The 283,046-nt window shown below is 51.9% G+C and overlaps 1 protein-coding gene across 12 annotated transcripts; it reads left to right on the forward strand.

The window, feature by feature from the left end:
- Positions 1-15,049: 15,049 nt before the first annotated feature.
- TNS1 (tensin 1) lies at positions 15,050-231,294 on the forward strand. Of its 12 annotated transcripts, XM_070386865.1 has the most exons (35): positions 15,050-15,180; positions 27,226-27,340; positions 41,702-41,739; positions 107,730-107,771; positions 123,084-123,125; positions 123,857-123,907; positions 130,363-130,412; positions 132,614-132,785; positions 135,969-136,019; positions 137,057-137,179; positions 137,537-137,601; positions 139,146-139,229; positions 142,317-142,429; positions 143,080-143,140; positions 143,362-143,437; positions 144,270-144,399; positions 145,871-145,936; positions 147,104-147,220; positions 179,917-181,509; positions 189,029-189,115; positions 194,148-194,344; positions 195,203-195,278; positions 200,213-200,305; positions 201,513-201,551; positions 209,214-209,412; positions 212,743-213,809; positions 216,591-216,677; positions 217,739-217,870; positions 218,300-218,392; positions 219,324-219,401; positions 221,420-221,491; positions 221,745-221,913; positions 222,622-222,690; positions 223,192-223,224; positions 226,469-231,294. In XM_070386865.1, the coding sequence occupies exons 1-35, from the start codon at positions 15,148-15,150 to the stop codon at positions 226,611-226,613; spliced, it is 5,658 nt and encodes a 1,885-aa protein (XP_070242966.1). In that variant the 5' UTR covers positions 15,050-15,147; the 3' UTR covers positions 226,614-231,294. The 12 variants fall into 12 exon arrangements, with proteins under 12 accessions (XP_070242966.1, XP_070242952.1, XP_070242958.1 ...); XM_070386851.1 differs by lacking the exons at positions 15,050-15,180; positions 201,513-201,551 and adding an exon at positions 201,095-201,118 and having other exon boundaries at positions 27,242-27,340; XM_070386857.1 differs by lacking the exons at positions 15,050-15,180; positions 201,513-201,551 and having other exon boundaries at positions 27,243-27,340.
- Positions 231,295-283,046: the final 51,752 nt, after the last annotated feature.

Genomic DNA, 283,046 nt, shown 5'->3' on the forward strand with positions numbered 1-283,046 from the left:
ACCAGTGGTAAGAACCCTCTTGCCAGTGCAAGAGATGTAAGAGACGTGGGTTCAATTCCTAGGTCGGGAAGCTCCCCTGGAGGAGGACATGGCAACCCACTCCAGTATTCTTGCCTGGAGAATCCCATGGACAGAGGACCCTGGTGGGCTACAGTCCACGGGATCTCAAAGAGCTGGACACGACTGAAGTGAGTTAGCACTCATGCAGGGGTTTTACCCACATCTGACACAGGGTCCATCCGGGGCACACAAGTTGCTTCTGTGGAGGAGTGAAGGAGTCATGTCTGGAGGTGCTTGAGGCCCTCCCAGGAGCTTTTTCCCAGCCCAACCCCCCGGACCAGGCGTGCCTTTCTCCTAGTCTGGAAGCAAGTACCCTGAGAGCCTTGGTCCAGACCTGGCTCCTGACTGCAGGGGCTGCAGCCAGACACTTGCGGGTCAGCTTGGACTCGGCTCTGGGTCTGCCCTTTGGGTTTCTGAACCTGGGGTTGGGAGCCCCTGGAAGCCCTGGGCCCTGCTTGCTTCTGGAGCCTGGAGATGAGACCGTGTCACTCCGTTTCATGCCTCAGTTTCCCTGGCAGCCTGGCTGGTGGCATGCCATGCTTTCTCTCCCCCTTCTTTATTCTTGCCCATCGCCCACCCCTTGCCTGATGCTGGCCCTTCCCTGCCGCTCTTTGTGAGATGGTTAGAGCTCACCACCTTCCTCCCGTCTCCTTGCCCCCATTTCCTCCTCCCTCTGTTTGCTGGCTTCCTCTCCACCCAGGCCAGCTTTCTCTCACTTGTCTGGTCTTTGGCAGCCTCGGCTCCACTGCTTTTCTCATCTTGGATGTCCCTTTTGGAGGCTCCATTTTCCCCCTCCTGTCCTCCTCTCCATCCTGGGGTCCACCTGGCATCTGTCTCAGTGCCCTGGCTCTTCCCGGCCCTTCTCCCTTCTCACACCATCCTGGATGCCTGCACAGCACAGGCTGAGGGCCCTGGGATGAGGGGGACCGGAGAGACTGGAGGTCCCATTTCCTGGCCTCTCTTCCCATTTCTTCACTCTGTAGGAATAACGTGGGAGGTGGGCCCAAGAGAGGAGCCCAGCGTGATGTCCTGGCTGGAGAGGGGCGAGGGGTGCCAGGGAGTGGATGGAGGAAGGTTGTCAGGTGAAAATGGAGTGGGGGAGTAGGAGGGGTTTGCTTATCTGTCTGTGTCCATCTCCATTTGTCTCTGTCTCTGATGTCCCTTGCTGTCTGCTGTCACTGTCAGTATCTTTGCCTTTCTGGGTCATCTTGGTTCCTTGGACTGTGGGCTTTAACCCAGCTCCTTTCCGTCTGTGCCTCCCATGCCCAGCTGCCTTCTCTGCCCAGTTCAGAGGCAGACAGTCAGTGGGCTGGTTTCCCAGGAAGAGGAGGGGGTTGTGTTTGGGAGGAGGGAGTGGGGTGGACAGTAATTGTATTAGGTGGTTCTGATGCAATTGGGTCTCCCAGATTGGACTCTCCCGGCCTGCCTGCCCCCTCCTTCCACCCTCTCCTCCTGCCCTCTCCATTCATCTCACTCCCCCTCCCAGTTCCATCAGAATCAATTAGACAGTCCCTGCTTTAATCTCATTGCTGGAACCTGGGCTCAGACCCAGCAGCCCAGCTCCTAGGTCTGCAGTCTCCATGACGGGCCCTGCCATGAACACTCTGGGGGCAGAGGGATGACCAGGATGACCTCAGAGCCCCTATTCTTCACATTTCTACCCCTAGATGCTATGGCTTGCCTGGAAAGGCAGCCCCCGGCCCCTGGGCTCCCTAATGGATCAATATGCACCATCACTCCAGATCTGTCCCTATCCCTCCCCCACCCATTTATCATGTCAGCTGCTGGGTGGTGATGGAAGTCACTTGGAAAGGGGCCCAGAGGACCCAGGATTCTCAGCCTGCAGAATAGAGAGGGCTGAGGGTGGGGTGGGGATGGGGGCGTGAATAATGAGTCGCCAATGTCTGAAGGCATTTATTGTGCAAAGAGAGTGATCAAGTTGTCCTTCCCCAGGCAAAGCAGTTTAAGAGGAAATGGTCTGGAATTTGAGAGTGGGGATGAAGGTTAGGTATCAGGAGGAACTTCCTGCCTGTCGGGGGTCACAGACCTGGGTTAGTAGTGGTAAAGAGGAGAAAGAGAATTTATGGACTCACCTCCTTGGGCTATCTATAAGAGGGGGGACCTTTCCTCTTCTCAGCCTCCTCCCCTCCATCCGCAATGTTGTGCTATGGAAAAGCAAAGAGCCGGAAATGTGTGTGGGGGAAACCTTGATTCATTCTGGGTCTGCTACTTCTTAGCTGTGTGACTCCTGGCAAGTCACTTTCCCTCTCTGGATCTCGAATCCTATTCCTAAATCACATGTTGGGCTTGGGGGAGGGAGCAGAGAAGGTGTTGGTTCACTCTCAAGTTTACCTGGAATCAGTACAGGATGTGGCGGAGCAGAATAAGGAGGTGCCCCCTGTCAGGGGTGGGTGGAGTGGAGAGGCACAAAGATCCTACCCTCCTGGTGCAGTAGCACTTAGAACCTGGAAAATGATACTGCCCACTGGCTGTAATCCAGGGCTGGGGCAGGGACTCTGGGTTTAGAAGAAGGGATGGCCTGCCTTCCTCCTCTCCTGTATTCATGCAGCCAACCAACCAATCTACCAAGTAACTCATGTTCATGGACCATGTGCCCTGAACCATGCTGAGTGCTGGGTGCCGGGTTCTGAGTGTTGGGAGTACAGCCCTGAATGACTGACAAGGTCCTCTGAAAGCTGACAATCTGGTGGGGAAGGGGGTGAGGGAGTGAGCGGATCTGTCAATAGGAGTGCTAAGTGCTCTGAAGACATGAACTGGCTAGGGGTCACACAGAGACTCGGGACTAAAGGGATGGAAGAACTTAGGTGGGGGCATCAGAGGAGGAAACCTTGGAGCCCATATGAAATGAGACTCCAGCTCTGCAGGGACCCGAGTTCTGTGGCTATGTGGAAGTCCTGGACCTTGAATATGGTTGGGTAGTTTAACCATTGAGTGGGGCTGGGGAAGGAAACCCACCCTTGGTGAAAGTGCTGAGGCTCTGGGGAACCTGGTCTTGGAGGTGAGACCCAAGTGGGAGCCCCAGGGAGGAACTGCTATGGCTGGGAAGATTGTGACCAAGCACACGGAGAGCGCGGTCTGCTCCCATCTGATGGAGGAGAAAGGCTGGGGGCCTCCAGGGAGCAGCGTCTATGCATCTCTCTCGGTGTGAAAGCAAGACCCAGAGCCTCCGATCAGATGCCCAGGCCATTCTCCCCTCACAGGAGCAGCCTTTGTCTCCTAACAGACAAAACCAGTGGGGGCACTGTGGCCCTGGGGACCTGGGACAGAGGAGAATCTGTGCTTACCCTGTCCCCAGGGAGCTGGAGGCTGTGACCTGCTCTCTTGTTTCCCTGACACCTCCTCTGGATGCCGCTGGGAAGTTTCCCGTTCTTCTCCCGATTCGCAGGGAGTGGGGGTGTGGAGGCTGGTGGGGTGAGGGGAAAGCAGCCCCCTTTCTGTGAATGTGGCTTCTATCCTGCCTGGCTCTAGACTCTGGAATCTCCTCCCTGGCCTGGCCTCAGAATTCGGGTCTCTGGGCTGTGTAAATAAGAGTGGGGTGTGGAACAGAAATTTCTCCTCTTTCAAGCCATGGCCAGACCCACTTGGCTGTCTGGACTCTAGCTGAGGGGAGGAGGCAAAGGGAGGAAGGGTGGGCCCAGGGGCTGGGAGGGCTGGGAGACAGGCCTGGGGGGCTGTGGGAGCCTGCACAGGACAGGAGAGACAAAAAGTCCCCAGAGAGTTGGTTAACCCTCCAAGGATGGTGGCCAGCTTTTCAAAAGCTTCACTGTGGAGGCCAAGGTGAGGAACTGGGGGGCTGTTGTCAGGTATCCACATGGGGGCTGCAGAGAGGTTGGAATCTGATGTCAGGTCCCTTTGACAGACCAGGTCTGCCCAGGCTCCTCTTTATCTGTGGTCCCCTATATCCCCTGCCTCTGATCCATTCTGTGGAATCCTGCATCTCTATCCCTGATACTCGGGGGGCCTGGAAGGAGAGACGGGGGGGTGGGATACACATTAGAACCTACCAGATGCAGTTTCTGGTGCTTTGAGGAGAAATGGATTGAAATCGAGAGATGGATTGCTGGGATTGGACCCCCTCCATGCATCCACAAAATTTGAAAGAGGAAGCATAGGGAATCCCTGCTAAAGCTTCCCCCGGAGGTTCTGGGGATCCTGTAGCTGTTGTCCCTGGGGTTCTGATCTCCTTTGGTGATGAAAACAGAACAGAGGATGTGTGACTTCCCATGAGGCACCAAACCCCCAAGGACACATTTCTGTGTCTCAAGGGCACGCACAAGGCGGCAGGATTTCACTGACTTTCAGGAGCTGAGAAACCAGGCATGAAGCTCAGTGAGGTGTGGTGGAGCCAGGGGCTGGCAGGGGAGAGCTTGGAGATGCTCCAGGCAGGGCTGGGCCTGGCTTCTTATCCCTGTCAACCATGGTCTTTTCCTTCCTCTCTGGAGGGTCATTGGCTTAAGGACACCTCCTGCTGGCCGGTGGATGAAATTAAGGACTCTCCACTTTCTGAGCCCTCTTCGTCAAGATCTCCTTGTCCAGAAGGGCTGAAGCTTAGAAATAGCTTTCTTTTCTTTCTTCCCATCCTCTCTTCTTTCCTTCTGTTTGATGAGTACCTGTCATGATCTTTGGTGTTGAGGTGTTAAGAATCCTCATTAGGAAAATCACCTTGTCCTCCTCTCTCAGTCTAGGCAGGGCCAGGCTTCAGCTTATCTGAAGAACTTCCTTCTGTTTAACAAATTCAACCAGTGATCCCTTTCGATTAAACTTAGCTCCACTTGCTCAGTTTCCTCACATCTCACAACATATCCAATTCCTTTGGCGCCAGGCTGGGGGGCCTGTGGAGATTATAGGACCCGTGCCCCCCCACCCAACCTCTGCCACCAGAGAGAAGGAAGACCCGCTCTGCAGCCTGGCAGAGATTTCGACAGTGCCAGGCACTTGGCTGAAGGTCGTTGGCAAGAGCAAAGGCAGGGTCTGCTAGGGATGGGCTCATATGCTCTATTTCCACCTAACTTCCTTGGTACCCCTTCTCCAGCTTTCATCCAGGGCCTCCTTGGTGATGTACGCTGCAGGGGCAGGAGGCAGCTTGGGGTCCCCCCTTGTTTGGAGATTGTTGGGGGCTGAGGTTTGTCTTTCTTCTCTCTCTAGCCAGGCCGTGGCAGGGCCCCCTTCCCTCTCCTTCATTGTGTTCACTGTGCTCCTGCCAACCTCCCCCAAAGCGCTTGTCTCACAGTGGGGAGCTGAGCTGGGGATGTAGGGGGCCTGACAAATTTGCTGAGTGGGGGAAAGCTTGGAGGCAGGAGTGAGCTCACTGAGAAACTCGGTCCTCAGGCCGCAGGCTGGGAAGGAGACTGTGTGATGTTGTTTCTGTGTCGCCATCCTCCCTTGAGGAGGAGGGGGCCAGAGAGACGGCATTGCCATGGGGAAAAAAAAACCGGCCCTGAGAAGGTGCCTAGGGAAGCCCAGGCGGGGAGTGCAGGCAGCGGTGGGGTGCGGGGGCGGGCCCTTGGCTGGTGCTCCAGCGGCCTGTTACCGTGGGGAGGCCCTGGCAGGGTCTGCTCTCAGCCGCAGCTCTCCAGCTCTCCCACCCCTTTTCTTTCTGGGCTTGGCTGGCTGGCTCCCTTCCCAGTTTCTCTGCAGCGACAAAAACCAGGGGCAAAGCTCATTGCTGCCTCTCCCCCTCCCCGAAATCTGTCTGTGGGTCTCCCTCTGCCTTTGTCTCTCTGTCTCTTTCCCTCTCTCCAGAGTCCAGCACCTCCTTCTCACCCCCTCTTCTTCCTGCTGCCTAGTGCCAGGGACATAGTAGGGCGACCCCCCCACCCCAAGCAATATTCCCGAGAGGCCCCCAACCCCCATTCACATCCTCTGAGCACAGCAGAGGCAGAGAAGTGTCCCTGGTGGCTGATGGCGGCCATGTGACACTTGGCGATGGGAAGGGGCGCACCCTGAACCCTGAGGGGTGGTTCAGCCATAGCTGTGGGTGGCCCACCAGCTCTCATCCGTCAGAGCTGGTTCAGCCTGGGAGGCAGGGGCCTTTCCAACTCATGGGGGCGCCTTTGGATGCTCAGAGCTCCTTCCCTCCTGTAGCTGTCTGGAGAGGGATCCAGGCAGCGGAGTTGGGGTGTGGCCAGGGTCAGAGGTTGCTGAGTTGGAACAGCCCTGTCTGGGAGGTGTTCTCACGTGCATGCCAGGCCCACGGATGTTTCTGCTTCAATCAGGGCAGCTGGAGGCCTCCGTTTAAGTTAATCACATTATGCTCTGGGGAGCAATGTGGAAATTGGAGTGAGGTCTGGAGGGAAATCCGCACACACAGGCACACACACGCACACTCACACACTCACTGCAGCTTGGAGCACAATGCTGCCGCCACCGCCGCCCAGGCTTGCGCCGCCGCTGCTGCGCCTTCCCCGCAGGTGGACGCTGGGTGCCTGGCACCGCCTCTGCTCTGCCCGCTCAGCCTCGCCTGCGGTCCTCTCCCCGAGCCTCCTACGAAGTTGCTGTGCCCGCCCCCCAGCCCGCCTGGGAGACCGGCAGGCGGAGGCCGTCAGGCCGAGGGGAGGAGAGAGGCAGCAGCTGGAGGAGTCCCCCAGGGTGGAAGCGCCCCGCAGCCCCCGCGCCTCCCATCGGGGCTTCCGGGCAGATGGACCTACGTCGGGGCGGCGCCGCGGGGGCCCCATCGAGCTCCTCCCGCTAGAGGGACCGGGACACCCGGGCTGCTCCTGCGGGGCTAAGCGTCCCGGAGAGCCCGGGGCGGGGCTCTCGCTTTGCTCCTCACCGCCTCTCCAAAGCAGCCGGTCCTCCTCCCCCTCCCCCGAACCCTAACCCTCGTGCCCAGGGTGGGGGGGCACCCACCTCGGGGGTCAACATGACTCGACTGAGCTGGTGCTTCTCTTGCGTGATTCGATGGAGCAAGTACCTCTTCTCCTGCTTCCTGCCCCTGCGCTTCTGTCTCCGAAGACAGGTAAACTCACCTGACACCTGCTCCACTCTTCCCTACCGGCACTCTCCTCGGGTTTATCACCCTCGTGCCCTTAGGGACACCTACCTTGAGTGGGTCAGTGTGGCTTTCGTGAGACTTTGGGAACTCCTGGGGAACCCCCTCCCACGCATGGATCCACGTCGGGGAGTGGACGCCCCTCTGCCAGGGGACAGCATCTGGGGTTCAGGTCAGAAGTCTAAAGGATACCACTGGAGTCTGTGCGAGGACGCTGGGGACCTGGGCACAGAGGAACACTTCTGGGGGTCGTTCCGCATCCCTCTGAAATTTCTGTGGAAAAGGAGGGCAAGTCCCTGGAAACGCATTCCCCTCGCCCCCGCACTGGACTCAGAGGTTTCAGAGTTAAGGCTGGGCCCTTAACAGAGTGAGGCTGTTAAGACTTAACAGAGTGAGACTTGACAGAGTGAGACTGTTAAGGCTGGGCCCTTAACAGGGCGAGAAATGAGCCAGGTGGATGTCAGGAGGGACTTCCTATCTCTTCAGGAGGATGGAGGGACCTGAACAGAGGTGGAAAGGATGGGGGCTGGGGCAGTAGCTGGGTTATTGAGGGAGGAGGGGAGTGGTGGGACCCGCAGTGCTGTGGGTGGGCGTGCCATGGCTGAGCATCTTTCTTCCAGAGATCCTTACTGTCTTCAGGGTGTGTGTGCTTGTGTGTGTGTGTGTGGGGTGGGGGGAGGCTGGGGAGAGGGAAGAGGTGGGGGCCTAGCTGGCCAGCAGAGTAGGGAACTGGTGAAACTGCCTATAACCTTAAATCCTCCCCTGGAAGCACAGAGAGGAGAGAATTCCGAGAACGTGACCTTGAGCCCCCAGAAAGGCTCCAGTGAGGGGAGGGATTTCAGGGGCTGGGGGTCTGGCTTTTGATCTACTCCCCTTTCCTTAGGGAAACTAGAGAGGGCCCTGTCATATGGGGGAAGGGGCTCAGTGGTATTCAGGTTAAGAGTCAGTAGAGCTGGTCTGCCTGGATTTGAATTCTGGGTTTACCATGTCTTAGCTGTGGACCTTGGGCAAGTGACTTACTCTGCCTGTACCTTAGCTTTCAAACATGTGGAATAGGGATTATAAAAATGCCTATATCACTGGCTTGTTGTGAGGATTAAATGATGTAGGGCATTTGGAATGGTTACCAAGTGCTTATTCCATAGTAGGTACTCAGTAAATATTCAGGGTTTATTCTTGTGCCTTTCCAGCAGGCTCTCCCTCCGTGTAGACCTTCAGGCAGGCCAGACATGGGATATGTGAGGATGGAGGGATTTATCTCTGCATCCACTCTTCCCATCACATGCATAGGGAAGGATTTTTCCACTCCATAAGAAGCCTGAATGTTCAGCTCCTCCTCCCAGGTGCTGCCTCTGGGACTCAGTTTCCCCCACTGCTACTCCGCAGTGAGGAAGAGGTGCCAGCAGGCTCCAGTCCCTCCAGTCACCCAAGGTGTGCTTTGAAATCTTCTAGCAAAATGCATTGTGTCCAGGGATTGGCTGGGAGGCACACGCTGCGGACCGCGGGGCCAGAGCCCCATCTACGTTCCTGTGGGCTCTGAGTTCAGATGCTGTGGAGTCCAGCTTTGCTGACTGGGGAAAAGGCAGCCTGCAGCAGGAATGGCCAGCCAAGACCAGGTCAGTTGGACCCCAGGCTACTTGGCAACTCCCCCTCCTCATTTGCAGAGGTTGAGGATGACCTCAGTGCTCCTGAGCTAGGATAAGAGTCGGGGGCTGGGGGTGCGGGACTTGGTGATCAGCTGCAGCTGTCTCCCTCCAGCCTCTGAGAGTCCGAGTCAGGCAGGAAATTAGAGCTGGGGAAGAGATCCAGATCACCAAGTCAAGCTCTGGGAAGGGTTTTATTAAAAATTGTTAAGATTTGGCCCAGACGCTGTCCCCACCCAGGGTGCTTGTGGAGGGGAGGTAGGGGAAGGGTGCTGGTGGAGGGGAGTGTGAGGAATGTTCTTTCCTAGGTCGGCTGGGCCCAGGCAGGGCCTGGTTGGAAACTCACTTTCCTTCTTAAAGAGCATTCTGATTTCTGGAGTGCAAGGAGGCAACTCCGTCTCATACTAGAGGGGTGGTGGACATGGGGGAAGGGGCTGGACGTCCCTGGCCCATAGGATACTTTGGTGGGCATTCAGATGAATGCCCCATTCTCCAGGCTGATGTGTCTCAGGTCAGGCTTGATGAGTAGAGCATGGCTGGGACTTCAGACCCCATGCACCCTTTGGTTGCAACCTAGTTCAAAGAACATCCTGTCCAGTGGTACATGGAGGCTCTGCTAGGGCCCTGAGCCCCCCAGGACTCAAAGGCCAATTTTTTGGGGGGTGGGGGGCAGGGAGAGGTAGTGTGGCTTATCTGAGCAGAAACCCTGTGGCCTCTGTTCTCACTCAGAACTCAGGCCCCAGGGCTTACCAGCTGTTAGTCACTCAGTTGTATCTGACTCTTTGCGACTCCATGGAATTCTCCAGGCCAGAATACTGGAGTGGGTAGCCTTTCCCTTCTCCAGGGGATCTTCCCAACCCAAGGATTGGACCCAGGTCGCCCGCATTGCAGGCAAATTCTTTACCAGCTGAGCCACAAGGGAAGCCCAAGAATACTGGAATGGGTAGTCTACCCCTTCTCCAGCAGATCTTCCTGACCCAGGAATTGAACCATGGTCTCCTGCATTGCAGGAGGATTCTTTACCAACTGAGCTATCAGGGAAGCCCCAGGAGCCAGTCAGTCTCATCCTGACCCAGGTGGCAGCACTGTCCTTGGCTTCCCTCTCTGTGTCCCCTTGTCCCCCAACCCAAGGTAGTCCTGGGCCTGGGCAGCTGACCTTCTCCTCGGCCAAGGAGTGGGGAGGACAGTTAACATATCACCTCAACATGGGACCATAAGCCCTAGTCTCTGGGTGACACCGTTGCTAGAGGAACAGCAGGAAAATTCTTGATACCCACAAGATGTTTTATCAGACGCCCTGGACTCCACTCTCACACATGGTAGCTATGTGATGCTGAGCAAGTTGCTGGATCTCTTTGTGCCTCAGTTTCTGCATCTGTAAAACAAGAGCTGGTAGGAGGCTTAAATATGATACCACAGTTACATGTATGATTAGTTAATATTGCTCTTTCCAGGGGCACGGAGCGAAAGGACATTGCCCAAGGGGGCCAAAGGGTATAACGCAGTTACCGAGGGCTTTGGTGTCAGATTCCTGGGTTCTGTGCTGTTGGAATCTGTAGTTGGACGTTGGTGGAGAATCCCAGCACCATCTCTGCTCCTGCCTATTGAACGGGAGGCCCCTGGGACCGGCTGGGAGGAAGGTTGTGGTGTGTGCGGCCCCGTGTGGAGGCAGCGGGTTGCAGGGTTGGCAGGGGAAAGGCAAGAGCATGACTCTGGTCCTACAGTAGCTGGACAGCAGGTGCTGGGAGCCACAGCCCTGTGACACCGGGCGATCCCACCCCTCCCTCCGTTGCAGTGCTGTCCTCTCTCAGATGAGGGGGCTGCTTAGGTGAGCGGTGCCCGAAAGCCAAACCCTCCTGGCAGACTTGTTTAATTTAATCTGGCAGAACGGCTTTAAAAGAAGAAAAAGCCAGCTCTTAAAAAGTGCACTTTTCATATTTTGTAGAAAAGATTTTGTTAGATAATATAGATCTGGGGCTTCTCTTGACAGATCAAAAGATCTGACAGTGTGGGCCATGTCACTGATCCATAGCAGCTGTTGACGAGGAGCGGGGTCCCCTTTAGCTGAGCCTGCCAGCTCTCTGGGTCTCTGAGGGACTCCTTGCCTGCTCCTTTCATTTACCTTCTGTCGGGGCCCTTAAGGTTTTGATTGTGACCCCTAGAAAGGCTCCAGGTCTTTCCAGCTCTGACGTTCCATGACCTTTGAATTTTGTGACCCATGGTGACCAAGAAAAGACTTGATGCTCCATTAGGAGATGGGCTGACAACAGGAAGAACTTTCTGATGGACAAGTGTGGAAGGAGAGGAGGAATGGGTTGGAGGGAGCGGGGATCTTGGCCTGGGAAATCGGTGGTCTCACACCGATTTGTGTGGTCTCACCCCACAGCACCTGTGGGGCCGGCAGGGACCTTTGAGACCATCAGCTCTGTCATTTTGCAGGTGAGGAAACAGGCTGGGATACAGGCGTGCCAGGCTCAGGCTTACGAGGCCTGTTAGCTCTATTCCTGCCCTCACTCACCCTTCCCTCTGCCTCAGTTCAGCGCCGGCCCCAGAGCCTGCAGTCCTGGCTCTTTCCTCAACTGACAGCTGAGCTAGAGGCTGGAGGGCCATGGGCAGCGAGCAGGAAGGCTGGGCCTGCAGAGAGGAGAGTGGGGTTAAACACCAGCCGCTGCAGAAATGGCTGGGGCAGTGGGTGTCATGGCACAGGGTGGGGGCAGGTGCTGAGGCTTCTGGGATCTCAGCCTGGAAGACCCAACCAGCCCCACAGCTTCTGCCTGTGAGTCCCTGGTCCAGACATGGGGTCAGGACCCCAGGAAGGGCGATACTGGTCCAGCCTCTGGAGACTCCCCCTTCTGGGAGAGCTCAGAGATCAGCATGTGGCAGGAAGATATGGTGCTGAGGAAATTTGGGTGTGTTGGCAAGGTATGCCAACATCCTTTCAGGGGGTGCTGAAGTGGACCAGGAGGAGGGTTTGGGAAGGGAACGTACATGTGTGTGTGCTAAGTCACTTCAGTCGTGTCTGACTCTGTGCGACCCTATAAACTGTAGCCCGCCATGGTCCTCTGTCCATGGGCTTGTCCAGGCAAGAATCCTGTACTGGGTTGCCATTTCCTCCTCTAGGGGAATCTTCCCAAGCCAGGGATCAAAACTATGTCTCCTGCAACTCTTAGATTGCAGGCAGATTCTTTACCACTTGTGCCATGTGGGAAGCCCCTAGGAAGGGGATGCATGCTTGCTGTGTGCGTGCTAAGTCACTTCAGTCATGTCTGACTCTGTGTGACCCTATGGACAGTAGCCTGTCAGGCTCCTCTGTCCATGGGATTCTCCAGGCAAGAATCCTGGAGTGGGTTGTCATGCCCTCCTCCAGGGGATCTTCCTGACCCAGGGATTGAAACTATGTCTCCTGCGACTCTTGGATTGCAGGCAGGTTCTTTACTGCTGAGCCTCCGGGGAAACCCTGGGAAGGGGATAGTAAGTGGTAGAAGTAGGAAAATATGTCGGGACCTATTGATTGGTAGATTGATCCATTGTTTCTACAATCATGTCTGATACCTGCTATATGCCAGGCTCTCAGGATACCAAACACAGGACAGATCCTTGCCCAAGGAACTCTCCTTGTGTGGGTGGAGCAGGGGAACCAGCTGGGAAGGATGAATAATTGGTAACAGGGTCCTGAAACAGGGGCATCACATACAGTTTAGAGACACTTCTGGTGGCAGAGTTGAACCTGCAATGGGGAAGATGGTGATTGGGTAGGAGGAAAGACTTTCCGACTGTGAGAGATTAAAATACAAGAGAGACCCCTGTAGTCTCAGAAAAGAGGGATGGGGGAATTCTGGGGGCCGGATTCTTCCAAGAAGACCCTCAGCACTAGGGTTCTCTACTCCTGTCTTTCAGTCCCAGCTCAAGGGACTGCAGAGGGAGCTGGCCTGGGGGCTGCAGGGTCCCCTTGGGCTGCGTGGGAGGCCAGACAAATTGGTGTCACTGTGACTTGGTCTTTGGCCTTGTTCAGCATTTCTGGGAAGCTGCAAGGTGATTTCTCAGAACTCTTGAGATAGCCGCCGGCAGGCACATCTAGTGATGCCAGCTGTAAAGGGCAGGGCTGTGGGAGCAGGGCGGGGGGAGATGGGGTGGGAATGAGTGCGGGGATGGCAGGGCTGAGCTGGCTGAACCCTTGGGAGGGCTGGCAGCGCTGGTGGTGGTGGCTAGGGGTGGGCTCAGGGGCTCCCAGAGAGGCCCCCTTCCTATATTGCCCTGAGCTCCAGCCAGTCGAGACGAAGGGTTGGCAGGAGCGTCTGCCTGTGGCCATCCCCAGCGGTGGCTGCAGGGCCCACTACATGTGGGACTCTGCTTCATTACAGTGTTGGCTAAACTGTCATTTGAGCCCTGGCAGGCTTGGGAGGGGATATCCAGGGGCACTGTGGTTCTGGAAAGGGATATAGGGTAGAGGCAGAATCCTTGATTGCTCCACAGCTCTGCAGAAGGGCTTGGAGAGATGTGAGAAGGGCCCTGATTTTTTACCTTGATCATGATCATGATCATGTCGTCATCAGAGCAAAGACTCTTAACTCAGGCACCCGCCCCAGGAGGGACCGGAATGAGACATCTTGCTATAGTGTCCTCCCCTGACCTCTCGGAATCGCCAAGGAATAGAGTCCTCTGTGCAGTACACAACCTGCGCTTCCGCACATGGCAGCCCTTCCCCAGACAAAGTGTGAATGTTTCCCTCTCATTCTGGGGTTTCCTAGGTAGATGTCCTGACTGGACTGTGGGCTGGAAGCCAGTACACCTGGCTGGACAGTCCACCTGAGGGGAGAGGCTGGTCGTATAGACGCTACGCTGGCATGGCACTGCGTGTGGTGCTGACAGAGAGTGGTGAAGGCATGTTCTTGGGTGAGTCGGGGAGAGAGGCAGGGGATGCACAACCCTTTTTACAAGTGGCCCAGGGCATGTACCACACGCTGGTGTGTGCATAAGTCCTCATGCAAGAGGACTTTCTTGCCAAGTTACTCAATCCAAGAAAATGGTCTCAGAGTGCCTACTCTGGGTGGGGCCCTGTCCTCGGCATTCTGTGTGTTTGTGTGAGTTGGACTGTGTGTCCTGGTGTGTGTGTGTGTGTGTATGTGTGTGTGTGTGTCTACACAGAGGGGTGGGGCTGAGCCCTCTTTCCCTCCCCTGGAAGTCTCCAAAAAAATAGTGTGGGTGATTCACCAGCCCCACCCACCCTCGCTTGGTCCAGCTGTGGCCAGAGCTCAAAGAGGAAAGTTTCTGGGGGAACAGTGGAGGGGGGAGTTGAGACAATGAAGGCGCGGGGCAGATTTTGCTGGATTCCCCTGCAGCGAGCCCTGGGAATGCATTTGGAATCTGTACCCCGCGTCTTCCCCCCCACCCTGGACCCCAAACTCTAGTCCCTGGGCTAAGGTGGTGGGGGGCAGGGAAGGGCTGGCAGGAGTGAGTAGGGGGGACAGTGTTCGGGAGAAATAGGCATGTGGAATGGTGGGAGGTGAAAACGGCCCTGGGAGGGGGAGCCAGGGAGGCGGAGGAGGAAGTGGGGAAATGCAAACCAAATGTTGGCCCAGGGCACAGTCAAGAAAAACAGACTAACAGACTCTCGCGGGAGCCTGGAGCGGGGCTCCTTTAGGAAGGGCAGGAAGGGCTGGGACAGATGTTTGGAGAAAAGAAAGAAAGAAGGGGAAGAAAAAAAAGTAGGAAAAAGTTGGAATGAAATTCACAGCCTCGAGGGCAGGGCCATTTTCCAGCCATCCCAGGCCTGGTTTCTCTTGAGTCAAGCGAGGTGCAGGCTCAAAGCTCACTGAATGGGCACCAGAGCCCGACCTAGCTAAGTGTGTGCAAGGGAGTGTGTTCCCAGGGCAGGAGGGCATGTGTGTGTCCTTGGAGATGGGACGGGCCTGAAGAACCACAGTTCAGGCTGTGCCATCACTTGTCTGTCTGTCCCTCCATCGGGGTTCTGGGGGTAGGGATCTGTGGAGAGTAAAGCAGGCTCCTGGCCAGTAGTGCTGGATGGAACCAGAAGGCAGGAGCAGAAGGCAGGAGCAGCCCGGTAGCTCACAGGGCTTGGGTGTCTGGGATTGGGGGTACAGGGGAGGTTTGGGGGGGGAGGGGCCGTCTCCAGTAGCTGTCCCTTTGTTCCGCCTTCTGCTTACCCCTTGCAAAGCAAAGGCTTCAGACCCTGCAAGCCACCAGTGGAGCTGGGAGGCGGGAGGAGACTAGAGGCTGGGACAAGGGGTGGAGTGGGGGGAGGAGGGGGAGGGAGGGTGAGTTGGAGGCAGGCAGGGCGAGCGATGCTGACTGAGCCAGAGCCGAGGCCGCTGCAGACTCAGAGCTCCCTTCTGCCTGCTCTGTGGGGGCTGTGAGCTCGGGGGGGACCATCCGCCAGCCCCAACGTGGCCCCAGGGACAGCACTCAGCGAAGATGACATGGATCTGTCTATCCTGCATGCTCTGGGTACGTGTGGTTGTGTTAGCTAGGAGGTCGAAGCCCCTACCCTGGTCCCTTCAACCTTAGCCTGATGCTGAGAGCCTGGGGTGGGGGGAGTGCTGGCTGTGAAGGAGGGGGCCTTTCTGCCTCTGAGGGACCGAATTGAGTAGACTCTCAGCCTGAGTCCTTCCCCATCAGTGGGGGCCCCTCACCCCAGTTCTGCCGGTTGGTCCAGTCCCCCACCCCCCGCCCTCTCCCCGAGCTGAGCCCAGGAGCTGTGAGGCGAAGAAGCCATCACAAAGTTGGTTTCTTTTTGGAGCTTCTCCTGTCTCCATTCCCACTCCCACCCTACCCCTCCCCTGCACTGGGGGCGAAATTCGTCAGCCCTCAAGTTGCTCAGCCTCAGAGTTTGAGGAAGGCGCGATGGTAGGGGGCCTGGGGAACAAGGGGTATTAATCTAGAAAATGAAATCTGGGGAAGCCCGGCTGGAGGGAAGTTCTGCTTGGATTCCGTCACTTTTATCCCAATTTCAACTGCTAACCATTGCCACTTCTTCCTCCACAGCCCTCCCACCCTTACCAAGAACCACCCCCACGCACCCCCTAGTCCCAAGGAGGAAGACAGGCCTTGTCTTTCCCCTTTCTTGGCCCCGGATTCGGGAAGGTGTGTGTCGGGCGAGTGCCTGAGGGGCAGGCAGGCAGGTCTGGGGCCACACGGTGAGGGTTAAAAGTCTTGAGGCCTGTCAGAAGGAGAGAGGGGGCTGACGGCTGCTGGAGGGGGCAGGGGCTGGAGACCCTTTCCTCAGAGGGGCTTGGCTAGGCTGTCAGGCTGGGCGAAGGCATGCAAGGGTCAGGAGGGCGAGGAAGTCTTCCCTGGCCGAGGTTAATGTTGGTCTCTGAGAGAGTGCCGGCTGGTTTGGGGGATGGCGCTTCAGTCCCGGGTCCAGATGTGGTCTTCCCTGCCCTTTCCCTGTTCCAGCTGGCCCTGGGGAGGACCCTCCTGAGCTTAGGCTGGAGCCCAGGCTGAAGGACAACAGCGGGACATCAGACCTAGGCAGAGAGGGGAAGTGAGGAGCATTGGGATGAGGGTGTTTGGGTGGCGTGTGGGGCTCTCAGTAACAGACTGAAGGCGTCTGGAGCGTCCTGCACAGACGGGGTTCGCTGGGCTGCTGTCCACATCTGTATAATGGGAGCCATGGCCAAGTTCATCTCTCCAGGCCCTTCTGGCTCCCTGGGCCCAGCTCTGGAAGAGCTCTGTAGACGGTGCTGAGGATGGAGCCGGGCAGGGAGGGAGGCCTGTGGCGGGAAGATTGGTGGTTAAACTTCCGGGGTGATGCTATTGTGGATGGAGACAAGGCCACGTCAGCAGAGAGGCTGTGGGAAAAGTGCCTCGTGGCTGTGAGCCTCAGTTTCCCTGGGGGGTGAAATGAGGGTGACGGAGGGGAGGTGCCAAGAGGTGAGCATGAGTGCCTTGTCCAGGTGACTCCTCTCCCGAGAGCTGGGAGAGGGGACTGGAGACCAAGGGCTGGTGTGGATGCTACGATTTCTCTAAGGTTCTCCCCCCTCCTTTTCCTGTCCTCTCTCCTGTGACTCCCCGCCCCGGTCCCTCTCCAGCTTCATGGGACAACCCAGTGGGCGCCTTTCTGTGGTGGAAGAGGCTGGTGGAGTGGACTGGGGAGGAGGATGTCTTTTCCCCATTCTGCTCTGGCCTGGATGCCCATCGCCAGGGTGGGCCCAAGTCTGGGGGGAGCGGCGAGGACTGGTCCCGGGGCACAGTCCTGATCCCATCAAACTTCTTGTCCCGGATCCTCCCTTGCAGTTGTCCCAGCAACTTTCCTCTTTTTTGCATGGACCTCTGTGGGTTGGGGTATGAGTTTGTAGCAGGGAGGGGAGGACTAGCTGGTGCAAATTATGGAGAGGAGATACAGAGGTCTTGGAGACCTTGACAAGGGGGCTGCTCCCACCTTGAGAGGCACCTGCTGGTGGGAGGTGGGTGGCCTTTGTCACCAGGCAGGGCTGGGCTTAGATCCTCCTCCTGTCATTTATCAGATGGGCAGCCTTGGCTATCACAGTTCCCTCCTTGAGCCTCAGTTTCCTGATCTGTAAAATAGGGAGAAGAACACACACCTTGTTTGGCTGGGGTGAGGACAGAGATGACATGTGTCAGAAAACCAGGTACCCAGCACATAGTAGCTGCTCAGTAAATGTGGGTCCCTAATCCCACTCCACAAGACCCTGCTTGGCTTATAGGATGCCCTGCATCCCAGGTCTGATATGTGTTGGCGGCGGGGAATCTCCCCAGGAATAGCTGCACACATTTCATCCACGGAGTCATCTGTCCATAACACATAGTTTTAACAAGCTGTAGGAATAAAAATCACTTTATTAGCTGAGGTGCGTAGCTGTATATCATGCGTAACTTGATTTTCTCATCAAATGCTCCCATTGTTTGCTATTACATATTCAAGTATGGTTTATTTAGAAAATAATTACATGCCTATTAATTGAGGTTTTTTGGTGTTAGAGCTGCAGGCCCTGGGAGAGGGCTTATTAGGTGGGGCTGAGAGAGCCACAAGGCACGGCGGCCAGGGGCCAAGTACAGCGCTGGGCCTGTGCTGAGTGAGCCGTGTGGCCTCTGGCTCATCACTTGACTCTTCATCCTGAGTTTCTCACAGGAACTTGGATGCTGTCCTCTGAGGCTGCTTGCAGCTGCAGACAAAGAAGTGTTCTCTCTTCTGGAGCCCATGTCCCTCCCAGCGCTAAGCACACATTTTTGTCAGAGGGTCCTCGTGAGCTCCCGGTTGCCTGGCGTGCACTTCTGCCCTGTGAACCCGACTCAGATCCCTCGGTCCTGGACTCGCTCTCTTTGGAGTTTCATTGGCTTGTAGGGTTGTGCCCACCGTGGGGCCTCCTGACTGTGGGCTTGGGAGCTAGGCTGGGTGGTGTGACACTAACAAGGTCTGAAATAAAACAGACCCCTTTGTAAAATTTTTCAACATGACATTCGAGGCCCAAAGTCAGGGAGCAATACGGTACTGTTTTTCTGTGGTGCTCAGAGGAAGGATGGCAGGCCGGCCAAGAGAGCAGAGCCTGGGTTTCATCCTGCCTTGTCACTTGGGAGCTCTGTGACCTTAGGCAGGTGACTTCAAATCTCTGTTTCTCCATTGGTTTCCCCACCTACCTACAGGGTTGTTAGGTTTTAAAGGAGCCAATACATTTTAGAATAGTGTCTCTCCCTCAGTAAGGGCTCAAGAAATGTTAGCTCCCTTTCTACGACGGTGCAGTTCAAGGCCGCACAAGGTTAGAGGCACAACCAGGGCCTGGCTCTCCCGCCTCCCCATGCAGGGCTTTCCATTCTGGGGATCTCCCGGGAAGGGCAGGTGGAGTGTGAGGACAGTGTGAAGGCTCAGAACACGCAGGCTTTCTCCTGCAGGCAGCATGCATAGTCAGAGCACGGATTCCGGGGACAAATCCTGGCTCAGCCACTTACTAGCTGTGTGGTCCGGGCAGCCAAGTAGCCTCCCTGTGCCTTCCTTGTCTCCAGGTCCTTGACTTACACTATGTTGTTTGAACCTCACTGTAATTCTGTGAGGTAGGAAGGGCAAGGATGGCTAGTTCCAGTTTCTGGCCAAGGCGAAGGGGTCCCACAGAGGGCAAGTGGCCTGCCCAGGGGGCCATGGTGGGTTCAGTGCTCCTGAAAAGTGGAAGGGTATGGGCTGGGGGTTTTGCACCTCTGGGTTGAGGGGTTGGTGGCCAGCAGCCCAGAGATGGGAAATGATGTTAGGAAAGCACTGTGCTGCCATCTAAGCACCACCCACCCATATTCCCTCCACCTATCTCGCCACTGATCATGGAGTGCCCACTTTCTTCAAGAAGCTGGCAGATACTGGACAAATGATTACAGTAAGATGGATATTATCCAAGAGGGAATCTGTAAGGACATTTAAGGAGAGACCTCGCCTAGACTGAGGGAGAAGGAGGGACATATCAGGAAAGAGATGTTCTCCTCTTGGGAGGTGAACTTTAAACTAGATCCAAAGATGAAGCTGAGACTGCAGAAACCCAAGCGCAGGAAGTAAGGATAACTGAGGAAAGATAAGATGGGGTAAACTGGCCAGAAGATGGCCTTTGCGCAGAGGAGTCCTGACAATGTAACTGCCAAGGCTTCTCCAGATAATACAGGCGGCAGCTGTTGACACACCTTCGGAAGTGGTGGTACTGCCGTGCTTAGGGACTGGGGACCCTATCTCAGACAGACATGAATCTGAATCTTCATTCCATCCTGGCTTCCCTGGTGCCCCAGAGCATCCTCAGCCTCACTAGGATGTTGCGGTGAGGAATCAGTGAGGGAAGCCGTGCCAGGCCCTCACCATCAGGCCAGGCCCATTAATGGGGTTTCAGACCACCCACATCTCTGTGCCTGGTGTCTCAGATGGTAAAGAATCTATCTGCAATGCAGGAGATCCAGGTTTGATCCCGGGGCTGGGAAGATCCCCTGGAGAAGGGAATGGCAACCCACGCTGGTATTCTTGCCTGGAGAATTCCATGGACAGAAGAGCCTGGAGGGCTACAGTCCGTGGGGTCTCAAGAGTCAGACACGACTGAGCGACTAACACTTTCACCTTCACTATGCCCTCCCACTCCAGGAGCTGATTTTTTTCATGTTAGAGCACAAAAAGGGACCCGGGGCTTAATGCTCAAAAACGTTGGGACACGGTTTATAAAGCAGCCAAGTGGGGAGAGAGAGAGAGAGGCAGGCCAATGGTGAGAGATGGGCCAGCTCAGGAAGCCCTGTCAGGGGCCGAAGGCCACCAGGCAGAATCCAGGCTGCCCAAGCGTCTGCGTGCTCCTCTGTCACATGGGGAGCTCAGTTACAGCCATTCTCTGCATCTTTCCTCCCTTGGAGACCCAGGGCTGCTTGGCATAGGAGAGCTCGCTCCTCAGCTGTGAGGACCCCCTGAACCCGTGTTCTGTCCCCTGAGGGCAGGACAGTGGCAGTGGGTGAAATCACTGCAGGGAATGAGGTCAGGCAGCAACTCCATTGGATTTGCTCCTTCTGACATGTTTTGGGCTCACATTGTTCTAGACACAGTGGACACGGAGCAGAAGCCCATGCAGGTGCGTGTGCCTGGTGGACAAGTCCAGTGCACACCCAGGCGTGACAACACATATCAAGAGTCCACGTCTAAGTGAGTGCTTACCATGTGTCAGGCACTGTTCCGGTGGCTTTTCAGGCCTTGTCACAATCTATAGATGGTTGCTACGATTAGCCCACTTAACAGATTAGTAAAGTGAGGCAGACAGGGGTTAATTAACTTGCCAGGGGTCACCTTGCTAACAAGTCGGATTGAACAGGGCGCTGTGACGGGGCGCCAAGCACGAATGACTGAGGAAAGGAAGGGGTGCTGGGTGACCCTTAGCCCGAATCGAATCATGAGGAAATGATCAGACACATCCAGATACCGAGGGCCATTCTGCAAAACAGCCTGGGCTCTTCAAAAAAGTCCACGTCATCAAAGAGAAATCATAAGGTGGGGTCATGTGTCCACATGAAAGAAGAGGAAGGAAACCCAGCAACTAAACGTAATACAAGATCCTGCCTGGATCCTGAGTCCAAGATAAAAACAAAGGCAAAGACCCAGCTCGAATGGGTGTCATTGTGGCAAAAGGGGAAATCAGAATATATTACTGAATGTTGGATAATGCTATTGTCGCAAGGTCGAATTTCCTGAGGGTGGTGATTATATTGGATTGAGGTAGGGGACAGAGACAGAGGGTGGATAGAAGTGGCAGAATGCTCACAAGCAGTGAGTCGGGGCCAAGGGCCTATGCATGTCCATCTTTTCCAGAGCTTTTAAACTTTCCACAATGAAAAAAGAAAAGTAGTATGGAGAGACCGATTTTGAAAGGGATGGTGGGGACGTTATTTGGGAAGATTTCCCTCCGGGGATGAGGTTTGAATGAAGCTTTCAAGGATGCCTAGAAGCCTGACATGCTGAGAGGCAGGAAGGACATTCTGGGAAGAGGGAACGGCAGAACCAGGTCTCAGGTATGGATCCAAGGCAGGGAGTCAGGGAATGGGGCATGGGGACTGAGATGGCTGGGTGGGCCGGGTATGGACCAAGGCTGCTCCCTGCTGATTGCAGGGAACGCACGTTTTATGGTGGATGCTCAGGAAGGCATGGAAGCCTTTCGCAGTGAGTGGGGGTGACCCCAGAAAACTGTGTACCTTAGAGGCTGTGCAGGGCGGAAGGAGACCAGGAGGCTGTTGCCACAGGCAACAGTGCCCAGGCTAAAAAGTGACAGGGCCTCTAATAGGGCAAAGGCAATGGAATGAAAAAGCACAGGAGGGCCAAGAGAATATTTAGGAAGCAAAATTTACAGAGTCTGGCAGCTGGTTGGATTGGAGGGTGGAGGGCTGGGAGGTGTTGAGAGTGACTCAGAGTTTTCCACCCGGAGCGACCAAGAACACGGTCAGCGCATTAGCTGGCTAGGGGCTGGGGGGTGATGGTGATGGTGAAGAGGAACTTTGGTGGGGTGGTGTGTATGTGAAGGTGAGATGGGGTTGGAGGGAGCTTGCATTTGTGGTGCTGGTGGTGGGGAGTGTCCCAGACTCCAGCCTGTAGCTCCACTGGGAGTCCCAGTCTTCCTCACAGAAATAAGCGCTGATGCCAACCAGGTCCTGGTGTCCCAGCCGACGGTGATGAGACACGGAGGGGTGGATTGCTGGGAGAGGACTGAATGACACTCCAGGTCTGTCCGGGGCCTGCTTTATCGTGATTTTCTTTCCCAAGGCTTACCGGCTTGCCGACTTCTGTCCTCTGGCCTCGTCATCCATGGCTCCTAGTATGGGGCCCAGGGAGCCCAGTGGGGCAGGGCTGGGGATGTTTTTGGGGTCAGGAGCTCATGAGCTGAGGACCTCTAGGGTTATCAGTCCCCTTTCATCACACCCCCACTCCACTGCGCTCTGCCCCATGGGGCCGGGAGGAGCCAGTAAACAGCCATTCCCAGCCCAAGGCCAAGAACTCCCGCCCGAGGCTGCCCAAGCCAGATGTGCCACACCCCTCTGGCAGGCAGCTTGATTGAACAGTGGGGAGGAGGGCAGGGAGAGATTCCCCCAGAGGGCCAGAACAGCCCTCTGACGCTGGCTGGGCTTGTTGCCGGGCTAGGGCTCTGGGCTTGGAGAGGGGAGAAGAATGACTTCAGCTGGGACCCTTTCCCTTTCTGAGTTCTGGCTCTCAAGAGAGGTGGACTGGGGACAGACCAGGCAGCTTCTGCCATGGCCGGGCCTCTTCTGCTCTGAATTTTCCCTAGATCCGTTAGGAGCTAATCCGGCAAGGGAGGGGCCAGTGTGCTTTGTGAGGCTGTCTGCCACTTGTCAGGGAAAATGATGCTTATTGTCATAACAAGCCGTTACCCTTGAGCATGGTGCTTTATGGGCTCCGTTCTCATCCTCTGCCTGTACCTGGGGAGTAACCGTGGGCGGGGCAGGGGAGGTGCTAGACCCTCGTTTATCTTCTTCCTCTGGATTTTGACCTATGATTGTTTGAAAGTTCTTTTCCCCTTGTCTAATCATGAGTTCTGGCACCTTCTACCCACTGGGGTTTTGTTTTGCCTTTAGAAACTTCACAGCCATGACAGCTCCTTCAGATATTTGAAGATATTCTACCCTATACTTCCTCCTCCGTCATCCCAGGAAATCTTCAGACCTCTGTGGATGACTCTTAACAAGATTACCAGACACCCCTGTGTATATAGCCAGAGATGCTGGCAGAGTCAAGGTTATGACCTGGGGTCACTTTCCTGGGCATGGCCCAGCTGGTCTCCTCACTCCCACTGGGGTTGCCCAGCCCCTCACGGAGGGGTGATGCCCCATTAGACAGCTCTCTCTCTGTAAACGTCAGCAAGTCCCACCCCCTAGATCCCACAGTCCCTTCCTCTCAGACTGGCCCATTGTTTCCCGGATACTGTGTACACCCAGGCTGTCTTGTCCAAACCCCTCACTTCCATCTGGGGACTATGAGGCCCGGAGAAGGCCACTGATGGTCCTAAGACTGCCAGTCTAGAAAGCTGGTCTCTAGACTCCCATCCCAGAGATCCCAGAGATCCTTTAGCCAGAGAACCAGGATGGGGTGGATATAGGGGACAGGTGTGTGACGGACCATCACCCAGGGCAGCTCAAAGATGCCGTGACCAAGGCCGGAGAGCATGTTTTCTGAACCTCATGTCTGTTCTCCAAGCCCACGGGGGAGGAGATTTTGTAAACCAGACTTTATGGAGTTGTCCAAGCAGAGCAAGCAAGCCCAGGACCCAGGGGAGAAGCCTGGGTGTTTGCTGGTCAGCCTGGAAGGCCAGTCTGCTCCTCTTCTGTTTACTGGGCAGATTCCACTGCCCTGACTTTGCTTTAGTTGGGGGGGCCTCTTTCCCCGGGCTTTAGGGGAAGGGCTAGATTTGGGGTCGTAGGCAGATAAGGCTGGAAGATAAGCTGGTATGGGGAGCTCTGCTGACTTAGTAGGGTGGGAGAGGCAGGCTTCCGGGGGCAGAGTAGGCTTGAGATGACTGGGCTTTAGGGCTTCCTGCATGCCCCTTCAAACATGCCTTAAATTGAACCCCAAATCCCTTCCCTGTTTCTCCTCCCATCTAAGCCTTGGCTACTGCAGTTGACAAGGGACTGGGTCCCCTCCCTGGAAGGTCAGTGACAGAGATAATTTGGAAGGTCGCCAGCAGGGGGCTGAGATGGGAAAACACGGGAGGTGAGACCTCAGAATAGGAGAGGACTCACCTGCTCCTCCTGGTGTGGGATAAGAGGTACTGGGTCAAGTCCAGAGCTGGGCAGTGCCCAGCCCCCACTCTCAGTCCACCCCCTCACCCCCAACCTCAGCTGAAGCTCCCAGAATAAAGTGTCTGGAATATCAGAACCTGGGTCCTGCTGCCTGGTCCAGCCAACAGGGGCACGGCTGGGCTCCTGCACCTGCTGGCTTCACTACCCTCTGCTCTCTTTGTCTCGGTTCTGGGCTTTATCTCTGCTCCCTTCTGCCTCCCCACCATCTCAACATATAGTCTGTCTCTCTTTGAATTTTGAGACAATTTAAAACTTCAGAAAAGTGTCAAATACAGTGCAGAGAGCCTTCCCCGCTGCCCCTGAACTATTTGAGAGTAGCTGACCCATTGCTGTACCCTCTCTGAAGGCTATGCTATGCTAAATCACTTCAGTCGTGTCCAACTCTGTGTGACCCCATAGACAGCAGCCCACCAGGCTTCCCCGTCCCTGGGATTCTCCAGGCAAGAACACTGGAGTGGGTTGCCATTTCCTTCTCCAAAGCATGAAAGTGAAAGTGAAGTCGCTCAGTCAGGTCCGACTCTTAGCGACCCCATGGACTGCAGTCCACCAGGCTCCTCCGTCCATGGGATTCTCCAGGCAAGAGTACTGGAGTGGGGTGCCATTGCCTTCTCCGACCCTCTCTGAATACGGCCCTATTTTCCTACAAGGACTTTTCCTACCTAACCCAGCACAGCCATCCAAGTCAGAAAATTGCCACTGATGAGTGACTACCTTCTCATCCTTGGTCTCCGCTGAAGATCGGCCAGTTGTCCTCCTGATGTCCTTTAGGGGAGTGGAAAGAATCCAGTTCAGAATCAGTGGTGGCATTTGGTTGTCAGGTCTCTTTAGTCTCCTTCAGTCTGGAAGTCTCCTTAGCCTTTCCTTGACTTTAGTGACCTTGTCACTTTGGAAGATTATAAGCCGCTTCACTGGTAGACTGTCCCTCCGTTGGGGTCGGTCCGATGCTTCCTCTTGATTAGATTCAGCTTGTGTGTCTTTGGCAGGAGTATCGCAGAAGTGATGTTCTGTTCTCATTCCATCCCCTCCCTAGCGCACGATCTCCACTCATCCCCTTACCGGTGACGTTAGCTTTGATCACTTGATTAAAGCGGAGCCTGCCAGGCAGAGTTACTTTTTTCCCCTTTCTAATTTATAAGCATGATGTGGGGAGGTGCTCTGAGCCTCGTAAATGCTCTGTTCCTCACCAGCCTTTCAGTGTTTTCACTTATTTCACATATCAGTATGGACTGCCATTACTGTCAGCATGTATTTTGATGAATCACTACTATCATGATGTATTGATGCTCACGTCTTCCCAGATCTGAGCAGCCCCTTCAAGCTGGCTCCTGTGTCCTTTTTGTCTGTCTGTTCCCCTTTGAGACTCTGGTTCCCTTTATAGTCTCTGTGTTTCCATCTAATCATTCTCATTCTCTGTATGTGCTTGCTTGTCTCTGCCTTTGTTTCTGCCTTTATCTTGATCCTCTTTTTTTTTTCTCTGACTGTTGCTTTTCTCTTTGTCTCTGTCTCTCTTTGTATTTTCCTCTTTTGTTTCTGTCTCTCTCTCCCTCTGCCTCTCTCTGTCTTTCTGCCCCTTTCCCTGCTGGCTTTCTGCCTCTCCTTTCATCTGTTTTTCTCTGTGTCTCTCGTGGCTCCATCTCCTTTACCCAGGACTCAGCACTACAGGGCTCTCAGCTGCGAGCCCTGGACATGCTGGGTTTGTATTCCAACCTACAGGCATTGTACACATTTATGTATGTCTATTTGCTATCAAAACTTTCGGGGACTCTGCCAGCCGTCCCTTGAGCACCTAGAGCTGGGAGGCTCAGACTGGGGTGCTAGGAGGGGGACTTGGAGAAAAAGAATCTTCTCCCTGGAACGGTGGGGTGTGCAGTCGCGTCTGTGTGTGCCCATGCGTGTGCCGGGGGCTTTGGAAAGCTCTGTGCCTGGGGAGCCAGTGGGGCAGCTCAGTGTCTATGCTCTGCTGGCCCCTGCTGCCAGAGCCGGGGAATAAATCCAGTCAGACACCAGGGGGAGGTGCCTGGGAGAGGAGCAGCGTCTGCACTCAGGGCGTGGTTTCCTGGGGTGTCCTTGGAACAGCCTGTGCCTGGGCTGGGGGCTGCGGGTGGGAGGAGGGAGGGGGTCTTAAGCAGTGTGGAGGACTTTGTGACTTAGAGTGTGTTTACATCTGTGGTCACAAGGGGGTGTGGAGCCCAACCTCGCACTGTCTGGAGGAGGCAACTGAGGCCCCTGTTAGTGGTCGGCTGGCGGCTGGCCCAGAGCTCACAGAAAGCCAGACACAGAGAAGGCTTGGACTGCCAGCCTGTCTCTCATCCCATGTGTGTGGTGGTGTCATTTTAAAAAGGATATTTAGGGACTTCTCTGGTGGTCCAGTGGTTAAGACTCCACACTTTCAGTGCAGGGTGGAGGTTCAGTCCTTGGTCAGGGAACTGAGATCCTACATGCTGCATGCAGCTAAAAGAAAATTTTTAAAACAGGGTATTTAACCTATTGATATTTTCATAATGTAAAGAAGAGGAAATAGAAATAAAGATGGAAGAAGACTTCTGGGCTGAGGCAGGGAGTAATAATGAGGATTTGAGAGAGAACTGAGGGGCAGTGCACTCACAGGGGTGAGACGTTGAGGGCCATCAGCAGCGGTGGATGAAGTTAGCTGCATGCGCACGGGGAGTACTATGCAGCGGTGAGAAGGAAGGCACTGCTGTTCTGTGTGACCACAGGGGTGAATCTCACAGGTTCTTGCGGAGTCAAGGAAGCAGACAGAGGAGTATATACGGTGCTATTCTATCATATGAGGTTTAAAAACCTGGTAGAATGGGTCTTTGGTGACAGAAGCCAATAGAGCTTACCTTGGGGTGATAGTGACTGAGGTCACCAGGGAGCCTCCAGGGGTGTGAACCCAGGGGGCATACATGTGTCAGATTGTATTGAGCAGCACGCTTAAAATCAGTGCACCTTGCTAATACAGAAAGAGTGGTTAAGAAACCATGGAGGAGCCTGTGGTGCCTGGATGCTGGGGTTTTTGGTTGTCTGAGCCCCACTGCCGTCTGGGAGTCTGGGTCACACCCATAGCTTTCTCTTTCCATGGGCACCTCCTTCCAGAAATGGGCTCAGGCCCTTCACGGCTGAAGGGGCTCTCACCTCTCCTTCCCCCAGTGCTGGCCTGCTTCTCCCTCGGTCTCCCGGCTCTTTCCCCAGGAGCCCAGCCTGACCTCTGTGCCTCTCCTCCCACAGCCAGAGGACCTGGAGGCCCCCAAGACTCACCACTTCAAGGTGAAGACCTTCAAGAAGGTGAAGCCCTGTGGGATCTGCCGACAGGTCATCACCCGAGAGGGCTGCACCTGCAAAGGTGAGTGGCTGGCGGGGCCGTGGGGGAGGGGAGCGTGTCTTCGTGGAAATGAGAGGCTTGGGGCCCTGGCGGGGCTGGGATGTCCTTGGGGTTCCAAGTGGGTGCCTGGTCCTCATTTGGGAGGAGAGGCTGAGCACACGGATGGCGAGCATGTAGGTGTGTGTGAATGGCACATGGCAGGTGATGGATGGCATGGAAATAGCATGTAGTTTGTGTGTGGATGACATGAAGAAGGTATGTGGGTGGCCTACAGATGGCATGTGAATGGCATGGGGAAGGCGTTTGGATAGTACGTGGTGGCAGGTGGGTGGTGTGTGGCTGGTGTGTGGCTGGCTCGTGGAGGGTGTGTGAAGGGGTGTGGTTGGCCTGTGGATGTCATGTGGTTGGTGTGTGGCTGGTGTGTTCAGGGCGTGTGGAAGGTGTCTGGGGGCGTGTGCCTTGGCACTGGGAGTACTGCAAAGATGCCAAGCCACAGTCCTTCCCTTGTGGCAACTGAGGGGAGAGTCTAAGAGGCCCCCGGCTGGCCTCGGCAGAGGGCCTGCTGGCTGGCAGGCTTTTGCAGTCATTGTTTTCACATGTTCCTGGAACCGCCTGGGCTCGGCTGTCACTGCCACCAGAGGAGTCCGTGTCTTGTCTCAGATCACATGGTGAAATCAGCAGGAGGCCCCTGTGCCCAGTCTCGGCGACTGACACCATCACCCACATACTTGCCACCGGCTGCCTCCCTCTGTCATCTCCCATCAATTGCCAGCACCTCTCCCCGCTCCCATACAGCTTGAGTCCCTGAGCTTCTCATCTTAGGTGACTTCTCTCGCTTGGGTGACTGACAGAAGCCCTTCTGCCTCTCGCATCCCCACCCACCCTCTCAGCCCACCTCCATGCCAGCTTCCCTGGGACTCGGCGTCAGTTCCCTGGGTTTCGCCTCGGGAGCCCCCATGCCCTCAAGGCAAAGCGCAGACACCTTCCTGCAGCCGTGCAGTCTGGTGGACTCACCCCTTGCCAGCTCCCCTGCCCCCCAAGTGCACAGTGAAACCAGCTGCACCTCTTGTACTTCCCGAGTACGCCAAGTATGTCAAACATGCCAAAGTGCCAGGCTCTTTCTTTCCTGGAGCCTTCTTTCTAGCCGGGCTCTCCCCCTCCCTTCCCTCCATGCCCGTGTCCCAGTGAGGCTGGGAAGATGGGTGTCAGACCCTAGGGAACAGTGATGAAAACAGTAGTGAAGCACACAGACACGTGATCTCATGCAGGGCTCATGGCATGTGGGAGGTGATGGTGTCATCTCTGTGCTACAGCCGAAGAAACTGAGGTTCCAAGTAGTCAAGTCTCTTGCCCAGACACGCAGCTGGCTGGGTCGGAGTGGTGTTTCCAGCCTGTGTGCTCTCTGGGCAAGGAGCGCTTCCTAGATGAGGAGTTTCTGCTGGTGTTGAAGTTGGAGTGGATGGATGGAAGTGTGTGAGTGTGTGCATGCATTTGGGGTGCATTCCAGGCAAGCCTGATACAGGCCAAGGGCAGAGTTTTATGATCCTTAACTGCAGGATTGGGACACCCAGACTCTGGGGGCCAGCAGGAAGGAACATATGTAATACCCAAATTAGCCGCATGGTGGCACCCTCCTCCCAAGTGGTCTGGCTGGGATGTGTTTAGTCGCTTGGTGCTGTCCGACTCTTTGCAACCCCATGGACTATAGCCCACCAGGCTCCTCTGTCCATGGAATTCTCCAGGCAAGAATACTGGAGTGGGTTGCCATGCCCTCTTCCAGGGGATCTTCCCAACCCAGGGATTGAACCCAGGTCTCCCGCGTTGCAGGTGGATTCTTTATCTTCTGAGGATGGATGGTGCTTAAGAGTCAGAGCTGGGAGAAGTCCATCACCAGCTCCCGGAGCTTGCTCAAACTCATGTCCATTGAGTCGGTGATGCCATCCAACCATCGCATCCTCTGCCGTCCCCTTCTCCCATTTTCGATGCTGGGAAAGATTGAAGGTGGGAGGAGAAGGGGACAACAGAGGATGCGATGGGTGGATGGCATCACTGACTCGATGGACATGAGTTTGAGTAAGCTCTGGGAGTTGGTGATGGACAGGGAAGCCTGGGGTGCTGCAGTCCATGGAGTCGCAGAGTTGGACATGACTGAGCAACTGAACTGAACTGGGAGAAGTCAAGGAGGTATTGCCTAAGGTGGGGTCTTGCATGTTGCTTGCATCATAGCCCCCACCTCATCCTGTCTCTTGAACCTGCTCCTGTTAACCTCTGGCCCACCCCCAGTTCCCTCCTTCCTTTCCCAGTGCTTCTTCCCTTCACCCCAGTGACACACAACACTGCTCTGATAGGAGGCGGCACAGGGCTGGGAGTAGAAGTCCTGACACGCTCACTGGATGACTGTGGGCACTCTGGCTGCATGGTCTGTGATAGTCTGTGGTCTTAGGTTCCCAGGATGACCTGGCTAGAGGGCCTGGGTGGAGCAGGGGCTTTGACCCCATGTGAATGGAAGGCTCCCACAGTGTGCAAAGATGTCCTGGGTCTCATCTGGTTTGGAGCCTGGCCCTGCCAGTGTGAACCAGACTGGAGGGCGGGTAGCCAAGAGGGCTGCCAGGCTGGTTTGGTAGCTCTGAGTGAATGAGTGGCGAGAAGGAAGAAGCCGGGGCCACTCTCCAGAGGCACCAGCAGGTGTCAGAACTGGGCCACGGAAGGCCCAGGGGCCTCCAGCCCTGCAAGGGAAGACAGAAGACTCCTCGCTCTTCAGGCCACATGTGCACCCCCAGTGAGACAGGTGAGGTCACCAGGTTTGGGGGCAGGGTTGGGGCCACTAGGCTTAATGGCAGGAGATGCAGAAGTGGACCGACTGTCTGTGGTTTAGAACCAGGAGGTCATGGTGGCACGAGACTCACTTATCCATCCCTTTCTCCCTCCCTCCACCCACCCATCCATCCAGGGTCACCAGAAACGGTTGCACAGGTCATTCACTGGCTGAGGGGTCAGTTCTCCAAGGCCAAACCAAAGGATTTGTTGTGCTCTCTAGCTCATGGCAAATAGATGGAGAAACAGTGGAAACAGTGGCAGACTTTATTTTGGGGGGCTCCCAAATTACTGTAGATAGTGACTCCAGCCATGAAATAAAAAGATGCTTTCCTTGGAAGAAAAGTTATGACCAACCTAGACAGCATATTAAAAAGCAGAGACATTACTTTGCCAACAAAGGTCCGTCTAGTCAAGGCTATGGTTTTCCAAGTAGTCATGTATGGATGTGAGAGTTGGACTATAAAGAAAGCTGAGAGATGAAGAATTGATGCTTTTGTGGTGTTGGAGAAGACTCTTGAGAGTCCATTGGACTGCAGCCAGATCCAACCAGTTGGATTTAGGGTTGCATCCCTAGATCCAACCAGTCCATCCTAAAGGAAATCAGTCCTGAATGTTCATTGGAAGGACTGATGTTGAAGCTAAAACTTCAGTACTTTGGCTACCTGATGGGAAGGGCCAACTCATTTGAAAAGACCCTGATGCTGGGAAAGATTGAAGGCAGGAGGAGAAGGGGACGACAGAGGATGAGATGGTTGGATGGCATCACCGACTCAATGAAAATGAGTTTGAGTAAACTCCGGGAGCTGGTGATGGACAGAAAGGCCTGATGTGCTGCAGTCCATGGGGTCGCAAAGAGTTGGATATGACTGAGCAACTGAACTGAACTGAACTAGCTCTTCTTCCTGTCTTCAAGTCTCAGGCTGCAACACAGTGATTCTCTGGATTAGTGGTTAGGGGTTCAGGGTTGAGTGTCAAGGCCCTGCATGCACAATCTCCATGGGGCTTGCAATGTTGAGGGAACTTTTGCTGCAGGCAGGGGCAGTGAGGACACCAGCCCAGACCTAGAAAGATGGGGGCTCTGGGTCCTGTCTCCCACTGGCTGCCCTGCCCCATAGCTCCCCACACGTGCCTGCCTTTCACTGTTTAACAGACTATGGCTGAAGGAGGTGGGGTGGGAGACAAGGTCGGGAAGAGAGTCAGGGAACCCGGGGTCTAGTTCTGATTCTGAGAGGCTCAAAGGTGAACGAGGCAGACAGAATGGAGGTGGGTGGACATGTGAGTGCCAACATGACGGATATACAGGCAAAGTGGTGGCCATGAGACCGTGGCCGGTCTTCCTCCCAGGTATCAAAGAGTTAATAATAAACCCAGTCCTCTCTCTGAGGGGGTGATTGTGAGGAGCACTGAGATTCTTTGTGTGGCTGTAAAGGGAGACCTGGCGTGCTGCGATTCATGGGGTCGCAAATAGTCGGACACGACTGAGTGACTGAACTGAACTGAACTGAAAGTGACCCCTGGTATTAGGACTAAGTCTCCCCATGGGGAGATGTAGGTAGATGAGACAGCGGGAGAAGAGGCCTCTGGGGCCTTTGTCAGTGGCCTATCCTTGACTTCTGGGGCTGGCCATGCGTAGGCCAGGTGAGCTCAGATAAATCTCTTCCCCTGTCGGGCATCAGTTTTGTCATCTTTAGAAAAAGGGTTGGACCAAGAATATCCACTAAGGCCCAGACCGTGGGAGGCCCTGGAGAATTCCCTTGTTGGCATCTGCAGAGTCTGGAAAACTCTCCCAATGTAGGCCGACCCTCCACCACCTGCGTGCAGGCGTGCACCCATCTGACAGTCGTGAACTGGGCCCCTCTGGGCTGTATGCCATGCTGGAGCCAAAACCCAGCTCCTAACCTGGGAAGACAGACGTGCTGTTGGACAATTCCAGAGCCCAGTGTGTGTGAAAGGCTGCCTCTGACTTAGCAGATTTTCGTCAGTCTTCAGTAGGGAATCCATATGTTGTCTGGATCTTGAAGAATGTGTAGGAGTTCCTCAGTCCAAACAGAGGATTTCCCACAGGTCCCTGGGGGACAGTGCTCTAGGGAGTCTAGGGCCTGGACCAATGGCCTCAGCCTCCTGCCAGGCTGATATCCAAGGGAAGAGACCAGAATGGCAGCTCAAGAACCCAAGACTGCCATCCAGCCTTGAGTGGGGCCCGGACTTAAGAGCCCTCCCCTTCTTCGTCAGCTTGCAAGGTGAGGGCTGTCACCTGCAGTGTCCCCGAGAGTGGGATGTACCTGGGGAAGATGCTTCAGCCCTTAATGGGACAAGTCCACCTAGATGCCCTCACTAGCTGGGTTTGGGGAAACCTTGTTTCAGGATTTCTCCTCTTTCCTGGGAATCCCAGCTTCCAGCCTGTGTCCCAGTCACTCCTTGGAGTCACTGGAAGCAGCCTGGTCAAGTGGGAAGACACTGGGTTCTAGTCCTGGCTTCCTCTTGCCTGGCTGTGTGACCTTGAGTGAGACGCTTAACCTCTCTGGGCCTAGTTTTCCTGGTTCTCCAAACGAGGGGTTGCACTAGATCTGAGGCTCTAAACTGAGTTCCAGAGGAACTATAAGGTTCTTCAGGGCCTGAGAAGGTGGGAAAAAGGGGGAAATCAAGGGTAGGCTTAAGGACCTGGGGCCCTGGAACCTCTGCCCACTTTACTTGGAGCAGCCCTGGTTTCAAGAGTTAAATATATCAGCGAGCAGAATGGTGGTGGTCCTGCATTTGATTCAGACATCCTAGATTCAAATCCCAACTTTTACTAGTGAGAACAGCTTGCTTCATCTTTCTGTGCCTCTGTTACCTAACCTTTCAAATAAGACACACAGCAAACCTTCCTCCTTGAGTTACTGTGGGAATTACCTGAGACAATATATGTAAAGTGCTCAGAACAGATCCTGGCACATAACAAGCATTCAATAAATGCCAACCAATATCATTGACTGCAGCCACTAAATTAAAAGACGCTTGTTCCTTGAAAGAAAAGCTATGGCAAACCTAGACAGCATATTCAAAAGCACAGACATCACTCTGCTGACAAAGGTCTGTCTAGTCAAACCTATGGTTTTTCTAGTAGTCATGGACGGACGTGAGAGTTGGACCATGAAGAAGGCTGAATGCCGAAGAACTGAAGCTTTCAAACTGTGGTGCCAGAGAAGACTTTTGAGAGTCCCGTGGACTGCAAGGAGATCCAACCAGTCAATCCTAAAGGAGATCAACCCTGAATATTCATTGGAAGGACTGATGATGAAGCTGAAGCTCCAATACTTTGGTTACCTGATGTGGAGAGCCAACTGATTGGAAAAGACCCTGATGCTGGGAAAAACTGAAGGCAGGAGAAGGGGGTGACAGAGGATAAGATGGTTGGATGGCATCACCGACTCAATGGACATGAGTTTGAGCACACTCTGGGAGATAGTGAAGGACACGGAGGCCTGGCGTGCTGCAGTTCATGCAGTTGCAAAGAGTCGGATACGACTTAGTGATTGAACAATATCATTGAGGGGGCTTCTCTGGTGGCTCAGTGGTAAAGATTCCACCTGCCAATTCAGGAGACATGGGTTAAAGCCCTGGGTGAGGAAGATCCCCTGGAGAAGGAAATGGCAACCCACTCCAGTATTCTTACCTGGGAAATTTCCATGGACAGAGGAACCTGGTGCGCTAGAGTCCTTGGGATTCAAAAGAGACAGACATGACTTAGCAGTTAAACAACATCATTGAGATTCCATGTAAGAGTCCAGCTGCATCAAGAGTTTGGCTACAAAAACAAAAACCACTGGATGGGGTGACCTAGAAGGTTTCTTCTTGCTTCAACTTCAGAGCCACACCATACGCACTCCCCCTACCACCCCAAGTCATCTTGCATTAGGGTTCTCCAGAGAAGCAGAACTAATAAGGTAGGTAGGTAGGTAGGTAGATATTTATTGTCACGAATTGGCTCACATGATTGTAGAGGCTTGGCAAGTCCAACATCTGCAGGGCAGACAGTCAGGTTGGAGACCCAGGGGAGAGTTACCGTTCAAGTCTAAAAGCCGGCAGAATTCCTTCTCTCTTGGGGAGCTCAGTCTCTGCCTTTCAAGCCTTCAACTGATTGGATGAGGCCCACCCATATTATGGCCGGCAGTGTGCTTCACTCACAATCTACTGAAAGCTGACACCTAATATAAACCATCACACACCTCCAGGCCACGCCACAGAAATAAGCAAGGCAGGGAAGAGCTGTGAGGCCTGGTGGGCAGGAGGCAGGTTTCTGCCGGCTGGGGAAGGAGCAGAGGCCTGCCGGGCACGCAGGCGTTTTATCGCCGGGGTCAGGTGCACACCGAGGCTCTGCGCTCATTTTCCGACCCGAGGCCAGGAGGAAAAGGCCATTTAGATCCCAACAATGTTGGCTTCCTGTGTTCCCAAGAGGCAGGAAGCCACCCCAGGACAGAGTCCAGGCCGCCCAGTGAGGCAGAGTCAGCCAAGGGCTGGGGTTGGGGTGCTCCTCCCCACAGGTGACCTACAGACCCCTCCCCACTCCGAGGCTTTTGGCTCCATCTCAGGCTCTATTGTGAAGGGGCAGTGTTGACACCCACTGGCCGAGATGGGGCTTCTGGGCTCCATGGAGCTTTGGTTTGACAGGGTCCCTCCCCAGAGGTCCTCATCTTGCAGGGTCCCTGGCCTTCTGTGGGTGTGCTCAGGTGGCGTTGATCCTGAGATGCGTGTCCAGGATATCTGAGGGGTGCTAGGAGGGGGAGGTTGGAGTTCTGCCCTTGTTCCCCTAGAACAGGGGTCAGAGATGCAGGGGACTTTAAAGCAGGCAAGTGAGTGTGGACAGGTCATGGTGGGGCCACCAAGTATCCAGAGAGAGCTGCTCTGTTGCATGGCACTCCAGCTGAGAGAAGAAGCCTTTGTATTTTAAACATTGAGGCAGTTAATGAAGACAAGGGCCCAGGCCCAATCTGCCCTGGAGGCTGCTAGTTGGCTGCCTCATTTTCTGAGCAGAAGTCTGAGACTCAGAGAGGGGAGTGACTTGCTTTGGGTCACACAGCTGTAATAGCAGTCAGGACTAGAACCCAGTTCTCCTGACTCAGAGTTTTTCCATCTAATATCACAAAGGTGATGGAGATGCTGCTGGTCCAACTAACCCTTATACAGAACAACCTCTGGGCTGGCCAGGTATATTAACTTATTTAGTTCTCACAACAACTCTGTGAGGTCGATGCTTTTATTACCCCCATTTTAGAAATGAGGAGATGAAGGGTCAGAGTGGTTAAGTAACTTGTCCCAGATCACAGAGCTGGTGCATGACCTGCGTCTGAGCTGAGTCAGTCTACATGCAGCCAGGTAGGAAAGTGGGTAGATAGAAAGCAGGAGCCCTGGGGGAGTAGGTGAGGATAAATCAACTCCTTCAGCGCTCTCACCCTTTGCCAGGCTTGATCGTAGGTGGTGTTTGCCCTGAAGCACTTAGGAAGACTGACTGTGGTCCCCACCTGCCTTCTCCCCGCAGGGGGTGGAGCTGAAGAGTGAAGCTCCCTACCCTCACTTGCATGTTTTCCATTGCTTCAGAATGTCAGCCCTGGTCCCAAGGGTTTAGGCTGCAGAGAATCCTTCCAGTTTGAAATTTACTCCACATTTATTGAGCCTCATCTATGCCAGACCCAGTACTAGGGGAAGGGGCAGGACACAAAGCTACAGAGTTAAAAAGGACCTCCCTTTCTGTCTTAAAACAGTTGAATGTGGGGGAGAACAAATAATAACGGAATGCTTAGTCCTCCAAGGTGATAAGAGCTTTGTTGTGGGTTGAGGATTCTTGGAGCACAGAGGAGAGAGGGACCATCTTTGAATGCTTTATTATCCAGGGTGAGCATTTTGAACTGGGCCTTGAAGGATGTATGGGAGTTCACCATTCCAGACATAAGCCTTGTTGACTCAGAGTCTGTGGAGTTTGGTGTGGCAGGGACAGATCTCTTTATGGGCAGTGGCTGGAGGTGGAGGCAAGACGTAGGCTTAATAAGTGTGTTGAGCTGGACAGAGGGTTCTAAGCAGGGGTGTGATATGATCAGTTTGTTCCTTGGAATGGCCTGTGACTCAGTGAATTGAAGGGAGACAAGGCTGGAGGGGGAATGTGGCCCAGGGAAGGATAATTGGTCGGAACTGGTACAGTGGTAGAAAAGGAGGTGTGAGACTCAGCAGCCTCTTTGGATGACTGACTGCTTGGTAAGGTAATGAAAGGGAAGAAGGAATTACAGAGAGGAATATACATATACTCAGGGAGCGAGGAAGGACCCAAAGGATGGCCTCTAGTACTAGTTCTCAGCGTCAGCCTTTGGCCTCTTGCTTTCTGAAGGATCCTGTGCTCTGGTATCTGTATTAGTTAGCTGTAGCTGTGTAACAAATCACCCTAAGTCTTAGCAGTTTACATCAAGTACAAAATTATTCTCTCACATAGATTCTGTGGGTCAGGGATTCATAAGTAGGGCCTCACCCACATACCTGGGTGGTTTGGACTTGGGTGTCTCATAAAGTTACTGTCAAGATAGCTGGGGCTGTAGTCATCAGAGGGCCTGATGGAGTAAAGATCCACTTCCAAGGTGGTTCAGTTGTGTGCCAGTCAACCTGGTGCTGGCTGGCAGCAGGAGGACTCAGTTGTTCCCCACACGGCCCCCGCATCGGGCTGAGTGTCCTCATGACACAGTGACTGGCTTCCCCGAGAGTGAGCAATCCAGGAGACAAAGGCTGATAACTTAGCTTCAGAGGTTATACACTATCTTTTCTATAATATACGATTGGTCTATAAACCAGTTCATCGTGTGAGGGGACTGCAGAAGGGTGTGCTTACTGGGAGGTGATTCACACTGGGGCCACCTTGGAGGCTGCCTGCTGCGGTTCCCTTTCTGTGACCCATTTGAACGCATCATTGATCAGAGAAGTGAGAAGCCAGCTGATCAGCATATTTCAAATTACAGCAGGAGGGATGCAAGTTGGAGAGTAGGAATACTGCCCTATGGGAGAATACCGGAGACAGGTGACCAAGATTGTAAAGGCGCCTTCCCTGGAGGGGGCTCGGGGCAAGAGGATTTCCTTGGGTTTGGGAGCAGGTGCTTCTTAAGGCATAAAAATTCATCTGTGGGGGCTTGACCACACTGGGGCTGCCTGGAACGTGCCACTTGAATTCCATTTGCCAAGCTTTTGTCTTTTGAGCTGGAGGCTGGGGAGGTATTTCTTTGCTCCCCACTGTAGAGCTTTCAAGGACAAGCTCTTTGCATTCCAGCACGTAGGGAGCACTCAGCACATTGTACTGCAATTGCCCAACGATTTCCCCATCTGCCCTCCACTCAAGGGCATTTACTGAGTGTCTGCCCACTGTGTGACAGGCAGGGCTGCCCTGTATAGTCATGCAGGCCGCTCAGTGCCGAGGGTGCCTGCCCAAGAGAGTCCTGGAATTAGTCTGTGCCTTGTTCACCAAGCCATGCATCCAGGCACAGGGCTGGGCCCACCTGGAGAAAGGACATCTTTGTGCCATTCCCACAAAGACAAGGTTGTCAGTGTCCTGGGGGCTGGGCTGCCCAGAGGGTGGGACTTTTTCTAAAAGATGTTGTTTGGCACCGTGTGCTTGTAGCACACACTGATCTAGCTGCTGGGGATACAGGGTGAACAAGACAGACATGTTCCCTGCCCTCATCAGTCTAGTGTGGGGAGGTGTACTATATACAGGTAAGCAGGAATTCCCCAAGATGACTTCAGATTGTGAGCTGTGCTAAGAGGATTTTTATCAGGGTACTGCTAAGAAAGAATAACGGGGAGCCTACTGTAATTTGAGTGGTCATGGAAAGACTCTTTGGAAGAGATAGCTTTCAGTGGATTCTAGAAGTAGAAGATGGATGTGGATCAGTGAACAGTGGAGAGCTGGGGTGAGGAAGAGCCTTCCAGGCAGTGAGGACAGCAAGTGCAAAGGCCCTGAGGTAGGAAAGAGCCTGATGCACGCTGTGAACATCAGGAGTATGAAGTCTGATGCTGGAAGAAGATGGAGTCCTGGCTCTCACTGTGCTTCCAGTGTCTAGACTGGGCTTGGAGGCCTGGAGTGGACCCTTAGGGATGTCTTTAAAATTTTTTAACTTACTGTTTTTGGCTATTCTGGGTCTTCACTGCTGCACAGGCTTTTCTCTAATTGTGGCGAGCAGGGGCTATTCTTCGTTGTGGTGCGCAGGCTTCTCTTGTTGTGGAGCACAGGCTCTAGGGCATTTGGGCTTCAGTAGCTGTGGCTCTAGAGCACAGGCTCAGTAGTTGTGGCACACGGGCTTAGATGCCTGAGGCATGTGTGATCTTCCCGGATCATGGATTGAACCTGTGTCTCCTGCATTGGCAGAATTCTTTACCACTGAGCCCATCAGGGTAGCCCTTGAGTTCATGCTCAGTTGCTCAGTCATGTCTGACCCTTTGCGACAACAGGCACTGCAGTCCTCCAGGTTCCTCTGTCCATGGGGTTCTCCAGGCAAGAATACTGGAGTGGGTTGTCATTTGCTTTTCCAGGGGAATCTTCCAAACCCAGGGATTGAACCCACATCTCTTGTGTCTCCTGCATAGGCAGGCAGATTCTTTACCACTGAGCCACCTGGGAAGCCTGGGGAGGGAAGCCCTACGGAATGCCTTTTTGATTGACTGTGAGATGCTGTAGGGAGGGTTGCTGCTGCTGCTGCTGCTAAGTCGCTTCAGTCGTGTCCGACTCTGTGCGACCCCAGAGACGGCAGCCCACCAGGCTCCCCCTGTCCCTGGGATTCTCCAGGCGAGAACACTGGAGTGGGTTGCCATTTCCTTCTCCAATGCATGAAAGTGAAAAGTGAAAGTGAAGTCGCTCAGTCTTGTCCAACTCCTAGTGACCCCACGGACTGCAGCCTACCAGGCTCCTCCGTCCTTGGGATTTTCCAGGCAAGAGTACTGGAGTGGGGTGCCATTGCCTTCTCCATAGGGAGGGTTATGGCTCAGGAAAAGACTAAGTGTTGGGTGGGGATGATTAAATGGGTGTGTGTGTTAGTTGCTCAGTCATATCTGACTCTTGGACTGTAGACCCAGGACCCCATGAACTGTAGCCTGCCAGGCTCCTCTGTGTGGAATTTCCCAGTCATGAATACTGGAGTGGATTGCCATTTCCTTCTCCAGGAGACCTTCCGGACCCAGGAATTGAACCCAGGTCTCCTGCATTGCAGGTAGATGCTTTACCATGTGAACCACCAGGGAAGCCCGATTAAATGGGGATGCACATAAATTCCAGGGGAGATCTTCAGTCAGGTCAATGCAGCAAACATTTATTAAGCCTCTACTCTGTACTAGGCACCACCGTGTCACATATGTGTGTGTGTGTACGTGTTTAAGAGAAAGAGACAGACAGAGAGGGAGAGACAGGGAGACGGAGAGAGAGAGGAGGTCCCTTCCTTGAAGGAGCCAGCAAGTGTAGGAAGAAAGATGGTCAGGAGAAGCACACTCTGTGGTGATGGCTTCAAGGAGGAGGGAACAGTGTCTGGAGAGGCCTCCAGAGGGCCCCAGCACTTATTCTTGTTGTAGTTGTTCAGACGCTAAGTCGTATCTGACTTTGTGATCCCATGGACTGTAGCACGCCAGGCTTCCCTGTCCTTCACTATCTCCCGGAGTTTGCTCAAATTCATGTCCATTGAATTATTATTCTTGAAGACCTGGCATTTGACTAGCAGAGGAGGAGGAGAGCTCCTTGGGTCAAGAGGCACTGGCCCAATGGGCGCCTGCCTGGCTGGAAGGGCCTTCAAAGCTCAGGCCACATGGCCTGAGGCTTTCTCAATTCCACATTCCAAGGCCAGGAAAGGAGGCTCAGGGATGGGAATGGGAAGGCTGCTGGTGTCAGAGTGGAAACACCCTCTGGAGGGGGTTGCCACTTGGGGTGGTGAGGGTGGGACCACTGAGAAAGAAGCAGAAAGGCTAGAAGGGTGGGCATGACTTGACTTGGGTGGCTGGGGGTGGAGAAGTCCCCGAGCTGGATTGTGTGACTGGTGGGGTCAGGAAAGCTTTGCTTAGCACTGGCTGAGTCACAGGCCTGAGCTGTGGCCAGAACTGGGTTCTGGGAGAACAAGGTCTGGCCAAGGTCACATCGCAGACTCCGCCCAGTGTCCTCCAGCTTCTGCCCCACCCCCTACTACCGCAGACAAACCAGAAGCTTTCATGTGAGGAGCCATGGAGGCTTTATTGACAGCTCTGGGCCTTCATGTGTGCCTCGGTCTCCCCTCTGCACTTCGCTGGGGATCTGTTTGGCATGAGGTTGGAAAGGGGTGGGTAACTACAGATTCGGGCTTCTTTGGTGACTCAGCGGTGAAGAATCCGCCTGCCAATACAGGAGACCTGGGTTCGATCCTTGGATTGGGAAGATCCCCTGGAGAAGGAAGTGGCAATCCATTCCAGTATTCTCGCCTAGGAAATCCCACAGATAGAGGAGCCTTGGGGGGCTGCAGTCCTTGAGGTTGCAAAGAGTTGGATGTGACTTAGCAACTAAACAACAACAAAACTATGGATCCAGGAGGAAAGGCAGCTGACTGAAACCAGGGCTGTGAGGATCTGGGGTCAGGGTGGCCCCTGGCTCCACGGCCCAGCTGCCTTTGCAGGCCTAAGTGCGTGCAGCAGCTCAGCTCGGGAGACCCCTCACCCCATCTCTGGGACCTGGTGGGAGGGGACTACCAAATCCTGGGTGGAGGGCCCTGGGGGTAGGGCGGGCAGGGCTGGGACATTCCAGGCTGAGGGAACCCCACAGGAAATTTGATTCCAACTTCTGGTAGTGGGAGGGCAGAGCAAGTCCTGGTGTGTGTGTGTGTGTGTGTGTGTGCGCACGCGCATGTATGTGTGAGCGTGTGTGTGTCTGTGTGTGTTTCAACTCACATGTGTTTTCTCATAAACTTTGTGAGTTTGTGTCCACAGTCTGTCAGCCTGTACTCTGAGGGTCTCCCATGAAATTGTGTGTGGCTTGCCAGTGGGTGTGTGAGGCTGGCTGTGTGTGCTGCGTGTGCACGTATGCTGAGTGTCCGTGTGTAAGTGGTTATTGGTGTCTGTGGGTGTCAATGTGTATGTGTGCGTGCACAGGCCCTCTCCTGGACCGCGAATTGGGTCTGTATGTCTCTTTGCCGGAATGAGAGTGATGTGGTTCTGGGGTGCCGCCTGCTGCCTCGTGTGTAAGGGGAGACGGTCCTCTTATTCCTGGCTCGGCTGGCAAGGGGCCTGGGTGGCCAGGACCCAGCCACAGAGTGGGTCCCCTCGTCTCCCGCTGCTCCTCCCAACTTCCCGCGCCCGCCCGAGGGGCTCTAGGCGACGGGGGCCTCGGCGCCTCCTGGGCCGCGGGTCCGCAGTCCCGGGCGTTCCCGCCCCGCAGGCCCCGGGGAGCCACGGCAGCCCCCCGCCCCCTCCTCTCTCCGTCCCTCCTTCCCTCCGTCCCTCCTTCCCTCCCGAGCGCGGGTTGCGGGCGGGGGTGGGAGGAGATTTCGCCGAAGTTTCCATTTCATACCTCGCGGCTAAACTTTCTTTCTGTGTCTCGCCTTCTTGCAGTCTGCAGCTTCTCCTGTCATCGGAAATGCCAGGCCAAGGTAAGGGGGCTGCGGGCCGCCCGGTCCCGTGGGGGACTGGAGGGCCGGACGGGCTTGGGGTCCCGGGACGGGAGCGGGGGCGCCGGCGGGCCGGGGGCGGTGCCCCGATCGTCCCCTCCTTCTCTCTTTGTTTATGCAAAGCTCCTGGGCCCCTGAGCGGACTCGGGTCAAGGTGAAGGCGAGGACTGGGGGCGGGGGGCTGCGAGCGGGGGATGGGGGCGCGATGCGCAGGCTCGGCGGCTGCTGGGGGGTGGCTGGCGGAGACCGAGCTCCGGGGGCAGGGCCTTTGAAGGTATTTCCCCTTAATTCTCCAGGGGGTGGTATGGAGGGGCAGAGGGATGCTTTACAATCATCCCGTGGGCCGCGCGTGGAGCTCTAGTCGGCCGGATTTGGCGGGATGGGGGTCACAGCCACAGGACCGCGAGGGCGGGAGCAGGGGATAGGTAGGGGGAGGAGGGGTGAGGTGGAAAAAGGTCAGAGCTCAGGGTCGCGACCTCTGGGCCTGGAACCTCCTGAGCGACCATCCTACTCTATTGGCGGTGTCCCACTTTTCGCCCTCGGTTTCCTCATCAGTGTTGCCTGGCTGGTCTTGGGGGAGAGAAAAACCAGAGGCAGGAAGACCAGAGGGTTTGCTTCGTCCTGATTGGCCGAGCTGGCTGATCCCCGGGCTGGCTGTATCCTCTCAGGCCCTGGCAGAAGAGTGATGGATCACCCGTGGCAGCCTTCTGGAGTCATGGGGGTGGGGGCGACACCAGGCTGGATTATGATGGATTACTTGGGAAGGAAATTGTTCTGTCAGATGCGCCCAGCTTTCTGGAGCTGGAAATGCCCTGCCTTAACTTTCCTAGGCAGCCAGTCTGCGTGCCTTCCTCCATTATTGTTAATATCCTCCCTGCCCTCTAACCCCTCCCTTTGCCATTCACCCTTGATCTTTTAGGAAGGAGTTCAGGGAATGGAAGGAGGAGGAAAGATGCTTCAAAAAGGAACTTTGAGCAGCGGAAGCCCAGCAGAGCATCTTCTGCTCTGCTTCTTATTAGCTGGGTAAACTTCTCTGAGCCTCTGTTTCATTTTTAAGGATGTGGGAATAAGAAAAGGCATTGACGAGGATGAGATGGGATAATACGTGTGATGCCCAGCGCAGTTCCTGAGACACAACAGGTGCTCAAAACATAGCGGGTAATTGATGATTATCAGTTGGTAGCTCTGAGGGCCAAGGGTTACCTTGTAGAAAGGTGACACTTGTAGACCTTGTAGACTCAGCAGGTCTCTCTGAGAGGGGACCCACTTCCTCCTGAGGGACTTTTGCTCAGGCCTTGCTGAGGGCTGTTGTCCTCTTCATCTGGAAACTCCAGGCTCTCCCAGCACAAGTGTCAAAGGCCTGGCTTGTTCTTGCCATCTGGATGGTTTCTGCCTCTTCTGTTGTCTTCTGCTTTTCTGACCCCCTCAGCCTTTTCACTCCAGGTGGGGAGTGAGTTTTTGCTTCTCCTTCCATCTCCTTCCTTGATCTCTTCATTTAGAGCAGAGTTTTCCCACTCTTAATCCCAGAACTTTCTGGTGTTTTTGCTCCTCCCCAATATGCCCCCTCCTTCCTGCACGTGTTTCTTTCAATGACAGTGGACACTTACAGTGCTGTAGGCCTTAGAAAGCACTTCAATGCATTATCGATACTGTTCTTTTAATTCTATCAGAGGATAAAACAGGCTGAAAGATCCTATGGTTTTACAAATAAGGAAACCGAGGCACCCAAAGGTTGAATGACTTTCCCAAGGTCTCCCAGTATAAACCCTCACCCACCTCTGTCTCCGGGCCCTTGTACTTCCTTCTAAACTTCCCCTCCTTGCCTATGGGCAGACATTCCTTGGTCCCTAGCTGCCCCTCCCTCTTTGCCATCCATCTCTTGCAGTTGTGGATGTAGTCAGAGAGGAGAAGGGGATGAATGCACAGTGAAGGGTCTGAGCAGGCTAATGGTGGTGGCTGGGGGGTCGGGGGGGAGTGTTCTGGAGAGGCTGAGAAGTATGATAGAAGATGGCTTCTTGTTGTACAGCTGCCTCCTGTGTGGAGGCAGAGGGATGACAAAGATGACTTCTGGGGGTGGTGTGCAGCCTGCTTGGCACTTCTCATATATGCTGGGAGTCAGAATATACCAGGCTGCAGCAGCCCTGCTCTGCCCAGCCAAAGAGGCCAACGTGGAGGGGAGAGGTGGACTGCCAGGGCAGCAGCCAGCCGGCCGGACAGATGGGCCTTTTGTAGGATTTTCCTCTGTAGGAAATGGGACCCACTGGTGCTGTGAGCTCCACCCAGCTGGCAAGCCTCTCCCCTAAAACCACAGTTCTTACTACCACCCTGCTGTTTCCTTTTGCTGGGAAAGGGTGATGTGAGCCCCAGAACACACAGCAGAGCTCTGTACTCCAGCTTTTATAACCAGATCAACTTGGAGGTCATCTCATCCATCCCCCTGCCTCTAGACAGGATTCATTAAATCAGTGTTTTTTGAGCTCTTTCCATGTGCCAGACATTGTTGTAGGTGAACAAGACCAAGAAAGCCTTTGCCCTCATGGGACTGACATTCGAACATGGGAGACAGATGATAAATAGGCAACCAAGTTATGAAGGAAATGAGCTAGAGTGGAGGTTAGAGGATGATTAGGCTAAGTGTCCCAGGGAGACTCCTCCAAGGGAGTGTTGTGTGAGGTGAGACCCAAATGATGTTACATGATGATTTGAGAGACGGAAAGAGCCAGTACAAAGTTCCAGAGGTGAGCTGAGCTTGTCACACTTCAAAGAGGGCTGTGTAGAGTAGAGAGCGCTGGAGAGGAGAGAGCTGGAGGGTTTTGAGCAGCAAAGACATAAGCCGCACTTCACTTGGAGAAGGCCATTCTCACCTTGAGCCGGCAAAAGGGCAGGAGCAGGGAGATGGGCCGAGGCGGCTGACGTTGCCCACGTGAGAGTGGCTGGCAGTATAGTCCCTGGTGCTTGAGGGAAAGACGGTGAGAAGGGACCAGACCTGGGGTGCATGGTGGGCCAGAGCCCAGAGCCTGGCTAGTAGAGGGGGTGTTGGCTGTGAGAGATAGAATGGGATGACTCCCAGGTTTTTGGCCGGAGTCACCGGGTACACGTGGTTCCATTTACTGAGACAGATGAAGTGTATGAGAAACTTCCAGTGAAGAGGGTGCTGGGATGTCTGCTTTGTTTGGTCTCTTGTTTCACAGTTCCTTTCCCACGCACTGGGGAATTCTTGCTGACGTTGATCCTCCTCTGTCCTCTCAAATTCAGCTCAGTCTGGCCACCCCTCTAGTAAGTGGCTGGCTCTGGATGCCTAAACATTCTTTCTCTCAGGCTGTTCCTGCAACATGAACCCAGGACTCTGAGAGGTGCCCTGTTATTTATAGTCACAATACAATGTAACAAGTTACCCTCAAATTTAGTAGCTTAAAGCAGCCAACACACAGTTTCTATGGGTCAGAAACTTGGGGGTGGCTTGGTGGGATTTGGTTCTAGCCTGGGGTCTCTCCTGGGGTGGCAGTCCAGATGTCAGCTGGCGCTATAGTTGTCTGAAGGCCTGATGGACTGGATCTGTTCCAGGATGGTTTACTCTTGTGGCTAACAAGTTGGGGCTGGCTTTTGGCAGGAGGTATCAGTTTTTTGCTACACAGACATCTCCGTAGGACTGCTTGAGTACCCTCACAACATGGCAGTAGCTGCCTCAGAGTGGGTGAATCAAGAACATAAGGCGGAAGCCTTGAGTCTTGGAAGACGAACACCGTTTCTGCGATATGCTGTTAGTTAATGCAAGTCAGTCGCATTGAGAGGAACTTCCCTGGTGGCTCAGACGATAAAGAATCCAATTGCAATGCAGGAGACCGGGGTTTGATCCCTGGGTCGAGAAGATTCCCTAGAAAAGGGAATGGCTAACCACTCCAGTATTCTTGCCTGGAGAATCCCATGGACAGAAGAGCTTGGTGAGCTACAGTCCTTGGGATCACAAAGAGTCGGATACAACTGAGCAACTACCACTTTAGCCCCACTGAGTGTGGGAAGGGCCTTGGAGACAAGAATCATTGAGACCATTTGGAGGCTGACTTCCACAGATTTCCAGGAAGAGAGCAAAACTGATCTGGCTTTTGGAAGGTCTCAAGAGTGGTGGGAAGGGCAAGACATAGGAATTAGACTTACCTGGATTTGAACTCTACCTCTGCTGCCTTCCAGCTGTGTCAGCTGGGTTATAGAGGATTAGGTGCCCATTGGCACATAGTAGGCATCTTCTCCTTTCTTGGAACCATAGGCAAAAATAGAAAAAAGCCCGTATATTCTGTGCCTCATTCTTTGCAAATTGGAGCTGTTTGAGAGGAAATGCTGGAAGAGGGGCCCTAGTGCTCAGCTCAGAGTAGACTGAGCTGTTTATTACACTTAGAACTGTTGAGAGATATGATGCGCCCTCAACTTGTAGAATAGTGCCTGTTTGGTAGTAGAGGTTCCATGAAGAAATAAAGGAGTGGAATAAAGGAATGTTGAGAAACAAGAAGTTCCTATGTAGCGAGAGGCTGAGGGAGTAGATGAAAGCAGAAAAGAAGGAGCAGAAAAACCATTTTAAAACCCCTTCAAAATGCTCTCCTACCACTTGACACAAAGATGCTGCAAATAAAGAATTCCCTGGTGGTCCAGTGGTTAGGACTTGGTGTTTTCACTGCATGGGCCTGGGTTTGATATCTGACTGGGAACTAAGATCCTGTAAGCTGTATGGTACAGCCAATAGAAGAGAGAGAGAAAAAAAAAAAAGATGCTCCAAATAATAAATCTAGTCATTTACATTTTCTAGTTGGGATACAACTCACATATCATCAACTGATAAATTTGTACATGTTTATAACCAGATCAAGAGCTAGAACATTTCTAGCACCCCAGAAGCAGTCCTTATGCCCCCCTCCAATCAGTATCCCCCAAAGGTAATTGCTAGTCTTACTTATAACATCAGAGATTAGTATTGCCTGTTTATGAACTTCATATAAATTGAATTATGCAGTATGTTTACTTTTGTGTCTGGCTTATTTCACTCAGCATTATGTCCGGGAGGCTCATTTGTGTTCTAGTGAGTTGCGGTGGTTCATTCTTTTTTTATTGCTATGTTGTATTCCAGTAGGTGAATAAACCACAATTTATTTATCCATTCCATTGTGTATTGCCTTTTGGGTTATCTCCAATTTGGAACTATAATGAACAGACCTACTACGAACATTTAATCACCTGTATCTACACTGAACTTTGTAATGCACAAAACATTTTCCCTCACCCTCTCAGTCCTAAGAGGTGGGCAGAGCTCATGGGAGCCCCATTTTATAGATCTGTTGTTGAGGCTCAGGGAGGGTCTTGGCTAAGGGCACTTTGATGTCAGTAGCTTTCTGGTACTGCCCTGGGAAAAATGGGTGGGAAGCAGGTGAGAAGGGAAGTGAGTTGAGAGCGAGCCAGAGAAACGGAGACAAATAGAGAGAAGGGGCTGATTCAGGCACTGGCATTTCATCGTGGTTCCTGGAAGCCCCACTCTCTAGTTGCCCCTCCAAATCTCTTTTTTAAAAAAGCTAGTTCCATTAAAAAAGAATATTTATTTTTGGCTTTGCAGCGTCTTAGTTGGGGGTCTTAGTTTCAGCCTGGGGTTAGTTGCTCTGTGGCATGTGGAATCTTGGCTTCCAGACCAGGGATCGAACAAATTCCCTGGTCCTGCCTAGACCCCCCAGACTCCCTGCGCTGCCGCCCCTCACCCCGCCTTCCCCCGATAAATTTCTCCAGGGGAGCAAATTGTGAGTTTCCCTTAGTCCCCACCCTTAAGTCTCATAGGGGTCCTCGTCTTTCCCCATTGTTTCTCTCAGTTGAGGATTTAAAATGAATGGCCCAGGATTTGTCTTCCACTTTTATTTGAGCACGTGCACAGTGTGTATATACACAGTAGATTTTCTTCTGTTTTGCTTTTCTCCTCACTCGCCTGCTATAGGGTTCCACAGTCTCCATATACATTTGTTCATTTATGTATTTATTTAATATTTTAAAGGAGATTTTACATTTTCGGTTGGTTTTCTTTTTATTTGTCATTTTAAACATAGTTTGTCTTTTAAAAATTTATTTGTAAAATATTAGTGTATGATATACAATGTTGTGTTAGTTTCTGCTGTATAACAGCTATATGTATACGTATATCCCCTCCCTCTTGAGCCTCTCTCCCATCCGCCCCACTCTTCTAGGTCATCACAGAGCACCCAGCTGAGCTCCTTGTGCTATACAGCAGCTTCCCACTAGCTATCTGTTTTACACGTGGTAGTGTATGTATTCACATACATACTCTCCCAATTTGTCCCACCCTCCCCTTCCCACCAGGCTGGTTGGTTTACAGAAAAGTTGCAAAGATAACACAGAGTTCCTGTGCAGCCCACACCCAGGTTCCCCTAATCTGGATACAGTGTTTGAGAAAGCCTCTTTTGACTCCTGATCTGCCCCCTTGTTTTGAAAGCAGTTCTAGCAGACAAGAGTGGCTCCTTCCAGCAAAATGCTGGTTGTCCATTCCGGGTCTGATAAGAATTCAAAGAGCCAGGTAGCTGCAGAGCAGGCAAATTGCTGGGACCCACACCTCAGCCTCCAGGCAGTCCCTTCTCACCTTGCTTCCTTTACCTTCTGCCCTTGGGCTTCCCTGGTGGCTCAGATGGTAAAAGCGTCTGCCTACAATGTGGGAGACCTGGGTTTGATCCCTGGGTCAGGAAGATCCCTGGAGAAGGAAATGGCAACCCACTCAAATACTCTTGCCTGGAAAATCCCATGGACGGAGGAGCCTGATAGGCTATAGTCCATGGGGTCGCAAAGAGTCGGACACGACTGAGCCACTTCACTTCATCCTTGGGCTTCGTTGGTGGCTCAGTGGTAAAGAATCCGCCTCCCAGTGCAGGAGACCCTGGTTTGATCCCTGGGTTGGGAAGATTCCCTGGAGAAGGAAATGGCAACCCACTCTAGTATTCTTGCCTGGGAAATCCCACAAACAGGAGTCTGGCGGGCGGCAGCCCACGGGGTCGCAAAGAGTTGGACACTACTGAGCAACCAAACAACAACAATAACACCCTCTTCCCAGCCCTGGCTCCTCGTTTCCCTCTGCACCAGGGGCATGAAGGGAGGAGGCTGCAGCAATGACTTGGTCCCCTCCCCTGTACCAGAGGGGTTTAAATCCCATCCTTTAAGCTTGAAAGGAAAGGAAATCCTATAATTAACCCTCATCTTTCAGTCACATTATTCAATCACATTACATAGCACCTTTCCTGCTCTCTCATAAACACACCTGCAGCCTCCCTGCGCAGTTGTTGGAGACTTGCTGTGTTTTCCTGCTACTGAGATAGCAGGATAGCAGGAGGAGGTTCATGGCTCTAAGACCCATCGATTGCTCTGAGAGCAGTGAGTGTTTTGGACTCGGAAACAGACTGTTGAGTTTAAATGTCTTCTACATTAACAACTGGCTGTGTGACCCTGTCAAGGGTTTTAACCTCTCTGAGCTCCAGTTTCCTCATCTGTAACATGGATTATAATAGGACCTGACTTGTAGGGCTCTGTGATACCTGGACTAAAATACCAAGCTCAAAATAAGTGGTCAAAATGTTGCTAATATTTATTTTGTATTCTTCTTGCTGCTTCTAACTCTGTTGTTGTTTTGTAGCTAAATAGTGTCTGGCTCTTTGCAACCCCATGGACTGTAGGCAGCCACCCTTCCCAGGCTTCTCTGTCCATGAGATTCCCAGGCAAGAATACTGGAGTAGGTTGCCATTTCCTTCTCCAGGGGCTTTTCCTGGCCCTGGGATCAAACCCCATCTCCTGCGTTAGCAGGTGAATTCTTTACCATTGTGCCACCTGGGAAGCAGAGAGTGAATTCCCTGGTGGTCCAGGGATTAGAACTCTGGGCTTCCACTGCAGGGGCAGAAAAAAAAAGTGGGGAGAATTTGAGGGACCAACCAAGGTTGCTGAGGGCACCGGTGTCAGGCAAGACTAGATGCTGACATGTGTTTGGCTTCTCTTTTCCCTCTCCACTGTCAAGGAAGAATGAGGAAACAGATGTCAGCAAATATAATTTGTCTTTTGCTTACTTGCTTGCCTCAGGGCACCGAGACCTGTAGTCATGGTTCCAGATCTTGTCTGTACTTTAGGATCACTGGGGTGCTTTAAAGATAGTGCTACCTGGGTCCTCCTCCCCAGGGAATCTGATTTAATTGGTTTGGGGCATGATCCGGGCATTGGGGTTTTTGAAAGTAGCCGCCAGAGTTGGGAGTGTAAAATGGGGCAACCATTTTGGAAAGCCGTTGACCATTCCCTAAAAAGTTAAACATGCATTTGCCTTATAACCCAGCAATTCCACTCCAAGATATTAACCCAAGAGAAATGAAAACACGTCCCTTGCACATAAATTCTTAGCAGCTTTATTCATAATAGTCCCAAACTGGAAAAACTCAATTAGTCAACAACAGCTGAATGGACAAATCGTGACGTAAAGTTCCCGTGGAATACTACTCGGTAATAAAAACGAATGAACTCTTATTATGCGCAGCATCGCTGATGAATCTCAAAAACACTGGGCTTAGTGAAAGAAGCCAGACACAAATGGAAAAAACGGTTCCATTTTTATGAAATTCTTAACAAGGCAAAACTCTCATGACAAAAAGCAGAGTGGTACTTTTCTGGATCTGGGGGGTGGTGGGAAGATTGTTTCCAAAAGCGTGTGAGGGAACTTTTTTTTGGACGGTATATAGATGTCCTTTATCTCGATTGTGGTGGTCGTGCTTACCCAGAGTACGTATTTGTCAAATTCACTGAACTATATTCTTAAAAGGGATGCCTTTATTGTATATAAATTATGTCAATAAAGTTGATTTAAATAAGTTTCCCAGCTGAGTCCACTGTGCAGCCAGTCTGGAGAATCGCTGGTCTGCAGCTTTTGAAGACCCATCTCTGCCCTTGCTGTCTTGGTCAGCACCCAGCCCAGTGCCTAGTGTATAATAGCGCTTTCAGCAGCCAAGGACCTCTCCTAGTCATCTTTTTTTTTTTAATAGCAACTTTATTGAGGTGTAATTCACATACAATACAATTCACCCTTTTAGAATGTATGATTCAGTGGTGTTTTGTGTATTCAATGTTGTGCAGCCATCATCACAGTCAATATATCATCTTGAAACTTCATACATTAAACTTTTTTTTATTTTACTGAAGTATAGTTGATTTACAATGTTGTGTTGATTTCTGCTGTACAGCAAAGTGACTCCCTTATACATTTATATACATCCTTTTTCATTTGCTTTTCCGTTATGGTTTATCGCAGGATATTGCGTATTGTTCCCTATGCCATACAGTAAGACCTTGTTGTTTATCTAGTCTCTAGATGGATTGTGTGTGTTTAGTCTCTCAGTCCTGTCCAACTCTTTGCGACCCCACGGACTGCAGCCCACCAGGCTCCTGTGTCCATAGGATTCTCTAGGCAAGAATACTGAAGTGGGTTGCCATGGCCTTCTCCGGGGATCTTTCTAACTAAGGGATCGAACCCAGGTCTCCTGCATTGCAGGTGAATTCTTTACCATCTAAGCCATCAAGGATGTCCATGAATACTGGAATGGGTAGTGTATCTCTTCTCCAGGGGATCTTCCAGACCTAGGAATCGAACTAGGGTCTCCTACATGGCAGGTGGACTCTTCATCAGCTGAGCCGCCAGGGAAGCTTGTTCTATATATAATAGTTTGCATCTGCTGATCAAAGCTCTCAGCCCACCTCTCCCAAGCTCCCTCTCCCACTTGGCAACCAGGTCTGTTCTCTGTGTCCATGAGTCTGTTTCTATTGCATAGATAAGTTCATTTGAGTCACATTTTAGAGTCTACATTTGTGATGTTGTATATTTGTCTTTCTGTCTGACATTTCATGTAGTATGGTAGTTTCTAGGCCCATCCTTGTTGCTGCAAATAGCATCACTTCATTCTTTTTATGGCTGAGCAGTATTCCATTGAATGGCACCCCACTCCAATACTCTTGCCTGGCAAATCCCATGGACAGAGGAGCCTGGTAGGCTGCAGTCCATGGGGTTGCTAAGAGTTGGACACGACTGAGCGACTTCACTTTCACTTTTCACTTTCATGCACTGGAGAAGGAAATGGCAACCCACTCCAGTGTTCTCGCCTGGAGAATCCCAGGGACGGGGGAGCCTGGTGGGCTGCCGTCTCTGGGGTCGCACGGAGTCGGCCACGACTGAAGCGACGCAGCAGCAGCAGCAGTATTCCATTGCATGTGTGTGTACGTACATACGCTGCATCTTCTTTGCCCATTCATCTGTTGATGGACATCTGTTGATGGAAACAAACGTCCTTGTTTCCATGTCTTGACTATTGTAATTAGCGCCGCTGTTAACACAGGGGTGCGTGCATCTTTTTGAATTAGAGTTTGAGTATACAGTGGTATTGCTGAATGGCAACTCTTTTCAGCTTTTTGAGGAACCTCCATACTGTTTTCAGTAGTGGCTGTACCAACTTACAGTCCCACCCATAGTGTAGGAGAGTTCCTTTACCTCCATACCCTCTCCAGCATTTGAGAGACCCCATACATTTTAACTGTCCCTCAACCCCTCTCCTTCCCATACCCTGGCCCCAGCCCTAAGCAACCACTAATCTGCTTTTTATCTCCACGTTATTTCTCTATTCTGGAGATGTCATATAAATGGAATAGCAGAATGTATGTTCTTTAGGGCTGGCTTCTTTCACTTAACATAATGTTTTTAAGGTACATCCTTTTTATGGCCTAATAATATTGCACTGTATGAGTATACCACATTTTGTTTATCCATTTATCAGTTGATGGACTTTTGGATTGTTTCCATCTTTTGGTTATTGTGAATATGCTGACATGAATATTCATGAGCAAGTTTTCATGGGGATATATGTTTTCTTTTTTAAAAAAATTATTTATTTTAATTGGAGGATAATTACAATATTACAATGGCTTTTGCCATACATCAGTATGAATTGGCTCTAGGGGAAACAGTGTCAGACTTTATTTTTTTGGGCTCCAAAATCACTGCAGATGGTGACTGCAGCCATGAAATTGAGACGCTTGCTCCTTGGAAGACAGGTTATGACCAACCTAGATAGCATATTGAAAAGCAGAGACATTACTTTGCCAACAAAGGTCTGTCTAGTCAAGGCTATGGTTTTTCCAGTGGTCAGGTATGGATGTGAGAGTTGGACCATGAAGAAAGCTGAGCACTGAAGAATTGATGCTTTTGAACTGTGGTGTTGGAGGAGACTCTTGAGAGTCACTTTTACTGCAAGGAGATCCAACCAGTCCATTCTGAAGGAGATCAGCCCTGGGTGTTCTTTGGAAGGAATGATGCTAAAGCTGAAACTCCAATACTTTGGCCACCTCATGTGAAGAGTTGACTCATTGGAAAAGACTCTGATGCTGGGAGGGATTGTGGGCAGGAGGAGAAGGGGACGCCAGAGGATGAGATGGCTGGATGGCATCACTGACTCGATGGACATGAGTCTGAGTGAACTCTGGGAGTTGATGATGGACAGGGAGGCCTGGCGTGCTGCGATTCATGGAGTCGCAAAGAGTCGGACACGACTGAGCGACTGAACTGAACTGAACTGATACATGTGTCCCCCCATCCTGAAGCCCTCTTCCACCTCCCTCCCCATCCATCCCTCCAGGTTGTCACTGGACATGTTTTCACTTCTCTTGGCTCTATCTATCTAGTTATCTCTACCTATGAGTGAAATTATGGGGTTCTGTTTTAACTCTACATTTAACTTTTTGAGGAACTGTCAGGCTGTTTTCCAAAGTAGCTAATATTAGTTTTCTAGGTCTGCTGTAGGAAAGTATCACAAACTGACTTAAAACAACAGAAATTTCTTGTTTCACAGCTCTGGAGGCTTAAATGTCCAAAATTGGACCATATGCCTCTGAAAACTGTAGGGAGAAGCCTTCCTTGTGTCTTTGGGTGGGTTGCTGGCAATCTTTGATGTTTCTTGGGTTATAGATACTTCACTTTGATATTTATCTTCACATGGTATTTTTTCCGTGTGTCCTCTTATCATCTTTTCTCTGTGTATGTCTGTCTCTGTGTCCAAGTTTTACAAGGACACCAGTCATATGGGATTAAGGCCCACCACAGTGATCACATTTTAACTTGATGACCTCATTAAAGACTCTACTTCCAAATAAGGTCACATCTAAGGGATGAGGAATTAGGACTTCAACATACCTCTTTTGGGGCTGGGTACACAACTCAACTTACAGCATAGCTGCACCATTTTATATTTGCACCAACAATGTATAAAGATTCTGATTTCTCTATGTCCTCATGAATACTTATTTGACTTTTTGATTATAGCCATCCTAATAGATATGAAGTGATATCTCACTGTGGTTTTGATTTGATTTCCCTGATGATGATGTTGAGTATTTTTTTCATGTGCTTATTGGTCATGGATATATCTTTTGTTGAGAAATGTCTTTTCAGATTCTTGCCCATTTAAAAAACTAAATTATTTGCCTCTTTATTGTTGAGTTATAAGAGTTCTTTGTATGTTTAGGATACAAGTTCCTTATCAGATACGTCATTTGAGATATATTTTCCCCCATCCTGTGGATTGTCTTTTTACTTTGTAGCACACACGTTTTAAAATTTGATTTAGTCCAATTTATCTCTTTTTTTGTTTGTTTGTTTGTCTGTGATTTTGGTATCATCAGTCAGTTAGTCATTTCAGTCACTCAGTCGTGTCCGACTCTTTGCGACCCCATGAATCGCAGCACGCCAGGCCTCCCTGTCCATCACCAACTCCCGGAGTTCACTCAGACTCATGTCCATCGAGTCAGTGATGCCATCCAGCCATTTCATCCTCTGTTGTCCCCTTCTCCTCCTGCCCACAATCCCTCCTAGCATCAGAGTCTTTTCCAATGAGTCAACTCTTCACATGAGGTGGCCAAAGTACTGGAGTTTCAGCTTTAGCATCATTCCTTCCAAAGAACACCCAGGGCTGATCTCCTTCAGAATGGACTGGTTGGATCTCCTCGCAGTCCAAGGGACTCTCAAGAGTCTTTTCCAACACCACAGTTCAAAAGCATCAATTTTCAGTGCTCAGCTTTCTTCACGGTCCAACTCTTACATTCATACCTGACCACTGGAAAAACCATAGCCTTGACTAGACGGACCTTTGTTGGCAAAGTAGTGTCTCTGCTTTTCAATATGCTATCTAGGTTGGTCATAACTTTCCTTCCAAAGAGTAAGTGTCTTTTAATTTCATGGCTGCAGTCACCACCTGCAAGTGATTTTGGAGCCCCAAAAATAAAGTCTGACACTGTTTCCACTGTTTCCCCGTCTATTTCGCATGAAGTGATGGGACCAGATGCCATGATCTTCGTTTTCTGAATGTTGAGCTTTAAGCCAACTTTTTCACTCTCCTCTTTCACTTTCATCAAGAGGCTTTTTAGTTCCTCTTCACTTTCTGCCACAAGGGTGGTGTCATCTGCATATCTGAGGTTATTGATATTTCTCCCAGCAATCTTGATTCCAGCTTGTGCTTCTTCCAGCCCAGCGTTTCTCATGATGTACTTTGCATATAAGTTAAATAAGCAGGGTGACAATATACAGCCTTGACGTACTCCTTTTCCTATTTGGAACCAGTCTGTTGTTCCATGTCCAGTTCTAAGTGTTGCCTCCTGACCTGCATATGCTGCTGCTGCTGCTAAGTCACCTCAGTCGTGTCCAACTCTGTGCAACCCCAGAGACGGCAGCCCACCAGGCTCCTCTGTCTCTGGGATTCTCCAGGCAAGAACACTGGATTGGGTTGCCATTTCCTTCTCCAGTGCATGAAAGTGAAAAGTGAAAGTGAAGTCACTCAGTCGTGTCTGACTCCTAGCGACCCCATGGACTGCAGCCTACCAGGCTCCTCCGTCCATGGGATTTTCCAGGCAAGAGTACTGGAGTGGGGTGCCATTGCCTTCTCCGACCTGCATATAGGTTTCTCAATAGGCAGGTCAAGTGGTCTGGTACTCCCATCTCTTGAAGAATTTTCCACAGTTTATTGTGATCCGCACAGTCAAAGGCTTTGGCATAGTCAATAAAGCAGAAATAGATGTTTTTCTGGAACTCTTTTGCTGTTTTGATGATCCAGCAGATGTTGGCAATTTGATCTCTGGTTCCTATGCCTTTTCTAAAACCAGCTTGAACATCTGGAAGTTCACGGTTCACGTGTTGCTGAAGCCTGGCTTGGAGAATTTTGAGCATTACTTTACTAGCGTGTGAGATGACTGCAATTGTGTGGTAGTTTGAGCATTCTTTGGCATTGCCTTTCTTTGGGATTGGAATGAAAACTGACCTTTTCCAGTCCTGTGGCCACTGCTGAGTTTTCCAAATTTGCTGGCATATTTAGTGCAGCACTTTCACAGCATCATCTTTCAGGATTTGAAATAGCTTAACTGGAATTCCATCACCTCCACTAGCTTTGTTCGTAGTGATGCTTTCTAAGGCCCACTTGACTTCACATTCCAGGATGTCTGGCTCTATGTGAGTGATCACACCATCATGATTATCTTGGTCGTGAATATCTTTTTTGTTCAGTTCTTTGTATTCTTGCCACCTCTTCTTAATATCTTCTGCTTCTGTTAGGTCCATAGGATTTCTGTCCTTTATTGAGCCTATCTTTGCATGAAATGTTCCCTTGGTATCTCTAATTTTCTTGAAGAGATCTCTAGTCTTTCCTATTCTGTTGTTTTCCTCTATTTCTTTGCAATGATCACTGAAGAAGGCTTTCTTATCTCTTCTTGCTATTCTTTGGAACTATGCATTCAGATGCTTATGTCTTTCCTTTTTTCCTTTGCTTTTCGCTTCTCTTCTTTTCACAGCTATTTATAAGGCCTCCCCAGACAGCCATTTTGCTTTTTGGCGTTTCTTTTCCATGGGGATGGTCTTGATCCCTGTCTCCTGTACAATGTCACGAACCTCAGTCCATAGTTCATCAGGCACTCTTATCTATCAGATCTAGTCCCTTAAATCTATTTCTCACGTCCACTGTATAATCATAAGGGATTTGATTTAGGTCATACCTGAATGGTCTAGTGGTTTTCCCTACTTTCTTCAATTTAAGTCTGAATTTGGCAATAAGGAGCTCATGATCTGAGCCACAATCAGCTCCCAGTCTTGTTTTTGCTGACTGTATAGAGCTTCTCCATCTTTGGCTGCAAAGAATAGAATCAATCTGATTTTGGTGTTGACCATTTGGTGATGTCCATGTATAGAGTCTTCTCTTGTGTTGTTGGAAGAGGGTGTTTGCTATGACCAGTGCGTTCTCTTGGCAAAACTCTATTAGTCTTTGCCCTGCTTCATTCTGTATTCCAAGGCCAAATTTGCCTGTTACTCCAGGTGTTTCTTGACTTCCTACTTTTGCTTTCCAGTCCCCTATACAGTCTTAATTGTATTCCATTGAGAATGGAATAAGGGTATGTCTGTCCTTAACACCAGTACCATGCTGTTTTGATTACTACTGTTTTGTAGTAAGTTTTGAAATTGGAAAAGTGTGAGTCTTCCAGTTTCCTTCTTTTTCAAGATTGTTTTGGCTGTTTTGGGTCCCTTGAGTTTCCATTTGAATGTTAGGATCAACCTATTATTTTCTACAAAGCAGCCAGCTGGTATTCTAATAGGGACTAAATTAAATCTGTAGATCAATTTAGGGAGTATTCCATCTTAACAGTGTTGAGTCTTCTTATCTGTGAGCATGGGATATCTTTCCATTTATTTCTATCGTCTTTAAATTCTTTCCATACTGTTTTGTAGTTTTCAGAGTAGAAGTTTTATACTTTTGGGGAGCTAAATTTACTTCTAAATATTTTATTCTTTTGATATTATTATAAATGAAATTATTTTCTTAATTTTATTTTCAGATTGCTCATTGTCAGTGTATAGAAATACAATTGATCTTTGTATATTGAAGATTTGCCCTAACCTTCATGAACTCATTTATTAATTCCAGTAGTTTTAAAATTGAATTCTTTAGGATTTTCTGTATACAGGATCATGTCATCTGTGAATAGGGATAGTTTTACTTCTTTTTTTCCAAATTTTCTTTCCTTTTTTTTTTTTTTGCCTAATTGTCCTGGCTAGAACTAGAAGTGGCAAGAAGAGAAATCCTTATCTTGTTCTTGATCTTAGGGGAAAGCATGCAGTCTTTAACCATTAAGCAGGATGTTAGCTGTGGGGCTTTCATAGATGCCCTTTATCACATTGAGGACATTTCCTTCAATTTATGGTTTGTTGTTGAGTGTTTTTGAAATCAAGATTTTGTCAAATTTTTTTTTACATCTGTTGAGATGATTGTTTGCTTTTTTTCTTTTTTTTATTCTGTTGATATGGTGTATTAGAGTAATTGATTTTCAGATGTTAAAACAACCTTGCATTCCCAGGATATATCCCATTTGGTCAGGATGTGTAATTCTTACTATTATATGTTGCTGGGTTTGGTTTCTAGTATTTTGTTGAAAGTTTGTGCATCTTTATTCAGAAGAAATATTGATCTTTAGTTTTCTTTTTCTTGTATCGTCTTTGTCTGGTTTTGACATCGAGGTAATACTGATCTCATACAACGAGTTAACAGGTGTTTGCTCCTCTTCCACTTTTTGAGAGTGTTTGTGAAGAGCTGATATCGATTAGTCTTTAACTGTTTGATAGAATTCACAGGTGAAGTCATCTGGGCCTGAGCTTTTCTCTGTATGCAGTGTTGCTAGTTCGGTTTAACAGATACTTTGTTATATATTCAGATTTTCCATTTCTTCTTGAGTCGGTTTTGACAGTATATGTCTTTCAAGGAGTTTGTCCATTTCATCTTATTTACCTAATTTATTGGCATACAATTGTTCATAGTATTCCTTCATAATTCTTTTTATTTCTGTAAGATCAGTAGTAATATCCCCTCTTTCATTTCTGATTCAAGTAATTTTGTCTTCTCTCTTTTTCCTGGTCAGTTTACTAACAGCTTATCAACTTTGTTGGCCTTTTCAAAGATCCTATTTTCTCTCTAGCTTGAAGGGGTTTTCATCATAGTCAGTTTGTGTATAGCCGCTGTTTATTGAGTATCCTCTGCATGGTGGCTGCTTGACACTCATCTCATTGAATCCTTGAAAAACCACACATGAAGTGGCTATAATTGGTCACACTCTTGAGTGAGAAAACTGAAGGGAAGCATTCTGCACCAGTCATATAGCTAGCAGGCAGCTCAGGGCTGAGTATCTAGCTCCATCGCTTGATGGCTTTTCACTACTTCCTTTCCCAATTTCAGCCTCTATTCTCTGCTGCTGAGGCTCTTTTTTTTTTTTTTTCTGATTTCTAAGGAGAAGAGCTGTGGCTCACCATTCTCTCACATCACCCATCAATGAGCCTCAGCCTCACCTGATGAACCCATTAAGCATATTCTTGCCACCCTCAACTTTGGTTCAGTGGGTCTTGGCTTGGGCCCAGGGATATGCATTAATTTCTAAGACTCCCCCCGCACCCCCCAAGGATTCTGATGTTGGAGTCTCTTGATAGCACCTGACTAACATGTCTTTGCCTCTGGAAACTCCTCTTCAACTCCACTGGGCACAGGCCCCTAGGGAGCTACTGGTTTCTCTGGCTTCTGTTCTCCTGGCTTTTGCTTCCCCCACAGTGGGGGTCAACGATGAGGTAGGTCTTGGGCAAGAAGCCATTTTATCTCCACTTTCTAAAAATTTTCAAGAAGCTGTAACAGGCCCTCTCAGCCCTCCCCTAACAATCTTCCCAGAGTGCTCTCTGAGAGTATAGGGCCTTCAGGGGTTAATAAGTAGGCCTGGAGTGTGTTATAAGCAGTCAGCGTGCGCGTGCACACACACACACACACACACACACTCATCTGAGAGTATAGGGCCTTCAGGGGTTAATAGGTAGGCCTGGAGTGTGTCATAAGCAGCCAGTTAGTGTGCGCGGTCCCTCTCACACACACACACACACATACACCCAAGGCTGGGGAGAAAGTGACACTGAGCTGTGACTGGCTTCTCATTTTCCTGGAATGTGGTTCCCAAAAGGTCTCATATTTTTCAGCGTTTCTGACTCTGGGACTGTGTAAACATCACATGGGGGTTTGCTGCATCTGAGAGACTGCAGGAGTTAGGAAGGGGGAGGGTGGGAACCCAGGGCAGGGAGAGGAGGGCAGATGGGAGCTGCAGAGTTGGAGCCAGAAAGGGAGACGGGGGTGGGAGATCCTGGGGTCCCGTAGAAGCAGGACACGTGGTGAGATATGCAGGAGGGAACAAAGACCAGGGGTTCCTGCTAAAGAGGGATCTGGTGAGGGCCGGGGTCTGCGGGGCAGGGAGAGGGCAGGGGGGCCAGGGCAGGTTAGAAGGTCTGTCAGTAGCACGAGAGGGGAGGTGACTCTTGAACCCCTGGCCCAGGCCAGCTTCCCTGTCTGCTTCTGGCTTTCAACTTAGGGGGTTTGCAATTCACCTGGAGCTGGCTGAGCAGGGAGAGTGAGGGAGAGGTGGGGTTTCCCCTCCGGGGCATCTACTTTTGCCCAAGAGAAGCTGCTGGTCCTGAGAAAGGGCCCTAAGATGCTTCCTGAGGACCCCACAAGCATCCGACCCTGCTTGGCTCTCCCTGGGGAGAGTCTTAACCTTCTGAGCCTCTGACCCAAAGCCAGTGCCGGAGCCTGCATGTGCTGGTAGAGTTGGAGCCCCTCTGGCCTTGGGCTCCGGTGGATCTTTTTTAATTTGTTATTTTCTTTGCTATGCTCAATCTTGTTTGCTGTGCCTGGGCTTTCTCTAGTTGCAGAGAGCCGGGGCTACTCTTTAGTTATGGTGCATAGACTTCTCATTGTGGTGGCTTCTCTTGTTGCAGAGCACAGGCTCTAGAGAACTCGGGCTCAGTAGTTGTGACACACGGGCTTAGTTGCCCTGAGGCATGTGGGATCTTCCTGGACCAGGGATCGAACCCACGTCCCCTGATTGGCAGGTGGATTCTTAACCGACACCCCCTAGCCAGCAGGCCTGGCTTGCTCTACTGGAATGACCATGGCCCACATTCCTTTATCCTCCTCCCACACTGATTCCTCTGCCTGTGGTCAGCTGCTGGTCCCCTGCGGTCACCTGCTGGCCCCGTGTCCTCCTGTCTGCTCTGCCCTGCTTAGGACCTACGAGGCCCCTGCTCCGTCCTCTGAGGTTTTGGCCCTTGGCTAGTGAATGACTTGGCCAATTGTCATTGGCTAAGCTGGCAGGCAGCAGGCAGGCAGGGTGGGATGTTAGCGGGGGGCCATTAGGAGGAGAGGGGTATGTGTGCCCTGGGGCACAGTGAAGCAGAGCCAGTCACAGATTAACCTCCTGGCCTGTTTCCACCTGCTGGGTCTGGGCACCCAAGCGAGGGTGTCCAGAGGTGTCTGGGTTCAAACCAGGTTCTATTCAAGGAAGCAGGGAAGGAAGGTCACTTGTGGGTCATATGTGATCGGAGGAGCTGCGGAAAAGCTCCAGTGCCCTCTCCTGCACTCCGAAAATCACACTGGCTTGAATTCCACCATCAGTCTCTGTCTTATGAAGATCCTCTATGCCTGTACAGACAGGCTCATTTAATCTAATCCTCACACCGGCACTAAAAGATAGGCATTAGTATAATCCCTTAGGACACAGAGGAGGAAACGGGTTGAGACGGTCGAGCAGTGTGCTCACACAGCCAGGAAGGTGGTGGAACCAGGACCCAGGAGTTGAACCCAGACTCAGGGAGAGCCTCCAGGGGAGAGTTTGCCTGGAGGTGGTGTGATGAGAATCCTGACCTCCTGTCTGACTTTCCTTCTTTAATGCTCATAATTCTAATTGGGCAAGTTGTTTGTTTATGACTTGGGTTCCCTATCTATAAAAGTCATAAAAATAGTTCCTGCTTCCGAAGATTATTGAGAGAATAAGAGTGAATGCATCTAAAGTGTGCAGAGCAATAGATAAATACCAGCAATTATTGTCATTATTATTATCACGGCCCCCCTGTGCATGGGGTCCTAGGAGAGAGACAGGTTGGGTGGACAAAGTTCTGCTTTGCTAAGCTTGCCTGGACCTCCAGGGTAGGCAGTTGGAGTGGTCCATGCTCGAGTGGGCTGTCTTGTGAGATGGTGAGCCCTCAGCAGCCATCTTGCATTATGAGGAGGAGGTTGGACTGGAAGCAGTGAAGATCTCTTTTGTGCTAAGGCTTGGGAGCTTCGGAGACAGAGCTGGCTTGGTGTCCTGCTTTCCTTGCTTACAACTGGATGACCTTGGACCATTTTCTGAAGTGCTCTGATTCTTGGTTTCTCATCTACAAACTAGGGTCACAAAAACGTTCCTACAGGGTCATGCTGCTGCTGCTGCTAAGTCGCTTCAGTCATGTCCGACTCTGTGCGACCCCATAGACGGCAGCCCACCAGGCTTCCCTGTCCCTGGGATTCTCCAGGCAAGAACACTGGAGTGGGTTGCCATTTCCTTCTCTACCTACAGGGTCATAGGATTAAATTAGCTAGATATGGAGAGTGCTTTTCAGCTGCTGGTGCACAGTAGCCAGGGATTTGTGACAGCTGTAGCTGTAGTGGTAGCATCATGGTTATTATTAGATGTCGAGTCTGGCCCTCTCCAGGTGATGATTCCAGAGCTGGAAGACCTGTGTGTTCCACCTGTGTCACCTTATCCTGTTTGCTCTGCTCCCTGAGCAGTCTGCCTTCTTCCTCCTCTGCCCTCTTTTCTGAGCGTCTTTGTCTGATTCCAAGGTGTCTGGGGACCTTCTCAGGTTGAATTCACTTTCCCTTCTAAGGACTTAATTCTACTATGTTTTTCTGGCTCTCATTCTGACCCCTAATCTGTGTCTTTTTCAGGACCCAATTAAATTAAAAAAATTTTTGAGATAATTTTAAACTTCCAGAAGATTTGCAGAAATGGTACAAAGAGTACCAGTATACTCTTTTCTCAATTTTTCTGAATGTTGATCTCTGATGGAACTGTTACACAATTATCAAAACCAGGAAATGAAACACTGATCTGATGTTATTAACTAATCTACAGATCTTGTAGAATTTGGCCAGTGTTTCCATTACCTTCTTTTCAGATCCAGGATCCAGTTTCAGATCCCACTTTGCATTTATTCATCACGTCTCTTTAGCCTCCTCCAAGCTGGGACAATTCCTGTCTTGCTCTGTCTCCTTTGACTCTGGCATTTCTGAAGAGAACTGCTTAGTTATCTTAGTTATTGAAAATGTCCCTCAATTTTGGTTTATTTGATTTTCTATTTCCATTATTCCTTGATGGCTCAGACAGTAAAGTATATTCCTGTAATTCAGGAGACCTGGGTTTGATCCCTGGGTCAGAAAGATCCCCTGCAGAAGGGAATGGCAACCCACTCCAGTATTCTTGCCTAGATAATTCCATGGACAGAGGGGCCTGGCAGGCTACATTAATGGGGTTGCAAAGAGTCAGACATCACTGAACGACTAACACTACTCCCACTTCTTGGTTTATTAATTGCAATTCTACTATAAAGAACTGTCCTGTACCCCACCCCCACCCCATTTGTTTACTTATTCAATTTTAAATTTATGAGTCTTTTCAAATGAGTCAGCTCTTCGCATAAGATAGCCAAAGTATTGGAGTTTCAGCTTCAGCATCAGTCCTTCCAATGAACACCCAGGACTGATCTCCTTTAGGATGGACTGGTTGGATCTCCTTACAGTCCAAGGGACTCTCAAGAGTCTTCCCCAACACCACAGTTCAAAAGCATCAGTTCTTTGGCGCTCAGCTTTCTTTATAGTCCAACCCTCACATCTATACATGACTACTGGAAAACCATAGCCTTGACTAGACGGACCTTTGTTGGCAAAGTAATGTCTCTGCTTTTTAATACATGGCCACCTGATGTGAAGAGCTGACTCATTTGAAAAGACCCTGATGCTGGAAAAGACTGAGGGCAGGAGGAGAAGGGGACGACAGAGGATGAGATGGTTGGATGGCATTACCGACTCAATGGACATGAGTTTGGGTAGACTCCGGCAGTTGGTGATGGACAGGGAGGCCTGGCGTGCTGTGGTTCATGGGGTCGCAAAAAGTTGGACACAACTGAGCGATTGAACTGAACTGAACTGAATTTATGTCTGTATGGGATGTGGATATTGATTTTATTTTATAGGTTATAATCCAATGCTTTCGTTGTTTTTCTTGCGTCTGATTGTCTCAGCTCTGGGCACTGGGAGTTCCTTTAAGTTGGTAGGACCCACGGTTTGTGAGCTGTTATTTTCTCCTGGTAGCAGTGAAGCTTCTCCAGAGTAACAGAACCAATGGGATATTTAGATGAAGAGAATTGTTTTAAGGAATTGGCTCATGAAATTGTGAGGACTAGCAGGTTTGACAAGGGCAGTCTCTCAGACTGGCAGCTCAGGCCGGAGTTGATGTTGCAGCCTTAAGGCAGAATATCTTTCCCGAGAAACCAGTTTTTGCTTTTCAACTGATTAGATGAGGCCCATATTGGATCCAGAGTAATCTTTATTTAAGGCCTATTAACTTATCTACGCAGAGAAGGCAATGGCACCCTACTCCAGTACTCTTGCCTGGAAAATCCGTGGACAGGGGAGCCTGTAGGCTGCAGTCCACAGGGTTGCTAAGAGTCAGACACGACTGATCGACTTTACTTTCACTTTTTACTTTCATGCGTTGAAGAAGGAAATGGAAACCCACTCCAGTGTTTTTGCCTGGAGAATCCCAGGGACGGGGAAGCCTGGTGGGCTGCCGTCTATGGGGTCACACAGAGTCGGGCACGACTGAAGTGACTTAGCAGCAGCAGCAGCAGCAGCAACCTATCTACAAACACTTTCACACATACCTAGATTGGTGTTTGATGATGTCGCCAGGTACTCTTATCTAGCCAAGTTGATATAGGAAACTGCCTGTCACACCCACTCATCCTACAGGAAGCAGGAGAGTCATTTGGCTTTTCGTATGTCAGCATGAGTGGGTGGATGGACATCACAGGGCCCCTGTCAGGCTGGTTTGGGCTGGAAGTTTGCAGTCCCAATCCAGGTCCCTTTAGTTTCCAGATTTGACCTTTGATTCCTGTTCTTTGTGACAGCTTGGGGCAAATGCCTCCTTTCTTCTGTAAAATGGGAGAATCGCTGTTACTGGGCATGGGTGGATTCAAAAGAAGAATTATTTTGCAGCTTGTGGGATGTTAGTTCCCTGACCAGGGATTGAACCTGTGCCCCCAGCAAGTGGGAATGAAGAATCCTAACCACTAGACCACTGGGGAATTCTCATAAGAAGGATTTTTAAATGCCTGTCTTGGAAGTCTGAGTGAGAACATCCCGACACACACACACACACACACACACAAGGCTTCCAGTACCTTCCAGGACTTGCCGCCAACCTTCTGGGAATACACCTGGGGTACCCCTCCAACCCAGGAGAGGCTAAGGGGCTGTTAGCAGCAGCTGTTCCTCTCCTTAATCTGATCACTTTGGAAGACGGTCCTCAGAGAATCCAAAGTGCATTAACCACAGAGCCCAGGCAGGAATTGTGGCTCCGGGCACACACGTGTGTGTGTATGTGCGTGTGTTTAGTATCCTGAAATCAGATAGGGAAATACAGAGAGACCCTTGTGGGACTTGAGCCTGCGAGGGGCCCACAGGTGCTGAGCTCTCTAACTGGACAGGATTCCCTGAGGTTCTTAGACTGCTAGGGAGGTAGGGGTGAGGGGCCTGGCTTCTCCAGAACTGGAGAAGCTGAGGTGGAAACTAGTGGAAAAGGAGCTTTCATGCAAGAGGAAAACCCTAGCTATATCCCCAAAGACCTGCCCTGCTGAGAGGGTCTTGGTGTTCCCCCACCTCCCTGGGTATCAGTTACCCTCTTTCTTTCCATAAGGGGAAGCCCGGCCCAGGGCAGGTACCAGGCATAGTCACTGGGGGGAACCAGACTGTTCCCTTGATTTTCATGGAAGACAACCTAGGAGGAACAGGTTGACACTGCTGCTGGAAAGGGTTAGTTCCAGGGGCTGCTGGCGGGAGCCCAGGAAGGAGCCCCAGGGGACTGAAGGGGCAACTGGGGCCCCTTGACTAGAATCTCAAGCGTAGAGGTAGTTGTGTTCGGCTGGGGAGGGTTGGCCTTCTAGCACTGGAGTGTCTGTCTGTAAGGGCAGGATGATGAACCCAGGAGAATCCTGGAGTCCCAGCCTGCTTTGCCCTGACCTGGGGAGTACTGCACAGGCCAGCTGTGCCCCTTAAGAGCACATCTGTTCTCATGCCAGCCCTGTACCCCTCTGTGAGCCCAGCCTCTGGGGCAGTGACAAAAGCCAGGAGATGGGACTGGTGTCAGTGAGCATCCTTGGACCTTGAGCTGGACCAGCCTGAACCTCTGTCCATTTCTCCCTCTGGAAGATGGAGATCAGGAAATAACCTCTAGCTTGCTGAGTGCTGTGGGGAGAGCTTTGAAGATGCTGCACCTTGGGGGTCAGTGTCCTGTTCTTGGCTGGGGCTTTGAGTGGGGGCACACCCCCACTCATAGAATCTGACGCTCCTCCTGCCCCCCCTCATTGGACTAGTTAGGAGGGGCAGGGATCTCCTGGGACTGCTTTGCAGGAGTGGTCCCTCCCCTACAGGGAGTCCTCCCCCTGCTCTCTGCAGCTGCCTCTCCTCCTCTCCTCCTCCTCCCTGCTCCCTGCTCCCTGCTCCCCCTCCTCCCCCACCCCCACCCCCCCACCCGGGAGGATGATAAACAGGCTGCCAGCTCCGAATAGGGCCTGACCTCAGCGGCGAGGCATCTCCCCTCGCCCCCCACCCTCCCAGCCGCCAGCCCTGCATTCCTGGAGAGGATGAGGTTGAGCTGCGGTGCTCACCCCTCCTTTGTCCTGCCGGCTGCTGCCCACCGCCACTTCCTTCCAGCTGGTCTCAGCAGAGCATTGAATACCAAAGGGCCCAACTGGGGGCCTTGGATAGTATAGTTAACAACAACAACAATAATATTATTATTATTAATGATAATAGTGGTTATTATTTATTAAGCAATTAGGTTGCATGCTAAGCACATTACATGGATCATGTCACTGGATTCTCAAGACAGCCCCATGAGGCTGCTATTATTATTCTTCCAGTTTTAGCACTGACAGGGAGGGGAAGGTGGATTGGAAGGGGGGGACTGAGGCTCAGAGAGGTCAAACTGCTTGCCCCACCCCACAAGCTAGTGAATAGGCGGAGCCAGAATCCCCCACCCCCAATGCTGCAGAGGTCCCAGTGGTCCCCTGCCTCCCCATCCTCTCCCCTTCACCCCCTTCCCCTGCCGCAGCGTTAGGCTCCAATCAGCCGGTCTGGTCCCTGGACACAGGACATAGTCCTGAGAGAAGATGCAGCCATGGGTGGCAAGACTTGCTCAGGGGACCGGAACTCCCTTGGGCATCTCACCTGCCAGGGAAGATGGATGGGGACCGCCTGGCTGCTGAGAACTTTGCAAAGGAAGGTTAGTGTCCCTCCTCATTCCTGCTCCAGTTCTTAGAGACGTGAAGTTAGGGATCTGGGCAAGCAGGCAACCCTCTCCAAGGTATTACTGTAATGCTTTTGTTTTCAGGCTCTGGTGGACAATGAAAGGATTCTTTTATTAGTATTTCCCCTGTGAACTTCACAATTTCAGAAATTATACTTATTTCCCCAGTTCTGTTAATCAGACCCATTTTCAGTTGCCGACTAGAAGTTCCAGGAGGTGTGGGGTAACCAAACTCCCCTTACTGAGTTGCAATAATTGCAAAGCTCAGAAGAGTTCTGAAATGTTGACCAAGGCTCACCATCTTCTGTTTTTACCATCCAGTTCCCTTAGTGGTCTAACCACCATTCAACTCGCTGCAGTCTCCCTTTCTGCCACTTCTGTGTGATAACTGTCCAGCCACCCAGACCAGTGGTGCAGGCCCTCCCTGCCTTCCTCTCCTTCCTTTTCCTCCCATGATCATATAGTTCTTGTCTTCCTTTCCAACTCTTTCGTTGCTCCAGCTCTTGGTGGGGCTTTAGGCTCCTGCTGGGTTGGTTATCTGCTTGCCTCCGAGGTTCACCTAGCAGCCTTGAGTGTCAGAGAGATGTGGGTTCGAATCCAGGCTTTACCACCCAGTGACCTTGGGGCCTGTTTATTCTGAGTCACAGCTTTCCCATCTGTAAACAGGCAGGATATTGTCACTATCCAGGGATGGTCTAGAGGTTGGAGATTTTAGAAGTTTAGAGCCAGGCCTGAGCTGCCCTTGATAAACAAGCAGCTCTCCACTGTCTTACCATCAGCTACATCAACAGGGACTCCCAGCAGCAGCCCACTCCATCCTCTGTGGTTGACGTCCCTGGTGTAGCTGCATCCCTGCTGATAGGGTACAGACAAGAGCTTGGGCAGACAGCAAATGACGCCCGTGGTGGGACAGTTATCGGCTTCCCACGCAGTGGGTGAGCTCCTTGGTTTCCCAGCCGCTGTCAGGCTTGGTCTCCTTTCGTCTTTAGATGCTCCCTGGTGGTCCTGTGGTTAGGATTCGGTGCTCTCTCTCCTTTCCTCTTTTACTGTATCAGTCATCACCATCCTGTACTATAACATCATTTTAAAAACCTGACTTGCTTTTTTAACTTTTTACTCATTCTAAGACTGGGCTTAATCTATAGTTATCTGTTTTAGTTTCTTGGTAAATTAAACTAAAAAATTAAAATAACATTGTTGAACCATGTTTCCAAGGAAAATCAGTAGTAATAGAATACTACATCTTAGGAATTTTGGATCAGGTAAACTTCTCTCACCCTTGTATGTGGTGGTTTAGTCGTTAAGTCATGTCTGACTCTTGCGACCTCATAGATTATTGCCTGCTAGGTTCCTCTGTCCATGGGATTTCCTAGGCAAGAGTACTGGAGTGGGTTGCCGTTTCCTTCTCCAGGGGATCTTCCTGACCCAGGGATCGAACCCAGGTCTCCTGCAGGCAGTCTCCTGCATTGCAGGCAGATTCTTTACCAACTGAGCCACCATATATATATATATATTTTTTTTGGTCAGTTCTTTATTATGGGAGGTTTGAAACATCTACAGAAGCAGGGAGAATAGTATATATAATAGTACCCGTACTCCTGCTTCAAAAATTGTCAGTTTCTTGCTATTTTTGATTCATTTGTCCCCCTTCACTTTCTTTTCTTTCTCTTTTTTTGCTGGAGTGTTGTTTTTTTTTTTTTTAAAGCAAATCCCAGACATTATATCATTTCACTGTAAATATTTCAGTCCATATCATTAACAGATAAGGACTTTTAATTTTAATGTTACCATAATACCATTATCACCGTCAACATAATTAATAACATTTTCCTAAAAGTAGCTAATACCTCGTCTGCATTCAGTTTTCCCTGATTATCTCAAAAATGTCTTGTTTCCGTTGGTTGGTTTGAATCAGGCAGATGGACTTGAAAACTGTGCTCTAGTCTCTCTTTCTACTTCAGTAATAATCGTGTGTCTACATGTATTGTTGCCTGTGTCTCTTCACTAATCAACTGCTGATACATGATCCCTTTTTCTTATGGGTCCCTATTCTGTAGTTTATATTCATCTCCTCTCGCATCCCTCTTTTTCTGCAGTCTATACTGGAGATACCTATGTATCCCTGCAGGCTCTTATACTGGAGATACTCATGTATCCCTGCAGGCTCTTAAGTGGGGTCTCTGTCCAGCTGGCTGTGAAATCAGGAGTCCAGTATTTATTTCTCCTGGTCCCAGCTTCCGCTCCCTGGCATTGGCCTTGCTGACCTGCTGCCCTGTGCCCAGGAAGGAGGGGACTTAGGAGGGAGAGGCAGTGGGTGCTTCTTGGGTGAAGTTGATGGAGGTGGGGCTTAGGGGACAGGGAGGAGCCCAAGTGCCCATCTCCATCGATGCCTCACCTGATGAATACTGTGTCCCTGAGACGCCCAGGGCTGCCTGGCTTGCTTGGAGTGGGGGCCAGTGGGTAGCACTGAAGGGTCTGGCCGTGCGGATCAGGTGGCTCTGGGAAGCCTTACTGGGTGGCTGGCCTGGGGCTAGCCAAGGCCTTGTGGGAACACGCCTCTGCTTTCGGCCATGCTCCCCATCGTGGTCCCACCCCCTGGTCCCCTGCCCTCTTGCTTTAATTGCCAGCCAAGGTCCTGCCCTCTCTGAGCCTGGTCTCGAGCTTGGATGCCACTCTGCTCCTCTGATCCCATCTCCCTGGGGCTGGGAAAGTCATGCCCCAGCATCCCCAGGGACTGTCCTTCCTCTCCCGCCTTTGCTTCCAAGGTCTCATGCTTCAGCCCTTTGCCTCCTGGGAATCTTGGGGGTATGGGGGTACTTGGGTCCTATTTCCAGATTTCTTCTCCTGATTCTGAGCACCTTGGGGGATACTGCAACCCTTCCCTGGATCTCAGTGCTGTCCTGTGACAAATGCTTAGAGCAACGCTTTACCTCTTGACCAAGTGGTCAAGAGGGACATTTGAGGTTTAGGCATGTGCTTGTGTGCATGCGCACACTTGTGAGTGTGTGCACGTGTGTGCACCCAGGCTTTAGAATTGCAGCCCTTGAGCATCCAGGTCAGAGGGAGACTGAAGTGAGGGCTGCCTGGCATCTCCAAGGCCCGACAGAACTTTCCAGCTTCTCGCCCCTGTGTATGGTCACGTCTCGTATTCTCCTTCTGCTGCGTCTTTCCCCTGGGGATCTCAGGTTCCACCTCCATGTATTTCTGTCTTCTGTCTCTTTCCTATCTGACTTTTCTCTCTGTGTCCATGTCACCCTCTCCCTTCTGCTGTGCCCCTCAGGACTCTGTAGGTACATGTCATCCTCAAGGTCCTGCCTTCGTCCCCAGCCCTTCGTCCTGATGCCCTGCAACCTTTTGTACAGAACCCCAGCCCTAAAAAACCGAGGACCCCTCCCTTTTGACTCCATGCACAAGGGGTCCATTTATCTCCCAAGTTTCTTCCAAAACTCTCTGTGACTTGGGGGTTTGTAGGACTCCCGTCCTCCTGTCGTCTGTCCGACTGATGGACACCCATCTGTCTTCCTGTTCCAAGGCAGCTACAAATGCCCAGAATAGCCCCCGACACTGGACACCTTTGTGGGGGTGTTGCTCTCCTGTATGTGTTACTGAGGGTGCCCTCTTCCTGAGCCTGTAATGAACGAGTCTTTTCTCTGAGAAGCGATCCCTGAAAATATGTAACTTAAGATTCAGCCAGGACGGATGATTGTTTGAGGTCCTAGAAAGAGCCCTGGCTTAGGAGTTAGAAGACCTGGGTTCAAATTCTGGGTCTCTTCCTTCCTAGCTATGGGAGCTCAGTGAACCTAGGTCACTTCATCTGCAAAATATCAGCAGTATCACTGATGTCATTAAGTGGTGGAGAGAATGGGGTGAGATGAGGTGCCCTAGACACCCCTTGGCAGCTGGGGGGGTCCCGGTTGGGTGCTCTCAGTCCTGGAGGTGTGTGGGGTGCGTTTGTCCAGCTTGGAGGGACTGGAATGCGGGGAGGATGACCTGTAGTTTAGCCCACTTCTCAGGATGCATGAAGCCCTCCTCTCTTGCCTGTGTGGGGTGGGTGTTTCTGAGGGGTCCCTGGAGAAGGGAGCGTGCCAGGCCCCTGGCCAAGGCGTCTGTCTGTACTGGTGGCGCCGGCTTCTTGGGCTCCTCCAGCACGGCGCTGCGGGTGGGTGGAATCCAGAGGGGTGAGACACCGAGGCCGGAACGTGCCGGGGATGCTTGGGGCTGCTTATCTCTGGCCAGGAATGTTCTGCGGTATTATTAGCCGGCAGCCTTCTTGCCTTTGGAATAATCACCCGGGTGGCGTGGCAGAGACACCTGTCCGGCTCTGCCTGCCCAGACAGCCCTCCGGTGTCTGCACCGAACCTCCCGTGGCTGAAGCTCATGTGTGTGCCTGTGTGTGTGTGTGTGTGTGTGGATCTGTATGTACCAGTGTGAGGCACGTGCCTGTGTGGGTGCAAGTGTGCATGTCGGTGTGGATCTTTGGGTGCCTTTAAGTTTGGAAGTGCATGTGTAAAGAGTGTGCGTGGCTATCTGCAGTGATGTGTGCACGCCTGTGTGTGTGCACATGGGTTTAAGTGCACATGTTTGTGTGCGGTGTGTGGATACGTGTGCAGGCATGTGTGCATGAGTGTGTGTATGTGTGTGTGTGTATGAATGTGTGAGTGTTTGTGGTTACATGTCTATGTCTGTGTGTGATTCCACCTGGCGAAAGCAGGAAGCTCTCCCGAGGAGGCCTAGGAAGCAGAAGGGAAGTAAAGGACAGAGGGGAGACTGGACGGCACCAGGGAGTGGGGAGATGCCGGGAGGTGGATGGGGGAGGTAGGATAGCAGGCAGACGTGCAGGGCAGGCAGCAGGGGCTGGTGGGGCTCTCAGCACCTGAGGTCTGGGCCACTCCCCTAGCCTGGACTCTCCGCGGCAGAGTGGTAAAAAGCCCCGAGGTCAACTGGCCTGAGTCCAAGTCCTGCCTCCATCATTCACTAGCCTCGTGAACTTGGGCAAGTGACTTAACCTCTTCAAGCCTCAGTTTCCTCCTCTGTATGTTGGTGATAATAGTAACCTGCCCAGTAGAGTTATTGGGAGAATAAAAAAAGCAGTGCGTGGTACCCACTTGATAAATGATAACATTGATAAATGATAACATTTATCAATAAATGCTTGATAAATAATCAATCAATCAATAAAAGCTTGATAAATGATAACATTATCACCATCATCATGATGACTGTGCACCTCCCTGTCTGCCCAGCATCTGGCTTGACAGCTCCTCTCTGGCCAGGACTTCCAGGCAGAATGTGGGACCCCCAGCTCATCTCACTCATTGCAGGCCATGAGAGGGAGGCCTAGAGAGGGCACGAGACTGGCCCAAGGTCACCAGGAAGACCGGCAGAGCCATAAACACACAGCCCCTTGGCTCCAAGGCTCTTTCTGCCTTGCTCGTGTTTCTGGGTTGGAAGCGCCTTGCCAGGATGGAGTGGTCGGGAGAGTCTGGAGGGCCTTCTCGCCCAGGCCAGCTGCTTCAGGAAGCCCAGGGTGTTTCTGCTCACCACGAAGCTTCTTACAGGACGAGGTTTCCACTCTCTGTCCCAACTGCCCTCCGATAAGTCTTTGCTTCTGAACTCCCCAGGTCCTACTCCAAATCCTGACTCTTGGATGTCACTATGATTACGTTCTTTTTTTCCCCCTCATATTTCTTCGGATTTTTGCTTTATGTACCTTTGTTTCTTTGTCGTTAGGTGTCTAATGGTTTATGATATCTATCTTCTTTGTGAATTGTACCTTTTATCATTAAAAACATTCATCTTTGTTTCATTAAAAAAAATTAGTGACTTTTGGATGAAGAGAAACGGGCGTCCTTGGGGGCAGGCCCCAGGATTTTTGCTCCCTGGCTGACCTAGTCCGGTGCAGAAGAGCTGGGCATTTGACTGTGGACTGAGGTCCTCGCACCTGGTTGGGCTACCCTGGCCCCACCTTCCGCCCCCAGCTCTGGCCAGACAGGAGTGGAATTCCTAGGAAGCGCTGGGCCCGTGGAAAGCTCGGCCCTCCACCTGCCCCTCCCCTGCCCCTGCCCGCACCTCCCACATCCTCTGCCTTGGCCCTCCTAGGCCTCCCTGGAACTCCCAGGTGCCAGGACGGCTGCCCCCCTGGGGTAGCAGGCCCAGGGTATTGCCAAGAGTGTGGAAGTGGGAGTGGGCACCCTGGCACCGCAGCGTGGTGGGGCACGGGTGGGCAGAGGCAGGTAGGATCTGCCAGGATCCCTGAGCCTGGTCGGCTGTGATTGCCCTGGACACCAGCCAGAGAAGACTTGTTTTTCATAACCACCACCAACTACCCGGAAGAAGAAAAAAAACCCAACAACAAAAACAACCATCGAACTTTTTTTTGTTTGGAATCTGCTGTTAATGGCCCATTGGCTGTACATTATTAAACAGGCAGCTGGAGATCTGCCAGGGTAGGGTGCTTGAGCCAAGACTCACAGCCTGAACACAATGTTCCTAGGAAAACAGTCACCCGTGGGGTCCCTGGGGAGGAGCACCCATGGGGAGGGCTTCCAGCTGTTGCCCCTTGCCCTGCTCAGCCTTCCCACTCCTGCTTTTGCTCTGTTTGTCTTGTGGGGAGCAGGGCCCTGCTGCACCTGGAGCCCAAGCATGCTTTATCCAGACCCTGTGGGTCCCTCACCACCCCAGGGGCCCAAGTTGCTCTTTCCCTTCTTATGGTTAAGTGGACAGGCTCCTGCTTCTGGTCTGATCTGGCTGGGGTGGCACTGGCTCTCCTGGGGGCTAGGCTGGGAGCTGGACACCTGGTTCTCTATTCAAGTCCATTGACCCTGTGGTGACGTTGGGATTCCCAACTTGTCCTTTCTGGGCTTCAGTTCCCACATCACTACAAGGAGAGGATTGGTCCCTGCACGTGTGCGTGCTGAGTCGCTCAATCGTGTCTGATTCTGCAACCCTATGGACTGTAACCTGCCAGGCGCCTCTGTCCATGGGATTCTCCAGGCAAGAATATTGGAGTGGGCTTCCATGCCCTCCTCCAGGGGATCTCCTCCACTCAGGGATGGAACCCCTGTCTCTTGCGTCTCCTGCATTGCAGGCAGATTCTTTACCACTAGCGTCACCTGGGAATCCCCAGGATTTTTCTGGTCAGCTCTAGATTCTCACCAACATTTTGTGAGTCCTGATTGGGTGGCTTTGGGGAGAGCCTGGGGGGATTGATACCCAGACTTTGGAGTCCTTCTTGCTCCCTCCCTGATGTCATCGGCGAGACCAGGGGCCATGTCTCATGCAAGAGGGGCTGGCGACTGGACCTCTTCATGTCCTTTTGGACAGTCCTTCCAGCCACCTTGAAGCCAGCCAGGCTAAAGGTCAAAGGTGTGAAGGTGACATTAAGTGGGAGAAAAGCAGAGGGCCTGGCGTTAGGGTGACTGCCGTCTTGGTGAAGCCAGTGTTGCACTAGGGGCTCAGCGTGGGGTCTGGGACATGCCAGGGCAGGCCCACTGTCTTCTCCATGGTCAGCTGCTGCTGGGATGTGTGTGTGGCCGGGGGGTTAGTAGTTTGGGAATGGATCTTAAGGAACCTTCTCTGAACCTCTGGAGATAAGATGGTATCACCTCTACTTTGCCATCTTATCATGATTGACTTTGGGCAAGTGACTTCACCTCTTCACCTCTTGAGCTTCCTGCGCTGTTCAGAGCAGGCAGGGATTACACCTCCTACCAGGCCTGTGGTGCGGAGTGAGCGCACTCCTGCATGGATGGCTTGGCGTGGGTGGAGGGCACGCCAGCTGTTGGGAGGGATGTGGTCCCTCCCACTGGCAACCCGCTCTTTCGCTCGTCACTGCATACTTGTGTCTGTGCTTTGGCTTGTTCCATGTCTCTCCTCCTCCAGATGTTGAGGGTAGGCCTTCCACCTGGCTTGGCTCCTGTCCACCCCACAGTGCTCACAAAACAGTTGTTGACTGAATGGGTGAATGAATGAATGAACAAATGAATGAAGGGCAGCTGGAAAAGGATCAGAACCAGAGAAATAGCTGAACACCTAGAAAGTGGAAAGATCCAGCAACTGAAAGAGTTGGTAATGTCCAGCTTAGGAAGTGACTATTCTGGGAGATTGTGAGTGATTGTGTGTGTGTGTGTGTGTGTGTGTGTGTGTGTGTGTGTGTGTGTGTGTGTGTGTGATGCTAAGTTGCTTCAGTCGTGTCCAACTCTGTGCGACCCTATGGACTGTATCCCACCAGGCTCTTCTGTCCATGGGATTCTCCAGACAAGAAAACTGGAGTGAGTTGCCATGCCCTTCTCCAAGCGATCTTCCCGACCCAGGGACTGAACCCCAGTCTCTTACATCTCCTGCATTGGCAGGTGGGTTCTTTACCACTAGCGCCACCTAGGACTAAAGCCTTGAGGTTTGTTCTCTGAAGCGAAACCAGGCATCTCGGGGAGCAGGCGGCCTCTCAGCAGTGGGAACTGCCTTGTGTGTGGGAGGAACTGAGGGCTGGGGGTGTGCAGGCAGGGTCTGGGGGTACGCCAGGCATAGGGGGAGCCCTGCGTCGTACAGGATGTCGACTCAAAAGGCCTTGAGGTCCTTGCCTGATGGATGCTGCTGCTTCAGCTAGAAGAGTAATCGCAGTCATAGCTGATGTCTGTGAACTTCAGTTTCGTTGTCTATAAAATGGGATTAATAATGGTCAATACCCCTAGGGTTGTTAAGAGGATTAAAGCGAGTTAATAACCACAAAGCTCTAAGAACATGGAAAGCACAATAAATTTTGAACATTTATTAAACGGGACCAAAGAGTTTTATGGGAAGAAGAGATGAATCTTGATTCTGGGTGGGGGTGGTGATGGCTTCTCTGAAGGAGTAGGATGTGGGGGGAGCATAACCATACCAGGGCGTGAGTGGGGGGAGAATGCTGCTCAGGCCAGACTCTGCACTCAGCAGTGCCTTAAGTGGTTAAGTGACTTGCCTGAGATCATGCAGCCAGTGAGTGGTTGGCCAGGCTCGTGTAACTCCAAAGCCTGGACACTCTCTCCACTCCTGAGCCTTAGTAGGAGGGGGCCAGGTTTCTCTGATTCTCATATCCAGGGAAGGACATCAATTCATTTCAAGGTGGAACTCAAATGGTGATTATTATCTATAGGGATTATTGTTATCTATAGGAACCTCAGTTCTCAGGAAGGAAGTCTCCAATTCTGTCCAACCCTAAAAGTACTATGTAATTAAAAAAAAATCTGGGGAGAGCCTGAGAGTAGGACAAGGGCTGAAATTTTCAGCAGCTCATTGCCAGGGGGCCCAGGGCAAGGAGACAGTCATAAGAGGAACTCTGGAGACGTGTGTTTAGATGTTATGGAGAAGGAATGATGAGATGAGGGGCACCTTGAAATGGGGCGGGGGGTGTTTCAGGGGAGTGAAATAGATGCCCTAAAGGGTGAGGCGTGGGCGAACCCCATGCTGGTGATGACAGAGGAGGGAGAGGAACCCAACCTCTCGCAGGAAGTGGGCTGCTGCAGGGCTTCAGACTCTGGGCAAAGGTGGCAAGCTAGTGCCAGTCCCTACAGAGCTACTGGGCAGGCAAGGAGGCAGTTTTAGGGAGTAGGAGGCTAGTTGACCAGTGAGCCAGCCTGGGATAGCAGGTCCAAGCTGGAAGTTCAGCCACCAGCCCGGATCCTTGCCTCTTCCTGCCTGGCAGCCGGCTTGGCTAGAGGTGGGTTCTCATGCTGGGGCCAGCGTTTACTCTGCTGATTGGCACCCGCAGGCCTGGCCTTGTCAGGATGCTATCCTGTCCTTAGCAACTGCTTAGCCTTGGCTGTTTCTGCCTCTTGGACATTCAGAGATGAATGGGAAGTGGTCCCAGGCTCAAGGAATTCACAGATGGAGGGGCAGAAAGACAAAGGGAGGTGTACATGGGCAGTGGAATTTGCGCTGGCTCACCTTCCCAAGACAGTTTTTCAAGTATTTGATGATGAATGTTGTATCCTTTCTTTATCATATGAAATAAAAATGGGGCCCAATTTCATTAACCTTTCTTGTGCTTTTTTAAAAGAAATATTTACTGAGTGTGTACTGTTGTCCTCCTCTGGATGCTCTTTGGTTTGTAGCGTGTGGAAGAGAACTTGACATTTCTGATGATGTCTAAGCTGTGTGGAGTTGAATGGAACTGTCCCTTCCTTTAATTTTGATTCCATACCTTTCTTCAGGCAACCAAAAGTTGCAAAAGTTCAGGGGTCAGCCATATCCTTCTGCCGTATGAACTGAATTTGTTTTCACCAAATCTTAGACCTTTTCCTACATGATTAATTCAGTTTTTGAAAAAAATGAACCTTTGAATCTTAGTTCAGGACTTCACTGCAAGAAAAATGTTTCCTTGCTAATTTTAACCTTTTTTATAGTTGGTTTTGCACTTCAGTTGGATACCTTAGCTTTTCTTTCTGCTTTTTGTTTTCTTTGTGTGCTCAGTAGCCTCCATTCTGAGTCTTCACCTTAGTTACTGATAAGTATTTCGGACAAGCCAGGGCAGAGGACAGAGCCCTTTGGCAAGTCCGGAAGTTGACATTGATCTATTAATCAACACTCCTTGGCTTGCTGGCTAGGAATCCACTTGACTTTCTATCTTTTCTCTAAGCATTTCAGCATGAATCCTGCCAACACCTTCCTGAGATCCAGATAATTCAGGTTAGGGGATTCCCCCACCATCCAGTCCAGGAACCTTATAATAAAGGAGTTCTGGTAGTGGATGTGGCTCTGCTGGGGAGGGACGTGGGTCTCTGAAAGGATTCAGGCTGAGCCAGTAATCATCACTGGGGGAGGGCTAAGAGGAATCCTGCCTGGAGGCATCTGAATCTCAGAGTCCTTCATGCTTTAAAATTGCACTTCTCAGGGGAGATAGCGATTTGTGTGCAGTCAACTGACACCAGCAGCCAGGGATCAACATCTGCCTGGAAACTTCCAAGGGACCTGAGGTTATCCGATAAGGAGATGAAAGCCAAGAGGGACTGGGAGTGACCTTTGGTCCCCAAGCCATTGGTGGCTGAGCAGGGCTGGAACTGACTCCCAGTGCCTCTCCTGGCTGGAAACTGAGGCAGGCTCCAGGGAGGGAGGGACTGCCAGCAGGTGTCCTGGGCACACATTGTTGGCAGACTGTTTTCCCCAGGCTTTCCCTGCCCTCTTGATCCTCCATCCTCAGACTGTGGTACAAATCTGAGAGAAGGAAGCCAGAATGTGGAAGCCTATTGCCTCTTCTCCCTGATCCATTTCCCCTGGTGGCTCAGACGGTAAAGAGTCTGCCTGCAACGTGGGAGCCCTGGGTTCGATCCTTGGGTCAGGAAGATCCCCTGGAGAAGGGCATGGCAACCCACTCCAGTATTCTTGCCTGGATAATTCCATGGACAGAGGAGCTTGGTGGGCTGCAGTCCATGAGGTCACAGAGAGTCAGACGCAACTCAGTGACTAACACATAGCACTTCATCCTCCCTGGGGGGGCCTGTGTGGCCGAGGGCCTGAGGCTGGGCTGCACGCTGAGTCATGCTGGGAATGCATGCAAATGAGATGCAAATAGGGGAGTGTGGTGAGGAGGGGGCATCCCTCTCCTGCTTCAGTCTGGCCTGAGTGTTAAGGATGACAAATAGGAAAGGAAACAACCAGTGACCTGAGCTGCAAAGCCCAGGCTCAGGAAGGAAACGAGGGAGAAGGGGCTCTGTGGGGCAACAGGGCAGAGTGTGGCTCCTGGAGTCAGCTTTGGAGGGTGCCCTAGACAGGGGTCCCAGGGGTGGTCCTGGGATGAAAGCATTCTGGAGGACAGCCTCAACTCATCCCCAGCCGTGGTGGGGTGGTGTGGTCAGAAGCGGGAGGCTGCTACCCAAATGCACAGACAAACATGCCTAGGGCGGTCCCCCGGGGTCTGGCTCCCAGCCAGCTGTGTGTTGGACCCAGCGGGGTTCTGAGGCCCAGGGCCTCTCCCTCTGGGGTCCAGGCATGTGGCCCTGTCTTCTCTGTGGTGGAGAAGGAGGAGGAGAGTGGGATCCAAGGGTGCTGGAGGGGTTGGCTCCAGCACTTCCCCTGCAGACCACTCCCCTGCCCCCACCCTAGGAAGATTTAAGAAGCCAGTCCCTCCCTTCTGGGTGTTCTTAACTCTTAGCCCAGCTCAGAACTGTAAGAGGCTGGGAATCTGGCCTCTCAAGAGTGGGGGTTCAAGTGACATGGTGCCCTCCAGGGGGAGCACTGGGACCCAGAATGCCTGGTTGTGCTATATGGGGACTGAGCCTTCTTAAGCTGGAAGACCTGGATCCAGATTCCTTCTCCTTCATCAGCTGCTCTGTAATGTTGGGTGAATCATTTAACTGCTCTGAGCCCATCTCTAATTGTGCGATAAGAGTCACAGTCACTTCCCAGGTTTTGATGGGGGTCTGTGTGGATGAACACAAGGGAAAGGTTTGGTGCAGGGTAGGCATTTAAATAGTGATGAAAGTGAAATGAAGGAGCAAGTGAGATCAGCTCTGGCTCGACAGCCCCCCACTCCCACCCCACCACCTCCCAGGGAGCTGAGAGGCTGAGAGAATCTTGGGCCTTGACCTTCTCTTGGCTCTTTCTTCTCTGTCTCTCTGTGTCCTTCTGGCCCCATTTTTGTCCCATCCCCTCCGCTCTGCGTGGTAGTGTCTAACTCAGCACCTGGCCCCGACCATGAGCCGTTCATTTTCCCTCTCTTCTCAATGGCCTCTCTGTGGCTCCATGGGCACCCACCCCCCCAGCTCCTCTCCTTCCTCCCTCTGGGTCCCTACTCTTTGTCCCCCTATCTCCTCCTGGCTTTTCTACCCTCCGTGTCTCTAGCGTTAATCTGCCATTAACAAGCACCCATTGAACGCTCATTAGATGCCAGGCACTGCCCTGCTCCTTTCTCGGTTCTTCTTGTCTCCTTGCCTCCCGGCTGCTGCTTCTTTCCCTCCCACTCCCTTCGGCCTCCTGCCCTCCCTTCCCCCAGCTGCACTGGGCTCCAACACTGGTATTATTCAGTTTTATGAGAACCCCCCAGGCCTGCCCCTGAATGGACCAACCACAACTGGAACCAGATGTGCGGGACTGCGCTTGGGGATGGGACGGGAGGAGGGAGGAGGGAAAGGGGGCATGGGCTGGCTCAGGAAGGGGGGAGGGGTCGGGGGATGGGAGATGGGAAACCCTGGGAATGCTGTCTTCCCCAGCCCAGAGGAGGAGGAGCTGGGTGGGGAGAGAAGGGCTGAGCAGGCTTCTTCGGGAAAGCAGTTCTGGCTCTTGTGTGTGTGTGTGCGCGCGCGCGTGTGTGTGTGTATGTGAGATCGGCTATGGGACAGCTTTTGGAAATACAGGGCAAGGCTGCTCTCCTTTGAAAACCTCTAGTTCCTTGATTTACTCTCTGTGTGGTTTTTAGAGACTTGCTGAATTCATGATTCTGTACCCAGGTGCTGGAACAGGAAGGCTGGGATAGAGGGAATGATGGTGGGTTGGGAGAATAATGGTGGGGCTCCGGGCACCACTGAAGGAGGGTGCTTCTCAGAGCACCCCCCTGCATCTGCTGCAGACCTGGGGAGGGTGGGATGCTCCTGGCACATCCACGTATCAGTCTGATGGTTCCCATGTCTTAGCATAGTCAGGCTTTCTGTCTGCCATCATATAACTTTGAAGATAAAAATCTGCATACATTTATCTTGATACAGCCTTGTGCAAAATTAAGTGTTTAAAAGAGCCCTTTTATTCAGTTTTTAATCCATCACCCATCCATCTCATCTCTCCATTATTCCATTATTTATTCCACATTTATTGAGAATCTACTAAGGGCTTCCCAAGTGGTGCTAGTGGTAAAAGAACTTGCCTGCCAATGCAAGAGACACAGGTTCCATCCCTGGGTGAGGAAGATCCCCTGGGGGAGGAAATGGCAACCCACTCTAGTAATCTTGCTTGGAGGTGTCAACATTGTGCTAAGCACTGGACACGGTTGGAAAGGAGAAAGAAAAGGACAAATAAATCTTTGCTCAACTATTGGGAGATACAGGAGTGCACCCAACAAGTGTCTCCCAGCGTTAGTATACGAGCAAGAGTGTCAGGTATTCAGAGGAGCGGTCAGTATCTGCCAAATGATTGGCGAAGGATGCATGGAGGATGTGGCTTTTGAACTCTTTCCTGAATGGTGTGATGGTAAGGTTCAAAGGGCAGGACCGCATCACAGAGGTTCTTAATGTCCTGCTGCAGAGCTGGGACTGGATATGTAGGTGGTGGGGAGCCAGGCACTATCTGATGTCAAGCAGGATGATAGTGGATGTGGGTTGGAAGGAGGCGATGGGGGAGGATGACACTTCTCTTACCAGGAGAGGGGTCCTCTTTTAAAGCAGACTCCCCCATCCACCTCTGGAAGAGCCTCAATGGCTGACACGGACCCCTCTCCCTTCCCTCCCCTGACCAGGGCTGGCCCAAGCTCCTGAGCAGCCCCTGGTCTGCAGCGGGTGTGAGGATCAGGCAGGACCAGGGTTGGAGCTAGTGAGGGCTGGGGGAGGCCTGAAGCCAGAGGCACGTCTGGAACGTCTAGAACGTCTCAGAGGCACGTTCTGTGGGGCCAGGACTTTCCCATCTCTGGTCAGTACACATGGGCTTAGATTGAGGCTGCTGTCAAGGCTGGTAGGTCCCGAGATGCTGAAATTTGGGACTCTGGGAGGCCAAACTCATCCCATCTGGGAAGGGATGAGGTCATCTTGCTCTGGAGACAGGGGGTGGATGCAAGGATTCCTCTGTCTCCGCCCTCCCCTAGCAGAAGGTGCCTCTCTCTCCTGCCTCCATTCTCCTGGCTTCGCTGTCACAGGTGGTGACAGTGAAGGGGACATTAGAAGTGTGGTGACCATCTCTGTGACACTGGCCCAAGATGGCACCAAATCTTTCTAAGGCTGTTTGTTCCTCCCGGGCCTCCCCTATCACTTTACTCTTTGGAAAATTGAAGCTTGGGGAAGGGTTTGGCTGGATTCAAAAAACTACTGAGTATCAGAGCTGGAAAAAATCTCAAAAACCTTCCCATCCATACTCACTGGATAGCCGGGGAACCTGAGGAGGCTCCGAGGTTCAGGTCACTGGCCTGCTGGCCCAGGACCTCACAGGAAGGTGGCCCAGATGGCCGAGAGGAGGGCCTTTGAATCTCTGGAGGGCCTGAGTGGTGGGGTGCTTGGCTTTGGAGCCAGCCCATGGGATCAGAGTTCCCGCTCTGCACCATCCTGTGTGGTCTTGGACAAGTCAGCTAACTGCTTGGAGGTCACTTTCTTCAGCTAAAATAACAAGGGAGATTCAAAGACTTAAGTGAGAGAGAATATTCATTAAGTGCTGGGCATACAAACAGGTGTGCGGCAAATGACTTTTCCCTTCCCCTCAGGATAATCCTGTTTCTTTTGTCATTTGTGTGGTACTCCAAGTTTCAAATCACATTTCCCTCCCAATTTTTTGTTTTGTTTTTTGGCTGTGCCGCAGGGCATGTGGGATTTTAGTTCCCCAATCAGGGATTAAACCCGTGCCCCCTGCAGTGGAAGCCTAGAGTCTTAACCTCTGGACCACTGGGGAAGTCCCATTCCCCTAATATTTTTAATTGTAAGAAATCTTTTGCATGTAGAAAAGTTGAAAGGATAACATGGTAAACTCCCTGATTCTGTAATGGACACTTTGTTATATTTGCTTTATCACATTTCTGTCTCTCCCTCCATCAATCCATCTTATTTTTTAAATATTTTTCAAAGAGAGTTGAAGCGTGCATTTCACTAACTAGAGTTCAATTCAAATCACTTTGAATATACAGTCATAAATGTCCTAACTCAGCCCAGAGGAAAAAAGCCAGGGTTGTTATCCCACATTTGACAGAGAAAAAAACAAAAGCTGGTTCAGAAGTGAGATTCTAGGTCTCCAGTCACAAAATGAGTTGGAAACAGTATAAAGCAGGGCGGTTTACAAAAGTTGGGAGTTGCTATTATTATTACTGTCTCATCAACCATCCTTTCTCCACCCAGTAGCTCTTGGGCCATTTGTCTGCTGTTGTGTCTCTTCCATGGGGGAGGGGAGGGTGGGGTTTCTGGACTTCTTGGCATCTTGCCCCCTTTCCCCACCTCTGCCCCGGAAACCCCTCTGCCCCTCCCTGCAGGTCCCCAGGGAGACTGCTGAGCCGGCGGCTGAAGGAGGGGGCAGGCCACTCTTCTTGGCATCCCTTGCCCCAGGCATACGTGCCCTGACTCCCAGCCGCTCTGCCGGGGAGCTGGGCCTGAGTGTCCTGGACGAGTGCTTCAGGGGTTAAAGGAGGCTGCGGGCGGACCGCTGGCCGGCTCTGGGAAGGGGGAAGGAGGAGGCGGTGCGCCGGTAGCCCGCCCGCCTCCGCTGGGGGAGGGAGCCGGGCGAGCAGCGCCCTCGCTCAGTTGCTCCCAGCAGTGGCCCTGGGACCGGCTCCGCTCCCTGCGCCCGCTCCCCGCCTGGACACAAGGCTCACTCACGCCCTCCTCTCGGCAACCAGCTTCTTGCCAGCCACAGCTGCGGCCCCATCACTGCCCACCGCCCCCGTCCTGTGAGCCCAGACACCCATCCCGCCCAGTGACTCCTCTACCGGAAAGGTGAGCGTGGGGTGTGCGCAGTGTTTGTTTGTGTGTGTGTGCAGCGGGCTGCCGGCCCCGATGCTGTCAGGACCACCCGTCAGGGTACGAATTAGGGGACCGGGGAGTCGGTTCGCCTGGTCACATGCCTCTGGGCTCAGTGGCCCGTCCTGGCCATCATGTCAGTCCCCTGCCGCCGTCAGTGTCTGGTTCTGGCAGGGATGTCTGGGGCGCGGTTGCCAGTCAGAAGGAGTTTTGTTTCCTGGAGAAGTTGCTGGTGTCAGTGGCTGCTTGAGACCGAGGCCAGCAGGGACTAGTGAGGAGGACTCGCTGACTGAGGCAGGCGGGAGGTCAGGGTATTCAGTCTCCAGGGTCCCTTCCCCTGCCTGCTTTCTGTCACGGAGAGGACTGAGATGTAGGCAGCTTTTTCTCTCTGTTTCTTCCCCTGCCACTGGCTGGAGCTGTTACTGGGTACCTTTTCCCCCCTTGGGGCTCTTCTTTCTCTCATATCTCATCCCCCGGGGGCGGGGCGGGGTGGCCACGGTGGAGAATGAGGGTCTGGCAGGCCCACATCTCATGGGTCACTGCTCCTTTGCCCATGGGCACAGCCTGGCATGAGTGCCCCCTGCCTCCCTCCCCCAACCAGCAGCTCCTACTCCTTTCTCACCCCTCTGGGCAGAAATAGCTAATCCAGGTGGTTAATGAACAGACACACACAGGTGCCTTTTAACCGCCACCCTCCCCCTCCCCCCTCCGCCTCCCCCGTCCCCACTGTTCTCTCTGGGCCCTGACCCTGTGTGCCACCCCTTCCCAAGCCCGAGCATCCATACAGAGCTAACTTCAGGGTCTGTTCTCCACCCCTCCTTCAGGACCAGAGCCAGGACTGCCTGCCCAGATGTTTTTAGGTTGGCTACTCTCTTAGAAGACGGAACTGGGAGGGTGGTGACCGAGGGGTGACCCACTGTGTTCTCAAGTCAGTCTCCCTCCAGAATGCGTGTTGGGTAGGAGAGGAGCTGGTTTGACCAGAGCAGAACAGATGGCTGTGGAGCGAGGCTAAGAGAGATGGCTGGAGATGAGGGTTCTATAGCCTTCGGGGAACAAGAATTTCTCTTCTGGGAGTCCCAGAGTGCCTTCTGTGTGGCCCAGCCAAGCCAGGGGTTCGAGAAGGTGGGGAGGGAACACCCTTGAGTCTCTGCTGGGCCGCTTCCTGAAGCTGCCTGGGTGGGGTGGGGACCATTGTGGTCAGGCTTGGCCTTAAGTTGCTTCCACTCCTGCCAGTGGGCGGCTGCTCCAGTCTCCCCCACCTTGGCTTTCCCCCCAGGACCTCAAAACTTACTACATCTTAAGGCATCCTCTGCCCCGAACTCTCTGGCCTAGGGATGGGGGAAGGAGGCCCTGGGCCTGGCTCTGGATGGGGAGCCTGCTGGGAGAGCTGTCAGTGGGATCAGCGCTGGGGTTACGGCTTAGGGTTGGCCTTGACTCTGCTGTCCCGCAGAGGGTCTGGAGTGGAGACAGTGGGCCAGAGCCTAGGAGGGTCTCAGCCAGGCCAGTAGAACTGAAGCCAGGACTTTGATCTGGAGCTGAGAAGTCTTGGGTGGCGAAGGAGGCAACCTGGGAACCAACCTCTGTTTCCAGACCTCTGGCCTTGAACCCTCCTGGCCCTTCTTCCTGATCTCTCATCCCAGACTTCACACTTCACTTCCCCCAAAGCCCCAGTTCAGAGTCTCCCACGGCGGTGGGGCGGGGGGGTGCTGTTGTGTCTGGAACTGTGAAAACAGGGGGCTGGAGTGGGGCTGGGGTATATGGGGAACAGAGGAGTTCAGAGACGAGGTTACTGTTTGGTGACCATCTTCTCATTGCTGAGGGACTGTGGCTGAAGCTTTGGAGTTTGGGAACTCTCAGTGTCCTGTTTCTATTGAAGTAAGAATAGGAAGCAAGGGGGCAGAATGGATTTTTGTTTGGTGAAGGAAGCTTAGGTCTGTTTAACGTAGGGCTTTCCTAACAAGCTTAGCAGGTCAGTGGGAGAAAGGGCTGCCTTGTAAGGTAGTGAGCTTCCCGTCCAGGGAGGAGTTCGGACAGAAGCTGGACAACAGATTCCTGAGCTGGGATGTGGTTAGAAGGGATGACCTTGAAGGTCTCTGGGGATGCTGAGGTCCTGGGATCCTTGGAGTCGGGGAATTCTCTGACACTGGGGTCAGGGAGCAGGAAGGCAGTGGCCTCTGGCCTGGGGCTTGGGCACTGGCAGGACTTCTCAGGGTCCTCCTTCTCTCTGCCAGTGTTTGGGGAACAGCAAACCTGATGCTCTGCCTTCACACCCATTGCTCACCAGCCCACCACGTTGTCCCAGCTGCTTCCTGCAAAGATTCTGAGTTTCTTCCTATTCCTCTTGTCCTGCTCCTTGCCTTGCCCTGCCGGTTAATCCCACAAGGGTTGGAGCGGACCTGTGGGCTCAGGACATGGTGCGCAATGGAGGGGACCCGTGCCCCTCTGCAGCTAGAGCCCACTTCCTGCCCTGAGATCTAACTGGGGGCAGTGGAGGGGCAGAGAAGTGTGCTAGTATGGGTAGTTTGAGCTCCTCCCCAGTTTGTCCCCTACTGGAAAAAGGGGCCTCCCCAGCCTGCCTGGAGCTGGTAGGCAGTGGAGCCAAGATCTTGCGAAAAACGCAGGGGTTGTACTTCTCTGAGCCTCAGTTTCTGAATTTGTAAAATAATACCGGTTTGGGGTTGTCGGGGCAGCTAGAAGTGGTTTGTGTAACTAACAGCTGGAGGTGCAAGCCAAGAGAGTTGTTCTAGGGCCTCTCTGGGGTGTGGGAGGAACTGGCCACCTGCTCCCCCCACACCAGCCTCTCCAGACCTGTTTTCCAAGGTTAGGGGTGGCAGGGGGAGGGAGGTCCTTGAGAACAGAGAGGTGAAGTTCAGTGGGGGTGGGGCTCAAGATTTCTGAGCACCAAACCCTGGGAACCTTGGGCTTCCCCTGATGGAGTGTCAAGGTGGGCTTCTGGGCTGGGCTCTGGACCCACACTGGGTGTCCCAACCTGCCTCTCTTTGCAGCCTCCTCTCTGGATGGCCTATGAGCCCTTTTCTTCTTAGTGCGTGCATGCATGCTCAGTCCCGTCTGACTCTTTTTGACCCCATGGACTGTAGTCCACCAGGCTTCTCTGTCCGTGAAATTTCCCAGGCAAGAATATTGGAGTGGGTTGCCATTTCCTTCTCCAGGGGATCTTCCCAACCCAGGGACTGAACCGGCATCTCCTGCATTGGCAGGCAAATTCTTTATCCCTGAGCCACCTGGGAAGCCTCTTTCTTCTTAGTGGGAGACTGAAGGAGGAGGGTCCTGGCTTTGACAGAGGATGAAATCCTTGCTAATGTCTGACTTCAGCACCTCGGGACCTGATGAGGCTGCTTAATTAGGACCCATCTTCCTCTGGTCTGATAAAGACCAATGCGAGGGGCAGGAGGTGAGGGGCTGGAGATGTCAGGCTTGGAGCTGGGGTGGCTGTCAAAGGGTTTCAGGTGCAGCCGCTCTGGCTTCTTGGCTTATTTCTGGGGTCCCTAGTCTCTTTCATTCCAGAAAGGGAAACAGGCCCAGTTGAGGGATAGTGCTGAAGTGGGGCAGAGGAAAGCCCTCCCAATCACTAGACTCAGAAAAAAGCAAATCAGAAATGAGTGCGGTGCTGCAGGAGGGAGAGAGTGGTTTGGGGAGACTGGAGGGACTTCCTGTGTACTGTCCCCACCCCCTATGGTGCTGGTCTTAGCTTTCAAAGTTATTAGGCTTGCAGAGGTGTGGGTACCAGTGAGCTGGAACGAGGGTAGTGGGGGTGGCAGGGCTGCCAGCCTTGCGGTCCATGCCACCCCCCAGGTGTCCCTCCATTATGCACGGTCACTCGTGCCCTCGCCTCCTTCCTAATCTTCAGTCTCCTGAAACTCTTTCCCGTGGGATGGGTTGGGGGGCTGGTGGAGGCCTTCAGAAGGTGCAGCTGGGTCCCTGGCCAGCTATCTCACCCAGGTTGGTGACCCTGGCCATCTTTCTTCTCTTCCACACTTTGGTTTCCCTCCGGGAGGGTGGTTGGTCTCCGTGGAGTGGGAACTTGGGTGGGGTGGGGGTGGTAGGTGGGCCCGAGCCAGTCCCTGGCGCTGCCTCCTCCAGGGTTTATCTGGTCGCTCTAATCCCTGCCTTTTTAGGGCTGGAAGCCTGTAGCTTGGGCCTGGGTGTTCTTGGAGGCAGACAGGGACTGGCCCAGGAGGGCGGAGTCCCAGGGAGCTGGTGAGGCACGAGGTGCTACAGGAGGGCCAAATCCTGTCCATCTGCCACTGTGGGGGAGGGCCCCCGTCCCAGGTCAGGTCCCCTGGAAACTTCCTAGGCGTTCTCCAGCAGAGAATACGGGGGTCCCCCAATTTCCTAGCCCTTGCAGGCTTCCTCTGTGCTCACCTGTCTTCTTGCTGATTACAAGCTCCTTGAGGGCAGGCCTGTGCCTTTTGCCTCCCTGGTGATGCTGGCTCTACCTGGCAGAATGCTGCTTAACATGAACCGATGGACTAATGGGCTCAGGGGACAGTTTTAGATAGCTTAAAACATTTTAAGTTTATTCTTTAATGTAATTTTTAAAGGTCACACTCCATGTACAGTTATTACAAAATAGTGGCTATTTTCCGTGTTGTACAATACATCCTTGTAGCCTACCTTACACCCAATAGCTTGTAACTCCCACTTCCCTGCACTTATTTTCTAGCACCCCCCGCCTGCCCCCTGGCTGCCCCCAAACACACACACTGGTAACCACTAGTTTCTTCTCTGTATCTGTGAGTCTTGCTTCTTTTTTTGTTCTGTTCACGAGGTCGTTGCATTTTTTAGATTCCACATAAAAGTGACATCACACAGTATTTGTCTTTCCCTGTCTGACTTATTTCACTTAGTATAATGCCCTTGCCAGTTTTAATGATAATTTCTGCTCCATGGTTTGTTTGTGAGGATCAGATGAGTTAGTTTCTTGAAATCACTTTGAACAGTGCCTGGCACATAGTAAGTGCTCAATATTAATTAAATATTTAATAAATAAATAAATAAATAATAAATAAATAAATTAATTAAAATTAAAAAATATTAGTGATTATTATTATTATTATTGGTGGTGGTGGTGGTGGTATTATTCTAGGTGCCCAACTTTGGGTTGGCTCTTTTCTCTCCTGTTGTGGCTGTTCCAGCCCTAAGACAGGGAGGGTTATGGGCCCAGAGAGTGGAGGAGATAGTGGCACTGTTTTCCCTCGAGGGGTCCTAGCCTCAGAGCCTAGAGAAGAGATTTTCTTTCCCTGCCTAACTCTCTCTGTGTGACTGAGGGGAGGTGGGAGATAAGGGAGCCTCTCCAGGCTTTCTCTGCCCAGGGAGCTGTGTTTACGGAGGACTCTGAGAAAGCTGCCATCACTGTAAACAAGATGCGTTATTATAAACCAGCCCAGTTTCCCCTTCTTGGCTCCCATCCCATTTGTTGATGAGAGTCACCGGATCAGAGACTCCCAGGCTCAGCAAGGATGTGGCCTGGACTCCAGGCAGGCTCCCCTTGACCATAGGCTACATGCATAGGGGTAGCATCTATATTTTAAAAGTGGGATTCCCCCAGTAATGCTGCAAGTTGCTGCGTCTCACGCCCTCTAAGTTGCTGTGTCTCACGCCCTCTAAGTTGCTTCGTCTCATGCCCTCTAGGTCTCTCCGAGGTCTAACCTGCATCCCTCTCGCTGTAGCCTTAGTTCCATCCCCTGTTGGTAGGAGGTGGGGGAGAACCATGCCCAGCCCTTCCTGTCTGCCTTGAAGCTGGCAGCTCTGACCCCCTGGTGGCAGTTGCAGGCTCCTGGTCATGCTCTTTCTCCATCTCAGGCCTCTCTTGGGGTCATCTGCTTTCCGGAGCCCCCGATGTTCCTCATTAGTCAGGGTCAGCCCTCAAGACCTGCCACATACACCCTCCACCTGGTCCTGGTTCCCACCCAGGGAGGCTGAGGTTGCTCCAGGTCGGGGGTTGGGGAGGGGGGGTGTGGAGTGTGTGTGAGCTCTGTTTCCGGACCCCTGGCCCGCCCAGTTGCAGCTGTAAAAGGCATTAAGCAATTTTTTTTTTCTTGAAGAAAGAATAGGCTTGGGCTGATGATGATGACAGCTGGGGAGGGTTTCTGAGTTCAGCCTGGCCCTATCTGTCTTCCCTGTCTTAGCCCCTGCTCATTTCTGTCCCATTTCTAGGCCATTGCTCATCTAGAGGAGGGGCTCACCGTTGACCTTTGACCTCAATCAGACCTGAGCAGTCACTTGGGCTCTGACAACCCTTTATGGGGAACAGCCTGTGGGTTCAGCATGGGGCTTGATCCTGGGATGGGGCTGCCCAGGGGCAGGCAGGGGGCTTCAAGGGACATGTAAGGAAGGGTTCCTGCCTTGGAGTTCCTGTGGCCGAGGGTGGTCGGAGAGCAAGGCACCGCCTCTTCCTGCACTTGGGAGCAGTCCCTTCCCTTGCTGGGCCCGGTGTCCTCATCTGTAGGAAAGAGGGCTGGAGAGATGCTGGGCTGGAGGAGTCTGTGAGTCCATGTCCCTTCCGAAGCCTCCCCTGGTCCCAGGCTTTGAACTTCACCTTGGATTGACCTTGCTTCCCTCCCCCAACCCCCAACCCTGCCCCCACCTCTGGCAGTCGCTGGCAGGAAGTCCTGCTGATTAGGGCCCTAATCACCGGCTGAGACTCCCAGAAACAGCCAAGCTGGTGGAGCAGAGAGGGACCACCAGGCCAGAAAGGCAGAAGCATGGGGAGCAGCCCCCAGTCAGGAGAGACAGGAACTGGGGTGGTGGCTGTGACTAGGGGGTGCTAGATGCCTGTGTGGGGTTGGGGGTTGGCTCTTTGGGCCTGGGCAGTGCCCTGGACTCTCTGCCAAGGCGGTGTGGCAATGGCTGAGTGCAGCTGGGCACACTTAAAGCTTTCTGGGTGTCAGCCCTCTACCGGGCAGGGTGCCAGGGATATGTGTGGGGCTGGAAAGGCCAGGGAGGCATGCTCTGGTAGGACGCAAAGGGGAGTCGCTGGAGGGTCTCTGCAGCAGGCAGGGGGTGTATCAAGCAGGAAGGAGTGCACATGAGGTGATAGAATGGAGAAAATTTTGGAGAAGAGGTGCCGTTTGAGATGGGTTTTGAAGGTTGAGAAGGAGTTCTGCAGGAAGGAAAAGGGACAAAGGCTTCTTTGGGCATGAGGGGAGGCCTGCACAAAGGCACAGGGGCATGCTGTAATGATGGATGAAATAATCGCTCCAGCCGCGTGTCAGAGTCCGGCTTTGGTGTTCCTCCTAACTCTGCTGCTTACTAGCTGCCTGACCTTGGGCCAAGCCTCAGTATCTGCATCTGTAAAATGGGGTTAACATGCAATCTCATAGAGTTGTGGTGGGCATGAAATGAGATCGTACTTGTGAAGTGCCCGCTTGAGAGGCTCAGTGCCTGGCACAGGCCAAGCCCACAGAAAGTGGTTTGTGTGGGGAAGGCTAACTTTGGGGGAGCCTGGAGGTGTTGCCTGGGGCTCAACTGTAGGGGGTTTACTAGGTGAGGTTAAAGAGGGAAGTGGCAGAGGGCTTTGACAGAGAAGAAACACAAAGAGATGGTGATTTGGGCACCTGAGAAGGCCAGACTGGGCCAGGGAGACTGGGGACAGGTCCCAAGGCCAGCCTCCTGGGGTCCCCGGGCTGGGAAACCCTCCCCTGAATCACTTCACGCCTCTGGGCTTCTTTCCCACGTGCTGTCTTCCTCTCCGGGGTCAGAAGGCTGGGGAGGCACTGAGGTCTTCCTGGGCCATCTTTCGGGCCAGAAGAGAGCCTGGGCACGGCTTCACACACGAACGGATGGACAGACTGCAGCAGGCGGGAGTGAGGGTAGACGGTTGGCAGCTCCCATTTCTAAAGAGTTATGCAAGAGAGACTCCTGTAGAAGGTGTTATTTACCCAGTAGGTGCTCACACATGAACAAGGGCGTCCCCTGGTCAGGTGGAGGCAGTGGTGTCCCATCTGACCGTCAGTGGACCGGTGAGTGTCTGATGGGCTGCCTGTCCAGAGCTAAGAGGAAGGTTGAGTGTCGCAGAGGCTGGGTGCGCCACGACTGTGCGGAGGAGGTAGCAAGGATTTCAGGAGCTTTAACTTCCTGAAGTGAGGTCCTGTCCCTAGGGCGGAGTGGCATGGAGGTCAAGACCACATACCCTGCAGCTGCACTGTCTGGGTTTGAATCCTGAGACCACCTCCTGCAGGCTGTGTGCCTGCCGGCCACTTATCTAACCTGCCAGGGCTTCAGTTTACTTAACTGTGAAATGTGGGCACCAGAAAGATCTGTGTCCTATGGACATATTGCACGTGTGCATGCTAAGTTGCTTCAGTCGTGTCCAACTTTGTGTGTCCCTATAGACTGTAGGCTCCTCTGTCCATGAGATTCTCTGGGCAAGAATTCTGGAGTGGGGGACCTGTGGTTATTATTACTGTTATTGTTATTACCACTTTTGGTGCAGAGGGAGGGAGTGGGGCAAGGGCTTCTTGGCACCGATGAGAGGAGCCACCCAGAGGGAGGTGAGGGGAGCGCAAGAGATAGATGGAGGCTTTGAAGAATCCTTGGTGCCTTGTGAGCTGCTTGCGATGCCACACAGGGCCCTGCTTGTGCTGTGGCCAGCTGAGCTGAGCAGAGCGTGGGAGCGGAGGCAGCAGCCAGGCCTGGATTCCCGGCTGTAGTCCTGGGAGAGCAGGGGAGAGCCGGGGCGAGGGGTGGGGGAGGAGAGGTGAGCAGAGAGGAGGCCAGGACTATCCCTAGTCCCCAGCTGAGACCCGAGGAATTCTTTCCATCATCTCTTGCCAGAGGTCCTGACCTTTTTTTAGCTCCAGGGCCTTTGGAAGGCTTGTGGTCCAGTCTCCCTGCTTCCTGGGCAGCCTGTTTCTGATGCCCCTTCCCTGTTAGAAAGTGATTGCTCTGCATGAACTACTGTCTGGCTGCAGTTCCTTTGGGCTGGAGGAGCAGTCTGGTGGGAGGAGCAGCTGCTTTGCAACAGGAGGGAGAGAGGGTAAACATCAGGGCCCTGCCCTGAGTTGGGGCAGGGGAAGGGTTGGCTGGAGGGACTGATGGCAGGGGGATTCAGATGGCCTGTTTCTAGTCCCTCTTTGGCACTGTGTGACTTTGGGAAAATCACTTCCCCTCTCTGGGCTTCAGTTTCCTCATTTATGAAAGGAGAGGGTGTAGCTAGAGTTCTTGATTTCTAATTGGTGTTGAAATTCTGCAAGTCCATGGCTCTTTCTGAACAGAGAGGTCCTTGCTCTTAGGGGTCTGGGAAGAGCTGGCACAGAGGTGCCAGGGTCTGACACGGAGGTGCAGGCCCTGGAGGGTCTTTAGGCATCTACTGAGAAGCCTGCTGAGATGCTGGGGAGGTCCCTTCCAGCCCTGGCATTAGAAGATTCTTTGCCCAGTGACCACTCCTCAGCTCCATTTCTTGGAACAGAGCAGAGGGCAACAGCTGTCTTGAGTTGAGGGGCCAGAGCTTCTGGGTCTCTGTCCCACTCTTTAAGGTAGGGACGCGCTGGCAGGATGAGAGGTGGTGGAGTAAGAGAGGGAACTAGGCAGATCTGCCAGCTCCTCCTTGGTCATGCTTAGGGGACAGTGGGAGTAAGTGATGTGCTTAGCGGAGGGCATACAGAGAGGAGTGAGTAACAGTTGTGAGTAATGGCTGAGTGTGTCTGTTGGGCAGGTGGCTCTTAGACTGTACAGAGCTGTCCAGGGCTCCGGAAATGCTCTCTGGAGGCCCAGCCACTGAGTCACGGCAGCCTGAGCTCCACAGCCCTTGCCCTCCTTAGGAGCCCGGTGTCCCTCATTTCCTGGAGCTTAGCAGCTGCAGGCCTGCATCCCCTGCCCCTTTGCCTCTCCTGTGTTTTTCTGCACTAGCCCCTCCCACCACCTATACCTCCACCCCGCTTTGACCCCATAGCTGCCCTGTTTTGTCTTCAAATCACCCTGGTGACTTGATCGCCTGAAGGAGTATAGATTTTTTATTCTGGCTATCCTGCGTTTGAGTGCCAGCTCAACTGTTCAGAAGTGAGTGGTCTTGGGCAGCTTAACTTTTCTGGTTGAGTTTCAGTGGTCACATATGGAGGAACGAAGTGTTGCTTTTTGTGCATATTGCTGAAAGGGTTAAATGTGATACTGTGTCTGAAGTAAATGGTACCCTGTAGGTATTCAGATAAAGCAGTTGTCCCATAAGCCCTGAACTTTGTTTTGCTCCTCCTTACCACCTCCACCTCCAAAATTCCTGCTTCCACGTCTTCATCCCATCATTCTCAGGATGCTTATCTTCTAGTTGGATCTGCCCCATCGTTCGTACATATGCCGTCCTGTTTCTGCCATCTCGTATCCAGCTTCCATCAGTGTGCCCTACACAGCCCCTCACCTCCCCACCCCCGCAACCTGCTGTAGTGGAAGGATGCCCAGGGCTCAGGTGGTCCTGGTGAGTCCGAGGGGAAAGTGTCACTTGTCCAGCCTCAGTGGGTGGGCAGGCTCCTGTGGGCACCTCACGCCGCCCACCTCTGCCGGTTCATGCTCGGCCCTCCCCGCTGTCTGCCCACGTGGGTCATTTCCCCTTCTGGCTTCCTGAAGTCAGCTGAGCTCAGGGCTGTACAGACTGCCCCTGCCAGGGGGTGTGTTCCCGTCTGTGAGGCTCTGCTTGAGGTGGGGCAGGGACGGGGCACCAGGGAGTGACTCTGCATCTGGGCCTGGCAGTGGTCCTGTGACGTGTGGGTGCGCTGTGTGTGCCTCCGGGCATCTGAGCTCTGTGCAGTGTCTCTGGGTCCCCGGAGCCTCTATCTGATGTGGGCTCTCTCTCCTGTGTATTGAAAACCTGCCTGTGTTTTACCAGCCAGATAGAGCCCGGTCTTCCGCTGCCCCTGCCCCTCTCTCCACCCCCTCTTCCTTTCAGACCTGGTTTTGGATGCGGATGCGTGCATCTTGAAGGGCCTCCCGGGGAACAAGGAAACATTGAGGGGAGGGGGGAGTGGATATGCGTCAGATGGAGCCCGAACAATGCTGGTGACAGCCAGGCCTCCGCTGGCCTTCAGTGCTGGCCTGGCTTCAAGTCTCTGCTGCTGGCTAATTGGGATCGGTAAGGGGCTTCCTGTGACTGGGCCACAGATGGATTTAAAGGAGCTGTGGGAGCTGGGCTGCCCTGCCCTGGGGACCTCCTGCCCCTGGGGCCCCTGGAGCAGTCCATCAGAGCAGATGGGGCTCCAGAACACCAGCCTTGACACGCACTAATTGTGCGGAACCACCACACCGGCTCCTCCTGCTGCTGCCATCTGTGGCCCAGGGGTTTTCTACATGAGTGAATTTTCAGATAATTGAAGCTTAGGCCATGTAACAGTTGGACGTGCAAAGAAAAAAGTTGAATTGTTTTGATGGTAATCTTTTGCATTGTGTTATACTGCTCCGAGCTCTGACTTAAGGTAGATTCCTCTTATTCTGTTATTGTTCCTCAGTTTTGACCTCTATAACGTGGGCCTATGAACAGAACCTAGGTCACAGGGTTCAAGAGAGGATTATGTGAGTTGCAACACATCAAATGCGCAGGGTACACCCTGTACATTTGCTCACCTATAAATGAAGGCGCTGAGGCATGGAGAGGTGCAGGAACCGCGTCCAGCTCACGTGGAAAGGGGCTAACGTTTTCCAAGCATGTGCTGTGTTCCAGGCATTTTTACTTGTGTCATCTCAGTCAGCTTTATTTTGTCCTCCCAACCAGTGGTAAAGAACCTGGCTGCCAGTGCAAGAGATGTAAGAAACATGGGTTCGATCCCTAGGTTGGGAAGATCCTGCTGGAGGAGGGCATGGCAATCCACTCCAGTATTCTTGCCTGGAGAATCCTGTGGACAGAGGAGCCTGGCGGGCTACAGTCCATATTATTGCACAGAGTCGGACACTACTGAAGAGACTTAGCACGAGCGCATGCAACCACTCTGCAAAGTAGGTCTCCTTATCCCCAGTTTAGCTCTCAGTAGCCGGTCTGTGGCAGATGGATATTTGAGCCCAGGCCTAACCCTCGGGCTCCTCGAAGGCAGCTGCGGGTTTGGTGCAAGAATCACCTGTCTTTCATAGGCTGTGTGCATCTTAGAAAGTCACTGGCCTGTTTCACTGCTGTCTTGACGGTACTCAGACAATACCCACCCTTGAGCAGGGCCTGCATGTGGCAAGTCAGTGGCTGTTTAGGGACGGATCTTCAAGTTTTCTGTTTTTGTACCATGAGGTGAGTAAGCGTCCCCTTGGCTTCCCTTGTGGCTCAGCTGGTAAAGAATCCACCTGCAATGCGGGAGACCTGGGTTTGATCCCTGGGTTGGGAAGATCCCCTGGAGAAGGTAATGGCTACCCACTCCAGTATTCTGGCTTGGAGAATTCCATGGATTGTATAGTCCATGGGGTCACAAAGAGTCAGACACGACTGAGTGACTTCCACTCCACTAACCCAGTCCAGGGCTTTTCTATGTTACCTCTTATCTTTTGGTTGGAAACTCATGCCCCTTAGTGTGTTCAGGAATTTAGAAATGAGGACCCACAAGCAGAAGGTATTATGATCTTTTAGAATTGAACCCACTTCCAGTTACCACGTTTGTGTTAGGTTCAGAGCAGTTTGGCGTCAAGTGATGAGACAAAATGACTTTTAGTGGCTTAGGGAATGCAAGGCTACAGATGGGCTTGGAGAATACAGAATTTTCTCCTGTTTGCTTTTCTTTGGCAAGCCTTAAATCTTTAAAGAAGGGGGTAGGCCTTCCTGATCAGCAGCAGCATCGAGCAGTGATGCAGGCAGCGTGAGAAGCCTGAATAACCAAAAAAGCTTTTGGCCATTTCTTCAAATCTGAGATGTCTTTTTTTCCCTCCTACATTCTGTTTAATGCTTTTGAACTTGGAATGCATCTTATGATTTTCAGGCAGCCTTCCCTCCTCAAAAGCTATTGTCCAGTTGATGCTACCCCAGATAGTCAGTGGTATCATTGAGATTAAGAAACAGAGCCATGCACACCTGTGGTTTGCAAAGCCTCCTGAAGATGTGGCAGGGACTGAAGCCTGGAAGCTGTTGTCCTGTTGTCCTGAGAGCTGACTATGGCTGAGTTTAGGAAGGTACAGGGAACCTCTCTTGTCTGTGCAGGTTTGAGGGTGGCTCCCAGCCTTGGAATTCTCAGTTTGGGGCCTGGCTCAGCCCATTCTCTCCTCCACCCCTGCCCCAGCCTCCTCTGCGGGGGCCCCTTTCATGCTCCTTGGCAGGTCCTGATCCCTCTGGCTTCTTGGGTTTCCCCCTTGCTCTTATTAATACATTTTTTTTTTTCTCCCACGCATCCTTCTTTTCTCACTGTTTTAGCACAGCTTAGGGTCAAAGACTTTGATCCTTCAAGTTTTCATCAGGGACAGAAACCCTCATGAGGAGTAAGGGGGCAGGGTGGGCAGTCTCCCTCTGGGTGTAATTTCTGGAAAACCAGATGGACTTGAATCCCAGTGAAATAATAGCCCTCTTATACCTCCATTACAGCAGTTCTTGGGCTCGTTTATAATTCTCTGTTTACATGCCTGTCTCCTCCACTGGGCCACAAGTTCCCCTCCGGGTCAGGCCATCCTTATTCCCCTCTGGCTCTGAAGCCAGGAACGTGGCACCGAGGGCCCCGTTACTGTTGTTGAAGGAGTGCACTGCCTTGCTTGTGTGCCCATCACCTCCTCCCTGTCCCAGGTTCCACTAGAACCTTGACCACAGACCACAGTCCTTTCCTTCACCAGATTCTTCTAGGAACTTCCTAGAAGCAGTGTTTTCTGTGCTGGAGGCCATGTCCTCCAACCCCCTGCTCCAGAACAAATGGCTCTTCTCCAGGTGGGAAAGAAGAGCTGGGGTTTCCCTGCTCTTTAGATCTTAGGAGAAGGTGACCTTGGAGTCTGTTTGTCAGACCATCTGTTGAGTGCTTCCACTTATTAACAGAGGCCCTGCGTCCTCTGAGTGCTCCTGCCTGGGCTCCTCAGTGGTGGCCGGTTTCTCCTCAGGCTTCTTACATCCCCTTAGAATGTTCTCAGTAATCTCCCTACTCTGCTCAGAACCCCAGCTCAGAGTCTCCTTTCATTTTGGTCTTCCGTTCTGCCTCCACCCTCCTCTTGACTCAGACATCTTCCCAGCCCACCTGCCTTAGAAGCCATGCCCCCCATGAAACTCTACGTGTGACACCTGATTTGGGCAAAGTGCTGTGGTCCTGAGCAGGGCCAAGTCATGGGGTGCTACCAGGTTGGAACTCTGGTTCCATTACCTAGTGCAGGCTAAGGATGTGACCTCTCAGAGCCTCGTTTCCCCTTCTGTAAAATGGGCTGATAACCCCCACCTCACTGTGTACCATATGGGAAAAACAAACAAGCGAACTTGAAAGTGGTATTCTCTGGCTGGAGTGAGGGCTTCGAGGCGGAGAGGTGAGAAATGGGACTGGAAAGAGAGACACAGCCAGGTCCCGAAGGGCTGTGAGGACCATATTAGGGCATCTGGACTTTATCCCGTGGAGCTGGGCTGAGGGCAAGGAGGCGGATGTCAGGAGGCTGTTGTAAGAATCTCCATGATTTAAAGAGACTAGGGGTGAGGGAGTGGCTTGGAAGGATACTCTGGTGGAGGAATTGGCCAGGCTTGGGGGGGACGGGGGTGTAGGAAGAGTCCAGCTGACCCTCAGGTTTTTGGCTTAACAACCTTAGATGGTCAGGGAGTGGGGTGGTCGTCAATGGCAGTGAGGGAGCCAGGAGGAGGCAGAAAGGGGACAGGGCTGTGAACCCAGGACGCTGACCAGTGTCAAGTCCTGGGCCCAGCTCTGCCCTCTTGCCTCTGCTGGTACTTCCCTGTGCCCCCACACGCCCCACCCTTGTCATTGCCAGGCTTCCCCTGGACCCCTGGCTCCCCTCTTGTGCTCCCAGGACCTGGCATGTAGGAGATGCTTGGTACCTGTCTGTTGAACTCAACTTCTCTGACTTTCTTGCTCACAAGGGTTTGCTCATGAGAAGTCTGGTCCGGTATGCAACTCAGCCCTCCCAGGGTCACTGATGTTGGGTGTGGGCCAGTGTGGCCCCTGAGCTCGGCCCTTGGGGTCCCAGCTTGGGTCCCAGGGGAAACAGATCGTCAGAAAAGATGTTCTGCCACCAGCTAGGCATCCAGAGATTTGGGTGCTATCTTATGCCATCCTCCGGACAGACTCTGAAGGGGACCGGCTGCAGAGGGCCAGGCCTGCTGGCGCTCAGTGCTAGACCCACCTCACCTGCTTTGCTGCTGCCACGACCTTCTGGGGAAGTGTCTGCTCTGAAATACCACATTCCGGCAGGCTCAAGAGGGTCTGGCACACCCGGCCCTCCCCTTGTATGGGGTTGGGCTGTGCAGGTCAGGGCTGCTGTGTGGGGTGTGGCTAGAAACTTCCCTGTCTAGGAGGACCTTCTTGAGCGTGGAACAGGACTTGGAGGCTGGCAGGGGCTGGGGCGGCCAGTGAGTGGGGCCTGAGAAGAGGCTCCCGGGATAAGAGGGAGGGTTGGGGTTCAGGGGAGCTGCTGGAGCTGGCAGGGGGAATGACTGGGTCAATGGTCCAAGAGGAGCCTGGCCCAGGAGGATTTGGGGAAGGGATGGGCCTGGAACTCTGGGGACAGTGACTGGAGTCGGCCCTCTGGGTCGCCCCTGTGTCTTGTCTGCTTGGGGTCTCAGTTGGAGACTGCTGGGCTTGGGGAAAGGGTCAGGCCCCCTCCCTGCCCCCGGCTGGCTCCCTGGCCCTGAAGGGGCACGGCCCCCCGCCCCTCAGCTCGAGGTGTCCCTGGGAACAGGCCCCTTCTTGCCTCCAGGAACTTGACGCAGTTCCTTTCCCGGTCGTGAGCAGAACTCTATATAAGGGAAGGAAACAGCAGAGCAGGTTGAGAGCAAGCTCTGGTGAGGATGGGTGGCCTGGAGGGGAGGCCCAGGCCTGGGGAGGAAATGGAGCCAGGGCAGGGGCCCCCTCCTTCTCGGGAACCCCCCTGCCCAGAGCTTGAGGCTTGAGGCTCAGTCTGGGAGGCCAGTGTCTTCGAGCTGTTCTGGGGTGCTGCCCTCTTCACCCTCGGGCCTTGTACTTGCCCAGTCCCCCGCATGGCTGGGCACTGTGTAGCTGTCTGACTGTGGGCATCCACAGTCACCCCTCACCCGGTTCCCAAGCCAAGCCCTGGTCCAGTTGGCGGGGGCTCCCAGCCTGCTTTGGTCTGGCTGGCAGGGGCTGGCTGGGGCTTTATAGAGCCCAGTGGGGATTCGTAATGTGAACTTGGAGGTGCTGGGCTCTCCACATACGGAGGTCGTCTGATTGTGTCCACACAGGGCACGCGGGCTGGGTCCCTCCGGGATCATTGTCTGCATTATTCTTGACTCCCTGGTGTCACCTCAGTGACCAAGTCTCGGAGGATGGCTGATTCCTGGCCACCACAGGTTACTTGAGTGGGGCCCCGAGGATGAGCAGCAGGCAGAGCTGAGGGCGGGATCCCTGGCTCTGGAGGGCAGGAAGGTGGCGGTGCCCTCCATGCTCTGGGTCGGGGAGAGCAGTAGAGTCTGGAGGGGGCATCTATTAACATGAGGTGGGGATGGGGGCCCACAGACGTTCAGGTACCTGATGGTCCCTTAGGGCTTCCCTGATAGCTTAGTTGGTAAAGAATCCACCTGCAATGCAGGAGACCCGGGTTTGATTCCTGGGTTGGGGAGATCCACTGGAGAAGGGATAGGCTACCCACTCCAGTATTCTTGGGCTTCCCTTGTGACTCAGCTGGTAAAGAATCTGCCTGCAATGCTGGAGACCTGAGTTCGATCCCTAGGTTGGGAAAATCTCCTGCAGAAGGGAAAGGCTACCCACTCCAGTATTCTTGGGCTTCCCTTGTGGCTCAGCTGGTAAAGAATCTGCCTGCAATGCAGGAGACCTGCAATGCGATGGCCCCTTGTCTCTAGACTTCAGGGCTCCTCCCCATCTTTCCCCCTCCCCTCATTATTCTTAGTGTTACCAAACATCTCCTGCTTGCATTAAGCTCCGCATCCTTCATCTCCCCTGGTCCCTCTCCTACTCAGGCATCTTCAGTGGCTTCCCAGTGCTGGCAGCTGAAAGCTTTAACTCCTCTGCTGGGTGTTCAGAGTCTCCTATCATCCAGCCTGGAGGGAAACTTTCAGGCCAGTCTGCTTCCCTCATCTCCTACATGCCTTTCAATGCCATCTTTTCCTTCACCCGTCCTGTGTCCCAGCCAAAGGGGATTCTTTTGATGTGGGAAGTGTTCCCGCCTCCATGCCTTGTTTGTGTGGTTATTTTCTCCTGAAATGCCCTTTCCCCATCGCCACCTTCAAAACCTGCCCATGGACCTCGTAAGTTCCAGGTTCTGAGCAGAGCCCGAGCTTCTTGACAAAAATGACCTGTGGGCTTCCTGCCCTTCTGGGGCTCACAGGGGGAGCCACGCAGTAGACAAACAAAAGCAGTGTGTTCTTGAGGCCCGCCTCAGGTGCCCCCTCTTCCATGGAGTATGCCTGGGCAACCCCTCACTCCGCTCCAGCTTTCTCTGTGCTATTACAGCCCCGGATCCTCTGCCACAGCACGGGCCTCATCTGGCCAAGGGGACAGTGTGGCTTGCTGGGAAAGGCAGGTATTGCAGGCAGGCCGACCTGGTATCAGTCCTGATGCTGTTACTTGATAGATGTGCCATCTTGGCTCTCACAGGATTGTTGAACTGCCTGAGCCTCTGTAAGATGAGGATGCTAAGGACCTACTTCAGGGGGGTCATGAAGAAGGGAGGGTGTCATTCAAGGTGAGTGCCTGGAGTTGTTGGGGGAGGCATGTGCAGTGGGTGTCAGCAAGAACTTCTCTGGAAGCAACCCAAGTGTCCGCTGATGGATGGACGGGTAAGCACAGTGCGGTATAGTCATCCAATGGAGTAGTATTCAGCCTCAAAGAAGAATGCAACTCTGATACATGCTGCGACGTGAAAGAGTCTTGAAACCATTAGGCAGAGTATGTTAGTTTGTTGGGTCTGGCATAGCAAAATATCACACAGTCAGTGGTTTATTTATTTATTTGGCTGCCCTGGATCTTAGTTGCGACACACAAGCTTTTCAATCTTGTTGCAACATGCAGCATGCAAGCTCTTAGTTGTGGCATGTGGCATCTAATTCCCTGACCAGGAATCTCACCCAGGCCTCCTGCATTGGGAGCGTGGAGACTTCGCCACTGGACCACCAGGGAAGACCCACAAACTCAGTGCTTTAAACAACAGAACTTTATTTTCTCGCAGTGTGGAGGCTGGAGGTCATGATCAAGGTGCCGGCAGGTTTGGTTTTCGCTGAGGCCCTCCTTGGCTTGTAGCTGGCCACTTTCTCCTTGTGTCCTCACGTGGTCCTCCCTTTGCGCAGGTCCCCCTAGTGACTCTCTGTGGGTCTTGATCTTATCTTGTAAGGATACCAGTCATATTGGATTAGGGCCCACCTTAATGGCCTCACTTTAACTTAATCACCCCTGGGGCTTCCCTGGTGGCTCAGATGGTGAAGAGCCTGCCTGCAACACAGGAGACGTGGGTTTGATCCCTGGATCAGCATGATTCCCTGGAGAAAGGAATGGCTACCCACTCCAGTGTTCTTGCCTGGAGATTCCCACGGACAGAGGAGCCTGGCAGGCTACAGTCCATGGGGTTGCAAAGAGTCAGACACAACTGAGGGACTAATACACATATTTAAAGGCCCCATCTCTACATACAGTCATATTGTGAGGTACTGGGGGTTTGGACTTCAACGTAAGAATTTGGAGGGATACTTCAGCTTATAACATTTAGCGAAATAATTCAGACAAAAAGACAAATATTGTATGATTCCTCTTATATGAGGTACCTAGAATAGGCAAGTTCATAGGAACAGAAAGTAGATGAGAGGTTACTGGGGCCGGGGAGGGGTTGGGGGGAGTGAGGAATTATTGTTTGATGGTGTAGGGTTTTTCTATTTTGGAATAATGAAAATGTTCTGGAAATGGATAGTGGAGATGATTATACAGCATTGTTAATATACAATGCCACTGATTTACACTTAAAATGGTAAATTTTATGTTATGTGCATTTTACCGTAATTAAAGCGGGGGAGAGGCAAGCCAGATATGGGGGAGATCTCTTTTCTGCTCAGGATTATATGAAATGCTCAATTCCCAGACTCAAGTGGTTCTAGTTTGGCTGGGCTGTCCTCCAGTCCTGGGGACCAGGTGGACATGGGTGTGGGGACCCGTGGGAGGCTGGGATGTTGTGTAACCAATCCTGATTGAGGATGGGAGTGTCGCCCAGCTGGGGATGAGGTCCTGCCACTCGTCAGGTAGTGAGGTTTTGGGGGCAGTGGGAGGCAGGTGCCTGGGTTTTCACCTACGACTCTCCCCTTCCAGCTGGTTGACTCTGTTATGATCTCTTCAAGCCTCAGTTTCTTCATCTGTAAAATGGGAGCAGAATACCAACTCTGCAGGATTGGAGGGTCTCAGAGACGACACAAGCATATGGTAGATCAGCTCCCTTGAGTAGGTGCCTAACAGTCGTGGTAACTGGTGCCTCCTGTCCTTGGGCCTTGAGTCGCTTTCATCTTTCCAGAAATCTTTCGTGTGCACCTCCTGTGTGCTGGGACTAGCATGATGAACAAGGCATGCTCCTTTCCTTTAGGGCACTTGATTTCTCTAGTGAGTAACAGATTATAGACAAGGAAATAAACACATCTGTAATTACACATTGTATTTAGAGCTGGGAAGGAGAGATAGGAATTCAGGAGAGAGAATAGCTATGTGTGTGTGTGTGTGTGTGTGTGTGTGTGTGTGTGTGTGTATGTAGCTTAAGGGAGTCAGGGAGGGCTTCTCTCTAGGGTGGTAGCATTTAAGCCAAAGCCAGAAGAATAGGAAGGACCCAGCTGTGCAGACAGCTGGGCTAAGAACATCTGGGCAAGAAAACTGCGTACTCAGAGGCCCTGAGGAAGAACAGAGCTAGGTGTGTCCCGAGGACTGAGAGGAGCCCACCCCTTGGGTGTGGCTTTGGGCCTGGACAAGGTGAATGGACAGAGTGACAGTGGGGAACTGGCCAGGGGGCGGGTTGTGCAGGGAGCCCCCTGACTGGGCTGCCTGCTCTCAGGACTCTCCTGTCCTGGGGGGTCCTGTGTCCTGTTGTTGGCACTGTTCCCGGGGACCTTTGAAGTTCAGAAAATACTAGTGGGTGGAGGGCTGATGAATGCCAGGCTTTGGCCCCAGTGCCAGGCTATGGAGCCTGATAACGCTCACATCCTGGCAGCATTCCTGTCTTTCTACCTCCAGAGCTGCATCGTTCTACTGCAGTGGCCTTGGGCAAGTCGTTACCCTTGCTGTGCCTTAGTTTCTTCATCTGTGAAATGGGGATAAAACAGTATAACTCATGCATCTTTTTCCCTGTGAACTTTAAAGAAACTTTCCCTCCTGACCCTCCCACCCCATCCCGCCCCTCTAGGTCATCACAGAGCACAGGTTGGGCTCTCTGTGCCCATATAGCAGCTTCCCACTGGCTATCTGTTTTACACATGATAGTGTATATATGTCAGCGCTACTGTCTCAGTTCATCCCACCGTCTCCTTCCCTACCTATGTCCAAAGTCTGCATTTTTATTAGGATCAAATGAGTCTAGGGAAAGGGCTTAGGACAGTAACAGACACATAGGCACATCCCATAAACTTTCTGTTCCTGCTCTCATTGTGTAGGGCTCTGGGGAAATTCGTCTTTACCGGAGAGTCGGCACGGCAGAGAGGGCTGCAGCACAACCCTGTCTACAGCCAGACTGCTGGGGTTGCGTCCTGCCTTCTCTGCTCGACACTTGATTGACCTCTGTGCCTTGGTCTTCTCAGTCACAAAATGGGATGCTCAGGGTTGTGGGAATGAAGTGAATTAATTCACGCCAGGGACAAAGCAGAGTGCCTGGCGGGTAGCAAGTTTGATGGGAGTATTTGCTGCTGCTGCTGCTTTTAGTGTTGTTACAGTTTTCAGAATGGAAAGGCTGAACCTTAGGCCCACCAGCCTGCATCCTCTGTCTGCCGACGGATCATGGAGGGAGACTTGGGGAGAAGGCTTACCTGAGGCTGAATTTCTGGGCCTGAGTCCTGGAATCCTGTCCTGCCAGCCCTGGGGAGACAAATGACTGGCACCCCCTGTGTCTGCCCTCTTTGCATAGGGAGGGCTTCTAGCTGGAGTCCCCCGGGGCCAGTGGGAGTGGTCGCTGCGGACACCAGGAGTGTGGGGCCACAGGGCACAGGCCAGAGTGGCAAGGGGCTCTGGCCCTCCCTGGTACATTCCAGGCTCCTGAGGGGGTGGCCAGGAGCCAGGGTGCCGGAGGGAAGGAGAGAGCCTTTTAAGGAAACATTTCTCTGCTTTAAAAAAAAAAAAAAATAGACAAGAAACATTGAAACACACAACAAAGTTAGTGGGCTGGCTGGCGGGCCGGCCTGGAATGCGCAGCTGTGGGCAGTGGGTGGAGGAGGCCCTGGGGGGCAGCAGGCCACGAAGGGGCACCCCGGCATCAGGCCTGCAAACTGGGGGTCCACAGTACAGATCTAAGTCCTCAGAGAGGACAAGGACAGGACCTGGGGTCAGGTTCCATGGCTCCCCGCTGCTTCAGGGTGGTACTTGGAGAAGGGAATGGCAACCCACTCCAGTATTCTTCCCTGGAGAATGCCATAGACATAAGAGCCTGGTGGGCTACAGTCCAGGGGGTTGCAAGGAGTCGGACACGATTGAGCGACTAGTACTTTAGTCCTAGAGAAGAGGCTCTCCCTCTTGTCTCAGAGGACACCTGTCCGTCCTGCCTTTGCCTCATCATGTGTCCGTAACCCCCCTCACTTCCCTAACCCCCAGTCCCGAATGGAGACCAGACGCACTCTCGGGTACTGCAGGGGAAGACAGTGGCGGTGGATGGGGCTTGCCTGTGTCTGGGATGCCATGGCACTAGCCAGCAGCGTCCCGTCCTCTTGCAGCTGATTGCACATTTAGGTTCTCAGCCCTGTTCCAGCTCTAGCTCCGAGAGAAGGAGCAGAGCAGGGTGCTGATCTGTGGGTTGACCCACTCCCACCCGGACCTGAGGACCCATGGGTGACAGGAGGTGGGATAGGAGGGCCTGGCCCCAGGGGGTTGAAACCTACAAGAGCGGGATTTAGGGCTGGGGTGGAAGGATCCAGGGAGGAAGGAGGTCACTGCTAGATGCTGGACTCCTGCTCTGAAAGGGCCTAGGGGACTGCAAGCGTCCCCGTGACTGAGAGCTTGTCTGATGGGCAGGGCGCCCTGAAGGCTGCAGCCACCTCCAGACTTTCCTGCCCTTCTGCCCTGTTCTCCTGGCATCCTCCACCCCACCCCTGGTCACTGATCAGCTGTGTGACCTTGGGAAAGTTGTTTAATTTCTCTGTGCCCCTGTACCTCAACTGGTGGTAGGTGTGTGTGCTGTGCTAAGTCGCTTCAGTCGTGTCTGACTCTTTGTGAAACTTATGGATGATAACTCACCAGGCTCCATTGTCCATGGAGTTCTCCAAGCATGAATACTGCAGGGGGTTGCCATGCTCTCCTCCAAGGGTGATAGGTACTGAGACTCAACCCAGGTCACTTTGCTGAGTTGGCAGGGAGCCTGCAGCGTGACTGCCAAGAACCCAGGGATGCCAACTCCTAGCCCCTCTACCTCTTCCAGAGCCCGGGGCACATGGTTCCACAGGTGTGGACCCCTTCTAAGCTGGCATGTCAAGCCAGGTGGTCCCTGGAGCTGGTCAGATGATAGAACAGGGTCAGGGGACAGAAGGGCTCAGCTGAGGGTGACGCCCCTATGAACAGCCAGCTCCACCTGGGGCTGGGGGCTGTCACTGCTCTTCTGGGGATGGGGCCAGATCGCCCACTGTTGGAGAAGGTAGCCACCTGCCCTTTGGCGATCCATGGCTTGTGTCCAGACATCCTCATGCCTGGGGCTGCGGGACGTGGGGAGAGCTTCCCCCTCCGTCCCCTCTGTGGGCCCCTACGTGGTGTTCAGGTCAGGAATTGGAGCCAAGGTTGAGGTATGAGCTCCAAGAAAAACGTGTCCTGGCTAGAAAAAAAGGAACACACCGAGTCTCTGATAAAGGCCTCTGCTAATTGTCAGGGTAGTGGTTTGGCTGCCGGGCCCCTGGGGAGGGAGTGTTATCTCAGCGTAGGGAGCAATCCAGCCCCCTCTCTCCGCCCATCTCCCTCTGACTTGAGGCCACGGGGCCACCCCCTCCCTCATCAGAGAAGATGAGGATGATGACAAAATAATAGCTCACCCTCGGAGAGTGTTTCCACCCTCAAGACCTTCCACGTGTATTAGCAGAGTGGCCAGTTTCTTTTGAAAGAGCCGACAGGCCCTTCCCCATGCTGTTTCCCCACACAGTCTGGGAAGCTTGGCCAGCCCTCTGCAGCTCTGACCTTGGAATGAGACACCTTGGCATTTGGGAGAATGGAGGAGGTGACTTTTCCTTTCCTAGAGGTCTTAAACATGGTTTAAAAAAAAAAAAAAAAAAAACACCAAATCTTACCATATTGCAGAAAATTTAGAAAATAGAGAGAGAGAGAAAAAAAAACCCACCTTATTACCTTAACTCTGGTGCTTTGACCTCCAGTCTTTCTGCATATTTCTTTGTACAGAATTTTAAGAATGTGTCCATTTCACTTTTGCCTCTTCATCTGAGCACTGTTGCCTAGGCGTTTTCTCGTGTTGCTACACAGTCTTCCAATGAACTCTCCTACTGGAGGGTGTCAGTGTTTGTGAACTGAAGGGCGGGGTGTCTAGCCCCGGCTGGTGGGGGAGCAAAATGATTTCAGGAGGCCCTGGGTTTCTATGGGGATGAAAGATGCTAACCTTGCCCTTTCTGTGTTCCTCCCACAGGTGGCTGCCCCCTGCATTCCTCCTTCCAGCCATGAACTGGTGGTGAGTGACAGTCCATTCCTGCCCCGCCAGCCCACCCTCCTCTCTTTCCGCAGCTCCTGCTTCAGCTTGCTTTGCCTGCATGCATGCTCAGTCGCTTCAGTTGTGTCCGACTCTTTGCAACCCCATGAACTGTAGCCCTCCAGGCTCCTCTGTCCATGGGATTTCCCAGGCAAGAATACTGGAGTGGGTTGCCAGTCCCTTCTCCAGGGGATCTTCCAGACCTAGGGATCCAACCCATGTCTCATGTGTGTCCTGCATTGTAGGCAGATTCGTTACCGCTGAGCCACTGGGGAAGCCCCAAGCATCCTGGTAGCTCCCACAGGTGCTGGGCCATTAGGTAATGAGGAGGAAGGGGCCGTGTCCTGAAGCTGAAGCCCAACTAGAAGGAAATGAGTCATGAGGTCCCTTCGTGACTTCATGAGACTCTCGGCCTCTTGTTTCAATCTTGAGACTCAAGTCCTTAGAAAAGCCCATAAAAGGGCATCCTGCCTGTCTCTAGGCCTGGTCAGGTGCCTGTTGTCTTGGGGTTTACAGAACAGGGGGATGGCATCTCCTTTGACCTGCCTGGTCCCTGGTCAGGTCCCTTTTGGCTGAGCCCTTCTGTCCCCTGACTCTGTTCTATCATCTGACCAGCTCCAGGGACCACCTGGCTTGACATGCCAGCTTAGAAGGGGTCCACACCTGTGGAACCATGTGCCCTGGGCTCTGGGATGGATGGCATGACCCACAGAGTTCAGGTACCTGGGAAGTTAGTCACATTGAGGTGGCCTGCTGCATCTCCAGGCTCTTTGGCTGACTCTGCTTTTCTGCCCTCCCTCCATGTCCCCCAGCCCCTCACTGCTCCCTTTTTCCTCCAGTCAGGCTTCCAGAAAAGTGTGGATGGGCAGGACTCCTGTGAGTTATGGGCTGGGGAGAGGGGCCTGCTCCAGACCCATCCCAGCTGGGCTGCTTTGGAATGTTTCCCTCCCTGCCGTCTCTCTGTCTTCTTACCCTTCACAGCTCCCTCCTGCTCCCCAGCCCAGCATAGGAGGCAGGCGGGGGCCCTGGGGACTGGAGAGGGAGGGCCCTGCCTGCACTCGGGTATGTGTGTGCAGGCCCGCACCCATGTGTGTACTTGTTTGTGACTAGAGTTCGTGATGGAGGGCCCAAGTGGGCACCATCCCACTGATCGGTGTGGCGGTGCCTGTGGTGACATTGATGTGGGTGGGGGTCTTGGGGACTAGGCAAGGGCCCAGTGGGGCCCAGGCAGTTGGAGGTGTCTGCACATGACTTGCTCAGCCTGGATGCTGGCATCTCACTCGGGTTTCCTGGTCTTTTCTCTTCTGACACCCACGTGCTGTGTGACAGTGGGCCAGTACTGCCCTCTTTCTGGGCCTCAGGTTCCCTTTTTGTCAAAGAAGGGGGCTGCACTCGATGCTCCAAAGGCCTTCTCAGTTCTGATACATATCCGCCTCCCATCCTTCCCCTCCCTATTCAGGGTCATTGGTGGAATGAAATAAAGCATGCAAAAAAAAAAAAAAAAAAAAAAAAGTATGCAGAAGTGATTATGACTCTTAGATGTCTCTTGGATGCTTAGCAGAGCCACTGCCCTCTGCCCTCTCGGTCTAGGCCCTGCCATGACTTGCTCGGCCTGGGTACTGGAACATTCCACAACCTGGCTCAGGCAGGAGTCCCTTCTGGTATCTAATTGCAGTTCCTCCAGCTGGAATGCCAACCTGTTCCCTTCTGTTCCAACCTGTGACCCCTCCTCACATAAACAAAGCTCACAAGACTCCCAGAGGTCAGGCATTCCATGTCCTTTCCTCACATCGGCCCCTCCTTCCTAATCTCACTGGGCTCAAATGCTTTTGGGCCTCACCTTTGCCTAGCTGTGTGTCTCCAGATGTGGAGTATTCTTTGCACAGAGCTTAGTCAAAGGTCATCTCACAACAGCAGGGCTTAGGGGTCGAATACTGTGGGGATGAGGCCAGAGTGCAGGCCTGGTTTGGAACTGCCAGGGAGAACTCTCTCTGGGATTGCGGAAGGGCAGGCAGGGAGGGGTGGAGAGGAAGGAGCCCACATCTCAGCATTTCAACCCAATTACTACTTGGCCACTGAGAACAGAATGTTCTTGGCTGGTTGAGGATAGTTGGGGGGCTCTGGAGTCTAGGGCTCTCCAGGCAGGAGCCAGATGCTTGACCTCCAGGAGTCTCGTGAGCTTTGTTTACATGAGGAGGGGTCAGGGATTGGAACAGAAGGGAATAGGTTGGCTTTCCGACTGGAGGAATTGCAGTTAGATACCAGAAGGGATGAGCTTTCCAGGTGGCACTCGTGATAAAGAACCCATCTGCCAGTGCAGGAGATATAAAGAGACGTGGGTTCAAACCCTGGGTCTGGAAGATCCCCTGGAGGAGGGCATGCAACCCACTCCAGTATTCTCGCCTCAAGAATCCCATGGACAGAGGAGCCTGGTGGGCCACAGTCCATAGGGTCACAAAGAGTCGGACACGACTGAAGCTACTTGCACAGCACAGCATGGTACCAGAAAGGACTCCTGCCTGGGCCAGGCTGTGGAATGTTCCCATCTCTAATGTGCCCGCCCAAGCAGAGGGGCTCTGACTCTCGTGGACGTTGCATGAGCCAACTGGTGGAGGAGTGGTTGTGACAACAAAGATTTCCCCGCCTGAGTCAGGATACTCCACTTCCCCCCAGAAGTGATCAAGAGGGAGGGAGTTCCCCGAGGCCTGGGTCTGTGACCATGGACACGTTGGTTAACCTCTCTGGACCTCAGTTTCTCCTCTGCGGGTTGGGAGTTAGTAACAGTACCTACCTTATAAGGCTGTGAAAAGAATCAGTTCAGTCAGTTCAGTCGCTCAGTCATGTCCGACTCTTTGCGACCCCATGAATCGCAGCACGCCAGGCCTCCCTGTCCATCACCAACTCCCGGAGTTCACTTAGACCCACGTCCATCGAGTCGGTGATACCATCCAGCCATCTCATCCTCTGTCGTCCCCTTCTCCTCCTGCCCCCAATCCCTCCCAGCATCAGAGTCTTTTCCAATGAGTCAACTCTTCACATGAGGTGGCCAAAGTACTGGAGTTTCAGCTTCAGCATCAGTCCTTACAATGAATATTCAGGATTGATTTCCTTTAGGAAGAACTAGTTGGATCTCCTTGCAGTCCAAAGGACTTTCAAGAGTCTTCTCCAACACCACAGTTCAAAAGCATCAATTCTTTGGCGCTCAGCCTTCTTCACAGTCCAACTCTCACATCCATACATGACCACAGGTGAAACGAATAAAACGAACAAATTAGCTCACTGAATCAGTCTGTGTTCAAATCCTCCAATGGCTGCTCACCCCTGAGAGTAAAGGCCCAGGTTCTTTCATTGGTCTACACAGCCCTACAATGATGGGCAGATTTCCTTTCTCACCTCATCTTCTGAAAGCTCCCTCCTTCTCTCAGTCTGCTGTGACCACCTGGCCTTCTTGCTGGTCTTGAACATCAGGCAGATACTGCCTCAGGGCCTTTGCACTTGCTGACCTTTTCCCAAGGATACCTGCCAGGCTCTTTCCCTCCTTGAGATCTTTACTCAAGTGTCAGATTTCCCTTCCCCCAGCAACCCACTCTCCCTTCCCTGCCTTCTTTGCCCCTCAGCATGTGTCACCATCTTACTTGCTGATCTCCTTTAAAAGCCTCCCACCAACACGGAGAAGGCAATGGCACCCCACTCCAGTACTCTTGCCTGGAAAATCCCATGGATGGAGGAGCCTGGTAGGCTGTAGTCCATGGGATCGCTAAGAGTCGGACACGACTGAAGTGACTTAGCAGCAGCAGCAGCAGCAACATGGAAACATACATTACCATATGTAAAATAGACAGCCTGTGAGAATTTGCTGTATGACTCAGGAAACTCTAAGGGGGCTCAGTAACAACCCAGATGGGTGGGGTGGGGATGGAGGTGGGAAGGATGTTCAGGTGGCAGGGAACATGGGTAAACTTATGGCTGATTTATGTTGATGTTTGGTAGAAACCAACACAATACTGCAAAGCAATTATCCTTCAATTAAAAATAAATAAATAAAAAAAAATAGCCTCCCACCACACCAGCATGTAAACTCTATGATGACAAGGGGTTTCTGTCCGCTGTGTTCACTGCTGTATTCCCACTATCTGACACACAGTAGGTGCTCAGTGCATGCTTATTGTGTGGCTGGAAGAAAGGCATTCAGCCAGATGCTCAGCACAGATTAGGTGCTCAATAAACAGGACTGTTGTCCTCTGACTCTTTGTTCTTGGGCCATGGGGGTCTATTAGGGGGGCCAGTCTCCAGCTGGAAACTCTGATACTGTCCCTGGGGAGGGAAAGTGGCCCAGGGGAAGCCGGGAGAAAGTTTGGCTTCCCCTAGAGAGCACTCAACACCTGTTTCCTCACGGCAGGCAGGCAAGGGCTTTGAGCAGGTTCAGAAGAGGGAGGAAAGGGCGGGTCGTATTTTTCCTTCCTTTTCCCTTCCATGCCTGCCCTTCAGCCTCTGCAGGGCTGGTCTCTGGGCTCCCCGACTCCTCCCTCTTGCCTCACACTGTGTTCGTCTTTCTGTTGAGTTTTCTCCATGTCCCCAGCTCTCCCTCTGGCCTTCTCACCCATCTCACTTCCGTTCAGCCCCCACCCCGCTGCCCCAGGGTTGGGACCACTCATCCTTGGGCCCAGGATCTCTGCCAGCCTCAGGGCCCTGCCAGCCAAACATTTTCCAGCCTGTGCCAGGCCAACCAGGGCAGAGTGGCTTAATCTTCAACCCGTATTTTTGTCTTACTCAACAGATGTTGCCCAAGGGCTTGAGGAGAAGGGTCCTAGGGTCACCTCCCTCCTGTGGGGTCCACTGTTGGGGGCAGGCTGGAGAGGGGTGAGGGGGTGCTTGTCGGGGATGCTCCTGATCCTTGGAAAGCGCTGAGGCAGCTCTTCTCAACTTCGGAAAAATAAGAGTCCAAAGGAATTTCCCGAGGGTGATGGCCAAGTGCAGTGGCCACCGAAGTGGGCTGGATCTGAGCCCTTCTGCACCCAAAGCCTGGCACCCAGGAGACCTGGGTGGGGGGAGAGCTGTGTGGGCACTGCTTCTCCTCTACAGGCCAGCCCCAAAACCAGGATGTGAAATGTCCTGCGGAACAAGTCCTATTGAATCACAGGTGGGGTGGAGAGTGTGTGGTGGGGGATGGGGATGCCAGGTTGATTTCAGTAATCAGAGCAAGTGAAAAGCTAACCCATGTATGGAATTTCCTCTTTGCAGACCTTTGTCGTGAGAGCTTTACAAAAATAAACTCATTTATTCTTCAGCACAGTGCAGTAAAGGAGGTGCTGTGATTACCCCAATGTCTCAGGTGAAGAACCCTGATAAGACTTAAGGCCGCAGAGTTGTTTGGAAGGGGCCCTGGGGTTTCACCTCAGTAGCCTGGCACCAGGGTCCACACTCATAACCATGATTCTGACAAACGGGATTGGTTTATTACACAGCAGCTGCGGTTCTCAGAGCCTTTCCCCTGATGCTGGGCTCCCCGAGCCCACAGTGACTTGTGTGGAAGTCTGGACAGGTGTGGGCCCATCCTGGGGAGAGGAGCAAACTGGTGCTTAGAAAGACCAGGTGACTGGTTCACAGTCACACAGCAGTGGGGGGTAGGCTGGATCAGGAGTGGGGTTGTGGATTCCTAGGCCAGCTTTCCCCCTGATACCCTCAGTGATTGCTGTTGATGTCAATGCCTGCTATTGCCAAGTGGGCTTCTCCTGGATTTCTTCTTCTAAACAGTGCTAGTCACGAGCCAGAGGGCCTGGGATTTAGGGGCCAGTCTATCCATCCATCTGTCTGCCATCCATCTTGTAGCTCGCCAGGCTCCTCTGGCTATGGAATTTTCCAGGCAAAGAGTCCTGGAGTGGATAACCATTCCCTTTTCCAGGAGATCTTCCCAATCCAGAGATTGAACTTGAGTCTCCTACATTAGCAGGCAGATTCTTTATCACTGAGCCACCAGGGAAGCCCCATAACCCACTCTCCATCCATCTATCTGCCCTCTGTCCTACCAGCTAACATCTCCCCAGCACCTCCCTTGTGCCGGGCACTGTTTTCATGCTGGTTCTTTTCTGCCGAGTGCCAGGGCTTCTGGAGGGCAGATGTGGATTCAGTGGGCATGGAGCCACAGAAGTGAGAGGACCACAGGACATCTAGTCAAATCCTGCTCTTTCTTAGGAGAAGAAACTGAGGCACCGACATTGTTTTTTTCACTCTGATTCACTTTTTTTTTTAATTGTGGTAAAATATGTATGTACGCACAAAGTCTCTTTGGTTATGTCCAAATCTTTGCAACGCCATGGACTGTAGACCTCCAGGCACCTCTGTCCATGGAACTCTCCAGGCAAGAATACTGGAGTAGGTTGCCATACCTTCCTCCAGGGGATCTTCCCGACCCAGGGATCAAACCCGTGTCTCCAGCGGCTCCTGCATTGCAGGCGGAATCTTTACCGCTGAGCCACCAGGGAAACCTGTGGTAAAATACACATAACATACAAATTATCATTTTAATCATTTTGGAGTCCACAATCAGTGTATTAAGTACACCCGATTCATTGGACAACCATCACCACCATCCACCTCCAGCACGCTTTTCATCTTGTGAAACAAAAGGCTCTACACCCATTAAATAAGAGCTCTGTAGTCCCTGCCAGCCACCTTTCTACTTTCCGCCTCTGTGAGTCTGATGACTTAATGTACCTCATGAGTGGATTCATACAAAATCTGTCCTTTGTGACTGGCTTATTACCCCCAGAGTAATGTCCTCAAGGTTCATCCATGCTGTAGCATGTGTCAGAATGTCCTTCCTTTTTAAGGCTGAGTAATGGGGTCGCAAAGAGTCGGACACGACTGAGCGACTGAACTGAACACTCCATTGGATGGACTGTTGTTTGTTGTTCAGTTGCTATGTTGTGTCTGACTCTTTGCGACCCCATGGACTGCAGCACGCCAGGCTTCCCTGTGTATATACCGCATTTTACTGACTCATGTATCTGTCAGTAAACACTTGGGTCGTTTCCACGTTTCAGTTACTGTGAATGATGCTACTATGAACATGGTCATATAAATATCTCTGTCAGTCCCTGCTTGCAGTGCTGTTGGGTATATACTCATGAGTGGAACTGCTGGATTACATAGTAATTCTGCTTGTGACTTTTTTTTGGAGGGACCACCATACTCGCCCACGGTGGCTGTACCATTTTGTATTACAACCGGTGGTGCACAAGAGGTTCTAACTTCTCCACATCTTTGCCCAAACTCTTTGTTTTCTTCTCCTTCTTCTTTTTGATAGTAGGCATCCTAATGGTTGTGAGGTGGTGGTCCTGAGATTTTCAGATGACTTGCTCAGGATGTCCCTGTGTCAGATCTAGGGTGAGGAGGCACCAGGCTGCCTCGTGGAAGAGAAGAAGGCCCCTGAGAAGCATGTGGAGCCCCCCAGCCCAGCTCTGCCATCCTTCTCTCCATCAGGGAGAGTGGCTGGCAGTGGCTTTAGTTCGTCTGAACTCCTAACCTTGATGCATTTCATCCCAGGGCACTGAGTGGGCCATGGGGGGCCATCTTTTGGAGATTCCGGAAAATGGAGCAAAGCCAGGAGAGATGAACCCGAGAGAGTCCTGGTTTTCAAAGGAAAGGGCAAACTCTGAGCATTGCATTCCAAAGAGGATTCGCAGAGCCATGAGTGGGGATGGAAATGAGTTTGTGTGCCCCCTCGACTTGGAGAAGGCAATGGCACCCCACTCCAGTACTCTTGCCTGGAAAATCCCATGGATGGAGGAGCCTAGTAGGCTGCAGTCCATGGCGTTGCTAAGAGTCGGACACGACTGAGCGACTTCACTTTCACTTTTCACTTTCATGCATTGGAGAAGAAAATGGCAACCCACTCCAGTGTTCTTGCCTGGAGAATCCCAGGGACGGGGGAGCCTGGTGGGCTGCCGTCTATGGGGTCACACAGAGTCGGACACGACTGAAGTGACTTAGCAGCAGCAGCCCCCTCGACTGCCTGGTGTGGAGAGGGAGGGTATGGGGTGGGGAGGTGGGTATAGAATGGGAGTGAGACCTTCCTGAAGGACAAACTGGCTTCCTTGCCATTGCTCTCCAGAGGAGCACCTCCTAGGTGGAGGGTCTCATAAAGAGCAGGAGACCTGGGTATAGAGAAGAGTTTTCTAACACCTAAAATGGGCCGTCGGGGCTGTCTGGTGGAGTCACTGTCTGTCACTGGAACACATCACACTCACGCCTATTATGGTGCAGATGGAAGGTTTTCTCGCTGTGGGGGGTGCTTGGGTGGAAGTCCTCAGGGCCCACTGAGGTCCCGTCCTTATATTGGGCTATGAAGGGACGTGGTCCCCAGAGGGCAAGGCATCCATGAATGTACTAACCACATCCCCTTTGACTCCCACTGGGAGAGGGCCCAGTTGGGTGAAGGGCCTCGCCCTGTTTAGTGGGAGAGAGTGAACCCTACTGTGGAAGTGAACTAGTGGCTGTACTCAGGGGTTTTGACCAGAGGTAGCCTTGGGGTCCAAGGAGGCAGCCGTCACTCTGCTGCGCTGGGCGGGCAAGCCTGCCTCCTGTTTCAAGTCCAGGTTAAGACTTGAGGAAATGGACAAGAAGAGGGAAGGAGGGTGGGCCTTCCAGCAAGCAGCAGGGCTGAAACGGAGAGGGCTGAAACAAAAGACCAAGCTTGGGGGCCGGAGCAAATCCAGCGCCCTTGCTGGGGGGATGAGGGGCCGGGCCGTCTTGTTTCTTTGGCTCTGGCTGGGGTGCTGGTGGGAAGAGCCTGAGTGTGGGAAAGGAGGCGGGAACCCAGGTGGCATGGTGGTGGGCAGTGAGGAGAGGAGAGCAGAGGATGCAGATAAAAGGAGGGGGAAGGAAGTGGAGTCCACAAGGGAAAAGGGGCCAGATAAGGGAGAGGAATCCAGAAGCCAGGTTGGGGAACTTGAACTTGATGAGCCAAGCACTAAGGGCCATTGTGGGTCCTTGAGTGGGGAAGTGACCCAAAGCAGGAGTTGTGAGTGAAGTCTGCCGCCAGCTGTGGGGTGTGGCTCAGGGGCTAGGGGGCTGCCAGGAGGAGGGCTGGTAGAGCAAATGACGCTGGCACAGTCGTTGGGTGGAAGACTTGCGCCAGGGCAGCCAGGGGGTCATGGAGGAAGGGCCTGGGGAGGTGCACACTCGCAATGCCCTGACCGAGAGGGAGGAGAACAATGTCCACAGGGAGGAGAGGGTCGCAGGAGGGGGTGAGAAATATTCCAGCCTGGCTCAGGGCCAGCCTGGTGAGCACAAGCAAGCAAGACAGGGTAGGGGGGTGGGGTCCACAGTTGCCCAGCCTCAACCACCTGGAGTCGGGTCCTGGGTCCCTCAGGGTGAATTGGGGGGACCCTGAAGACAGGTGTGAGCTTGCCTAGGCCCCTCCCTGGGTGTGCAGGGAAAAATCAGGCATCACATTCCATTTGTTCACATCCAGCGTGCTCTTTTACTCTGGTGGCCTTGGCCTGCCCAGGAGAGGATGTGGCCTCTGCAGCAACTTTACTCAAAGACTCATGGGCCCTGGGCTGCTGGTGCCCTCTCCCTTAGCCCCTTGCCCTCCGTTTTGATGACCGCCTCTTCCCGGGATGCTGGGAAATAACTGGAGGCGAAGGGCTGACCGGATCTCAAGTGGAGCTGGCCAACCACCCTGGAAACTCAGTGTCCTCATTGGCCGAGAGAGATTCAGAGTGCTCCCCTGCCTGCCGCTGCCTTGTTACCAGGTTACTGGTCCCCGACTGGCTGTGGGGCCTGCGAAGTGCCCTCCCGGCCACGCCCCCTCTAAGTGCCCAGTTAATGGTGCTTCCCTGCCCTTCCCTTTGGCTTTCAACCCCTTTTCTTCATCTGCTTAGGGCTCTATTTTGAGAACACACGAGCCTAGAATAATGTGGGTCCTCGATTCGCCTCCCAACGGGCAGGCAGCGCTGTCCCTGACCTCACAGTCTATCCGTGGCAGTAGATGTGATGTCATGGGGTCTTTTTTGGCCTGAAAAACTGTCCGAATTCCAGGGCTCCCAGGGGGCAAGAGAGGGGAAGCTGGAGGGGTGAGAGGGGGGAGGGTGTGAGGAATTTCTGGACGGAATGTTCCTCCGGAGGCTGAGTCCGCATTCTGCCCGGCCCTTCCTCCCCCCAGTCCAGGGCTTGGGCACCTCCCCCACCCGCCATGGCCCTCTGCCTTTTCCTTCCTCCAGAACAGCAGCCTACAGACACATTTTTTTCCCAGCCCACCCTCCCTGCCGGCCACCGACGTGTCCTCTTGCATGAACCTCGAGGCAGTCATCCCAGCCACAGCAGCCTTGGCAGACTGGCCCCTCCTCCGGCCCACACCACTGGGGGTGATTAAACCCAGTGAGAGGACATGCTTGTCTTTTTTTGGAAAAAAAAGAAAAAAATTGAGCAAAGGATGTGCAGCTTCCCTTATCCATCCTGTGGTTCACAGCCCTTCGAATTCAGGAAGTTCTCTCTGATGTCTGATCCCAGTCTCTCCTGCTGCAGCCCATTTCCTCCTCTTCCTCTGGAAGTGTATTGAAGAAGCCTTATCCTCCTGAGGGCCCGAGACAATTAGTTTTTAAGCCGCAGAAGACTTGTTCCCAACAGGAGGGCAGTTGATTAAGAGTAAGAGCAACTGGATGAAGATTATACCCAAGAGGAGACTAGCATGAGGTGGATGTAAGGAGCCGCGTTCAAAAACCAGCTGTCTTTATCTACCGGCTATGTGACCTTGATCGGGTGATTTAATCTCTTGGCCCCTCAGTTTCCCTCACCTGTGAAATGAGATAATGCTTACCTGGTGAACATTGGTTGTGAGGACTGATAATCATGAAAGTGAAGAGCGCAGTGTTAAGCCCAGGACATCCTTAGTGCCTGCTGAGTCGTTCTTGTTACTGCAGTCACATTATGAAAAGGCACCTCCAGACCAGGACCAGGAGGAGGTCAGGCGAGTGAGGCACCTGGGGTGCAACATGCACCGTGAGACTTGGCCGTCAAGCAGTTCCAGGTCCAAACCCTTCCACTTGCTCCTGAGCTGGATTTGAGTTGTCTTGCCTGGGGGCAGGAGGCATTCCGGAAGACCCCTGGTGGGGCAGTGATTCGGCTTTGAAAAGCCTGGGTTTGTCCTGGCATTGGGCAGGGGGCGGGGCCAAATGGGGGGGTACCACCCTTATCTGGGTTCCATCTGCTTCATCCTTCTACTGCTGAACCTTGAAAAGTGAAAGTGAAAGTCGCTCAGTCGTGTCCGAGCTCTTTGCGACCCCATGGACTATACAGTGCATGGAATTCTCCAGGCCAGAATACTGGAGTGGGTAGCCTTTCCCTTCTCCAGGGCATCTTCCCAACCCAGGGATCGAACCCAGGTTTCCTGCACTGCATGTGCATTCTTTATCAGCTGAGCCACAAGGTACTGCTGAGCCTTAGGGGGAAGGAAAAGCAGAGTTGGCCAGCTGGCACCTGCTCATCCCGCCTGCAGGCCAGCTAGGAATTGGGGTGAGGGGCAGCAGGGGGCTCAGTGGTGGGCTTTATAAAACATGGGTGCCCACCGGAGTCCTGCCGTGCATCTCACTGTGAGAGGCTGAGCAAGTCATACCTGTACCTTTCTGTACCTCAGTTTCCCCATCTGTGAAATGGGGAGGGAGGAGATGGTGTCTGAGGAGTGGTGTGCAAAAAATAGGGTGTGTGTGTGCATGCTAAATTAGGGTGACAGCTGAGGCCTAGTGGGTCTCTGTCAGCCACTGAAGCCCTGATGGCCTGGGAGCTTCCTGTAGCATACCCAAGCCTCCCTGCAGGGCCTGGGACAGGGGTGGCCTGACGGGAGACCCCTCTTCTGTTACCAGTTCCCTTGCCTTTTTCATTCCCACTAGCCCCAGAACTGGCAGTGCCTGGGAAACAGGGAAGCAGGACTTCAATCCCAGGAGGCCTGGGTGGAGGCGAGGGGTGGAGGAGAGGGGAGGGGAGTGCAGTGTACATGCTGGGCTATGTTTGCAAACACTGCAGGAAAACACTGGGTGTTGAGATTGGAAGTGTTTTTTTGGAAATTTTTAGCTCCTCAGAAAGCCTCTTCACTAATGTTGAGGGCAGGCCTTTAATGGCTGGCCCTGTGGCTGGCCTCCAGCTGGCGTGGGAAGGGATGCAGGCAGAGGGGCTGGTGCTCAGATGATTGCTGGCAGGGAGAGAGGTTGCTCTTGCCCTGCTGAGGCCTGTGGTTTCTAATATTGCCTCCCTGGTCTGCACCGTGCCAGACCCAGGAGGGGTGGGACAGGAGGGTCAAGGTGGGGCAGGGTGGGGTGGGGTGGAGATGATAAACAACAGCTCACATTTATGGAGAGCTTCCTAAGGGCCCGGCCCTGTTCTGAGTGCTTTCTGTGCTTCATCTCATTTGCATCTCCCAGGATAGGACCGCGCAGTCCTGCCGGAGAGCAGCAAGGACACGGTGACCTACCTGAGGTCGCAGTTAGTAGCAGAGAGTCAGGACGTGGTCTGGCCGGCTGTTGCCAACGCTGCCAGTCTAGATTGGTAGTTTTCATAGTGTCATTCCCGGACCTGGAAACCTGTTAGAAATGCTCGTTTTTGGATCCTTCCCTAGTCTGTGGGTTCTGACCTCTGGGGAGGGCCCAGAGGCCTGCCTGAGTGTCAGCAGCCCTCCAGGTGATTGGCAGGCACACTCCAGTTTGAGGCCCCCAGCTCTCACTCTGCTCCACCCAGTCGGGGTCTCTTGGGAGGCTTTCCCCAGAGCAGGACGAGGGGCTCTTAGGGGACTGTAATGGACCTGAGGCAGGTATTCTGTCTGCAGCTTCTCCACCCCACCCCGTTTCTGTCCTTTTTCCCTGTCAGGGAAGCTGATTGTACAGACTGTGAAGAGTGAGGGCACTGAAGCTGGGAGATCTGGGTCCAGACTCAGTTGTGTTGTGTAGACTCTGCATGCAGAAGGTCCCTGTGAACTGCTCTCTAGGCCTTCTCCTCCCCACAGGAGGCCAGAGCCACTCAGGGTGGAGGCACTTGGGTGTGCTGTGCAGCCCACGGTCTCCACGTGAGCATCACAGAGCTGTGGACCAGAAGAGACGGCCAGGGGATCCGAGGGCGGGGCAGCCTGGCTCTGCATCTGAGGACTCTGCTGGGTGGGGCCGGCTGGTGGTGGGAGGCTGAGGGGGACCCTGGTCCCGATTGTCAAGCACCTCCTAGAGCTCCGTCTAGGGCAGGGATCCCTGGGGATTTCTTGTGGGCTCATTTGCCTCCTGCCCCATGGCCTGTGGCTCAGGAGTGGGGACTCTGGGGGAGGAAGGGGGCGGCTGGGGGAGGGTTAGGGCTGGGCTGGGTGGGGACAGAATGTGGCATCTTCATTGCTCTGCGGAGTCATCCTCAGACTCCAGGTGGGTCAACCGAGAAGGCTGGGAGGGGCTGGCTGATGGACCTCCCAGCTCCGACTCCGTTCCTGGACCCTGTGCTCCCTCGACTGTCCCAAGCTGCCTTGACCCTGAACTACACAGGAGGTTTTATTCACCTGGAAAGAAGTTTTGGCCTCAGCCTCCTGTCTCTAGTGTGTGTGTGTGTTAGTCACTCAGTTGTGTCTGACTCTTTGCGACCCCATGGACTGCAGCCTGCCAGGCTCCTCTGGCCATGGCATACTCTGTCTCTAGTACGGTAGGGTAAAGTTTGTGTGTTTTTAGAAAGAGCACTACTGCCTTTAGCTCAGCCTGCTTCCTTCCTCCAAGCCTGAAAGTGTTAGTTGCTCAGTCATATCCGACTCTTTGCAACCCCATGGACTTCAGCCAGCCAGGCTCCTTTGTCCATGGCATATTCCAGGCAAGAAAACCAAGTGGGTTGCTGTTTCCTTCTCCAGGGGATCTTCCCCTGGAGATCAAACCCAGGTCTCTTTCATTGTAGGCAGATTCTTTACTGTCTGAGCCACCAGGGAAGCCCTCCTCCATGCCTATCTTGGTCCAATTCTCTCCCAGATGCCAGAAGTCATTCTGTTCATTCCCCTGTCTTCAGACATGAACAGTGCATTCTCAGGTCCTGGGGATAGGGTTGGGGCCGATGTTTCCTATTCTGAGATCCATTATCTATATCTGGTCCATGGTCATCTCAGTGAAGACTTGTTTTCATGACCTTGACTCATGCCCACTTGCAAGATTCAAGTGCCCCTCTAACCACATCACTGAGTTGGAAACAGAGCCCTGGAGACTATGGTCAGGAGGTGGCCCTGGAATGGGAAGCTTTTCTCTTGTGATGAGGGAGTCTGAGGAGCCCATGTTTCAGGATGCCTTTAGTGGGAAGCACTTCTGTTGGTCTGGGTGAGGGAAGGATTGCACCAGGATGAGGGACAGGATCAGTCCTCAGGTGTTTAGTGACTGCCCACTACACATCAACCACAGTCTCCAGCATGAGGGATGTGGCAACTGAGTTGGTTAAAGAAAAGCTGCTTTGAATCTGTTTTGGAGGAAAATGGGATAAGAATCACAAATAAAACAATAGTTGGAATGAGACCTATTCCCACAATGAGATTATTCATGCACCGAGGCCCAGATAAATAGCTCAGACAGTAAGGCTTACTGGAGTTCAGAGGTGGGAGACAGCCCGCCTTGCTGGGGTGTTCAGAGAGGGCTTCATCGAAGAGGAGAGCTTGCAGGAAAAAGGGAGAAGCCATTCCACAAGCCAAGTCCTGGATGTGGGAATAGCGAGGAGTCTGGATGGAGCAGAGCTTTGGGGCATGGAGACTGAGGTCTGCAAGGTGGGGGGCAGGGCCCGTGTGGGGTGGTCCTTGAAAGCCGGACCACTGCAGTTTCACACAGCTTGAGGCGTAGAGACCCAAGATGGGGTCCAACCCTTTTGTTCCCCTTAGTAGTCAGTGGCTTTGGTCCATTCATCTGATTTCTTCTTATTGGTAAAGTAAGGCTCAAAGATGGTAAGGGTCCCTGCCCCACTGGGTTCTTATGAGTAGATGAAGCGTCTGGTGTAGGTACACACGCCTGGCAGGTAGGAACAGGAGTCGCTTACTCGCTCCTTGTTCCCTTTTGAGGGGTCGGGCTTAGGGTCCCTCTTGAGGTGTATTGAGCTGGATGGTTCTAGGACCAATAGGATTGTCTTCCACTTTCCAAGTTCTGCCCCCAAGCCTCGGGTCAGCACATTGTGTCTGAGTCTTGGGTTGGCGCCATCCAAGCTGTCTCCAGAGGCCTCCTGCCCATCATGGCCTCCAGCCCGGGGAGGAGAGCCAGCCTGGGGCTGTTTGCCCTGAGGCCTCACGCTGTGCTGTCTCTCTGTCCACAGGCCGTCAACACTGAGACTGCTCCGAAGAATGTAGTAGACACGGTGAGTGATGGCAGGTGGGGCGGGGGGCAGGGAGCAGCTTGGGGAGGCCGGGAAAGCAGAAGGAAGATGGGGGGACAGTGAACAGATATGTCTGAGGACACCCTTCTGGAGTAGATTTGTGGAACTTGGGGAAGGGTAGAGACCTTGTGACATGGAGAGCCGGACATCAGACCATCCCCCTGTGTGTTGGGAAATGATTGCTGGGGGACGAGGCAGGCAGGGAGGGAGAGGCCAGTGCTAAAATGTGGTCTTCTTTATTAAATATGTAGCATGTGAGAGAGCCAGGAAGATCTTTCCAAACACATCTTTCTGCCTTAGCAGAAGGACAGATGGTTTCCTCAAGGCTGCATGGAGGAGGAAGGGAAGGAAGTGGGTGGATCGTGCAGTCGGGAAACCAAGGCTGGCAGCTAGCTGATGGGCTTGGAGGACTTGGGTTCATATCTCAACTCAGCCAAGGTTCTATTTGTGATACTGTAGCATGTCTCAAGCCTGTCTGTGCCTCAGTTTTCTAATCTGCAAAATGGGAATAATGATATCTCCCCAGGAGAGACACACATGAGTGGGTGCAGTTGGCTCCAAGGGGCCTTTAGTGGACAAAGATGCTGCACAAACAAGCAAGCTCCCTGCCAGGCCCCCACTCCCATCACTGCCACACCAGGCAGTGAAAGACCCAGGACCTTTTGATGACTTTCCTCGACTCCCCTCCCTGACTGCCTTTTCTTTGTCTCCAGGGAGAAGCAGCCTCTCGGGGTGGAAACACACGGAAAAGCCTTGAGGAAGATGTAAGTATGGGGAAGGGGAGGAAGAGGAAGACGTGGTGGTTCCCTGGTGAGTGGGGGATGCGGGGAGGTGGATGACGTCTCACACCTGACTTGTTTGGTGGGGCATCCCTCACAATCTCCTATCTAGAAGGGCAGGCAAGGTTACTTAACTCAATTCCAGACTGCAAGAAAGAAAGTAAGAAAGTGAAGTTGCTCAGTTGTGTTCGACTCTTTGTGACACCATGGACTGTAGCCTGCCAGGCTCCTCCACCCATGGGACTTTCTAGACATAAACACTGGAGTGGGTTGCCATTTTCTTCTCCAGGGGATCTTCCTGACCCAGGGATCGAACCCTGGTCTCCTGCACTGCAGGCAGACTCATTACCATCTGAGCCACCGGGGGGTGGGGCAAAAGGGTGAGCAGGCCCATGACTTAGCCTCATTCTTGGCTTTAGCCTCCATCCAGCTCAGCTGGATTCAGGGCTCATTTGCCCATCACTTAAGCAGACCTCAGTAGGTGGGGAGGGAGGGTGTGCAAGGGCTGGCTGGGTGGTGAGCAGGGCCATGGGAATGGGTGACACTGCAGCAAGAGGGACTGAGGGCAGAGATGAAGAGGGACTCCTAGGCTCTTGGGGATCATAGGCTCTGCTTCTTTGGACAGAAGAGGCTTGGAAAATGGCTAAATGCCACTGATTCAGGAGGAAGCTGAAAGATGGGCTGGTTCACCTCGCGGGCTTCTCCTGCCGTGTGGTTTTTTGGTGGAGGGTGACAGGCAAACTCCTTAAGTGGAAGGACCCCAGGGAACGAAGGAGGGGCTCCTTGGGTCCCCTGCTTTGATCCCAACTCGTGCCTGGGCTTGTCCTCACACCCCAGGGCCAGATGCCCAGTGAAGTCGGACCTTCCCTTTCTTCCCTGCCCTTCTCTGACAATTCGCCCCTCAGCGGGCCTCTCCATCCTCTCCCGCCCTCATCTGCAGAGGAACAGGGAGTGGTTTTGGCGGTTGGCACAGGGGGAGCTGTTGATGGCATGGGGCCATATCATCTGACAGCTGCCTGACCCACGGCGGGGAGGGAGGCGCTAGGCTCCTGCAGGCAGTGCACGTCGGTGGGGAGCCCACTGCCACTCCACATTGCCCAGCCCCTCAAGGCGGAGGTGTCCCCAGGGCCACACGGGGGCTGGCCAGGAGGAAGAACATGCCTCTCAAATTAGTGGAAAAGGTATGCACGGGTCCTGTGGGTGCGGAGTACACATGCCGAGAGGGATCCTTGTCCACATTTGTGATGTTTCTGGGGCTGGGGTGCAGGGGGGAAGTAATGTTTTGTGTACCTACTACTAAGGATTAACCAGCTTAACGGACACAAAGTGAATTCTATAATTCACAAAGTGCATTCACAAAGTGAATACTGTATGCTCAATACATGTTAGCCATTCTTATCACTGTTATTTTGGCTAAGGGCCAGAAGCTGGCCTGGGTATTTTTTGATCCCCATGACATCCCACTATGGCAGATGCTATGAATCCATTTTATAGATGAGGAAACAGAGGCTTGGAGGAGCTCACAGATGCGATGAATATCTGTCTTCTCCATTCCGTCCTGGGACCACTGCCTGGATATGGTGTTTCCAGGACTCCTGACTCTTGCCCAGGGGACAGGGTGATGTCGTGTGAACCAAGCCTTTTAGCCAATGGTCTGGACGTTCTTATAAGTTGAGTCCTAGGGCAGCTGCTCCCCACAATGCCGTCCCAGGCCAGATAGATCCAACAAGGTAAAGGTGCAGCAGGAGAGAGTGAAGTTAGACATCGTGAAGAACTTTTTGACATGAGGGGGTGTCGGACCTTGGTCCTGGAGAAAAAAGAGGTTGCCGCTTAGCTGGGATTAGAAGTTTTTTAGGGGAAAATCTGTTGATTGGGGATGAAAGTGTGTGTGTCTGTGCGTGCCAGGGGTGGTTAAGAGTGGTGTCTTGCCTTGATATGGGAGGAGGGACGTGATGAGTCTTGGTCTGCTTAGTCTAGTTAAAGGAGTTCCTGAAAAGCTGAGCAAGTGAGCAGATTCTAGAATGACCTGTGTACTGTGAAGGAAGAGAGAAAACCTAGTTTTTGAGGTTCCCAGAAACCTGTCCCAGGCTGAGTGACCCCCAGGGTCCCCTGCCCAACCACTGAGCTCTCTTGCCCTCTCTCCTGGTGAGGAGACCATTTCTGAAGCGGCGTGGCTGCTGCTCAGGGTCTTGCTGCTGTGATAATGTGCCTGTTTGTTGAGCTGTTTTCCTGTCTCTGGCCTGCGGCCCAGGACTCACAGGGCAGGAATGGCTGTTTTCCTCCAGCAAGGCTGGTGTGTTGCAGGGTTTGTGGATGGTGTGCTGTGTCGCACTTTGTTTTGGAAAAATCCAGGCGGGTGGGCAGGAAGGAGAGAGGAAGGGGTGTGGCTGGAGGGGCTGGTGCAGAGGGGAGGGGGTGGCCGCAGCCCCCGGAGGAGATGTCGGGGTGGGGAAGGGCCCCCGATGTAGATTGGTCACCAGTCTCTGGCTGCCTGACATGGCTGCTGCTTACAGACCCTCCTCCCAACTGTGCCCCCTGGGGACCTGGGCTCCGGAAACAGCTTTCCCTTTGGTCCAGTGCTGTTGTGTTTGGTCTGTGGACCTCAAAAGAAGGCAGGACTCTTCCCACACAGTCTTTGCTCCAAACCAACCCCGCCCAGATCCTGGGGTTCCCACTCTTGCTGCATGGTGGGGAAGGAGAAGGCGAAAAACGGGGCCGAGGGTCACAGATCTTGAGCTGCCCCAGAGCATCTGAGCGGTGGTCAGCAGCCCCTGCCGGCATTGAGGACCAGGGTCAACGGTGCTGGCGGAATCTGCAACAGGAAGGGTGAGGGTTAGATACCAGGAGGAACTGGCTGATAGGAAGAGACATAAGACACGGTTTGGGGGAGGGTGTGGAATTTCCTTTTATAGTGTCCTTTAAGCAGAGGAGCGATTGCGTTTTGGTGATGATGGTAGGGGAGAGATCTTGGTGCCTATGGGAGTTGGATCAGAAGTTCTATTATGGATCTGTGTCTTGGGAGGTGCAGGGAAGAAGTTCAGAGCTGTGGATAGATGGCTTTGAGAGCCCCAGAGAGGAAAGGAACAGAATTAAAGGTGGATGAAGGGATGGGTGGGCAGACCGAGAGCTTATTTTTCTTTATAAAATAAAATCTTCGAGTATTCTTTTTTTTTTTTTAATGTATTTATCTATTCGACTGCATCAGGTCTTAGGTGCGGCACGCAGGCTCTTTTTGGCTGTGCACGGGCTTTTCTCTAGTTGTAAGCATGCGAGCTTAGTTGCCCTGCAGCGTGTGGGATCTTAGTTCCCCAACCAGGGATCGAACTCATGTCCCCTGCAGTGGAGGGGGAATTCTTAACCACTGGACCAGGAAGTCCCTAGAGAACTCTTTGTAAAACCCTTGGGTAGTTTTCCCCAGAGGCTCTGGGTGGAGCAGGTAAATCACACCAGACTGTGTTGTACCCATTCTACAGAGCGGTCAGTGAGGCCAAACAGCTGCTTCTCACGTGGGCTTCATAGATGAGAGTCGTCTTTTGTAGGATGGAAGCTTTCTGAGGTCGGGGGCCTTATGCCCAGCTGGTGGCCCTCAGCAACGTTCACTGAATGAGGGAGGGGGTATGATGATGGTGTGCGGAGAAGACCTCAGCCTTCCTGAGAAAGGCCCTGTGTGAGTCGCAGCTGCTGGAGGCTCGGTCTCCAGCCCTGTGTCTGTGAGGTCACTGTGTTTCTCAGAGCCCTCAGTTGTTTTGCTCACGTGCCCCGCCCCCGCCCCATCTGTGGTTCTCTAGTTCTCCCTGCGACTCGGCCCAGCCACCCCCAGACGTGTTACCTGTGCACGTCTGCTTTCCGCTACTGAGTGTCACATGCTTCCAAACTTTGCAGAAAACAGGAAGCCCCGTCAGTGAGAGGGCAGCCCAGTGATTCATCAGGGGATGACCGTCCAGCTGTTCGTCCCCATCCTCTGCACGAGGGTCACTGTCCAGGGCGGCTTCCTCCTCTGCCTCCCCTCCCCCCTCCCCTCCAACCGCAGAGCCGGCTTGGACTTTGTCTTATCACCTCTGGAGGCGGTGTGGCCAGACTCTGCGGGGGCCAAGTTTTTATTTATCTTTCCCGGCTTTTTGGGGTGGGGAGGCTGAAGAATGTGGAGTGTTGTAACTGGGGAGGGGGGTGGAGAAGCAGGACCTGGCTGTCCTGCTCTGCGCTTCCCTTTCGCCCCTGCGCCAGTGGAGGCTCTTGACTCCCCAGTCTCCCCACCAAACCCAGCTCAGTATCCCTGAGGCTCCTGGGGGCCTGGCCCCGTGGTCCTGGCTACACCTCCAGCCTTGGCTATAGTTGTGGCTTCCAGTTGTTAGAAGCAGCTATAGTGGCCTCCTCCAAACATGGCTGTGGATCAGCAGTCGACGGAACCCGAGGGGCTATTTATAGCAGGGTGGCCCTGGGGCCTGGAGCCAGGCCTAGGGCCTGGGGAGGTTCATCGTCTCCTCATCAGGGACCGGAGAAACGGAGACCGATGAAGTGTCGGGTTTCTGCGTTCCTCTGAGCGGGTCGTCTTGGAACAGCCTGGTTTGGGTCTTAAAAACCAAACACAACTCAACCCCTCCTTACTGCCCGCCCCCCCGCCCCACTTCCCACCCCTCAACTCCCCATGCCTGACTCATGCAAACCCAAGTCCTCGGGGCCAGGAGAGCTGTGGAGACAGAGAAACTTCCCGCTGGACAGCACAACTTGGCTGTTTCCTCCTGCTGCCTCTAGGCTGAGCTTTTTGGGGCTGTGCTGCAGCCCCAGGCTCTGGCTGCAGCCTTCTTGCGAAAGGCTGGATGGAGAGTCCTCTTCTTAAGGGGGCTGCCCTGACTTGGGGCTCAGCTGGGTGCGGGGTTGCAGAGCCCACCCACCCCCGCCTCGTTGGTGCTGCGTGGAGAGGGCTGAAGGGGGCTCCTCTTCTTGGGGCCCCAGTGGTCCAGCCCGGAGTCTGAGGATGAATCCTGCTGGTCGTCAGGACTTGGGGGTGAGTTGCTGTAGCCTTGGTTTCTCCTCTCCTTGGTGGACTGTGCTTCTCTCTCCTCCAAGCGAATACAGCTTGGTGGTCATGAAAGGCTGGTTTAGGGGAGGCTCAGGCATGTTTGGAAAGTGCCAGTGGGCTCAGAGGGCTCTGGCTGCGAGTGTCCAGGTAGGGCTTCAATTCTGCATCGAGTGAGGTGGATGAAGGGATGGGTAGCAGCTGGTGATGCAGGATTTTGCTTTTCTATAGAGGTAACTGTTTGTTTGTGTCTCTAACTATTCTTTTAATTGTACTCGATGTAATAATGGTAAGAATGTCTAAGGGCTGGATGTGCATAATTTCCTTTACTGTTCAAATAACCCCATGAGGATTGTTGCATCTTACTCTTGACATTGGGGCTTCCCTGGTGGCTCAGATGGTAAAGAATCTGCCTGCAATGAAGGAGACCTGGGTTTGATCCCTGGGTTGGGAAGATCCCCTGGATGAGAGCATGGCAACCCACTCCAGTATTCTTGCCTGGAGAATCCCTGTGGACAGAGGAGCCTGGAGGGCTACAGTCCACGGTGTTGCAAAGAGTCGGCGATGACTGAAAGAGCAGCTAAGCACAGCACAGCACTCGTGACATTACAGAGGCTCAGAGCATTGAGTAGTGCAAGGCTGCCCATAGGATCCTGTGGGGGCTCTGATCCTGTACTTTCGTTGCCGTACCATACAGTTTCCCAGAGATGTTTTGGACACCAACTTGGGTCCATTTGCCTAATTTTGTACCAGTTGACAACCCTAGAGATGGGAGCGGATGAGGGAGGTAACAGACAATGGGCAGTGGGTCCTTAGAAGCATGATTTGCTGCCTAGCTCTGGTTGGTACACATCGTGCCTGGTGGCTTCTTGTCCCAAAACTTTTGACTGACCTGGTGTTGCTGCTTTAAAGGAGAGGCTTGCAGGCAGCTGGTGGGCAGAGAAGAAATGTTCAGAGCTGGACGGAGGGGTGCTAGCGCTCTCATCTTTCCTTCTTTCATGCTTGAATCTCTGTTCACCACTTGGGATTACTGTTTCGATATCCAGCACTTCCAGGTGAAATGAGTGTCCATCAATTTAGTAACTGCTTTATTGAGTGTGTACTCCATACAGGTGGCACCAGCCCAGGCCTGGTGCATTTCTGGGCACTGGGAATTTTTTCCTTGCCCGGAGGGAGGAAAGCGCTTCCCCTCAGGGGCTTGCAGGCACACAGGCACACTCACGTGGGGTTGGCATCGATTGCTTTTGGCTTTGAGTTGCTGTGTTGGTGGGGCTTTAGGGCACCTGGGCTGGAATGTTGGCAGAAGCAGAAGGAAATCTGTGTTTGCCCGTGGCCCTGACCACTTGTGTGGACAGCTCTCTGCTGCTCTCCTGCCGTCCAGCTGGTCCCCATCCTAACGCTGCTCCTCTCTTCTCTTTCCCAGAGTTCCACCAGAGTTACACCAAGTGTCCAGCCTCATCCCCAGCCCATCAGGTATGCCTGGACTATAGGGGGCAGGGGATGGGGGGCAGGCAGTGAGGTCACTGTGGGAATTCCCAGCAAGTCATGCCTTTGAGTCTCTAATGCCAAAGTCATGAAGCCACTGGTTGGGAGCATGGCAGACATGGAAGCTACAGCGAGAGGATGTGGGTAGATGGCACTGGGAATCAGTCATATTTTGAATTCTAGTTTGAAGCCAGTCCTTGAGCTAGATTCTTTATTTACCTGCATGATCTCATCTAGTCCTTGCAACAACCCTGCAGGGTAAGTATTTTATCCCCATTTGACAGATGAAGAAACTGGGTCTCAGGGAAATGAGGCAACTTGTTAAAGGTCACGCAACCACCAACAGGCAGCACTTGGATTTGCCTTCAGGACTGGCTGGCATTGAGGCCCGTGCTAGATACTGTTCCTTTCCATGAGCAGTGGCTTCTGATACTCGAGGATCATTTATAAAAGGAATGTTCTCTGGCTGGCTGGGCTGATGGGGGCTGGGGCAAGGGGATCATAGGGGACTCAGTGCTTTGCTCATCCAGAGTTACTTTGTCCTGGGTCCAGGTTCTCTGATTTTTTTGGCTTCCTCTGCCTCTCCTTCATCCGAGGCTTCTGAGATGAGTGAGAATCTGGCCCCAGGGATCTGGAGCCCCAGCCAGAGAGGGCTTGGTGTGTAGCTGAAGCTCCCAGTGGGCAGTAGTCCTACTGCCAGCTGTCTACAGAGAGTGGAGGGCCCCCTTAGCAGATCCCTCCTCCCTTGTAGCTGAGAATCGGTGGGTGCAGAGTTCGATGCTGATGTTGTCCAGGTGGTGGCGCTGTTCTGCCTTCAGTAGGAGCCCCACCCCCATAGGCTGCAGGGCCAGGAATGAACTGGACTCGGAGGCCAAATTCACAGTGGGCTCCCAGCACACTGGCATCTCTATCACTGCGTCCCAGTCACCATCCCCATGGAGAAGCTATATGTCACCTTTGGCTCCCCTGTGTCCAAGCCCCATCTATACAGCTGGCTCAGAGCTAACCCTGGAGGAGATTTGGATTCTGCCCCGTTCTTGGTGTCCTGGGGCTGTACACCCTACTGCCGCCCCATCACTCTGAAACACCCCAGTGGTATCCCTCCCACTGCCCCTCCAGTCCCAGCTTTACCCGGAGGTAGTGAGAGGTTATCAACATGAGTGTGGTCCATCTTGGGTAGTGAGGGGAAGCAGGAGGCTGGTGATGGGGTAAGAACGGTATGAGGTGCCCCTAGAAGCCGCTGGGGGGCTTTGGAATGGATTGCCAATTTCCCGAGACCCCTTTCCCCATCCCGTCAGCTCAGCCTGGACCCTCCTCTGGAAGAGCAGCTGGGTGAGGTGTAAAGGTGTGAGCCCTCGCTTCCTCTCACTCAGTGCCGGCCCAGGCAGCTCCCTACCTCTCTTAGAAGCTCAGATGGCACTGGGATGTCTGGGAGTCCCCTGCCACTGTGGCAGCATCCTCGGCCTCCTGGGCCCTTAGAAACCAGGGAGGTCACTGGCAGGAAGCAGCCCCGGAGGCGGTGGGAGCTGCCAGAGGTGGGGGGAGAGCCAGGAACAAAGGGCAGGAGTCAGCCTGCCTCCAGGGAGGGCTGGAATGTGCGCTGTGGTCTGGCTTACCTGGAGCCCAGGTGAGCGTGTCACCTGAGCTGCCCCTACCCCTGAGGGCCTCCCCGCCCATGCCACAGCTCAGAGCAAGCAGAGGGCGGTAGAAGGCTCAGCTCTGGGATGCAAGAGTCCTCGCTTCAGGCTCTCCTTCCTCTCTGGAGCTCTCCTTGGATCCTTCGAGAAGCTTCTGCCAGACCAGGTGGCTGCTGTATGTTGGGAGGCTGAGCTGGACTCCTGGGCCCTGGCTGGTTCCGGCCCTGGCTCTGACCTCTGGGATCACAGGTTGAAGGCGATGCCGACAGGACTGATGAACACGTAGGACTAGTGTCATTACTCTTTGTTTCTGAAACGGCTTGAGATCCTTGCCGGCTTCTGCCCAGCTCTGTTCTCCCCGGCTCTCCCAGACTGGCCTTGAGGGCTACACTGGCCTTGCCCCGGGGAAGCCTCTGGCCTTGGCTCAGAGTCAGGGAGCAGCCAAGCCCTCCTGGGTTAGATCTGGGGGCCATGTATGGTGTGGAGGGGTGCAGGTTCCTGGACCTCGTCCTGGGGGCCTGGATTCTGATCTGCTGCCTGCTGTCTCCCCAGAAACATGAGTACGAGCCGGACCACGGAGGACAGCTGTGAGCTGGACCTGGTGTACGTCACCGAGAGGATCATCGCCGTCTCCTTCCCCAGCACAGCCAATGAGGAGAACTTCCGGAGCAACCTCCGAGAGGTGGCCCAGATGCTCAAGTCCAAACATGGAGGCAACTACCTGGTGAGGATGGGCCCCCGCCCACTGGTCCAGGGCCCCATCCTTTCTGCGTGCCACCTCTTCCTGCTGGAGTCTCATCCCAGCCGCTCCTGCGCCAGCTCTTCTCCCCTCTTCTCTCACCTGCCCCTGACCTCGGGCGTCTCATGGTCTGAGTCCTCACTCACTGTCCAGCTGTCCTCTGAGGAGAGTCTCTGTGGCTGGGACACAGCATCTGAGCCAAGTCGTGTGTGTGTGTGTGCTTGTCCTGTGTGTGCATGTGTATGGTATGTGTGGTTTGTATGTGTGCTTGTATGTGTATGTGTACAGTGGATTGTGTGTGCTTGTCCTGTGTGTGCACATGTGTGGGTATGTGTGGTTTGTGTGTGTATGTGTGCTTGTGCATGTATGTGTACAAGTGGGGTGTGTGTGTGCATGTGGTGTGTCTGTATGTGTGTGTGTGTGCTTGTCTTTATATGTGTGCATGTGTATGGGTATGTGTGGTTTGTACTGTGTGTGTGTGCTTGTGCGTGTATGTGTACAAGTGGGGTGTGTGTGTGCATGTGGAGTGTCTGTACGTGTGTGTGTATAGGTATGTGTGCCTGTGCATGTATGTGTACCGTGGAGTGCGTGTGCTTGTCCTTGTGTGTTTGCATGTTTATGGGTATGTGTGGTTCGTATGTGTGTGCTTGTGCATGTATGTGTACAAGTGGGCTGTGTGTATGCATGTGGTGTGTCTATATGTGTATGTGTATAGGTATGTGTGCTTGTGTGTATATGTGTACAAGTGGGTTGTGTGTGCATGTGGTGTGTCTGTACAAGTGTGTGTATAGGTATGTGTATAGGTATGTATGTTTGTGTGTATATGTGTACAAGTGGGTGTGTGTGCATGTGGTGTGTCTGTATGTGTGTGGGTGTACGTGTGTGTTGACCAGGAGGAGGGACGCTGATGGTGACGCTCATGTTATTGAGCACCTGTGATGATCCAGGCCCTGTCCTAACTCCTTCCCACGTATTTAACATCACTACAGCCCTAGGAAGCAGCTACTGCAGGAGCACAGAGAGGTGGGGTATTTGCCTGAGGTCACAGCGTCAGGAAGTAGCAGAGGTGTCACACTGTCAGCGCCTCTGAGAAGTCTTAGGGCAGAGCTGTGGCAGGGTGTGTTTTGAGGGACCTCGCGTTGCTGAACAGAGAATCGTACTTGGGACAGGAGAATCTCCCAACCAACGTGGAGGAGGTTATCCCTGACTCCTCACCCACTATGGGGGTCAGAAAGGCTGGCCAGGGGATTGGAGCTATCCTGGCCCCAGAGGAGGGCTCAGGCCCACTTTATAGGAAGGTACATGTGGGCTGGACTCATGGACCGGCCGTGCCACGGTGAGAGAGCAGAGGCAGGGTGTAGGGACTGTGTTAGGTCCCCAGGGCTGCTGTAACTAATTCCCACAAATTAGGTGGCTTAAGACAACAAAATTAATTTTTCCTCGGTTCTGGAAGCTAGGAGTCCGAGTCAAGGTGTCACTGGGGCCGTGCTCCATCTGAATCCTGTAGGGGAGAATTCTCCTTGCCTTCTCCCATCTTCTGGTGGCTCCTTGGCCTATAGGCGCCTTGCCCTAGTCTCTGCCTCCATCATCACATGACCGTCCTTCTTCCCATGTCTGTGTGTCCTCTCCTCTTCTTATAAGGACACAGTCACTGGATTTGGGGCCCACTCTGAAGCCAGGATGATCTCATCACCAGACCCTTGAGTACTTACATCAGCAAAGGACCTGTTTCTAAATAAGGTCACATTCTGAAGTTCTGGGTGGACATGAATTTTTGTGGGACGCCATTCGACCCTCTATAGAGACCCATCCGTCAGCTATGTTGGACGTTGTTAAGAGTCTGGCTTTAGGGACTTCCCTGACTGGCCAGTGGTTAAGACTGCATACTTCCACTGCAGGGGACATGGGTTTAATCCCTGGTTTGGAGACTAAGATTCCACATGCTGCATGGCGCAGCCAAAAAAAAAAAAAGACATCCAGCTTTAAATATCAGAAAGTTCTATGCTGACTCTGCTCCTACTAACTGTCTGATCCTGGCACTTAGCCTCACTAAGCCTTAGGATACCATCTGTAAAATGGGCCTAATGACACTATCTATTTCAGAGGTTGTGGAGAGAATTAAGGCAGCTTGTCAAATGTCAAGTCCTTAGTGCGGCCTGGCTGTCTGGGAACACCCAAGTGGTAGCTGTTGTTACTGGCATAAAGCATATTCCTTTATGGGACTCAAGAGTGATGTAATGTAGTGGTTTAGTCGTTAAGTCATGTCTGACTCTTGCGACCCCATGGACTGTAGCCCACCAGGTTTCTCTGTCCATAGGATTTTCCAGGTAAGAATACTGCCATTCCCTTCTCCAGGGGGTCTTCCCGACCTAGGGATCGAACCTGGGTCTCCTGCATTGCAGGCAGCCTCTTTACTGACTGAGCCAACAGGGAAGCCTATGAAGAGTGGATCAGAAGCCATTTAAGATCCTGCCCAATTTCAGGAGTCCAGAGTTCCATGAGTCTCTGCTGTACCTTCCCCACTCTGTCCCACCCATTCCAGACCCTGTGGTCCTCTTCTCTCCCCAGGAGATATCACAGAGGCCTTTGAGTTTCCCAGGCCTTGAGCTGGATGTTGGGAGTTCTGCCTGCCTCCTCCAGAGATGGAAGACAGGAATTCAGAGACAGGGGGGTTCCCGTGGGATGTGGTCAAGTGTCAGGGGATGTCTCCTGGGAGGTCAAGGATCTGAGAGGGTCCACCCAGCATGGTTTGCACCCTTTGATAGAGGGTGTCTGACCACATAGCAGTTGCATCTCCATGGGGTGAGTTTCTAAAGGCACCATGTGAAGTAGAGACCAGAGATGGCCAAATGCTTACCAGTTGCCACCACTGGATCTCCATACAGTGTGGAGAGACGCCCACCTTGGGGGTGGCCCGTGGGGCCCAAGACAGATTCCATCCCCTTCTCACCTTCAGATCAGGATGTGTGCTCATCCAGGGGCGGGGCTGAGTGTCTGCATACCTGTCTCTGTCTCCCTGTTCATCCTGAGAACCTGTAGTTGGTTCCCGTCAGTCTGTGTGTGTCTGGTGGGGCTTCATGTGTGTTCATGTAGTAGAATTTCCAGCAGGGAAGACAGAGAGAGAGAAAGGGCTGCCTTCTCACAACCTCTTCCTTTTCCTCCTTCTAGCTTTTCAACCTCTCTGAGCGGAGACCTGACATCACGAAGCTCCACGCCAAGGTGAGCCTGTGCTGTTTGGGGGTTTTTTTGGGGGAGTTCTCCTTGCCTGGGCTCGCTTCCTCTGAAGATCCCATGTTAGAATCTTGGAGGAAAGTGCTGTGACTGTTTGCAAAGCCTGTTCAAAGTCACTGTGCTCCCTTCTTTTTGGAAAATAGAAACGCGCATAGCGCTTCTGTGATATGAATTACAGAAAGCAAAGCTCAGTACAGTCATTTCCACCCAGGCCTGCCTCTGGTGGTGTGCACACAGAGTTCCTGGGGCGGGGCTGCGGTTGTGGGATTTTCAGTCTTAATGACGAGTCTTCTGGATTTGCCCTGGCTGGGAATCGCCAGTGCAGGCTTCCGACAGCCAGCATTCTTTCACCTGCTGTTGAGTGAGCGTGTGTGGAGGGGCTCTGTGTGCCGCTCCAGCCCCTGGAGTCCAGTGACCGTCGTTGTGTGACCTTGGGTGGGCGGCAGAGTTCTCTGGGCCTTGGTTTGCCTGTCTAAAAGTGGATGGGCTGGATTAGATCAGCTCTCTGGGTCCTTCTGAACACAGGTTTTCTTGTACTTTAAAGTTCTGTGAGTTAAAGTTTGAAGGAACCTGATGACTGCTATTCAGGTCTACTCTCTGTCCCACTCAGGCCTCTTTTGGCCTGAAAACTTGATGCTTTGTGTGTCCAGGGCCTGGGAAAGAGCTGTGATCAGCCTTCCGCTTTCCATCTTCCTCCCTGAGCCAGCCCCTGGGGTGTGTGGGAGGAGAGCTTGTCTTAAGGTCAAAGTTGTGTGAAAGGGACCTGGGATCTTCGGGGGTGCTAAGCTTTTGCATTATACACATGTGAGAAACTGGGGCTGGGGCTGGGGTAGAGGTGGTGACTAACCTGAGGCCCCACAGGGAGTGGTGTCAGAACAAAGTCTTGGACCAGTGTCCTCAGCCTCCACACCCCTGCCTCCGAGTAGGGTTGATGGGCAGGGCGGGAACTAACGTCCCCTCACCGTCCCCCACCCATGTTGGGTCTCTGCGCTTCTGCCACTTCTTACTCATGGCTTGGGCCACAGGTCCTGGAATTTGGCTGGCCCGACCTCCACACCCCGGCCCTGGAGAAGATCTGCAGCGTCTGCAAGGCCATGGACACCTGGCTCAATGCAGACCCCCACAACGTGGTCGTCCTACACAACAAGGTCAGAGCGGGGATGGCACGGTGTGTGTGTGCGATGAGTGCGTGTACCTGCCCATGTCATTGGATTGTGTGAGTGTGCAACTTTGTGTGTATTCTCCTTCTTGGGGATAATGCATTCTGTCTGGGGCGGCACCCACGAGAAACGGGGTCTACCAGCCTGTGGGGCCCTCAGGTGTGGTGGATAATCTACTGTTTCTTCTTTTTAAGATTCAGCCCCACCTGCTTCCTCCCTCCTCCTTTTCTGTCTGAGAGCCACTCCCCCTCTCTCCAGCCCCTTTTCTTTAAGGCTTTTGGTTGGACTCTGGGGTGGGAGGGCCGGCCTTAACAGTGAAGGCTTTTGTGTTTGGGGCTCTTTCAGGGAAACCGAGGCAGGATCGGCGTTGTGATCGCAGCTTACATGCACTACAGCAACATTTCTGCCAGGTAAGAGAACCCAAGTCTCCTGTTCTCTGAATGTTGACAGCAGGACCCCCTTCCCCACCCACCCAAGGCCTCGGCCTTCCTTGGAATTGGAGGATGAGGACAGAGGAGACAAGAGATGCTGAGGACAGGGTGAGGAGCCCCCAGAAAGGAGAAAGTCCCCGCCCACAGCTCTGGGGTAGGGGCCCTTGGACAGAGGGTAGCATAGAGCAGAGACCATCCTCCTATCTGGGGCCCCAAGGGTGGGGGACAGCTGTGGGAGGCAGACCCTGCATGGGCGCCCCATCCAGCTGGCTTCTTGGGGCCACTTTCCTTTGCCAAACTGCCTTCTATTTACCCCAAAGAGCAGCGAGGGAGTCACAAGGAAATGTTGGAACACATCTGGGTGCAGCTGAGCCACCTAGACGTTTTCTCATCCATGCCCCTGCCTCTGGCCATCACGGGCATCTTCCCACTTTGGAGTTTGCAGCAAGAACAGGAAACAGCCAGCCATGGGTTCCATTCTGATTTGGCTTTGCAGAGAGGCAGAGGAGTTGGTCCATTCATTCTGTCATTTGACAATGGTTACAGAACAGTCACTGTGCAAGCTGTTCTAGGTGCTGAGAATAGAGCAGTGGGCAAAGGTGGGCCACTGCCCTCGTGAGTGTTAAATAAGTGAACAAACACATCCCTAAGGGCAGGAGGCAAGTCCTTTGGGAACAGAGACTGAAGCAAGACAGTGGGGAGGTCTCTCCAGGAGGTGATATGTGAGCAGAGACTGGAATTAAGTGGCAGGAGGCTGGGAAGGACTGACTCATGTGTGGTCTGGGGGGTGGTGGTGGCAGAGGACCTTCCAGGCAGAGAAGAGAGTAGGGCAAATGCCAGCAATGGGAATGCCAGGGCCTGGCATGTTTGGAGCCGAATGATTGAAGGGACAAAGACTAGGAAGTGAAGCTGCAAGGGGGCAGAGTCCAGGGGCCTTGCAACCCTTGGTGAGGACTTTGGGGTTTATTCTAAGAGGGACATTGGTGGAGAGTCTAGAACGGCGGAGCTATATGATCTGTCTCTTTATAAAGTGACCTCTTCGAGGAGTGTTCTCTGAAGGGCTTGCCAATAGGACGGTAGTTTTATGACTTTAAGAAACCTGACCCGGCTTAATCTTTGCTTAATGGTGAACACTGCCTGTGCACCTACTGTGGGCCCACATGTGCCAAGCTCTTTAGAGATGTTATCTCTCTCAATTGCTGTAACAACATTCGAAGAAGGCATAGTTATCACCTCATTTGCCAGGAAAGGAAAATCAGGTTCAGGAAGGTTAAGTAACCTGCCCCAAAGACCAGGGGCTACTAAGTCAGTGGTAGACTTGAGACGGGCTCCCAGGATGTCTGGTTCTAAGGCCCCTGTGCTGAGTATTGCAGCACACAGGAGGGAGGGATGCTGGAGCAACCCTTTCCTGAAAGCATCTCAGGACAGAGTGCCTGGAGGGCTCTGCAGGTCTGGGGAGCAGGGGTAGGGGGACAGGGGGATCGTGGAAGTTGGCTCCTCTGACCACCTGTCTCTCCGCACAGTGCCGACCAGGCCCTGGACCGGTTTGCGATGAAACGGTTCTACGAGGATAAAATTGTACCCATTGGCCAACCATCCCAGAGGAGGTGGGTCTCCAGGGCTCTTGGCCCAGTACATACGTGTGTGTGTGTGCGCTGTATGTGGGAACCAGCCTCGTGAACCCATGGGACTGCACAGTGTACCTATGTGGTGGTGTGCCAAGCATGCATGTTCAGGTCCAGCCTGGAGGCGCATGAACTCAGGAGCCTGTGGGCAGCTGTGTGTGCCCACAGTGGGGCACAGCAGTTGGCTCCTGAGGTTGGTGCCAGAGAGCAGCGGGCCCAGCAGTAGGGAGTCGGGGGTGTGAGGAGACAGCTTGTATGAGAAAGCAGTGCCGTTCTTGGTCCTGTGTTTGGATGGGTCTGCAGGAGGCTAAAGTTATTGCCATCTGCTCTGAGGAGGTGACAGACACTCATTCATGATGAGAGTCCCTTTCTGCTGTGAGAGCTTTAAAATTTTACGAAGGGCTGTCAACGATGTGGTCCACAACAGCCCATGCAGGAAGCAGGGTAGGAATGGATTTCTTCATTTGTCTGGCAAATTTTTGAGACTCTAGTTAATGTTCCAAGTGCTGGCAATATCTACTTGAACAGGATGATCTTTAGCCCTTAGTAAGCTGATTATTCTGTTGAGAACTTTATACAATAGACCATCAGGGTCATTTTAGACAGTGATAAATGCTTTGAAGGGGAAAAAGCCAAAATAGAACATGATGAGCTAGAGAGTGTGATGGGGGTGGATGTGAGAGGCTGATTCCAATGGACTGACCATTCTGAGAAGATGCCATGTAAGGTGAGGTCTGAGAAGGGAGAAGGAAGCATATGAGTGAAGGCCTGAGGTAAAGGGTCCAGGTAGCAGGTATGAAGCCCGCGGTGTTTCACTGACTTTTCCAGCCCCTTGGAACACTGACCAGGCAAAGCAGGACCTCCTAGCTGCAGGTCCTGGAGCTTCCCAACCTCTCCAGGCAGGGGATTCCCAACTCACACCCCATCGCCTCCATCTTGCCTGGCTAAAAGTGTGCTGGCTCCGCTGGGGATTGTGTTTCTGCCATTGTAGAGGAAGCCCAAGCAGAAGCGAATGAGTCCTTAGGCCACCAGAGCCTCACAACCAGCACAGGGCAGTGGGTAGCTAGCTTCTGGGTCAAAGATCGGAAAGGGAATATCTTTCTGTGCAGAAAATTCTGACTAGGCTGTCAGACACAGCAGCAGTGGGTCAGTGAGAGTCTTCCCAGGGAGGAAAGAACTGCTAGAGCTCTTTTTTTGAGTTCTTTTACTAGATTATCAAAAATTTGTTCAAGATCCTGGCTTGCTGCTACAGTTCTTTTTTTGAGTTCTTTTACTAGAATATCAAAAATTGTTCAAGATCCTGGCTTGCTACATATGGCTGGTGGCCTTGGTCACGAGTCTGGCCCTTGGCCTTAAAAGATTAAATTCAGATAAGAGGAGCATGATGTTTATGATGGTATGATGTGGCGTGGAGGGTGTGGGCAGGGCAGTCACATCTCTGCAGCTAAAAGTCTGGAGGACAGGGATTAGTGTTACTCTCAGGAATAGGATGGTTCAAGGATTCCACCGTGCTCAGTGTGTGCTTACATAGCGTGCCATTGGGGGGTGTGTGTGTCTGTGTTTATATTATCTGCCTTGTATCTGCCTTGCCGCTCATATCTGTAGCTGCATCTGCTCATGGGTGGGTAATTCTGTCTGTGCTCAAATGTGGAAGTGCGACCGTTGGGGAAGTGGCATTCGTTGCCACTTTCCCGCCTTGTCAGTGTTACTTCCAGGGATTGGATCAGCTGGAGGAGCGGAGGGCAGGGAAAGAGGGAGGGAGGAGCTTTGCCTGCAGCTTCCCCATTCATTGTCACCCCACCCCTGGGTTCATTGTCCCCAGCACACAGACACATCCTGTTGGCACGATCAGAAGATCTGATAGGAACCTGCCATTCCAGGTTTCCGGTTTGAGCAACGGGGCTGGGGGCTGGGTAGGGGCTTGAATAGGAGCTGGTGCTGCCCATCAGATTATCTTGCTAGGGTAGTCCAAGGTGGCCCCACCCCAGCCCAGGGACAGAGGTCCACAGGCCTGGAGGTGGGCCAAGGAGCTGAGAGTCAGGACGAGACCATTGTCAAGGTCATGAGGGTTCTGGTCCCACTCACCTCAAATCAGAATACATTCTGATTGGTCCAGCTGACCCAGAGTGGCATCCTCTGGCCAGTCAGGAGAGGAGGAAGCACTGACCAAATGGACTGGCCCCTCCTTCTAGTAGATGCATCGGAGTCAGACTGGTTCCCTGCTCCTCCCACCTGCTCCCCTCTCACCTTTGTGCCCTCTTGCTGTGTCTTTGGGAGGCTCATGACTCTTTCTGGATTAGTTTTCCCTTTCTTCTAGGAGTGCGGGTGGCTTTTCCTTCCAGTCTTCTAGCGAGATCCTTGTTAAGGGAATTGGGGAATGTTGACTCTAAAGATAGGACTACTTAATGGAAGTTAGATATCCTTCAGTATCAAATGAAGTGCTATAGAGTAACTTTGTACCCTTTTTGCATGAGTGCTAAGTCACTTCAGTGGATGGATGACCACTGGATGTAGCCCGCCAGGCTCCTCTGTCCGTGGGATTCTCCAGGCAAGAAAAAGCGAAGGACTAAAATTATTAAGCTCTTACTATTTGCTGTATTGTTATGTGGCTGGTGCGTCTGTAGGGACAGAACTGGGGCCTATGGGTACAAATGTAAACTTGGTTTGGGCTGGGGGTCAGGGTGTCAGAGCTGTTTGATGGTTGATCATCCTGCCTTGTTCTGTAGTGAACAGCTAAATGATGCCTGTCAGGGATGTGTGGGAGGAAATTTGGTCCAGCTGGAGATTCCTGGGCCGGGAGTGAAGCAGGAAAGAGATGGCCACATTGACCACCAGGGGGCGCTGGAGAACCCCAAGTGGGAGGTTTGGCTGGACTCCACTCTAGGTGTATTGGTACCTGTACAGGCAGCAAGGGTGGAGAAGACCCCAGGTGCCAGGAGACCTGGGGGTTGATGGAGATGGTGGGAGTCGGCAGGGCCACCTAGGGCAGTGTGCTGGGGAGAAAGAGAACAGGATGGCTGTATTCTAGCGCAGGCCTCCCTGGCTGAAGCCGCCCCCTCCCTGCTCCAGGTACGTGCATTATTTCAGCGGCCTGCTCTCTGGCTCCATCAAAATGAACAACAAGCCCTTGTTTCTGCACCACGTGATCATGCACGGCATCCCCAACTTCGAGTCTAAAGGAGGTAACTCTCTGAACCCCCTGGCTTCCATTCTCCTCCTGTCTTCCATCTCCTTCTCTGAGGAGGCAGTGTTAGGTGGTAAAAATGCTGGCTAGCTGCCAAGTCTTAGGCTTGGCGTCTCAACTGTACCACTTCCTGTTTCTTTGCACCCCAGTTGACTCATCTGCAAAGTGGGTTTAATACTGGCAGTGCCTGCCGGCAGGTGACGCTGGATGTGACCACGTTCTTAAACTCAAAATGTCTCTATTATTTTACAAATATTGATTTATTTATTTAATTTTGGCTGCATTGGGGTTCCTTGCAGAATATGGGGTCTTTCATCGCAGCATGCAGGCTTCTCTCTAGTTGTGTGCGGGCTTAGTTGCCCCGTGGCAGGTGGGATCTTAGTTCCCCGATCAGGGATCAAACCCGTGTCTCCAACATTGGAAGGCAGATCCTTAACCACTGGACCACCAGGGAAGTCCCTCAAAATGCCTTTAATGAAAAGTTAGCATTTTTTCCCTCGTTCTTTTCCCATTTCTCCTTCCTCTTTTCCTCCTTCCCCTGCTCACTCTTCTTCCTCCTGGTTGGTCCTTCCTTCCTGCATCTCTCCTCTCCCCCTTCCTCCTCTGGCTATTTCTGCTGTCTTTGCTAACACCACCCCTCCTTTACAGGGTGTCGACCATTTCTCCGGATCTACCAGGCCATGCAACCTGTCTACACATCTGGCATCTAGTAGGTATTCCGCAGGAATGAGAGGCCAGGAATGTTGGAGAACTGAGGCTGAGGACTGGGGACAGGGATTGGAGGGGTGTTTAGAACCTTTTCTAGGAGGAGGGCTGAGGGATGCATCAGTGAGCTTTCCCGACAGTCCCCTGGTGGAGGGGCTGCTGGAAGAAGGTACTGCTCAGCCCCCATAGCAGCCCTCTGTCCCTCTGCCCGCCTCTCTCCCATAGCAACGTCCAAGGAGACAGCCAGACCAGCATCTGCATCACCATTGAGCCTGGGCTGCTCTTGAAGGGAGACATCTTGGTGAGTCACTCCTCCGTCTCAAGCTCTCCCCTGCCCCCCACCGTTTATTTTTTTCTTTCTTTTTTCATCGTGCTCCCCTCCTGTCTCTCTGGATAAGTGTGTCCCTCCTGGTGGGCCACCAGCCTTGGGGGCGTTGACTGGCTCTCAGGGGCCCTGCAAGGCCTTCCAGCCTGGAAGGTCCTTGTCCATCCACTTCCTCACAGTGGGATATGCCTTGCCTGGGCTTTCCTCTTGTTCTGGAGCACCTCCAGGGAAATACGGCTCTGTGTGAGCTGTTACCTCCGGGCTTCCCGCTGGTGACCGGGACTGCCTCAATTCCAGCTTCACTCCTTCCACTTGCAATTTAAATCCACTTCTGCTTTCTCCATTTTGACTGTTGTGCAGGAACTTCTTTTCTAAAAAATTTTATTTTTAATTGATTGATGATTGCTTTACAATATGGATTTGATTTCTGCTGCACATCAAAGTGAATCAGCCCTAAGTGTACATATTCCCCTCCCCCGAACCTTTCTCCCACCTCCCACCTGTTCCCACACCTCTAGGTTGTTCCAGAGCCCTGGTTTGAGCTCCCTGAGTCATACAGCAAATTTCCATTGGCTATGTTTTACATGCAGGAACTTTTCGGGAGGGTAGTTTTGTCCCCACAGGGCAGGACTGGCCTCCAACCTCTGCTGTTCTGGAAGTTTCCCCAGAGAGCTCTGAGATCCTGTTGGGGATGGGTGACCGTTCCCTCAGTGGGTTTGGGGCCCAGAAATGGAGCTGATAAGGAGGCACCCTGGGACTAACTTCCTACCTCTGGGCCCCTGATGGGCTCTGCTGTCTCTCCCACCAGCTGAAGTGCTACCACAAGAAGTTCCGGAGCCCAGCCCGAGATGTCATCTTCAGGGTGCAGTTCCACACCTGTGCCATCCATGACCTGGGAGTTGTCTTTGGGAAGGAGGACCTTGACGATGCCTTCAAGGGTAGGCTTGTCGAGTAGACAGGCAGCCGTACAAGGAATAATTATACCATTGGATAGAAGGACCTAATGGAGGGGCTGTGGCAGCAGTGAAGGGTGACCGTTTTCCCAGGGGAAGGGGGGTGATCAGGGAGCTGTCTCTCTTTGCTTCTTTCCTCTATCCATTAGGTTTTATCTGCATCATGTTCAGGTCTGGGACATGTCTACATCCATTCACCCATCTATTCATCTATCTATAAACCCACCAGCATCACCTGAGTGTCCGTATGTGCCTGGCACGTGCTAGACCCTGGCGGTACAAACAGAAAGGAGTCAGGCCCTATCCTTAGGGAGCTCACAGTCTTACGGGAGGAAGAGACACACACACGTGATACTGTGAAGTGCTGCCTGCAGTGATGGAGACGTGCACGGGCGTGACAGGTGGTCGAGTGAGGGAACGCCACCCCTGCTGTAACTTCCCTTCTGACAAGCAGAAGGGTGGGTGTGATCTGTGTCCAGACTGGGTTCAGGCAGAGATCAGAGCATGGGGCTGGAGCTCTGAGGAGGGGAGGCCTGAGCCCCCAGTGTGGTCTGGCTCACGCAGGGAGAACAATGTTTCTATGAAGAGGTTTCCCTGTACCAGAGCCAGGAGGGCAAACACAGAAGATGCTGTTACATTTGCAGAAGAGAATGTAAATGGTATCAGTCCTAACAAGGAAGGTAAAGGAATAACTGACAAGATAAAAGGGGTTGTGGAAATGGGGGAAGGGAAGGGCAAAAATTTTCTCCCCCTGTAGGGAGGGAGTCAGGACACGATCAAAAATGGACAGATCAAGAAATAGAGGTTCAACTCCCAATATTTAAAGTTTCAGAGGTAATTAGAAGGGTGATTAATAATCATAACAAGATTTAAGAAGGGAGGTGGGAATATTAAAAGTGGTCCAAATTATTTATCTTCATCGTGTTGCATCAATGAAGATTACTTAAAACTGATTAAAAATAGTGGCATAAAAACTGTGGCTATTATATAGAGTCTTAGAGGTAGCTGCTAGTAGAACAGAAAATAGAAATGGTAAGAAGCGGTTACCTTAGGCATGTAGGACTGGACTAAAGTGAGCAGGAGACTTACCATCATTGTACATATTATTTATTATATTATCAACCGTGTATGCATATGTTGGGCTTCCCTGGTGGCTCAGTGGTAAAGAATTGGATGCCTGCCAGTGCAGGAGATGCAGGTTCGTTCCCTGAGTCAGGGAGATCCTCTGGAGAAGGAAATGACAACCTATCCCAGTATTCTTGCCGGGAAAATCCCATGGACGGAGGAGTCTGGAGGGCTACAGTCCATGGGGTCACAAAAGACTCAGACATGACTTAGTGACTAGATAACAACAATAAATACATATATTACTTTAATCCTTTCTAGAAGAAAACTTTGTGTGGAGTCCTTTTTTGGGAATTGATCGCCCATTTTTGTTTTCCTTCTCCTTTTTCAGACGATCGATTTCCAGAATACGGCAAAGTTGAATTTGTATTTTCTTATGGACCAGAGAAAATTCAAGGTAATAGCTGAGTTAGAACCCACTAATTCACTCCCTTCCCTCCATCCAGCCCTGCCCCACCTCAGCTCACCTTCACCCTTTCCCCACTGGTCTGCTCTACAAATATCAAGTTACCTGTGGTTGAGAGGCAGACCAGCAGAAGAGGATCTGGGTATCATAGTGGACCCCCAGCTAAACATGAACCAGTGACTTAATCTCTGGATAGTAAAAATAAAAAAGTAGACCAGTGCTGGGTTGGATAAACTATTTTGGCCCCATTAAGTCATCATCCTATTATATTCAGAGACTGAGGGCCGTGGTGGATGGAATGAGTGGCCAGGGGACACTCATAGGTGCTGGATGGACAATAAGTATTTATGAGAACTGAGGTGATTCAACCTGAAGATGAGAAGGGCAATTTAATAATAGCCGTTAAGCCTTTAGACTGGTTATATGTGGAGACCAGTTGTTCGCCATCTTATTTGGGAACCAAATAGGAAGAGATGAAGTCAGGTTACAGACAGAGGGACTCTGGGGAGATTAAAGAAGGGACTACTGGGTCAGAAGGGTAACTCACCCCAGAAGGCCGGACCTATAGCTTTTCTGTCCACATCCTGGGCTTTCTCTGAAAGTGTAGGCGAGATTCTGCCTCTCTCCTCAGATTTCTGCCTAGAGGAGAGAGCCTCTTACGTGGAGGGGCAGGGGGATGGCTGGGATGACCTGTGTCCTCTCAGTGTCAAGGCTGTGACTTGCCTGCTGTCCCTGGCCCCGTGCAGCCCACTGCAAGTCTCTCCCACCCTCCCCTCTGACTCCAGGGCCAGCCTCTCTGGACTCTTGGCACTGTCACAAGGGCCCCTGGGGCACAGAAGAGAAAGAGGCAGCCACCCAGCCAGAGAGCTCCCCCCCAGCTCTGTTCTGGGGGGTCTTTGATGCTCAGTGCTGCTGTCCTGATTTACCCTTATGACCTGGTGAGAGCTTTTTCAAGAATGTAAGAAACCAGACTCCTGGGTTCTCCATCCAACTTAAGCCACTGGTTCCACCCCGCATGGTCAAGAAAATGAGAAGTCCCTTAGGGAGCATCCTTGGGGAGCTTGTTGGCTTCCTCTGTTTTTCCAGCTGCTGATCTGTTTTTTGTTTTTTTTTTTTTCTTTCTCTTTGCTATCTTCTCCTCCTTTCCCATTTTCTAAGGCATGGAACACCTGGAGAATGGCCCGAGTGTGTCCGTGGACTATAACACCTCTGACCCCCTCATCCGCTGGGATTCCTATGACAACTTCAATGGGCATCGAGATGATGGCATGGAGGGTAGGTGGGACCAGTGACTTCTAGTCCCTCTGCAATTGCATAGCCCTGCTCAAATGGCCTTGGGTCTCTTGGTTTGCTGTGATACCATACTGGGTTCAGAGGGTCGGGGGGACAGAGGAGAAGTCCAAGGCATTTCTGAGAGCTCACGGTTCAGTGAGGGAAGATAAAACCAAACACGAATGTGTTAAGCTAAGAAGGCAGAGCCAAAGAATGCAGCAAACCAGCCACAGAAGCGTGTATTCTTGGTGCCAAATGAGTCTCATAGGCAGCAAATGCTCTGAGATTGGCAGGGGAGGGATTCTTGAGATCTGGAGTGGTCTGGGAGGCCTCCTTGGAGGAGGTAGCCTTGCATGGAGCTTGAGATACCCTGCTGTGCTGCAAACACTGCATTTGTTAGGTTTCTTTTAACCCTGTTGTTGGATTTCTCCAGGCTCGCTGCCTGAGTTCTCTGGGGTCAGAGCACCAGGAATGTAGACACAGTGTTCAGGGCCCACAGGCTTTCATCAACAGCCAACGAAAATGTTTGTGAGCTGGAAACAAACTGGTAGGCTCCAAAATTTGAAAAGAAAGCAGCAGAAATGAAATTAATACATGTTTAATTTAGCAGCAAACCCCAGCATTATGTCATACGGTCATTCACAACTCATATCAGCTCTTGAGAGTTATGTATGAATTCTGTTGATTTATGTGGTTCATTTGAATATGCGGGGCCTCTGAAGTGAGCTTGTCTGGAGCTCAGGAACTCTTGAGACGCCCTGTCTGGGGTTTGGTCACAGGCTTATTTCCCCATCCCCCATCAGTTTTCCGATGGGGTAACTGAGACCCCCTTTGATTTATACCCATGACCAGCCTGTGTTCATTCAAGGACACCAGCACCCAGTCTCTGTGCTTCTGCACCTTGTTGAAGCTGGTCCTTGGGAGGGGACCCTGGGCCATGTGGCAGAGCTGGGTTAGGTAGCCCAGGGGCCCTCACCCTGCCTCCGTCTCCAAGGTTTTGGATTTGTTGACTCCACCCTGAAAGTCTTTTTGGCGTTTTTCTGCATAAAGTTTCTCTCTCTGACCTTGGACACTCCAGAATGAGCGATGGCGTTCAGAGGGAGTGCGATGAGGGTGATGGTGGGGCTAGAGTTTGGGGTTTGATGAGAGTTCACGTGCAGTGTTGCAACGGTCCAAGTTTGTCTTTGTACCTACTTAGTTCTTGCTCTTCTTTCTCCTGCCCCAGAGGCCCAGACACTAAGCCCTGCCCACTATGCTGAAAGTGAAAAGTGAAAGTGAAAGTGAAGTAGCTCGGTCGTGTCCGACTCTTTGCGACCCCGTGGATTGTAGCCTACTAGACTCTTCCCTCCATGATTCTCCCAGCAAGAATACTGGAGTGGGTTGCCATTTCCTTCTCCAGGGGATCTTCCCAGCTCAGGGGTCGAACCGGCATCTCCTGCATTGCAGGCAGATGCTTTAACCTCTGAGCCACCAGGGACTCACTATGCTGAGGCCGCCCCCAAAGTTCTCCTCCCTCCAATCATGTCTGCTTGAACCCAGTAGCTGGGAGGAGGAAGAGGATGCAATGAATCAGTCCTGAGGTACCGGTGGCTGCCAGCCTAATTGTTCATCATCCTGGGGATGTTTGCATTTTTAACAAGAACACTTGGCAGTCTGAAGGAATTTTCAATGTCTCTCCATCTCTCCCTGGTGTGGATTCAATGCGATGATAAATGTAAAAGCATTTAGTAAACTATAAAGTGCCAGGCAAACAGAAGGTAAAATAATTAAGGGGAAAGGAGGGGCTACGGGAAGGATGGGACTTGGGTCAGAGTCAGCCTGAGGGAAGGAAGTGGGCGAAAGGAGCCAGAGGCTGGTACCAGAGGCGGGGAAGGGGGAGGAAGAAGGGGGCGAGGGAGGCCCTGGGCTCCTCTCCCACCCACTTACCCGTCCTCCTTTCTCCTCCGATCTGCTCCCCCAGGCAGGGGGATGGAACCAGTGGGACCTTCAGGCCAGTTAAAGGTCAGCCTGTCCTGTAGGGACAGAGGGGCTCCTGTCTGGAGGCTGAGATGCTGGCCTTATGCCCGAGGGTGGGAAGGGAAGGCAAAGGGAGTGGCTCTCAGCCCAGCCGTCCTCCTCCCTGGCCTGCTGGCCTAGGCTGGGGGCTGGGTGGCTGAGGGGGTCACTTCGCGTGGTCTGGGCACACCCCACGTTATCTCAGTCCCACTGTGTGCTCCCCACTGTTGCTGGGCTGCATGCCCCACAGGGACAGGAGAGCCGGCCGGGTGGCCTTGTGGTGGGAGCAGTGATTGTTAACTCCCATCCTGCTTTTCCTGGCTGGAGCATTTCTGGAAGGCTCTAGATTCTGGGCCTAGTTGTTGTTCAATTGCTGAGTCGTGTCCGACTCTGCGACCCCATGTACTGCTGCACGCCAGGCTTCCCTGTTCTTCACCATCTCCCAGAGCTTGCTCAAACTCATGTCCATTGAGTCGGTCATGCCATCCAGCTTGCATTTTCTTCTGGCTAGTTCTCTGGTCTGGGAGGGAAGCAGGAGTCCTGTGTCTGTTTTCCTGGTTGTGGGCCTGGTTTCCGCACATGCTAGCTAGGATAAGGGTGCCTAACCCCCAAGACTCTGGGGGCACTCAAGAGATGGCTCACGCTGGAGCCTGGGAGGGGCTTGGCTATTCGCTGGAACTGGGGCTTGGCCTTGTGAGGTGTAATGTGGTACCAGAGATGGCTTTGTGTGCTCCCCAGGGAGCCGCTGGGCCAGGAAAGGAAGGCCGACCCCGAGGTGCTGGAGTGCAGGGCTCAAGCATGCATGTCCACCCTGCAGGTGTCCCCTCCTCAGCTCTGTGACCTTGGTCAAATGATTTCACGTCTCGTGTTCCTCGTATCCTCATCTATAAACTTGGGATGGTGGCAGTACCCACGTCCCTGGGCTATTGTATCAGTTTTCGTGTGAGGCAGTTTGTACAGTGGTTAAGAGTGTGGTCCCTGAAGCCAAACTCTCTGGGTTCAAATCCTCTGCCAAGGTGTCATCCTCTGGGGCCCTCAGTTTACTCTGTTGTAAAACAGGGGTTTTGTCGACAGTTCATTTTGAGTACCTTTCAGGGAGCAGGAACTGTAGCGAGCCTGCCTGCTGTGTTTCCTTGTGAGTCTCTGCCATGTCAGTAGTGACCATGACCTCAGGGGTCTGCCCACAGGGCTAAGGGAGGAGGCCCCTTGGCCTTGGGAGTCAGCTCTGGCTTTGCCACATGCCGGCACGATGCCCAGCGCTTGATAGCCACCGTCTCATCTGATGCCCACAGCCACCGTGTGAGGTGGGCACTCTTCTCCTGCCTGGATGGGGAACTACATGCAGAGGGGTTAAGCGACCTGCCTGGGTTGCCTCACTAGTAAAGAGCACATTCCACGTGGAGCCCCAGTGCCGACCGCGGTTGGCCGTTGTCTGCAGAGCTTGTCCTGGGTGTGTTGTCTGTGGCGGTACCTGGGTCCTGCTGAGCCTGGCTGAGTGTTCTACTTGCTGTGCCCCCTACAGTCACCACCAGGCAGTCCAGGTCACGCCTGCCCTGCCTCTCAGGACAGGGGGCTACACGCAGGGCCACACAGAATGTCACCTGTGGCAGGTACTTAGCAGGGCTTTGGGGTCGGGAATAACTGAGGCACCTCCCTGAGGTCCCCCTGTCCCCCTTACGGGAGAGGCTGCTCACTCAGGACAGCCTCTGCTGAGGGACTGGCCTCTCAAAATACAGAGGCGGTGGTGTATGCAAGGTGGGGTGATGACATTTCTGGAGGCTGTCTGCCTTTCCTACGTCAGGCCCATTGGGGGTGGGTGTAGGAGGGGCCGGCCAGTCGCCTCTGGAGTCTGCTGGGTGACTCATAGTGGTGGGCGAGGGCACTGAGTCCAGGTCTTGGCGACAAAGGTCATCTCTGGCCTGGGCCCCACCTCGGCGTTCCCTGCAGTGAGAGGCGGTCAGCGCTGGGGTCAGAGCTCCCGCTCCTCCAGGAAGCCTTCCCGGTGACCCCGACTTAACCTTGCCTGTGAGCAACTGCTCTGTTTAACTCCTCCCTCGCTGCCTGCATTGCCACCCCCTGGACCCTCGTGCAGTTTTCCACTTCAGAACGTGTGAACCCGGGGCACTCAGCATGCTTGCCCCTTACCTCAGGGAGTCCTCCGTCAATCTCAGCGGCTAAATGAAGGAAGAAATCGTGTGAGGACTTCTGGTCCCTGAAGACTGGTCCTCCCAGATCAGGCTCTGGAGGGGAAGGGACCTGCCCAAGGGGGAGGCATCCCCATGTGTGGAACTCCCTTAGGACCTCAGCCCACCCTGTGACCATTGCATTGCGCAATGACCACACTGCACGTGGGGAGGGCAGCGATCTCGCCCAGGGTATGAAGATCAGAGGTGGGTTGGCATGTGGATCCAGGGATCAGCTCCAAATCCCTCTCTCCCTCTGGATCTCAGCTTCTTCCCGTCCTCACACCCCTCACTCTTCACCTTAGATGACAGGGTGCCCTGCAGGGCAGCCCATTTCCCTGGAGGACTGGGCCAGGAAGTAGCAGCAGAAATCAAGGGAGAGTGTACCTCTGCCTGGTGGACCGAGGCTGTAGTCACTGTGCTGCCTGGGGTCATTTTTCCTCCTCTGTACTTGAGCCAGAAGTGGGGTGTTTGGGAGGGTAATGATGAAAAGTGAAGAATCCAATGAAGAACCTTCTGGGAAGAGAAGGTTCCAGGCCTTGGGGTGGGTGGCTGGGGGGAGGAGGGGGTGCCTGTCATCTCAGGGACTCCTTCCTTTGGGAGCAGAGCCCTCTGGTGGACCCGAGGGCCTGATGTCCTAGTCTGTGCTGGCGGCCACAACAAAGTACCACGACTGTTTACCTTAAACAACAGACATTCATTTTCTCCCAGTTCTGGGGCCAGAAGTCTGAGATCAAGGTGCGGGCAGGGCTGGCTTCTCCTGAGGCCTCCCCTTGGCTTGTTGACGGCTGACTCCTCGCTTGTGTCTTCACATGGTCCTCCCTCCCGTGCGGGTCTGAGTCCTCACCTTCTCTTAGGGACATCACTTGCGTTGGGTTGGGGCCCACCCTTATGACCTCATTTAACTTAATCACCCCCTCTAAGGACTCTGTCTCCAAGTACAGTCATATTCTGAGGTCCTGGGGGTTAAGACTTCAACACAGCAATTTAGTGGAGGGTGGTTCAGTCTATCACATCTAGGAAGGGGTTTGCTGGGTTTTCTGTAGTTGGATGCCTAGAATCTTGGTCCCAAATGAGGAGCAAGTGAAGGTCCAGGGTGGTGGAGGCAAGGAGAGCAGTCTGGTCTCCCATGAGCCGCCTGCTGTCTTTCTCCGGTTTGGTCTGGAGCCTGCCAGTTCAGCACTCTAGCTGACACCATGTTTCACAGCCTCCAGCAGCCCCATTAGCTCTTTGGCCTGAGTGCTAAAGCCCCGTGCCCAGATCTCAGCTCGTCGTGGGTGGGAGCGGGGCTGTGTTTTTTGCCTATGGTGCACAGAGCTGTCTCCAGACTCCTCCAGAGTGTTCCAGGGCAGGCCTTCCTGGAAGCAAGTGCCAGGCCAGAGGGGTGTGGGCTGCCTCCCACTGCCGAGAAACTCACAGGTGGACGAGGCTTGCATTGCCTCTTTGCCCACCCAGTCCTTCCCTCCCTTCTCCCACCTCCTTGGACATTTCACTGATTAGAGTTTCTCAAGACTTAAAAGAGGACTGAGGAGGACGACTGGGGCTGGTAAGGCAGCAGCTCACTCAGAGCCAAACGGAAGAATGAAGGGAGAAAAGAAAAGACTGCTGTCCTGGCTGAAGATGGCCGGGGGACTGCTCACCACCCCTCTTCTGGGTTTTTCCTCCTGCAGGAAAAACCAGCGGCCCCTCTTTTGCTTCTGTGGGTAGCCCCACCAGAGCCAGGGGTTGGTGACAGGGGGATGGTTTTTTCATCCAAGTCTCTTATCCTCAGGCTCCCTGAGGAGCAGAGGCCCCTTCCTTGGGGGAGAGCTTCTGACTCCATGGGACCCCCATCTCCTCTGCACAGTCTTTTGTCTGAGCTGGAGAAGAGCCTCTCCAATGGCAGCCAGGAGTCCCTGGTCTGTAGTGACTTCTCATCAGCTAGGCTTGTCCAAGGATTCTGATTTGTCTTTGAGAGAAAGGAAAGAGGAAGGGAGAGACACACACAAACAGGGAGAGAGTGAAAAGGAGAAGGAAACAGTGAGAAACATGGAGGGGCAGACAGACCCAGACAGATGTTGGCCTGGGAGGCAGGAGGTTTGAGTGTCTTTGGTAACTCCTTTTCTTTAGACCTTTATTATTTCCTGTAAAATGGGGATGTTGGGGTAGCTAGCAGTTCTTTCCATTTCATTGAGCTCATTGTTCCTTTTTGTGACTGGTGAGGAGCTGAGATGGATGTGCAGAGGTTCCCTCCCTTGAACTTTTACTGAGAAGCAGCATTGCTCAGTGGCTGTGTCAGTCAGGAGAGGCTTGGTTATGCTGCATAACAAACAGCCCCCAATTCTCAGTGGCTTAATCAATAGAAGTGTATTACTTGCTCATGATGCCAGTCCAGTGGGATTGGCAGGGGTCTCTGTTCATCTTTCTTCCTCTGGGCTGGTAGTGGCTTCATGTCACAGGCGTGTCCACTTCAGCTGCTCAAGTAGGTGGAGGACACTGGGACTTGCATGCTACTTCAGTCTGGACAAGACATGCTTTCCTTCTGCTCATGTTACATTGGCCAAAACATGTCACAGATCGATGCCTAACTTCAAAGAGGGTAGGGAATCTGTGCATGGAAGAGGACAGAAATATCGTTGAACAGACTGTTGTCTACTCTAGGGATTAAGACTGTGAGATTGAGAATCAGAAGATCTGGTTCCAAGCTGTGTTTATAATTGTGTCCTTTGGTCAAGTCACTTTGCCTCTCTGATGTCTTATCTGTAAAATCAGTACAATAATAGCGCTTTCCTCCTAGGATTATCATTAAGACTCGGTGAGTGAAGATGTGCGGAGATGTGAAAAGTAGAGTGCCTGGTGTATACTATGCTGGCAATAATCGTGTCTGTTATTATTATTATTGAAGTACTGGGGGAAAGAAGATAGAGGTATGATTTTGATTGGATACAAGGTCTTTCTTCTTAGGAAAAAACATTCCCCTGGTCCCTCTACTCTCTGGGAACCATCTGTAGCTGGTTCTGTTCTGGGAGCCCCACTCTTGGAAGTCAGGAGACTTGCCTCTGATACCAACTTGCTGGGATACCTCGGAAAAGTTACTTTCCCTCTCTGGTTCTCAGTTTTCCTTATCAGTGAATCGAGGCGGGTGGATTCCTAAGAGGACTTCCCCAACGATGACATTGATGATGACAAAGACAATGACTAGATGACAGCTGGCCTTGTGTGCCAACCCTGTGCCTGGCAACACTGCCTACGTGTTGTCCTCAAACGCCCACAGGCGGCTACTGTTTTGTAACCATTAGGCAGAAAAAGTGGCACTTGTAGGATGTGGTTTTAAAGCTCGCTCTGCCCCCAGATGACATTAGGGAGAGTCCCGTGTGCCTTTTCTGGTCACACTTGGGTAATACAAGAGCCTCTGGGCAGTAATCAATATGTGATTGTGAACTTGATGTTTCACCCAGAGTTAATTCTTCCCGCTTGTCCACCCTTACCGGGCACCAGGTGTGGGTGTGAGGGGTGGGGGTGTTTCAGCAGGTTTTCCTCTCTGTTTTCCTGACTGATGAGAAGAGGGGAAACAGGGAAGGGATGGGAGCCTTCTTGCCTGCCTGCACCACTGTGAGGTTGCTCTGTGTGGGGACACAGGTCTGGGTGATATGACGCCTGAGCTGTTTGCCAGAGCAAGATTCTGGAGGCATCGAGTGCTGTTTCCTCCTGCAGCACTTTTGTGGGCATTTTGGAGGACACCCCCCTCTCAGACCTTGAACTCCCGAAGAGTCTCTCTTCATGTTTTCCTTTGGGTGGGTGACTGCAGCTGCATCAGAGGCTCGGGACCCTTCCTCGGCCGAGCATCCCTTGCTCCCTCCACCTCCTTCTGTGGAGGTGGTTCAGCCCTGCAGGGGGCCCTCTCGGACAGGATCTGAGGCAGTCTGGGGGCTGGCTCTCTCCGCTGGGTCTGCAGGAGCCTTAGGCGCTCTTGGGCTCAGCAAAGCCAGGGACAGAGGTGGCCAGCGCATCCCCTGTCTGTTCCCTGGTCGGCTTCTCACTGTGTAGACTTCCGGGTCTGTGCCAGGCCTGTTTCTCACGTTTTCCTGCTCCAGCCGACTGACACTGAGCTGAGCAGACTCCGTGAGATGAGGGGAAAGCCCTGGCAGGTGGCATTTGCGGCAAAACAACTCTTCTCTGCAAGATGCCTGTTAGAATCCCCCACTTCCTTATCTTTTCATTCACTTGACGTGGATGTGTGTGTGTTGAGGGGGTGGGGTGGGGAGAGGGGTAGTTTAGAGCCACAAACAGTTTTCAGCCATCTCTGTCTTTAAAAAATTTTAAACAGCTAATATATATTTCTAATATAATATAATCAAATATAATGAAATGACATTACATTGATGTAATTTAATACCATAACTTCCCCTATTTAAAGAATACTGTTCAATGGGTTTTAGTATATCTACGCTTGTACAACCATCACCATAATCTGATTTCAGGATAGTATCACCCACCTAGAAGAGACTTCACTCATTAATAGTCACTCCCCACATCTTTCCCCACCCCTGCCCTAATCTACTTTCTATCTCTATAGATTTATCTGTTCTGCTTATTTCATGTAAAAGGAATTATACAGTGCGTGATCTTTTGTGGCCTTCTTTCACTGAGCATGATGTTTTCAGAGTTGATCCATTTTGTAGCATGCATTGGTTCATTTTGATTTGCTTTGTAATACTCCATCGTGTGGCCATACCACACACATCAGTGGGTGAATATTTGCACTGTTTCCACTTTTTGGCTGTTGTGTAGAATGCTGCTGTGGGGATTCGCGTGTAATTTTTGCGTGTCCTTATGTTTCCACTTCTCTCAGGTAGATGTCTGTGAGTGGAATTGTCGTGGCAGATAGTAACTCAGTGTTCAGTTGTTTGAGGAACTGTCAGACTGTCTTCCAAAGTGGCTGCACCATCTTACATTCCTACCAGCCAATGTATGAGGACTATAATTTCTGTACATCCTCACCAACACTTGTAATTTTCTATCTTTGGAATTCTAGCCCTCCTGGTGGGTGTAAAGCGGTGTTTTATTATGGTTTTCATTTGCATTTTCCTAGTAATTAGTGATGTTGAACATCTTTGTTAATTAGCCATCTTCTTTAAAGGAACATCTATTTACATCTTTTATACATTTTAAAACTCAGATTCTGTGTCTTTTTGTTATCATTATAAGAGTTTTTTTTTATATCTTGAGAATATGTCCCTTATTAGATATATGATTTGCAAAAATTTTCTCCTATTCTGTGGGCTGGCTTTTAACTTTCTTGATGTCTTGATGTCAGTCATCCCTTTTTAAAGCCCTGCCTTACTTTTGGAATGTGTTATTCATTTTCCTGGGGGCTCTGTCACAACTGGGACCCAAATACTTCCATATGAACACCTGCTTATGAGTGTTCCCATTTTACAGGAGAGGAAACTGAGGCTGTCACAGAGAGGTTAGGGACCTTGTTCAGACAATACCCTTAGTAGATGTTGAAGGCAGGATTCTGGGGTGGATGGGGGTCTGGAGCCAATCAGGGATACTGCTTCCTGTAATCTAAATCTGAGATTATACATCTGCAGCCTGAAATGCTTTAGGCTGCTTCATCTAATCTCTTTCCAGCCCTGGAACTGGTGCCTGTACTGGTCTAGATCACCTGCCCCATCACACAGAGAGGGAGGCTGGGTTTCAGGTCTTTGGATGGTGGGGCAACACCAAAGCCACGAGTCTTGCCTCCTGGCTGCCTCAGCCACCTACATGGCCCATGGCCCTGTATCTCCCAGGGCGAGGCAGGGTGGGGGTGGGTGGGTAGCAGAACGTGGCCCCTTTGGGTATGGAGTAAGGCAGTTAATGGGGACAACAGCCTCCATGCCCTCTTGGAAGAACACTTGAGCACTATGGTGAATGTTTGCCCTTGACATACTTTCACAGGGTGTGACATTCTTGCCTTCTGAACTCTGGGGTAAGATGTGGAAGAACCAGTCAAAGAGAGGAGGACAAGATTGCAGGTAGTCCCAAATAATTCAGGAAAAGGGTCCAAGGGTCCCAGAGTGGTACGTCTGCCCCTTGTCTCTGAGAAGGGGGTTTTAAGGGGTTTCTAAGCACAGGTGCTGAGAGCCTGATTTTATTTTATTTATTTTTTTCTCGTGCAGCTGGCTTGTGGGATCTCAGTTCCCCGACCAGAGTTGAACCCGGGCCACGGCAGTGAAAGTGCAGAGTCCTAACCACTAGACCACCAGGGAACTCCCCCAAGAGCCTGACTTTTGTTGGGAAGTCCTAACCTGACTGCTGGAGGGGGCAGCCCTTCTGGTTTGGTCAGGGTCAGGGGTTGGGGAAAGGGCAGGGAGAGAGAAATTCAAAGCTGTTACGGGAAGCTTCAACTTCTGTCACTGTTCTATCACAGGGCTTAGACTGCAGCAGGAGGGATCTGAGTTAGCCACCTGGGAGAACTTCCGGACTGTGAGAGGGTCGATCAGCTGTGGCAGGGAGGTCGGGCCCTTGTCCTCCTGGCCTGTTTGGGCAGAGATGTCGAGAAACAAGGGACATGGGCCTCAGTGTGGGGTGGTCTCCATAGAGATAGTGACAGAGGCGGGAGGTGAGATGACTTCTTGAGGAGGATCTGGGTCCCTTCTACTCCCCCAAGAGAGAGTTCCCTCCTGGCCTTCTGGACCGATCAGAGTGCCAAGAATTTAAATGTAGGGCCGGCCTGACCTTGTGGGTAGAGAAGATGACTCCACCGCCTCAGCACCTGCCAGCCACCTGCTCGGCGCTGGCCTGGTCGGGTGGGGCGGGGCATGTGCTGATGCCCTCGGACCCTGAGCTGGCCCTGCTCTGCGAGGCAGCTGGCAGGCTTGGAGAGCAGTGTCTGCCCACGGAACATTCAGTAAACCAATACCCTCCTGACTGAATGTGCCTTTGGTCCTCGGTAATCTCTGCCATCGGGTGGAGGTTGGAAAACTGGAGCCACACTCGGAGCAGACGCAGAGCTCTTGGCCAGTGGCCTGAGCGGCACGTCTGCCCTCTTGCTGCGCTCAAATATCAAGCACCAGCCCTGGGAACAGGGGAATGTGCAGTCTTCCCCGCCCCCCCCCCCCCAACCACTCTCCCTGCTTCCTCTCCTGCCAGAACTGCAGACAGGTGCAAGTTAGGTGGACCTGGTGAGACCCCAAGATCTAACCACGTCCAAGAAAGGAAATTCAAGCTTCCATTGATCAAATGCTTTTGATACCCAACGAAAGCTGCTTTTCACCCATCATTCTCTTGCTGCCCTGCCTCCTTCTGCTTTCCTTTGCTTCCTTCTCTCTCTTTTCTTTCCCAAATACTTAGAGGGCACGTACTAGATGGTGAGCCCTGGGCTGGCTCGGGTGCTGTAGAAAGTCCTCTCTCGGAGTTGCCTGCAGACAAGGGAGGGGAGGGGTGCGGCCAGATCAGACAGGTGTGCCATCCTCCTTGACCCACAGTCAAATGCAGAAGATCTTGGCTAAAAGCCAGGCTTCTCAGGAGAGAAGTTTCTGGGGATGGTGGTGATCAGAGGTGGATGGCTTTGCAGAAGGACTGTATCTGTCTTGGGCCTGAGAGCACAGATAGCATTGAAAACAGAATTGTTTTTCAAATCAAAAGTGGCCGAACAACATTGCTCAAAGGCTAGAAAGTAGAGGGAAAGAAAGTAATCAAATTGCTCCAGCCTCCTTGTCATGCTGCCTGGTCCCGTAGTGGGCTGGGTATTAGGAGATCAATGGGATGCAGGGGTTGGTGAGGGTGGGAATGTTGGAGAAGGTGGAGGGAGGGTGAGTGGAGCACTGAGGAACCATATGCATGGAATCCAGGAGGGGAGAACAAACCAGGAGATTAAGAGGAAAGAGCACACAAAATCCCACAGTGGATGGGTCCTTGGAGCCTGGATCTGTTGTCCAGGCTGAGTGACATGGCGGAGTGATGGGCACTAGGAGAGAACAGAGCAGAACAGAGTTGTCTCTCTGGATTGTTCCTTGTTGTGCCTATTCAGGCCCTGGGTGCTTCTCCCTGCCCTTGGAGGCTGTGCCTGGCTTCTTTCTCCTCGCCCAGCAGTTGGCCTGAGGCTGGCTCAGAGGTGCTATCTGAGGCTGGTTTGCTTCTGGGCAAAGTTTAACTTCTTCGTTAGTGGTGCTGGTCTTCGGGCCTATCTCTCCATCAGCCTGTGAGGTTCAGCACCCTCCCTGGAGCTTTTGTGTGTCTTGCTCACCTCTCCTGCCTGCTAGCTGGTGTGCTTCTCTGCAAGCAACAGAGCCCATCCCTTTTGGTCCATCCTCCCAGGCCCTGCTTCCTGTCCAATGGACAGTTCTGAGGCCATTTGTGGGAAGAGGTTTCAGTGGATCTGGGATCCATAATGTGATCTGCCCTTTCTTCTTTCATGATTCCCCTTCCTCTACTTCCTCAGCTGCTCGTGGGTGATTTATCCCCTGTACATCTCTTTCTTCTCTTCGCTCCTCCCTCCCCCTGCCAAGTTCAGTTCAGTTCAGTTCAGTTGCTCAGTCGTGTCTGACTCTTTGCGACCCCATGAACCCCAGCACACCAGGCCTCCCTGTCCATCACCAACTCCCGGAGTCTACCCAAACCCATGTCCATCGAGTCGGTGATGCCATCCAACCATCTCATCCTCTGTCATCCCCTTCTCCTCCTGCCCTCAATCTTTCCCAGCATCATGGTCTTTTCCAATGAGTCAGCTCTTTGCATCAGGTGGCCAAAGTAGACCTTCTAAGATCCTGACAAAGTTGCTGAGCTCACAAACCTTCCATAATAGGCAGCCTCCATTGAGGTGAAGAAGGACGTGTCTTAGAGTGGTCTGAGAAGGGGCAAAACTCACATCCTTGGGAGGCAGTGGAGGCACCATAGTGGTTGACAGTGTGGGCTTGGGACTCAGAGCTGCCTGGGGTCAAGCCCTGGCTCTGTCTCTTGCCCTCTGTTGACCTCGGGCAAATCATTAGCCTTTCTGAGCCTTTGTTCTACCTTGTAAAATGGGGACAAGGATATACTTCTCTCGTAGGCTCTGAGAGTTAACTGAGGTAATGGATGGGTGCTCAGTCCTGTGCCTGTTCAGAAGTCATCAGTCAATGTTAGTTGTCACTGATACCAGCACGAGGTCTTGGGTGGTACTGTACACAGTGCTTCTCTGAGTTCACTGATCCTGGAACAGCTGTAAGGATGCTTCTTTCTCTTTCATTTGAGAAAAGACATCAGGATGCAGGAGAGTGAGAATGACGTGATTATGGGTGTAACTTTGAATGCACTGTATAGAAGAAGAAGAAATAAAGAAAAAAACAAATCATTTGTTCTTTGTCACAAAGAACTGTCCGCGGTAACATTCATTTATTCAAGCAACAAATATTTGTGAAGTGCCTACTGTGTGTCACTATTCTAGATGCTGAGCATACAATAGTGAACACAATAAAGATCCTTGCCCTTGTTGTGATTGTATTCTAGTGGGAGAAGACAAAGAATAAATTTTTTTTTAAGGTATAAATATATTTGACGCTTGGATAACACAGATCTGAACTGTGCAGGTCCCTTATACACAACTTTTTCTCCACAAATATGATACCTGTATTTTCGTTTTATGGATTTTTTTTTTTTTTTTTTTTGGCCACTCTTGGTGGCATGTGGAATCTTAGTTCCCTGATGAGGGATTGAACCTGTGTCCCCTGCAGTGGAAGCTTGGACCACCAGGGAAGTTCCCCATTTTATGGGGGACTTTGTGGCGAAAAGTTTGTGTTCGGTTGGAGATTACAATATGTGGGATCAAAAGAACTAGTCCTGATTCTACCCAGACTGTTTCAACTTCTTGCCCTTTGGTGAGTCATTTATCAATTCCTTTGTTTTGAGGGCAGAAAAAGCAGTATGTGGATTTTTGACTGTGGGATGTGGATGTTGTGTGAGTCAGTGCCCTTAACCCCTGCATTGTGCAAGGGTCAACTGGAGAATCCCAAGGACGGAGGAGCCTGGTGGGCTGCCATCTACGGGGTCGCACAGAGTTGGACACGACTGAAGCGACTTAGCAGCAGCAGCAACTGTAAGTAAGAGAGCATATTAGAAGGTGATAAACACTCTGTGAAAAAATAGAGCAGAGTAAGTGTGATTGGGAGCTGTTGTTGGTTGGGTATTGAAATGTTTTAAAATTTGAAAAATTTTAAAAGCTTAACAGCCTAGGCTTCACTGAGGAGGGGACATATGAACAAAGAATTGAAGGAGGTAAGAGAGTCATCCAAGCAAATATCTGAGGAGTAGCATTCCAGGCAGGGGTGAGGCGGGCAGCAAGTGCAAAGGTCCTGAGGCAGAAACCCACCTGAGATGTTTGAGAAGCAGCACAGGGGCCAGTGTGACTGCAGTGAAGATTGTAATAGGAGTTGAGGTCAGAGGTAACCGGGACCAGATCATTTAGGGTCTGGTAGACACTGTAAAGATTTGGCTTGTACCTGAGCTGTTTCATCTAATGACACATAGTGGAAATCTTTTCATAATAGCACACAAAGAGCCTTCTCATTGTTTTCAGCTACATAATATTCCACTGTACATGGGTACTGCGTTTAACTAGTATTTTATTTAACTATAAATAACATGGACAGTTAGGTTGTTTCCAATTTTTTACTGTTTTGAAAAATGCTGCAGTGAGTAACCTTTTTATTTGTGCATAACACCATTTCATTTGTGCAAATCTGTCTGTAGGACAAATTTCTAGAAGTGGAATTGGCTGGATGAATGTATGCATATATAATTTTGATAGCGTCAAATTGGCTTCCATAGGGTTGTATTAGTTGCCACTCCCAGTGAGCAATTTGATTAGGGACTAGGAGGAAAATTTCTCTCCCTTCTGCATGCATCCTCCACACGTGAGCTTCTATTTTGTGTGTGCTGTGGCCTCTGACTCTTTGTGACCCCATGAACTGCAGCCGACCAGGCTTCTCTGTGCATGGAATTTTCCAGGCAAGAATACTGGAGTGGATTGCCATTTCCTTCTTCAGGGGATCTTCTGGCCCAGGGATTGAACCCGTGTCTCCTGTGTCTCCTGCATTGCAGTCGAATTCTTTACCACCCAGCCACCAGCGTAGCCGCAGGGGGTGGCTTCTATTAGGTGCCCGTTATTTTCTTTACTCCTCATGACCCTCCTGTGAGCTGAGTATTCTTGTTCCCCTTTCACAGATGAGCAAACAGGCAAGAAAGGTCAAGTAATTTCCCAATGCTTACACAGCCAGAAAGATGTAGAACTGGGGTTCTGATGCCTGCCATTCCTCACCATGGCTTCATGAGGATGAGAGTCTGAGCCACCCTGCCTCTTGTTCCTCTGCTTCCCTGCCCTGTGCACGTGGGCATGTGGACCTAGCACTCCTGCGCCTACATCCTGGAGACCCTTGCAGGCCAGCGGCAGGGTGGGAAGCGGCCAACCCTAGGGACCTGTGGTCACACTGGCTGAGATGGCCTCCCCTTCTGTCCCTCCCAACATCAGCCCCAGTGGTGAGACCTGGGATGCTGCGATCTAGCTAATTCTGCTCTGGGTGGGGAGCTCTCCCCTGTCGTCTGCTGGGTCAGCTTGTTCCAGGGATTGGGTTTCAGCATTTCACTGATGAAAATAAATCAGCCTCTTTACTGCTGTGCATGGCCCTCGGAACCTCTGCAGCCTGGCATGTATTTCCAGACTTCCTGTAAGTCACTGTTTCTGTCCTAGCCCCCAGGGGCTCTGTGTCTGTTGCAAAAATAGCCTTGGACAAGCTTGGAGCCTGGAGCCACCCAAGCAAGACCACACAGGAGAGGAGCATCAGGTTTACAGAGTCCAAGGGCTCTGGGACACAGACAGTGCCAGGCTAAGCATCTTCTCTGTGTTGGATCCTTGAACATCTAGATTTGGCCAGGATTTCAGGGACCATTAGCTGATTGTACTCTTCTGTTGCATGGAGGAGTAAACTGAGGCCCATCCTCAATCACTCCTTGGTACTCTAGCCCTTTGACTCCTATTCTACTACTGTTTGGACTTCCCTGATGGCTCAGACGGTAAAGCGTCTGTCTACAATGCAGGAGACCCGGGTTCGAGCCCTGGGTTGGGAAGATCCCCTGGAGAAGGAAATGGCAATCCTCCAGTACCATTGCCTGGAAAGTCCCATGGACAGAGGAGCCTGGTAGGCTACAGTCTATGGGGTCGCAAAGAGTTGGACACGACTGAGAGACTTCACTTTCTTTCTACTACTGTTACTACCAGACAACGCTTTCTCTAGGCCTATGTATCATGCAGTGACCAGTTTGGATTTGGGGGGCTGAGTTGGAGAGAGTATGTTTTAGCTACAGCTGGCAGGATAGGAGTCTGACGTCTAGGAAAGCTGTCTTGCTTTTGAGGGACATGAGAATGGGGAACTGGGAACAGGAATGGATTTTCTTGACGTTGAGGAGAGTCTTCCACCTGCATACCTGTCCCAATAGGGTGAGTGACCAGGGTACATGAACAGGAAAGAGCAGGCAGCTTCTATAGATTTCTGATAAAGCCCCAGCAGGTTCTGCATGCAAAGGGGACCTGAGAGTCTTGACAGACTCCCCTTTCACCTGCCCCTCCTTTTTTTCTGTTCAAACATTATTTGCCCCCCAAAACCCTCCTGAAGGGACATGGGGCATCCTGCCCCAGATGGCAGGCCCACTGGACTGCCCTCTCACCCTTCAGGGCCAGGGCCTGGTCTAGCTCCAGCCGAGTTGTGCAGGTTGCCAGCAGGGCCCCTTGGTTCTGGGAAGCAGCGCAGAGCCGTCGGTGGATGGGGGCCAGGAGCTACTGGTGGCCTTTCTCATCCTTTCTCCTCCCGGACTGCGTCTTCACATCCTTACAGCTAGTCGATGCTGGTGCTCGTTGGTGTTGCTTTGATTACTTAAAAAACTGTTAGCAGCAAAGTGTTCTTTGATGTTTGTTCTTCTCCTTCTCCAGGGGCAATGAGATCAGATTTTGTTATGAAAGTGCAAAGCTTCTCAGATCCTTCCTTCTCCCTTTCTGCCTCTCTGTCCCCCTCTGTCTGTGTACTGCTTGACAACCTTAGAGAATCAGGCAGGCACTCTTTACAAGGATGAAAGAGACCTGGGGTGGGGCCCTGGCTCCTGTCCAGACCTGTGCCCCATGGTGCTGTCTCTTCTGTGGGTCAGGAAGATCACTCCCAGCTTGTTCCTCTTCACCAGGGCCTTCCTGCTTCTGACCCACACCTACTCATGTGTGTGAGCTATGACACGAGTCCTGGGAGACCCCCACGGAGATGCCTACTGAGCCTCCTTATACTCGTGAGTGCAGAGGGAAAGGAAGCAGAGACCCCACCCAGACCCCCCATCCATCCCCATTCCCACATCCTCTCAAAAACAGAACCACAGAGAACCCCCTGCACACACCCATCACTCGTGCATAGAACCCCACTGACCTCCCTGCCACTGCACACCCCCACAGAGTGAGGAGAGCTGTCTTTATAAAAAATGACCAATCTGGTAACCAATACTTATGTGAGGTACTTACATGGGCCTGTTAAGTACCACTGACATGGGATTGACCCCAAGAGATGGGTGTCCATCAAGGGTCCATCAAGGACCCCCAAGAGATGGGTTCCTTGTGTCAGTTGTGAACCAACTCTGGGGCAGTTCCCTACGAGTTACCATAAGTGCTTTGAACCCTGGCAGCATTGTTCAGATAAATGCCTAAAATTCCCAGGAGCCAGTGCGTTGAGGACAGCGCCCACTTGGATGTTGTGGTTTGGGTTTGGTTGTTCTAAACCAGTGCTGTGATTTGATCCTCACTCTCCACTCCCTTCATCCCACTGGATCCTCCAAGCTCTCACTCTTTGCCCATCTCTCTCTTTCTTCCTTCCTCCTTCCTCTCTGGGAAGCAGAAAGAACTTGAGTGTCAGAGTCAGACTGGCAATGTAAACCACAAACCTCGAAGCCTCAGTTTCTCTATCAAGGATCTACCTTGAAGGGCAGTTGTCGAAGCAAACAGGAAAACATCCATTAACGTGCAGGCACACACTTACAACTCGCCCGCCCCGTTCTGTTGCGCTGTCTCATCCTTCCTGGCTCCCCAGGCTCCACATCCCACTCCCCACTCTTCTGCCATCCTTCCCAAGTGAGGACTGCTACTGAGATGGTGTTGAGGCCTTGGGAGGTGATCCAAGTGCAGCAGGCAGGAGGGAGGTGAGTGGATCTACCCTGTTCAGCTCAGCTGTCTGCCTGGGAGTTGGCGATTCCCTTCCTGAAGGTTCTCGGGCGCTGAGGCTTCTGCGTGACTCTCAGGGAACATGTTTCTGAACCTGGCCCTGTCTGCCGCCTTCCTGGGGGACTGTGTGGAGACCTTGGAAAGCTGGGGCTGTGTGAGGGGTGCCCTGAGCTTTAGGTCTGCCTGTCTTCCCTCTGCTGTGCTGAAAGGCAGAGAGGAAGTCCTGTGGGGGTGCTGAGACTTGTTCCTGTGCTATACCTCGCACCCGGCCCAGGTAATGGCCTATCGCCAGGGTCCTCCCTCTCCCCCAGACTTTCACACTGCAACCCCTGGAAAGTCCAGGCCTCTCTCCTCTTTGTTTTCTGCTTAGAACCGAAGTCTGAGAGTTCAAAGCTCATCTTGCTCTTATCTCTCATCTTAACCCCTTTGGAAACTGAGGCCCCAGGAAGTGACTTGGCCAAGTTCTCATGGTGAGTTAGCGGCCCCCTGGGTTTGGGACCCAGGACTCCTGAGTCAATCCTGAGCTCTGTCTCTCACACCCCAGACTCCCTCTGCCCTCACTCTGGCTCAGCCACTCTTGGCTGTGGCACCATTGACATTGAACATGGGACTGTCCTGTGTGTGTTGGAGGGTGTTTAGCAGCATCTCTACCTACTGGATGCAATGGGATTTCTTCTGGATGAGTTAACCCTGAGTATTTCCAGCCATTTTCACATGTTCCCTGGGGAGCACACCACCCCAGGGGAGGACCACTGTCTAGGTGTCCCTTCAGCCCCTGTCTCTGAAACCTTACGTCTCTCACTAGGGAGGGCGTGAGGTATTCCTTCCCCAAAGATGCTCTTTTCTGCTTCCTGCTTCCTTTCGAGGATCAGGCTGCTGGGAAACCAGAGCACTCAGCCATTTTGCTCCTTAAATTTTTTTTTTTTTTCCATACTGGGTCTTCATTGCTGTGTGAGGGCTTTTCTCTAGTTGCGGTGAGTGGGGGCTACTCTCTAGTTGCGGTGCACGGGCTTCTCATTGCAGAGACTTATCTTGTTGTGGAGCCTGGGCTCTAGGCATGCAGACTTAAGTAGCTGCTGCACACAGTCTCAGTGATTGTGGCTCACGGGCTCCAGAGTGCAGGCTCAGTAGTTCTGGCACACAGGCTTAGATGTCCCAAGGCATGTGGGATCTTCTCAGACCACGGATGTCCCTTGGATTGCAAGGTGGATTCTTAATCACTGGACCACCAGAGAAGCCCCATTTTGTTCCTTAAAAGAAAGAGCAAAAAGCCAGATCTGGACAGGTGCCACCCCTCCTTCCTCGTGGTCCTTGGTGTTGAAGCTGTCTCGGGAGGTAGGAGACAGGGTGGCATTTTTGGACATCCTGTTGGTAGTAACAGATGCCACGACATTTCCAGAGTTTGTTGATTGAGCAACATCACATCCTCAGAGTCTGGGCCGTTTTGTGAGACTCTTCTCTTTGCTGGACACTCGTTGCCATGAGTTTTGAGCAGAGAAAGGACAGGCCAAATGACATGTCCTGAAGCTTAAGCATCGGGTGTATTTCATCTGGGCCCAGTGAGCTAGCGTCTCTGAGGTGCTATTCAGGGTGGGGCTGGGTAGGGAAGGAGGACTGAAAAGCGGATGTCAGAGTGGTGCTTGTATATATGTGGTGCCTGTATATATGTGGTGCCTCATTTCGAGCACCGCTGTGTGCTTTTCTGCTGTGCTGAGCGCTTTACACACATTATTATCGATCTTTGCAATACTCTCTGAGATACTCATTTTATAAAGAAACTGAAACTCAAAAAATTAAGTAATTGGCCCAGGGCTGCACTAAGCTAGTTAAGTATAGTGTCTGTATTTAAGCCAGTGTCTACCTGATCCCTAAGCCTGTGTTCTTAGTCACTGTGTTCCTGGAAGATGCTGAAGTGAGACAAATCAGAAGGGCTGGGTTTAATTTTAGGTTGCATTACTAAAGGCATGTGTTCCAGAAGTTAGGAGGTGATAGTGGTGCCTCTCATAGGTCACATGGGTTGTCCCTTGCTTCAGAGTGATAAAAAACCTCTGGTAGCAAGTGCTCAGGTGGTGAGGAGAAGCAGAGGGAGGTAGGGCGGACTCAGGGGCTTTGGGGGGCAGGAGTGGGGGAGGATTGTCTGTCAAAGGAGAGACTCAGGATGTGCACATCACATTCAGTGTCTGAAGCTCTCATGTGCAAAGATTTGGCTTGTCTGAGCCACCCCATTGGGTACCACAAACTTAGTGGAAAAGTTAAGGAGCTAAAATCTATCTGTTAGAGACACCTCATGATGCAATGGGCTTTGAGGGGTAGATAGTAAGATCTTTATAACTGAAAACAGTTTGGTATAGCTAGGACCTTTTTTTTTTTTTTTTACGGCCGGGGGGTGGGGTGGTGGTGCAGGGAGGTGGTGGTGGTGGTCCAAACCTGTCTGCCTTGCATTCTCAACTGGAGAGTGTCTTACAATTCCAATTCCCAGGCCCTACCCCTGACAATGGGCTTCCCTGGTAGCTCAGATGGTAAAGAATCTGCCTACAATGCGGGAGACCTGGGTTTGATCCCTGGGAAGATCCCCTGGAGAAGGGAATGGCAACCCACTCCAGTATTCTTGCCTGGAGAATTCCATGGACAGAGGAGCCTGGTGGGCTATAGTCCGTGGGGTTGCAAAGAGTTGGACACGACTGAATGACTTTCACTTTCACCTTCACCCCTGACAATTTGGCCTCTGGAGGTCTGGGGTGGAGCCAGGAAGTCAAGGTTTTCACAAAACTCCCCAGAAGGCTTCTGGCGCAGCTAGTCCCTGGGTGGTAGCAGGGAACCATTGGATCGGATTGCTACTCACAAGAGATTGTTGTATGATGATGTTTCCAAAGTATGGTATATGGGCCAGACTGGTAATTATATATGAAATTATTTTAGGTGTATTTATTTTAATGCATATTAGAGGAGGAAGTATATAGCTTTTGCACCAAATCTGTGATATCATGGGTATTGATGCCTCAAACTACTTGAAGTTATATTTATTTTCAAAATTTTAGAAAATCTTATAAAATGATACTACTGATGGGGTTCAGGTGTGCAGATGAAGGTGAAGAGTGTATGCAAATAAAATCTAGGTTAACACTGTTGTGGGGCAGGGATGAGAAAGAGGGTGGACTGGTTGACTATAATCCTTTCAAGAGCCTAGTTTGTCCATTAGTTCTAGAAGGTTCTATGGAGATAAGCAGGATAATTACAGTAGTTTGTCCAAATTGTCATCTGACAACTGTGCTGAGGAGACTGGAAATCCTTCTGCCCCCCAGTTTGGAGCCTGGGGCATGAAACCCCTCTTCTCTCATCCTCATTCTTGATGATTTCTATGAAGTCTTTGTCACTGGGCTGGGGGCCTCCTCATCTCCTCAGTGAAGATGCTCTTAGGATAGGGCGGGGGCCAGAGTACAGGGCACTGTTTTTGTTCTTCCACTTATTTTCCTTCTTTACTCTCAGCTCTTGCTGCCAGGGGTTTTTATCACTCTGAAGCAAGAGACAACTCATGCGGGCTCTCTGACCTATGAGGGGCACCACAGGCCTGTCACCTCCTGGTTTCTGGAAAACATGCCTTTAGTAATACAACCAGTGCAGCCAGTGATGCTGACAACGGGGAGGGGACTAGGGATGAGCTGTCTGCTCTGAAAAGGGAGAAGTAAGTGGCCTGCATCTGTTATGGCTCTCCCTCCCGGGCCTGCAGTGCCTGACCTGGCAGTGAAGGGTCTGGGCATCAGCATGGGGAGGCTGTAGAAGCACTTTAGGATGGCAAACTCACCAGGGCTCTGGCAAGGAGACACCAGGCCCTGCAGCTCCCACTGGCCTGGCTGCAAATCCCTGGCCTGTGGGAGTGGGGTTGGTACATTCAGTTGATGTGCAGAGAAGAGGTGGGCTTTGGCATCCTGTGTCAGGGACTTCTGGTACTTTTAAAGGCACACCAGGACAGTGGTGGGGACTTTGGGGAGTCCCTTTGGCTTTTGAGGGGGCTGTTTTGGTTCTGGGTGCCTGGGTGTGAGGGGAGATGTCACTGATTATTCCAGAAAGTTGTCCTTTCTGCCATTCGTGGTGGTCACAGGTGGGAACAAACTGCATATGAATGACCAGTCACCTGGAGGCCTCTCAGGTGGCCTGGCAGATCAACATCCTTGACCGGACATCCACTGGCCTTCCCAAAGTCAGGTTTCAGTGGTTGTGGTTCCTGGGCTAGAAGCCAAAGCTTTGCACTGAGAACTTCACTTTGGTGTTCCCTTCCCCTCCCATCAGCCTGCCTGTGTGATACCCCAGTCCCTCCATTCAGGCCCCGTGGTCACCCCTGGGAAATCCAGGAGCTCATGGGTTTTTTCCCCTTTTATAAGCCAAGGAAGTGTCCTGGCTCCTAGACTCTGCCCTGTGGAGGTGGGGGGACGGGTGGGATGGAGCGGGAGAAAGGAAAAAAAGACTTCCACCTTATTGTTCAGCAGCTGGAAAATTGTTGTCATCTGTTCTGCCTTTCATTTGCTGAGAATGGGAAAAAAATGTGGAAAAATTTGGGGAAATAAATCTCAATACCCTCGTAGGAACTCTCACCCTTCCCTCTACCTCACATCTCAGCCGTTTTGCTTCCACTTCTTCTCTGGGTCCTGGGGCCACAGTGGATTTAGGACTGGGGCTTGGCCGGGGTGGTACTGGGGCCATGCTGGGCTGTGCTGGGCAGGAGTGGGCTGGGGCCACTGCTGGACTAGGATGGAGCCAGGGCTGGAGCTGGGCTGGCCCGGCCACTTCTCACTCCGTGTGGAGGGCTTGGGAAGCCACTGTGATGTCATTCGAGAGCTGCATAGCTACAGGATGATAAGTGAAGCCCTGGGGACCCAGCTGGCTGAAATTACAGACAGAGTTTTATCCCACTGGCTTCCTACAAGCCAGAGTGAGGCAGAGCTGAGCGGAGAGGAGGAGAGAGCGAGTGAGAGCTGGAGGGAGGGAGTGTGTGTGTGTGTATGGGCAGGCAGGCGGCACTTGCTCCTCCCACCCCTGACAGTCCGAGGGAGCCTGAGTAGGACACAGACCGGGCGGCGGTGCTGGGAGCTGCAGCCATGGAGGAATTATTTGAAACTTGAGGGACGAGGGGGCACTTCAGAGCACGTCTTTTCCCTTCCCTCGCTCCCTCTGTCCAGAGGGTAAGTGTCTGCTGGGCAGGTGTTTATCCTGTGTGGCTCCCTGCTGGACCTGGGGAGAGGGTGGTGGGCAGCTTCTGGGCGCAGGGGCCAGGGTCTGCTCTGGACCTGGACTGGGGAAGGGCGTGTGGCTTTGTGGGGCTGTGGCCAGCAGTGTGCTGCCTATGGGAGCAGATGGAGCCGACCTGGCCACCTCCCTCCTGGACTCGCTGCCCTGGGACACGGAGGAGCTGCCGCCTCAAATCTGAGGGGTGGCTGCATACGTAGGAGGGGGGCCAGTGTATCTGAGCCAGCCTCACTCTTTGGTGTAATGGTTCATGGTGGAAGAGGATGGGGTGGGCAGAAGGCATGTGGTGGAGGTGTTGACTAGCCCCTGAAACATTCCCACTTACTCAGGATAGCACTCCCAACTCCCCAGGTCTGTGACCTGAACTTTGTGGAACCCTCCCCACCCCAGGGCTGACCTCCTGTGGGCTGCCATTCATGGCTTTCTCCTAACTTTGCCAGGACTCTTGGCGGCTCGACAGTCCCCCTGGCCAGGGATCTGATCTGCGAGTGTCCAGGCGGGTGCCCTGGCCTGGCAGAGAGGGACCTGGGTCGCTGTGGGCTCAGGAGCTATTTTTACCATCCGGAGTGTGCCTGTGATAGCCGCTGCCTGGACAGGCCGAGGGCGGGGAGTGGGAGTGCCAGGCTCTGCCCCTAGTGCCTGGCGTGGGAGCCGAAGGCCAGGCTGGAGTCAGGAGGCTGGCCCTGCAAGTTCACTTTCACCTCGTGGAAGTGGACGGGCCTGTGACGGGGCAGGTCACTCACTCTGCAGGCCGGGTCCCTCGGGTCTGAAGTAAAGGCCACCAGGAGGTTTCCTGTCCCTGCTCCCTCTCTCTGGAGGAATTCAAGTTAAGATGGTATCTGTGTAAAGAGTGTGGGTCCTTCCTGAGGAGGGCCTGGGGACACGTCTATCATCACCGCTTGACCAAGTCCCGTGTCTTATATGGTGAGGCTCTTAGGCCGCAGTCACAGCTGTAGAGTACCCCCCGCCCCCGCCAGGCTCCTCCGGCCATCTTCACCTTGAAGCGCCATCAGGGGGAAGAGCACTCAATTTGGAGGCAGGCAGGCAGGCAAGTCTGTATGCCCTCTGCTCTGGGTGACCTTGGGGGTTTCCCAGAGCCTGTGGAACAAATGAGGGGGTCTGGGCAATGGATTAACTGAGCCTTTGAGGCCCTTCAGCTCTCCAGATCTCCTGGCTTTTAAAACGCTCTTTTGGCTCAGCCGACTTGCTTGATCCCTCTCAGACCTCCGTTCTGCTGCCTCTGAGCGCCGGCTGAGAGCCGTGGGGCAGTAGCCTCGGGTGGGAGGGGGCTCTAGTTTCTGTTTCTGCTTGAATGCTGGCTTTCTCCGTCTTCTGAGATTCGGATGGGACTGCGTTTGGACGCGGGGCTTAGCGCCTTCCTCGTTCTTTCCTACCTCAGCAGATTGGTGGGTGGCGGCCAGTTGTGGATCCGCCCTGGGTCCACAGAGGCGGGTTTGGGGGGACCTTGGTGAGGCCCCTTGTGCAGGGAACAGAGCCACATGTGAGAAAAGTGACAGAAACCCTGGGAAGAAGCTCGTTCTCTTCTCTCCACTCTCGGAAAGTGCAGTAGGTTCCCTGTGAGTGCTGCTAAGCGAGAAGAAAGACGGGTGTCTGTCTGGCTTCCTGGACTCATCTGTCCCTGCCCTCAGTGCTTGTCCCTGTGGCCCCCGTGGACTCTTCCCAGGGTGAACCTACGTCCCTCGGGCTGCACCTGTCACCTGCCCTCTTTGTCTCTCAGAGGCCGTGCCTCCTTTCTATGGTTCCCCTTCAGAGACTCGGGTCGTCTCTTCAGCCCCTAATTCTGAAGATCTTCAGATCCCCTGAGGAAGCCCATTCCCATGTAGGAAAGTTCCAGAACTCTCTGCGAGCTGTTTTGAACAAAGGGTGACCTCAGGCCCTGGCTGGCTCTGAGGGGTTGTGTGTGTGTCAGGGTGGGGTGGGGTGGGGAGGGGGAGTGGTCAGCATGGGTGGAGGCCAGCGCTGTCACAGAAGGGCCGCAGGAGGCCACACTTGAGCCATGGAGCTGAGGTTTCCCACAGCCCTCTCCATCGCCGGCCCTTCCTCACTCTCACATCTGCCCTGGGGCGGCTGCAGCTTGGCGTGTTGCTCTGGGCTGGGCTCCTTCTCCAGCTCCTGCCGCTAGAAGGTTTGCCTTTTTTGCATGTCCTCCCTTTTCTCCTGAATGGAGCCCGGTGTTCCCCACAGAAGTCCAGATGCTGGGGGTGGACCCCAGAAGCAGCACCCTAACTGTCATAGGCATATGTCTTAATTTAAGAAGCGTGTATGGACTCTGGGGTGTCCATCACCCCCTGAAATGATGTGCAGAGTTTGTATTTGTGTGTTTTTTGGGGGGTAATTCATCAGATACCCCCAGGGGATCTTGATTAAGAAAGTGAATGTCCACTGGACAGGGCTGGAGTGTGACTGAGGAGTCCAGTGAGGGATCCTGTGGGGTGGGCTCTGGCTCAGCCAATTTGCAGGGACCTCCATGGGCGCAGCCTATGCTACCAGTTCTGTAGAACACCCTTCTCATGATATTTTTGCGGCAACGTGTCTCTTCCCGTTGAGGGAAGCTTGGGGTCCACCTTGAATCCATAATTTTCTGCTTCTCTGGACAGCAGTGGAAGAGGAGCATCTCCGTGGCTTACAGGGGCATGTAAAACTTTAATGTCATGCATTGGTGGCTCAGATGGTAAAGAATCTGCCTGCAATGCAGGGGACCCAGGTTCAATCCCTGGGTCAGAAAGATCCCTTGGAGGAGTGAATGGCTACCCACTCCAGTATTCTTGCCTGGAGAATTCCATGGACAGAGGAGCCTGGTGGGCTATAGACCATGGGGTCGCAAAGTGACAGACAGGACTGAGTGTCTGAGCATGAATGTCCTGCAAGAAGCACTGATGGAACCTCTAACGTGTACCAGACCCTGCATTCTGTAGGGCCATCCTGTATAGCTATGTGAGTTGTGCATTGAATTGTGTGCCTTCTTCACATACACCACGTTATGAATCGTACTGTCTGGGAACTAGGTACCAGAGGATTGAGGGAAAGAGGTAAAGGCCTTCCTCAAGGAGTTTAGTGGGGAAAACAAGCATGGGCAATAATATTGACCATCTGGTGTGACCAGTGTTACAGTCATGGGAACAGGGCAATGGGAATTTAAAAAGTTTATCTGGGTCTGGAGGACTGTAGGAAAGGGGGAAGGCCGAGGGAGGCTTCCCAGAGAGGTTCAAACTGAGCCTCCAGGAGGAAGAAGAGGTTTGCCAGGGAGGTTGACAGTTGTGGGAGCAGGATAGGGAAGGGACTTTTAGGAGAGCGAACAGCATGTTCGAGGCGCAAGGTGGGAAAGAACATATAAATAGTAAGAGTACAGTGGGGCGTGGTTGGAGTATCGAGGACAGTGAAGATGAGGCTTCAAAAGGCAGGCAGGGGCCAGATGATAAAAGGTCTGCATGTGTGAGGAGGCGGGGGGATTGGGCCTTACTTTGTGGGCGATGAGGGGTGTAAAACGGAGACAAGAGAGGTTAGTGTGCCTGGAGGTTTCAGGCCCAGCTCAAGGTGCTCAGTTCCTGAATCTTGTCACTCTGCAAACCTATCAGTAAGCCTCTGAGTCTTCACCTGATGGGCTGGGAGGCCAGGCTCCGCATGGTTTAAGTGGTTGAGTTGGCTGAGTTAGCTATTAAGATGGGGGTCTTCCTTCTGGGTGGTGGGTGTTTTTGGTGCAGGGGTGAGGAGGGAGGGGCTGCTTTTCCTCTGCTTTTTCTACAGAATCACATCCCTCTGGCCTCCCTGGTACCCTTCTTCTGGCATTCACGTGCCGCTTCTCAATAGCCCCAGCCCTAGTCCTGACCCACCTTCTCCTGTAGCTGGGGAAGAGGTTGTAGCTAAAGGGTTAACGTGCCCAGAACTTGCTCCCCTGGCTACCTCCTGGCCAAGCCTCAGTGTTTGTCAGAGCTCACCTACCTCCCTGACACACATGGTTTTTGATGCCTCATTCCCACGTTTACAGTGCTGAGTCCTCTTGGCTTGCTGGGGCCCCCGCCTGCCTCTAAACCACCTGTGTCTGGGGTGGGCACCGTGCCCCTTCCTGTTGGCAGCGCATTGATTTTCCTCCACATTGGTTGGTCATCACTGCTCTGGGTAATGTCTTTTAATGAATTGTTCTTCTGCTGGATGTGGACCCAAAGGACTTCTTATCACGAAGGGCCCTGTCCTAAAGACCTTAATAAATCACTCATGGTGCACAGCAGGCTTGCTGTGGGACACGGAGGGGATCTGTCCTCGCTGAATCACTTTCCTGCAGTCCACTAGGCTGGTACCCTTTGTTTTTCCTGGTTGGCCTGTCTGTGCCGACATCTAAACAAATGAGCTCTCCCCACTTGACATTAGTGAGAGAAGCGAAGGTCCTTAACCTCAGGGCTCAAAACGCTGGCCACCTGGGTCAAGGTTACTCAAGAGGTGACCCAGAAGCTGCTGGGAGCTAGTTTTAATGCTGATTCTTGGTCCTGCCCTAGATCTATGAGTAAAAATCTTTGGAGATAAGGCCCTGGAATCTACGTTGTTTTTTTTTTGTTTTTTTTTTTAACAATCCTCGGAGGAGATTCTTATGAACGTGAAAATCAGACAACTGTCCAAACTCTTATCACCTTAGCATCCTGTGTTGATTTCTTTTGTTCCTTTTGAAACACAACAGATGGACGCATCTTTCCTTTCCAGGGGACTGGCCTGTTCTGTGCATCCAGCCCCGCTCGAACTCCCGCCGTTCACTGGAGGGAGCCTGGGGAGTAGGGAGTAGTCCACGTCCAGATCAGCTGGGGATTTTCCTCAGAGCTTTCCAGAAGCATGACACGCACATCTGAATTACGGCTGCCGTGGAATAGGGGCCCCTTGGTGCAGCCGAGCTCAGCATTGAGGGTGGAGCCCAGGGCTTGGAGCAGCTGCTGGGAAGAGCGAGGTGTGGTCAGACAAAACAAGCAGGGCCTGGAAGGGACTGTGGACTTCACTTCCCTAGAGAAGTGGGCAGGAAGTCCAGTCTGGTCTGGGCTGGGGACCTGGGACATCTCCCCTCTCTGGGCTGCCCATACCTTGTATTTCCCCCTTCTGCTCCGTTGTCACCCATCTCAACACCCATGGGCCCATCTGTATCCCCTGTCCCCTCCCACTGCGGGTCCAACTCCCTCTCCTCTGAGATGCTTTTACCTGAGTTGGCCACGCCCATGACAGCTGCTGGGACTTGAAGATGCATCTGGTGGCTCCCTAGCTTGAGAGCCTTGAAGCCAGCTTCCCTCACCACTCCAGTTCCCTCTCCTCCTCCCCCACTATTTCAGTCCTCCCCTTTGCTCTGGCCGCCTCTCTCTTTTGCCCTTCCTGCCTTAATAGATTGAAACCGACATGTTCCGGCTCCTTGTGGTCCTGGTAAATAGCTCTTAATGTGGCCGTGGTCGATGGGGCGAAGGGGGTGGTGAGTGTGTTGTGTGGCAGGGGGACGTGGGCACTTTCCTTCATCTCTGATGGGAGCAGCAGGTGTTTGTGCCTCGTGGGTTGTGCTGGTGGTGCACTAGGGTTTCAGTTGAACCCTCCTGGGGGCTGACAGACCTGGGATGGGCCCAGGTGTCCTCTCTTAATTTGAAAAGGAAGATGACCCATTGAAAGTGTAGAACAGCCTGGAGCGTGCTGCCAGCCCTGGGTGTCAGGAGCAGCCAGCCTCTTCTTTGAGGACAGAAATAGACATTTCCATTTGTGCTTAGCAAATAGGATTCAATTAAACAGCTTCTACTTCTTCGATTTTCTTACTAAGCCCCAGTGGCCTGGCAGTTATCCTGTTGTTGTTCCTGCAAACAGTAGCCCACACTGGGGTAGATGACATGACAGAAGAAGTTTAATATTGGCATTTTCAAAGTCGATGGAGAGTGGGGTTGGCCCAAATGGGCCAAGATATCGGGTAGTGGTGATCAGTGTGAATTCTCCCTTTCTGTCTTGGGAGATGCTTTCTTATCTGTCTTGCCAAAAACTCTTCTTTGGTGGAGCCTAGGGACATCCTGGACTGGGTGTGCTTTTTCCTGGAAGGAAAAAGCCTCAGGCCTGCACTGGTTTGCACCCAGGGGGTCTCGTTGCCTTCTGAGTGTAATTGGGAGGCCGTGGGACACCTCACCTTTCACTCCTCTCCCCGCTTCCTGGACTGTGTACATATGGACCTGGGAAATTAGGGGGTTCGGGGGATGGAAGAGATCTCTAGTCCAGGAGGAATACTCTGTCATCTCACAGTGTGGGCTGCAGAGTGGGGCCAGGGCTCAGGAAGGGGCCAGCAGCTTTCCTTTCCAGGTGAGAAGGAAGGACAGCTCTTCAGATTCCCAGTAAGTGGTGTGAGGGGCCCATCCTTGTGGGAACCTTCCCCTCCCCTGCCCCCAACCCTTCCCCACCAAGATCTGAGTGGATGAGAACCTTCTGTCTGTAATACTTTTGTCCTCTGGAAACAGCCAGCCGAGTCTCTGTTTTGTGAGTGTAGCACGGAGCCCGGTTCTTTGGAAGGACAGGGCACGAGGGGCAGCCTCTCAACTGCATTTCGGCCGGGTTAGGGATGATCCAGGGCTTCCCAGGTGGCTCAGCGGTAAAGAACCTGCCTGCCAATGCAGGAGACACAAGTTCATTCCCTGGGTCAGGAAGAGCCTCTGGAGGAGGAACTGGCAACCTGCTCCAGTGTTCTTGCCTAGAGAATCGCCTGGACAGAGGAGCCTGGCAGGCTGCAGTCCACGAGGTTGCAAACAGTCGGACACAACTTAGCGACTAAACAACAACAACAGGGTTGATGCCAGGCGAGTCGGGAGAGGCAACGTGTGCACAGCTGCGTCTCAGTAGCACTAAGGGCAGGCTGTCGGAGAATCGGACCTTTCTCTGCCGAAACCCCATGTTAGTTCAGACCAGTGCCATCCCTGTAAACCTTCGGCTGTGGCAGCACTCTGGCCCAGTGTCACTTGGGGCCTGCTGCTGGCTGAGGTCCCAAAGCCCCAGGGAGAACTGGGGGCAGAGAGACGCTTCTGGAGAGTTACGTGAATGGGCAGCGCCTCCAGCCCCCAGGGGTGTGTATGCACGATGGGCCTCCTCGAGCATCTCAGTGCTGGTGCTTGGGTGACGTCATTTGGTTGGCCTGTGGTTTGTGTGTGTGTATGTTGATCAGGATGTTCCTGTTTTGTGGTCGTCTGATCACTTGTTTTTGGCCGTGGGCTTCTGTATGAGTGTTTATTTTTAGAGGTTGCCACTTCTGGCCTGAGGGCTAGTCCTTGGGCATGGTAGGAGCTTGTATTTTCTTAAATGTTTGTGGCTTTAAATTTAAGTACTTATTTTGGGGTTTTGCTGCTTTTTTGTGTGTTTTTTCCTAAGGGTGTGTTTGTGTGTGTGTGTGTGTGTGTGTGTGAGGTATAACAGTGTAGAATAATAAGTTATGTGGTCTTCAAAGTTCTGATTTACTTTTAATTTACTTTTATTTTAAATTTTAAATTAGTTCTGACTTAAAATCCCAGCTTTACCAGGTACTGCATGCATGCATGCTTAATTGTTCAGTTGTGTTGGACTCTTTGCACCCCCATGGACTGTAGCCACCAGGCTCCTCTGTCCACGGGGATTCTCCAGGTAAGAATACTGGAGTGGGTTGCCATGCCCTCCTCCAGGGGATCTTCCCAACCCAGGGATCGAACCTGCATCTCTTACGCCTCCTGCGCTGCCAGGTGGGCTCTTTACTACTAGCACCACCTGAGAAGCCCTGCCGGGTACTATGTTTCTGCAAACACGTGGTTTCACCTTTCCGAGTGTCAGTTTCTGCATCTTTAAAATAAGCATAACAGCCCCAATTCACAGGATTAGAAATAATGTATGTGTAAATGGAGCAAGGCGTTCCCTGCATGTTAGCTGATAATATTAGCATTTGTGTGTTTGTATCCACATTCGCTCTTTCTGACTGAGGGTGCCTGTCTGGTGCACTCCACGAGTGCCTGTGTCTGGGGGTTTGATTTGGGTGATTTCTGGTGGGAATGTGTGTCTCTGGATGTCTTTGTGTCTGGTTTTCTGCGTGTGACTGTTGGTGTCTGGGCTGGAGTCTCTGCAAAGTTTGGGAGGGGGCTTTCTTTTCTTGCCAGTTGAGGGCCTGCCTTGGAGTTGGGGAAGGGGAGGGGTGTGTGTGTGTGTGTGTGTGTGTGTGAAGGCTGGAAGCTGGGCTGCTAACTGTACAGGGTGTGAAATCACTGAGTTCCTCTGGGCGGGGAAGTTCTTCGCTCCTGAGTCAGCCCTTTGGCCTCCTGCCACCCAGCGCTCACTTTTTCCTTTCAGAGAAAGTATTGCTCATGGGGCCCCCAGAGTATCTGCGGACAAAATGACATAGGGGTCACCTCTCCCTGAAGAAGACCTCTGCCTTTGTGTTCTCCATCCCTAAGCTGTTCCCTCTACTCCTGGCCCCTGAAGCTCCTTTCCAGAACCCCCATGGGCCCTGGCATTCAGAGGGAAACTGTTCTCTTCTAACACCAGTCCTGCTGGCTTTACTGAGCTCCAGCCTGGCCCAGCCCCTGCGGGTCTTTGGGAAATGAGTGCAATGCCAGAGCCAGGCTTTGAACTGGGGCATCTTGACCCCAGGTCTCCTGACCAATCTGGGGCTCCACTGCCTGGCCCTGGCCCTGGGTGCTGGGGAGGCTCTGCTCAGAAGCCTTGGGAAGGGGTCCGTTTGTCCTTTCTGCCACTTTGGCTCTATCTCTGGGGGTTGAGAGGATTCCCTTTGGAGATGCTGAAGGTGGTACATGGTGGGGGCTACCCCTACGAGTCTGCCAGCCTGGCTGGCGGTGCCTGCCCAGGCTGGCCACACAGCCCTCATGTGACCCTCCTACTCCGCACAGGAGGGTTTAGCGGCTACCGGTGGGAGGGACCCAACCCAGCCTGGCCGCAGTCAGCGACCACCTCCCACTATGGCCATGACCCCAGTGGTATGTTCTGCTCTCAGCAAATTCCCTTTGGGGGTCCAGGGAAGGGAAGCTCTCAGATGCTTTCCTTGGGAGAATGGAGGATGTCCCACCTCCCACTGATGTCTGCTCTCTGTCTCTCCTCTGGTTTTGTAGAGGTTGTGGGCCATACCCAGGGACCCCTGGACGGGAGCCTGTATGCCAAGGTGAAGAAGAAGGACTCCTTGCACGGCAGCACTGGGGCTGTCAACGCCACGCGGCCCGTGCTGTCAGCCACCCCCAATCACGTGGAGCACACCCTCTCCGTGAGCAGTGACTCGGGCAACTCCACAGCCTCCACCAAGACAGACAAGACCGATGAGCCTGCCCCTGGCCCTGCCAGTGCCCCTGCTGCCCTGAGTCCCGAGGAGAAGCGTGAGCTGGACCGCCTGCTCAGTGGCTTTGGCTTGGAGCGGGAGAAGCAAGGCGCCATGTACCACCCTCAGCATCTCCGGTCCCGCCCAGTGGGAGGCCCTGCTGCCCCTTCCTCTGGCCGCCACATCGTCCCGGCCCAGGTTCACGTCAACGGTGGGGCCTTAGCGTCCGAGCGGGAGACAGACATCCTGGACGATGAGCTGCCCAACCAGGATGGGCACAGCGTGGGCAGCATGGGCACCCTGTCCTCCCTGGATGGAGTCACCAACACCAGTGAGGGTGGCTACCCGGAGGCCCTCTCCCCGCTGACCAACGGTCTGGACAAGCCCTACCCCATGGAACCTATGGTCAATGGTGGGGGCTACCCCTATGAGTCTGCCAGCCGGGCAGTGCCTGCCCAGGCTGGCCACACAGCCCCCATGAGACCCTCCTACTCCGCACAGGAGGGTTTAGCTGGCTACCAGCGGGAGGGACCCCACCCAGCCTGGCCACAGTCAGCGACCACCTCCCACTATGGCCATGACCCCAACGGTATGTTTCGCTCTCAATCCTTTCCTGAAACGGAGCCCCAGCTGCCCCCAGCTCCAGCCCGTGGTGGGAGCAGCCGGGAGGCTGTGCAGAGGGGTCTGAATTCCTGGCAGCAGCAGCAACAGCAGCAGCAGCAGCAGCAGCAGCAGCAGCCTCGCCCACCTCCTCGCCAACAGGAAAGAGCCCACTTGGAGAGCCTTGGGCTCAGCAGGCCCAGCCCCCAGCCACTAGCAGAGCCCCCCATGTCTGGCCTCCCTGAGTTCCCGCGCGCAGCCTCCCAGCAGGAGATCGAGCAGTCCATCGAAGCCCTCAATATGCTGATGCTCGATTTGGAACCAGCCACGGCGGGCGCCCCCCTACACAAGTCCCAGAGCGTGCCTGGGGCCTGGCCAGGGGCTTCTCCGCTCTCTTCCCAGCCCTTCTCTGGCTCCTCTTGCCAGTCCCACCCACTGACCCAGTCCAGATCTGGCTACATCACCAGTGGGCATTCCTTGGGAACCCCTGAGCCAGCCCCCCGGGCCCCCCTGGAGTCTGTTCCCACTGGCAGGCCTTACTCACCTTATGATTATCAGCCATGTCCAACTGGGCCCAACCAGAGTTACCATCCAAAGAGCCCGGCCACCTCCTCCTCGTCTTCCTTCCTTCCAACCACCCAGAGCTCTGTGGGGCCTCAGCAGCCCCCAGCCTCTCTCCCTGGCCTCACCACTCAGCCTCAGCTTCCACCAAAGGAGGTGACTTCAGACCCATCCCGAACTCCAGAGGAGGAACCATTGAACTTGGAAGGGCTGGTGGCCCACCGGGTGGCAGGTAAGAGTCTCAGGGGCTGTGAGTGCTGGATGTCCCCTCTTTATTCCCTCTACACTTTCCCTCTTTGGTCTTGGTTGGCTTTGCTAGGGGGAGGCACAGCCATCATGCCTCAGTGAGTGCCATTTTGGCCTGGGGAAGAGGCTTTTAGGAACCTACGTGCCACCCATCCCTTCCTGCATTCTGTGCCTGTTAGACTCCAAGCCAGGCCTTGTGGTTCAAAGATCAGTGTCTCAGGAGTTTTCAATCTAGTGAGGAAAGAGGTACACAGACAGATTATTCTAACAGAGTGCAGTGTGTGCTACAACAGAGATGGGGACCAAAGCCCCAGAGCCTGGGAAAGGAAGGCTTACCACCTAGGACAATCAGGGAAAGCTTCCTGGAGGTGGTGACTCTCGGACTGAGTACAGATTTTTCTAGGCAGAGATGATATGCTCTCTGTAGCTGCCTGTAGTGGAGAAGGTTGAAGGGAGGCCTCTGTGGACTCCAGTTCCTTTTTTGGCCCTCCCAGAGGCATAACAATGTTTGAAAGGGTGCCCCAAAGCCCTTGGACTCTATCTGAGTGTTTAACCCTAGTGGGTCCTCTCAGGATATTTATGTCTCCAGGGAGGCCAAGATCCCCCTTCTTGTTCAGCTATCCTGCTAGTCCTTGCTTTAGGACCAGCTCTGTATGGGAAGCAGGCACTGAGAAACAGATCTCTCACTAGATTGAAAACTCCTGAGACACTGATCAACCTTCTCTACCAGAGAATGGACTTATCTTTCTGGAGAGAGGAGACAGAGTGGGGCAACCAGACAGGTTTACTGGGGAGATAAAGGCAAGAAATGGCAGAGTGTCCAGGCCATGTTGCAAGGAACAGGAAGGACCTACCTTCACTTTGTCCGAAGCCTATAACCATTCCAGGGGGATAGCTAAACTGGGTCGGAAATCCTATGAGCCGGCTTTATGGTAGGGGTGAAGCCCAGGCGGGGGTGGACCAGAGCCTGGGGTGAGGGGGACCTTGGGCCAAGCCCCTCAGATGACAGGGTGGTAGGAGGTCAGAAGACGAGCCTGGGCAGCTGAGTCTGCCTTCTGTCCCTTTTCCTAAATTTAGGGGAAGCTGAGTCACCATGCCAGCTGCAAGGAGGGAGACGCCCTTCTTGGGGATGGACAGTTGGTTTAGGGAGGGAGCTGGGGCCAGGCCAGTTGGCTTTTGGGCTGAGTCCAGGATCTGGTGTGGGGAACATGGATGCCCTGCTTCTATACTTCGGAGCAGAACACAGCCTCCCGTTCAACTATGGGTAACTTGAAATTGGTCATAATGGCAGTATTCACACTATGGAAATCGGCAGTCAAGGGCTTCACCTTCCCTGGAGATCTGGTCTAGCAACATATCATCAGCTTTACCCAAGGGTCAAAGGATAAGATGAGTAGCTCTATAACCTGAGGGGCAAAATGCTCCTTGGGGTGGTCCCCAAGGGACCGCCATCTTCTATTTTTGTCCACATCCGGGCCACTAAGATAAGGAATACTTGGCTTGTCAGTAGAAACCATTTTATTCCTGGTTTTGTTGAAGGGAAAGGAATGGGCTCTCTCAATATTTTACAGAGTTGGAGTGGTGGCCTGAGGAATAGTGACACACCAATCTAATGATGGGCAGTATCCAAAGAAATTTACCCTGATTCTGTGACTGGACTGGTCTTAGGTGTCTCTAGAGGTACAAATTTCAATGGGTTTTGGAAATCAGATGTGGATCTTATCCTTAAAGAGTCTAGAGTTTCGTAAGGCGAAAAAAGAACTAGAACTTTAAAATGAAGTTATTTATAATAAGAGAAGAAGAGAAGTATGAAGTATCTAAAGTGAGTAGGATGAGTTTCCTCCCCCTCCCAGAACCCTTCCGTGTAGCTCAAGAGGAAGCCATACTTTAGTGGTCCCAGAAGGATGTCCATCTTAAAGTGGCTCTCCGCTCAGCCTTTTCTCTCCTACAAGTTTCTGAGGTCTTGCCTCTCAGCCTCCATATCCTGTAGCTGCTCAGCTTTTGGCTGCCAAGAAGTCATAGGGATGGAGGGATATTATTGGCACAGTATCTGTGTCCCCCAACCCTACTGTCATCTCCACCAACTCTGAGTGACTCCATCAGGAGAAGGGCTAAGAATGTATAGAAGGGACAGTTACATTTGGTCCCTAGGGCTTCAGAAGGTCTCTTTGGTCCATGCCCTCTCATGACCAGTATTTCTTATGTCAGCAGATCTTGCTTGCACAACTTCTTCAGTAGCCCTTCAGGATATCTGCAGTGCTTGTTGTAGATAAAGATGCACCAGCAGGATTAATTTGTAAAACAGTCTTGGAGCCAAAGGATAGACTTTCAGCACTACCTCTTTCTTCTCATTCTTTATTCTTCTGCAAGGAGCTGGAGTATAAGCTTCCACATGAGTAACCTAGGAAGCTCAGATCCGAGCAGAACCTCTATATGGTCATGAATATGATCTAGTTTCTTCTGGCCGTTCACCCTCAGGTCTGCCTGTTCCTCCTTGGCTGTCCTCTGTACTTCAATTCATGCCACTGTGATCCAACTACTACTTATGTCTTGTTTCAGCTTAGCTCTCAGAGAATGTCAGAGTAGTTTTCTTAACTTGATAAAGAGTAGATACCAGGAGCCTGAAGCACATATCACACTTTCTTGTGAAACATTAGAAGCATTCCCATTACACCAGGGATAAAAGAAAGATGATTGTTATCACGGCTATCATTTAACATTGTATTGGCTATCCTAGCCAGTGCAATAAGACACGAAAAAGAAATAAGAGTCAGAGTTGTTGAGTCCAATCAAGTTTTCATATGATCCCGATTCTGTGTCTGCACTGATCTCAGGTGTCTCTAAAGGTAGAGGTTTCAATGCATGTTGGAAATCAAATGTGGATCTTATCCTTAAGGAGTCTAGAGTTTAGTACGGGGAAAAAGAACTAGACCTTTAAAATGAAGTTATTTGCAATAAGAGAAATATGAAGAAAAGTTCTGTGGGACTGAAGAAAAAAGAAAGATCACTATCAGGTAGAGAGACTGGGGAGGCTCTGTGTTGAGTATATATTTTAAACAGAGCCTTGGAAGATAGGAGTTTGAAATGCATGAGATTATTGGAAAAGGAAGGCTCATAATGAAGCTAGGAAGTCATAGGATGTATTTGAAGAATGGAGTGGATTGAAAGCAGATAGGCTGTGTAGTAGAGAGTCAAGAAAGGAGCCTGGGGCTTGCGTCTGGTTGGTTTTAAATGTCAGACAGAGAAGCTTGAATCTTAGCTAGTGGAAGTGAAGGAAGCCATTACTGTGTTTTAGGAAAGGATGCCATGGTCAGAGCTGTAGTTTAGGAAGATGTATCTGGTGGGTCTGGGGAGGAAGGATACAAAAGGGGAGAGACTTTGAGCTGGGAGATGCTAGGAGCTTATTGGCTAACCTAGGTGATGGGGACTGAATTAGGGTGCTGGCCATGGAAATGAAAAAGAAGAGCTGAGGGCAGGGATGCTGTAGTGGGATGAGAACCAACACATCTACAAGTTGATTGGGTGTAGTAAGTGAAGAGGAGGGAGATATCAAAGATAATTCTGAGGCTCCATAAATAGAAACAGAATGTTTGTTCCGTTAACAAGCCAGAAGTTAGGAGGAGGAGCAGTTTGGTGTAAGATGAAGATCTCAGTGTTACTTATGTTGAATTTGAGTGACAGTGGAGGCTCCAGATAGAGATGTATGGAAGGCAATTGGACATCTGGAATTGGACCTGAAAGAGTGGAAAGAGCTATAGATTTGGGAGTCCTCCTCGCAAAGATGAAGGTTAACGCTTTGGGCATGGATGAAATCTCTCTATATCAGAAGGCATGGAGAGAAAAGAACTTAGAATGAAATGGCTGTGAGGGAATGGAAGCCATGCAGGGCCTTGAGAACGAATGTTCCGGGCAGGGAGAAGACACTGAGACAGTGGGTCATCATAGAAGTCAGAATCGTAAAGGGTTCCCAGGAGGTTAACAACGTCACTGTGGAGCAATCACGAAGAGGAAGACTCGGGAAAACTCACTGGGCTTGCCAGTTAGGTGGCCTCAGGGGTTTCAAAGGCGTATTTTCAGTAGAGTGGTGATGACGGAAGCCAGACTGAGGGATTGAGGAGTGAGAGATGAGAGAGTGCAGACAGTACATCATCTATTCTTTTGAATGGTTTTGTGATAAAAGGGAAGAGGGTGGTAGCTAAAGAGGGTAGCAAGATACTGAGAGCTTCTTTGTGTGAATATAGGAGCCATGAGAGTTTTTAGAGGTGGAAGAGAGAGAGGTTGAATACGGGGGAAGAGTGAGAAGAGAAAGATATAAGCGAGTGAGAAAGAAACTGATAGAGCAGGTCTCTTTACGTGAACCATGAACTTCCTGATGTTCAAGCTGGTTTTAGAAAAGGCAGAGAAACCAGGGATCAAATTGCCAACATCTGCTGGATCATGGAAAAAGCAAGAGAGTTCCAGAAAAACATCTATTTCTGCTTTATTGACTATGCCAAAGCCTTTGACTGTGTGGATCACAAACTGTGGAAAATTCTGAAAGAGATGGGAATACCAGACCACCTGATCTGCCTCTTGAGAAATCTGTATGCAGGTCAGGAAGCAATAGTTAGAACTGGACATGGAACAACAGACTGGTTCCAAATAGGAAAAGGAGTACATCAAGGCTGTATATTGTCACCTTGCTTATTTAACTTGTATGCAGAGTACATCATGAGAAACGCTGGACTGGAAGAAACACAAGCTGGAATCAAGATTGCCGGGAGAAATCTCAATAACCTCAGATATGCAGATGATACCACCCTTATGGCAGAAAGTGAAGAGGAACTCAAAAGCCTCTTGATGAAAGTGAAAGTGGAGAGTGAAAAAGTTGGCTTAAAGCTCAACATTCAGAAAACTAAGATCATGGCGTTTGGTCCCATCACTTCATGGGAAATAGATGGGGAAACAGTAGAAACAGTGTCAGACTTTATTTTGGGGGGCTCCAAAATCACTGCAGATGGTGACTGCAGCCATGAAATTAAAAGATGCTTACTCCTTGGAAGGAAAGTTATGACCAACCTAGATAGCATATTCAAAAGCAGAGATATTACTTTGCCAACAAAGGTTCATCTAGTCAAGGCTATGGTTTTTCCTGTGGTCATGTATGGATGTGAGAATTGGACTGTGAAGAAAGCTGAGCCCTGAAGAATTGATGCTTTTGAACTGTGGTGTTGGAGAAGACTCTTGAGAGTCCCTTGGACTGCAAGGAGATCCAACCAGTCCATTCTGAAGGAGATCAGCCCTGGGATGTCTTTGGAAGGAATGATCTAAAGCTGAAACTCCAGTACTTTGGCCACCTCATGGGAAGAGTTGACTCATTGGAAAAGACTCTGATACTGGGAGGGATTGGGGGCAGGAGGACAAGGGGACAACAGAGGATGAGATAGCTGGATGGCATCACTGCTCAATGGACGTGAGTCTGGGTGAACTCCGGGAGTTGGTGATGGACAGGGAGGCCTGGTGTGCTGTGATTCATGGGGTCGCAAAGAGTCGGACACGACTGAGCGACTGAACTGAACTGAACTGAACTGAGGCTTAGGAGTAGATACCTGGGTAGATAATTTAGGCTCAACCAGGCGGTAAGGTAGGGGTTTCCCAGGTGGCACAATTGGTAAAGAATCCGCGTGCCAGTGCAGGAGATGCAAGAGATGCGGGTTCGCTCTCTGGGTCAGGAAGATCCTCTGGAGTAGGAAATGGCAACTCACTCCAGTATTCTTGCCTGGAGAATTCCGTGGACAGAGGAGCCTGGTGGGCTACAGCCCATGGGATTGAAAAGAGTCAGATACAATTGAGCACACATCTGAGCTGAGGAGGTAAGTTACCTCTTCATGAAATAAGAATAGAGAATGGATACACATATAGTCAAATATTGGTGTCAACTTTTGAGAGCCTGAATTAAGACTCAGTTTTTATATTTCATCATGGGAAAAGGAGACAAGATCAAGGCCCATTCTGTCATTCACTCAACAAGTGCTCCTTGTCTGTGCTACATGTTAGCCTAGGTAGGCTCTGGAGAAATGGTGGTAAACAAAAAAGATAAAGATTTTTTTTTTAAGAGGTAGAAATGGACAATAAACCAATAAGCAAATACACATGTAATTTGTCAGATGGATGATAAGTGCCATAGAGATAAAGCAGTGAAGTGCCAGTGAAGGGTAAAGGGTGGTGGTGGGGTAGTTGGATGATCAGGGAGAAACCTTGTTGGGTAGGGAGGGAATGTGCCAGAGGAAATAGCAAGTGCAAAGCTTCCTGAGAGAAGGAAAAGTCAAGGTTTCTGGCTTGAGCAACTAAAGGATGGAGTGGCTCTTCTTTCAGATGGAGAAGAATGTGGGAAGAGCAGTCTTAGAGGTGATATCAGAAGTGTGATTTTGGCCACGTTACGTTTGAGATGCCCATGAACTGTTTAAGACAGTTGGATGTATGAGTCAGGAGTTTATGGGGGAGAGACTGGAGCTTAGGAATGTGGGAGATATCAGTCTGTGATGTCATGTGAAGTAAGAAACTGCATGATCTTACCAAGGGGTGAGCACAGACAGAGGGGAGGTTCTAGGATTGAGTTCTGGAGCATTGAGACATGAGGAGGAACCAGTAAAAACAAACAAACAAACTGATATGGAGCAGCTTTCGAAGTAGAGAAAACTCAAAAGGTATGGCTCTCTGGAAGCCAGAAAGAAGTGATACTGGCCACTGTGCAGCCCCTGGGGTGTGAGATGTATTGGAGTCAGCTGGGTTGAAGAAAAAGACATACCAGGTCCTTACAGTGCATCCAGGCAGGCTCATCTTAAGGACTTTTCAGCGGTGCCCAGCAGTTTGGGGCAGGAGTTGAAGTGGTTCCTAAGTGGCTCCCATGGAAGAGGATTACTAAGGAGGGTGTGATGGAAGAATAAAAGGCCAAGGAATGCCCTGATGCCTGGGGAGATGACTCTTGGACTGAGACTGGCAGGGTCACTGATGAATCCAGGGGGTGGGAGATGACCATGAGAGGAGAGAGGTCCTGGAACGAGGACGTGCTGACCATGAGGGTGGATGAGATGTGGAGCCAAAGGATTGAAATCTCCTGGTCCCAGGCTGGCACCTTCCTGCTCCACGCTGGGGTTAGGAAAGAGAGAGGTGAGTGGTGTCCTACTGGACTGCAGAACGTCCACCTGTCCTTTGGAGAAGTGAGACCCCAGATCCACCCTCTCTTCTTGTCTGACATCCTGCCTACCTTCCTCAAGTGTGTGGCCAGATTCTAGACTCAGAACACCAACTAATATTGATTTTTTTCTTTGTTTTTGTTTTGTTTTTGTCTTGTTAAATGCCTCGTCCCTGGCGTTCTTCGTGTGTTCCGTGTCCATCTGTCCCCTGTGCCGCGGGCGTGTTTCCTTCCTTGCCTGGTGTCCTCCTCTCCCCGCCTCCCTTGTTCCCCACCTCACCCCACGCTGCTTGCCTCCCCACTGCCGGCTCCCCGGGGTGGGGGTGGGCAGCGTACAATGCCAGGCTGCAGGGCACTGGGCGGAGAGTCAGCTCCTGGCACCCTCCTCTCCACCGGCTCCGATCTTCCTCTCTCTCTGGTTGGTTCCTCTCCCTCTCCCCTCCTTTTATGACTCACCCTAACTCCCATTTTCTCTCTCTTCCCTTCCAGACTTTGCCTACTTTCTTCCACCTCCTCATTTCCCATCTCCTCCTCATTTTCCCTCCTTTCCCTCTTCTGTTCTCTCCTTTCCATCTCTTTCTTCTCTTTGCCTCCGCTTTTTTTCTCACTGCCTCCCTCCTCTGTCCTTGCTCCCTTCTCCCTCCCTTCTCTCTGCATGAGTGAGTGCTCCCACTTCTGCATGGACACGGCCTGATGCTTCCAGCCTTGGCCTTCCCTGCTGGGAACAGGGTCTGGGGTGACTGGACCAACTTTCAGGCTCCTTGTGGGCATGCAGGTCTTTGCAACAAGGGTGCTCAGTGAGGGTTCGGGACAGCCCAGCTCTCCAGCCGCCTTGGCTCTTAGATCACCCAGGCTGTCCTGGCCAGAGCCTCTGCAGGAGCCAGGCCATGCTCAGTATGGACCAGCGGGCACAAGACACAGAGTGGTGCCCCGGCACCTGCTGCTCTGTCCATTCTGGAGTACAGCACTCGATGGGGCAGGGCACCCCCCTCTGACTCATCCTGAATCTCTGACCCCAGGACCCATGGGCAAGAGTCAGAAGCCCCGGGTGTGGTCCTGGCTCTGCCTGTTACCACCTCTGTGACACTCCCGGGCAAGTCTCTGAATTGCTCAGAGCTCAGTCTCCCAGCATGACAAATGGAGGACTGTAGCCTGGCCATGTGCCTTTAGCTTGGTGACTTGATGTACTCCAATATGGTGGCCCTTCTATCCAGAGTCACACTGCTCTATTTGAGAATGATGTGGTCCACTGGCATCCTCCATCCCAGCTGGGGTTTTTAGTTCTGGGGAGGGAATCCCCTCATTCTATCCCAGCTCCTTGGAAGCCAGAAGCCCAGGTCAGGGAGATGATGGTGTGCACGGGTTTATCCCATGCCGTGGCCTTAAGCAGCTCTGGGAAAAGGCTTAGGAGGTGAAGGGAGCTGTTGACTCCCAGTGGCAATATCTGGTGCTTTCAGGGCCCTCCTTCTCCCAGTCCATGGACAACAGGGAGATGGCTCTAGCAGAAAGGCTCCCTGTCCGCTTCCTCTTCTGTCCCTCCACCTTCTTCTTGGCCCAGTGGTGGGGAGTGCAGTGTCCAGCTGGGCCTGGGGTTTGGGGGAGTTCTGGGGGTGGGCCTGTCCTGAGGGGAGCTGGCATGGCTTGCCCTGGGGCTGTTAGCTAGTGTGATTGCCGTGTGGCTTTCTGGTGCCCTGGCCCCAGCAGGTGGCCTCCCGGATCCCCTCGCTTCCGGAGCCCCAGGCAAGCAGTCGGACACCCAGCCCTGCCACCTGGAGCTGAGGAATCCAGTCTTTTGGAAAATGGAAGGCTGGAGAGAAGAGCTGGGTCTGTGAGGGTGGAAGCGGCCAGTTGGGGGGTTGTAGAGGAGGCATGTGACGAAGCCTGGCACAAGGACATTTGTCCACGGACGCCGGGGTGGTGGGCAGCCATGCTGTATCTGTGAACCAGGTGTATTGATGTGTGTTAGGGCGACAGCCTCTAGAACTGTGTGTGTGTGTGTGTGAGATGAAGGAGATTCTTGACCTCAGGTCCAGGCCACTTTAGGGGAGCCTTGGAGCCGGCTGTCCCCTAAGCACAGCACCATCCTGGGGGAGCAAGTGAGGGCCCCGGGAGATTGAGCTGCTCCAGCGCCCTGTGCCCTGCTCTTCAGGTCTGGTGGCCAATGTGGAGGCCCCGGGCTGAGGTGACCGCTGTCCTCCAGGAAGTGGGGAAGGCGTGATGCCCAGAGTGTGTGAGCAGCCCTTGAAGGACAACACATGGCTTCTTGTGTAGCCGGTCACTATTCTAAAGGCCGCTTTCTGGCTGCTCCTTTGTGCTGCTGGGCTTAGAAGGCTGGACTCATCAGCTTTGCTGGGAAGACTTTGCAGAGTCCCTGGGCTGCCTGTCTTCCCCCTACTTTCTTCATAAACTTTCTCTGGTCCCTGGTCTCCTGCTGAGGGAGGGCTGACTGTGGAGGTTCTGAGCATGACTGTGACCCACTGCTGTTCCTGTCAGGCTCAGGCTGTGTGTGCCCACGTGTGTGTGTGTGTGTGTGTGTGTCTGTGTGTGCGCACATGCCTATGTGTATGCAGGGAGTGGGGCACGTAGACAGAGGCCCTGAGAGCGGGGGCGGGGCCAGGAGACTGAGAAAGTCCTGGGGTGGGGGTGGGGGGATGTGCTGGGCGGAGAGGAGGCTGGTGGGAGAGAGTGGGGCTATTTTTATTATCCGTCAGTCTCTGGGACGTGAGGGAGGGGTGTTCTCCCTCTGACACAGGCTGTCAGCTTGTGTCCAGACGTCCCAACTTGGCTGAGGAACAATGGGGCTCTCTTCTCTCCCTTCTCTCTCCCCTCTGCCATGGCCCGTCTCCCCTCCTGTAGAGAGGGACAAGAGAGAGGGAATATGGCTCTCCTGGCACTCGAGGGGCAGATCTGGGCCTGCCAAGGCGGACAACAGTGGCACACTGTGTTCAGAGAATGCGAGAGGCCCCGGGGCTGGCCACTGGGGCTGCGGGGGGCACTCCGCGGGAGAGGGTCTGTCCCCGTGGGAGTGGAATGCGGGGCTTCCCTCTTCTGCAGAGGGGGGCTGTGCCCTGCAGGACCCTATGCTTTGGATGGCAGCCTGTCCATCCCCTTGCCTCCGGACAGAGCTGGTCCCACTCTGGTGGTGGTGGAGAGGGGGCTTGAAGAAGAGGTGGGATTGCTCTCAAGTGTCTGACCGCCTTGGGCTAGACCTCACACCCTCCACAGCCTGGAAGCTTCCCCTCCCCACAATGGTCTAGCCTCCTCTCTGGGCCACTGCAACCCTCTGCAGCCCTTGAACATGGAGCTCATGTTCTGAGTGCATTCAGGAGAATGTTCTGTGTCCCTCCAGGAGAGTCAGGGCCCTGAGTTAAAGCAGACCTGTTTTTCAAGGGCAGACATCGGATCCCCAAACAAGGACATCAGCTGCCCCTTGCAAAGACATGGGCTCTGGCTGAGGGAGGCAGTGGGGCTGGGCGAGCCGGAACTCAGTGCAGCCCTAATGCGTTTCTTTTAACCTTGGGGCTGAACTTAGTTCCAAAGCCCCGGGAGCCTTTTCCGAATGTGCCTCCTTTGTCACAATTATTATCAGAAAATCAATGGCTACGTCTGTTTCTCTCTAATGTTTTTGCCAGGAGTGAAACTAGTGGCAGCTCTGGACCAAGCCGCTCGGGGAGGCTCGACGGGGAAGGGAGCTTGGTGGAGGTGGGGGAAGTGTGAGAGAGGGTAGGGGACCCCGCCCCAACCGATTCTCTGAGGGCTGAGAGCCTGGGGTTGCCCCAGGGTCCCTGAGTGGGCCCTGCCCAGCCCTTCAGAGGTGTGCCCCGTCTCCATTCAGGTTGATCTTCATAGCAGCCCCTGGTTAGGACGGTGCGACCCCTACTTTTCTCTTCTGTAAATAAGGGTCCTTTGAGGCAAGGGGCTTATTTGTTTTAAGTAGGGCGGTTTGTGAGTCTGGTTTACAGTCTTTACCCGAGGCTCTTTTTTCTCTTGGTTGAGCTGGTAGGCAGGTTGCCTCTGATGAATGAAGAGCTGGCAGTGGAAACTCAGGACACCACCGCAACCGGGGACCTTCTGCATCTGCAAGTGCTCTCCAGACGAGGCTCCTAGTTATGGGCTGGTCTGAGTGCACGTCTTGGAGTGACTGTGTGTGTGTTTGTGTGTGTGTGTGAGAGTGTGTACATCCGTCCCTAGACTTGGCAGCTGGCAGCCTGCTGTTCATGACGAGTAGGTAGGCTTCTCAGCCTGTGCTTTTCATAGTGGCCTCAATGGCGGTGCCAGGCGGGAGCTAGGGATTCTTGGGGCCATGCAGACCCCCCCTGTGAAGGGTAGATGACAATTCAGTCTGATGGAGGGTGATTTCTGCTTGGCTGTGCTGGCTCGTTGCTAAGGCCGTCTGGTGTGTGCGTGTGCACGTGTGCCATGGGGTGGTCGGTCGGCCCACAAGTGCTGGCCTGAGGCTGGTGTAGCTAGGGTCTCACGAGACCTTTGATAAGTCCCAGCACCTCTCTTCACCTCGCCTGCCCTCTCGGGTGGTGGCGAAGGCAGGGCTGGAATTTCCTTCTTCAGGGTAGTGAGGATGAGGGCCCACCCTCAGGCTGGGTCATGGCCTCTGGGCCCCAAGGGAGTAACTTTTCTAGGATTCTGGAGCCAGCTCAATGAGGCAATGGGTTTTGTGCTGCAGCCCAGCTGTGGGAAGAGGGAGTGGGAAGGGAGGATGGTGAGGTTAAGGCCTGGGGAATGGGAGGGAAATACACAAAAGCACAGGGAGCACTTGTCTGCAGGCTCTTTGCCTGCTGCTCTGGGGCAGCCTGGAAACCTGGGCCATCTTTGGGGCAAGAAAAGTGTGGGCATACAGGAAGTGGGTGGGAGGTTTCAGAGTGACAGTGAATGGAGGAGGGTTGGGGAACCCCAGAGAAGGCCAGCAGTATTCCAGGGGCCAGCTGGGGCTGGGACATCGTGACAGGTCTTAGTCATTTCTTGGGTTTCTTCTCGGGAGCACCATTTGCAAGCTGATGCGTCATTCAGTCTTTCCAAGTCCTTCCCCATGGGCCTGGTGTTGCGTGTTGGTTGATGCAGTTGCCTTGGAGACTGTCTTTCCTCCCTCCACCTTCCCTCCTTTGCCTGGAAGCTCTGGCCCTCTGCCTCCGGGGCTTGGAAGAAGTTGACATCTGTTTCTTGTATCAGTCCTTTGTGCTCTGGGCCCCAACCCTGTGCAGAACAGAGATTCCTGCTGAAGGCCAGCTCAACCTAAGCAGATTCCCCCACCCAGCAGAGAAACTGGGGTGTGGGCAGAGGGAGTCTGAGGGGAGGAGGTGTGAGGGGAGGCAAGTCCAGCTCCAGCTTGGCCCCCCTGAGCTAAGATGCACTGCCTCCTCTAGGGGAGTTAGGCGGATTGATCCTTTCCCCCCACGTTTTGCTCATTGCCCTCTCTGCCCTGCCATTCCTCCCAGGGGTGCAGGCTCGGGAGAAGCAGCCTGCAGAGCCCCCAGCACCTCTCCGGAAGCGGGCTGCCAGCGATGGGCAGTATGAGAACCAGTCACCAGAACCCACATCCCCCCGTAGCCCTGGGGTTCGCTCGCCTGTCCAATGTGTCTCCCCAGAGCTGGCTCTTACCATCGCTCTCAATCCTGGAGGGCGACCCAAAGAGGTGAGTCCTGGGGCCACAGAGGGTAGCAGAGCCCACCTGAACTATTGAGGGACTTGATTGTCATCTGAGTAATGGTGACCTGTCAGTAAACTCAGTATTTTTTTCCTCCCTGCATCCTCAGCCTAGGGCTTCTCTTTGGTTTGTGGAATCAGGAGCCAATTTCCCTCTTTAAATAGCTTTTATTCCCCTACTTCTTCCATGAACATGGAGACTGAGGTTCCCTTCTTGAGTGGTAAAGGACCCTGGTGTGATGTAGGTGACCACAGACTCTAGACTCCAAGCCAGATCCTACAGGCTGTTTTTGAACCCTTTCTGGATGTAGGGTTTACTTGGGAGATAGATCTAATTTCAGTGTCAAAATTTTTGTATTTTTGAGACAGTTCAGCAGTTTTAGGAAGTAGATCTTAAACGTTAGTGAGCGTAACAATCACCAGGGAGTTTGTTAAAAATGTAGATTCTCAAGTTCCCCTGTAAAAATTCTAGCCTGTTAGACTTGGGGTGGGACCCAGGAATCTGATTCTGGAAGATTCTGATGTGAGTGGTCCATATTTGGTAAAATCCCAGGTTAATGGGTCCTTCTGGACATAAATGGCTTTTGGACATCTTTTCTCTCCTGCCTTCCGTCCCTTCTCTTTGGCCCTGTTGTGAAATATTTCCAAGGCAGGTACTGCTGGACAGTTGCCTTGCAATCAGCCATTTTCTGTTCTCTTGGCTGTAAGTAGTCGCTGGGGCCACAGGTGACGAGGATCTGCCTCTGACCTCTGTGTTTACTGGAAAGGATGATTGGTTAGGCTGGTAACTGGAAACTCCTCCTCAGGCTTATGACTACGGCTTTGCTCCCTTGTTCTCCTTATGCAGCCCCATCTGCACAGCTACAAGGAAGCCTTTGAGGAGATGGAGGGAACCTCTCCGACCAGCCCACCACCCAGTGGGGGTAAGAACTCCACCCTCAGCCTTCCTTCCCTGGGTCCTTCTGGCCTGTGTAGGTTTCCCAAGTGTGGGAGTGCTGGCAGAGTTGGGTGGGACCAGAATCTGCAGCTTCTCATCCCTATGGCTCATCTTGCTTCTGCTTCCCTTCCTCACCTCTTTTCTCTTCACTTCTTTTCTGCTGTCCACACTCACACATCTAAGATGCAGCAGCTGCATCCTGGGATCCAGGCTGACCTACTCTGGGGTCCCTGGACTCCCATATTATGGTTTGCTAGTTGCTAAGTGGAAACAGTGTCAGACTTTATTTTTTGGGGCTCCAAAATCACTGCAGATGGTGATTGGGGCCGTGAAATTAAAAGACGCTTACTCTTTGGAAGGAAAGTTATGACCAACCTAGATAGCATATTCAAAAACAGAGACATTACTTTGTCTAGTCAAGGCTATGGTTTTTCCAGTAGTCATGTATGGATGTGAGAGTTGGACTGTGAAGAAAGCTGAGCGCCGAAGAATTGATGCTTTTGAACTGTGGTGTTGGAGAAGACTCTTGAGAGTCCCTTGGACTGCAAGGAGATCCACCCAGTCCATTCTGAAGGAGATCAGCCCTGAGATTTCTTTGGAAGGAATGATGCTAAAGCTGAAACTCCAGTAATTTGGTCACCTGGTGCGAAGAGTTGACTCATTGGAAAAGACTCTGATGCTGGGAGGGATTGGGGGCAGGAAGAGAAGGGGACAACAGAGGATGAGATGGCTGGATGATATCACCGACTTGATGGATGTGAGTTTGAGTGAACTCTGGGAGTTGGTGATGGACAGGGAGGCCTGGCGTGCTGCAATTCATGGGGTTGCAAAGAGTAGGACACAACTGAGCGACTAAACTGAACTGAACTGAAGAGTCTTTGCATTCTATGTGTAAAACATCCCCCCTCCTAAAGAAACATCCTAAAGTAACCCCTGGACCTTCTTGCTTCTGACTCCCATTTCTGTCTGCATCCAGGCACCTCTTCCACTTTCTAGTTTTCACCAAGGAAAGAAAGGCTCAGAACCCTCAGGTTGACCATATGCCCAATGCATCTCTTGGCCTCCAGACAGGAGCCTTTAGCCTGTGTCTTTCTTGATGTTCTCACTAGAGTGGCAGATCCCTAAAGGGCAGAGACATTTCCAAACAATGAGAAAACCTGAATGAGCCCAGGAGAGAGGAAGTATTCCATTTCATGGTAGAAGAGACATGAAGAGGAGCTGGAGGAGACCTGGGAAAGCGGTGATGGATCAATACCAGGCTGTGAAGGACTCAGGGTTCCTGTAAGAGGCCTGAGTTGGCAGAGGTGAAGAGACTGGTGATGCTCCAGGATTAGACTAGGGGGGGGTCCACCCAAGCTATTCGTTCATCCAGGTGAGACGGGTAGAGGGTGAGGACAGCAGAGTTGGAGCTGGCCATGTGTTCTCTGGTGGTTGGCTGTCCTGCCAGGGGGAGGAAGGTGGCACCAGTGCTTGCCTTCTGTGCCAACAGAATTAGGTTGGCCACCATCTTGGACACGTCCCGTGTACTCAGTCACTTCAGTCGTGTCCGACTCTTTGCAACCCCACGGCCTGTAGCCCGCCAGGCTCCTCTGTCCATGGGATTCTCTGGACAAGAATACTGCAGTGGGTTGCCATGCCCTCCTCCAGGGGATCTTCCTGACCCAGGGATCTAACCCATGTCTCTTACATCTCCTGCATTGGCAGGTGGGGTCTTTACCACTAGAGCCACCTGGAAAGCCTATCTTGGACATGCTGCTGCTGCTGCTAAGTCGCTTCAGTCATGTCTGACTCTGTGTGACCCCATAGACGGCAGCCCACCAGGCTCCCCCATCCCTGGGATTCTCTAGGCAAGAATACTGGAGTGGGTATCTTGGACATACAGGAAGCTAAATTTGTGAGTGGATTGTCCAGCAGAAAAATAACATGAACTGTTTGCACTAGAAACTTTTCTAACAGCTCCATTAAAGAATATATAGGAAACTGGAGAAATTAATTGTGATGATTTTTTAATTTAACTCAAAATATCCAGAGTATTATCATTTCTATAGGTAAGTAGAAATAAAACGATTAATGAGAATATTATCCTACAATCTTTTTAAGAAATCTAAAAAGAAGTTAGTGAAATTCATTCTAATAATAGGTATGATTTAGGGAGTTTCTTGGTGGTCCAGTGTTTAGGACTCTGTGATTTCACTACCGAGGGCCTGGGTTCAATCCCTGATCCGGGAACTAAGATTCCCAGAAGCCTCACAGTGCGGCCAAAAATTTTTTTTTTGCTGTTATTTAACCCTAAGGATCTAAAGTATGATTTCAACATGTAATCAACATAAAGACATATTTTTCATTCTTGTTTCCTACAAGTCTGAAATCCACTGTGTGTTTTTACACTCATATGGCACCTCAGTTCAGACTGGACACATAGCAGATGCACCATAGCCCCGTGTGGCTCCTGACTACCGTACTGGACAGTGAAAGCCCAGGGCAGTCTGTTCAAGACAGCTCTCTAGCCTTATAAAAGGCTTCAGACTCCTGGAATCTCTCTCCCTGGTCTTAACTCCCCAACCTGCATGTGTATGCATGCTCAGTCGTGTCTGACTCTTTGTGACTCCCTGGACTGTTGCCTGCCACGCTCCTGTGTCCATGGGATTCTCTAGGCAAGAATACTGGATTGGGTTGCCATTTCCTCCTCTGGGGGGTCTTCCCGACCCAGGAATCGAAGCTGCATCTCCTGCCTTGGCAGGTGGATTCTTTCACCACTGAGCCATCTGGGAAGCTCCCTGCCCCACCACCTTCACTCTTGCTCCAATTTCCTGTGGGTCCAAACAGCCAGGATTCTGGCCATCACCCTGTCTGGGATGAAGCCATCTGGGCTGGGCTAGAGTTGGTTCTACTACATGTTTCTGTTCCCATTCTTCCCTCCCTCCCCTGGGTCAGCCCCGGGTGCCTGGGGAGGAGAGAATAAGTTAGAGGTTTCCTCCATGCACAGGGTTGGGAGAGAAAACAGAGGCGGAGAAATGCAAGGAATTCTTCTCTGGGGAAGCCAAGCCTTGCCTGGCTTCAGGGCCACCCACATGTCTGCCTCAGCAGAAGGGCTGGATGCCTGGGCACTGAGGGCAGGAGTGATGAGAGAGCTGGAGGTGCTGAGGGAAGCCCAGAGAAACCTCCCACTGCCTCTGTCCCCTCGTCCCCTTCATCCCGTTCACCTGCACCTCTGCTGCACCCACTAGGCAGCCTTATGGGCCCAGAGTCTTCCTGGTCATTCCACGGACAGTGGTCTCTGAGGCTGGGCTCATTCTTCCATAATGAGTTACATTCAAAATCATTTGTCTGACAAACATTGCTAAGTGCTGATAAGCGTCTATTGTAAGATGTGTGTGTGTTTGTGTGTGTAAAGAGGGAAAGAGGAACACACACAAGCATGGAGGCCTAGACCTACCCCCTGCCTGGATGTGTGTGTTTCTACACACTCGTCCCCTCTGCTGTATCATCTGCTGGGCATCTCAGGGCCGAGTGAGGGTAGAGTGTAGGGCGGGCCGACCATCTGGACTCCTGTGATGCCTCTCTGTTCCCAGGGACGCCTGTGGATACCCCAGCGTGTGCACAAATGTGTATGTGTGCGCCTAGTCGCTCAGTCATGTCCGACTCTTTGTGACCCCATGGACTGTAGCCCACCAAGCTCTTCTGTTCGTGGGGATTCTCCAGGCAAGAATACTGGAGTGGGTTGCCGTGTCCTCCTCCAGGGGATCACAAATAAGCTATTTAAATTGCTTTCATTGGAAGATTATATTTTGGGAGTTTAGTTTCCTGTAGGTCTCACTGCCTTTTTGGGAAAGGAAGGAGATGCCAGGGAGGGTCCTGGAGTTGCTGTGTGGGTCCTGGGCACCCGAGGGCCACGGCTCATCTGTTGAGGCCACTGGGGTGGGGTAGGCAGCCTTAGGCTTTTGGTGGCCCTCTATGACCGCCTGTCCTCCACAGCTGTGGGCTCGTCAGGGTCCTGACAGCTGCAACAGGAGACACGGAGCTCATTTCTTTACTTCTCCTCAGAGGTGGGTTAGGAGACGTGGCAGCTGCCACTGAGAAATCTTATGACTGGGCAGAGCAACAACCTTCAGCTCAGCTTGGAGTCCAGCCACGTCCTTGGCTGATGGGAGAAAGCCTGACTGCTCTTTCTGACCTTGTGTGTTATGTGACACTTCCAACCCAGACAGGTGGCTTAGGAGGTGACCTGGGTTTGTGCAGAGTGGTCATGGTCTTGCCCACGTATTTTAGAGATGGGGCTTTTCCCTCTTCTAGAACACTGTGGTTTGTGGGAAGTAAGAGAGCTCCCAGCTGAGAAATTCTCTCTTCCTGGAGCTTGCAAAAGGCCTGCTCGGCTGGAGGTCAAAGACCTGTGGCTAAAGACTGGCCTGGGGTCTCAGGGTTGGTTCTGCTGGTGATCTCTTCTCCTCCTGTCCTTTACAGGTTGTACCATCTTGATACTGCACTTTCTTTAAGTCCATCTCTCTGTGTGTGTGTGTGTATGTGTTTGGGGGTAGGGTAGGGAATGTGAGAGGAGAGGTTAGAGAGTGATACAGAGCAAGTCAGAGGGTGCCCAAGAAACTAGTGTGTGTGTTATAACTACGCAGTGTGGAGGGACCATATGGAAGAAACTCAAGGTCTAGGGATAGAAATGACTTTCTGGAGGGTGAGGGGCAAGGCTGTTTCCTGACTCCTTTTACCCTTCATCCTGTAGAGAAACACAGGAGACAGGAGTGGGGAGTGGAGCCGCTCCGGCACCACCAGGGTGGGGCTGGTTCCTCTGCTCTGCTTCCTGCTGCCCCCCCAACCCCGCTCCCCCACATGCCGTCACTCAGGAGGGGTCCTCTCCCCACACCTCCACCCGCACTCACTCCCAGCTCTCCCCTCTTATTCCCGGTGCAGTGCGTTCCCCTCCAGGTCTGGCCAAGACACCCTTGTCTGCTCTGGGCCTGAAGCCCCACAACCCAGCCGACATCCTGCTGCATCCCACTGGTGGTGAGTGACTCTGGCAGGAAGGGAAGCGGCTGGGGAGGCCAGAGGGCGGGGTGGGGAGCTGGAGGACACCTGTGGTCCTGGGCAGGGCCCAGGCCTGGTGGGTTCTCGGGATTCTTCTGGAAACAAGGTGGCAGCCTGGCTCTGTGTCCATGCTGAGGTCAGGCCTGGGTGGGTCTCTCTGTTCAGGGGTTGAGGGGGATGGAGACTTCCCGCCCTTGCCTTGTGGAGTCAGCACCACTCCCAGCATCCTCTGACGTCAGGGATTGGAGGCATGCCCTGTTTCCCTGGAGGTGGTTAACTTTCTGCCGGAAGCCTGGCTCCCATGCCTCAGAGTCCAGGTGCTTGTGCGCGCGTGTGCACACACACACACATGCAGATATGCACACACACAGAGACATGCACGCACACACATACACACACATGCAGACACGCACACACACAGAGGCATGCATGTACACACACAGAGACATGCACAACCAGACATGCATGTGCATACACATGCAGACATGCACACACACAGAGACATGCACACACACAGAGACATGCACACATACACAGATGCAGACATGCATGCACACATACTCACACACACATGCAGACATGCACGCACACACTCCAGGTTCATACCTTGTCACATTCCCCAGCTCCTCTTCTTATTGGGAAAGGGAAAGCAGAGACCCTGGGCCCTTAGTGACCGTTTCCAACAGGCTGGGCCCGGAAACTTGCTCTCTAGACTCTGGTGTGGGCTGGACTGGGGCTCTGGGGACCAACTTTGCTTCTTTTCTTTAGTCCCCAGAAGACTGATCCAGCCAGGTAGGTGGGCAGTGGCATGACAGGTGTGAGCCACGTAGACACACGGCCGGGCACAGCCTCCCACTCAGGACGTGTCTGCATGGCCAGGGACACGGAGTCACCGGGTGGGGGGCTGCCTGTCACCAGGCCAGCACACTCCTGCTTGAGACATGGGGGCTGTAACAGGGACATGGGCCTCTGCTCCCGAAAGCGAGGCCCTGTCTTACCTGTGCGCCCTGGAGGGCCTGCCTCTGCCTCGGCCTCACCCCTTTTCTCAACAAAGTCTCTGTCTCTCAGGAAATAATCCCTGTTAATCCATCTCTCTCTCTCCTTTTTGCTCTTCCTCTCCCCTCCGTCCCCTGCCTCTCTTTCCTGCCTCTCCTTCCTCCTCACCTCTCTTCCCATCTTCCCTCAGAGGAGGATGAGAGGAAGGTGCTGACAGAGCTTTCTGAAGGTAAGTGTGGCTTTGCTGTGTGACTGCTTCCTGCTCTCCGTGTCCAGGAATGGCCGTTCACTCCATTGGTTCTGCCTGGCTTGGGGGGGCTGTGGGTAGTGCTCTTCTCTGATCAGGTCTCATGTGACCCGGCGCATAGGCCACGCCCCCCTGATCCCCACCCCCTGATGGGTGATCAGGGGGGTGATGAGCTGTCACTCTGGTGACAGCTACCATTCTGGATACTGACTGAGGTGCCCATAGCCCCAGGGCACGGGTCCAGGCGTGGCCAAGGGTCCAGGCACGAGTGCGGTGCCGCCTTGCTGACAAAATGCTCCTCCCCGGGAGGCGTTCCCGCCCACCTGCCTGGGGTGCAGCAGCCCCTTCAGATGTTGGGGGCTCCTATCCTGTTTCCTGGGTGTGGCCCCACATGTACAGCTCAGAGCACAATTTCTCAGCCTCAGCACTACCGATACTTGGGCCGCACAGTTCTTAGTTGTGGGGACTGTGCTGAGCCGTGCAGGGTGTTTAGCTCCGTCCCTGGTCTCTACCTACTGTTACACATGTGGGTAGCACTCACCGTCATGACAATCAAAATGTTTGCAACATGACAAATGACCCCAGGGGGGATGATTGCTCCTGGTTCAGAGCCACTGTCTTGGAACCATAAGCTGCCTTCTGGAAGCCCTTGCCTGGTTTCCTATCAGCACAGATAGTAGGATGTCTGTCTTTCTAGGATCTTGGATGTACTGGGGGGGATTTTGAAAAAGCTATGGATTTCGGCGCCCCTCCCCTCAGCCCCCCTGCCACACACAGATGCCTTGGGACATCCATGCACAGTTGTGACAGTATCTGGTTAGCATGTCTGTGTCCTGGCTTAACCCCTGATTTAAATGAACTCAGCCTTGCACATGGAGAAGCAGAGAGGGGATGTAATCTGGATGAAGGCCTTTAACTAATTTATTAGAAACAGAATTCAAAGGATGACTCAGAGCAGCAGGTGAAAGGAGGGAGATGCTGGCCTGGGTGGCCTTGGCTTCCGTGTCCCCATCTCTACCCTGGTGAAGCGGGGGAAGGGGGTTGGACGAGGTGGGTGTTGAGCACCTCCCAGCTTGGATGTGTTAGATGTTCTGACTTCCCACCTGGGCCCTGGGTCCGTATGGCCTGGTTTCTTTAAAGACTCCATCCAGGTTTTTTTTGACGCGTCTTGGCTTGTGGGATCTTAGTTCCCAGACCAGGGATTGAACCCAGGTCCTCAGCATTGAGAGTGCAGAGTCCTAACCACTGGACCACTAAGGAATTCCTTCTTCCTGATTCTTAAGCCCATTTCCCACTTCCTTTGCACTCACTACCTTGATTTTCTATCCCCAAAGTGGGCATGGGTTGTACCCCTCTTAATCTGTCATCACCCATGTAAGATGGCTGGAGTTTTCCATAAAACATTGCCCACTGCTAGCCAGCCAGAGTACTGGCAACAATGCCAGACTGCCTGGGGGTACAGAACAAGGCAGCCCCCCAGAACAGATCCCAGAATGGGATGAACTACAGTGGGCTCTCACCCCTGGCCAGCCTCACACCCAGGGGAGGACCTTCCCCAGGCTGGGGGTGGGCAGCTGGTTCTCGCCAGGAGCCTAGAATCAGCTGGGGCCCAGAGCCAGTGTTCGTGTGCTGTGTTCCAGGAGCCCACCCACCTAGGAGGCTCTCAGCTGTCCTTGTGGCTGCTGACCTCTGCAGACTGGTGAGACCTATTTAGTCTCCAGTGGGAAGGTCTGAGGGTGACAGGCCCTGGCTCTGTGTTCCTCACTTGGGGATGACACTTCAACAGAATGGGACTGACACCTGGCCCTTGCTCCTGATGAGTGATGAGGCCCCGCGTACAGGCCCCGAGCCCTCTGACCCTCCTTCATCTCTCCTGGAGGCGTGGAGTCCGCAGGGAAGGTTCTTAGGGATCCACTCTACTGCAGCCATCGTTTTCAGGAATGTGGGCCTGAGGTCCGTGTTGTGAGGTGGGGATAGGCATCTGCCCAAGGTCACAGTTAAGAGGCAGCAGGGCTGGACGGGACTTACTGGTCTCCTGTTTCCTAATCAAGTGGCCACTTCAAAACCCTCCTCCCCCTCCAGGCGCCATGCCCTGGGATTCCAGCGTGGGCATCGGAATTGTTGTCTTGACCTGGAGTGGGGACACGGGCCAAGGATGTGGGTGGCTGGTTCCATTTTTCCTGACTCATGCATCACCTTCTGGGTCAGACTAAAGCATATTCTTTGCTGACCCTCTGAAGCGCTGCTTGATTGCCCTGCTGATATGTGTGAATTCAGAAAAAATGCCTATAAGGAAAAATAACCAGTAGGCTTATTCAGGGGGGAAAAAAGACTTTAGGGAAGTGCTCTGTTCAAGGTGCCATGCTAAATGCTTTACATCTATTTGTTCTGTTCTTCATTGATTCAATAATATTTTGTGTGCCTACTATGTGCCAGGCACTCTGGGGATATAATGATAAGCAGTACTGTGGTTCCTAATCTCATGGAACAAATGCATGACCGGTGACATAATTAAATTATCACCAAGAATTCTTGAGATAAGTGCTCCAAAGTGAAGAGATACAGTTTTTATGAGACCCTGGCAGAAGAGGGTGAGTGACATTAACTCAGTGACACTGGGATGGGAGAAGAGCTTTCCAGGTAGAAGTAAAGGGCACTTGCAAAGGCCCTGGGGTGGGAGGAATAGCAGTTTTTCCCCCCATGAATTGCAAGGTCAGTGAAGTGAGAGTAGGGAGGAGCTGGATGCTGGAGCAAGGGGCAGTGTGGTACAGAGCGAGGGTCAGCAGGCAGGGATGCGACCTTGTGGGTCATTGTCACAATCATCTTACGTAAATAATCACAGAAGCGCTGAGAGGAAGGTGGTAGGAGCCCCAGTTTGCTGATGAGGAGATGACGTGTAAGGATGTCAAATGACTTGTCCAGGCCCAGACAGCTGATCAAGGGCACAGCTGAGAGTGTATGCCGCTTTCCATTGATTGCACGGGGTATGACCTCTAAACATGAACAGTGTCTTTACTGGGTGTGGGTACAGGGTACCCTTCTCCATGCACAGCTAAGAGTGTATGCCGCTTTCCATGGATTGCACGGGGTATGACCTCTAAGCATGAACAGTGTCTTTACTGGGTGTGGGTACAGGGTACCCTTCTCCATGAAAGAAGCAGAGGAAGAAAGCCCATAGCAGTTAAGGTATGAGGTCAAGATCAAGGATCTTCCAGTGGGGAAACAGGGAAAGAAATGGCTGAACCTTCTTTCCTAGAGGAATGGGAACAAGGAACATTCGGCTGAGGTTCTGTCTGTTCCGATGATTAGATGGGTGCATTTGGCGCAAAGGAAGACGGCAGATTAGAAATGGCCCCTCTGGGGATCCCTCCTGCTCTGAAATCCTCGGTGACAGTTGCACTGTGCCCTCTGGGTATTTTAAGAGGGTGCTGTGCAACACAGATTTATGGAGCACCTACTCTGTGCAGGTCCTGTGCTAGGCACTGAGGACATAAAGATGAGTGAGATAGGCTGGTCAGGATGATATTTCAGCACAAGGTAGAAATGCTGAGCTGGGGGAGGAACAGGGCATGATGGGAACTCAGAGGAGGGCCGTGTGGCCCAGTCTCAGAGTTTGGAATTCCAACTTTTGAGTTCCTGGTTTGGGCCTCGGAAGTTTTACTTCTTTCCTCTCTCCATCTGCGTGTCTTCATTTCACTTGGAGCAGGCAGGCCATTTCTTTCCAGGAAAAGACCTTTTCTGCCAGGCAGAGAATGCACTTGAGGGTGTGGGTCAGGAGCTGACAGTGCCCCCAGCCTGGTGGGGCCAAGTCACTTAGCCTCTAGTCCAGCTGCTCTCAGCCTCCAACAGCCTCTTGGAATGGGTTTGGGCTCCTGGAATGTTCTGCATGAAGCACCCTCCTGGCCCCACATCTCCTGCCCTTCCGAGTCCCCGTTGCCTCTGGGTCTAGTTGCTCCAGGATTGGCGGAGAGGAGAAAACTGCAGGAGAGAGTGTGCAAAACAGTAGGAGAGGGGGTAGAGGGAGGCAGACACCAGCAGGCAGCTGTGGGGCCCTGGTAAACTGGCGCTGGAGCTAGCAAGAAGGAACTAGGAGGGACTTTCTCGTCTCCTGTCACTTGATCCAGGCTGGGCAGGTGGGTGTTCTCATTCCTATTTTACAGACGAGAGAACAGAGTCCCAGAAAGGTTCAGCAGCCTGTCCCTGGTCACCCTTCCAGTAAGTGAAAGACAGGGAGCTCACACGTTGTATGTTGTACTAAGGTGGGGAGGAGAGGAAAATGGGAAGAGATAGGGAAAGGGGGTATTTTCAATACGGAATCTGAGTCTGAAAACTTGGGGGAAATGGACTATTTTGTCCTTCAAGGTTGGTTTTGAACAGTTATGAAGTTGGACTCAGAATCAAGTATCTTCCCAAACGGTCCCTCCTGCTCTGGGCTCATGAGGAACAGAGATTGAGGGAGTCTCTATCCTGATTTGGTCCTGGGAGGTCAGGAAAGGGCAGCCAACCAAGAAAGAGGATGGAGAGTAAAGTGACGGCAGGGCCAGGAGGGCTGGGTCTCAAATCCACAGGCTGGGAGCCCCTGAGCAGAGCCCCCAGGCTAGTTGGCCACCCAAACTCACAGAGCTGTTAACTGCAAACGTGGTGGGAACCGCTGTGGGTACTTCTCCCTGGATGAGTGGTCCTGTCTTCAAGTTCAGAGGCTGAGTCCTCTGAGAGCTCCTTTGTAAGCTGCTCTGTAGCTGAGGATCTGATGGGTGTGAGGATGGGGCTCCTGAGGCTGATGCTTTATGAATGTGGCTATCCTAAAGCCGTCTCAGGTTTTCTGATATCTCCAACTTTCTAACATACTGTCCCTTCAATGTTCTGTGCAAACTACACTCAGGCTCCTGACACTACGTTTGGGTCAAAAGCAGTTAGTGGGGACATGGCCTTGACTCCTGGTAAACAGGGCAGACGGGAGTCAGTGTCTGTGGTCCCAGGCCTGGCTCCGTCCTGACTCTGGGACGGGGTGGTGTGGGTGGCCTTACTTAGATTTTACCGATGGTAGAAGTGGTCTGTGTATTTGTTTTTTTTTTTAATAGGATGGGGTGCTGATCCAATAACGTGAGCTGCTTACCCACTGTATGGGTCAGGTCTTGGCAGAAAACAGCTCATTCCAATGGGGCAACTGAAGAGGGTTTAATGGACTATTTAGATGGTCTGGGCAAACCAACAAGGGATGGTGAAGCACCTCCTCCAGTGCTCCTGAGCAGGAGGCGGGAGCCATCCTCACTCCAGGCCTGAAGAAACCAGGAGGAGCTGGAGGAGAGGGCCCGCCCCTGGAGCTGGTATCTTGGGTGGAGGATGCGGCCCTGGAACTTTAACCCTCTCTCCCCACCCACCTCCATCTTCTGTTAGTCCTGCCTACCCTCCAGCTGCCAAAGGCCAGGGCCCTCTGGAGCCCTGAGCCTGGGAGTCCGGGGGATGCTGTGAATAAAAGCTGGCCTGCAGGGACACAGAGCAGGCTGGGGGATGAATCCGGAGGACACGGCGGGTGGAGAGGGCCACAGACTTCAGGGCTCGCCCTCGGGCATTTTAGCTTGAATTTTTGGGGTCAGCAAGAATTCCAGGGAAGGAGAGAAACGAATGTGTGCCTCTTAGGTCTTAGTCACCGTGTACCTCTGTGGTGGGGGGAGCTAGGGGGCAGAGGGTAAAGGTCATGCGTCTACTAGTTTGTGAGGCAGACACTCACTGAGGAGTCATGTGTGCCAGGCGCTGTGAGTACAGATCAGCGAGGAGCCTGGGGCAGCCAGGGGGCAGATGGATCCTCTTGCCACCTCTGGGTGGGAGAGAAGGGTGCTGGGCGCTGTGGACACCAGCATGAAGCCGGGAGCCTGGAGGCGTCCAGGTGGAATTTTCAGAGAGTGACCCCGGGAGGTGAGGGATGGGCCGTAAGGTAGGCTCTGGCCTTGGGTCTCAGCTGCCATTTCTGTGGGTGTGAGTTCCTTTCTGAGGGTCCCTTTCTGTCAGTTCGAGTTGCCCCAGGGTGTGGAGCCGGCCCCCCAAGGCTAAAGACACACTGAAATTCTCGATCCCCCTGATTTTCAGCTGGCGGGATGTGCAGGGCCCAAGAGCAGGCTCTGGGCCAGACCACGGGGTTCTTAGGCCAGTTCTGTCACCTGCTACTGTGTGGCCCAGACAGGATACTTACATTCTCCAAATTCTACTTTCCTCATGTAGTTGTTTGCTATTTCTGCTGTTATTGACAGTCTGTGGAGCTGGCTCTTCTCTGGCTGATGGGCTGGAGCTCTGAGTAGCAGCAGCCAGCTCGGAGTGTCCCATGAGGCTTGGTGGCCCCTCTCTCAGCCACCCAGACCCAGCACCGGGAGTCGGGAGATGGTAGCTATGGCCGCTGTGTGTTCTGGGGCGAATCGCTCCACCTCTCTGGGCTGGGGAGACATGTTACATCAGGGACCAGTAAACTATGGCCAAATCCTGTTTTTGGAAAGTTTGATCGTAACACAGCCATGCTCATTGCTGTACTGTAGCTGCTCTCGTGATAACAACAGTAGAATTGAGTAGCTGTGAGAGAGACTGGCCCCCTCCCTGCACCCCAGGGCTGCACGGACTCTGCTGTTCCTCCAGTTCTCAGGCTGGTTTCAGCGGTTGCCCTAATTGTGGTGGGCATAGTGTTGGTGTGTGCTCAGGTCACGTCCCTCCTGGGACGTCCTCGGGAACGGTGCCAGGTTCGGAGGTGGCAGGAACACCATCTGTCCCTGGAGAAGCCGAGAGTGTCCTGCTTCTTCTTCCTGTTTGATGGTGAGTTAGTTTGCAGTGGTGGGGTAGAGGGGCTTGCGGAGGGGCTTCCAGAGGCCGAGATGGAGGGCAGTTGGGGGCAGCACGGCAGTGGGGCGGGTGGCACAGGAAACCTGGATCTGGTTGTGCCTCCAGCCCCTTCAGTCTCCTGGCCTCGGCGCCTTCACCTGCACAGTGACCTCTCTGGCACTTGCCGCCCTCTCCCCCATCCAGCCTTCCTCTCGGGCCATTCTGAACACCAAGCGGGATAATGATGTCAGTCTCGGGAGGCATGCTAAGTGTGTCAGGCAAGGTGGATGGGTGTGTCTTGGCACGCAGGGCTGGGTGTGACTCACCCGCACAAGCCTGTTGCTAGGCCAGCAAGCCTGTTTCTGGACTCTGGGTGTGGGGTGGAGTGAGCATCCCGAGACGCAAGGCTGGGCTGGAGCTTGGGGTCCACGGAGAGCCCAGACCCCAGCAGTGCCTGGGGAGCCAAGAAGGGCCTGGGGACCTGCGTAGCAGGGTTGGGGAAGAAAAGCTCAGCTAGAGGGGCCACCAGTGAAGGAGAGTGTCCCAGCTCTAGGAAGGAGGACTCTGTGATGGCTGTATTCTGGGGTCCCTTTCTGGGAAGCTTCTCAGAACAAGGCTCTAGTTAAAGGTTCTTTGGGGGCTCTCATGACTTGTCCATGATGCTGGAAAAAGGATGGACCTGGGCAGGCAGGAGCCCTAGAGACGTGCCCCTTGTCTGCTTGGCTGTCCTTTTGGGATTTCCCTCACAGGCTCTGGGGAGGCTGGTTCCCACAGGTTGGGTGGGGTCCACATTGCACCCCCTGGATCCATGCTCAGTCCTTGTCCCCTCGCCCCTTCCAGAGCCCCGGAGCTACGTGGAGTCGGTGGTACGAACGGCGGTGGCTGGGCCCCGGACTCAGGAACCTGAGCCCAAGAGCTTTAGCGCCCCAGCTGCGCAGGCGTATGGCCATGAGACACCCCTGAGGATTGGGACCCTGGGAGGCTCCTTTGTCTCCCCTAGCCCCCTCTCCACCAGCAGCCCCATCCTCAGTGCTGACAGGTAAGTGGGGAGGAGAATCCAGGCCCGGGGCAGCATGGATGAGGCCTCCTGGATCTGATTAGGGCATGGACGGGCAGAAGTCACATCCAGGGTGCCATCTCATTGGGGTGCATGGCAAGAGCACCCCTTGAGTGCCAACTCCCCGGGGAGAGTATGAAGATGAACCAGGCACAGTTCTTCCCTCAGATGTATTACTTTTGTTTTTATTTATTTATTGGCTGCACCATGCGGCATGTGGGAGCCTTACTTCCCCAGAGATCACATCTGTGCCCCCTGCAGTGGAAGTGTGGAGTTGTGACCACTGGACCGCCAAGGAAGCCTCCTTTCCCCAAATTTAAAATCGAACAAGTATAGTTACTATGTTGTGAGTGCTTCCCATTTGCCAGGCGTTTTGCTAAGTGCTTTCTATTTAAACTTCACAGCTATCCTACGAGGTAAGTAGTAGTAGTAGTCCCACTTCTCAGAAGAGGAAACTGAGGCAGAGAGAGATTAAAGTAGTTTATTCAAGGTCCTACAGCTAAACAGTAGCAGAAATAGGATTTGGACCAAAGGTGTCTGGCTCCAGAGTCCACATCTCTATCCTACCCCCCATCCCCCCATCACAGAGCAGCAGTTAGAGGTGCTCAAAGCAGAGGTGTAAGCAAAGAGCTCTGAGCAAGAGGCCGTTATTTCTGGCTTAGTCTGCAGAGAGGGTCTCTGGGGGCTGGAAGTCCGGGAAGTATTTGTGCTAAGGCCAGAGGATGAGCAGGGGTTGAAAGGTGAAGGGGAGGGAGAGGGCCTTCACAGCACAGCAAGGACAGGACTTGGGTGTGGAGGTATTGGGCGTGGGGTCTGGGGGTCAGGTCACTGTGGGGTTAGAGGAGGGATGTCTTGGTGGATGGGCGGCTGACATTTTATGGAGTCAGACAGAGAGGACCCCAGAAAGGGAGGCTCCTGTGTTTGGGGTGCAGTGAGAAGCTGTTCGACTGGCGGGGTGGGGCATAGGCTTTATAATGGGAAGACAGGAAGATGACATAGGAGAGGGACTCTGAGATGAGCCCAGGTAGGGCACAGGGTGCCAGGTGGGGAGGAGGCCTGCACCAGCCAGAATTCCACCCCCCAGTAGGGGCGTCTTCCCCAACCATCCCTTCCTACGTCCACTCCCCTTCTCAGACTGGGTCCCCACAAGTCCAGAAACTATCCAGCCGTGTGCTCCCCGACCCAGGTTGGGGCGGGAGGTTCGGGTGAGCAGAGGCAATTTTCTTCTGGACTCTAAGAATCTGAAACTTCAAACCAAGCACACACCCCGAGTCCACCTGGCCCCCTCCCCAGCCTCTTAAGGGCTCCACTTGGGGAAAGGTCTGCCTCTGGGCAGGAGCTACATTCTTCTTTTAAAGGAGAGGAGAGTTTCCTCACCTCTCGCCCCCCTTGCTGATATCCAAGAAGTCCTGACATTAGGGAGTTTTCACTTTTTCTCACTCAAATTCCTCCCACAGTAAGATTCAGGAAGCCTCCAGGATTAATCACCCAAAACGCCATTTCCGTGTCCCCATCTCCTCCCTCCCCCCATTTTCTCAGAATCCAGGTTATTCTGTACCGAAGTGGTGTTTCATTCTGGCCTCTTCTGGGATGTGTGGTAGACTTTGTCCTGGCCTGGCCCTAACCTTCTCCCTGCCCTTGGCTCTTGCCTGGCCCTCCCACCTCACATCACCCTGGGGACCTGAGCTTAACTGAGCCAACCCAGGGTGGGGCCTGCCAGCCTCCAAACTCCTTCTAGTCTGCGGCTGCAGGCTTTGGTGCATCAGCTTATGTCAGGACCCTTCCACCCTGCTGCCCCACTGTCAGCCCCCACCCAAGGGCTCCTTGTGCGAGCCTGCCTGCTGCCTCCCTGCACCAAATGTTTGTGCACGGTCCCTGAGAACCTTTGTCTCTGCTGCCATGTCACTGAGGAAGTTTGGGTCTGGAAGGAATCAGAGCCATCTAACCCACCTGCCTCATTTTCTGTGTTGTTGTTCAGTTGCTAAGTCATGTCTGATTCTTTGTGACCCCATGGACTGGAGCACGCCAGGCTTCCCAGTCCTTCACCATCCCCCAGAGTTAGCTCAAATTCCTGTCTATGGAATCAGTGATGTCATCCAACCATCTTATCCTTTGTCACCCACTTCTCCTCCTGCCCTCAATCTTTCCCAGCATCAGGGTCTTTTCCAATGAGTTAGCTCTTTGCATCAGGTGGCCAAAGTATTGGCGCTTCAGCTTCATCATCAGTCTTTCCAATGAATATTCAGGGTTGATTTCCTTTAGGATTGACTGGTTTGATCTCCTTGCAGTCCAAGGGACTCTCAAGAGTCTTCTCCAGCACCACAGTTTGAAAATATCAATTGAGAAAACTTTAAAAAACAGAATCCAGGTTTCCCAAACTTACAGGCCATTTCCTGTACTCCTGTATGGACTTGTACTTAATTTCAGAGGAAAACCTTTGTGGCCATTCTCCCAGGTACAGTGCCCTCTGAACTGAATTTCATCAGTCTTAGAATTGAGAGTGACTTCTGAGCTCATCTAATCTAACCTCCCAGTGGAGGAAGTTTCCTCCACAGCATTCAGATTAAGAGGCTGGTCAGCCTCTGCTTAAACGCTCCTAATGATGGGAGTCTCAATGCCATGTAATGCACCCTGCTCCATTAGTGACCAGATCCAATGACTAGAAAGCAGATCCTATAATGAGCTGAAATCTCCTGCTATGAGACTTCTTCATCTTTGTTTTTTTTTTTTGAGCTACCCAGGAATGGATGCTCAGTTACACTCTCAGCGTGTAAATGTCAACTCACCTGGGGAAAGTGAGTCAGGGGAAGATGCTTCCAGGAGGACCAGGGCCCAAGTGGTTTAACTCCCTTTCCAGTGTTCAGTTTCTATGGTGCTGGAAGGGGCAACAGGACAGCCTCCTTCAGTTTTGATAGCAGAGATCTTGCTCTGACTTGTGGTTGAGCAGTCAGTGTGATGCTTGAGGGTACGAGGGCTTTGGAATCCGGCACTGCTGAGTTGAGATCCTGGTCTTTTGTGAGCTGTGTGGCTGTGAGCCTATTGCTTAACCTCTCTGAGTCTGAGTTTCATCTTCTGACATCTTGAATGTAGGGTGACGTTCAAAAGCCTTGACTTTTCTGTTCATGTGAGAGGAGCTAAGGACAGGGAAGCCTGGCATGCTGCAGTCCATGCGGTCACAAACAGTCAGATATGACTGAATGACTGGACAACAAAGTGGTTGAAGGGAGGGCTGAAGCTTCACTGAAAGCCTGTCCTTCATTAAATGCCACCTGCTGACATCCGACCTGCCCATGTCTCTCTCTCTCTCTCTAGCACTTCAGTGGGGAGTTTCCCATCCGGGGAGAGCAGCGACCAGGGCGCACGAACACCTACCCAGCCTCTGCTGGATTCTGGCTTCCGCTCCGGTAGCCTGGGCCAGCCAAGTCCTTTGGCTCAGAGAAACTACCAGAGCTCTTCTCCTCTCCCAACTGCAGGCAGCAGCTACAGCAGCCCCGACTACTCACTGCAGCAGTTCAGCTCCCCAGAAGGCCAGGCCCGGTCTCAGTTCAGTGTGGCCGGTGTCCACACAGTGCCTGGGAGCCCCCAGGCACGGCACAGGACAGTGGGCACCAACACACCCCCGAGCCCTGGCTTTGGCCGTCGGGCTGTGAACCCCAGCCTGGCTGCCCCCAGCAGCCCCAGTTTGAGCCACCGCCAGGTGATGGGTCCACTGGGAACCGGTTTCCATGGTAACACGGGCTCCAGCCCCCAGAGCAGTGCAGCAACCACTCCGGGAAGCCCCAGTCTGGGTCGCCACCCTGGGGCCCACCAGGTTTCCAACCTCCATGGCAATGTGGTCACCGCTCCCGGGAGCCCCAGCTTGGGCCGGCACCCCGGGGCCCACCAAGGCACCCTGGCCTCCAATCTCCATAGCAATGCAGTAGCCAGCCCCGGAAGCCCCAGCCTGGGCCGTCACTTGGGAGGGTCTGGATCTGTGGTTCCCGGCAGCCCCAGCTTGGACCGGCACGTGCCCTATGGTGGCTACTCCACCCCTGAGGACCGGAGACCCACGCTGTCCCGGCAGAGCAGCGCCTCAGGCTACCAGGCTCCTTCCACGCCCTCCTTCCCTGTGTCCCCCGCCTACTACCCTGGCCTGAGCAGCCCCGCCACCTCCCCGTCGCCTGATTCGGCAGCTTTCCGACAAGGGAGCCCCACCCCGGCCTTGCCGGAGAAGCGGAGGATGTCCATGGGCGACCGAGCGGGCAGCCTCCCCAACTACGCCACTGTCAACGGGAAGGTGTCCTCCTCGCCGGTCGCCAGTGGCATGTCCAGTCCCAGCGGGGGCAGCACCGTCTCCTTCTCCCACACTCTGCCCGACTTCTCCAAGTACTCCATGCCAGGTGCGCCTCCTTCCCCTCCACCTCTCTTGCTGGCAGATGACGCCCGCCAGTCAGGCGCTCTGTCCCCATCTCTGTTCTGACGTCTCCTTGGCAGATAGCCTTGGGTGGGTCACTGACTTCGGGTCCTCAGGTGTGTTAGTGGAGTTGGAGCTGTGCTCAGAGCAGATGTGCTGTAGTCTGGCAGCTGTGGGGGCAGGGATGTGGATGTGACGATGCCTGTGATGGCCTGCTGTTCCCATTATCATCAGCATCTTCACAGCCGCACCCCTTGCTGAACACACGCTCTGTGCCAGGCTCTGAGCCATGGTCTATCTTGTCAGTTTTCATGGCCCCCTAGCAAAGTGGGTGTCAGTACCTCCATTTTACACATGAGCAAAGTGAGGCTTGGAGAGGTTCAATCATTTGTCCAGGGTCCCACAGTTAATAAATGGTTTAGCATCCAGACCCTTATGACCCTAAAACATGTGCTCTTAAAACCTGATTGGAGCTGTCTTACTGCCTTGTCTTGATAGTTTCTGTAATTTAGTGTATCCTTGAAAATATGGCTTCCAAGCCTGGACCACCTGCCCCCCACCCCACTTTTTGCCAGCCCATAGCACTGTTCCCGCCGTTTGATCCCCACTTTGCACACATCACTAATAATAGATCTGGCAGCCAGATGAGATATGGGAAAAGGCCAAGGGTTAAGCATTTTTACTGGAGTCTCATTTCTACCAGCTCGGCTTAACAGAAGCCCACGCAGGTTTACACACTGAATTCTTCACTTATCACCAGAACTGGGCATCTTTAGCCGCCACTTAGAGGGCCTGTTATCTAAATGAAAAGGTCAAGGCTTCAGCTGATCTGCATCTTTTCAGCCAGATCTCCAATCTGACTTTGTCCAGAGTGACCCCAGAGTCCTGGGGCATTCGAGGAAGATGTAGAATGCAGCAGGCAGCCTGGGATGGGCCCAGCTGCCCAGAGTCTCCGTGTCACTCCCAGGTCCTGCCCTGAGCCTGCCAAGTGACACTGCACGACCTCGCTTCCTGCTGCCCACCAGAGACATCTGGTTCCCAGCCCCAGTTCTTGGAGGATGCAAAACTTCTAGTAGTTGGGACATTTCCTGTTTCCCACCATCTTCCTTGCTTAAAATAGCCATGGGAGTCAACACAGGAAGGCACATGGGGCTGCAGCCGCCTCTGACAGCTCATTAGACAGGCAGCAGCAGCCCTGGGGCCTGGGACTCTGGAGCAGAGAGATGCAGCTTGCAGAGCTGTGGGGCCCAGCTGCCTAGCCCAGAGGCCCTGCTCTGTGCACAGCTGCCAGGAAAAGGAGCTGACCTTCCCCCTGCTGTCCTCCAGAGACAGATCCCAGAAGCCTAACAGAATGTAAATAACAAGGTAAATTGACGGGACACACAGCCCAGCTCTCATCTCTGGTCTGTGCCCTGAACTTTTTATAGCACTGTGAGCACAGGGTCCTCTGCTTCAGCCCCTCCCTAGAGAAAGGAGAGGAAACCTACAGATCTGGAATATTCCTTTTTTCCCCTCTTCCCCCCATCCTCCTTTTTGTTTTCTTTGCTGTCAGAAAATGAAGGAAGAGGTTGGTGAGAGTCCCACATGTCCTTATTCCCAGCCAGGAAGATACGATGTAGCTGACCTGAACTGGCTGTTGTGTCTTCTTACCTGGAAACATCTAACAAAAGCCTTTTAAGGACCATCTGTGTGACTTGGGCAAGTCGCTTCCCTTCCAGGAACCTCACATTCCTCACTTGTAAAGTTAAGCAGTTGGATACGATGCTCTCTCCCCAGAACATCCTACGAAAGCATCTGTAGTCTGCAAAGGGTCTGGTGTGGGAAATGTCTACCAGAGAAGTGGGGTGCGTGACACTCGGTAGACAGCTTCTTAGTTCCAGGCCAACCCTTCCTCTGTTTATCCCAAGCAGGACAGGAGTGATCATTTTGTTCTAAATGAGATTTTCCATATGGGGAGTGAGGAGGGGCTTGGGGAAAGTGGACAGAAATGTGTTTTTTTGCTCTCATCCTCAAAGTTTTTATGATGAAGTGGAGAAATTGAGCCCATGGAGAAAGGGATTAAAAGGTGGGAGAGAAGCTTCAGGAAGGATTTAGTCTGACTGTTCTAGAGAAAGGGCAAGGTGGGCTGGAGTAGGACTGTCACTGGCTGGGGGAAGATGCTGTTCAGGCTTTTCAGCAGGAGGACAGCTGTGTGACCCACAGTGGTTGTTGGGAGATGGGGGAGGATGAGAAAGCAGCTCGAGGCCCCTTCCAGCAATGCTCTGACGAAGTCTGAGCAGATCATCTTCCTGTGTTAGTTTCCTAGGTCAGCCATGACAGAGGACCACAAACTTGGTGACTTAAGACAGCACAAGTTGATTCTGTCAGTGTAGCTGAGCTGGGAAGTCTAAAGTCAAGGTGTTGGCAGGACTGGCTCCATCTGGAGACCCTGAGGGAGACTCTGTTCCAGGCTTTTCTCTTTGCTCCTCATGGTGGGTGGCAGTCTTGGGGTCCGTTGGCTTGCAGACACGTCTCCCCAGTCTCTTCCTCCATCTTCCCATGATGCTCTCCCCTTTGTCTCCCTTCCTCTTTTTTTATTAGGACATAAGTCATATTGGATTGGGGTCCACTCTAATCTGGCATGACTGCGTCTTAACTTGGTTACATCTGCAAAGACTATTTCCAAATAAAGTTCCCTTCACAGGTCCTGGGGGTTAGGATTCTAACATATCTTTTTGGGGGGACAGAGATGGAGACTCATAACACCTCCAGTCCTCTTTTTCTTTAGACAACAGTCCTGAGACGCGGGCTAAAGTGAAGTTTGTCCAAGACACTTCCAAGTATTGGTACAAGCCTGAGATCTCCAGAGAACAGGGTGAGTGTTGGGCGATACTGAAGGTCCTGGGATCCATCCGAGGTCACACTGGCTGCTGCCCATCTTGTCTTCCCTGGGCAAGGGATATAAGCAGACTCACTCCTCTCTGCAGTAGGTGTTGGTCACAGAGAGGAACTGGCCCCAAGGTTAGACAGTAGGAGGCACCTTCCCAAGGCCAAGGGCAGGGAGCAGGAGCTGTGGTTGTAGCTAGTTCCTTAAAAGCGGCAAAGTCTTGATTTTCCAGGGCAAAATGAAAAGTCTGGCTGAGATCATATGGAACCTCCATCTGCATGCTGTGGGAGATTTCTGCACATTTTATAGAAAAACAGTTGGGGCTGTGGAGATGGAGATGAGAGGCATCAGCTCCAGTGAAAAGTCTGTGCAGATGTAGGGCAGGGTGACTTCTAGCCACGGGTCAGATCCGGGCTGCTGCTTGTTTCCATAAACAGTTTTCTTGCAACGTTGTATGCTCAGTCACTCAGTCATGTCAGACTCTTTGCAACCCTATGGACTGTAGCCTGCTAGGCTCCTTTGTCCATGGGATTTTCCAGGCCAGAATCCTGGAATGGGTTGCCATTTCCTCCTCCATGGGATCTTCCTGACCCAGGGATCGAACCAGCATCTCCTGTGTTGCAAGCGGATTCGTTACCTGCTGAGTCATTAGGGAAGCCCCATCTATCTGATTACTCACTGTCTGGGCTGCTTTTGTGCTATGATGGCAGCCATGAATAGTTGCAGCCAACACTGCATGGCCTGCAAAGCCTGAAATATTGACTGTCTGGCTCTTTACAGAAAAATTTTGCTGACTCTAGTGTAGGAGGACCCTAGGAGTGTTTACATTTTAACTTTAGGGACTCTCCTCTCATCTGAGAAAGAATGAGATTTGAGGCCTGATAAGACTTAAGTGAAGTTGTTGTTGTTCAGTCACTTTGCAACCCATGGACTGCAGCACACTAGCCTCCCTGTCCCTTACCATCTCCCAGAGTTTGCCCAAGTTCATGTCCACTGAATTGGTGAGACCAGTGCATCAGTTTCTCATTTCCTCTTCTCTCCTGATTTAGCCATCGCCCTCCTTAAGGACCAGGAGCCAGGGGCTTTCATCATCCGTGACAGCCACTCCTTCCGAGGAGCCTATGGGCTGGCCATGAAGGTGTCTTCGCCCCCTCCGACCATCATGCAGCAGAATAAAAAAGGTAAAGCTTATCCAGCGGGGCTCAGGACCAGGGGGTCCCTGCAGTCTCTTTAGATCCTGATCGGTTAGAAGGACCAGGGTTGGGGGTAGGGATGTGGGCAGGGGCGCTGGTAGGATGGGGTGTGCAGGTCTTCTAGTTCTCATGGGAGCTGGTCCCTGCTAGTCGGACTCTTCAGAAAGATGGGTCTTGAGCTTGGTGATGACCGGGGTCAGAGAACAGGGGAGCAAGATGACTGGAACCCTGTGACTGAGTTTCCTTGAGAGGCGGGCTGGCAGTGGTGATCTCTCCATCCCAGGGCTCTGGCCATATTATCGCTGTGAACCTTTCTCCATCACAGCCTCACTGGAGAAGTTGGGAAGTGGTGCTGGCAGGTGGTAGGGGGGATGCCGTGAGCAGTGACCTATCTGCATTTCTTTCTCTTTGTCCCAGGGGACATGACCCACGAGCTCGTGAGGCATTTCCTGATAGAGACTGGCCCCAGAGGAGTCAAGCTCAAGGGCTGCCCCAATGAGCCAAACTTCGGTGAGCCATCCTTGCCTCTGTCCCCACTGTCTCAGGCCTGTCCCGGCTTCCCTGCTGCAGCTTCTGTCTTGTCACCCTTGTCATAGACGCAGCAGGGAAATGCACTGTGACTCCCTTCCTCTGTACCGTGGTACCTTCACTCTGCCAAATTCCTTTCTGTTTTTGTCCTGCCCCACGGGGACCTGTTACTGTGATCAGTGGAATAACAACTATAACAAAGGCTGCCATGTGAAAGCCACGATGCGTGCTAAGTCGCTTCAGTTGTGTCCAACTCTTTGCGACCCCATGGACTGTAGCCTGTCAGGCTCTTCTCTCTATGGGATTCTCCAGGCAAGAATACTGGAGTGGGCTGCCACGCCCTCCAGGGGATCTTCCCGACCCAGGGATTGAACCTGCGTCACTTATGTCTCCTGCACTGGCAGGCGGGTTCTTTACCACTAGTGCCACCTTGGAAGCTGAAATCCACCTTAGGTACTTTATACCACTTCTGGTCTCCTGACCATCCTGTGTGGTAGGTGTCATGGTCCCATTTCACACACGAGGAAACTGAGGTTCGTCGGAGTTAGACTTACCAGGGACACACCTCTTGTAAGTTCCTGAGTGTGGATTTGATCCCACCATCCTCTGACACTTCTGCTACACTCTCCTGAGAGGGGCCCTGGCAGCGGGAGGGACGTAGGAGGGATGCTGGGTGTAGCTGTCAATAAAGGAAAGCTGACCCTTCTGATGCCCAGAGTGAGCCTTTAGAATCTTCCCCCTTGGATCTTGCTAACCAAGAGAGAGTGAAGTTTCAGCTTTGTGGGTGGGATGAGGGAGAGGTAGTAAAGAAGTAGAGGATTATGGATGGTGGGGTGGGGTGGGTGGGCTGATCCACAGTGCCTGCGACCTGCTCCCAATAACACTGCCGCTGCGGGGCTGTCTCTCTCTGCAGGATCTCTGTCTGCCCTGGTCTACCAGCACTCCATCATCCCGCTGGCCCTGCCCTGCAAGCTGGTCATTCCAAACCGAGGTAGGAACCTGAGACTCCTCGCCCTCCAAGCGCACCCTTGCGCTGGCCTCCTCTGCGTCTCAGCCCCCAGCCAGCTGCTCCAGAACGTGGGCCAGGCTTGGAGGAAACGGGTCATGCTGCCAATCTGGGGAAACTCGAAACCACTCTCTGCTTTATTTTTTCTAATAAAAAAAAGAAGAGAAAGTTCACTTAAAAGCTTAATTCCAGAAACATACATAACTGACTTGCCAGATTGTTCTGGAAACTTCTCTGGAGGTTTTAAGAATTCATCCCTGTGTCCTCAGAAGTAAGCCTCATCCCAGGGGAGGTGCTAGAAGCAGGAAACAGCCGTCGGGGGAGGACCGTGTTTGGCGGAGGAGATGGGCAGAGGAGATGGGCATCAGTGGGCAGGGCCGAGGAAGGGGGAGGGGAGGGCAGAGGTAGAACATGGGGCGTCCAGGTGTCTGAGTGGAGACGGAAACGTACACTCGAGGGATCACTTAGAGGAAGAGGTGGCTGCACTGTGTGTGGCTTGGGAAGGAAACAGGAAGCCCAAGATGTCCCTGAAGTTTCTGGTTTGCATGGCCAGGAGGGACGTGGGGCTGATGGGAGGAGCCAGCTCTCTTGACTGTGGGAAGTAAACATGGAACCCAAGAGCCTCCAGACATACAGGGCGAGAATTTGAGCGACACTGGGGCCGCCGAAGGAGACTTTTAGTTTCTCTCAGAGAGGTGCCTCATCCTCGGAGGAGGGCCGATGGACACCCCAAACTCTTCAACGACACAGGCTTCCTTCATGCAGCCCCAGGTACGTGGGGCTCCCACGAGGGGAAAGGAATATGCCTGGTCATGAACTTGAGCTCCAGGAACCAGTAACTGGGGTGTCTTCTCCCCATGCTCTCTGTCCAGTAATGGAATATTCAGAATTGTGCCTGGGATTTGCTTTCAGTCTCTCTTGGAGCTCCTGGGGTTATGTCCACACTTAAAATCTCCAATATTATTTGGCAATTTCTGTGTATTGAATCCAAATTCATTGAATTATTAATGATAATTGACTACTGTTATTAACTTAAAAGTTCAAGTATTATTTAAATAGCCCTATTAAACACATGATTTAGACACTAATTAAATTGTATTTCTAAGGAATTTACCAAAGTAACTTAACAATTATATAACTGCTATTTATTTACATCATATAAACCAGTGGTTCTCATAATATGGTCCACAGAGAAGCAGCATCAGCACCCCTGGGAGATTGTTAAAAATGTAGATATTCTCGAGCCCCAGCTAATTAGAAACTCTGGAGTGGGGCCCAGAAATGCATGTTTTAACAAACCTGTATACCAAAGTCTAGGAAATGCCGGCATAAATTGCTTGCTAAGTTGCTTCAGTTGTCTTGGACTCTTTGCAGCCCTATGGACTGTAGCCCACCAGGCTCCTCTGTGCATGGGATTCTCCAGGCAAGAATACTGGAGTGGGTTGTCATGCCCTCCTCCAGGGGATCTTCCCAACCCAGGGATTGAACTCCCATCTCTTATGCCTCCTGCATTGGCAGGCAGGTTCTTTACCACTAGCACCACCGTATTCAGTTCTTATTACTGTTGAAATTATAGTTGTGCTGCCTTATGGTTTAATGAATTAGAGTGTTTACTAGTATACACAGAGACATGTTGATGCAAAGCAACCATATTAATGGCCACTTGAAGGCTTGCTTTTTGTTAATTAGGGACTAACACCGTTGATGGAGCATCTGAAAAACCCAGTGAGTGGGTATTCTCATCTTCACCTCTGTTTTGTAGATAGCTGATAATTGCCTGACCCTGGTTCTGTGGGACCCCAGAGCTCCCAACCAGGGTACTGAATTCTTAGAGCAATTGCTGCACGTTCACACTGGACACACGTGCCGACTGGCAGGGCTGGTTTTGAGAAGCAGTATCTGTTGCGGAAGTATTTGCAGAGCTAGCCTGAGGCCTGGCCAACCCTGTGCTTCTTTCCAGCTCTGGGGTTTTAATTACCAGCTGAATTAAATTTTTGTCTCAGACCCCACAGATGAATCGAAAGATAGCTCGGGCCCTGCCAACTCAACCAGTGACCTGCTGAAGCAAGGGGCAGGTGAGTGGGCACCCCAGATGGGATCCCTGCCCAGACCTTTGCTCCCCCTGGCCCTGGACCCTCCTGCACGTGCAGGCTGGATGTCTCTCCTAGACCCAGAGGTCACCAGGCAGTCCACATTTCTGTGTGTGATGCCTTGGTCCAAGGCTGGCCTGAAATTCATCTGCTGCCTTCTCCTTGAAAAGAGGACCTGGGGATGGCCCCCACCCACTTTGGCCCCTGTGACTCCTCCTTGGGTGGGTTTTTTCCCCAGCCTGCAACGTGCTCTTCGTCAACTCTGTGGACATGGAGTCCCTCACTGGGCCACAGGCCATCTCCAAAGCCATTTCTGAGACCCTGGCTGCTGACCCCACACCAGCTGCCACCATCGTTCACTTCAAAGTTTCTGCCCAGGGAATTACACTGACTGACAACCAGAGAAAGTAAGACTCTTCTACTTGCTTCTGTGCTGGGCAACCCCACTGCCTTGTGACCCATCTATCCATACATGTATCAACCTGCTCACCAGCTGATTCATCCCTTCTGCCCATCTAACCACCCATCCATCCACTTATCCATCCACTCATTCACCCATCCATCTACCTGCCCACCCATCCATCCGCTTGCTCACCCACTCACTAATTGATCTATCCATTCCTGCATCCATTCATCCTCCATCCATCTTCCCCACCCATTTTTTCCCTTCATTCGTCTCCCCCATCTATCTATCCATCTGTTCATCCATTTATTCATCCATTCTTCCTTCCTTCTATAAACATGCCTGCATTGGCCATATAGCTATAAACACAACTGGTAAAAGTCTCTGCTTTCTGGAGCAGAGACCCTTTCTCTCATGTTTTTTTCCCCAGGTCCTTTTCTTCCTCCTCTAGGGTCTCCCCATTTCTCATTCCTCAAGGCCAGTTTCTTCCTTCTTTTCCTAGTCTCTAGCATTTGAGACACGTTTCTATGACACATCTCTCTGTCCCTGTGCATTGCTTTATGTCCCCAACGGGAGTAGCCCAGGCCATCGTGCTCATCAGGGAGAGGTTGTGTTGACCTGTGACAGCCACAGGTGGTGGCTGGCCTGCGGTGGGGGGCGGGGAAGAGCAGTCACTTCAGCGCTTACTGTTTATCTGATGTGTGTGCCACAGGCTTTTCTTCAGGCGGCACTACCCCCTCAACACCGTGACCTTCTGTGACCTGGATCCACAGGAGAGGAAGTAAGTCTCTGTGGACACCTGCCCTCCCAGACATCTCTCCAACCCTGGAAGTCTGTGTGTGTGCATCCATGTGTGTGTGTGCATGTGTGAGTGTGTGCACATGTGTGTGTATGCACTCATGTGTGTGCTGCAAGTGTAAGGGTGTGCATTCTTGGCTCAATTTGGAGATCTGCCCATGTCTGTGGGACCGTGAGTCGTGTGGCTGTGTTGGCATCTTTTAGCATTTTCCCCCACAAATTTAAAGCCCCTCCTGAGGACTCAAATGCCTGCTTTCACCCCTCTGACTTGAAGCCGCTTCCCTCTGCATGCTGGGGACAGCTCCCTGGGAAGCAGGCCACAGTGCTCGCTCCATCCCTCCACTGTGAACACCCTCCCTCTGTGTTGTCTTTAGGGACCCTGGTCCCAGGCACCTTGGCTCTGTCTTCCCCAGGGGTCTGGGCGCTGGGGCTGGGCTCTGAGGGGGAAGTGGTGGTTTACACTGTGTCCTCATTCTCTCCCTAGGTGGACAAAGACGGAGGGAGGTGCCCCTGCTAAGTAAGTGTCCTTCTTCCCCACCCGGCTGGCAGGTTGTTATGCTCCCTGGCTCAGGGGGAGGTGGGTGTGGGAGCAGGTTAAACTCCAGGACCAGGGGGCAAGCAAAAGGTGGCTCTGGAGAAAAGTTGGCCCAGGCAGCCAGGTCTGTGACCTCCTGCCTGGGGCTGAAGGCCCAGCCTCCCGCCTTGTCCCCGTCCTGCTCCCAGAACCAGACCAGCAGGGGCTGAGGAAGGGAATCGAAAACCCAGAGTTTTATTGGGAGGTGATGGCAGTGGGGCAGGGGTTGTTTAAACAATCTTTTCTTCCACAATCCTGGCTTCCTTAACTCCCATTCCTGCTTTCCTGGTGGACTAGGCCTCCTCATGGGACCACACAAGTCCGGGAGGTCTGAATTCCTTCCAGAATTCCAGGGATGGCCTTGTGGCCCTTTGGTTAATTTCCCATCCATTTCAGCATTTGTAAGTGTTTCCAGGGAACTCAGCCCTTGGAAAATTCAGACCAACCAGGAGGCTGGCTCTGCCCTTGGGTGCCTGACGTTGGCACGGTAGATGAGAGAAGTGTATAAATGGGCTAAGGTGCTGCGGCAGTTTTCAAACTGTGTTCCAAGGAGCTCTAGGTTCCTTGGGTGTAACTGGGCTGCTTGAAGGGAGGAAAAATCCTGCTGTGATTTACGGTTATTTATCAGCATGAATCAGTTTTTCTCAGTAAAACAAAACAAAGCATGGGAATAAGCTGGCTACTAAAGCTGACGTAAGGCTCACTGAGGTCTGTAATTCCACCTTGCGCTTTGTCAGGCATATCCAGACAGCCCCGTTTTTTCTGATCGATTTTATCATCGGTCCATGTTATGCTGTTGAATTGTTACATTTATAGCCATAAATACTGTTGTCACCTTTACATATCCAGACTTCATATAAGATTGGCTTTGGAGAAAGGAAACTTTCACTGTTAAAAAAAAAGAAAACTACAACCACTGCTGAATGAGGCATGTCAGGAGGGGACGGCTCACATCTGTGGTATCATGAGGCAGAGTGCTTCCAGGCAGGGAGAGACTTGGGGAAAAGTGTTAGTAGCTTGATTGTGTCCGACTCTGTGAGACCCTATGGAGTGTACCCTGCCAGCTTCCTCTGTCCATGGGATTCTCCAGCAAGAATACTGGAGTGGGTTGCCATGCCTGCCTCCAGGGGATCTTCCCAACCCAGGGACTGAACTCATGTCTCTTACATCTCCTGCCTCCTGTATTGGCAGATGGGTTATTTTACCACCAGCGCCACCTGGGGAAGGAACCTGTATTTAAAAACAGGTCTTATAAGACGGGTAGAAATGGGTGCAGTGGGTAGGAGAGAGCTGCTTTCATGGGGATGGGAAAGGGAAGCCACCAGACTGCAAGCTCCTGAGTGCAGGACTGTGTCTACTGCATAAAGAAAGAAATGAAAAGATGGAGGCAGAGAGATGGAGAGTGAGGAGGAGGCCCAGTGAGGCCGCCATGGTCCAACTGAGTAGAACTGACCAGCATTGGCACGATGAATCTCCCTCTGGGGGTGTCCAGAGGGGCCGTGAGGGATGGAGGAGACCTCTCCTGGCCCATGGTCGCATACAGCTGCAGGAGGCCCCGGTGTCCAGTTCCTCTCGAAGCTTGCCTCCCTTCTGTCTCAGCCGCCTCTGAGACTCACAGAGTTATTAGGGTCTCTGAGTCCCTTCTGCCAGTAAGGAGGCCAGAGCTCTCTGTTTGAAGGGTCTTATCCTTACTCACCGCTGGGCCCTGCGAGTGGGAGATGGGTCAGGGGCTGAAGCAGGTTGGTCCCAGGTCTGGAAATTCTTTATTTAAAAGCAGGTTTTGTGTGGAGCTTCCTTATGACTCACCCTTGCTGAGGCCCAGGAGAGCTCAGGGCTGGACCAGGGTGAGGCCAGAGAGATGCCTCGGGCCCCAAATTTAAGGAGGTGCTTCCTCTTGGGTGCTTGTCATGCCCCTCTCTGCCTTTGGGGCTGAGGTTTCTTGCCTGCATCCACTCCTCCAAGCAGAGAAAGAGCTTGGGCTACAGTTGAGTTGGCCCAGGGACCTATGGAGCTGAAATAAACACCAGGGAGGGCAGGTGGGCAGTGTTCAGGCCAAAGAGGTTGACGGGCTCTCATCTTGGCAGAAGCGAGCTGGGGTTGGCTCGCTGTCACGCGGCAGCTCGGAGCCCTCTGCCCTCGTCTCCCTCTACTGCGCCGAGGAGCGCCCCCACCCCCTCACCCCTGCAAGGCTGGGAAGGGACTCTGGGTGTGGTCCACAGGCCTAACCTTCCCCGCCTCCTGTGCAGATGGTCACCCCAGGCCTCTGAGCTGATTGGGTTGATTCATCCCCTGAAACACATTTGGGAAGAGCAAAGCTGTGGGAAGCCCCCTGTGTGTGTATGTGTGTGTGTGTGTACACACGCATGTGTGCACGGGATGGCAAACCAGACCCAGCCTGGCTAATTTTAGCTGCTGTGTCCAGTCCTGGGCGAGGGGTTTCCATTGGAATCCCCAGCTGTCCTGATTTCCCCATCCAGCTCTAATTAGCAATGTGCCTACTGGGAGGGGACTTGAGCTCACATTCTGTTCTCTGCGCTCGTATTTTTAACTCTGTTTTGCAAAGAGAGAATGCTCGGTCACTCCAGTCCTAGTGTGGGGAATCGGGGTTGGGGAACAGGTGTGGGGTCCCGCCCCCTTCCCATCCTCCAGAGCACAGGAGAAATGTGTGTGTGTGTGTACGTGTGTGTGTATGTGGTGGGGGACAGTGGCCTCTCGTCCTTTGGTCTCCCTGACCCTCTGGTGTCTGAGGACGAGCCCTCTGACAGGCAGATGGTGTTTTGTTTATGTGTTGTGTGTAAGAACAGTCGGCCAGGGGTGTGGCAGGGACGGGCGAGGAGAAGCCGGTTTAGGAATGTTCCGTTTTATTTTTGGCGTCATCCCCACCTCTTGCTGTCTGGTCTTGTTGCTCGTTTGCCTCCAGCGCCTCCTCCTTCTCCTCGCCTACCCCCGGCCAGGGAATTTCTGCTGACCCTGAACAAGTGACATGCCATCTCCAGTGCTGGTTCCCTTGCTGGTGAAGGGAAGAGAGGGTTTCTTGTGTGCATCACCCTCAGTGCCCAGGGCTTGGGGAGGTGGGGAAAGACGGGGAAGGGAGCAGGGAGGAGCCTGCTCCCCGGGGTGCCTCTCCAAGGCCTGGGGCTCCTCCCGCTCCCCACTCACACCTGTTACCTGTCTCCTGCCCCTGCAGGCTCTTCGGTTTTGTGGCCCGGAAACAGGGCAGCGCCACGGACAACGCCTGCCACCTCTTTGCTGAGCTTGACCCCAACCAGCCGGCCTCCGCCATCGTCAGCTTTGTCTCCAAGGTCATGCTGAGTGCCGGCCAGAAGAGATGAGCCCCCGCCACCCCTTGCCCAGGGCCAGGGCAGTGGGGATGGGGCATGTGGGGAGGGGACCCATAAATCCTGACCATCCTTGAATCTAGAAGGAGGACTTTGGGCCATTTTGGAGAAGGAGAGAAGAAAGTGTCATGTGGGGAGAGGGAAGTGAATTGAGTGGGGAGGGGGAGAGAGAGAGGAAGAAAGAAAGAGATGGAGGAGAATAACTCAGATTCCCCTGGGGAGATGGATACTGCGAAACCCCCAGAGCCTCCAAAACTCACCAGGTCCACCAGAGTCCCCCTCCACCCTCTGATGGAGCTCCTTGGGGGAGACAGGACTGATCTCCTTGGAGACCCACATTTTGAATGAAAATGGAAAAGCTCTTCCTCCCTAACCCAACTGCTTTACAAGGAGAAATCCCGTGGAAAATCTTTCTCTGGCCACCTCTGGGGTAGATCACCAAACCAAAAAGAGCCCGCATGGGACATCCAGCGGCAGAACTGTTGCTTCTGAAAGTATCTCAGACCCCAGGCACCTAAGGTCTCTTTGCTCTGCCTCCGATGTACAGTTTGTGGGTGTGTTTATGGGGTGTATATATGGCCACACCCACATCCTCACTCACTGGTTTCTTTGCCTCTCAGCTAGAATTATAAAAGGTATACTTTTCCCCTGTGTTTGCACACACATGTGCACACCGTCCAAAGAAAGAAAGAGCTGGGGATGGGGTGACAGGGCAGCAAGGAGGGGGCATAAGTCCCCTTCCCCAGGGGCACCCAGCATTGTAGATCATGGACTTTCCTGGTCCCTGGACCTGCTCTAACAGCCTTCGGGGCCGCCAGCCCCTTCTCAGCAGAGACCCCCACGGAGTGGGGCTGGCCACCCTGCAGCATTCCTCCTGACCTGCCGGCACCTGGAGGCTGGGGCATTGGTTTGAGAAGATGAGGACAGATGTGTCCAGGGCTTTGGAGAAAAGACCCCTCAGGAAGGATGGCTGCCCAGCTCGGGGAGCCTTTCCCGAGGCGTATGGCCCAGCCTCGGGGCAGGCAGGGGGCTCCCATCGCTCCCAGTCCTCAGCCCCTTCTTCTCTTTCGTGCCCCAGATCAGCCATTCTCAGATGTGCCCCGTGTTCAGGATGCCATTAGGATGCTGGAGAGCGAGCCTTCCTGCCCTGCCCTGCCCTGCCCTGTCCTGTGGGGTCCCCATGTTGGGGCTCATCCCGGGACCTGCTTCTAGAAGCCCTGCTTGGCGAGACCCGCGGAAGACCCCTGTAGTTCCTGTGCCCTCTCTGTAAGGGTTTAGGGGTCTGATTTTGCTGGGCTGTCCAGGGGAGCTGGCCAGAGCTCTGGGGGCTGCTCGCTGCATACCACATGGCCTGCTCTGATACCAAAGCCTTGCTCCCCACCCTTCTCCCTTGTTTCTCTCCCAAAGCCCAGCTGCCGTGGACCAGAGGGCAGAAGGCACACATTTAGGTCAAAGGGCCGAGAGTCCAGCTGGGCAACTGGGGACCCCCTGACCACCACCCAAGCTCTCTAAGCCGGATGGAAAAATCCACCAGGATTCCATCCTTGAGTAGCTTCTTAAGCCTCTGGGTTCCCTAGAGAGAGGCACTGTACTGATATATAAATATATATAATATATATGTGAGACATACTGACAGAATCTGTAAGCTAATAAAATATAAGAAAAGGTTAAAAAAAAAAAAGAATAGGCAAATTGACAAGAAGTATTTATTATTTTCCCATACTGCTTTGTTACCTCCCCAGCATAATCTGATCCCCGTCCCTCTCTGTACTCTAAGCAAAGCCTGAAAGGTCAGGGCCTTCATCCTTGGAGCAATCGGGGATCTCCTTGACCAGGCCTTGGCCTTCCCTAGACTCTGATGGGGGCTCAGCGGAGAGGGGTGCACGCGTTTCACCCCCTTCATCCCTTCTCATTTTTGGCAAGCCCAGGCCCGGCTGTCAGACCCCAGAGATGCCGGGGGCGCTGCCCGCCTCCTTGCGGGCCCTGCAAGGGCAGGTGCGTGAGCCTGCAGGGACACGGGTGTGCGTGGTGGGCGTGGGTGACGTGTGCGTCTTGTAGTTTTTCTTTTCCAAGAAGCTGTATCTGTGTGGACGTTCTGTTTCAGGGAGTCGGAAAGGAGAGTGTCTGAAGATGGTGGGGAGCAGCCCCCTCCCCCACTTTCCAAAGATGGAAACCTTGTTCCTGGTGACCGAGTTTCATCCCAGGGGCTCCTCCTCCTGAGGCCTTCAAGCCAGACACCCCGATTTCCCCTTTCATTCCCTACCTAACCCCAACTCTCTTCCCAGACAGAAGATATTCCCACCTACTTCCTTTGTAAATCTCCCACTGGACTGCCCGGGGACTCTTTCCTCCTGGTCTGGATGGCCGGGCGGAGCGTCAGACCCCTCACACATGCTTTTCCACCGCCCACCAGCAGCCCACCACCAGGCACGACCAGCCAGACCCCACCCCACTCGGGCCTGACCGTGTGCGACTCTGGGAAGGCCCCAGGAGATGCTGGAAAGCCGATCCACCCCCTGCCCCACAGGCTTCTGGAAGGAGCCAGTTTCCTAGCATGTGGCCCGTCAGAAGAACGATGGGGAAGGGTTACCCCAGTCTCCACCGCAGTCTCATCTGTGGGTCAGACAGCACTTGGGAAGACACTGTAACCCTCCATGTCTCACAGGTTAGGCCCATGCACCCTGCACACGTGCACACAACACGCACGCACACACACACACACACCATAGCATTGCAGTATGTTCTTGCCAAAGATTTCCTTTAAAAGAAAGCACTTTTAATGATTATTGTTATTATTGTGTAAATGTTTATCCTTTTTTCTCCCCACTCCTCCCCCTCAATCTTCCTTGCTGTTGTTTATTGTTGAATCTGTTTGTCAGCCAGGAGAGTGCCCCTTCTGGTCTTGAAAGTGGGCTGGGGAGCGGGGGATGGGAAAGGGGCTGGGAGGCGTAGGCAGGAGGCCCTAGTCAGCATGGGAGGCAGGGACAGAGACCCCAGGCAGGCTCGGGCTGCAGCCCCAGGCCCAGCCTGCATCTTGCTGTGCAGCCAGGCCTCTGAGGCATTTGGGGCCTCGCAGTAGCTGCCCTGTATGGTATCTGGTGGGGGAGGGGGTGGGGCAGGGAAGTGACAGCCCTCCCATTCAGCAGGGACAGAGGCCCAGCCAGGTTCAGGTGGCCCTTCCCAGCTGGAGCCTGAGGGGAGGACTGGGCATGGGAACAGGGGAGAGGTGACCTCAGAGGGGAAGTGGGGAGGAAGGAAGCTGCTGGATGGAGCCCCAGGGGTGAGCGATGCCCCTGCCCTGCGATCGTGGTGTTCTGGCTGCCCCTCCTCCAGCCAGGTGTTCCAGGGACAAAGACTTTGTGTCCTAGATTTGGGAAAGGCCCTTTGACCCCATAGTAGTTCCAGATGCTTGTGGACTGCCAGGATTCCTTCTCCCCTGGCAGGGTTTAGAGGGATCCCTGTGTGTGTCGGAGACGGACAGGATAGGGGTGGGGGCCCCGTGGTTGCGTGACTATAAGGGGGAGCTGGCGGAACAGATGTGATTCTCTGAAAGGGGGTCCCAGGAGGGAGATGAGGTGGGCATTCTTCTGCCCACTCAGATGGGCTGAGCAGAGGTTGGGCAGACCCCCCACACCACCCAGGGGTCTGTGGACAAGTCTGTACCTAGACTGCTGTCTCTGGTCCCCTTTCCTGCAGTGCCACCAGCTCTGCCTCCTGGGCACTCCCCCCTGCTTTGGTCTTTTCCGGCTTCAGAGTCTGGGCGAATCAAGGGGGCCAATGTCTTTTCTAAAGGCATCCTGCTGCCTCTACATCTCCCCACCCTTGGGGTCCTGGGAGAGGCTGGGGTGGACAGCATCCTGGGGCCACTCTTCACCCAGGTCCAGGCCCCGGCATACTGAGACTGGAGTGCCCTGGCCAGTGGTAACACAGAAAGTGTGTGCGCGCGTGTGCAAGTGTGGGTGTGTGTGTGTGCGCGTATTTTGCTTGTCTCTTTAGGGAACTTAGGAGTTGGGTTGGAGGTGGTGGGCAATGGGATGTCAAGTTCACTACCACCCAGTGGCGAGAGGAATCCGGAGGTGAGGCTTGCAGGGTCCCCCGACCGGGGGAATCTCAGTGTCAGTGGCGAAGGGGATCAGCCACACAGCAGTGCTCCTCTGTCCTCAGATGGCCGAAATGTTGGAGGGCCTCTGTCTACTTCCCACACCTGGGTGCTTCCCAGCGGCAAGGTTGATTGTAGAAGGACAGCCCACTTTCGTTTCTAATCAGTGTTCAGCAGCCGGAGACTCTCCTGTGTGCCCACGTGTGGTTCGTGTCTGTGTGAGAGAGAGCATGTGTGTGCGGGCATGCTGGTTCCCCACCTCTCTCCTCTCTGACATGCCATTCAAAACAGATGTAAGGAATTCCTTACCCCCACTCCTGCCCCTGCCTCCCAGACCCTCTGCGGGAAAAACCCAGCATCCTCCCATTCCCCTGGCTGTGTATTTATATAGATGGAAATATACTTTCTATTTTGTATCTTTGTGCCTGTAACCTCTGTCACCTTGTATAAACCCTGATGTACGCTACTTATCCTGGATATGAATGTATTGTACACTGAAGCTGTTTCACTCCTGTACAGCTGCTCTCTTTGCGATCCATTGTATGGCTTTATAAATGATAAAGTGAAAGAAAAATCTGTGTGTTGTTAACTAGCTCTGTTGTTGGGAAAGGGGCTCTGTTGCGCTTCCAGTGGGCAAAAGAGTGTCCCACTCAGGCTCCGGGCCTGTGGTGGGCTTCAGGGATGCTGCTGGGGGACGACTCACCCCAAGTTCTCCCAAAACTTCCCCACCAGCCAGGTCTTGGGTCTGATTACAATGAGTTTTTCAGACTCTCAGCTAGAAGAGAAACTCAACTCAAACTGATTTAAGGGAAAAAAGGTGTCAGCCGGCACACATGACCAAGAAGTCCAAGCACAGCTGAATCCAGGTGCTCAAATGGTAGGAGCAGGAATTTGTTTCCAAATTTGGCTTAATTCTCAGGCAACCTCTATCTCAGGGGTGGTACCATCAGATGCTCTAGAATATGGCCCCTCGAGGCCCCAGGCTTTCATCCTACCAGTGAAAAGAGAGCTCTTTTCTCCTGGTGTTTTCAACGACAACTTGGGACAAATGCTCACTGGCTCTGATAGACCCTGATTGGGTCACGTAGTTCTGGGTCACTGGGTTCTGAACCAACCTCTCCGCTGGGTCTGAGTCATGTGACTGTCTGTGGCGCCTTCTGAACCACTGGGGCTGGGAACGGGGCGGGGCTGGTCCCTGAAGGGGCGAGGTTGATCAGAGGATGCAGGAACAGAGGCTGCTAGGAAAAGCTCTGGCTGCCAATTAGATAGCAGGTGTGTGTCTCACTTGGACACCCAGCCTTGTGGTCCTGGGTCAATTCTCTGCAATTCAGAAGGTTTGCAGTGTGGCATGCTAGCACAGTGCAGCGCTCCTTGGGAGATCTCAGAGACTCATACAGAACATCAACTGTAGGTCCCTGTTGAGTTGATTTGAGCTCGGATGAGCTGATTTGGGCGAGTGTGTGCTGAGACCCCATGTGGCCAGCACATGGCAGCCTTTTCAAACTCTGTGGTCTAAGGACTCCTTTACATTTAAAAATATTACTGAGGAGGACTTCCCTGGTGGCTCACTGGTCAAGAATCCACCTGCCAATGCAGGAGACACAGGTTCGGTTCCTGGTCCAGGAAGATTCCACATGCTGTGGGGTAACTAAGCCCATATGCCTACTGAGCCCACGTGCCTTAGAGCCTGTGTTCTGCCACAGGAGAAGCCACTGCAATGAGAATCTCACTCACTGCAGCTAGAGAGTAGCTCCCGCTTTGCAACTAGAGAAAGCCCGTGTGCAGCAGTGAAGAGCCAGTGAGGCCATAAATAAATGAACAAACAATTTTTAAAAAATCACTGAGGACCTCAAAGAACTTTTGTTCACATGGGTTATCTCTTTCTATAGTTGCCATATTATGAGTTAAAACTGAAAACATTTAAAAATGTTTATTCACTTCCACAGCAATATTAAACTCACCACATGTTCCCATAAACAACATTTTTATGAAAAATGATATTCTCTAAAACTAAAAGGAGTGAGTGAGAAGGAAGACACTGTTTAGCATTTCTGAAAAGCCTCTTTCATGCCTGGCTTAGCAGAAGCCAGCTGGACTCTCCTATCTACTCCTGTACTCCCTGTGTTGTGATATTACATGTTCGCTCCCCTGGAAAACTCCACCATACACTCGTGGGAAAAGGAGAGTGAAAAAGACAAGTAGAAATTACCTTTGATAGTTTTGACTTTACAACACCTCTGAAAGGGTCTCAGGGAATCCCTGAGGTCCCAGACTAGACTTCGAGAACTGCCGCTCTCAGGGTCGAGGACACGTGGGCACACAGATACTCCACCTGTGACAGGGGATTAGCATGCACTGCACCCCTACCCTGCGCTAGGCTTCATTCTGTCTCATCTTCCCAAAGGACCCACGTGGCAGGAGTTGTCACACTTGCACGCCAAACAAGGAAACTGAGGCTGCGAGAGGTCACGTAGCTTCTAACTGGGCAGAGCTGATGCTTGTCACTACTGGGGACGGCCAGCATTTAGCACACCTGCGAAGTGCTGAGCACTGTGTGTATTTCTCACGGGCACACACCCAGTGAGATAAGGGCTGTGTCCTTGTCTTCACTTTACAGAGAAAGAAACAGGTTCACGGGGGTTCAGAGAATGCACGAAACCATAACATTGCCAAGTGGCAGAGCCAGGTTAAGAACCCAGGGAGCTGACTTCCTGGCTCACACCTCTTCCTCTGCTCAGGGTTCTCATCAGAAGGAAAAGACGGAAAAGATGGGCTGATGAGCAATGGGCAGGCAGGAGAGCAGACTGATGGCACTGCTCAGGCAGGAGGAGGTCAAGGGCTGGGCAGTTGCGGTGGCTCCCCAGGGAGTGGCCCAGGGCTCCTGGTGTGTGGTGGAGGGCACCCCCTGATGCTACCCAGCTGTGGAGCCATGTGGGTGCCTGAGGCTGGGCCTGGTACAGGGGATGAGAACCAGGCTTGTGCACCTGGCTGAGCTAGCCTGGCTCGGAGGGAACTAAACGGTGAGCCAGGGTGGGGCCAGCTGTGCTCCTGGTGCCCCTGAGGACGGCAAAGGGCTGCAGCTGAGCGAGGGGTGGGGAGGTGGCTGCTCATGACCCACCTTAGTACATGGAAAACCTAAAGGACTTTCTCGCTTTTTTTTTTAATTTTTAATTTTTTGGGGAACTTTTTATTTTGTATCGGGATAGCTGATTCACAATGTTGTGATAGTTTCAAGTGAACAGCCAAGGGACTCAGCCATGCAAATACATGTATCCCCTCTCCCCCAAACCCCCCTCCCATCCAGGCTGCCATGCAACATGGAGCAGAATTCTAAAAATCTCATTTCTTGTAAAAAGTGTAGCCCACGCTCTGTCAGCCTAAGCATCGGCTGGGAGCTTATTAGAAGGGTGGGAGCTCTTAGTCCCACCTCAGACCTGCGAACCAGAATCTTCATGTTAAGAAGACCCCCAGGAAGCCTGCACAGCCACTGAAGTCCGAGCACCACACAGCTGGGACTGTGTGATCGGTCAGCTGGTATCAGCTGGGAACGACCCCAGGGCCTGAGACACAGAGCCCAGGCCTTGCCTCGGCACCTCCTGAAACGTCAGGACTGCAGTGCTCCTGTTTGGGTCTCCACAGGGCTGAATCACCCTAGGCCTCACCCTGGGCCTGCCCTGCTGATGGGATTCTGGAGTCCCTGCAGAGACGGGGCCCTCTTTGGGGTGAGGCCCAGCCCTGGTGAGCAGGAACTCCTGTTGCAGCAGACGGTGCAGGGAGTTAGCAGAGTATGACCCGGGAAGGGCCAGGAATATCAGCTGAGGGGAGGGCAGGAGGGGCAGGGAGTGGGGCTGGGGACTGAAGGTGAGGAGTCTCGCACTCAGTGTCAGACTGGGCTGAAAAGGAGCAAAGCCTGGGTCCCCCCCAGAGGGTGAGTCAATTGGTCTGAGGTCCAGCAGGGGCACTGGGGTCTTCCATCTCTCCCCAGGAATTCTACAGGCAGCACTCCTTCGGTGGACTCTTCCACGGCAGGTGTGTGTGCACTGGAGATGGGTTGGCGGGGGGAGAGCAGAGTGGGGAGAGGACCCCCTGGATGGACGTGGGCTTCGCACGGTCAGCCCTTCCCCACATCCCTCCTCCTTGGGGCAGAATGCCATCCAAACATCCCTCCCCTGCACCCAGGCTGGGCTGTTCCCAACCCTCCTAAGGGCCAGTCTCTGGAGGGAATGTGCCCTCTAGGGCCCATAGACAGACAATGATGGGGAGGGAAGGGCTTGGAGAATCGAACTCCAGGAGCCCTGGAGTTCCTCCTTGCTGGTACCCTGCCAGGTTCCTCTGTCAATGGGATTCTTCAGGCAAGAATACTGGAGTGGGTTGTCACGCCCTCCTCCAGGGGATCTTCCCAACCCAGGGATCCAACCCGTGTCTCCCATGGCTCCTGCACTATAGACAGATTCTTTGCCACTTAGCCATTGGGCAAGCCCAGATCAAAGTCGGCCTCCTTTTCAAGAACTAGAGTTCCCTCATTAATTGGTGAAAATGACTATTAGTCTCAACAGTTTCTAAACATTTCAAAATGTGGAAAGGATACACTGCTTCTAAAAACACCGACAGTAAGTGTAGGAACACACACACACACACACACACTTAATAGACTTGGCCCCTTGGGCTGTGCTGAGTCTCCACAGTAGGCATCTCTATTCCTTCCTTCTTTCCAACTCTCTAGTGAGCGTTCAGGCCCAGGGGTACCAGGCCAGCGATGGGCCAGGGCCGCTCCCACCGTGAGCCCACCCCTTGCTGCGTTAATTAGCAGAGCCGGCACAATCAGAGAGGGGAGAGAGCACCCCGGGTGGGTTCGGTGGGTCAGACACACCGGAGGGCCGGGTGCACACCGCACATGGCACCTGAGCGAGCTGCAGCGGGGGGAGAAGAGCTTGGCTGGAGAAGAGACGGCGTGAGGAGGATGGGGTGCTGGCTGTCCAGTGTGCAATGGCCTCTCTTGGAGGAGACGGTCAGCCCTCGCTGGGCGTCCAGTGCCATAGGTGAGGGCCGCAGGGAGGTCATGGGAGAGAGGGCTGTCGCTAAGGGAAAGGATGCTTTGGGAGGGCTGAGGTCCGGGTTCCTGCGAGGGCGAGGGGCCCCCTCCCAGTCTCCATCCCCGGCCAGGCTGCGGGCTTAGCCTGGGAGCGCCCCCTCTTCCGGCCGGAGCCGGTAGTGCAGGTGTGGCAGGACCCTGCAGCCACTGAGAACCGCCGAGGTTTCCTGCCTCGGCGCCTGCTGGCCTCAGAGCCAGGCTCGGCTGGGTTTGGTTCTGGCTTTGCTGGGATCTCAAAAAGGTTTTTTTCCTCCTCTGGGCCCCAGTTTCCTCATCTGCAAAATGGGCTAGCACCTTCCCCGGAAGTGTGAGGACTGAGACTGTGTGTGGCGTGGAGCATGTCCCTTGGTCTGCTACTGGGCTGTTGGCCCTTCAGGAATATGCATTTCCCTGCCTTTTCTTGTGCCTCTTGCCTCCTCCACACATTTCCTCAGGCCTCTGGGGAGACTTGGCAGCAGAGAGGACTTGTAGCTGAAAGCCTCCCGAACGATATCGATCTCACCGTCTCCTGACTCCAGACCGCAGCTCTTAGGGGATGGTGGTCAGCCGCCTCCGTGGCTCCAGCTTTTATGGGGTTTTAGAGATCATCTTTGGTCATCTAGACAGGATGTCCGGGTTCTGTGTCCCTCCTCTCATCCCCCGCTTCATCCCCTGACTCCTGCTTGGTCCTGGGAAACCTCACATTCCAGGGTTAGGTCCTGGGAAAGTGTGAGGTGTCCGTACGGTCACCAGCCCCCCTCCGCCACCCTCCTCCAGCACCAGATCCTGCCTGAGCACAGTCTGATGGCAGCATCACAGGCCCTCCCTTGGGGACTCGGGTGTTTGGAGATTTCAGGAGTGGGGGCACGTGGTGGGGAGGCCTTGAGGAGGACAGGAGACCACCAGGAGTGATGAAGAAAGCCTTACAGCCGTGGAAACCTCAGGGCCACCTTGGGTAAGTCAGTCACTCCAATTCCTTAATTCACCAAATATTCATTGAGCATCTATATGTGAGGCGCTGAGCAATCCTGGGGTGTTTTTTTCATATTGTAGCATCCCAGCCTAGGGGCAGTGGGGAAGGGAGAGCAGGGACCACCTATAAAGCATCAGCAAACATAGTATCACAATGTGATAAATGCCCTGGAGGGAAGGTACACCATGTGGCCAGAGTTCGTAAATAGATGTGGATGGTCTGGGAGAGCCAAGAAGGTGTCCCTTAGGAAGCGACAGTTTCTGAATGTTAAGGTCCAAAGGGTGAGTAGGAGTGGACTTGGGCAGTGAGGGGAGTAAGGTGTTTCGGGTGAGGGAATAGCACGTGCCAAGAGCACATCCAGGGGTGGGAGGGGGCGTGTGGGTCTGAACCCTTGTACCTCCCCTGGGGAATACCTTTGACAGTGTCACTTGCCACTTCTTTGGAGGCCAGGTAGAAAAGTAGTTATGTGCACAGGCTGTGGTGTCAGACTGCCTGAGTTCAAATTTTAGCTCTGGCTGTACTAGTCAAGCAACCTTTGGCCGGCTCCTTGACCTTGCAGTTCCCACATTTGTAAATGTGGGATAGTAATAGTGGGAGGTTGTTGTAAGAATTAGACTTGTAAGTATAGACTTGTAAAAACAGCTTGAAACAGCAGCTGGCCACCAGCAAATGGTCATCCATGTTAGCCAGGTTTATTATTTATGTATATATTTTCTCACTCCCTCATTGGACCATTAAGTCCCTAAGAGCAAGGACCCAGGTCTGTATCTAAAGGCCCAGCACAGTGTCTGGTACGCGGGAAGCCCTCTATCAGTGTTTGTGGAAGGAGTGAGGTGACGACAAGGTCAGCGTAACCCTTGGAGCCGGGTGAGGGGGAGGTTGGATCAGAAAGGGTGGACGGGTGAGGCGGGGCTTATTCGGTCATGTGAACTGTTTGGTGTTTGTCATAAAAACAGTGGAAGTGTTTTGAAGGTTTTTAACCAACAGGGTGTTAGGATCAGGTTGGCATTTTGCAAAGATGACTGGGCTGTCTGTTTCAACATCTGTTGAACCCCAACTATAGGTTAGGTGTTTTATGAGGTATTGTATTAGATGTTATCTCATTTATTTGTTGATAAAATGACCCTGGGGAATAGGTATACAGCTAGGGAAATGAAAGCTTAGAAAGATTAAGAGGTTTGCTCAAGATCTCATAGCTGGAAAATTCTACATAAATGGACTTAAGATCTCTTTAGTTCTGTATCATTTAACATATCGGTTCAGCTTCTAGAATAGATTTCAAATGAGCAAACACTTACATGAGATAAAAATTTATTTCTCTCTCAAGCAAAGGCTCTGGCTTGTATTATAGCTCCTGCCATGGAGCTGTCTAGGGATCCCAGGTCCTTCCGTTTTGTTGCTCTGCCATCCTCAATACATGGTCCATTATGGTCGCTCCAGCTCCTGCCATTGCAACCGCATTCCAGCAGTGGAAAGCAGGAAAAGAGGAAGGAAAGGGCATGCCCTTCTTCTTACTGACCTAATACATTGTTTCCACCGTACACATTGTTTCCTGCTCAGTTGCCCGTGGCCAATATTGTCACATGGATTCAACTAGCTGCTGGGAAATGTCACTTTTAAGCTGTGCAGGCATGAGCCCAACCAGGGGCTTATTCCTAAAGGAAGAAGAGGAGATTGGGTCTGGGGAGCAGCTCTTCTGACTCACATTCTGATGCCAGAGGGAAGCAGAGCTCCTCTGTTGTTTCAGCGGCAGGAGGTGAGGGGTGACTCCATGCTTCTTTCTAGGACCACACCCGGGGGAGGCTAAGCAGGTAGAAGTGGAAAAGTTCAACCAGTGATCAGGCGTAGGGGTGAAGGAAGGAGGAGGGTTGAGAACAGCTGCTTGAACCCTGATGACACCCCGAGCAGAGTGTCGGAAGTTGGTCACGTTGAGAAGAGCAGCTCTGAGAATTCCAGGTGGGAATGTTTACTGGGCAATGGACCTGAAGGGCAGGAGGTAAAGATTCAAAGTCAGAGCAGATTCCAGGTGGGGTGGCTGTGCAGCCCAACGGTCCCCCTCTGTCACAAGAAGAGCCTGACTTACCGGGCTGGCCCCCAGCGGCCGTGTCTGTACTCGGACACCTTGACTGCTTCCTCCCAGGATGTAGCAGGTTGTGCTGCAGTGAGTGCCTGACACAAGTTGGGGACCATCCAAGTTCTTGCCTGGACTGGAGAAAGGAAAAAGAAAGGGCCTGGGGGAAGGGGGAGATTTGCTACATGGACTTCTCAACATTGTCCTTACAGAAGGGACAAGATATGAAGGATTAGGACTGGGACAACAGCATAGAGGTCCCTGTGCTCCACGTGTGGTGCAGGAACTACTGTAGAGAGAGCAGCCTGACTCCCAGGCCCCCCAGACCAGATGATGGACGTCTCAGGCTGAGCCCCTGGACTGGGGACTTGAAGTCCAGATGGACCTGTCTCAATGCCTGGGTGCTCTCGAAGCCCCGGGTATTGGACACAATTCACAGTTTCTCATCCTTTCAGTGCAGGGTTATAGGAAGAGGGTGCCATGAAGAAGGTAAGAGTTCTCAGAAGGAAGGCGGTGAGCCTGGATGGACTGCTGTCTCAGTAGGTGAAAGGAGTGAGAGCTTCTAGGAGGAAGTGGCTGGTCAACAGTCCAGTTCTCCCTTGGAATCAAGTCGAAAGAGCCGCAGAGAAGGTTATTGATTGACGATGAGAAAGTCGCTTTTTTCCCTTGGGAAAAGAGCGACGGTCGGGTGGTGGGGCCGCGGGCTGAGGAGGAGGCTTAGCGTAGCACCTGGCACAAAAAGGCTCACAACAGGCGTAGAACTGGTGACCTGATTAATGATTGCTGTTGTTCAGTCACTCAGTCGTGTCTGACTCTTTGCGACCCTATGGACTGCAGCATGCCAGGCTTCCCTGCCTTTCACCATCTCCCGGAGCTTGCTCAAACTCATGTCCATTGAGTCGGTGATGTCGTCTAACCATCTCATCCTCTGTTGCCCCCTTCTCCTCCCGCCTTCAATCTTTCCCAGCATCAGGGTCTTTTCTAATAAGTCAGCTCTTCTCATCAGGTGGCCAGGAAGAGGAGAAAAACAGCAAGTGTGGACGGCTTTGCAAAAACCTTGACTTTGACCCACTGCTAACTTCTTTTCCTGAGTGCTGCTCTCTGCTTCCAGCTGGTTCTGTTGGCCTGGCTTTCACCTGTATCAGAAGTCGAGGTGAGGCGGGTAGAGACGAGAAGGAAGGCGATTTGTCCTGGAAATCTGAAGCCCCCTGGGGGTAGCCTTTCAGGAGAGGCTTCCTGATACCTAAGCAGTGGTATCAGCAGGGTCAATGGGGGAAGGAGAAGCCTGTACTCAATGATATGCCTCCAGTGACTAAAGCCCGTGAACTCTATCCCACGTGGAGATAAGAGAGGTGAGAACCAGGTGAGCGGCAGTGTTAGCCTTTGTGTGGGCTCGGGTGGCATTACAGCCATCTCACCCACTTCCTCTTCTTGGCTTCCTGCTCCAGGAGCTCGCTGGTCCAGCCTCTACTAACCCCAAGTCCTGGATTGCTGTTAAGGAGACTGGCTGGACCAGGTGAACAGGCAGGGAAGGAGGGGACACAGACACCAGAGGAGGGTGGCGGGCCCTCATCTGGATTCGCCCTGCCTGTCTAGCTCCTTCACCTATCCCTTCCTATCTGCATATTCTCTCTTTCTCGCGTTTCCCATCCCGTCCTCTGTTTCCCAGCGATCCCTCCCAGCCCCGACCCAAGGAGATAGACAGGGCTTTGACCCAAGGAGGTAGACAGGGCTTTGGATGTTACTGCTGCCCATGCTCCCTCTTGGGGCGTGGAGACCAGGGGAACCTCTCTTCCCAGGGACCTTGGGGCAGGGGCAGGAGGGGCTTAGGCTTTGGGCAGGGAGGGCTGAAGGAGTGGGATTCTTACGCTAGTCCACACTGGGCAATGACTTCTTAGTGCGGTCGCGGGCCTAGCGCTCCCTCCAGTGGGCAATGGGGGCACTGCAGGCACTCGGAGCACCTGGAAGAGGTCACAGTGGGCTGCCAGCAGAGCCAACTTCCAAGGCTTAAGGGACACGGTGGGTTGAAAGCCGGAAGCTGAGCGTAATTGACCACTTAGAGGCAGGCTGTTTATTGAAAGCTCCAGGAGGTGGTGGGGATGGATAGCTGGTGGCCTCTGTTTCCAGCATCAGTCATCCCCCTCTCCTTCTCCACCCTGCAGATTGGAGTGGTCCCCAGCCTCATAACTTACCAGTGGTGGGACTGGAGACCATGGAGGTGGCCAGTGGTGGCAGGAGCCGGTGAAGTGTGGCCCCAGAGTGTGGCTCAGTGGAAAGGGCATTGGAAAAGCAGCCAGGAGCTTTGGTTAGACCAGTGGCTGGCCAAGAGAAGTTCCTTCTCAGATCCTCCATGTCTTCTTCTTTAACTCGGCCCCCCGGGACAGATGACATCTCTGGGTGCCTTCACACAGTCCTGCATGACCCATCCCTGTGTTCTTACTCCCTAGGTCTGCAAGGCCAATCAGCCCATCCCCCTGCAGTCAGCCTGAAGTTTATGTCTCCATCAAGTTGTCAAGCAGATGAGTGTCTCTCCCAGGCCAACAATGCAATGTTCTGTTCCCTTGGCCCTTTAGAAGGATCTGACACTCTTGAAATTTTCTTCTGCTCACCCTCATGCCTCCTCCTTCTGTGCAAGCATTTTTCTGGAGAGTCCAGCCCTCACAAAGACAGAAAACAGCTGCTTCCAGTCCTCAGGGGTCTGGATCTGAGAACCAGGAACAGGCATTGACATCCCCCGGGACTTGGTTAGTTTACTTCCCTCTTCTTCACAGTCAGTGACCCCCATGAAGAGAGTGAGAATAAACACATACATTTCTCTCCAGCGCTCTCAGGCCTCTGATCTCACCAAAGGGCCCCAGGTCTTCATGAAAGAGAAGCTGAATCTGATGGAAAAGAAAAAATAAGTAAGTGAATAAACCTCTTTTCCTTAAAAAGGAGGGGTGGTGGGTGCCTCTACACAGGCAGGATCAAAGTTCTGATAAACTAAGTGCAAAACGAAGATGAGAGAACTCTTCTTTCACTGGCCTGTGAAATGTGGAGACAGAGTCAGGGGTTGAGGAGGACAAGCCTTCAGTTCAGTTCAGTTTGGTCGCTCAGTCGTGTCCGACTCTTTGTGACCCCATGAATCACAGCACGCCAGGCCTCCCTGTCCATCACCAACTTCCGGAGTTCACTCAAACTCATGTCCATCGAGTCGGTGATGCCATCCAGCCATCTCATCCTCTGTTGTCCCCTTCTCCTCCTGCCCCCAATCCCTCCCAGCCTCAGAGTCTTTTCCAATGAGTCAACTCTTCGCATGAGGTGGCCAAAGTACTGGAGTTTCAGCTTTAGCATCAGTCCTTCCAAAGAACACCCAAGACTGATATTTAGAATGGACTGGTTGGATCTCCTTGCAGTCCAAGGGACTCTCAAGAATCTTCTCCAACATCACAGTTCAAAAGCATCAATTCTTCGGGCGCTCAGCCTTCAGGTCCTTGTAATTAGGAGCTGAGTTTCAGCTCATGGTCCCTGGGCCAGGTTTCCCTCTCTGTGCCTCAGTTTCCTTGTCTATAAAATGCACAGTAATGACTCCCTGACAAAGGTGCATGAATATTAGTGATTCTGTATGTAGTGTCTAGCTCTGTGCTCATGTGGAATATTGAGAGTGAAGTGACATTTATTGACTGCCTATGTTATGCCAAGTCCTGTGGGAGATGCACAGGATCTCATGTACAAAACCCTCAACTAGGTGGTCACTGTCACCCCCATTTCACAGATAAGCAAACCAAAGCTCAAAGAAGGTGACAATTGAATTAATAAAAACTCACCTCTATCTGTTCTAAAGACTATGGGCATATCTAGAAACGTATAGATAGGGTAGAGGCAGGATTCCTTTGAAGGCAGGGTCCTGAGACGGCAGAAACCCTTGTGAAATCAGAGAAGAGTCAAAGGGAGGGAAGGAGGGAGGGAGAGAGAGTAAGGATAGACCTTAGAGAGAAGACTCAGGGCTCATGTGACCTGGTGACCATCTCATCTCACCGTGCCCTTTGCAAGCAAGACAGCCAAGCTCAGGGAGGGGAAGGGACTTTCCACAGGTCACTTGAACTCTGAGCCTGGCTGGTCCAAAGAGCCAGCGATAAAGACCCTACAACAGCATCAAGAGGCCGGCCAGACTTGACATGATCTCCAGGATGCATCTGGGAAGAATCCAGGCTTGACTATGCATGGCACAGGGAAGCAGGCTTACAGAGGGAGTGGGGTCATTCTCAAAGAGGGGGTGCCAGAAGGTCAGTATGGGGTCTTCCTACCCAGCCTGAGACAGGAGGGCCGTGAGACAGGGTTGAGGGGTGGGGTCACCTCTGCTGACTCCAGAGGGGCTGGGGATGCTCCTGGACTCGATAGGAGAGAACTGCCCTCATGGGAAGCAGGGAAGGTGAAGCCACAGGCAGGCAGCTCACGCCCGAGGACGTCACAGTTTAGTGTCTCAATCAACCCAGCATCCTGTTGGGGGCAGTGAGGCCAGTTGTCTTGTCCGAAATCCTCTCTTTTTTTCCCAGAAGATGAAAGTGGACATTTGGCCTCCCTGCTGTCTCTGCCCTGATCCTGGGAAGACATTGGTTTTAAGAATGTAAACTTAAAAAATAAACTCAAAATGGATTAAAGAAAGATGGTTCTGATGATCCTATTTGCAGGGCAGCAAAGGAGACACAGACATGAAAACAGACTTTTAGTTTCAGACGGGGAGGGAGAGGGTGGGATGACTTGAGAGAATAGTATTGAAACATACATCGTTGTTCAGTTTCTCGGTTGTGTCCAACTCTTTGTAACCCCATGGACTGCATCACACCAGGCTTCCCTGTCCTTCACCATCTCTCAGAGTTTGTTCAAACTCATGTCCATCGAGTTGGTGATGCCATCCAACTATTTCACCCTCCGTTGCCCCCTTTTCCTCCTGCCCTAAGTCTTTTCCTGCATCAGGGTCTTTTGCAGTAAGTCGGCTCTTCTCATCAGGTTGCCAGATTATTGGAGCTTCAGCTTCAGCATCAGTCCTTCCAATGAATGTTCAGGGTTGACCATATGTAGAATAGGTAGCCAGTGGGAATTTGCTGTATGATGCAGGGAATCCAAAGCTGGTGCTCTGTGACGACCTAGAGGGGTGGAGTGGGGAGGGACGTTTAAGAGGAAGGGGACATGTGTGTGCCTGTGGCTGGATCATGTTGGAGTATGGCAGAAGCCATCACAAGGTTATAAAGTAAGTATCCTCCAATTAAAAAAAAAAAAAAAAAAAATGGCGGATGTAGAGGCATTTGAAGGGGGATGTCGCCCCCTGGTGGCGCATGGTGGTGGCACTGCGAGCAGAGGCCAGAAGGCCAGAGGAAGTGCCCAGTGCATTATCCTAGTTGAAAAATGTTTGAGGTCTTCCCAGTGTCAGGTTCCCTTTGTGAGAGATGCCCAGGAACAGGGCGCATGGGGGAATAGAGGGTGGCTTTCGAGAGTCAATGTAGCGAGTGTAGTTTTCTCTGGTGATACTTAGGGGCTGTGAGCGTCCCGGGCACACTGAAACAGTGGCAACAGTGTGAACAGAGACTTAGAAGGATGTGCACGGAGCTCCTAGTGAGACCGGAAGGGGACGGGGTGCAACCTTTAAGGGAATGACATAGCCCGACACAGCGTCATAAATTGACTAGGACCAACTAGGTCCAAGAAGCGGAGAAGGCAATGGCACCCCACTCCAGTACTCTTGCCTGGAAAATCCCATGGATGGAGGAGCCTGATGGGCTGCAGTCCATGCGGTCCGCTAAGAATCGGACACGACTGAGCAACTTCACTTTCACTTTTCACTTTCATGCATTGGAGAAGGAAATGGCAACCCACTCCAGTGTTCTTGCCTGGAGAATCCCAGAAACGGGGGAGCCTGGTGGGCTGCTGTCTATGGGGTCGCACAGAGTCGGACACGACTGAAGTGACTTAGCAGCAGCAGCAGCAGCAGGTCCAAGATGGCGGATGAGTCGACTTCCATTAAACGTTGAACCTCAGCATATGATCCTTGTAACACATCAGCATGCTAAATGACACACCCATAGGCACCATGATAGTTACAAGGTTGACCACAAAAGCAGTGGGAAAAGGAGGTAATATTTGGTTTGGGTTTTGAAGTAGAAGTTGAAGGTTTCCACGCAGATGAAGAGTATTCCGTGGGACTGGTGGAAGAATATCCAGACAGCTGGAAGGGTGTGCAAAGGCATGAGGGTCAAAGGCCATAGTGTCTGTGGATGAGCGTGTCTGGGGCACGGGTTGTAGACAGGGAACCTAGGCTGTGGAGGTGGGTGGGGCCAAGCACGAAGGGCTTTGCAAACTTTGCTACAGAGTGTGTTTTTTTATATAGAAGAGCATAAAATATATTCAGTAAAGAATACAAACTCAAGTGCATAATAAATGTAGAGTTCAGTGAATTAGTAAGTATATTGTATTGTTTCCAGTTTTGGACTACCATGAATAAAGCTCTATACACATCTTTGTACTGTTGATGTTCACTCTTAGGAATGTCTTTCTGGATGTGAACCTAGAAATAGAATGGCTGGGTCAAGGGCTAATAATCTAGAAATGGAATGGCAGGGTCAAGTGGGTATTAATATTTTCACCTTCAATTGACATTGTCAAATGATTTTCCAAATCCCTTGTAGGAATTTACACTCCTACAAATAGTATAAGAGGATCCCCATTGCTGTCCATCTCTATCAGCACTTAACATTGACAGTTTCTTAAATTCTAGCACTTTCGGGGTATGTGTAATGGCAGGCATTTCGATGTATTTTTTTAAAAATTAGATTTATTGACACATAATTTGTAGAACAGTCAAATTCACTAATTTAGGTGTACAGGTCTATGAATTTTTACTAACCTATGTGCTTTTGTAATGAAAATATATAATATTTCCTCACTCCCAAAGTTCCCTTGCTTTTCTTTGTAGTCAGTTCTCTGCTGTCACTCCCAGACCCTAGAAACCACTGCTCTGTTTTCTGTCTTTATAGCTGTGCCTTTTCTGGAATGCTATGTAAATGGGATCATAAACTATGTAATCTTTCATTTAGCAATATGTTTTTGAGGTTCATCTGACATAAGCAAGATGGAAACTACGGAAAAATCAAATGAAAATGGTAGAAATAGAAAATATAGTAACAAATGAAGAATGCCTTTCATCACTAATTATCAGAGAAATGAAAGTGAAAACGACCAAGAGGTGTCATCACCTCACACCAGTCAAAATGACCATCTTTTAAAAGCTCACAAACAAATGCTGGAGAGGTTGTGGAAAAAAAGGAACCTCCTCCAATGTTGGTGAGAATGTAAATTGGTGCACTCACTATGGAGAACAGTATGCTGCTGCTGCTGCTGCTAAGTCGCTTCCGTCGTGTCCGACTCTGTGCGACCCCATAAACGGCAGCCCACCACGCTCCTCCGTCCATGGGATTTCCCAGGCAAGGGTACTGGAGTGGGGTGCCATCGCCTTCTCCAATGGAGAACAGTATAGACTTTCCTTAAAAAACTAAAAATAAGTTAACGTATGATTCAGCGATTCCACTCCTGGGCATACATCTGGAGAAAACACCAGTTCAAAAGGTTACCTGCACCCCAACTTCATAGCAGTACTATTCACAATAACCAAGACATGGAAGCAACCTAAATACCCATTGACAGTTGGATGGATAAAGAGAATGTGATAAAAATGTAAACAATGGAATGCTATTCAGTCATAATAAAGAATGAAATGATGCTATTTGCAGCGGTATGGATGGACCTAGAGATTATTATTATTGCAGAAGGAAGTGGCAGCCCACTCCAGTGTTCTTGCCTGGAGAGTCCCAGGGACGGGGGAGCCTGGTGGGCTGCCGTCTCTGGGGTTGCACAGAGTCGGACACGACTGAAGCGACTTAGCAGCAGCAGCAGCAGAGATTATTATACTAAGTGAAGTTAAGTCAAATAGGAAACACAAATATTATATGATATCACTTATATGTGGAATATAATTTATGAGGCAAATGAATTTATTTTTTTTTAATAAAACAGAAACAAATTCACAAGCAGAAAACAAAGTTTTAGTTACCAAAGGGGGAAGGCAAAGGAGGGATAAATTGGGAGTTTGGAATTAACAAATGCATCCTACTATATGTAAAATAGATGAACAACAAGGTCCTACTGTATCACACAGGGAACTATATATTCAATATCTCGTCATAACCTATAATGGAAAATAATATGAAAAAGAAGGTATATATTTCACTTTGTTGCACACCAGAAATGAACACAACATTGTTAACTATCCTTCAATTTAAAAAATGTAAAAAAAAAAATCTTCAAAAGATGAAGAATGCCTTTGATGGGCTCCTCTCTCATCTCTTTTTTTTCCTTCTATGTTGTCATTTTCAGCATAAATAGTGAAAGGAGACACAAATAAGAAAACCATGTGATTGGTTCCTTGGTTGGTTTCTTAGAATACCACTGCCTTTTTCTGAGTTCAAAGCAAATTCTCATTCAATGGAAGGTGTGGCCTCTCATGGCTGTCAGTGTCCTGATTATCCAGTCATTGACAGAGTGTGCTTACGTCATACTCACTTTTAGTCTTGTTGGATTCCCTCGCATAGTGCATCCACTGGATTCTGGGCTCATGTGGCATTGCCAACAGCTGTATGTGTGTGTGAGGTAGGGAATCGGGGACAATCTTGTTGCTGAGTCTTCTCTGCTCACAGGCCTGTTCCACGGGCCCATTGCACTAGACTTAGGAAACACAGGTTCACTGATACACTCATTGAGAACGGCATTACGTTGACAGAGGATGTTAAAACAAGCATGGGGCTCTTTTGAACGCAGGGCTCTTTGCATGTACGGATCCACATGCTCATGAAGCTGACCCTAGAGCCCTACTCCAGTCTTCTTTATCCTGGCCCTTCATCCACACAGAGCTTTAACTTGTTGATTTTTTCTTTTTTTAAATTGAAGTATGGTTGATTTGGGCTTCCCTGGTGGCTCGGCTGGCAAAGAATTTCCTGCCATGCAAGAGAGGTAAGAGATGTGGGTTTGATCCCTGGGTTGGGAAGATCCTTTGGAGAAGAAAATGGCACCCCGCTCCAGTAGTCTTGCCTGAAAAATTCCATGGACAGAGGAGCCTGGCAGGCTACAGTCCATGGGGTCATAAAAGAACAAGTCCTGACTGAGCACACACTCATGCACATAGCTGGTTTACGACACTGTGTTAGTTTTAGGTCTATAGCATAGTGATTCAGTGGACATAAATTTGAGCAAACTCTGGGAGATAGTGGAGGATAGAGGAGACTGGCACGCTTCTGTGTGTATTAAGTCGCTTCAGTTGTGTCGGATTCTTCTGACCCCACAGACCGTAGGCCGCCAAGCTCCTCTGTCCATGGGATTTTTCAGGCACTGGAGTGGGTTGCCATTTCCTTCTCCAGGGGATCTTTCTGACACGGGGAGTGAACCCAGGTTTCCTGCATTGCAGGCAGATTCTCTACCATCTGAGCCACCGGGGAAGCCAGCGGGTGCTGCAGTCCATGCAGTCACAAGCAGTCAGATACGACTGAACAACAACAGCATATTCTTTAACTCTGTTTTGGAGTTTTGTTTGTGATTTCCTCTCCCATGCTATATTCCTGTTTCTCAGTGATCAGCTTCAGAGATTATCCTGTCTTCTAATTCATATAAACTGCTAATTCATATAATCCCACTTCCTACCAAATCGTTCCTTTCAGCTCCTCTTTTGTTTATTTTGAGACTTTATAGAAATAAAATGCATCTTTATCTCTTGGTACCTAAGTTATAAAAATGTACCTTGAGTCCATAATTTTGTGAACTGAAGGTGCTAAGTCACTTCACTCGTGCACGACCCATAGACAGCAGCCCACCAGGCTCCCCCGTCCCTGGGATTCTCCAGGCAAGAATACTGGAGTGGGTTGCCATTTCCTTTTCCAATGCATGAAAATGAAAAGTGAAAGTGAAGTCGCTCAGTCGTGTCCGACCCTCAGCTACCCCATGGACTGCAGCCCACCAGGCTCCTCTGTCCATGGGATTTTCCAGGCAAGAGTACTGGAGTGGGGTGCCATTGCCTTCTCCAAATTGAAGGTATTCAGGCCCATTTCCTTCATCTATTTTCTCCCCATTTACATTTAACGTTTTGCACGTGTGCTTTTACTTACTGTACTTGTTAGGGTGATATTAGATGCAAACAGGAAGGAAACAACTATGTCTCAAGGACAAATAAAAACTTACTCACTGCTCATGTAACAGCACTGGGAGATGAATAGGTTGGCAGTTCATTTATTGATTCAGTTTGATGAAAGCCGTATGAGTTCAAAGACAGATCAATGTGGTTTCCATGGTAATCATCAGCTTTTCAGCCAGCTGGAAAGGATAAGGACGGTGGACAGTGGTACATGAGGGATGTTTATGGACCAGGCATGGAAGTGGCACACGATACTTCATGCACATTCCCTTGGCTGGAATTCTGTCATATGGACACACCTTACTGCAAGGGAATTTGGGAAAGATATTCCACTTAGGTGCTCAGGAAGAAGAGGAAAGCAGAATGATTCATTTTGATTAACAACTAGCAGTCTTTGTTATTTACATATGGTCAAAATTCATAGTCTTCATTTTTCTCTCCAGCACTTTATTTCTAGATTGAATCTAAAAGCTGAAAGTCACCATCCTGTGTTTACATGAGCACAACTGTGTGGTCAGGATTCTAGTGCAGGACAAATTCCACTCTAGATTGTTTGGCTGGGAAGGAATTTATTAAATGTGTTTCAACACAATCAGGAGGATTGAACAAAACAGATGCTAGCCCATGATTTCAGGAACTGCTTTGGAAACAGTCCCCAAGAGATCTGTGGCTCTTCTGGAGTGAGGGAGCCGCCATCTCCAGAGCCACACCTGTCAGTCCTGTGACCAGCATGCTGTCTTAATGAAGGAGTCGTCACTGCTGGCTCTAGATCCACGTAGAGGTGCTTCGATTTGACTAGCGGAATGGTCACTCTGAGCTCTGCCTCAACACTCTCGAAGCTGGTGGCTGACACTTAGACTTCTGTTAATGCTGCTGCAGAAACACCAGCACCTCCCTGGCTGTGTGTGCCAGCAGGAATCAAGCAGAAAGACCCCACTGCTGCTTTCAGACACCTTGAGTGCCTCTGACTGACGGAGCATGAATCACAGCTGAAACCTGAGCTGCAAGGGAGCCTGGGAAATGTAGTGCTCAGTCATCTAGCCTCTGCAAACAGAAGAGCACCACAGAGGGTGGGGCAAGAGAGGTGGAGGCAGAGCACCGACCCACTCCATCCATCAGACTCCATCTTTCACCCATACTTAAATCTATAAACAACCTCTACAGGAACAACATTCCCTCTCTGAATGCAATACAATCATCTTGTATAAACCAAATCACATTCGCGATCTCCTCTGAAACTGACGAGACGCCTAAAGTTGCATTAGTTATTTCAATCATCACTGGGTAATGAGCCTTCTTCCTCTTTTTAGTTACAACGCCATCTTGATATTTTGTAGCCCATGGACTAAATTATGTAATTAACCACCCAGACATAGTCTATAAAGAGTGGTTCAGTTCAGTTCAGTTCAGTCGCTCAGTCGTGTCCGACTCTCTGCGACCCCATGAATCGCAGCACGCCAGGCCTCCCTGTCCATCACCATCTCCCAGAGTTCACTCAAACTCACGTCCATCGAGTCAATGCTGCCATCCAGCCATCTCATCCTCTGTTGTCCCCTTCTCCTCCTGCCCCTAAGCCCTCCCAGCCTCAGAGTCTTTTCCAGTGAGTCAACTCTTCCCATGAGGTGGCCAAAGTACTGGAGTTTCAGCTTTAGCATCATTCCTTCCAAAGAAATCCCAGGGCTCATCTCCTTCAGAATGGACTGGTTGGATCTCCTTGCAGTCCAAGGGACTCTCAAGAGTCTTCTCCAACACCACAGTTCAAAAGCATCAATTCTTTGGCGCTCAGCTTTCTTCACAGTCCAACTCTCACATCCATACATGACTACTGGAAAAACCATAGCCTTGACTAGATGGACCTTTGCTGGCAAAGTAATGTCTCTGCTTTTCAATATGCTATCTAGGTTGGTCATAACTTTCCTTCCAAGGAGTAAGTGTCTTTTAATTTCATGGCTGCAGTCACCATCTGCAGTGATTTTGGAGCCCAAAAAAATAATGTCTGACACCGTTTCCCCATCTATTTCCCATGAAGTGATGGGACCAGGTGCCATGACCTTCGTTTTCTGAATGTTGAGTTTTAAGCCAACTTTTTCACTCTCCTCTTTCACATTCATCAGGAGGCTTTTGAGTTTCTGTTCACTTTCTGCCATAAGGGTGGTGTCATCTGCATATCTGAGGTTATTGAGATTTCTCCCAGCAATCTTGATTCCAGCTTGTGCTTCATCCAGCCCAGCATTTCTCATGATGTACTCTGCATATAAGTTAAATAAGCAGGGTGACAATATACAGCCTTGATGTACTCCTTTTCCTATTTGGAACCAGTCTGTTGTTCCATGTCCAGTTCTAACTGTTGCTTCCCAACCTGCATACAAATTTCTCAAGAGGCAGGTCAGGTGGTCTGGTACTCCCATCTCTTAGGGAAAAGCAAAAGGGAGAAATAAGAAATTGTTATTATTATTTTTAAATAACAAAGAAAGTACAAGAATATAGGTGGCTGTCATGACCCTCCTTTTTGCAGTTGACCATGAGGTTGTAGTGTCGTTTGGGTATTTCCCTGGTGAAGTGACCCAAAACCATTCTTGAGGGCTCTGAGTCTTTGACAGTCTTGTTTCTGTTGGGTTGTTCAGTTCAGTCACTCAGTTGTGTCCAACTCTTTTCGACCTCATGGACTGCAGCATGCCAGGCTTCTCTGTCCATCACCAACTCCCAGAGCTTGCTCAAACTCATGTCCATCGAGTCAGTGATGCCATGCAACCATCTCATCCTCTGTCGTCCCCTTCTCCTCCTGCCCTCAGTCTTTCCCAGCATCAGGGTCTTTTCAAATGAGTAAGTTCTTTGCATCAGGTGGCCAAAGTATTGGTGTTTCAGCTTCAACATCAGTCCTTCCAATGAATACTCAGGACTGATCTCCTTTAGGATGGACTGGTTGGATCTCCTTGCAGGCCAAGGGACTCTCAAGAGTCTTCTCCAACACCACAGTTCAAAAGCAGCAATTCTTCTCCACTCAGCTTTCTTTATAGTCCAACTCTCACATCCATACATGACTCCTAGAAAAACCATAGCTTTGACTAGATGGACATTTGTTGGCAATGTAATGTCTCTGCTTTTTAATATGGTGTCTAGGTTGGTCATAACTTTTCTTCCAAGGAGCAAGTGTCTTTTAATTTCATGGCTGCAGTCACCATCTGAAGTGATTTTGGAGCTCCCCAAAATAAAGTCTCTCACTGTTTCCACTGTTTCCCCCTCTATTTGCCATGAGGTGATGGGACCGGATGCCATGATCTTATTTTTCTGTATGTTGAGTTTTAAGCCAACGTTTTCACTCTCCTCTTTCACTTTCATCAAGATGCTCTTTAGTTCTTCTTCACTTTCTGCCATAAGGGTGGTGTCATCTGCATATCTGAGGTTATTGATATTTCTCCCGGCAATCTTGATCCCAGCTTGTGCTTCATCCAGCCCAGCATTTCTCATGATGTATTCTGTATAAAAGTTAAATAAGCAGGGTGACAATATACAGCCTTGACGTACTCCTTTTCCTATTTGGAACCAGTCTGTTGTCCCATATACAACTGTTGCTTCTTGACCTGCATACAGATTTCTCAGGAGGCAGGTAAGGTGGTCTGGTATTCCCATCTCTTGAAGAATTTTCTGCAGTTTGTTGTGATCCACACAGTCAAAGGCTTTGGAGTAGTCAATAAAGCAGAAGCAGATGTTTTTCTGGAACTCTCTTGCTTTTTCGATGATCCAATGAATGTTGGCAATTTGATCTTTGGTTGTTCTACCTTTTCTAAATCCAGCTTGAACATCTGAAAATTCACAATTTACGTACTGTTGAAGCCTCACTTGGAGAATTTTGAGCGTTACTTTGCTGGCATGTGAGATGGATTAGACCTATTGGGTTGTTAGGGTGTTCCATTTATTTGCCACTGAACATGGCCATCTGAGATGCTTCAGAAGATCCCTTGGATTCTTAACATATTTTCCGTGCTGCCACACACAGAACTTTATTCCTATGAAAAAGTTAAAGTGTTGTTCAGTTGTGTCCAACTCTTTGTGACCCCATGGACTATAGCCCTCCAAGATCCTCTATCCATGGAATTCTCCAGGCAAGAATATTGGAGTGGGTTGCCATTTCCTTCTCCAGGGGATCTTCCCAATCCAGGGATCAAACTCAAGTCTCCTGTGTCTCCTGCACTGCAGGCAGATTTTTTACTGTCTGAGCCACCAGATGAAACTTTATTTTCCCTTTGTCTTATTCTTATGCCTTTGATTTAATGGCTTAAAAAAGAACCACATGGCTAGGAAACAAGTTCCTATTCCTATGTTTAGTGGATCCATTTTTGTTTTCCTAGGGGACAATTTTCTACCTTGTGTACTTAGACCTCTATGTCAGCTTAGCCCAAGGAATGGAAAAAAAAAAGTCTGTAAGGGACCCTTAGGGTTACTAGAGAAGGGGTATCTCTATTTCTATTCCTCAGTCCTGCACGTGTGTATTTCTGGTTATAAGCACAATAGCACCCTATCTTAGCCCCCAGTTCTGAGCACATACTGTGATCTGCCAATCACATCCCACACTCACAAGGTGTTGACTCTAAGCTAAGGTTGTAATGAAACCATCAATACATTAGTCCACTGTTCTGTTACTCCAGCTCCTTTGGGTAATGAGACCCATGATAATTCAAGTGTACCCTGTGGAAATAAGCCTTTTATCCATTGCTCTAAAATGATTTTCCTGGACAGTAGCAGTGTTGAGAGGGAGAAACAATGTTCCTGGCAGAGAAGCCAAATTCATATTCCAGGAAGTGTCTACTCCAGTGAAGACAAATCACTTCCCCTTTCATGATGGAAGGTGTCTAATTGGGTGGTGAACTATTGCACTGGGAGCTCAATATTGGTCCCTGCTATTGCATGCTCAGACTAACTCAGGGAAGGGAAGTGTGAGCTCTTGTATGAAGTCCACCCCTGCTATCAAGGCCACTTTGTTCATGAACTCACTGAATAAGCACTGGGCTGTCTGGCTAGAGAGACCAGCTGATATCCATTGAGTAGGTCATCTTGTTCACTCAGTCACCAGAAGTCATGTCTGCAGAGAATGCATTTGGTAATTTTGGTAGGCAGAATGACTTCCTGATGTTTTACCTTATACTTTGGTGATATGACGTTGCAAAGTCATATCAAAAGGGACTTTGCTGATATAATTAAGTTAAAGGTAAGAGCTAGATTATCCTGGATTATCTGGGTGGGTCTGATAAGAAGGGGCGGGAGGATGAGAGTCAGAGAAGGAGATGTGAGCATGAAGCAGAGATCAGAGTGATGTGATTATATGAGCCAAGGAGCACAGGTGGCCTTTAGCAGCTGGAGAAAGGAAGAATCCATTCCCTCATAGAGCCCCTAGAAGGAACAGAGGCCCACCAGCACCCTGATTTTAGTCAGTGTGACTCATTCCAGAATTGTAAGATAATCCCTTGGGGTTGATTTAAGCCATGAAGTTTGTGATAATTTGTTATAGAAGCAATAGGAAGCAAATATAGTAACTCTTACCTTATTGCTGACTTAATCATGAATGTCTTCTGTGACTCTCTGTTAAAGGTATTTCAACACGTAAAGGAAATATCCATACATTTCTATTTACTTAGTTTAAATTTTTGTATCATGAGAAGATCCAGGGTTTAGTCAAATGTTTTCCAGTTTTTATGGAAATAATTCCATCTGTTAAATCATCTCAACATTATCGATCATATTAATGGCTTTTCTAACAATAAGTTATACTGCTATTCCTAGAATGGTCCCATTTGATCACTTTTTAACTTTTTTATGCTGAAATTACAAAAGGCAACTTCGAGGTATAAATAATATCCTATATATTGAATCCCCTTAAAGTGTATACTCTTGTCAGTTGTAGATAGCCATGAAACTATGACCGTAATTAAGATGAGGGTAACCCCAAGAGGGTCCTCATTCTTCTTTATAGTATGTCCTTCCTTCTACTCCTAGTCTCTGGCAACTACTAATTCTATCCCTATATATTAGTTTGAATTTCCTAGAATTGTTTATAAATGGAGTAATACCATATATGACATTGTACAGGAGGCAAGGATCAAGACCTTCCCCAAGAAAAGTAAATGCAAAAAGGCAAAATGGTTGTCTGAGGAGGCCTTACAAACAGCTATGAAAAGAAGAGAAGTGAAAGGTAAAGGGGAAAAGGAAAGATATATCCACTTGAATGCAGAGTTCCAAAGAATAGCAAGGAGAGATAAGAAAGCCTTCCTCAGCGATCAGTGCAAAGAAATAGAGGAAAACAATAGAATGGGAAAGACTAGAGATCTCTTCAAGAAACTTAGAGATACCAAGGGAATATTTCATGCAAGGATAAGCATAATAAAGGACAGAAATGGTATGGACCTAACAGAAGCAGAAGTTATTAAGAAGAGGGGGCAAGAATACACAGGAGAACTATACAAAAAAGATCTTCACGACCCAGATAATCATGATGGTGTGATCACTCACCTAGAGCCAGACATCCTGGAATGTGAAGTCAAGTGGGCCTTAGGAAGCATCGCTACGAATAAAGCTAGTGGAGGTGATGGAATTCCAGTTGAGCTATTTCAAATCCTGGAAGATGATGCTGTGAAAGTGCTGCACTCAATATGCCAGCGAATTTGGAAAACTCAGCAGTGGCCACAGGACTGGAAAAGGTCAGTTTTCATTCCAATCCCAAAGAAAGGCAATGCCAAAGAATGCTCAAACTACTGCACAATTGCACTCATCTCACACGCTAGTGAAGTAATGCTCAAAATTCTCCAATTTTGGCTTCAACAATAGCAGAGGACCAGAGATCAAATTGCCAGCATCCTTTGGATCATCAAAAAAGCAAGAGAGTTCCAGGAAAAATCTGCTTCTGCTTTATTGACTATGCCAAAGCCTTTGTCTGTGTGGATCACAACAAACTGAGGAAAATTCTTCAAGAGATGGGAATACCAGATCACCTGACCTGCCTCTTGAGAAATCTGTATGCAGATCAGGAAGCAACAGTTAGAACTGGACATGGAACAGACTGGTTCCAAATAGGAAAAGGAGTACGTCAAGGCTGTATATTGTCACCCTGCTTATTTAACTTCTATGCAGAGTACATCATGAGAAATGCTGGGCTGGATGAAGCACAAGCTGGAATCAAGATTGCCGGGAGAAATCTCAATAACCTCAGATATGCAGATGATACCACCCTTATGGCAGAAAGTGAAGAAGAACTCAAGAGCCTCTTGATGAAAGTGAAGGAGGAGAGTGAAAATGTTGGCTTAAAGGTCAACATTCAGAACACTAAGATCATGGCATCTGGTCCCATCACTTCATGGCAAATAAATGGGGAAACAGTGGAAACAGTGAGAGACTTCATTTTTTTGGGCTCCAAAATCACTTCAGATGGTGACTGCAGCCATGAAATTAAAAGATGCTTGCTCCTTGGAAGGGAAGTTATGACCAACCTAGACACCATATTAAAAAGCAGAAACATTACTTTGCCAACAAAGGTCAGTCTCGTCAGCGCTATGGTTTTTCCAGTAGTCATGTATGCATGTGTGAGTTGGACAAAAAGAAAGCTAAGCACTGAAGAATTGATGCTTTTGAACTGTGGTGTTAGGAGAAGACTCTTGAGAGTCCCTTGCACTGCAAGGAGATCCAACCAGTCAATCCTAAAGGAGATCAATCCTGAGTATTCATTGGAAGGACTGATGCTGAAGCTGAAACTCCAATACTTTGGCTACCTGATGCAAAGAGCTGACTCATTTGAAAAGACCCTGGTGCTGGAAAAGATTGAGTGCAGGAGGAGAAGGGGACAAAAGAGGATGAGATGGTTGGATGGCATCACTGACTTGATGGACATGAGTTTGAGCAAGCTCTGGGAGTTGGTGATAGACAGGGAGGCCTGGTGTGCTGTAGTCTTTGGGGTCACAAAGAGTCGGACACAACTGAGCAATTGAATTGAACTGAACTGAATATCATATATATTTTTTTTAGTTTTAGCTTCTTTCACCCTGCATATTGATTTCGATATTCAGTCATTTTTGGTGTTTATCAGTAATCTGTTCCTTTACTTTTTCTTTTTACTGCCAAGTAGTACTCTTTTGTGGCTCAGATGGTAATGCGCTGCCTACAATGCTGGAGACCAGGGTTCAATCCCTGGGTTGGGAAGATCTCCTGGAGAAGGAAATGGCAACCCACTCCAGTATTCTTGCCTGGAAAATCCTGTGGACGGAGGAACCTGGTAGGCTACAGTCCATGGGATTGCAAAGAGTTGGATACAAGTGAGCGACTTCGCTTTCATTTAGACTTCCCTGGTGGCTCAGATGGTAAAGCGTCTGTCTACAATGCGGGAGACCTGGGTTCGATCCCTGGGTTGGGAAGTTCCCTGGAGAAGGAAAAGGCAACCCACTCCAGTACTCTTGCCTAGAAAATCCCATGGATGGAGGAGCCTGGTGTCCATGGGGTCACAAAGAGTCGGACACAACTGAGCAACTTCCCTTTCACTTTTCACTTAGTAATCTTTTATATGCTGCTGCTGCTGCTAAGTCACTTCAGTCGTGTCCGACTCTGTTGGACCCCATAGACGGCAGCCCACCAGGCTCCCCTGCCCTGGGATTCTCCAGGCAAGAACACTGGAGTGAGTTGCCACTTCCTTCTCCAATGCATGAAAGTGAAAAGTGAAAGTGAAGTTGCTCAGTCGTGTCCGACTTTGAGCAACCCCATAGACTGCATCCTACCAGGCTCTTCCGTCCATGGGATAGATACACCATTTTTGTTTATCCATTCACTTAAATAATGGCTACTTAGGTTGTTTTCACTTTACTTGGCAAATGAGAATAAAGCTGTATGAGCCCGTGCAAGTCTTATGGTGGACTTAACATTTTTATTTTTCTTAGGTAAATACTGAAGGATGGGTGGCTGGGTCATATGGTCAGAATATTTGTAATTTTCTAATGAACTACCAAACAGTTTTTGGAAGTGTTTGTATCATTTTACATTTCTTCCAGTAATGTATGTGGGTTCCAGTTGCTCTGCTTCCTTACCAACATTTGGTAGTGTCAGTCTTTCTAATTTTAAATTTCCTAATGCTTGTGCTAAGAAGAGATAAATCCACGCACCTATGGATACCTTATCTTCGACAAAGGAGGAAAGAAGATACAGTGGAGAAAAGACAATCTCTTTAACAAGCGGTGCTGGGAAAACTGGTTAACCACTTGTAAAAGAATGAAACTAGAACACTTTCTAACACCATACACAAAAGTAAACTCAAAATGGATTAAAGATAAGACCAGAAACTATAAAACTCCTAGAGGAAAGCAGGAAAAACACTCTCTGACATAAATCACAGCAGGATCCTCTATGACCCACCTCCCAGAGTAATGGAAATAAAAGCAAAAATAAACAAATGGGACCTTATTAAACTTAAAAGCCTTTTGCACAATGAAGGAAACTATAAGCAAGGTGAAAATACAGCCTTCAGAATGGGAGAAAATAATAGCAAACGAAGTAGCTGACAAAGAATTAATCTCAAAAATATACAAGCAGCTCCTGCAGCTCAATTCCACAAAAATAAACAACCCAATCAAAAAATGGGCCAAAGAACTAAACGGACATTTCTCCAAAGAAGACATACAGATGGCTAACAAACACATGAAAAGATGCTCAACATCACTCATTATCAGTTCATTCAGTTCAGTCGCTCAGTCGTGTCCGACTCTTTGCAACCCCATGAATCACAGCACGCCAGGCCCCTGTCCATCACCAACTCCCGGAGTTCACCCAGACTCACGTCCATCGAGTCAGTGATGCCATCCAGCCATCTCATCCTCTGTTGTTCCCTTCTCCTCCTGCCCCCAATCCCTCCCAGCATCAGAGTCTTTTCCAATGAGTCAACTCTTCCCATGAGGTGGCCAAAGTACTGGAGTTTCAGCTTTAGATCATTCCTTCCAAAGAAATCCCAGGGCTGATCTCCTTCAGAATGGACTGGTTGGATCTCCTTGCAGTCCAAGGGACTCTCAAGAGTCTTCTCCAACACCACAGTTCAAAAGCATCAATTCTTCGGTGCTCAGCCTTCTTCACAGTCCAACTCTCACATCCATACATGACCACAGGAAAAACCATAGCCTTGACTAGATGGACCTTTGTTGGCAAAGCAATGTCTCTGCTTTTGAATATGCTATCTGGGTTGGTCATAACTTTCCTTCCAAGGAGTAAGTGTCTTTTAATTTCATGGCTGCAGTCACTATCTGCAGTGATTTTGGAGCCCCCCAAAATAAAGACTGGCACTGTTTCCACTGTTTCCCCATCTATTTCCCATGAAGTATTGGGACCGGATGCCATGATCTTCATTTTCTGAATGTTGAGCTTTAAGCCAACTTGTTCACTCTCCACTTTCACTTTCATCAAGAGGATTTTAAGTTCCTCTTCACTTTCTGCCATAAAGGTGGTGTCATCTGCATATCTGAGGTTATTGAGATTTCTCCTGGCAATCTTGATTCCAGCTTGTGCTTCATCCAGCCCAGCATTTCTCATGATCTACTCTGCATAGAAGTTCAATAAGCAGGGTGACAATATACAGACTTGACGCACTCTTTTTCCTATTTGGAACCAGTCTGTTGTCCCATGTTCAGTTCTAACTGTTGCTTCCTGACCTGCATACAAATTTCTCAAGAGGCAGATCAGGTGGTCTGGTATTCCCATCTCTTTCAGAATTTTCCACAGTTTATTGTGATCCACACAGTCAAAGGCTTTGTCATAGTCAATAAAGCAGAAATAGATGTTTTTCTGGAACTCTCTTGCTTTTTCAATGATCCAGTGGATGTTGGCAATTTGATCTCTGGTTCCTCTGTCTTTTCTAAAACCAGCTTGAACATCAGGAAGTTCACAGTTCACGTATTGCTGAAGCCTGGCTTGCAGAATTTTGAGCATTACTTTACTAGCATGTGAGATGAGTACAATTGTGCAGTAGTTGGAGCATTCTTTGGCATTGCCTTTCTTTGGGATTGGAATGAAAACTGACCTTTTCCAGTCCTGTGTCACTCATTATCAGAGAAATGCAAATCAAAACCACAATAAGGTACCATTTCATGCCAGTCAGAATGGCTGCTATCCAAAAGTCTACAAGCAATAAATGCTGGAGAGGGTGCAGAGAAAAGGGAACCCTCTTACACTTGGTGGGAATGCAAACTAGTACAGCCACTATGGAGAACAGTGTGGAGATTCCTTAAAAAACTGGAAATAGAACTGCCATATGATCCAGCAATCCCACTGCTGGGCATACACACTGAGGAAACAAGAATTGAAAGAGACACGTGTACCCCACTGTTCATCGCAGTTCAATAGCCAGGACATGGAAGCAACCTAGATGTCCATTGGCAGACGAATGGATAAGAAAGTTGTGGTACATATACACAGTGGAATATTACTCAGCCATTAAAGAGAATGCATTTGAATCAGTTGTAATAAGGTGGATGAAACTGGAGCCCATTATACAGAGTGAAGTCAGAAAGAAAAACACCAATACAGTATACTAGAGCATATATATGGAATTTAGAAAGATGGCAACGATGACCCTATATGTGAGACAGCAAAAGAGACACAGATGTAAAGAACAGTCTTTTGGATTCTGTGGGAGAAGGCAAGGGTGGGATGATTTGAGAGGGTAGTGTTGAAACGTGTATATTATCATATGTGAAGCAGATCGCTGGTCCAGGTTTGATGCATGGGACAGGGTGCTCAGGGCTGGTGCAGTGGGATGACCCTGGGGGATGGGATGGGGAAGGAGGTGGGAGGGGGGTTCTGGATGGAGAACAGGTGTTCGCCCATGGCTGCTTCATGTTGATGTTTGGCAAAAACCACTACAACTTTGTAAAGTAATTAGCCTCCAATTAAAATACATTAATTAATTTAAAAAAGAAACTAAAAAAGAATCTTGTCATAAGCCTTTCATTTTTTTTTTTCTGGCTATCTTACAATTTTTGATTTTAAAATTTAGTTGTGTTAGAGAGATATTCTCTTTTATTTCAATTCTTTTAAATCTATTGATGCTTGCTTTGTGGTCCATGTTGTGGACATAAAACATGCAGTTACTGTGAATGCGTGTTCTGTAGTTGGGCACAGTGTCTCTAACTACCAGTTACGACAACATGGTTCAGACTGTCATTCAGATCCTTGAATAACATCTTTACCATTACAGCTCTTCACTGACAATCTTGTCTAGTCCGTCTATAAATTGTCAAAAGAGGGATGTTAAAATCTCCTGAGATGATTGTGCAGTTGTTTCTTTTTACTTTTAATTCTGTCAAATTTTGCTTTGTGTATTTTGAAGCCCTTCTGATAGTTGGATACGCATGTATGGTTATTGGTCTTCCCAGTGAATTGATCCTTCTGTCCTTATAAAGTATCTCTATTTTTGGTAATATCCTGTCTTCAAGTCTATTTTATCAGATATTTATATAACTGCTCCAGCCCTCATATGGTCCTGTATGGTATATCTTTTCAGTTCACTTATTTAATTTCAATGTATCCCTGTCTTTATATTTAAGGTGTGTTAGGTAATTTTTTTTTTTAATCCGTTCTTCTAACCTCTGCTTTTACATTTGACAGTTTAAGTCACGACAGTCCACTTGGCCTGCTATACCAAAGTACCACAGTCTGAGTCGTTGATAAACAACAGAAACTTATTTCTCACAGTTCTGCAGGCTGAGAGTTCAAGGTCAAGGAGCCAGCATGATCGTGTTCCAGTGAGGGCCATTCTCCCGGTTCATAGGCAGTGCCTTCTTGCTGTGTTCTCACATGCTAGAGGCGCAAGGGAGCTCTGCAGGGTCTCTTAGAGGAACATTAATTACATTCATGAGGGCGCCTCCCTCATGACTTCATCACCTCTGATTATCCTGAGTACAGTCATCCCTATTTTCAGGGGATTGGTTCCTAGACTCCTACAGATACCAAAATCTATGGATGCTCAGGTCTCTATAAGGGCATAGTATTGCACATAACAGGCTTCCCTGCATGGTTTGGACAGTAAAGAATCCACCTGCAATGTAGGAGACCGAGGTTTGATCCCTGAGTCAGGAAGATCCCCTGGAGAAGGGAAAGGCTACCCACTCCAGTATTCTTGCCTAGAGAATCCCTTGGACAGAGGAGCCTGGCAGGCTACAGTTCATGGGTTGCAAAGAGGCTGTCACGACTGAGAGATTAAGCACACACTGCATATAACCTCCTATATACTTTAAATCAGGCTTCCCAGGTGGCACGAGTGGTAAAGAACCCGCCTGCCAACGCAGGTAGACATAAGAAATGTGGGTTCGATCCCTGGGTCTGGAAGATCCCCTGGAGGAGGGCATGGAAACCCACTCCAGTATTCTTGCCTGGAGGATCCCATGGACAGAGGAGCCTGGTGGGCTGCAGTCCATAGGGTCGCAAAGAGTTGGACACGACTGAAGGCACTTAGCATTCTTCTTCACTTTGCATGGAACATCCTTATGCTAAAAAATCATTCACTATTTATCTGAAATTCCAATTTAACTGAGGAGCCTGGAGTTTCCTTTGTTAAATCTGGTAGCCCTCTTGAAGGGCCATCCCAACTTTAGTGCTCCCACGGGTTCAGCTGTGTCTCCTCCCAGCACAGGTGTTGATCCTTGGAAAGCTCCCAATACATTTCCTGTTGCTCTTCTCAGAGTCAGCCTCCTGTGGAACTTGACCTGCAGCACCAAGTCTCTGCTGTCTTCTTCCTCTGGTCTTAAGATGCCTGACCCAGAGCAGTCCAGTCCCCAGGGCATCCTCCATCATGGGGTTTATGTCAGGCGGACTTAATCACAGCTCAGGTATTGTGGTGGTCTGATGTCCACTAGGGGGCAGTCGTTACGCACGAGTGAGCCCCAAAGCGTCCCAGAGAGGGTTGGGGTGTGGGCTCAAGGAGAGGTTGCTGCTGCGTGTGTGGTGTGTACAGTGTGGGTGTGTACGACCTGGAGGGCACATGCTGGCTGTGCAGGCCCCAGCTCAAGTGTGCATGACCTGTGCGTGTGCACACGGGTGTGTGCCTGAGCCTGGGCCCGTTGCTCCTGTCAACTGGACCTGTTTTCTCATCTGTCAGGAAGGGTGACCTTCACTCTGACAGCCAGTGTTTCTTTGTTGCTCAACACCTTTGGGTGACATCTTTAAAAATCTTTGCTCATTTAAAAGAGTTAAGGATTTCAGGCCACTGACTGGAGTTGGGGGCCAGGGAGGGGAGGAGAGAAGAAAGGAATTTTGTCTTCTGCTCTCAAAAGCATGCTTTAATCGATTAAACAAAATCTGTATTTTTATTTTCATAAAAGTTTTATTTCAAAATAATGTGCGTTGTTAAGTCCTCCGCAAAAGCATGAGTGCCTTTGGATAGTGCTCTAGTCATTTTCAGGAATCTGGTCCAAGCCCTAGTTCTCAGAGCTGCTGGGACTTTCCTACCAAAAGCCCCTCACCCAGAGAAGAAAAATGTAGAGGTGAAGACCTCAGGCATCAGGGTCAGCCTGCCTGATCGAGTGGCATCTGTAAAATGGGAATAGTCTTTTCAGGGAGGAGCCAATTCTGACTCCAGGATCCGTTTGGCTTCCCGTTCCTTTTGTTCACCAGATACTGTTTATACGTACTGGCCTGCCTTGGGGAACCCAGGCCCTCTGCTTAAACATTAAAGGACGTGCCTTTGTTCAGTGCCCTGTCCACCTGCAGATGGCTACAGGAAGGAAGCGATTAACACATCTCCTCCCCAGAGGCTTGCCATTCTAGGAGGTATTTGCAAGATTAATGGCCTTTTAACTATGTTTCCTCATCTCTGTTCTATAAAGAACCTGGCATCCAGACCCTGATAAGAGGATGATTTTGAAATGTTTGTTTCCCATCTTCTCAGTCAGGTCAGCTGGCTTTCCGACTTTGTCGTATACCTTGCCTCAACACCTCCTTACTCGGATTCATCTGCCTGTCATGCGGCAAGCAGAGCGAGGTTGGACTTGGTAACAGTCGCAGCAGCGTAAGTCGTGGCACGGTTACTGTGTCAGTGAACACCTGTGGAGCGTCTGTCTCGGCTCCCTCCCTGTGGCGCGTGACCTTGACCCTTCCCCCTACTGTGGCGTGCGACCTCGACCCTTCTCCCTGCTGTGGCGCACGACCTTGACCCTTCTCCTTGCTGTGGTGTGTGACCGTGACCCTTCCCCCTGCTGTGGTGTTTGACTTTGACCCTTCCCCCTGCTGTGGTGTGCGACCGTGACCCTTCCCCCTGCTGTGGTGTGTGACTTGACCCTTCCACTCTGGTGCGTGACCTTGACCCTTCCCCCTGCTGTGGTGTGTGACTTTGACCCTTCCCCCTGCTGTGGTGCATGACCTTGACCCTTCCCCCAGCTGTGGCGTGTGACCTTGACCCATCCCCCTGCTGGACGGTTGTTTGCTCCTCATCAACAGAGAGCAACAGTGCTCATTTTGTGCAGTTGCAATGAACAGGAGGATATTTGTAGAACCACCCAGTGCACAGTAGGTTCTAAATAAATTCCAAGTTCTTTCCTGGACCAGCACGGCTTCCTGATCAAAACTTAACTTTGTTCTGTCCCCCTGATCTCACAGAGGTCATGGTGAGAAATTAACTGATCCCAGTAGGCACAGACCTTTCCAGGGTGTCTGTACACAGGGGACAATGAGAGGGCAGAAATTCAGAAACACTCAGGAGAGGACAGATGGGCCTCCTGGAGGGCTTTTTGCTATGCCTGAGAAACCACCGGTGGCTTACTGCTCCTGTGTCTGTGGGTAAGGGGAGGAGGTAGCGATGTCCGGTCATGTCCCCTGGAAGTCACCTCTTTGGAGGTGGGGCCATGCCATCCGCTTCTGTGAGAGAAGGGGCTCCATGTTCTGTTCTCCCCGTGTTTTTCCCTGCAGCACCCCTCGCTCCCATGTTGACAGCCGGCTCGTTTTTAACCCCAGCCTTTGGAGGCTGGCGCTACAGGGTAGAGGGTAGGAATTGCTGTAACTCCTTCTGCATTTTTTTCCCCCTGGGAGCCCAAGTTCTTTGAGCCATGAGTGTCTTTGAGAGAGGAGTCCCAAGGCCCAGGGCCTGCTCCCCTGGCAGTGCCCGTGGTGGGCAGGACCCTTGGGCAGACTGTGTGATGTGTCTGGGGCTGGGTTTCTTTGGCTCAGAGGCAGCAGAGCCTCTGGGCTCCTGAGGACTGTGCGGCCTTGGCCAGGTGTCCCTGCAGTAACCAGTGGGGGCAAATGGCCAGTGACCATGTGTGCTCCCTTCACCGTGCATGCTGGTGAGAGAGAGGTTGGGTGGGCGTCTCATTAACGATGGAGACTGACTTTCTTGCCTCCAGGTGGGACGTGGGCTCAGAGACAGATTTAACTTGATTCAAAAACATTTTTCGGAGAAGGCAATGGCAACCCACTCCAGTACTCTTGCCTGGAAAATCCCATGGACGGAGGGGCCTGGTAGACTGCAGTCCATGGGGTCGCTAGGAGTCGGACACGACTGAGCGACTTCACTTTCACTTTTCACTTTCATGCATTGGAGAAGGAAATGGCAACCCACTCCAGTGTTCTTGCCTGGAAAATCCCAGGGACAGGGAGCCTGGTGGCCTGCCGTCTATGGGGTCGCACAGAGTTGGATACAACTGAAGAGACTTAGCAGCAGCAGCAGCAAAGACATTTTTAAAAATGGTGTTTGTTGCCCACCTGAGATTGTGGAGACAATGTAGAGTTACTATTTCTGAAATTCCTGTAGCTCCCGCACCGAGCCTGGCCCACCGCACAGGCTTGGGAGCCCTTCTCCTTATGGGCCAGGCTACCTGACAAGGTCTCCCCACTGTGTAAGGCCTGAATGATGGGCTTGACTGGGACAGCCCAGGGCTGGGTCTCTAGACAGCAGACACCTTGAGATCGGCAGCCCCAGCAGGACTGGAGGTGTTGGTCCTCCTGGGGAAGGTTGGCTGGAGTGGATGACAACAGTAATAGCCACCATTTGTTGAGTGTGTATGATCTGCCGGGCATACTTTGAAGCCCTTTGCATATGTTGTCTCAGGAGTTCTCACAACAGCCTATGAAATAGGTAGTCTATTGTCTCCACTTTACAGATGAGAAAACTGAGGCTTGGAGAGGTGCCATCTGTCATCAACATGAAGAAGCTAGCAGGTGGCAGAGCAGGACACTCATCCAGGTGGTTGACTCTGGAGCCCCTCATTCCAAACATCTGGAGCAAGTAAGTAGTTGGCTGATGGGCTGAACAAATACCCAAGTGCAGAAATCATGAATTAGTCTAGTCGTCGAACAGCAAGGCAGTTGAGTTTACTTGCACTTTTGAAACTTCTCTTCAGGGACACTTTCCCTCCCTGCTTCCCTCAGAGCCCACCCAGCCCGTGGGGTAAGCGAGGTCCCTTGGCCATCTCTGCCGGACCCACTGGGGCCTTCTGGTTCTACCTCTCGGCTGAGAGGCGGGATCCCTGGTACCTTTTCTCCCAAGGATGGGCAAAAATCATTCTTTTTCTTTTTCTTTCCCCAATACCATTTTGTTAAGGCAGAAAATCCTTGAGAAGTGAAGTCACATTTTCCATGCCCCTGAAAACTGGAGAGCTGGAGAGCTGACGAGTATTATTGTAACCAGAGGAGGCTGGGGACAAAGGAAGCTTATAATTTTGTAAACAGGGGCTTGGGAGAGGCCTGCCTACGATGGCTTTCCAGGGGTAAGGAGGAGGGGAGAGGCAGGATTTGGAAAACGTAAAACTCAGGGGAATTACAGGACAGGTCAGTGTTGAGGCCTGTCGCCCAGGTGGACACCCCACCCCACCCCGGGGATGGGTCGGTGGAGGGGGTGTTTCAGAATCCTGCCTCCTTCTTCAGTCACTGCTCCCCAGCACTCCCTGATCATTTCTGCTAAACTCCAAGTTGACTTGTTGAAGGGGCAGGCTTGCTGGGCTTGGGGTGAAGAGCCTCAGTCTCCTCATCTGCAAAATGGGATGGTGAAGGCTCTGCCCCAGACAGTCTCCCCTCAGCATGGTGATGGAGCCACACTTTTCTCTCACCCTCCCAAAGCTTCTGGCATTCCCCACTGCCTTTGGGCCAGACCATAAAGTCTGTGGTGTCTGCCAAGAGAACTGTCATTTTCTGGGGGTCTGAGAGACCTCCCCTAACCTCAAGTTGAAAGGATGATAAAAGCTGTGAGCATTTGAGTGCTATGTGCTAAGTCACCCCCATTTATCTTATTTAATGTGCACAACAAACTTGCAAGGTAGGTGCTCTGACTACCATCTTCATTTTACAGGGTTGAGAGTGTAAAGGTGCAGGGGAGGGAAGTGGGCAGCCCAGCACTGTGCATCCATTTGTCTGCAGGGTCCCCAGATGGACCCACCTTGCACTCTGCTATCTCCTCTCTACCCAGAGCCCCCTGAACAGTGGGTTTGAGCCTAGGATGCTTGTCATGAAATACATCTTAGCACCCTGGGACAGAGCTTGAGCAACTGTGGGCAGGTGTGCTTCTGAGACTAGCAAGCCTAGCTGCTTGCCTCATTGTGAGATAAGTGAAAAGTGAAAGTGAAAGTGAAGTCGCTCAGCCATGTCCCCATGGACTGTAGCCTACCAGGCTCTTCTGTCCATGGGATTTTCCAGGCAAGAATACTGGAGTGGGTTGCCATTTCCTTCTCCAGGAGATCTTCCCAACCCAGGGACTGAACCTGGGTCTCCTGCATTGTAGACAGACACTTAACCATCTAAGCCACCAGGAAAGTCTGTTGTGAGATAGGCCCATTAAATGAGGGAGAGGTAGAGAGAGAGACTGAGAGAGAGGTTGGGAGACAGAGAGATGGAGAGAGATACACCTGCCCACAGCACTGAGAGAGAAAGGTACACAGAGACACTGAGAGACACTGAGAGGGAGAGTCAGCACCCCCGTTACCAAGGCGACCCAGCTGGGGTCGGTTCCATCACTCAAGCCCTGTTTCGAAGGAAGAGAGACAGACCATGAGTGAGGGCTCTACAGTCTGGCTGGGGGAGGCCAGAAGCCCCTCGGGATGTGTGTTTTGACCCACAAGCTGAGGACGGCACTGCCCTTGCCTAGGGAGTGATGAATCCTCATAGAGGACACAGGGTAGCTTGTCATTGCCCTCTGGATTCTCGGGGGGCAGCTTGGCCTGGATGAGGAGGAGGCCTCAGGGGAGCCTGGGAGGTCTCTACCCCTTGCCTGGGGCAGGGGGGGACAGGCTTCTGCGCTTGGAGGTTAAGCAGAGGTAGAACTAGGCCGGGGGAGGAGAGGCAGCCCATGCTCACAGAGGAGACCCAGGCTGACCATGAATGTGCTCCTTCCCCCACCCACCTATGGCACCCCCACCCCTGGCTCCAGCCTAGTCGCCTGTTGTAGAGACCTCCAGCCAAGAGCGGACGGATGGTAGCCCCTGAAAGTTGACATTTTCTTTCCATCTTTCTTTGAATTCACAACCCTTTCCCGTCCAGGCCATTTATCTTTGGAAGGGCTTTTTATTTTGGATCTTCGCTCTGTATCTGTGCAGGCTCAGTGACAGGCACAGGTCAAGCAGGAGGAAGCAGCAGTCACTTACTTGGACCTCAGTTGAGAGGTGATGAATTGGGCCACCTGTCCCCAAACTTGCCTCCCACGCAGCCTGTCAGAGTCTGCAACCCCCTCCCCACAACCAACCTAGGATTAGAGTTTGACTTTGGAGAGTTGTAGGAGCCCAGCCTTCTCCTTGAAGCTCTGATCCCTCCAGTTTTGGGGAAAGAGACTCTGAGTCCAGGGAGCAGTGCTCAGGCCATGACCATCCCCCTTTGCAATTCAGGCACTGGTGAGTCTAAGGGCAGTCAGGGGGTGAGGGTTCCCACTCTGGAGACAGAGTGCCCTGAAAAACCTGTGCCTCAGTTTCCTCCTCTGTGAAGTGGGGTTAGTAATATTGCTTTACCCAAAGAGTTTGACATAAAGTGTTTAGAACAGCAGCTGGGTGTATAAAATCTCACCCAAAGTTAAAGTCCTTCCCATGCCTCCCTGCCTCACTGCAGCATCCTCAACGTTAGGGGAACCCAGAGGGCTCCAAAAGCCTTGATATGGTGGCAGCGTTTCCCAGGACTATTTGGCCAAAGAAACCTGTTTCTGTGGAGCATCTAATGGGATTAGAGTTTCTCAGATCTTCTAGCATGCTTAGTCGCTCAGTCATGTCTGACTCTTTGCAAACCATGGACTATAGCCCGCCAAGCTTTTCTATCCATGGGATTCTCCAGGCAAGAATACTGGAGTGGGTTGCCATTCTCTTCTCCAGGGCATCTTCCCGACCCAAGGATCGAACCTGGGTCTCCTGCATTTCAGGTGGATTCTTTACTGTCTGAGCCACTAGGGGAGCCCTAGAAAACATTGCTAATCCAAAACCTCATTTTTATAGTCTAAAGAGAAGGGGTGATGTCCTTTCACTGTGGTTGAGGACTGGTTTGGGGCTCCTGATCAGGGGGCATCTGATCCAGCAGGGGGAGCAAGTGAAACAGGCCCCCACCACTGTGCCAGGGGCATGAGCTGTGCTCCCAGGGGCCTTGGCAGCCACTGTTTCTTGTGGGCTCTTGAAGGGCCTTCAGGCATGGAGGCATACCCACCTTGAAAAAAATGATCTGCTGCCAGGGCCCTGCACGGACACTCAAAGGTGGGCTGATGGCAGCTGGTCAAAGTGGATATTGGGGGGTGGGCTAGTGGACTCTGACCCTGAAGGAGCTGAGCTGGTCAGCTCTTACTCCTAGGACCCAGGGAAGCAATGGAGGGGGCAGTAGAGATGCGATGGTACACGTGGAAGATGGATGGGTAACACTGGGTCCAGAGATTCCCATTCGCCATGTGAATTTTTCTTTAAAAGAAAGCTAAAAAGGAACCCCACTAGATGCAAAAAGATGAAAGGCAAGCATTCTGGTTGAAGTATTTGTGGGGAAGTCTGGAAAGTGCTGATCTTGTCCCCCACCCTCGGGACAGGGTGGTCACTCAGAGCTGTGTGTCCAGATCCTTTGCACAGGCCCGTGCTCTTGGTGTAATGACTCCTGTCCTGGGAGGTACCACGGGGGCCTGTCTGCTAGGGGTTGGGGACCCCTGTCTGCACAGGAGGCAGAGCAAAGGGGCTGAGCTGATTTTCATTCCTTCCCAGCATCTCCATGGTGAAACTTTCTTGGCTGATGGGAGAACTGGTTGATTCTTGGTTTCAGGTCTGGAATCTGGAACCTCGGTCTGGATAGTGACCTCTTTGACACTGATCGCCTGGGAGGATGATGCCTGCTTGCTGGCCCCTCTTACATCCCTCTGTCTCCCCGAGGAGAAGCACCTCCAGGGCTCTTGCTGCCATCCTGTTGCTTGTGATTTCTGAATACCAGTACTCGCTGCTCTGGGAGCTTTGACCCGGAGTCTTGCTGGGTTTACAAGGTCAATGGGATCACCACTATTTCCCTGGCCTCTTTTTTCCTCTCTGTACAGCTGGTCTTCTAAGGCCAGTGTTCTTTCCTTAGTATCTGTTTCTGGGTCAGCCTGGGTTATAGCTCAGGACTGGTTTGCACCAGAACTAACCCATGTTATTTTGTTCAGAACCCATGTTCTCTTCTAATGGGGGAAAGAGACACTTGGGGAGGGATGATGCAGTCCCCCCACAGGCCTTCTTTCCCAGGGGTCGAGTTGGTCACCCCAGCATCAGAGGCCCATTTAGATTTCCATTGCCCTTTTGTCTTGACCCAACTTGTTCCCTTGTGGGGCGTTCTTGTGATTGACTAGGAGAACCATCCTTTTCAGCCCAGCTGTCCTCTCTACCCTCATGGGATCTCAGCCCCTTGAAGAGGGTGACTGGAAGCTGCCGATGGTCCAAAACTAGGTCTGGAGGGTCCCAATGATAGTGCAGAGGCTTAAGAAAGTCCAAATGAGGCTCACCTGGGCGCTGGCACCTGGTTGGTTGCTTGGCCTGTGAGGGTAGATGTCTTTTGTTTTGATGGGGGAGGGGAGATGTGTGCAATTTCTCACTGTCCATGCTGGGGCTGTATGCCCCTGAGATGTTAGGCCATGCAGGACAGTTCCCTGTATGAGAGGGAAGAGTTAATGACTCGTGTGTGGCATTGTGGTTTGTGGCATTGCATCCCAGCCTTTGTCAGAACCTCAGTACCCTCAGGAGTCCTTCAGCTGCCCTGGGAGTCAGGGGTCCCTAAGGCCAGGCCTCAGCCCGGGTCTCGAATGCACCAAGTTTGCGTGGGAACCAGAGGTCGAGCACCTGTGCAAGTCCTCTCTGGAAAGGGCCAGGCCTTCCTCCTGTGGAGCCTGCAGGCTGCAGGATGTACAGTCCTATGTACCATCCCATATGTCCTTTCCAACGGGAGTGCCAGCAGCTTGCGGAGCTTGTGGGCTCTCACTGGAAAGCCAGGGGCTGAGTCCAGGAAAGTTGATTTTTGTCTCCTGAGATGCTTGCTTGGGCCCCAGGCCAAGCTCTACTGAGGGCTGACTGGGAAATGCTCTGCTTCCCTGTCATTGTGGACACCAGCAGCAGCCTCTGGGGAGGAGAAAATCCTCGTAGAGGGCAGGGCAGGGCAGCCGTACTGAGGAGACAAAACAAGAGGGAGGTGGGTTCCTGAAGAGGGGAAAGACAGGCCTTCCTCTGGGATAGAAATGCTGACTGACCCAAGAAAGAGAGTCTGACCCAAGAAAGGAAGGAGGCAGGAGGAGGGGAGGAAAAACAGTGGGGAGACTGAAAAAGAGGCCCCACGGACACAGTTGTCACTTCTTGGAAGGGAAATCATGGAGAACAACAGTTGGAACAGGAGTTGAGCTGGAAAGCAGATGATAATGGACTCCATACTTTGGGATTCAAGATGGTGGCACTAGAGAAGTTGACTCCACTTGGTAAGTGGAGAGGCCTCATGTTCAGGCAGAGGGAACTCTCTGTTTGGACTTGGGCTCCAGCTCTGAGAGCCTCTCACTGGGATGCAAACCCCTGAAGGCAGAGGTTCCTGTCCCTTTTGCCCATTGCTTTAATGTCAGTGTGTAAAATAGAGAGGAGCACAGATCAGGTTCTCAAGAAAAAGAAGTTTGTTGAATGAATAAGTAATTTGAGCACAAGGGTATAAGAACATTATATATTAGGGACTGAGCTAATAGTCTCTTCCAAATTCACATTGGGGTCCTTGAAATGCTTGCAAGGGATATTTTAGGAATATTTTGTGGGATATTTTAGGAATATCCCACAGTAGGGAACAAACGGAGGGAGAACTATGGGGGGAGAAAGCAGAGAGAAAACTGAAGATTAGTGGTGCTGTGGGGGCAACCCAGGCTGGAAGACAGTGATGAAAGGTCGTGGTCTGGATGAGTGGGCAGAGGGCCAGGCAAGGGAGTCAGATATCATACCGGATGGTCAACTCCCCTCCTGAGGCTGCAGTGGGAGACTTTTAGAAGTTCAGGTGGTCCAGTGATGTCTACCAGCTGACAGCAGGGCCTTGGAGCAAGAGTAGGAATGAGAGTGAGACGGGTTCTAGGCCACTGGCACCAGTTTCAAAGCAGAATTCCAAGATGGGGCTCAGGACGGGTCCAAAGCAGCAGGGAGGCAGCATGCAGGCCTGGGCCCGTGACTCAGGTCTGACGGCTGCAAGGAAGCTGTGTCTCCAGGGGCGAGGCTGAAGCTCCTTCTCCCTCCTGGCTTCCTTTTGGATTCATTCTAGAACTTGGACAAGGGGAGCTGCAGATGGGGATCATGTGACTCTAGTGGCGGGAACAGGAGAGCCTCAGAGCTTAGGAAGCAGACAGGATCCTAACATGGGGTATATCAGCATCAGGTGGGGTGGGGGAGGTATCAGTTCAGTTCAGTTCAGTTGCTCAATCGTGTCCAACTCTTTACGACCCCATGGACTGCAGCATGCCAGGCTTCCCTGTCCATCACCAACTCCAGGTATAGACCCCAAATAAGTAAGATAGTCATGTGGACAAGAAAGGCTAATGAGATCAATTGCAGACAGAGGTCATGGCCAACACTGAATGTCTTTATGTGATGTTAGAAGGGAACTCTATTTGTTCTGTGGGTCAGACTTGGATTTTGGTGCTCGGCTTGGAATGAGGGCACAGTCTTTCCAGGGAGGAGTGGAGAGTGTCCCCAGTATCAGAGGGTGGCTGGGGAAAGACTTGCAGGAGGTTCCTTGGGGGATAATTACAGATGTTGAGTGTGAGTGCTTGCAGGAGGGGTAACTGAATATGGAGAGGGGGCAGGCAGGAGTCATAGTGTATTTTCAGACTTAAAAAGTGATTTTTCCCAGGCCATAAGCAAGTTGGTGGAAGACACATGGGTGGCAGTCTCTTTCTGCCACCCTCTGCTGCCTCTCCAAGCGCCTGGATGGAAGCGTTGGGGAAACAGAGTCCTTACCATGGGGCTGAAATCAAGCAGTTCTTTAACTGACATTAAGTGGAGAGTGCATGTGTTTCCTGAGCCTGATTTCAGGGAGGGCAGTTGAGGAGAAGGTCAGGGATTTGGACCGCGAGGAGATGTAGGCTTGAGGAAGCAAGGCGCGTACGAGCCTTTCCCAGGAATTCAATAAAGCCATGGATGAAACTGATCCATCACTTTCTCAGAAGTGGAGGGAACACCAGCCAGCTGGAGAGTGAGGCGGGAAGCCCCCTTCTGGCGCTCTCAGGAGGGGTCTGGTGTCTGTTTGCACTTATGCAGGCTGCGGGGTGTGAGAGGTGGTCCAGCTAAGGGTGCCGCTTGGTGAGTCGGCACCTTCAGGGTGGGCGAGGAAGGGTAAGGGTGGATCCTTTTCTGTCGGCCAATCCCTGGGTCTTGGAACCCTCGCCACAAATACCTGAGAGAACATTTCAGTTTTTCGTTCCATAAACACTTGCTGAAAACCAGCCCTGTGCCAGGTACTGGCTTAAGAGTTGTGTAAACAGTGGTGAGTAAAGGCAGGTGTGGCCTACAGCTCCCATGGAGTTTCGTGTCAAGCGGGAGAGAGGGATTAATCGAGTAATTGTGGGCTAGGATATGTGCTCTGAGGAAATTTGAAGGCCAGGGAGGGTTTCTTTGGAAAATGGCGCTTGAGTTGAGATTGGAAAAATGCTGAACTCTGTCTAGGGAAGGGATGGTGATGTGAGGGAGCGTGTGTTTTCCTGCTGGGGATGGACTGGGGTAGAGGCCTTGCGGTGGGCAGGAGAATGGTGCTTTAAAGGAATATCTGAAAAGCAGAGATGGAAGACCTTGCTTGAGAAAGGGCCCAGGCTATGCAGGACCGTGCAGGCCAGACTCAGGCTTTGTGTTCATCCTGAGTGCACTGGGAAATTTTGAAGGTTTTTATGCAGTGGTGGAATGTGGGGTATAGAATATGATCAAAGGTGCATTTTTCAAAGCTCCTTTTGGCTTCTCTATGGAGGCCAGATTTAAGAACAGAGTGTATTTAAGGAGAGCAAATAGAAGGCCATGGAAATCAGACAAGGTGAGAGGTGGTGATGGTTTAGACCAGTGCAGATGGAGGGAGATCTGAATCTAAGAAATATAATAGCAAGTATTTATTTTAGTGTTTTCTACATGCCAGCCACTCTTCTGAGGGCTTTTACATGGAATGTTTAATCCTCACCATCTGATAGGTGGAAGTTTGGCAATTGGTGGAAACAAGGTTCAGAGCAGGAGCCCACAAACTTAACATCATTCTATGCCATCAATGGTTCGGATGTTAGAAGGTGAGTATGGGAAGACTTAGTGTTCCATTAGATATGAGGGAGAGTTAGATAAGAGATGCTCACAGCTTGCTTCATGGGTACCAGTTACTCTCATAGGTACCAGCTGAATGGGGCTGGGTTTGGGAGAGGAGTTCACAAGTCTGATCTTGGACAGTGTAGTGGTTTGAAATTAGGTCCGTGAGTTCTTTGCTATTACTTTCTTCAAGAGATAGGGCTTGATTCTCCTCTCCTTATTGTGGGCTGGCTTTAGTAACTTAATTCTAATAAACGGAATATGGCGATAATGCCAGTGTATGTTCTAAGACTAGGGCATAAGAAGCACTGTGGCTTCCATCTGGGTACTCTCTCTTAGGTCACTTGCCATGGAGGAATTCACCGTCATATCATGAGAAACCTTTGTGGCAATGAACTGAGGCCTCCAGCCAATAGCCATGTGTGTGCACCATTTTGGAAGTGGATCCTCCAGCCCCTGTCAAGCCTTCAGAAGACTGCATCCCCAGCCCACTTCATTAGGGTCCTGGAGCCAGAACCACCTTGCTGTGCGTCTCCTGAATGCCTGACTCTTAGAAACTGTGTGAGATAATGTTTGTTGTTTTTAAACCATAAGTTTTGGGGCAATTTGTTAGGCAGCAATAAATAGCTGATACCAACAGCCAAGGGTAAGTATTGGGTAAGCATTTATCATGATTTGAAATTAAAATGCGGATGTTGACTGCAGTTTGATGGTGGCTGAGCTCTTAGGAAGACACAAGAAGAGAAAGAGGCCCAGCTGGGCTCTGAGGAGTTCTGGCCCCAGTAGCCTTGTGGAGAACGCAAAGTGGTTTTCCAAGCTCTTAGGAAGACACAAGAAGAGAAAGAGGCCCAGCTGGGCTCTGAGGAGTTCTCTTAGGAAGACACAAGAAGAGAAAGAGGCCCAGCTGGGCTCTGAGGAGTTCTGGCCCCAGTAGCCTTGTGGGGAACGCAAAGTGGCTTTCCATTTGTGCTCTGCACTGTGTTGGTCTATGGAGCAGCCTTGGGGGGTGGCGGAGCTTTGATGGGCTGCTAGCTGTGCCAGGGCTCTGGTCTGATTCATTTGGAATGGCCCTGCTTTTCCTGTTTTTAGATTGGGGCTTAGAATAAGATCCATTCAGGGAAAAGCAAAGATCTGCTCTAAAGTACCTGCTCACCTGTGCATTCTCTATTCTTATAGATGAGGAAACTAAGGTTCAGGCAGGTGAAGGGACTTGCCCCAAAGGCAGGAAGCCTTGGACACAAGTTTCTGGCCCCTGTCTAATGTTCTTGCCTCTAAATCTCCCTGCTTCCAGCTCCTTCCGTGGGCCCTGGAGGGGAGAGGTGGGGGGTGTGCAGAGGATGAGAAGGGTTCCTGCCCTTGGCATTATACCTGCTCCCCCTCCAGGGGGGCAGTGACACCCCCATGGACCCACATGGCACTTCCTCTGGGGAGGGGGCAGGAGTTGTGGGAGTCATTCCTGGCTCTGCTAGGCGTGTAGCTGGTCTGAGCCTCAGTGTTCTCATATGTGAAATGGGAATGAGGATTCACCCTCCCTTGCCAGGCTGCCATGAAGGTTAGATGAGGTGGCAGAGGCCACGGGACCTGTCCCCAGTGCAGTGCTGTATGACTGCAGCAGGTAGGTCCTTGCTGGCTGGGGAAATGCATGCTCTTGGGCTCTCCCTGGGCAGAGTGGGGCCTTTGGGGCCCTGAAGATCTGGAAACCCTTATGTAATGTGACTTCTCTGCTAGAGAAGATCCAGGCCAGGGTCTCAGGATGTGGGAGCTTCCAGACTTTCCACAACCTGACCTGGCCAGGCAAGGAATCCCCCCGGGTTGGATTTGTGGTGCAGATGGACCCTTAGCTGTTCTAAGTTCTCTTAGGCTCTTGAGAACTCATCCTCCAGCCCCTGCTCCATGACTCCAGTTCCACAGATCTTTGCCCTTTATTGTTGTTATTGTCGTCCAGTCACTAAGCCGTGTCTGACTCTCTGTGACCCCATGGGCTGCAGCATGCCAGGCTCATGTAAATTGTATGGATGTAAGGGATGCTATTAATAGAAATCAGAGCATACCCACTGTTTTACAGGGGAGACTGAGGCTCAGGAAAGTGAAGTGATTTGTCTACTTCATTTGACTATTACTAATGTCCTCTACTTTGGCCACTTGATGTGAAGAACTGACTCATTAGAAAAGACCCTGATGCTGGGAATGACTGAAGGTGGGAGGAGAAGGGGACGACAGAGGATAAGATGGTTGGATGGGATCACCAACATGATGGACATGAGTTTGAGTAAGCTCCAGGAGTTAGTGATGGAAAGGGAAGCGTGGCATGCTGCAGTCCGTGGGATCACAAAGAGTTGGACACGACTGAGCGACTGAATGGAACTGAACTGAATGCCCTCTATGGGGCTTCCCTATAATAGCTCAGTTGGTAAAGAATCTGCCTGAAATGCAGGAGACCTCGGTTTGATTCCTGGGTCGGGAAGATCTGCTGGAGAAAGGCTAGGCTATCCACTCCAGTATTCTTGGACTTTCCTTGTGGCTCTGCTGGTAAAGAATCCACCTGCAATGTGAGAGACCTGGGTTTGATCCCTGGGTTGGGAAGATTCCTGGAGAAGGGAAAGGCTACCCACTCCAATATTCTGGCCTGGAGAATTCCATGGACTGTATATTCCATGAGGTTGCAAAGAGTCGGACACGACTGAGCGACTTTCACTTTCAATGTCCTTTATTACCCAAGTCTTCTTTCAGGATTTCTTTGGAATGATGCTCTCCATATTAATGTCCCCCCCCACGCCACCCCATGCCATCTAACTGTTCTTTCATGGTCCCCAGGCCCTCCACAGCCCGTTCTTTCCTAACCACCCAGGCTATGGGCACACAACCCCTGTTTTTACCTTAGTCCTGCCTACATCACTGTTGATTGATGGACACTATGCATTTGGCCCTTGAACCCAGTCTGAAGCTTATGGCACGTGGTCTCCTCTAGCTGGCAAACCCCCTCCATGTGTGATGTGAGACTCTCCATTCCTCGGAAGGTGGGTAAGGAATTCCTGAGAGGAGTCAGCAGGCCCCTGGGTCTGGGTGCCTCCTCTACCCCCACCTGGCTCTCTGGCACCCCCAGCCCTCCAGTCCCCTTGAGCCTCCAGGCTGATTCTGAGGTTTGGAACCAGCAGAGAGTTTCCCCCGACCCTGTATTTTCTTCTCCCACTTCTGTTTGCTTGAAACCATTTGTAAGCAAAAAACCATTTGGGGTGTTGTGTTTATTTTTTCCTAGTTCCACGGGAAATTACTCAGGATGTATAAGTATGTGTTTTCCTTAGAAAATAGATTCCTTTACATTTTGGCTTTGTGGTTTCCAAGGCAAGTGGGGCCCACAGAAACCTAGGCTGCCAAGAGGGCTCCCCATCCAGGAGTCCTCTAGGCCTCAGAATTACACCCTTCCTCCTCTGGGCACCAACCACCCTCTCTGGTTCCCTCTTGGGCCCCTCAACTTCTCAAGTCCCACAGGACTTCAGCCCTGGTGGCCAGACATGTCTCCACCAGATTCTTCCTGATTCACTGAGTCCCACGCTCTCTTTCTCTCTGTTTGGTGAAGATGTTGAGGCAGATAAAGGCATGAAAATGGTTTCCCTGCCTTCACCTGGATCAGGGGAGGTCTCTGTAAGGGTCTGCAGCATTGACTTAAAGCATATTTCTGAGTTCTGATCTTGGCTCTGCCTCTTGCCAGCTGATGAGCTGTGAGCAGTCACTCGCCCTCTCTCTACCTTGCTTGTTCTCCCTATGAAGGGGCATGCTAATAGTATTTGTCCACAGTAGGGGAAGGAGAGGGCAGAATGAATTGAGAGTAGCATTGAGGTATTAATACATACAGTACCATGTGTAAAATAGATAGCTAGTGGGAAGCTGCTGTATAATGCGGGGAGCCCAGCTTGCTGCTCTGTGATGATCTACAAGGCTACCATGAGGATTAAGGAGTTACACATGTCATGTGGTTAAAGCGTTATCTGATGGAATAAGCATTGCATAGTGTTTCTTTTTGTTTCCATGGGCATGTGTCTGACAAGTGCTTTTAGCCCTAGTTGTCATCCTAGCCTGTTCCTCTTAGCTGGCAATGGGAGTTTGAGACAGGAAGCGGAAAGTGTGGGCTTCTTTCCTTGGCTTGGCCTGCTGCCTTAGGACTCTTTCTCATCCCCCTTGAAACTTTCCTTTCGATTTGCATGCCCGTGTTCATAGCAGCACTATTCATATTAGCCAAGAATGAAAGCAACTCAACTGTTGTCAATAAATGAATGGACATGGAAAATGTGATGTTTTATTTACAGTGCTGTTGCTGCTGCTGCTAAGTCGCTTCAGTCGTGTCTGACTCTGTGCGACCCCATAGACGGCAGCCCACCAGGCCCCGCCGTCCCTGGGATTCTCTAGGCAAGAACACTGGAGTGACTTGTAAGTATTATAGGGTTTAATATTTATTTAACATTCCATACAAATGAAGTCTTATTCAGCCTTAAAAAAGAATGAAATTCTGACACATGCTACATGTTCAATATGGATGAACCTTGAAGATATGCTAAAAAAGCCAGACACAAACAGACAAATTGGTGTGTGATTCCATTTATATGAGGTGCCTAAGGCAGTCAAATTCAGAGACATGAAGTAGAATGGTGGTTCCCAGGGGCTGCTGGGAGCAGTGACGGGTTTACTGTGTAGAGTTTCCATGGAGGATGATGAGAATGTTCTGGGCAGAAATAGTGGTGATGGTTTTACAACAGTGAGAATGTACTTATACCCATGCACAATGCGCATATAAATGGTTAAAAGGGTAAATTTTATGCTATGGATGCAGCATATTAAAAAGCAGAGACATTACTGACAAAGGTCTGTGTAGTCAAAAATATGGTTTTTCCAGTAGTCACGTATGGATGTGAGAGTTGAACCATAAAGAAAGCTGAGCACCGAAGAATTGATGCTTTTGAATGGTGGTGTTGGAGAAGACTCTTGAGAGTCCTGTGGACAGCAAGGAGATAAAACCAGTCAATTCTAAAGAAAATCAGTCCTGAATATTCTTTGGAAGGACTGATGCTGAAGCTGAAGCTCTGATACTTTGGCCACCTGATGTGAAGAGCTGACTCTTTTGAAAAGACCCTGATGCTGGGAAAGATTGAAGGCAGGAGGAGAAGGGGGCAACAGAGGATGAGATGGTTGGATGGCATCACCAACTCTGTGGACATGAGTTTGAGCAAGTTTCAGGAGTTGGTGATGGACACGGAAGCCTGGTACACTGCGGTCCATGGGGTTGCAAATAGACACGAATGAGCAGCTGAACTGACTGATTTTACCGCAATAAAAAAGGCAGAGATAAAAATACATATCAATAATAATATTGGTATCTCCCTTTCAAGACCCTGTGAAGGGGCACTCATAAGAAGGAGCACATCCTTGTGGGGGGCCTGAAGGTGAGATAGTCTTCCTGGAGGGACTTTGGTGCAAGAGATAGATGGATAGATAACAAACCATAGTGCAAGGCATTCAGGACCCATTGTAGTCCTGAGAACTAATTTTTGGGGGAGCCTAGGGGAAGTTAGAAAGTCTGCCTGGATGGTGACATTGGAGCTGGGCTTTGAAGGATGAATAGGAGTTTTCAGCTCAGGATGAGGGGACAGATGATAAAAGTCTGGAGACTGTGAGGTTAAAGGGTTGAGGGATATTAATACATCTGTGTGGCTGGACTGTGGGAAGCTGGGAGGTGGAGGAAGTGATACTGGACAAGGAGACTGGGGTCAGATGGTGAGGCCTCTGGGGGCCACACCAGAGCAACTGACGTCTCTGAAGTTCTGTGGACCAGACTGACGGCTGACGTGCAAAAACCTCCCCTCCTCAGACCCAAGGATATTGCTTTCCCGGGCCTAAAAGGATGCAGGTTTGTTGCTGTTGTTGTTTGTTTATTTTGTTTTACACAGTTTAATTCCAGGTCCCAGGACAAGCTTCTGGGTGATGTATGGGTGACATCCAAGTCTTCGTTATCTCTTACCACAAAGGTGTTCCTGGGCTGTGTGCTCCCCACTTGGCCATTGTCTCTGAGGCTCCTGCTTCATGAAGCCTGTTCCTTCCTGGCTTCCTTAGAGACCCCATCTCTGCGTTCTCAGAACTCAGCAGGGCCTTCTCCCACCAGGATGCCCTCTTGGGCTAAGCCAATGGCACTGAATCCCTCTAACTCCCATCGGGTTAAACCCTCATCCTCTTAGGGAGAAGAGTGTCATAATAAGGGGCCCAAACTCTGGACCAGAGAGGCTGAGTGGGCTTGAATTTGAACTCTGCTACCCAGTAGCTGGGAGAACTTGGGTAAGTGATAGAGTGCCAGGCCTGTTTCCTTGCCTGTGAAATGGGGAGCATACTTTGTCTGCCAGTTGTACTGATGACCACCATCCCTGCCCATTGTGTTATGATGCTTTGTACTTACATAGTGATTTCCTGGCCACCGAGTGGGTTGTATCTGGAATGGCACTGGTAAAGGAAAAGTCTCAGGCTTACCCAGGTGGGGGTTGGGATGGGGAAACTTGATGCAAACCCGTATGACTCGAAGAGCAACTCCTGACCTCAGCTCGGCTTCTGGAACTGGGCTGGACAGTTGTGACTGGTACATTTTATCACTTTTAACCTTCTCCCCTGGCCGGTTTCCCTGGGGGTGTACTCTGGGGTCCACAGAGATTCTAGGAAGCAGCCTCATGTCATGGAGATGCGCTGTCTCCTCCTCCTCCCTGGACCGGGGCCTGGCTGCGGGTAACGTGCATGTATGGTCCTCCCCAGACCCTGCAGGGCTCCTCTTCCTCCTAATGTGGGACTGTGCACCCATCTTGCATTAACTAGGCACCTCTGGGTGCCACGGAGAGGCCAGGCACTGGGAACACAGAGCCGCAGTGCCGGATGGTGCCCGGCTTCTGGGGGCTTTTGTTCTAACGGTCAATGGTCAGTTTTGAGTACCAGTCCCCAGGCTCAAAGCGTCCTTTGCGTTATTTCATTTAATGCAGTCAGCAGCCTTAGCAGGTAGTATCGGGTTCTCATCCTTCTTTGTTCTTGCTGTTCAGTCGCTCAGTCATGTCCGACTCTTTGCGACCCCGTGGACTGCAGCACACCAGGCTTCCCTGTCCTTCACTATCTCCCAGAGTTTGCTCAAACTTATGTCCATTGAATCGGGGATGCCATCCAACCATCTCATCTTTTATTATCCCCTTCTCCTCCTGCCCTCAATCTTTCCCAGCATCAGGATCTTTTCCAGTGAGCTGGCTCTTCGCATCAGGTGGCCAAAGTATTGGAGCTTCAGCTTTAGCATCAGTCCTTCCAGTGAATATTCAGGGTTGATTTCTTTTAGAATTGACTGGTTTGATCTCCTTGCAGTCCAAGGGACTCTTAAGAGTCTTCTCCAACACCACATTTCAAAAGCACCAATTCTTTGGTGCTCACCTTTCTGTAGAGGAGCGTTTTTGTGATGAGGAAATGCCTAAGTCTATCTGGGGGTGTGAGAAGGAGGCTTGGAGGTCCCAGTAATAAGAGATTCTCCTCCAGTCTCCATCCTCTCCCTTAGACAGGGGCTTCTTTTCTGAAAGATTTTGGTCATTTGAGTGATTCCTCTGGTGCCAGTAACAGGCCCTTTAGACCAGTTGACACCCTCTCCTGCAGACATCAGGGGTCTCCATGTTAGGTCAGGACTGGTTAGCATCTCCAAAGGAGGCCCAGCTTGGAGCCCTCAGTCATATCACTGATGGAAAGGGTGCAGGGAGATAGCGAGCTGGCCAGAGGACAAAGGCCAGAGGCCCCCCTCCCCACCCCGCCCCCGTGACTCTGGCCCTAAGGGTAGAAGGACATGGCAGCCTGCCAGGGCACCACATGCACACCTGGCAAACCAGCAGCAGGATGCCCGCTTGGGTGAAAATCACAGGCTGGACCCTGCGTGGTGCTGGGCCACGTGGGCCGGATGCGCAGAAGCCCTGATGCCCCTTGCATTGCATCCTAATTCCACCTTCTGTTTTCACTCGCTCTGCTTCCTGCTTAAATTCCCTTCCCAGGCTAAAAGTTTCCATCTCTGGGCTTGGCCCCAAAGTGAAATTCTTTGGAAACTTTCAGCTTAGTTCACTTAGTTATTGTTGAGTGGGAGAAGGTGGGTGGGGTAGATGATCTGGCTTATTTTTGATACCTCCAGATGAAAGCCCCGTGAGACCCTGAACTTCCCCTTTGGCTGTTCGGGTTTCAGCTGGGGTGCTGGGGGAAATGGTATCATGGAAACATCTTAGGGCAGGGGGTTGGAACTCCTTGGATTGCAGCCC

The sequence above is a fragment of the Bos mutus genome, chromosome 2 (assembly GCF_027580195.1).
Source record: "Bos mutus isolate GX-2022 chromosome 2, NWIPB_WYAK_1.1, whole genome shotgun sequence".
In the NCBI taxonomy this organism is placed as follows: domain Eukaryota; kingdom Metazoa; phylum Chordata; class Mammalia; order Artiodactyla; family Bovidae; genus Bos; species Bos mutus.

Bases quoted from the DNA above. Each gene is read 5' to 3' on its own strand.
- TNS1 (XM_070386865.1), top strand. From the start codon at position 15,148: ATGACATGGATCTGTCTATCCTGCATGCTCTGG. The intron at 130,413-132,613 runs GTATGCCTGGAC...CTGTCTCCCCAG, and splicing joins CCTCATCCCCAGCCCATCAG to AAACATGAGTACGAGCCGGA. The intron at 143,141-143,361 runs GTAGGTATTCCG...TCTCTCCCATAG, and splicing joins GTCTACACATCTGGCATCTA to CAACGTCCAAGGAGACAGCC.